Source organism: Musca domestica, unplaced genomic scaffold (genome assembly GCF_030504385.1).
Source record: "Musca domestica strain aabys unplaced genomic scaffold, Musca_domestica.polishedcontigs.V.1.1 5, whole genome shotgun sequence".
Taxonomy (NCBI): Eukaryota; Metazoa; Arthropoda; class Insecta; order Diptera; family Muscidae; genus Musca; species Musca domestica.
In genome coordinates, this window is record NW_026712346.1 from 27,155,692 (window position 1) to 27,420,097 (window position 264,406).

At 38.2% G+C, this 264,406-nt stretch overlaps 43 protein-coding genes and 14 pseudogenes across 43 annotated transcripts; 20 read left to right on the forward strand and 37 right to left on the reverse strand.

The window, feature by feature from the left end:
• Positions 1-7,983: 7,983 nt before the first annotated feature.
• On the reverse strand, positions 7,984-12,860 carry LOC131805103 (histone H3-like). The gene is made up of 2 exons (XM_059128351.1): positions 12,769-12,860; positions 7,984-8,426 (listed from the first exon to the last, which is right to left on the reverse strand). Exons 1-2 carry the CDS (start codon positions 12,858-12,860, stop codon positions 8,042-8,044), a joined length of 477 nt encoding a protein of 158 aa, XP_058984334.1. The 3' UTR covers positions 7,984-8,041.
• A 4,950-nt stretch (positions 12,861-17,810) lies between these two features.
• LOC131804902 (histone H4-like) lies at positions 17,811-18,148 on the forward strand. Its single transcript, XM_059128157.1, has one exon. It carries the CDS (start codon positions 17,830-17,832, stop codon positions 18,139-18,141), a length of 312 nt encoding a protein of 103 aa, XP_058984140.1. The 5' UTR covers positions 17,811-17,829; the 3' UTR covers positions 18,142-18,148.
• Positions 18,149-19,662: 1,514 nt separating this feature from the next.
• On the reverse strand, positions 19,663-24,270 carry LOC131805104 (histone H2A-like). Its single transcript, XM_059128352.1, has 2 exons — positions 24,138-24,270; positions 19,663-20,130 (listed from the first exon to the last, which is right to left on the reverse strand). The coding sequence occupies exons 1-2, from the start codon at positions 24,268-24,270 to the stop codon at positions 19,751-19,753; spliced, it is 513 nt and encodes a 170-aa protein (XP_058984335.1). The 3' UTR covers positions 19,663-19,750.
• A 1,192-nt stretch (positions 24,271-25,462) lies between these two features.
• Positions 25,463-34,470, forward strand: LOC131804899 (histone H2B-like). The gene is made up of 2 exons (XM_059128155.1): positions 25,463-25,496; positions 34,048-34,470. The coding sequence occupies exon 2, from the start codon at positions 34,070-34,072 to the stop codon at positions 34,442-34,444; it is 375 nt and encodes a 124-aa protein (XP_058984138.1). The 5' UTR covers positions 25,463-25,496; positions 34,048-34,069; the 3' UTR covers positions 34,445-34,470.
• LOC131804901 (histone H2B-like) lies at positions 27,403-27,776 on the forward strand (annotated as a pseudogene).
• On the reverse strand, positions 28,651-29,112 carry LOC131805105 (histone H1.1-like). Its single transcript, XM_059128353.1, has 3 exons — positions 29,083-29,112; positions 28,857-29,033; positions 28,651-28,815 (listed from the first exon to the last, which is right to left on the reverse strand). The coding sequence occupies exons 1-3, from the start codon at positions 29,110-29,112 to the stop codon at positions 28,651-28,653; spliced, it is 372 nt and encodes a 123-aa protein (XP_058984336.1).
• Positions 30,990-31,409, reverse strand: LOC131804898 (histone H3-like; annotated as a pseudogene).
• LOC131804900 (histone H2A-like) lies at positions 33,334-33,796 on the reverse strand. The gene has a single exon (XM_059128156.1). The coding sequence runs from the start codon at positions 33,794-33,796 to the stop codon at positions 33,422-33,424; it is 375 nt and encodes a 124-aa protein (XP_058984139.1). The 3' UTR covers positions 33,334-33,421.
• Positions 34,471-35,270: 800 nt separating the features above from the next.
• On the reverse strand, positions 35,271-35,921 carry LOC131805106 (histone H1-like). The gene has a single exon (XM_059128354.1). The coding sequence runs from the start codon at positions 35,919-35,921 to the stop codon at positions 35,271-35,273; it is 651 nt and encodes a 216-aa protein (XP_058984337.1).
• A 4,149-nt stretch (positions 35,922-40,070) lies between these two features.
• LOC131805049 (histone H3-like) lies at positions 40,071-40,544 on the reverse strand (annotated as a pseudogene).
• Positions 40,545-41,198: 654 nt separating this feature from the next.
• On the reverse strand, positions 41,199-41,707 carry LOC131805048 (histone H3-like). The gene has a single exon (XM_059128284.1). The coding sequence runs from the start codon at positions 41,671-41,673 to the stop codon at positions 41,263-41,265; it is 411 nt and encodes a 136-aa protein (XP_058984267.1). The 5' UTR covers positions 41,674-41,707; the 3' UTR covers positions 41,199-41,262.
• A 10,793-nt stretch (positions 41,708-52,500) lies between these two features.
• LOC101888094 (histone H4-like) lies at positions 52,501-52,866 on the forward strand (annotated as a pseudogene).
• A 1,624-nt stretch (positions 52,867-54,490) lies between these two features.
• LOC131804987 (histone H2A-like) lies at positions 54,491-54,926 on the reverse strand. The gene has a single exon (XM_059128223.1). It carries the CDS (start codon positions 54,865-54,867, stop codon positions 54,493-54,495), a length of 375 nt encoding a protein of 124 aa, XP_058984206.1. The 5' UTR covers positions 54,868-54,926; the 3' UTR covers positions 54,491-54,492.
• Positions 54,927-60,085: 5,159 nt separating this feature from the next.
• LOC131804940 (histone H2B) lies at positions 60,086-60,541 on the forward strand. The gene has a single exon (XM_059128171.1). It carries the CDS (start codon positions 60,155-60,157, stop codon positions 60,527-60,529), a length of 375 nt encoding a protein of 124 aa, XP_058984154.1. The 5' UTR covers positions 60,086-60,154; the 3' UTR covers positions 60,530-60,541.
• Positions 60,542-61,347: 806 nt separating this feature from the next.
• On the reverse strand, positions 61,348-62,707 carry LOC131805107 (histone H1.1-like). The gene is made up of 2 exons (XM_059128355.1): positions 62,694-62,707; positions 61,348-61,890 (listed from the first exon to the last, which is right to left on the reverse strand). The coding sequence occupies exons 1-2, from the start codon at positions 62,705-62,707 to the stop codon at positions 61,428-61,430; spliced, it is 477 nt and encodes a 158-aa protein (XP_058984338.1). The 3' UTR covers positions 61,348-61,427.
• A 647-nt stretch (positions 62,708-63,354) lies between these two features.
• LOC131804999 (histone H3-like) lies at positions 63,355-63,811 on the reverse strand. The gene has a single exon (XM_059128233.1). The coding sequence runs from the start codon at positions 63,788-63,790 to the stop codon at positions 63,419-63,421; it is 372 nt and encodes a 123-aa protein (XP_058984216.1). The 5' UTR covers positions 63,791-63,811; the 3' UTR covers positions 63,355-63,418.
• Positions 63,812-69,086: 5,275 nt separating this feature from the next.
• On the forward strand, positions 69,087-69,777 carry LOC131805108 (histone H4-like). Its single transcript, XM_059128356.1, has 2 exons — positions 69,087-69,153; positions 69,477-69,777. Exons 1-2 carry the CDS (start codon positions 69,087-69,089, stop codon positions 69,758-69,760), a joined length of 351 nt encoding a protein of 116 aa, XP_058984339.1. The 3' UTR covers positions 69,761-69,777.
• A 1,268-nt stretch (positions 69,778-71,045) lies between these two features.
• Positions 71,046-71,543, reverse strand: LOC131804998 (histone H2A-like). Its single transcript, XM_059128232.1, has one exon. It carries the CDS (start codon positions 71,506-71,508, stop codon positions 71,134-71,136), a length of 375 nt encoding a protein of 124 aa, XP_058984215.1. The 5' UTR covers positions 71,509-71,543; the 3' UTR covers positions 71,046-71,133.
• Positions 71,544-71,778: 235 nt separating this feature from the next.
• On the forward strand, positions 71,779-72,162 carry LOC131805109 (histone H2B-like; annotated as a pseudogene).
• An 889-nt stretch (positions 72,163-73,051) lies between these two features.
• Positions 73,052-73,540, reverse strand: LOC131805110 (histone H1.1-like). The gene is made up of 2 exons (XM_059128357.1): positions 73,454-73,540; positions 73,052-73,357 (listed from the first exon to the last, which is right to left on the reverse strand). Exons 1-2 carry the CDS (start codon positions 73,538-73,540, stop codon positions 73,052-73,054), a joined length of 393 nt encoding a protein of 130 aa, XP_058984340.1.
• Positions 73,541-75,225: 1,685 nt separating this feature from the next.
• On the reverse strand, positions 75,226-75,743 carry LOC131804997 (histone H3-like; annotated as a pseudogene).
• An 8,130-nt stretch (positions 75,744-83,873) lies between these two features.
• On the forward strand, positions 83,874-84,280 carry LOC131805037 (histone H4-like). Its single transcript, XM_059128266.1, has one exon. The coding sequence runs from the start codon at positions 83,937-83,939 to the stop codon at positions 84,246-84,248; it is 312 nt and encodes a 103-aa protein (XP_058984249.1). The 5' UTR covers positions 83,874-83,936; the 3' UTR covers positions 84,249-84,280.
• Positions 84,281-85,502: 1,222 nt separating this feature from the next.
• On the reverse strand, positions 85,503-86,136 carry LOC131805111 (histone H2A, sperm-like; annotated as a pseudogene).
• A 4,684-nt stretch (positions 86,137-90,820) lies between these two features.
• Positions 90,821-91,375, reverse strand: LOC101896031 (histone H1.1-like). The gene has a single exon (XM_005190179.2). It carries the CDS (start codon positions 91,373-91,375, stop codon positions 90,821-90,823), a length of 555 nt encoding a protein of 184 aa, XP_005190236.2.
• A 1,881-nt stretch (positions 91,376-93,256) lies between these two features.
• On the reverse strand, positions 93,257-93,576 carry LOC131805038 (uncharacterized). The gene has a single exon (XM_059128267.1). The coding sequence runs from the start codon at positions 93,515-93,517 to the stop codon at positions 93,257-93,259; it is 261 nt and encodes an 86-aa protein (XP_058984250.1). The 5' UTR covers positions 93,518-93,576.
• Positions 93,577-100,117: 6,541 nt separating this feature from the next.
• On the reverse strand, positions 100,118-100,792 carry LOC131805112 (histone H1.1-like). The gene is made up of 2 exons (XM_059128359.1): positions 100,504-100,792; positions 100,118-100,446 (listed from the first exon to the last, which is right to left on the reverse strand). The coding sequence occupies exons 1-2, from the start codon at positions 100,790-100,792 to the stop codon at positions 100,118-100,120; spliced, it is 618 nt and encodes a 205-aa protein (XP_058984342.1).
• A 12,422-nt stretch (positions 100,793-113,214) lies between these two features.
• LOC131804944 (histone H3-like) lies at positions 113,215-113,682 on the reverse strand. The gene has a single exon (XM_059128177.1). The coding sequence runs from the start codon at positions 113,630-113,632 to the stop codon at positions 113,222-113,224; it is 411 nt and encodes a 136-aa protein (XP_058984160.1). The 5' UTR covers positions 113,633-113,682; the 3' UTR covers positions 113,215-113,221.
• Positions 113,683-119,161: 5,479 nt separating this feature from the next.
• Positions 119,162-119,553, forward strand: LOC131804949 (histone H4-like). Its single transcript, XM_059128182.1, has one exon. The coding sequence runs from the start codon at positions 119,210-119,212 to the stop codon at positions 119,519-119,521; it is 312 nt and encodes a 103-aa protein (XP_058984165.1). The 5' UTR covers positions 119,162-119,209; the 3' UTR covers positions 119,522-119,553.
• A 1,533-nt stretch (positions 119,554-121,086) lies between these two features.
• LOC131804947 (histone H2A-like) lies at positions 121,087-121,611 on the reverse strand. Its single transcript, XM_059128180.1, has one exon. It carries the CDS (start codon positions 121,547-121,549, stop codon positions 121,175-121,177), a length of 375 nt encoding a protein of 124 aa, XP_058984163.1. The 5' UTR covers positions 121,550-121,611; the 3' UTR covers positions 121,087-121,174.
• A 5,441-nt stretch (positions 121,612-127,052) lies between these two features.
• LOC131804946 (histone H2B.1/H2B.2-like) lies at positions 127,053-127,554 on the forward strand. The gene has a single exon (XM_059128179.1). The coding sequence runs from the start codon at positions 127,125-127,127 to the stop codon at positions 127,497-127,499; it is 375 nt and encodes a 124-aa protein (XP_058984162.1). The 5' UTR covers positions 127,053-127,124; the 3' UTR covers positions 127,500-127,554.
• An 818-nt stretch (positions 127,555-128,372) lies between these two features.
• Positions 128,373-128,874, reverse strand: LOC131805113 (histone H1-like). The gene is made up of 2 exons (XM_059128360.1): positions 128,667-128,874; positions 128,373-128,572 (listed from the first exon to the last, which is right to left on the reverse strand). The coding sequence occupies exons 1-2, from the start codon at positions 128,872-128,874 to the stop codon at positions 128,373-128,375; spliced, it is 408 nt and encodes a 135-aa protein (XP_058984343.1).
• Positions 128,875-135,965: 7,091 nt separating this feature from the next.
• On the reverse strand, positions 135,966-136,473 carry LOC131804945 (histone H3-like). Its single transcript, XM_059128178.1, has one exon. It carries the CDS (start codon positions 136,399-136,401, stop codon positions 135,991-135,993), a length of 411 nt encoding a protein of 136 aa, XP_058984161.1. The 5' UTR covers positions 136,402-136,473; the 3' UTR covers positions 135,966-135,990.
• A 10,050-nt stretch (positions 136,474-146,523) lies between these two features.
• On the forward strand, positions 146,524-146,929 carry LOC131804948 (histone H4-like). Its single transcript, XM_059128181.1, has one exon. The coding sequence runs from the start codon at positions 146,547-146,549 to the stop codon at positions 146,856-146,858; it is 312 nt and encodes a 103-aa protein (XP_058984164.1). The 5' UTR covers positions 146,524-146,546; the 3' UTR covers positions 146,859-146,929.
• Positions 146,930-148,434: 1,505 nt separating this feature from the next.
• Positions 148,435-148,780, reverse strand: LOC131805114 (histone H2A-like; the record flags this gene model as incomplete). The annotated part of the gene is made up of 1 exon (XM_059128361.1): positions 148,435-148,780. A coding segment is annotated over one exon (258 nt), but the record flags the coding sequence as incomplete, so codon positions are not given.
• Positions 148,781-148,821: 41 nt separating this feature from the next.
• Positions 148,822-149,261, forward strand: LOC131805013 (histone H2B-like). Its single transcript, XM_059128244.1, has one exon. The coding sequence runs from the start codon at positions 148,870-148,872 to the stop codon at positions 149,242-149,244; it is 375 nt and encodes a 124-aa protein (XP_058984227.1). The 5' UTR covers positions 148,822-148,869; the 3' UTR covers positions 149,245-149,261.
• Positions 149,262-156,451: 7,190 nt separating this feature from the next.
• Positions 156,452-157,208, reverse strand: LOC131805023 (histone H1-like; annotated as a pseudogene).
• A 7,657-nt stretch (positions 157,209-164,865) lies between these two features.
• LOC131805026 (histone H4-like) lies at positions 164,866-165,226 on the forward strand (annotated as a pseudogene).
• Positions 165,227-166,775: 1,549 nt separating this feature from the next.
• Positions 166,776-167,306, reverse strand: LOC131805115 (histone H2A-like). The gene is made up of 2 exons (XM_059128362.1): positions 167,268-167,306; positions 166,776-167,139 (listed from the first exon to the last, which is right to left on the reverse strand). The coding sequence occupies exons 1-2, from the start codon at positions 167,304-167,306 to the stop codon at positions 166,864-166,866; spliced, it is 315 nt and encodes a 104-aa protein (XP_058984345.1). The 3' UTR covers positions 166,776-166,863.
• Positions 167,307-168,057: 751 nt separating this feature from the next.
• On the reverse strand, positions 168,058-168,843 carry LOC131805024 (histone H1-like; annotated as a pseudogene).
• A 1,736-nt stretch (positions 168,844-170,579) lies between these two features.
• LOC131805025 (histone H3-like) lies at positions 170,580-171,077 on the reverse strand. Its single transcript, XM_059128256.1, has one exon. It carries the CDS (start codon positions 171,014-171,016, stop codon positions 170,606-170,608), a length of 411 nt encoding a protein of 136 aa, XP_058984239.1. The 5' UTR covers positions 171,017-171,077; the 3' UTR covers positions 170,580-170,605.
• A 6,571-nt stretch (positions 171,078-177,648) lies between these two features.
• Positions 177,649-177,999, forward strand: LOC131805027 (histone H4-like; annotated as a pseudogene).
• Positions 178,000-179,498: 1,499 nt separating this feature from the next.
• LOC131805116 (histone H2A-like) lies at positions 179,499-180,125 on the reverse strand. Its single transcript, XM_059128363.1, has 2 exons — positions 180,108-180,125; positions 179,499-179,862 (listed from the first exon to the last, which is right to left on the reverse strand). The coding sequence occupies exons 1-2, from the start codon at positions 180,123-180,125 to the stop codon at positions 179,587-179,589; spliced, it is 294 nt and encodes a 97-aa protein (XP_058984346.1). The 3' UTR covers positions 179,499-179,586.
• Positions 180,126-180,779: 654 nt separating this feature from the next.
• On the reverse strand, positions 180,780-181,564 carry LOC131805077 (histone H1-like; annotated as a pseudogene).
• A 1,736-nt stretch (positions 181,565-183,300) lies between these two features.
• LOC131805078 (histone H3-like) lies at positions 183,301-183,803 on the reverse strand. The gene has a single exon (XM_059128316.1). It carries the CDS (start codon positions 183,735-183,737, stop codon positions 183,327-183,329), a length of 411 nt encoding a protein of 136 aa, XP_058984299.1. The 5' UTR covers positions 183,738-183,803; the 3' UTR covers positions 183,301-183,326.
• Positions 183,804-190,319: 6,516 nt separating this feature from the next.
• On the forward strand, positions 190,320-190,685 carry LOC131805028 (histone H4-like; annotated as a pseudogene).
• A 1,498-nt stretch (positions 190,686-192,183) lies between these two features.
• Positions 192,184-192,685, reverse strand: LOC131804972 (histone H2A-like). Its single transcript, XM_059128210.1, has one exon. The coding sequence runs from the start codon at positions 192,644-192,646 to the stop codon at positions 192,272-192,274; it is 375 nt and encodes a 124-aa protein (XP_058984193.1). The 5' UTR covers positions 192,647-192,685; the 3' UTR covers positions 192,184-192,271.
• Positions 192,686-200,778: 8,093 nt separating this feature from the next.
• Positions 200,779-201,227, forward strand: LOC131805122 (histone H2B-like; annotated as a pseudogene).
• Positions 201,228-209,546: 8,319 nt separating this feature from the next.
• LOC131804870 (histone H3) lies at positions 209,547-210,081 on the reverse strand. Its single transcript, XM_059128120.1, has one exon. It carries the CDS (start codon positions 210,019-210,021, stop codon positions 209,611-209,613), a length of 411 nt encoding a protein of 136 aa, XP_058984103.1. The 5' UTR covers positions 210,022-210,081; the 3' UTR covers positions 209,547-209,610.
• Positions 210,082-210,350: 269 nt separating this feature from the next.
• LOC131804875 (histone H4) lies at positions 210,351-210,772 on the forward strand. Its single transcript, XM_059128125.1, has one exon. The coding sequence runs from the start codon at positions 210,390-210,392 to the stop codon at positions 210,699-210,701; it is 312 nt and encodes a 103-aa protein (XP_058984108.1). The 5' UTR covers positions 210,351-210,389; the 3' UTR covers positions 210,702-210,772.
• A 1,561-nt stretch (positions 210,773-212,333) lies between these two features.
• On the reverse strand, positions 212,334-212,805 carry LOC131804872 (histone H2A). The gene has a single exon (XM_059128122.1). The coding sequence runs from the start codon at positions 212,743-212,745 to the stop codon at positions 212,371-212,373; it is 375 nt and encodes a 124-aa protein (XP_058984105.1). The 5' UTR covers positions 212,746-212,805; the 3' UTR covers positions 212,334-212,370.
• Positions 212,806-218,256: 5,451 nt separating this feature from the next.
• Positions 218,257-218,757, forward strand: LOC131804873 (histone H2B). The gene has a single exon (XM_059128123.1). It carries the CDS (start codon positions 218,328-218,330, stop codon positions 218,700-218,702), a length of 375 nt encoding a protein of 124 aa, XP_058984106.1. The 5' UTR covers positions 218,257-218,327; the 3' UTR covers positions 218,703-218,757.
• Positions 218,758-225,402: 6,645 nt separating this feature from the next.
• On the reverse strand, positions 225,403-225,945 carry LOC131804871 (histone H3-like). The gene has a single exon (XM_059128121.1). It carries the CDS (start codon positions 225,875-225,877, stop codon positions 225,467-225,469), a length of 411 nt encoding a protein of 136 aa, XP_058984104.1. The 5' UTR covers positions 225,878-225,945; the 3' UTR covers positions 225,403-225,466.
• A 230-nt stretch (positions 225,946-226,175) lies between these two features.
• Positions 226,176-226,628, forward strand: LOC131804874 (histone H4). The gene has a single exon (XM_059128124.1). It carries the CDS (start codon positions 226,246-226,248, stop codon positions 226,555-226,557), a length of 312 nt encoding a protein of 103 aa, XP_058984107.1. The 5' UTR covers positions 226,176-226,245; the 3' UTR covers positions 226,558-226,628.
• A 1,554-nt stretch (positions 226,629-228,182) lies between these two features.
• On the reverse strand, positions 228,183-228,631 carry LOC131805074 (histone H2A). The gene has a single exon (XM_059128311.1). The coding sequence runs from the start codon at positions 228,592-228,594 to the stop codon at positions 228,220-228,222; it is 375 nt and encodes a 124-aa protein (XP_058984294.1). The 5' UTR covers positions 228,595-228,631; the 3' UTR covers positions 228,183-228,219.
• An 11,320-nt stretch (positions 228,632-239,951) lies between these two features.
• Positions 239,952-240,452, forward strand: LOC131804943 (histone H2B). Its single transcript, XM_059128174.1, has one exon. It carries the CDS (start codon positions 240,023-240,025, stop codon positions 240,395-240,397), a length of 375 nt encoding a protein of 124 aa, XP_058984157.1. The 5' UTR covers positions 239,952-240,022; the 3' UTR covers positions 240,398-240,452.
• Positions 240,453-240,971: 519 nt separating this feature from the next.
• Positions 240,972-241,769, reverse strand: LOC131804942 (histone H1.2-like). The gene has a single exon (XM_059128172.1). The coding sequence runs from the start codon at positions 241,726-241,728 to the stop codon at positions 241,045-241,047; it is 684 nt and encodes a 227-aa protein (XP_058984155.1). The 5' UTR covers positions 241,729-241,769; the 3' UTR covers positions 240,972-241,044.
• Positions 241,770-253,520: 11,751 nt separating this feature from the next.
• Positions 253,521-254,319, reverse strand: LOC131804885 (histone H1-like). Its single transcript, XM_059128138.1, has one exon. The coding sequence runs from the start codon at positions 254,275-254,277 to the stop codon at positions 253,594-253,596; it is 684 nt and encodes a 227-aa protein (XP_058984121.1). The 5' UTR covers positions 254,278-254,319; the 3' UTR covers positions 253,521-253,593.
• Between the last annotated feature and the right edge of the window lie 10,087 nt (positions 254,320-264,406).

The following is a 264,406-nucleotide window of genomic DNA, read 5'->3' on the forward strand; positions in this document are numbered from 1 at the left end:
ATATATACAAAATTTTGATAATTTAATAATAATATTGTTCAGTTCTACATACAAGGTTTTCAATATTGTATGTTCCATATCTTCTGTTGTAAAAAATTATTTTTTCATTGTTATCAAATAATAAATTGTGTGTTTCTAAGTAGGTTAGACACATAGGTGACAAATAGCCATCATTTTGTAAATATCTTATGAACATTCTTCACTTATTACTCCATTTAGAATGATTGAGTTATTGCAATTATTGCAACTATTTATGAATTTAAGCCCAATTTTGGTCATGAATTTATCAATTCAATCTAGCTTGCTGGTGTTATTTATTAATTATTATTAATTATATTTATTATTTAATGATGGTGATCGGAATCTTCCATCATCAGTTCTTTCTGCCCTCATATTTAGGCAGTATGCTAACATTTTTCGTTCAAAAACCATAATCTTTTCCATCTGACTAGAAGATATGCTGAACCAAATTGGGAATGCATAAGTTATGATTGGTCTTAATAGCTGTTTATAGATACACATTTTTATGTCCCTGCTAAGCCCTCTTTTTGAACTTAGAACATAATGCAATTTTTGAAAAGCTACCTTTACTTTTTGAAGTATGTACTCAACGTGCTTATTAAATGAGTAGTTTTCTTCAAAGAACACTCCCAGATATTTGATTACGGACACGTTTTCAATTATATTGTTATCTATTTTTATTTTAGGCCTTGTTTTCTTTCCTTTAATTATAATAGACTTACACTTATTTATGTTAAGTCTTAATTTCCATTTTTTTAAATAATCGTTTAATATTACCAGATAATCATTAAGTTTTTGCTGTGCAATTTTCGCTCTTGGGTGAGTGGCCGCTATCAGAATATCGTCTGCAAAGGACAGAACTAGCAATTCATTTTCAGGCTGGGGTAAATCTGCCAGGTACAAATTATATAAAACCGGACCAAGTACCGATCCTTGGGGAACGCCGGCTTTTATATTATATGTGGAGGAGTGGGATTTTTCTACATTTACAGCAAATGTTCTGCCATTTAAATAATTACTAGTGAGCCTTACTAAAGCCCTGTGGAAATTATAATTAGCTTCTATTTTACTTATAATGCCTTTTTGCCACACCGTGTCAAAAGCTTGTTCAAAATCGAGGCTTACTGCGATGGTGGCACTTCTCTTATTGAAACCGCTAGATATATGTGAAGTTGACAATCTCTTACGAAATCCAAATTGGAAATCTTTAAGCAAATTATTTTCATCAATGTGTAAATTAATCCTTTCCAAAATGAAAATTTCAAATAGTTTGCCTGAATTTGACAATAGAGATATTGACCTATAACTACAAGGGGAAGTTTGGTCTTCTCCCGGCTTTAAAATAGGTATTACCATTGCGTGTTTCCACTTATTTGGGAAATACCCTAAATTAAGACATTGATTAAATAATATGGCAAGCTTTTTCCATAATCTACTGTCGATTTTTGAATTATGAAATTCGGAATTCCGTCAACCCCGCTGCTTTATGGCGATCCTTATATCTTCAATCTTAAAAAGTTTTAGATTCTCATTCTCAGCGCCGTTTCCATATGCAGTAACCCCATTTCCAAATGTAACCACAGACTCATTCTCCACATGAGTAGGGAATGAGTCATTAAAGTTACTCTGAATCTTGGAGTACTGCTCTGCTATTAGATTAGCTTTTTCTTTATTATCATGAATTATTTCATTTTGTTCGTTTAGTAATTGGGAAATTTTGGTTCTTTGAATCGAGCATAATTTTTAACTTTTTTATACATGTCACCATTTTTTGTTATGCTGTTTAGTCTACTTTCATAATAATTTTCCTCAAATATTTTGATTTTTTCTTGGATTATTTTATCCAGTCTTTGTAAAATAGATGTTAGAGTAATATATTCTATGCCTTCTTCTCCTCAGATTTTTCTTTTGTTTTATCAATAACATAATATCCTGTGGAAGCTGTACCATCATTCCATATTTTGGTCTATATTTTACCATACTTTCGTTCATTGCTGTAACTAGAATATTTGTTAAGGTTTCAACTTCTGCATCAATTTCATCAATTGTTGCATTTCTATTGGCTGGGAGACAGAGTCTGCTCTTTTGATCATCTATAGTGTTGTTAAATAAATTTCTGTTAAATGATTTAAAATCAAAGAACTCTTCATCTGTTCTTTATACAATAGTAATTGTTTTTATATTAATCAAAATTGCTTTATGATCAGAATTATAATCCAAAGTTTCTACACATTTCATTGGATCAGGTGCCGAAATCGCCATATTTGTGGAGGTTATAGATATGTCAATGTAAGAATGGTAGTTAAATTGACTCCTTGTTGGGTTATTTGACGGTCTGATTAATAAGTTAGGGGTTGTGTTTAGCCAATCGGCAAGAACCCTCCCACTAACATTTACATCCCTACCTCCCCATAGAGGGTGTTTGGCATTTAAGTCTGCTTCGATTATAGCTTCTTTATTTCCAATAATATTCCCTATGTTAACGAGGTCACTCTTTCAATATTGCCTAAAGGTTTTCTATATAGAGACATTATTATTAAGTTAGTAGGACGGCCTTTAACTTCAATTATCGTTCCCTCCAATTCTCCTAAATTTGCCTCAATGCGTTGTGCCCTAATCCAGTTTTTAATTAAAATTGCATTTCCTCCTCCTCTTCCGCGACCACTTTCCCTATCTTGACGAAAGACTGTGTAATTTCTTAATAGAAACGTGTGTCTGTTTGTGAGTTTATGCTCAGCTAACAGAAGAATATCTGGGTCATGTTCATTTAAAAAAATATTCAAATAATGCCTTTTGTGACGAGACACAATAGAATTTACGTTTATAAAAATTATTTTTAACTTAGTCATTGAGACGTAAATTTAACAATAATCCAAAAATAGCTTGAGATTTTTTTCGTCAGTTTTCAGGGTGTTTCTAATTTTAGCATATTCATCAATTTTTCTAAAAATTGTAAACATGTCTTTTCCGATGTATTTTATGCAGTCATTGTTAAAGATGTCAAAAGCATGGGCATCGCCATGTGTCATTTTTTGGGGTACTTTTGTAGCCGTTATTTGGCTGCTTTTAGTTACATTCGAGTAGGATAAATTTGGATTATGTGGTGGAGCCTTATTTTCTAAGATTAATTTTGCACCCATTTTACCTTTATCTTTCATTCTTTGGACTATTTTTTCCCTTGTTGGGCATTTTCTATAACTTGCTACATGACCGTATTGTTTGCAATTAATGCAATACACAGGTTGTCCTATTTGTTTCTTAACTTGGCCCGTAATGGGGTCTTTAACAATTGTTTCTTTATTGTCTTCTTCCTTGGGAGGAATCGAACAGTTATTTGGTTCATGGTTTTTATCGCATTTAACGCATCTGTAAATCATGTTACAATTTTTTGAAATATGCCCTATTCTTTGGCACCTCTTACAAATGATGCTATTGTCACTTTTATAATTTTCTATGCTAACTCCGCATTGAAAAATGTATTTCTGCCTTTTAAAAGCTTTTATGTCACTGTCTCTCGAAAGTTGTATTACAAAACTATTTAGGCTTAGTTTTCTAACATTAATAATATTAACTTTCATTTCAGAAGATTATAATATTCCTTGATGTCATTTTCATCATAATTTCCTGATAGTTTTTTAATTACCAATGTTATTGGTTTATCTTCCTTAAGGGAATTTGTGAAAAAAACTGTAACCCTGTTCTATTAGTAGATTTGTAACTTTAGGGTGGTCCTCCCTTTTAGTTAGTTTAATTGTGATCATATTTTTATTCACAATTTTAATAGTAAAAAGATTGTGCCCTAATAATCTATTAATTTTATTAGTAATTTCTTTGACATTGACATTGTATATTTTAAAAACAGGAGGAGGGCTGACCTTACCTTGCTTTTGTTTGAGTTGTTGTTGGTATATCATTGTTGCAGCTACCCTCTTCAATAACCGCTGTGTTGTTGTTGCAATCATCCACCGTCATTGTTTCTGGCATTTCTTCTTCATTGTTCACGATTTTACTCGTATATTCCTTTTGGTTTTAGCCTTTAATTTATTGGCAGACGCCGTACCGAAGCCCCTGCTTGCTTCGGCAGCCCTATCATTATTTTTTATTTCATTATTCTCACTCACTTTATTTTTATTTCATTTTCAAGCTCAATGACACGAGCTTTAAATAGTTCACGGTCTTTAGCAAGTTCATTTATTATGCTTTTAAGTTTTGTAATTTCTATTTCAGTGTCACTGTCACTACTGTGCTTTTCTTTTTTTCTTTTTCGAAGTTTTTTATCTTTTTCACAAGCTTTCTGTTTATCTTCAGTAGTTAGACTACTTTGATCTGAGAAAAACTCACTGCTTTCCATTTTAGTAATGTCTTATTTTGTGGGTCTTCGGCTATTAGCCTTGCCCTAATTAAAATAAAGCTTAACTTTTTACACAATGAGTCTTATTGTTCATTGGCAGGAATTCAATAAAAATTCAATAGTAATCTTTATCAAAATCACTTCACTTTTCCACTTTAATATTTTATTTTATTTTATGTTCACTTCTTGTCACTTGATGATACCACTTTGAATGTTCGACACTGAATCCCCCGTTGCCATCGCCACTAAAACGAGTATTTATGGAAAATTGTGCTGTTAGCATCAACTTTCGGGGTTGATATGTTAGTGAATTCTTACCTATCGGTATAGCAAATGTACACGCACACACAAAAGAGAACATAAAATACTAACGGCAAATCTACACACACACATATAAATGTACATACTTTACTTGTGTGTTCAATAGTTGGAGAGAGCCTCAAATTTTGTATAAATACGAGCGGAATCATCCGGAGACAACAGTGGTAGAATGAGCATAAAGCTCGAAGTGAAAAGATCTTTGAAGTGAAATAAAAAGTGAAAAGTTATAGTGAATTATAAAAAAAAAACAAAAAAAAAAAAAAAAACTGAAAATGTCTTGTCACAGCTTAAATGCTGATGACGTTAAGGCAAATACTGCTGGTAACAATAGCCAGACAATAGACATTTGTGGTTCTAATCAAAGTGTGCCTACAATTTGTAATAATAACAATACTGACGTTTATATTGAAGTAAAACGCAAAAGAAAAAACAAACCTACTACGCCAATAGTGGACCAATTGATTGAACTTAATAAAAAATATGAAAGTATTCTTAACGAAAACGCTAAATTAAAAGAAGAAAATGAGGAATTTAAGAAAACTATCAAAGAACTTGCTAATAAAATTGCCACAAGCAGTGTTAACGTGGATGTCCATATACCCAAAGAATGGACAAATATAAATAACAACGACAACAATTGTACCACTGAGGCAGCCGTAGACCTCATGGTAGCTGATGAGTATGATTGTGAAGATGACATAACTGCAATGCCGGCGGTAAATAGTAGCAGCCAAGGGACCCCCCAGCAACTGGACATGCAAAATAACAGCGGAAAGACGGCAATTACAACAACAACTAAACCAAAAGGCAAGGCCAGCCCCCCTATTATTAAAATCTATAATGTTAATATTAAAGACTTTACAATCAAATTAAAAAACTTGCTAAATCACAATTTGTTTACGATTAACATTATAAATATGAACTTAATACATCCTAAATTGAGTAAAAATGAAGATCATCTGAAAGTCAGAGAATATCTAGAAAATATGAAAATTTCTTTTTTTTACTTACACTATCAAAGAAGAGAAGCCTCACACACTGATTATTAAGGGAGTCTCAGACACATATGATGAGACTGATCTTAAAATTTTTATTGAGGACACAGGAATAAATTTAAAATTTTTTAAAATAATCAAACTACAAAGAAGTAAATGGATTGTGCAATTTTCCAATGATTCTTACATAAAATCCTTTTCCAGACTTAGATTCATTCTAAATAATGGCGTTAGCATTGAGAAATATAAGAGTGTGGATCTTCCACAATGTAAAAATTGCCAAAGACATGGCCATATATTTCTTTGGAGTGAGCTGCAGTAAGTTGCCTAGCTGATTCAGCCTGCATATTTTTTAGAAATGTCAGCTCGGCTGTCAGCACTTTATTTTGACTCTCCAGCGAGATAATCTTATCTTGCAGTTGTCTAATGACTGCGTTCATTTCAGAGTAGTTGGTTGGCGAGTCGCATTTCCGTTTTAGTTGCGGCCTGGCATATTTTACCTCTTGCCATTCACCAATCTCGTCTGTAGTTTGTCTCTGCAACGGTTTAGTTGTATCTGCGTTGCCAGCATTCATGTTGTCAACATTTATGAATGCTGTAGTCTCGGTGGCGGATGATTTATTTTCGCCCAGTAGCAGCTTATCGGCAGCAGACTTATCTGCCGCCTGTAAGACGTTCATATGTAATAACGTCCGCTTGTAGCACAGTTTGTTTGAAAACTAATTTTATCTCCCTGAAGGTAATATTTGCCTTCAGTAATTTGTTTTCACTTTCAGTTGTTTATACTCACTGTTTGGTTTATATTTCACTGTTAACACAAATACACTCACAAATTTATGTGTACTATTATTATACATCGAAAAGATGAGATGTGCATAGTAGTCAATTGGTAATTTTTTCGAAAGATTGTGTGGAAGCGTGTTTAATTTTTTACAAAATTTTCGGAGAAATTAAATTTTCCTGAAGAAGCTTTGATAATTTTCACTAAAAATGTTTTATAGATAGATAGAAGTATAGATTTCAGGCTATGTTTTAAAGAAAGTTTGGTGTAATTATCACTTGCCGTTTGTGAATTATAAAAGTTTAACTTGACAGATTATAAAAATGTTGAAACAAATTTCCAACTAAAATTTAAAAAAATCTAATTTTTTATGAAAAATTAATTGAAAATTCTTTTTGAAAATGTAGCCTGATATGTTTACTTTAGGATGAAAGAAAAATATCGATGAAATTTTATATTTTACTATGTGAAAAAATTGAAATTATTATGTGGTCTATGACAGCAGAAATCCTCTTGTTGGCATAATTTCAATGAAGAAAAGTTTTTCTTGAAATAAATTTGAAAGCTCAAATCTTAATAAGTTTTATAAAAATTTCTTAAAAAACATTTCAGAATTTGTATATTTACATCAAAATTTAACATTAATCACAAAAAGTCATAATTTACGTTGAAAAGTTACAAAATCCCCAGAATACTTCATACTGCCAATGTACAGGCATTCAGTGACAAACGTATTTTTATTTTGCAATATTTTTTATGAAATTTAACATAATTTGTTCGAAAATTTTTTAAAAGCAGTCTTAGAAGGCATTTTCTACGTTATTTTGTCTAATTTTATGAAAAAATATTCCCAAAAAGAAATTCCTCTTTACAGGCATATATCACCTAGAACACTTGGAAATGTCATGAAATTAATTGCGTTTTACAAAATTGTTTTTCGATGAACTTTAAGGGCAGATATTATTGGCATTTCTTTTTATAATACTTTAAATTATATTTTACATCAAAATTCTGAACAAATCAATTATTTTCTTCTTCGATTTTTGAAAATAATAAATTACTACCAGTTTTTCTAAATGCATCGGGCAAAAATAATTTTGTAATTCCATACGGAGAAAATTCATATTCAAATCTCTTAAAATGAGTTTAAAACATTTAAAAATATTTTTTGGTGGTTATTTTTATGAGTCATAGCATTTTTTTTTTTCGAAGAGGGAGTACAAAGATGATGCTACTTTTGCAAATTAAAATTAAATACCAATATGGATAATTGAAAATTTTTAAATTAAATTAAGAAAAAAATTAAAATCAATCAAAGAAATCAAAAAATTATAAAAAAAGTAAAGAGTGGAAAAATCATCATGAAAAAAAAACAAACATCAAAAAAATATCTTTATTTTAAAAATGTTAATAATTGTTTAAAAATTAATCAAAGCCCTAAATTATTTTTATTTATTTCAAAATAATACTAAAAATTGTAGATTGATTAAAAAATATCTCTTTTTTGTAAAATATTTGTGAAAAGGACCGATTGTTTTGTTGTAAAATTGTTGCTTTTAAAACGTCAAGAATTTAAGCACGTTCTCCACGAATACGTCTGGCCAATTGGATATCCTTAGGCATGATGGTGACACGCTTAGCATGGATGGCGCACAAGTTAGTATCTTCGAAAAGACCAACCAAGTAGGCTTCACTGGCTTTTTGCAAGGCCATAACAGCAGAGCTCTGGAAACGCAAGTCAGTTTTGAAATCTTGAGCGATTTCACGAACCAAACGTTGGAAGGGCAATTTGCGGATCAACAATTCAGTACTCTTCTGATAACGACGGATTTCACGCAAAGCAACTGTACCAGGACGGAAACGATGAGGCTTCTTAACACCGCCGGTGGCTGGGGCACTCTTACGGGCAGCTTTGGTAGCTAGTTGTTTACGAGGAGCCTTTCCACCGGTCGATTTACTTATGGCTTAGTACGAGCCATTTTTCACTTGAATTTTTTCACTTCACTATAGATATGCACACAAACACTGTAATAACGTTGCCATCGCATATTGCATATTTATTTTCCCAAATAATTTAGTTACAATATTGAACTTAAAATTCTAAGAATTATATAAATGGTTTTCCTAACAGCATTTAAACTTTTTCTAGGAATATTATATATAAGTATTAATTTGTGGTAGGTCAACCCATTTGTGTTTTAAGTATTGACTTTGTCATAGGATTATTTGCGATTAACAAGAAAGGGAAGAAAACTTGTTAATCATTTATAATGAGTACTTACAACTAAAAATAAAATAAAGCAAAACTTAAACATAAAAAATAAAAATAAAAATAAAATAAATAAATAAACAAAACTTAAAAACTACTATTTACAATATATACAAAATTTTGATAATTTAATAATAATATTGTTCAGTTCTACATACAAGGTTTTCAATATTGTATGTTCCATATCTTCTGTTGTAAAAAATTATTTTTTCATTGTTATCAAATAATAAATTGTGTGTTTCTAAGTAGGTTAGACACATAGGTGACAAATAGCCATCATTTTGTAAATATCTTATGAACATTCTTCACTTATTACTCCATTTAGAATGATTGAGTTATTGCAATTATTGCAACTATTTATGAATTTAAGCCCAATTTTGGTCATGAATTTATCAATTCAATCTAGCTTGCTGGTGTTATTTATTAATTATTATTAATTATATTTATTATTTAATGATGGTGATCGGAATCTTCCATCATCAGTTCTTTCTGCCCTCATATTTAGGCAGTATGCTAACATTTTCGTTCAAAAACCATAATCTTTTCCATCTGACTAGAAGATATGCTGAACCAAATTGGGAATGCATAAGTTATGATTGGTCTTAATAGCTGTTTATAGATACACATTTTTATGTCCCTGCTAAGCCCTCTTTTTGAACTTAGAACATAATGCAATTTTTGAAAAGCTACCTTTACTTTTTGAAGTATGTACTCAACGTGCTTATTAAATGAGTAGTTTTCTTCAAAGAACACTCCCAGATATTTGATTACGGACACGTTTTCAATTATATTGTTATCTATTTTTATTTTAGGCCTTGTTTTCTTTCCTTTAATTATAATAGACTTACACTTATTTATGTTAAGTCTTAATTTCCATTTTTTTAAATAATCGTTTAATATTACCAGATAATCATTAAGTTTTTGCTGTGCAATTTTCGCTCTTGGGTGAGTGGCCGCTATCAGAATATCGTCTGCAAAGGACAGAACTAGCAATTCATTTTCAGGCTGGGGTAAATCTGCCAGGTACAAATTATATAAAACCGGACCAAGTACCGATCCTTGGGGAACGCCGGCTTTTATATTATATGTGGAGGAGTGGGATTTTTCTACATTTACAGCAAATGTTCTGCCATTTAAATAATTACTAGTGAGCCTTACTAAAGCCCTGTGGAAATTATAATTAGCTTCTATTTTACTTATAATGCCTTTTTGCCACACCGTGTCAAAAGCTTGTTCAAAATCGAGGCTTACTGCGATGGTGGCACTTCTCTTATTGAAACCGCTAGATATCTGATTTGAAAATGCTAGAAGAGCATGTGAAGTTGACAATCTCTTACGAAATCCAAATTGGAAATCTTTAAGCAAATTATTTTCATCAATGTGTAAATTAATCCTTTCCAAAATGAAAATTTCAAATAGTTTGCCTGAATTTGACAATAGAGATATTGACCTATAACTACAAGGGGAAGTTTGGTCTTCTCCCGGCTTTAAAATAGGTATTACCATTGCGTGTTTCCACTTATTTGGGAAATACCCTAAATTAAGACATTGATTAAATAATATGGCAAGCTTTTTCCATAATCTACTGTCGATTTTTGAATTATGAAATTCGGAATTCCGTCAACCCCGCTGCTTTATGGCGATCCTTATATCTTCAATCTTAAAAAGTTTTAGATTCTCATTCTCAGCGCCGTTTCCATATGCAGTAACCCCATTTCCAAATGTAACCACAGACTCATTCTCCACATGAGTAGGGAATGAGTCATTAAAGTTACTCTGAATCTTGGAGTACTGCTCTGCTATTAGATTAGCTTTTTCTTTATTATCATGAATTATTTCATTTTGTTCGTTTAGTAATTGGGAAATTTTGGTTCTTTGAATCGAGCATAATTTTTAACTTTTTTATACATGTCACCATTTTTTGTTATGCTGTTTAGTCTACTTTCATAATAATTTTCCTCAAATATTTTGATTTTTTCTTGGATTATTTTATCCAGTCTTTGTAAAATAGATGTTAGAGTAATATATTCTATGCCTTCTTCTCCTCAGATTTTTCTTTTGTTTTATCAATAACATAATATCCTGTGGAAGCTGTACCATCATTCCATATTTTGGTCTATATTTTACCATACTTTCGTTCATTGCTGTAACTAGAATATTTGTTAAGGTTTCAACTTCTGCATCAATTTCATCAATTGTTGCATTTCTATTGGCTGGGAGACAGAGTCTGCTCTTTTGATCATCTATAGTGTTGTTAAATAAATTTCTGTTAAATGATTTAAAATCAAAGAACTCTTCATCTGTTCTTTATACAATAGTAATTGTTTTTATATTAATCAAAATTGCTTTATGATCAGAATTATAATCCAAAGTTTCTACACATTTCATTGGATCAGGTGCCGAAATCGCCATATTTGTGGAGGTTATAGATATGTCAATGTAAGAATGGTAGTTAAATTGACTCCTTGTTGGGTTATTTGACGGTCTGATTAATAAGTTAGGGGTTGTGTTTAGCCAATCGGCAAGAACCCTCCCACTAACATTTACATCCCTACCTCCCCATAGAGGGTGTTTGGCATTTAAGTCTGCTTCGATTATAGCTTCTTTATTTCCAATAATATTCCCTATGTTAACGAGGTCACTCTTTCAATATTGCCTAAAGGTTTTCTATATAGAGACATTATTATTAAGTTAGTAGGACGGCCTTTAACTTCAATTATCGTTCCCTCCAATTCTCCTAAATTTGCCTCAATGCGTTGTGCCCTAATCCAGTTTTTAATTAAAATTGCATTTCCTCCTCCTCTTCCGCGACCACTTTCCCTATCTTGACGAAAGACTGTGTAATTTCTTAATAGAAACGTGTGTCTGTTTGTGAGTTTATGCTCAGCTAACAGAAGAATATCTGGGTCATGTTCATTTAAAAAAATATTCAAATAATGCCTTTTGTGACGAGACACAATAGAATTTACGTTTATAAAAATTATTTTTAACTTAGTCATTGAGACGTAAATTTAACAATAATCCAAAAATAGCTTGAGATTTTTTTCGTCAGTTTTCAGGGTGTTTCTAATTTTAGCATATTCATCAATTTTTCTAAAAATTGTAAACATGTCTTTTCCGATGTATTTTATGCAGTCATTGTTAAAGATGTCAAAAGCATGGGCATCGCCATGTGTCATTTTTTGGGGTACTTTTGTAGCCGTTATTTGGCTGCTTTTAGTTACATTCGAGTAGGATAAATTTGGATTATGTGGTGGAGCCTTATTTTCTAAGATTAATTTTGCACCCATTTTACCTTTATCTTTCATTCTTTGGACTATTTTTTCCCTTGTTGGGCATTTTCTATAACTTGCTACATGACCGTATTGTTTGCAATTAATGCAATACACAGGTTGTCCTATTTGTTTCTTAATTTGGCCCGTAATGGGGTCTTTAACAATTGTTTCTTTATTGTCTTCTTCCTTGGGAGGAATCGAACAGTTATTTGGTTCATGGTTTTTATCGCATTTAACGCATCTGTAAATCATGTTACAATTTTTTGAAATATGCCCTATTCTTTGGCACCTCTTACAAATGATGCTATTGTCACTTTTATAATTTTCTATGCTAACTCCGCATTGAAAAATGTATTTCTGCCTTTTAAAAGCTTTTATGTCACTGTCTCTCGAAAGTTGTATTACAAAACTATTTAGGCTTAGTTTTCTAACATTAATAATATTAACTTTCATTTCAGAAAGATTATAATATTCCTTGATGTCATTTTCATCATAATTTCCTGATAGTTTTTTAATTACCAATGTTATTGGTTTATCTTCCTTAAGGGAATTTGTGAAAAAACTGTAACCCTGTTCTATTAGTAGATTTGTAACTTTAGGGTGGTCCTCCCTTTTAGTTAGTTTAATTGTGATCATATTTTTATTCACAATTTTAATAGTAAAAAGATTGTGCCCTAATAATCTATTAATTTTATTAGTAATTTCTTTGACATTGACATTGTATATTTTAAAAACAGGAGGAGGGCTGACCTTACCTTGCTTTTGTTTGAGTTGTTGTTGGTATATCATTGTTGCAGCTACCCTCTTCAATAACCGCTGTGTTGTTGTTGCAATCATCCACCGTCATTGTTTCTGGCATTTCTTCTTCATTGTTCACGATTTTTACTCGTATATTCCTTTTGGTTTTAGCCTTTAATTTATTGGCAGACGCCGTACCGAAGCCCCTGCTTGCTTCGGCAGCCCAATCATTATTTTTTATTTCATTATTCTCACTCACTTTATTTTTATTTCATTTTCAAGCTCAATGACACGAGCTTTAAATAGTTCACGGTCTTTAGCAAGTTCATTTATTATGCTTTTAAGTTTTGTAATTTCTATTTCAGTGTCACTGTCACTACTGTGCTTTTCTTTTTTTTCTTTTTCGAAGTTTTTTATCTTTTTCACAAGCTTTCTGTTTATCTTCAGTAGTTAGACTACTTTGATCTGAGAAAAACTCACTGCTTTCCATTTTAGTAATGTCTTATTTTGTGGGTCTTCGGCTATTAGCCTTGCCCTAATTAAAATAAAGCTTAACTTTTTACACAATGAGTCTTATTGTTCATTGGCAGGAATTCAATAAAAATTCAATAGTAATCTTTATCAAAATCACTTCACTTTTCCACTTTAATATTTTATTTTATTTTATGTTCACTTCTTGTCACTTGATGATACCACTTTGAATGTTCGACACTGAATCCCCCGTTGCCATCGCCACTAAAACGAGTATTTATGGAAAATTGTGCTGTTAGCATCAACTTTCGGGGTTGATATGTTAGTGAATTCTTACCTATCGGTATAGCAAATGTACACGCACACACAAAAGAGAACATAAAATACTAACGGCAAATCTACACACACACATATAAATGTACATACTTTACTTGTGTGTTCAATAGTTGGAGAGAGCCTCAAATTTTGTATAAATACGAGCGGAATCATCCGGAGACAACAGTGGTAGAATGAGCATAAAGCTCGAAGTGAAAAGATCTTTGAAGTGAAATAAAAAGTGAAAAGTTATAGTGAATTATAAAAAAAAAAAAAACAAAAAAAAAAAAAAAAACTGAAAATGTCTTGTCACAGCTTAAATGCTGATGACGTTAAGGCAAATACTGCTGGTAACAATAGCCAGACAATAGACATTTGTGGTTCTAATCAAAGTGTGCCTACAATTTGTAATAATAACAATACTGACGTTTATATTGAAGTAAAACGCAAAAGAAAAAACAAACCTACTACGCCAATAGTGGACCAATTGATTGAACTTAATAAAAAATATGAAAGTATTCTTAACGAAAACGCTAAATTAAAAGAAGAAAATGAGGAATTTAAGAAAACTATCAAAGAACTTGCTAATAAAATTGCCACAAGCAGTGTTAACGTGGATGTCCATATACCCAAAGAATGGACAAATATAAATAACAACGACAACAATTGTACCACTGAGGCAGCCGTAGACCTCATGGTAGCTGATGAGTATGATTGTGAAGATGACATAACTGCAATGCCGGCGGTAAATAGTAGCAGCCAAGGGACCCCCCAGCAACTGGACATGCAAAATAACAGCGGAAAGACGGCAATTACAACAACAACTAAACCAAAAGGCAAGGCCAGCCCCCCTATTATTAAAATCTATAATGTTAATATTAAAGACTTTACAATCAAATTAAAAAACTTGCTAAATCACAATTTGTTTACGATTAACATTATAAATATGAACTTAATACATCCTAAATTGAGTAAAAATGAAGATCATCTGAAAGTCAGAGAATATCTAGAAAATATGAAAATTTCTTTTTTTTACTTACACTATCAAAGAAGAGAAGCCTCACACACTGATTATTAAGGGAGTCTCAGACACATATGATGAGACTGATCTTAAAATTTTTATTGAGGACACAGGAATAAATTTAAAATTTTTTAAAATAATCAAACTACAAAGAAGTAAATGGATTGTGCAATTTTCCAATGATTCTTACATAAAATCCTTTTCCAGACTTAGATTCATTCTAAATAATGGCGTTAGCATTGAGAAATATAAGAGTGTGGATCTTCCACAATGTAAAAATTGCCAAAGACATGGCCATATCTCTATCAATTGTAGGATGGTTCCAAATTGTGTAAAATGTGCTGGTCAACATGAACGTGGAAAATGTCACATTCCGCCCAAAGACCGAAACACTGAGGAAACAATAACAACTGACCCAAATACAGGTCAAATAATTAAGACGAAGGGAATCCCGGTTAAATGCGTTAATTGCAAAACTATAGGACATGTGGCAAGTTACAAAAAATGCCCAATAAAAAGCGGCTGCAAAAGCCAACACAAATAACTATGTAGCTAATAAGCCAAATATTACTTACCCTAAATTTTCTAGCAATCTATCATATGCAAATGCTATTAAAATTCCCTCAACAAAAAGTGCTATTGACAATAAAAATGGGCAAACTACCCTTCTTATTAAACAGGCCATGGGAGCCTTTGATAATGACTGTCAAAGGCTTTTAGGCAAAAATTTTATAACATGTATGGAAAAAATCAGCGACTTTGCAGTAAGTTATAAGGAACTGAAAACTGGCCAAGAAAAATCGGAGGCCATTTTTTGGCTTATTTTTAACGTTGAAACTTAATGAATAAATTTAAAATAATATTTATTAGTATAAATTCTCTAATTTCAAGACAAAAAAGACATTATTTTAATTTATTCATTAGTGAGAAAAATCCTGATATAGTACTGATCGCAGAACATAAGCTTAGCAAAAATCACAGTTTTAACCTAAAAGGTTACAAAATTTTTACACAACATAGAAAGGACAAGTTAGGAGGAGGAACGGCTATTGCAATAAGAGAGCAATTTAAATGTAATAGAATAGATGCTAATTTAGGTAGTATTGAGGCAACGCTAGTTAAAATTGGAAACCTAGGCGGTCAAACGATATTTTTATCTTCGCTTTACCTCAGACCCCAAGAAACATTGTCAAAACAAGATCTAGATAAATTAACTAGCATAATAGGACCTAACGAAGCAATAGTTGGTGCTGACCTAAATGCAAAACACCCGCTTTGGGGAGGCCACCAGACAAATGCTAATGGTCGAATATTAAATGACTGGGTTCTTTCTACAACTAATATAGATATTTTAAAAACAGAAGTCCCAAGCAGGGTGACACCGACGACGGATTCTTTTATAGATGTTTTCTTGATAACGAATCAGATAAGTCTGGTGAATCCGCGAAGGGCGATTACTGGGCTTGAGACGGGTGATTGTAACTCGGATCATAGAGCTGTTTTTCTTGATATATTATTAAGTAATATAGACAATGAAGAACCGGAGAATGTATTTGACTTCAACAGCATGAATATTCGTCGATTCAATAATGAATTAGGAGCAAATTTAGCACAAATATGCCTTCCTTAGGACAGAAATGCAACAGTCAGTGAAATAGATTCCACTATTGAAAATATGACTGTTGCTTTTAACACGGCTATGAATAATAATATTAAACAACATTATAGAAAAAAAATCTCCTCCCAGACCTTCCACCTGAAATTCTTAATTTATTGGCGCAGAAGAAGAATTTAAGAAGAAGAAGAAATAGAATTGTTAATTCTAATGAATATACATCATTAGAATCACAAATCAAAATTTTGGATAGGCTAATTAAACAACAAATTTCTCGTTTTGAAAAACAGTATTATACCAGATATCTAAACAGCATAGCAGCTAATGAAAACATGTTCAAACAAACAAAAGCTTTTTGTGGATTAGGCCCAAAGACAAAAATTGACTGCCTCATAATGAGCTAGGAGAGGAAATTGTTTCTAGTAAGGGCAAACTGACCTTTTAGCAAAAATGTTTTCTAATGATAACTCATTCTCCTCAAACAATAGAAAAACAACAATTTATTCCTGCAGTTAAAATAGGGAATAGTGTTATTCACAATACTAACGTAATAAAAAATCTTGGTGTAATACTTCAATCAGATATGCAATTCACAAGACATGTTGATTATGTACTCAACAAAGGAAAGGCCGTATATGCCAAACTGCGAAGTATGATAGGTAAAAGAGATAGTCTATCGCAGAATGTAAAGCTTATTTTGTACAAACAACTTGTAAGACCAGCTATGTCATATGCATTCCCCATTCGGTTCACAATATCGGCACATCAAATGGAAAGAATAAGAATACTAGAGAGGAAAATGTTTAAACACTGCCTTGGACTTAGAACAACAATAGATGAATTTGGTAGACTAAGAAGTCCTAAAAACTTATTACCTTATGAAAAAAGTAAAACTGACAGAAATGATAGGATTGATATGGTCTATATAGCGTTAAAATACCTGGAAAAGTGCACAATCCATAATAATGAACAAATATTAAACTGTAGAGTAAGAAGCAATGAGCTGAACACCATCATGGCAAACGGTGGGTACCTACCACCTATGAGCCTTCTAACACTATACAATGATGGCAAAATTTTTTTAAAATGAGGTCAAAATTGAATTTTGCCATAGAAGATATGGATCATACAATTTTCACAACACTATTTATTCTCTTGACCAATGAAAAAAAAAATTGTTCACTAAATCTGCAAAATGTACCCTTTACATGTGAAATACATCAAATAAACTGAAAAGCATTAAAACTAAAAAAAAAAAAACAAAAAAATAATAATAATTTAAACATGAATTATATTGTTTTGCTTTGTTTGTTATTGTTTTGTTTGTTATTTAGTATTAAGCCCATTAGTTGTAAGTAGTATAATCTAATTGATAACCTCGTTTTTATTCCCTTTTTTCGAGGTAACTTAAAATATTAAATACTTAAAGGTTGGCTGGCCTTGCCTAATTTAATTAAAATAAAAAATATAAATCTCTAGAAAAACAAGTAGTATTTGTGTTAGAGTAAGTTTAATTTAAGATAGTACTTGAGTAATATTTAAAACTCTGTAATGAATTTTTGGGAAATAAAGATGAAATGAAAAAAATGAATCCGGAGACAACATTAGTGCTTGTGCTATCATGAAGTTATAAGTGAAATAAACTAAAGTGAAAAAATGACTGGCCGTGGTAAAGGTGGTAAAGGCTTGGGAAAAGGAGGCGCTAAACGTCACAGGAAAGTACTCCGTGATAACATCCAAGGTATTACCAAGCCAGCTATTAGACGTTTGGCTTGTCGTGGCGGTGTAAAACGTATCTCTGGCCTGATTTACGAAGAAACTCGTGGTGTTCTGAAGGTGTTTTTGGAAAACGTTATTTGTGATGCTGTCACCTACACCGAACATGCTAAGCGTAAAACCGTCACCGCTATGGATGTCGTATATGCTTTGAAGAGACAAGGCCGTACCTTGTACGGTTTCGGCGGTTAAAAAATTCTTGACGCAATTTGGAGAAATCTTTTTTACAACAAAACAATCGGTCCTTTTCAGGACCACAAAATATATCAAAAAAGAGATACTTTCTTGTTGAAAACTATTTTTTTAAATTAAAATAAATAAAAAATAAAAACTTACCTTAGGAAATATGGGAATTTTATGTCAAAATTTCTAATAATTTTCTTTTTCAGCTTTCTCGTATTTTTTTCTCACAATTCGTGAAAAATGTCTAAAAATCAAAGAAATAAAAAATATAAATACTTACTCGTTTCAATTTTCTCCAGAATATTTTCACCGAAAACCTTGTTTTACCGATGTCTCGTATTTGATTCCCGATCATAAACATGCCGTCGGCAACTCACATCGCTAAACACATTTAGCTGTTCTTCTTCTTCCTTTTCGTATAATATGAGTATAACATAGCGTCGCTTTATGTATGTATTGGTATTATTTAGTCGATATTACTAAAGAACGACCATGCTGTGGTAGCAAAGGGATTTCATTTTGACTTTTTTAAACATGGTTGAATCTTTTCTCAAAATATAATTTGAAATTGTTGAATATTTTTATTAAATAGATCGTTGATTTACTTTATTTTGAAAAAATTCATTATAAATTTTTAAATTGTTCACTAATAATTTCCTTTAAAATTTTAACGAAAATTAAAATCATTGAATTTTATTTAAAAATTGTTCATTAAATGAATTTTATTTTATTTATGTTAAATTTTCTTATTTCATTTTCAATTAATTTCTATTTAATTTTCCATTAGATTATTTTTTAAAAGTCACTTTATTTAAAATTATTTTATTTATTTCTTTATCATTAATTTAAAAATTTGTGATTTCATTTAAAGTATCTTTTATTTTCATAAAATGTATTAATTATTCAAAATTTCTTTAATTTATTTTTTAATATTTTCATTAAAATTTGCTTAAATTTTCATTAATATTTGCCTTAATTTTTAAAAATTTTCTTATTTTATTTTAATTTAGTAGTTAATTTACGTTATTTTATTTTTCTTTCTAATTATTTTCGTTAATTTTCATTTCATTATGTTACTTTTATTCTATTTTTTGTGTTCAAAATTTTCCATAGCACCACAATGCGGTTTTATTTTCATGTATGCGTCGATTTATTTCCACCAAAACACTACTTTGCCGCCAAAATTCCCTTGCAAATCATCTAATTTGTGCCTTCACCAAGAATGCGCCGGGGTACGATTTTTTCACATAAAATTACTGCGAGCCACCACCAATGCCACATTGCTTCTTCTTCTTCCTCATAGTATACATACTATGAGGAAGAAGAACGCCACGATCTCTCCTCTCTCGCTCGCTCTATTCCTGAAATCATAAGAGACAACAACAACGACGACAACACAAATATGCAACTGACAACGAAAAACAGTTATTCTGCCAACGTCTCATAGAAAATTATTGAGAATTTTATTTTTTTCATACAAATGTAGCTTGACGCAATTTTCTTTCTCTTTTCAAATATTTTTTGTCGTCCTGAAAAGGACGGATTGGTTGATTTTTCTATGGAATTATACGATGGTCTGTATTCTTCTTCTTCATTCCATAATACCTTTCGAAATAATTTAGGCTTTCTTTTCGGTCTTCTTGGGCAAGAGAACAGCTTGGATGTTTGGCAATACACCACCTTGGGAAATGGTAACGCCAGACAGCAATTTGTTTAATTCTTCGTCGTTACGGATGGCCAATTGCAAGTGACGGGGAATGATACGAGTCTTCTTGTTGTCACGGGCAGCATTGCCAGCCAATTCCAAGACTTCAGCAGCCAAATATTCCATGACAGCGGCTAAATAGACGGGAGCACCGGCACCAACACGCTCAGCATAGTTGCCTTTGCGCAACAGACGATGGATACGACCGACGGGGAATTGAAGACCAGCACGATTGGAACGGGACTTTGCCTTTCCCTTAACTTTGCCACCTTTACCACGAGCAGATATTTTCACTTTGTTTTAGTTTTGAACACTTCACTTAAGCACTGAAAAACACAAATGATAAAAATTTTCGCCTCGAAACGTGCTATTTATACTTTTCTCACACACATTTCTTCAATAATGGGGTGGTTTGGCTTGTGTGTGCCTGCTAGCTGTGACTACCTGAAATTCTTGTCGACTACAATCTACAAATTCTGTATTGCTTGGCGTTTGGGTTATATGAGTTTGTGTTTGACCTTCATAGCGACAACACGTGTTTTTAAAACGAGCGGACAAAAAGTGAAAAAGTGCACAATAAATTGCTCGGAAACCCCGCAGCAGGTAGAAATAAGGAGAGGAGAGAAAAAAATTATAAGAAAAATGTGCGACCAGGAGAGGAGCCTCAACAACAGCACATTACTAACGGACGATGGAGCGACCACGGATGGCTATCAAACGGTAGATAGCCGTAAACAAAAGAAGAGAAAAAAGCGCAACTACTGCGACTGCGAGGACATCAGCTACCTTAAGCTGAAATTTGATGCGAAACTTTCGGGGATGAAGGCGCAAATAGAAAAAATGCAGGCCAAATTGGATAAGGCACTAAAGGAGAAAGCGGAGCTGGAGGAGAAATTTAAAAATTTCTCTAACAACATGATGGAAACTGAAACAACAACGGATTTCAATATGGATTTTCCCCCTTTAACAAACAACAAGGGGCCAAACAAAACATCGGCATCAATAAAATTACCTGCAATAAACCAGACGACACACACAACGGCTGTCGTAGACAGCGGATCCCAGGGACCAGGGACATCTACATGCCTACCTGCAGAATTGAAAAACAACTTCATAAATACAATGACAAACAAGGTCATAAATTCTATGACAAACAAAGTCATAAACTGCAATGACGTAAACAAAGTCATAAACAGTAATGACACAAACAAGACCATAAAAAGGAATGACGCAAACAAGGTCATAAATCCGAGAAAGAGGACATTCTCGGAAAACAACGCACGTGCAGAAGCAAACACCGCACGTGCACAACAATCAGCCAAGCAGGCAGGGAAAAACCAACCTGCAATTACAGTGTATGACGCCACAGTTGTTAAGATGACCAACATTCTCGACATCCATGTGGGAAGAAACCACTTTGTAATTAAAGTGGTGAGAAAAGGAGTTCTCTCAGTCCGAATACAAGGACTGGAAAACTTCATTAAGGCCAGAAATCTACTCGAAGAGAGGAACTATAGATTCCATACCCACACACCAAAGCAACATCTGCCGTACTCCGTACTCGCGGACGGACTCTGCGCAGAGTACACCCCGGAGGATGTAAAAAGGTATCTGGAAGGACTAGACTTCCAAATAGAAGTAACAATAGGAGCTAAAAAGTGGATTATTCGGCTTACTCGAACCACGGAGGTCAATAAGCTGTATAAAATTAGGAAAGTGATAGCTTGTGATGTCACTTTCCGAAAAGCTAAAGGAAGAGAGTTCGTGCAGTGCTTCAACTGCCAAAAACCTGGACATGTTTCAGCAAACTGCAACATGATTAAAAAATGTGTTAAATGCGCTCAGGACCACGAGCATGGACAATGCCTGATACGTGGGAAAAATGACAAAGCGGAGGAGGATAACTTTATCATTGGAGCCGCTAAACCACCGCTAAAATGTGCCAACTGCAACAAGGAGGGGCACACAGCCAGCTCGCCGGATTGCCCTAAAAAGAAGGCAATTCTGCAAAAATTACGAGAACGCAGAGAGGAAAAATTGGGCCAAACAAAAGCAAGGTCGCAACAGCTAACCACAACAAAAAACATATTGACCTACGCAGCAGCAGCAGGATCGCAAGCAAAGGTCAACGTGAGACCTATCCCGATAATGAAGACAAAGGAAACCAACGGAACCGCAGACATAGCCAAGGAAATATCACAGGAGTGCAAAACATCATTTGGCAAAGGCATAGGAGACCTTCTGAAAGATTTGGATTCATTCAAGGGCGAATTCCAAAGGATCAAAACGGCAGAAGGAGGGTCAACTGCATTGTTGTCCCTTCTTATGCATATTAAGGGATATTCATGTTAAAATGCATGTTCCTTAATATCAATTCTGTCGTTTCAAGGGAAAAGCGACACTACCTTCAGCTATTTCTCAGTGAACATCAACCAGATGTTCTATTAATAGCTGAACACAAACTAAACGAAAGGCATCGGATCACCTTCAAAGACTACAAATCTTTCAAACAGTGCAGACAAGGTCGCACTGGTAGAGGAACCGGAATTCTCATCAGAAATTCGCTAAAATCGGAGCACATTTTCGTCAACACTGGACAAATAGAATCCTGTGGAGCAAGGATTTGGACAAGGAGCGGTACGAATATAATCTTTATTGCGATGTACCAAAGACCGCATGCAAACTTCAACACGGCAGACCTCAATGAGATAGTCAATCTGTGTGCAACAGCTGAAGTGATTATTGGGTGTGACCTAAACGCCAAACACCACGACTGGGGAGGAGATGTAACCAACACGAGAGGACGTGCCTTACACTCCTTCCTCAACAGCTGTCCTAACCTAGATCTGTGTCCAACACTATAGCCGACCAGACCTAACGAACAAGGAGGATCACACATCGACTATTTCCTGAGGACGCCCGGGCTTGTTCTGGACTTCTATCAACTCACGACTTCGAGTCCGATCATCGAGCAGTAGAAATGTGCCTGCTCATAGAGGACATCGAAAGAGCTGAGAAAGCAGTGTTCTATAACTTCAAAAGAACAAGGATTCGCCGCTACAGACGACATTTTCAAGAAGGACTGCAGGAGCACATCCTTCCTGTGGATAGAAACGTCAGCATAGCCGAGGTAGACGCATGTGTAGATGGCCTAAGCTCCGTTTTCAAATCGGCCATAGAAAGCAACGTGCCAACTCAGGAAGTCAGAAATTCCTTCCTTGGAGATCTCCCACCCAACATCCAAAGATTCATCACCGAGCGAAAAAGGTTACGGGGAATATTAAGACGCACTGCAGATCCTGATCGCCACCCAATCCTCAATGCCGACATAAGGAACCTAAGCATAATAATCAAGCAACTGATTATTATCCACGAGAAAGAACGCTTCGAGGGCTACTTGGAAAGCATCGAGGTGAACTCGAAGACATACGGGAAGGTCAAAAGAGCCGCTGGCCTGGCATTCCGGCAACCAATAAAGGGAATTATAGACAATAACGGTGTAATTACCTCGGATAATACACAAAAGCTGAGATCCTGGCAGACTACATACAGGATAACCATCAATCCGAGGGAACAATAGACTATTCCTTCCGCAACATGGTCAACACAGCAGCGGAAGGAATTAGAAACCACTCGCCCTCTGTTGAATTCAGCAATGAATTCAAAGCAGATGGGTCCATCTATAACACACACCGATGGGAAGAAAATGGATTTGTTGATCCAGACATGGTCGGATCAACTATAGCAAGAAGGGCACCGAAGAAGTCTTGTGGTATCGATAAGGTCCCTGATATTGCTGTAAAAAAGGCTGGTGAAGCCATCATTCTTTTTCTCACCATATTGTTTAACCACTGCCTCAACATTGGCTATTTCCCAATAGCCTGGAAAGAGGCTTTAGTGGTACCAATTCCTAAGCCCGGAACAGATGCAACCCTAAGGGGGAGCTATAGACCGATATCCCTGCTATCGCCCTTTGGGAAGCTTCTTGAATACTTCCTTCTGCGCCGAATCACCAGGATCATCGAGGAGAAGAGGATACTAAAGGACTGCCAATTCGGATATAGAGCAAAGCACTCCACAACCCATGCCCTAGCAGCCTTTACAACATACGTCACGGACGGTTTCAAGACCAAAATGGGAACAATTGCAATTGGTCTGGACTTCACCAAAGCCTTTGATACGGTATGGCAACATGGCATTTTATACAAAATGCAATCGTTTGGATTCGATGGACAAACCTGTCGCATGGTAGCAAGCTTTCTCCAGGATCGAGTCTTTCGGGTCAGAGTTGATGACAAACTGTCTGAACAACGACTGGTAAAAGCAGGGGTTCCACAAGGATCACTGCTGGGACCAGTATTGTACAACTTGTTTGTCAGCGACATCCCTGGACCACCTGAAGGAGGATTACTGCTCATGTACGCCGATGACATTTTATTGGCGCTACGAGGTCGCTTCGGAAGCACTGTGGGAAGAAGATTGAATGCGTACATGAATACGCTCCACAACTACTTCAACAAATGGGGACTCAACCTCAACGTTGGAAAATGCGTATCTGTGGTTTACAAAGGGAAACCACAGTCTACGGCAAAGAGCTTCCGAAGATACATCCCTACGATCAAGGTTGGTGACCAACTAATTGAAACTTCCGATAGGATGAAATACCTGGGAATCATCCTACACGACAGATTTGACTTCTGCCGCCACGTGGACTATGTGCTGTCAAAGGCCAAAAAGATGAATTTCGCCTACCAGAGGCTATTCAGGATGCGAGGAGGACTGTCGCCGGACGTAAAACTGCTTATCTACAAGCAAGTTATCCGGCCCATAATAACCTATTCCTTTGCCGCTTGGGCTGACATATCTTCGGCCCAAATGGAAAGATTAAGGAAATGGGAAAGGAGGATCTTGGCAACGTGCTTAGGAATGAGGCCAACAATTGACGAGAATGGAATATTCAGACGACCACTCAACAGGAATATCTATAACGCCATCGAATTTAGCCGGATAGACATCTTCATGATGAAGAATGCACTAAACTTTCTGGAGAGAAGCCAAAACGTGGAAAATGGGATAGTGGAACAATTCCTGGACTACCAAGAGGAAATCCCCAATATTCAAAGAAGGAAGCATCTGCCACCCGCAGCTCTACTAACATTACGCGACGAAGGATTGCTCTACGATGATGAACGCCTAATGTACTACCATCGTAGGTATAACAGATTTGACGCTGACTCTGAGCCTGTCTACAACACAGCTCAGTAATAATATAATTGTAAATAGATTAGTTTAAGTTTATATAGTTTTAAGGTAGATTTAAGTTTATATTTTATTTTTTTTTTTGTATTAGCCTTTTTTTAAACTTTTAAGGCATATCTATACCAACGAATGTTGTTAAAACACTAAAATAATTTAATGATTGCTTAGCATAAAAATGCGGCACTAACATAATCTTAATATCGTAGTCTCCTACATTGTAAGCCCTATGGCAAAGGAGAATGTTTATTTACTAATCTATCTTATACTGTAGCCATTAAGTATATAATGTATAATCTGACAATTTAAAACAAATAAATGGCAAATTTAAAAGTGGCAAAAGTAAAAAGCGTTTCGGTTATCTTTTGTGAACAGTGTTAAAAGTGTTTGTGTGATTCAAAAAAAAAAAAAAAAAATAATTATAAGTGAAAATGCCACTCGTTGGAACGATGGCGGTTTTCTTCGCGCAGGTTGTGTGGGCAGGGCAATCGCCCGTAGGCCAGCACGTAAATCCTGCGGCTTGGACGGTATACCCGATACCGCCTTAAAAAAGGCGGGCGAGGTTATTTTCGCTTTCCTGGCAGTGTTATTTAATCACTGTCTGAACCTGGGTTACTTTCCTAGGGCATGGAAAGAAGCTATGTTGGTTCCCATATATAAGAGGGACTCTCCCCCTGGACAATGTAGCAGCTATAGGCCGATATCACTTTTATCGGCCTTTGGTAAACTCTTCGAGTCTTTCATTTTGGAAAGATTAAATAAACTCGTAGAGGATAAAAGGGTGTTGAAGGACAACCAGTTCGGGTTTAGGGCAGGCCTATCCACTGTCCATGCCCTAACTGCTCTCTCATCCTATGTGGCTTCAGGTCTAAACAATACTCAAGGCACTATTGCAATTGGACTTGATTTTTCGAAGGCCTTTGATACCGTATGACATCAAGGATTATTGTTTAAAATGCAACGGTTTGGATTTGATCACCAAACCTTGCGATTGGTAGGCAGTTTCTTATCCGATAGGTTAGAGTAGGCGAGCGACTATCCAGTCGCAGACCTGTACTGACAGGTGTGCCCCAGGGTTCCCTCCTAGGGCCGATGTTATATAACATCTATGTCAGTGACATGCCGACACCTCCACGAGGAGGGTTGGTATTATCGTATGCCGACGATGTGTTTGTGGCATATAAAGCCACGAATGCTCGTACAGCGGAAACACGTCTGAACATTTATCTTGCGGTCTTATATAGGTTCTTTACCGTATGGGGCCTCAAGCTAAATGGGGACAAATGCTCGGGAATTGTATTTACCGGGAAATCACGATATATTTCTCCAACTTTCGTAAGGCAACGTCCTGTCGTGAAAGTTGGACGTAATACCGTGGAAATTAAGGAGAGGATAAAATACCTTGGGGTCATTTTTCAAAAGAATTTTGACTTCAAAGGGCACATAGATTTCATCCTGACCAGAGCAAAAAAGGTCTTCTTCAGCTATGAAGGGCTGATGAAGATGCGTGGGGGATTAACTCCCGAAGTTAGGTTGCTGTTATATCGGCAAATAATGCGACCTATTGTTGCCTATGCTTTTCCTGTCTGGTTTGGTATCTCGTCCAGCCAGATGGAGAGGCTTAGGAAGTGGGAACGAAGTGTCCTGGCTTCATGTTTAGGCATGAGGGGACTAATACTTAGAGAAGATGGTACTATCAGACGACCCTCTAATAGGGCCATATATGATAGGGCAGGAGGGGAGAGAATTGACAGGGTCCTGATGTCAGGAGCACTGGAATTCTTAGACCGATCAGACGGACTTAACAACAGATTGTTTGAGGATGCCCTGCAAAGCAGCCTGGACGCAGAGGCACTGCGCAATGTTAGGTACCTACCCCCGGTTGGTTAAGAAGGTTGTTGGATGAAGGGTTGCTGTACATCGATGGTGAGCTACGTTTCTACCATCGGCGCTACAACACCCTCGATGTAGAAAGTACTGTGTACAACAGTACACAGTAACTGTAAATATTGTATATATTGTAAATAGTAGTTAGTAGAAACTAGTTTTAAGCCCTAGATTTAAGTTTTAGTTTTAAGATATATAATTAGTTGAATTCGCCCATTTTTAACTTTTGGATTTTTTGGGGCACTTATGTTAATTTTGCATTAAATTTCTTTTTGTTTGATTGGGTGCTGGTGGTACTCCACATTGTATGTAATTGTAGTAAATAGCGAATAGCTATAGTTTTAAGATTCTAGTACAGTAAGCCATTTCTGTTAGTATGTAAGTTTGTTATTTGCCATAGGCAAATTGAAATTGAAGTGAAAATGCCTCCTAAACCAGTGGTAAAGCAGCAAAGAAGGCCGGCAAAGCCCAAAAGAACATTACCAAGGGCGATAAGTCGAAGAGACGTACCAAGCGTAAGGAGAGTTACGCTATCTACATTTACAAAGTGTTGAAGCAAGTCCATCCCGACACCGGTATCTCCTCCAAGGCCATGAGCATCATGAATAGTTTCGTCAACGATATCTTCGAACGTATTGCCGCCGAAGCCTCTCGTTTGGCCCACTACAACAAGCGCTCGACCATCACCAGTCGGGAAATCCAGACCGCCGTCCGTCTATTATTGCCCGGTGAATTGGCTAAGCACGCCATCAGTGAAGGTACCAAGGCTGTTACTAAATACACCAGCTCCAAGTAAATGTCTTGATATTTTTCATTTTGCGTCGAAATACTACATTAAAAGGCCCTTTTCAGGGCCACAAAAAGCATTTCAAAAGATATCATATTTTTGTTGAAACTAAAATTTATCATTATTTAGTAATAAACGAATAAAATTCCATAGGAAATATATTTTTCTCTATACAATCATTTTTCCATGCATTTAGCTAACTCGCATATGTGCCTTTGCATGTTTGCTTGGATTCTATGCTTGCTTGTGCGATATGCTGTAACAGCCATCGTCGTCGTATAGGTGTGCGTGTGTTAGTGATGTTTTGCCTTGCCGTCGTTGATCAACATCGAATGGGCATCATGTATGTGTGAGCATTTTGTTACAGCACAACGGCAAAGCAACGAAATATAAGGCTGGAAAGGAAAAAATATATTAATGGAAAATGTAAATATTTTGCCAAAATGTCATTTTTGGATGAAATTCGTGAAATTTAACAGAGAATATGAAAATTACAAATTTTTCAAAATTAAGTAGAAATTATAAAAATGGCCAAATTATGGGGATTTACAAGAATTATGACCTGTGGGTAATTAGGAAAGATTTTAAATATTTTATTATCTTTTTTGACCTGGGTTAAAAAATAACCCAGTGGCGTCCACCATTATATTGGCTCAATAAAATTACCTAATAAGAACAGTAATTAGCGAAAGTAATTTTTTTCCCAAAATTAAACACGTGTACAAATTTACTTATTTATTTAGGTAACAAATATATACGATAACTGTTGAAAATAAATATTTTTCTCTTTTTTAATTTAATTTGTAGCCCTGAAAAGGGCTGTTAGATAGTATGTTTTCGAATATCGAAAATATTGTGGAAAAAGTAATCTTTCTGGGAAAAATTACTTCTTGGCGGCGGCTTTCTTAGCAGCTGGCTTCTTTGCTGCTGCGGCCTTTTTGGGCTTAGCAGCTGCAGTTATTGCCTTGGGTGCCTTTGCTGGTTTAGCTTTAACTGTACCGGTTTTCTTGGCAGCCTTTGTTTTATCGGCCGTCTTCTTTTCAGCGGTCTTCTTGTCAGAGGGTTTTTTGGCAGCTTCTCACCAGCGGCCTTTTTAGGGGCGGCAGCCTTCTTCTTTTTGTCACCAGCGGCTGGGGCCTTCTTCTTCTTTTCAGCAGTCTTGGCTTTGGGTTCCTTGGAGGCCGAAGCAGACAATTTGAATGAACCAGAAGCACCCTTGCCATTAGTTTGGATCAATTTTCCACTGGCAACGGCACCTTTCAAGTACTTCTTGATGAAGGGGGCCAATATTTGGCCCAGCGGCAACTGGGGAGGCGGTGGCTTCAACAACGGCGGCGTCAGACATGGTTATTCACTGTTTGTTTTATATTTCACTGTTAACACAAATACACTCACAAATTTATGTGTACTATTATTTTTGTTAGCGGCGAGCTAAAGTGTAGGTACATCGAAAAGATGAGATGTGCATAGTAGTCAATTGGTAAATTTTTCGAAAGATTGTGTGGAAGCGTGTTTAATTTTTTACAAAAGTTTTCGGAGAAATTAAATTTTCCTGAAGAAGCTTTGATAATTTTCACTAAAAATGTTTTATACCTTTAAAGTATAGATTTCAGGCTATGTTTTAAAGAAAGTTTGGTGTAATTATCACTTGCCGTTTGTGAATTATAAACGTTTAACTTGGCAGATTATAAAAATGTAATCACAAATTTCCAACTAAAATTTAAAAAAATCGAATTTTTTATGAAAATTAATTGAAAATTCTTTTTGAAAATGTAGCCTGATATGTTTACTTTAGGATCAAAGAAAAATATCGATGAAATTTCATATTTTACTATGTGAAAAAATTGAAATTATTATGACAGGTCTATGACAGCAGAAATCCTCTTGTTGGCATAATTTCAATGAAGAAAAGTTTTTCTTGAAATAAATTTGAAAGCTCAAATCTTAATAAGTTTTATAAAAATTTCTTAAAAAACATTTCAGAATTTGTATATTTACATCAAAATATAACATTATTCACCAGAAGTCATAATTTACGGGGAAAAGTTACAAAATCCCCAGAATACTTCATACTACCAATGTACAGGCATTCACTGACAAACGGTTATGTATTTTCATTTTGCAATATTTTTTATGAAATTTAACATAATTTGTTCTAAAATTTATTAAAAATAGTATTAGAAGCCATTTTCTAAGTTATTTTGTCAAATTTTTGTTACTTTTATGAAAAAATATTCCCAAAAAGAAATTCATCTTTACAGGCAAATATCACCTAGAACACTTGGAAATGTCATGAAATTAATTGCGTTTTACAAAATTGTTTTTCGATCAACTTCAAAGGTAGATATTATTGGCATTTCTTTTTATAATACTTTTAATTATATTTTACATCAAAATTCTCAACAAATCATTTTCTTCTTAAATTTTTAAAAAATAATAAATTATTACCAATTTCTCTAAATACATCGGGCAAAAATAATTTTGTAATTCCATATGGAGAAAATTCATATTCAAATGTCTTAAAATGCGTATAAAACATTTAAAAATTTTGCTGAAAAGGAATAAACATATTTCATACATCATTCCTGAAAAAAATTAAATAGGAGGGGCAAAATTTTAGCTGGAAATTTTTAAAATTCACATGAAATAATTCGTAGAAATTAAAGGCAGAGAATTTTTTCCCATTAAATTGAATAGTCCACAACAAAAAAAAATGATCGAAGGGGAATAAAATGAGAGAAATAGACAAATTTCGCGCCAAAAATCATGAAGAGAGCAATTTTTTGTTTAACGGGAAAAGGAAAAAAACAAAATGGACAAAAAAAATCCCGTTAGCAAAATGTATGTGGTGGTTGTTATTATGAGTCATAGCATTTTTTTCGAAGAGGGAGTACAAAAATGATAATAATTTTGCAAATTAAAGGAAACTATCAAAATGGATAATTGAAAAAATTCAAATAAAATTAAAAAAATAAAATATTCGATCAAAACAAAATAAAAAAAATAAAGTGACGAAAAATAATCAAGGAAAAAAATCAACATCAAAAAAATACTTCTTTATTTTAAAAATTTTCAAAAATAATCAATGCCCTAAATTTTTTTATTTATTTAAAAAAAATACTAAAATTTGTAGATTGAGTGAAAAAATATCTCTTTTTTGTAAAATATTTGTGGTCCTGAAAAGGACCGATTGTTTTGTTGTAAAATTGTTGCATTTAAAACGTCAAGAATTTAAGCACGTTCTCCACGAATACGTCTGGCCAATTGGATATCCTTAGGCATGATGGTGACACGCTTAGCATGGATGGCGCACAAGTTAGTATCTTCGTAAAGACCAACCAAGTAGGCTTCACTGGCTTCTTGCAAAGCCATAAGAGCAGAGCTCTGGAAACGCAAGTCAGTTTTGGAATCTTGAGCAATTTCACGATCCAAACGTTGGAAGGGCAATTTGCGGATCAACAATTCAATACTCTTCTGGTAACGACGGATTTCACGCAAAGCAACTGTACCAGGACGGAAACGATGAGGCTTCTTAACACCGCCGGTGGCTGGGGCTCTCTTACGGGCAGCTTTGGTGGCTAGTTGTTTACGGGGAGCCTTTCCACCGGTCGATTTACGGGCAGTTTGCTAAGTACGAGCCATTTTTCACTTGAATTTTTTTCACTTCACTAGAGATATGCACATAAACACTGTTAACACTGTAATAACGTTGCCATCGCCACGAAAACGAGTATTTATAGAAAATTGCGCTGTTAGCAACACCTTTGGGGTTGATATGTTAGTGAATTCTTACCTATCGGTATACCAAATGTACACGCACACACAAAAGAGAACATACGATACTAACGGCAAATGTACACACACATATAACTGTACATACTTTACTTGTGCGTTAAATGGTTGGAGAGAGCCTCAAATTTTGTATAAATACGAGCGGAATCGCCCGGAAAAAAACATTAGTGCTCAAACTGTTCGTGAAGTGATGAGTGAAATAAACTAAAGTGAAAAAATGACTAGTCGTGGTAAAGGTGGTAAAGGCTTGGGAAAAGGTGGCGCTAAACGTCACAGGAAAGTGCTCCGTGATAGGTATTACCAAGCCAGCTATTACCAAGCCAGCTTCGGCGGTTAAACAAATTCTTGACGCAATTTGGAGAAATCTTTTTTACAACAAAACAAACGGTCCTTTTCAGGACCACAAAATATATCAAAAAAGAGATAATTTCTTGTTGAAAACTATGTTTTTAATTAAAATAAATAAAAAATAAACACTAAAAGAAAAAATATAAATACTTACTCGTTTCAATTTTTCCTGAATATTTTCACCGAAAACATTGTTTTACCGAGGTCTCATATTTTATTCCCGATCATAAACATGCCGTCGGCAACTCACATCGCTAAACACATTTAGTTCTTCTTCTTCCTTTTCGTATAATATGAGTATAATATAGCGTCGCTTTATGTATGTATTGATGCTGTTTAGTCGATATTATTAAAGAACAACCATGCTGTGTTAGCAAAGGAATTTCATTTTCACTTTTTTAAATATTGTTAAATCTTTTCTCAAAATTTAATTTGAAATTGTTGAATATTTTTATTAAATAGATCGCTGATTCATATTATCTTAAAAAATTTCTTTAAAAATTTGTAAATTATTCACTAATCATTTCCTTTAAAATTGTATCAAAAATTAAAATTATTGAATTTTCTTTAAAAATTCTTCATTAAATGAATTTTATTTTATTTATGTTAAATTTTTTTATTTAATTTTCAACTAATTTCTATTTAATTTTTCATTATATTATTTTTTAAAAATCACTACTTCGTTTTATTTAAAATTATTTTATTTATTTCCTTATTATTAATTTAAAATTATTTTATATATTTCCTTACTATTAATTTAAAAATTTGTGATTTCATTTAAAGTATCTTTTATTTTCATAAAATCTATTTATTATTCGAAATTTCTTTAATTTATTTCCAAATATTTTCATTTAAATTTCTTTAACTTTTCATTAATATTTGCCTTAATTTTTAAAAATGTTCTTATTTTATTTTAATTTAGTTGTTAATTTACGTTATTTTATTTTTCTTTGTTATTATTTTCGTTAATTTTCATTTCATTATGTTACTTTTATTCTATTTTTTGTGTTTAAAATTTTCCATAGCACCACAACGTACTTTTATTTTCATTTTCACCAAAACACTACTTTGCCGCCAAAATTCCCTTGCAAATCGTCTACTTTGTGCCTTCACCAAGAATGCGCCGGGGTACGATTTTTTCACATAAAATTACTGCGGGCCACCATCAATGCAACATGCTTCTTCTTCTTCCTCCTCATAGTATACATACTCATTTGGTGACGCTACGATCTCTCTCTCGTGCTCTATTCCTGAAATCATAAGAGACAACAATAACGCCAACACATATATGCAACTGACAACGAAAAACATTTATTCTGCCAACGTCTCATAGAAAATTATTGAGAATTTTTATTTTTTTAATATTAATGCAAATAATGTAGTTTGACGCAATTTTCTTTCTCTTTTCAAATATTTTTTGCCGTCCTGAAAAGGACGGATTGGTTGATTTTTCTATGGAATTATACGATGGTCTGTATTCTTCTTCTTCATTCCATAATACCTTTCGAAATAATTTAGGCTTTCTTTTCGGTCTTCTTTGGCAAGAGAACAGCTTGGATGTTTGGCAATACACCACCTTGGGCAATGGTAACGCCAGACAGCAATTTGTTCAATTCTTCGTCGTTACGGATGGCCAATTGCAAGTGACGGGGAATGATACGAGTCTTATTGTTGTCACGGGCAGCATTGCCAGCCAATTCCAAGACTTCAGCAGCCAAATATTCCATGACAGCGGCTAAATAGACGGGAACACCGGCACCAACACGCTCAGCATAGTTGCCTTTGCGCAACAGACGATGGATACGACCGACGGGGAATTGAAGACCAGCACGATTGGAACGGGACTTTGCCTTTCTCTTAACTTTGCCACCTTTACTACGACCAGACATTTTCACTTTATTTTAGTTTTGAACACTTCACTTAAGCACTGAAAAACACAAATGAAAAAAATTTTCACCTCGAAACGTGCTATTTATACTTTTCTCACACACACATTTCTTCAATAATGGGGTGGTTTGCTTGTGTGTGCCAGCTAGCTGTGACTACCTGAAATTCTTGTCGTCTACAATCTACAAATTCTGTATAGCTGGCCGTTTTGGTTCATCATTTGTGAACAGTGTTAAAAGTGTTTGTGTGACTCAAAAAAAAAATAATAAGTGAAAATGCCTCCTAAAACCAGTGGTAAAGCAGCAAAGAAGGCCGGCAAAGCCCAAAAGAACATTACCAAGGGCGATAAGTCGAAGAGACGTACCAAGCGTAAGGAGAGTTACGCTATCTACATTTACAAAGTGTTGAAGCAAGTCCATCCCGACACCGGTATCTCCTCCAAGGCCATGAGCATCATGGACAGTTTCGTCAACGATATCTTCGAACGTATTGCCGCCGAAGCCCCTCGTTTGGCCCACTACAACAAGCGCTCGACAATCACCAGTCGGGAAATCCAGACCGCCGTCCGTCTATTGTTGCCCGGTGAATTGGCTAAGCACGCCGTCAGTGAAGGTACCAAGGCTGTTACTAAATACACCAGCTCCAAGTAAATGTCTTGATATTTTTCATTTTGCGTCGAAATAACAAAAAACATTTCAAAAGAGATCATATTTTGTTGAAGCTACAATTTATCATTATTTAGTAATAAACGAATAAAATTCCATAAGAAATATATTTTTCTCTATACAATGATTTTTTCCATGCATTTAGCTAACTCGCATATGTACCTCTGTTTAGCCTTTGCATGTTTGCTTGGGTTCTATGCTTGCTTGTGCGATATGCTATAACAGTGGTGATTTGCCTTGCCGTCGTTGATCAACATCGAATGGGCATCATGTATGTGTGAGCATTTTGTTACAGCACAACGGCAAAGCAACGAAATATAAGGCTGGAAAGGAAAAAATATATTGATGGAAAATGTAAATATTTTGCCAACATGTAATTTTTGGATGAAATTCGTGAAATTTAACAGAGAATATGAAAATTACAAATTTTTCAAAATTAAGTAGAAATTATAAAAATGGCCAAATTATGGGGATTTACAAGAATTATGACCTGTGGTTAATTAGGAAAAATTTTAAATATTTTATTATCTTTTATGACCTGGGTTAAAAAATAATCCAGTGGCGTCCACCATTATATTGGCTCAATAAAATTACCTAGTAAGAACAGTAATTAGCGAAAGTAATTTTTTTCCCAAAATTAAACACGTGTACAAATTTACTTATTTATTTAGGTAACAAATATATACGATAACTGTTGAAAATAAATATTTTTCTCTTTTTTAATTTAATTTGTAGCCCTGAAAAGGGCTGTTAGATAGTATGTTTTCGAATATCGAAAATATTGTGGAAAAAGTTATCTTTCTGGGAAAAATTACTTCTTGGCGGCGGCTTTCTTAGCAGCTGGCTTCTTTGCTGCTGCGGCCTTTTTGGGCTTAGCAGCTGCAGTTATTGCCTTGGGTGCCTTTGCTGGTTTAGCTTTAACTGTACCGGTTTTCTTGGCAGCCTTTGAATTTGTTTTGTCGGCCTTCTTCTTTTCAGCGGTCTTCTTGGCGGCAGAGGGTTTTTTGGCAGCTGCCTTCTTCTCACCAGCGGCCTTTTTAGGGGCGGCAGCCTTCTTCTTTTTGTCACCAGCGGCTGGGGCCTTCTTCTTCTTTTCGGCAGTCTTGGCTTTGGGTTCCTTGGAGGCCGAAGCAGACAATTTGAATGAACCAGAAGCACCCTTACCATTAGTTTGGATCAATTTTCCACTGGCAACGGCACCTTTCAAGTACTTCTTGATGAAGGGGGCCAATTTTTGGGATTCTACTTTGTAGGTGCTGGCCAAGTATTTCTTGATGGCGAGCAATGATGAACCTCCACGTTCCTTCAGGGTCTTGATGGCGGCATCAACCATTTGCTGGGTTGGAGGGTGGGTAGGGGCAGCTGATGGCTTCTTTGCTTTGGCAGCGGCTTTTTTTGGTGCCTTTTTCTCAACAACGTCAACTGGGGAGGCGGTGGCTTCAACAACTGCGGCGTCAGACATGGTTATTCACTGTTTGGTTTATATTTCACTGTTAACACAAATACACTCACAAATTTATGTGTACTATTATTTTTGTTAGCGGCGTTCAAGTTTATTAATTCAATTCATTAATACAATTTATATATGACTTATGTCTAACAAAAGCTCTTAAGGACTACTTAATCAAAAATAAAACACATATGTGTATATGGAAGTGCACACAATCACGGCACCGGCGAAAATTTCGTCGGTCGCCGCGAACTCAATTAGCTTTATTTCTATTTCATACGCCGGCGACCGGCGAACAAAACAGTACAAGGTGGCCATACTTGTACGAATTTTATGTGTTTTAGTAAATAAAGTTACTTTTTACTTTAAAATTTGTTATGGTCACTCTACTATCTGTTACTCGTACAAAAAAAAACATAATTAGTTTGTTTATTTATTTGTGTACTTGCGCCTGAGTGAAGATGGATATCAGTGAATTTGTAATAGAGAAGATGGACATAAGTGAAATTATAATAAAGAACGTAAAGAATTATGTGTTCTTGTATAATTCATTGTAGTCAACAAATGAGCAAAAAGTAAACAACTTCATCAGCTGTTTTATAATTTCGTCGTTATTGTGTTCCATACGACGAATTTTCGCGGCTCATTTTGTCGCCACGTAGGGCGAAATTCGTCGTTCGCTCCAATTGTGTTCCTAGCATAAAACTACTTAGCATACTAATATTTATCTAAGTTTAACTCATTAATACATATATATGTGCATAATATATGCATCATATCGCTAACACCAGAAATTAAATTTCATTAAATGTAATATATGTTGTATTTAGCTTATATTATAATCCCCAAAAAAAAAGAATTATTAAAAAAGGGGCTAATAAACAAAAGAAAAAAAGTGTATTTTAGAACTGTGGCTATGGTGCTTAAAACTACTTATAATTAACTATGTACAGGTGTGCTTCATCGGCTACTGTGATATATTGTAGAAGGTATTATTAATGTCGAACGTCTTATAACGGCGGTGATAGAAAAGTAATTGATTATCAATAGAGAGAAGGCCTGCTCTGTCCAAAGGTAATAAACACTTTGGTGCGTGATAGTTTGTCTCTAATATGTTGTTAATGTCAGTAATACTATAATCATTAAGGCTGTCAATAATTAAGGAATTTTCCAAAAATGATGATTTTTCTAGGAATTTTAGAGCACCTTTGATCAGGAACATATCGATTCTGTCGAAAGGTGTGTTCTCGTATACAGCGGAATTGTGCGGGAGTCGCCATATTCCACTGTCGTCTAGTATGGGTTTTATTTCAAGACACGATCTTAGCACCCTCCTATCCCAGATACGAATTCTCTCCATTTGATGGGAGGAGATTCCGTACCAGACGGGGAAGGCGTATGCCAAGATTGGTCGAATTATTTGTTTATAAATTAACAGTTTGACAGGCAGTGTTAGTCCACCTGATCTGCAAATAACCCGCTGGTAAGCCCAGAATAATTTTTTGGCCTTACCGAGAATGTAGTCCACATGTCTGACGAACTCAAAATTGGAGTGGAAAACCACGCCCAGATATTTGAGCTGGTCAGACACGCGGATAAATTGTCCTCCGATATATGGCGTAGCTTCAAAGCCTCTGGAGCTGGGGAAGAGGTATTTTTTTATACCTTTAAAAACGATGCCTTCACATTTGTTGATGTTAAGGCTCATTTTCCATTTCTCAAAATATATGGAAAGGGTGGTCAGATATTGGTTTAGGCGTCTATTTGTGTTATGAGCATGGGCTCCAGATGCAGCGATAAATATATCGTCTGCATATATTAATAGCAGATCCCCCTCGGGTGGTTGAGGAATATCTGCCAGGAATATATTAAACAATATAGGTCCAATTAAGGACCCTTGTGGGACGCCTGCGTATATATTCCTGTCCGTGGAGAAGGAATCTCCGATTCTAACTTTGAACTTTCTTGATTTTAGAAAGTCCGCTACAATTCTGCAGGTATTGCGATCCGTGTTTAAATTAACCATTTTGTAAACAATGGCATTGTGCCATACGTTGTCGAATGCCCTGGAGAAATCAAGGCTAATCCCTATTGTAACATGCCTATTGTTTAGGGCATTAGAAACATGATTCCCAAGGACTGTGAGGGCATGTGACGTGGACAGTCCTTTCCTGAAGCCAAACTGGCTGTCAGAAAGTAGTCCGCGGTCCTCAATTTCCAAGGAAATCTGTTATGGCGGATGGGAACAGTTATGGCGGTCTTCCAAATATTGGGGAAATAACCCAGGTTTAAGCAATGGTTATAGATTATAGCCAAAGTGGACCATGTTGAATTATCAGTCTTTCTAAGTACAAACTCAGGGATTCCATCGGGTCCACTGGATTAACTGTTGGGTCTCCTCTTGACTGCAGCACCTATATCCTCAGGGGATATAAGACTGAGTTCTGGGATATGTTCAGAGCCATCCGCTAGTAAATTCTCAGAAAAATTTACCAGGGGAGACCTAATATTGAATTCTTGTTCTATAATATTAATACTACCATCTTGGGACCGTGGTGCAGTAATCATGCCTTGAATAGAATCAGCGATGATATTGGCTTTATCCTCGTCAATATATATAGCAGTTCCATTATCATCAGAAAGAGCAGGTATAGTATTTTGTTAGCGGCGAGCTAAAGTGTAGGTACATCGAAAAGATGAGATGTGCATAGTAGTCAATTGGTAAATTTTTCGAAAGATTGTGTAGAAGCGTGTTTAATTTTTTACAAAAGTTTTCGTAGAAATTAAATTTTCCTGAACAAGCTTTGATAATTTTCACTAAAAATGTTTTATAACTTTAAAGTGTAGATTTCATGCTATGTTTTAAAGAAAGTTTGGTGTAATTATCACTTGCCGTTTTCAACTAAAATTTAAAAAAAATCAAAATTTTCATGAAAATTTAAGTGAAAATTCTTTTTGAAAATGTAGCCTGATATGTTTACTTTACGATCAAGAAAAAATATCGATGAAATATGTGAAAAAATTGAAATTATTATGTGGTCTATGACAGCAGAAATCCTCTTGTTGACATAATTTCAATGAAAAAAAGTTTTTCTTGGAATAAATTTGAAACCTCAAATCCTAATAAGTTTTATAATAATTTCTTAAAAAACATTTCAGAATTTGTATATTTACATCAAAATATAACATTATTCACAAAAAGTCATAATTTACGGGGAAAAGTTACAAAATCCCCAGAATACTTCATACTACCAATGTACAGGCATTCAGCGACAAACGGTTATGTATTTTCATTTTGCAATATTTTCTATGAAATTTAACATAATTTGTTCCAAAATTTACTAAAAATAGTATTTGAAGCCATTTTCTAAGTTATTTTGTCAAATTTTTGTTAATTTTATGAAAAAATATTCCCAAAAAGAAATTCCTCTTTACTGGCAAATATCACCTAGAACACTTGGAAATGTCATGAAATTAATTGCGTTTTACCAAATTGTTTTTCGATCAACTTTGAGGGCAGATATTATTGGCATTTCTTTTTATAATACTTTAAATTATATTTTCCATCAAAATTCTCAACAAATCAATTATAATTATTATAATAAAATTTTGCTGAAAAGGAATAAAACATATTTCATACATCATTCCTGAAAAAAAATTAAATAGGAGGGGCAAAAATTTAGCTGGAAATTTTTAAAATCACATGAAATAATTCGTATAAATTAAATTCAGAGAATTTTTTCCCATTAAATTGAATAGTCCACAACAGAAAAAAAATGATCGAAGGGGCATAAAATAAAACAAAATGGACAAAGAAATCCCGTTAGAAAAATGTATGTGGTGGTTGTTTTTATGAGTCATAGAATTTTTTTCGAAGAGGGAGTACAAAAATGACAAAAATTTTGCAAATTAAAGGAAAATATCAAAATGGATAATTCAAAAAATTCAAATAAAATTAAGAAAAATAAAATATTCGATCAAAATAAAGTAAAAAAATAAAGTGGCGAAAAATAATCAAGGAAAAAAAAACCAACATCAAAAAATACTTCTTTATTTTAAAAATTTTCAAAAATAATCAAAGCCCAAATTTCTTTTTATTTATTTCAAAAAAATACTAAAAATTGTAGATTGAGTAAAAAAATATCTCTTTTTTGTAAAATATTTGTGGTCCTGAAAAGGACCGATTGTTTTGTTGTAAAATTGTTGCTTTTAAAACGTCAAGAATTTAAGCACGTTCTCCACGAATACGTCTGGCCAATTGGATATCCTTAGGCATGATGGTGACACGCTTAGCATGGATGGCGCACAAGTTAGTATCTTCGAAAAGACCAACCAAGTAGGCTTCGCTGGCTTCTTGCAAAGCCATAAAAGCAGAGCTCTGGAAACGCAAGTCAGTTTTGAAATCTTGGGCGATTTCACGAACCAAACGTTGGAAGGGCAATTTGCGGATCAACAATTCAGTACTCTTCTGGTAACGACGGATTTCACGCAAAGCAACTGTACCAGGACGGAAACGATGATTCTTCTTAACACCGCCGGTGGCTGGGCACTCTTACGGGCAGCTTTGGTGGCTAGTTGTTTACGGGGAGCCTTTCCACCGGTCGATTTACGGGCAGTTTGCTTAGTACGAGCCATTTTTCACTTCACTAGAGATATGCACACAAACAATCAATTCAATTTTGACAAAGGTCACATTTATTTGGATATACTTCTTACATGCTAACAGTAGTGACTTACTGTGCTAAAACCTTAAAAAATAATTATAGCTATTCGCATTCCTGAAAAAAAATTAAATAGGAGGGGCAAAAATTTAGCTGGAAATTTTTAAAATCACATGAAATAATTCGTATAAATTAAATTCAGAGAATTTTTTCCCATTAAATTGAATAGTCCACAACAGAAAAAAATGATCGAAAGGGCATAAAATAAAACAAAATGGACAAAGAAATCCCGTTAGAAAAATGTATGTGGTGGTTGTTTTTATGAGTCATAGAATTTTTTTCGAAGAGGGAGTACAAAAATGAGAAAAATTTTGCAAATTAAAGGAAAATATCAAAATGGATAATTCAAAAAATTTAAATAAAATTAAGAAAAATAAAATATTCGATCAAAATAAAGTAAAAAAATAAAGTGGCGAAAAATAATCAAGGAAAAAAACCAACATCAAAAAATACTTCTTTATTTTAAAAATTTTCAAAAATAATCAAAGCCCTAAATTCTTTTTATTTATTTCAAAAAAATACTAAAAATTGTAGATTGAGTAAAAAAATATCTCTTTTTTGTAAAATATTTGTGGTCCTGAAAAGGACCGATTGTTTTGTTGTAAAATTGTTGCTTTTAAAACGTCAAGAATTTAAGCACGTTCTCCACGAATACGTCTGGCCAATTGGATATCCTTAGGCATGATGGTGACACGCTTAGCATGGATGGCGCACAAGTTAGTATCTTCGAAAAGACCAACCAAGTAGGCTTCGCTGGCTTCTTGCAAAGCCATAAAAGCAGAGCTCTGGAAACGCAAGTCAGTTTTGAAATCTTTGGCGATTTCACGAACCAAACGTTGGAAGGGCAATTTGCGGATCAACAATTCAGTACTCTTCTGGTAACGACGGATTTCCCGCAAAGCAACTGTACCAGGACGGAAACGATGATTCTTCTTAACACCGCCGGTGGCTGGGGCACTCTTACGGGCAGCTTTGGTGGCTAGTTGTTTACGGGGAGCCTTTCCACCGGTCGATTTAGGGGCAGTTTGCTTAGTACGAGCCATTTTTCACTTGAATTTTTTTCACTTCACTAGAGATATGCACACAACCAATCAATTCAATTTTGACAAAGGTCACATTTATTTGGATATACTTCTTACATGCTAACAGTAGTGACTTACTGTGCTAAAACCTTAAAAAATAATTATAGCTATTCGCTACCTACTACTTAAGTTACAAAAATTGCTGTGGTCTAACCATCAGCACACTATCAAACAAAAGAAAAATTAAACTCAAAATTTACATAAAGGCCCCAAAAAATCCAAAAATAAAAAATGGGCGAAATCGACTAATTATATAACTTAAAACTAAAACTTAAAATTTAAGACTTAAAACTAATTTTTACAATATTTTATTTTACAATATTTACATTTACTGTGTACTGTTGTACACCGTACTTTCCACATCAAGGGTGTTGTAACGTCGATGGTAGAAACGAAGCTCACCATCGACGTACAACAGCCCTTCCTCATCTAGCCTTTTTAAGGCACCCGGTGGCAGGTACCTTACAGTCCTCAGTGCATCCGCGTCCAGGGTGCATTGCAGAGCGTTCTCCACAGTACTGTTATTCAGTCCGTCCGTCTTGTCTAAGAATTCCAGTGCTCCTTAGACCAAGACCCTGTCAATTCTTTCTCCACCTGCCCTGTCGTATATGGCCCTATTAGAGGTCCTCCTGACAGTTCCATCCTGACCAAATGTTAGTTCTCTCATGCCTAAACATGAAGCCAGGACACTACGCTCCCACCTCCTAAGCCTTTCCATCTGGCTGGACGATATGCCAAACCAGGCAGGAAAAGCGTAGGCAAGAATAGGTCGCATTATTTGCCGATATAGCAGCAACTTAACTTCGGGAGTTAAGCCATCCCGCATCTTCATCAGCCCTTGATAGCTGAAGAAGACCATTCTCTCTCTGTCCAGGATAAAATCTATATGTCCATTGAAGTCAAAGTTCTTTTGAAAAATGACCCGAAGGTATTTTATCATGTCCTTTATTTCCACAATATGAGGTCCAACTTTCACAACCGGATGGTACCTTGTAAAATTTGGACGAACATATTGAGTTTTCCCGGTAAATACAATTGCCGAGCATTTGTCCCCATTTAGCTTGAGGCCCCATATGGTAAAGAACCTATATAAGTCCTCAAGATAAATGTTCAAACGTGCTTCCGCTATACGAAGTAATGGGGCCGTATACGCCACAAGCACATCATCAGCATATGATAATGCCAACCCTCCACGTGGAGGTGTAGGCATGTCACTGACATAGATGTTAAACAACATCGGCCCTAGGAGGGAGCCCTGGGGCACGCCAGTCAGTACAGGTCTGCGACTAGATAGTCGCTCACCTACCCTAACTCTGAAATACCTATCAGACAGGAAACTTTCTACTAACCTCACAGTTTGGTGATCAAAACCAAACCGTTGCATTTTAAACAATAGACCTTGATGCCACACGGTATCAAAGGCTTTAGAAAAATCAAGTCCAACTGCAATAGTACCATACCTATTGTTAAGACCTGAAACCACATAGGATGAGAGAGCAGTTAGGGCATGGACAGTGGATAGGCCTGCTCTAAACCCGAACTGGTTGTCCTTCAACACCCTTTTATCCTCTACGAGTTTATTTAATCTTTCCAAAATGAAAGACTCGAAGAGTTTACCGAAGGCTGATAAAAGTGATATCGGCCTATAGCTACTACATTGTCCCAGAGGTGAACCCCTCTTAAATATGGGAACCAACATAGCCTCTTTCCATGCCCTGGGAAAGTAACCCAGGTTCAGACAGTGATTAAATAACACTGCCAGGAACGTGAAAATAACCTCTCCCGCCTTTTTTAAGGCGGTATCGGGTATTTTGTCCAAACCGCAGGATTTTCGTGCTGGCCTACGGGCGATTGCCCTACCCACACAACCGGCGCGAAGAAAACCAACCTCGTTCCAACGAGTGGTGTTTTCAACAATAGCCCCATCTGCAGTAAATGTATCGCCGAAATTTACCATGGGGGACCGATCGCTGATCCCCTCGGTAGCTCGATTAACTGAGCTACGGAGAGCATCATGTTCCCCAGGAAACCGATTAACTGGTCCTCCTGACCTTTTCACTGTCGTCCGTAATAAGTCGACCTGTAATGTCTACTAGCTGACTTACAGGTTCTCTAGTATCGAGTCCAGCTGCCCTTTTGACTTTGCCAAAAGTTTTCCCATCAACTCTTATTCTCCCTAAATAATCTTTGAGTCTATCTTGTTCGAAAATTCGAACAGAGTCCTCAATTATGCGATCCAGATTTCTGATATCGGCTCTAAGAGCAGGAAATCTATCTGGATCACCAGATCTTCGGAGAGTGCGGCATAGCCTGCGACGCTCACGTATAAAGCCCAAAATTCTCGGAGGAAGATCTCCAAGATTTTTAGGCTTGCGGAAAATCTCGCCTAGATTTTCCACACACCTATCTACCTTATCTATTGATGCATTTCTGTTAGATGGTAGTTTGCACTCATCTAGCCCTAACCTAAGCTGCCGCCTAAATCGTCCTATATTCATGCGATTGAAGTTCAGAAATTTCTGTCCTTCATTTCTCGCCAAACCCCCAAATTTAATTGAATTTGAATCGCCCTGTGATCCGATTCAAAACCAAATGCCATAGAAATATTTCCGCCACCAATCAGAGGGAGTCCTGGTGTACGCAGAAATAAATCTATATATGAGGCAGATGTCGCAATCTCCCTAGTCGGAATATCCGACCTTATTACGTCAAAGTCTAGGCAGTCCTGTAAAAGTCTGTCTAAAACTTGTCCACTCCAGTTTCTCACATTACCTCCCCACGAAGTGTACTTCGCGTTTAGGTCGGTTCCGATCAAAACTTCCCCAGAGTTATATAGGTCAAAAACCTGCATAATGTCTACGGACCGTAGTGTCTCATTGGGTGCGAGGTACATTGAGACGAAAGCTACAGTGGAGCCATCGGACTCTATATGTCCGGTTGAGAGTGGTATTCGATCACAGCGAATACCATCTCGAATAGCAACCGCGGTACCACCCCCGCGTTGCGCCCCCTCACGATATTGGAGAAAAACCCTATATCCCTCTAAACTAAAATTATGAGCAGGGCTGAGCTTATGCTCGGCCAAAAAGAGTACATCCGGCCTCCTCTCCTCAACTAACAACTTCAAAAAGTGTCTCTTTGATAATGAAATCAAAGAGTTCACATTGACAAAAACTACTTTAAAACTGGACATTTCCAGCAAAAACTAATTTAAAACTGGACATTGCCTGAAGATGCCATTATTTTTTGGAAGATAGGACCAAATGTCCTAGCCTTCTCACATTTTTGGGAAAAGTCCGTTCCAAAGAACTGGACAATATTCTCAGACTGAGAAATTACCTCTTTGTGGGGAGGTTGATTGCTAGAACGTGGACCGTTACTAGCTGGGACTTGTTGAGGGGCCGATTTTGCACGGCCACCTGCGACACCAGCATATGTCATACTGGAGCCAATGGCAGCAATTCGTAAAGAACGTGCCTCATTTTTGGCCTGTATGTCGGCCTTGGCTTTAGCCTTGCGGGCTAAGATTGCCAGACGGAAAGGGCAATCCTTAGCCGAAGCAGGATGTCCGTATTTGCCACAATTGACACAGTAGCAAGGCTGTGCCACCTTTTTTACTACCTCCCCGGTATTTGGGTCGGTATATTCGACTAGAGTGTCTTGTCCCTTTGGAGGATCAGGACACTCTTTAGGACCATGATTGCCATTGCACTTATTTCAGCGCTTTGGCATAGTACAATTGGTCGCAATATGGTCGTGGCCTTGGCAATTATAACATTGCTGCATTCCACGACCTTTGTCTTTACGGACCTTGACGTTGCAGTCAAAAATCATTTTGAGGTTATACAACCCCAAAATGTCCGAACTTTTGCTGACGCCCAAAACCACAATCGATAGGAGATGTTGGTCAGACCGACTATCTCAATTTTTAAGCCTGATTGGTTATGGAGGAATTCACTAACCGCCTCAGGCGAATATTCGCAGCTAAGGTCCTCAATGGCAAGCATATGAGGGCGTAGTTCTTTTGGTGTGTGGGTATAAAATTTATACCCACGATCTGTCAAGATCTGCTTGACATTATTAAATGCATTAAGGCCTCTGACCTTCAATGCCAAAACGGACGGACGGACCAATGTGATAGAAAACTCACCAGGACGAAGATGCTGTCTGAGGATGCCCGCCACTTCCGGAACGCCAGCGTCAAAAATTTTAAAGGACGGCATGTTTTTGCCGGCCCCATTAGGTTGATATGCTGCTTTTCTTTGCAGCAGCAGGAACAGTCGTCGCAGCAATGGCGGGAGCCACCTTCGCAGCAACGGCGGGAATGGGCTTTGCAGCAACATTGACGCCATTTTTCTGTTGTGGCGAATTCTTCTCCACAGCTTCCTACAGGACATATCGAAGTTTCGGCACTGCACCTTTGGACATGTCCTTCTTCTTCTTTGCCTCTGTCGCCGGCGGTGGTTATGGAGGAATTCACTAACCGCCTCAGGCGAATATTCGCAGCTAAGGTCCTCAATGGCAAGCATATGAGGGCGTAGTTCTTTTGGTGTGTGGGTATAAAATTTATACCCACGATCTGTCAAGATCTGCTTGACATTATTAAATGCATTAAGGCCTCTGACCTTCAATGCCAAAACGGACGGACGGACCAATGTGATAGAAAACTCACCAGGACGAAGATGCTGTCTGAGGATGCCCGCCACTTCCGGAACGCCAGCGTCAAAAATTTTAAAGGACGGCATGTTTTTGCCGGCCCCATTAGGTTGATATGCTGCTTTTCTTTGCAGCAGCAGGAACAGTCGTCGCAGCAATGGCGGGAGCCACCTTCGCAGCAACGGCGGGAATGGGCTTTGCAGCAACATTGACGCCATTTTTCTGTTGTGGCGAATTCTTCTCCACAGCTTCCTACAGGACATATCGAAGTTTCGGCACTGCACCTTTGGACATGTCCTTCTTCTTCTTTGCCTCTGTCGCCGGCGGTGCGACCTCCATCTCGTCATCCGCCATACCGAGTTCTTCGGCTGCCTCGGTAGCCAATACGGTCTCCTTGCTGGAATTACTAAGCGCTTGCTTGGCAGCAGCCAGCTCTGCTGCCATGCCCTTCTTTTCTTCTTCAAGTCGGGTAATGCGGGCTTCCAACTGCCGCACTAGGGCCTCCAACTTGATGTTGTCAAAGGCGGAATTGCCTATGTTGCAGTGGCAGCGCTTTTTTCGTGGCTGCCTTTGGACATCCGAGTTTATGGATTGTCCACCTTCGCTGGTTGCTTCATCAGATGCAACGTATTCGGCTTTGGGTGTAGTTGCCGTTTTTGGTTTGGCAAAGACACCCTCGTTGTTGTTATTGGCGCCACCAAAATTCATTTTGGCCGCCGCAGCATTCAATTTTTCCGCCACTTCAATTTTGGCGCCAAATCCCAAATTGTTGATTTTGACGGCGTCAAAAATTTTCGCCGTCGGCTTTGGGGTGCTGACGGTTTTGTGGTTTTCCGCCAGCACTGATGGTCTGTGGTCTTCTTCAACCACCACTGCTCGTTCTGTTGTGTTTGTGCCTTTATATCAGCAAAATTCCAATTTTGCTGACTACTATAAGAATCTCAACTTTTTGAGAGACCAAAAATTAATTTGTCGATTTTTGCCAATTTCGACAAAAAATCACAAAATTTATCTCTTTTATTGTAGAACACACCAAAATCCACAAAGTCAGTTAATTTTTATTACGAACAGTCACTTTTTCACTTTATTTCAGCACCACTCAGCTCAAAGCACGATATGCACACAAACACTGTTAACACTGTAATAACGTTGCCATCGCCACGAAAACGAGTATTTATAGAAAATTGTGCTGTTAGCATCAACTTTCGGGGTTGATATGTTAGTGAATTCTTACCTATCGGTATACCAAATGTACACGCACACACAAAAGAGAACATACAATACTAACGGCAAATGTAGACACACACATATAACTGTACATACTTTACTTGTGCGTTAAATGGTTGGAGAGAGCCTCAAATTTGGTATAAATACGAGCGGAATCGCCCGGAAAAAAACAATTCTGTGTTGTGCTGTGGTCGTGTGAAGACATAAATCGGAAGATTAAAAAATAAATAGTGCCCTTGTGAAATAAATTAAAAGTGTTTGTTGGCCTTTACTGAGATAAAATTTGTTTCAAACTACTTTGTTTCAAACTTTGGCCACAAAAAAAAAAAACAAAGAAACGTGAATTGTGTTTTGCCGTCGGCATTTGATGTTTTCATTTACCGTCGGAGAAGCAAAATTCTTTCGAGTTGGCAGTTGGATTTGAATTGCTGACTGAATGGCTGGTGTTGGCAGTGCTGTAGGTGGTGACGGCGTTGCCAACTACGAATCTACCAACTAGGGGTTGGTTTGTGTCGTCGCTTATAGAAATGGTGATGCAACGATATGGATGGTGCCTTGGATATTGCGCCAAACACAAAACGCCTGGAGGCAGGCAATGGATTTGGAGACATTTCCTATGGATAAGCAGTATTGTCAATATCGCCTAAGGAGAAAAAAAGGCAAAAAACGCAAACACTGCAAATGCGACCGAGACGACACATACGTATCGATGAAGTTAGAAGCTGCTAATGCAGAATTAAAAAAGCTCTTCAAACTATTGAGCAGAAGTACATAGCCCTCCTGACAGACTTCAATGCTCTCAAGGAGAGGCAAGATGAGAATGCCCGGGAATTCCATGCAATGTTAAAAAGAGAAGCTTCATATAAACGTGAAGTGGAACGATTGGAGAAGAAAAAATCCTTAAAAATCAGTGATGCCAATTTGGTATCACCAACAATTGTTGAAGAGGCCACCATGGAGGTGGATACTGCTACCGCGCCGCTAGCAGAGCAGTCCGTGGTCACACCGCCAGTGCCACAGGTATCGATGGTAGCATGCCGTGCGCCATCACAGGTAGGCAAGAAGCCCATACTACCTGGAGGAGGGAAGGAGGTTGCCGCAGTTTCTACAAAACCAGCAGCAAACTACCAATGGAAAAGGCAGAAAAGCAGCAAGTAATGCTGGTTCCAGCCAACAAAAGGGCGTTACACCTAAAGGGGCAGGCAAGTCGAAACTTCCACCACCTATTTCGGTATACAACGCCAATGTCAAGGCATTGACCTAGTAATTTCCAAACTAGGTCATGACAAGTTTACTATTTCAATAGTAAACAGAAAAATTTCCAACTTCCAAGTCCTGACATTGGAAGAACATCAATCCGTCCGTGAACTATTGGTGGAACAAGGTATAAACTTTTATACCTTTACACCAAAGGGACAATCGATATATTCGGTTGTCATTGAAAAATTGCCTGACTCTTACGACGTAAAAGACGTAGAAGCAGGACTAAAAGCTTTACCTATATACTTAGAGGTAAAGCGTGTAGTAAAGTTGGGTGGTAACAAGTGGTTAGTGCACCTGGAAAAAGGTTCGGACATCAGCGGACTTTATAAGGTAAAGCGTATTTTCACGAACGGCATTGTCGTGCCATAACTGCCAACGGCACTTCCATGTGTCAACTAATTGTGGTATGCCTTACTGCTGCTTTAAGTGCGCTGGGGACCATGGTTCTGGTAAGTGCAAAATACCCAAGGGCGTTAATAAGCCCACAGTGATACCTGTAACTGACCCAGTTACAGGTAAGGTAACAATGCGGCCAGATTACGTATTCAAATGCGTAAACTGCAACCGCACTGGACACGCTGCGAACGCTCGCGACTGTCCAACACGCCTGAAGCTTTTGGCAAAAGCAGATGAAGGCAAGGTTGCTAAGGCAGTGGAAACTTTGCCCAAGGCCAGTTTCCCTAAAGACAGTGGTAAGATACAGCCTAATGTATCATTTGCTTCTGCAACATCGGCTAAAGCTGCTCCGAAAGCTAATCTGACTTTGGGCCAGCAATCAAAAGCCAATGTGGTTACAGCTCAACCCAAAGCTAACACAACTTTGGGTCTACCCAAAGCCAACATAGCTCTGGGCGAGCAATCGCTAGACAAAGTAGTCAGTGGCTTCACGCTTTTTGACGAACTCTGTAACGAAGTCTTTGGTAAAGATTTCTTGACATCTGTCATGCAGGTTCGTCAATTTTAAATCTGGACATGTTTGATGTCCAGATTTAAACGTAATACCCACAGATGGACCAACCAGAGTAGATATTAGATCACAATCTTTTATCGACATCTGTTTGGCATCATCTGGTACCCATGTTGATGACAATGGGGGGCGAGGTATTGCAACTTTAGATTGCAATTCTGACCATAGGGCGTTAAAAATGACGGTTTACGGGGACGAACCTGAACGTAGACCTAGACGAACTTTCTTCGACTACAGAAGAATGGACAGAAGACAATTAAATTTCTATAAATCAGAATGTTACTCATTCGGAAATAGATGTTTGCACCGATGCCACGAGCGAGGTTTTCCGATCTGCCATGGAGTCCGCAAGTCAGCTCAGTGGGTTCAATTCCTCAGTGAAACCCAGGTGAACGATCGTATGTGTGGTAGGGTAAAGGCGGCTGCGGGTATTAACCGCTACGCCAAAATACCAGATCTTATCAGCAATGATGGGACCACGGCAGTCATGTCTAGCCAAAAGGCTAACATGTTAGCGGATGTTGTTCAAGGGCAATCCGATGCCGATGATACCACTCCTTTTAGCAACACTGTTAGAAGTGAAGTATCAATTTTTAATAATAATTCCCCACTGGTGACATTTGCAGATAACTTAACTGCAGATGGATCCACAATAAGTGAGGAAAATGTGTGGCGAAGAAATAAATTCCTAAAAGCTTCCAATATTGGAGCAGGACTGAAACGAAGATCTAATCGCAAATCCGCAGGACCGGATGGAATCCCTGACATTGTGTTAAGGAGGACCGATGGTCCAACCTGGAAACACATTGCGATAATCTTTAATCACTGCATAAATTTGGGCTACTTCCCGGATTCATGGAAAAGGGCAATCACTATTCCCATCCTAAAACCTGGAAAAGACCCGACATCATGCAATAGTTATAGGCCAATAAGCTTACTTCCTGCGTTCGGTAAGCTATTTGAGTATTTCATACTCTCCGAAATAAGAGAGAAGTTAGAAGAAAGAGCAATCCTATCTGACAGTCAATTTGGCTTCAGACAGGGTCATTCAACATCACATGACCTGATGGTCTTAGGGGACTATGTGACTAAAGCTCTAAATAACAGATACATAACTATGGCTGTTAATTTAGATTTTGCCAGGGCGTTTGACAATGTCTGGCAAAATGCCATCATATATAAAATGAGAAGACTAGGCTTCGACTTTAATATATGTAGATTAATCACTAGCTTCCTAGCAAATAGAAGCTTTAAAGTGAAAGTTGAAGATGACCTTTCATCTGAAAGGGCAGTTACTGCCGGAGTCCCACAAGGTTCACTCCTTGGACCCGTCCTCTTTAACATATTTATTAGCGATATACCACGTGCGCCTGATGGGCATTTGCTCCTGATTTATGCAGACGACATATTTGTCGCTGCTACGGAAGCCCACGCTGGGAATACTAATAATAGGCTAAATGCATATTTGAAGCAACTCTCCGAATTCTTCCAAACTTGGAAAATGCACTTGAATGTCGACAAGTGTGAGGCCATAACCTTCAAAGGCAAAAAGAAATACTTGTACCGTAGCGCCAGACAGTACGAGGCTTCGCTTGCAATTGGAGGGGAAACTATTAGAAATTCAGACCAAGTCAAATACTTGGGTGTAATCTTTCAAAGTAAATTTGAATTTAATAGACATATAGACTTTGTACTAAGAAAAGTCAAAGGCATATTTTGGGCCTATCAACGTGCTATCGGCACAAGAGGTGGGCTGACCGTTAAAGTTAGACTATTAATCTATAAACAGATCAGTAGACCATTAATTGCTTACGCCTTTCCTGTCTGGTTTGGGGTCTCTTCCAACCAAATGGAAAGGCTTCGCATATGGGAAAGACGCATTCTTAGGTCCTGCTTGGGCTTAAGATCAACGCAGGGTGAAGAAGGAATATAGCGCTTACCGCCCAATAGGGTAGTATATAGTTCCATAGACTTCAACCGTATAGATAAGTTTCTAATGTCCAGTGCCCTTAAATTCCTAGATCGGGCAGCTACGTTAGATAATAGTCTAGTTAGGGAAAGCCTTTTGCACGAAACTGATGTACAAAGGTTAATTCGGGCCAATTATAGGCCGCCGAGTAGCTTAGTTACACTAGATGAAGAAGGTCTTCTATATAGAGAGGACACACTCCTCTTCTATCATCGTAGGTTCGGCTCGTTAGACATCGACGACACAGTCTACCAAGCAGCCCAGTAACTGGTGTAACGCCCTCCATGTAAATAATGTAAATAGTAGTATGTAAATTAGTATAAGTAGAATATATAGTTATAAGATTAGTTTTTAAATTTAGTATGTAAGAAACAAAAATCATAAAAATGTTAGGGTCCCTTTTTTTATACATCTTTTTTAGAGGAATTCATTAATGTTAATTTATTTACATTAAAGTATTATAGAATTTTTTGAATTAATTTCAGGTAACATTAAATCTGTGACCCCCCTTATCGCATTATTTAGATAAACTTAGAAAAATAAGACTTTATGCCAAGTATTTTTATGCTATAGACTTAAGAAATATTGTTAGACAATAAGTTATTAAATAACTATGTGTAGAGAGCAGATGAAAAAATAAACTTGAAACTTGAATCCGGAAAAAAACATTAGTGCTCAAACTGTTCGTGAAGTGATAAGTGAAATAAACTAAAGTGAAAAAATGACTGGTCGTGGTAAAGGTGGCGCTAAACGTCACAGGAAAGTGCTCCGTGATAACATCCAAGGTATTACCAAGCCGTTTGGCTCGTCGTGGCGGTGTAAAACGTATCTCTGGCCTGATTTACGAAGAAACTCGTGGTGTTCTGAAGGTGTTTTTGGAAAACGTTATTCGTGATGCTGTCACCTACACCGAACATGCTAAGCGTAAAACCGTCACCGCTGTGGATGTCGTATATGCTTTGAAGAGACATGGCCGTACCTTGTACGGTTTCGGCGGTTAAACAAATTCTTGACGCAATTTGGAGAAATCTTTTTTACAACAAAACAATCGGTCCTTTTCAGGACCACAAAATATATCAAAGAAGAGATACTTTCTTGTTGAAAACTATTTTTTTTAATTAAAATAAATAAAAAATAAACACTTACCTTAGGAAATGTAGGAATTTTATGTTAAAATTTCTAATACTTTTCTTTTTCAGCTTTCTCGTATTTTTTTTCTCACAATTCGTGAAAAATGTCTAAAAATCAAATAAAGAAAAAACATAAATACTTACTCGTTTCAATTTTTTCCTGAATATTTTCACCGAAAACTTGTTTTACCGAGGTCTCGTATTTTATTCCCGACCATAAACATGCCGTCGGCAACTCACATCGCTAAACACATTTAGTTCTTCTTCTTCTTCCTTTTCGTATAATATGAGTATAACATAGCGTCGCTTTATGTATGTATTGGTGCTGTTTAGTCGATATTATTAAAGAACAACCATGCTGTGTTAGCAAAGGAATTTCATTTTCACTTTTTTAAATATTGTTGAATCTTTTCTCAAAATTTAATTTGAAATTGTTGAATATTTTTATTAATTAGATCGTTGATTCATATTATCTAAAAAAATTTCTTTAAAAATTTGTAAATTATTCACTAATCATTTCCTTTAAAATTGTATCAAAAATTAAAATTATTGAATTTTATTTAAAAATTCTTCATTAAATGAAATTTATTTTATTTATGTTACATTTTCTTATTTAATTTTCAACTAATTTTTATTTAATTTTTCATTAGATTATTTTTTAAAAATCACTACTTTGTTTTATTTAAAATTATTTTATTTATTTCCTTATTATTAATTTAAAATTATTTTATTTATTTCCTTATTATTAATTTAAAATTATTTTAAATATTTCCTTACTATTAATTTAAAAATTTGTGATTTCATTTAAAGTATCTTTTATTTTCATAAAATCGATTTATTATTCGAAATTTCTTTAATTTATTTCCAAACATTTTCATTTAAATTTCTTTAAATTTTCATTAATATTTGCCTTAATTTTTAAAAATGTTCTTATTTTATTTTAATTTAGTTGTTAATTTACGTTATTTTATTTTTCTTTGTTATTATTTTCGTTAATTTTCATTTCATTATGTTACTTTTATTCTATTTTTTGTTTTTAAAATTTTCCATAGCACCACAACGTACTTTTATTTTCATGTATGCGTCGATTTATTTCCACCAAAACACTACTTTGCCGCCAAAATTCCCTTGCAAATCATCTACTTTGTGCCTTCACCAAGAATGCGCCGGGGTACGATTTTTTCACATAAAATTACCACCACCACCACCACCAATGCAACATGCTTCTTCTTCTTCCTCCTCATAGTATACATACTCATTTGGTGACGCCACGATCTCTCTCTCGTGCTCTATTCCTGAAATCATAAGAGACAACAACAACGACAACACAAATATGCAACTGACAACGAAAAACAGTTATTCTGCAAACGTCTCATAGAAAATTATTGAGAATTTTTATTATTTTTTTTTTTTTAATATTAATGCAAATAATGTAGCTTGACGCAATTTTCTTTCTCTTTTCAAATATTTTTTGTCGTCCTGAAAAGGACGGATTGGTTGATTTTTCTATGGAATTATTCGATGGTATGTATTCTTCTTCTTCATTCCATAATACCTTACGAAATAATTTAGGCTTTCTTTTCGGTCTTCTTGGGCAAGAGAACAGCTTGGATGTTTGGCAATACACCACCTTGGGCAATGGTAACGCCAGACAGCAATTTGTTCAATTCTTCGTCGTTACGGATGGCCAATTGCAAGTGACGGGGAATGATACGATTCTTCTTGTTGTCACGGGCAGCATTGCCAGCCAATTCCAAGCCTTCAGCAGCCAAATATTCCATGACAGCGGCTAAATAGACGGAAGCACCGGCACCAACACGCTCAGCATAGTTGCCTTTGCGCAACAAACGATGGATACGACCGACGGGGAATTGAAGACCAGCACGATTGGAACGGGACTTTGCCTTTCCCTTAACTTTGCCACCTTTACCACGACCAGACATTTTCACTTTATTTTAGTTTTGAACACTTCACTTAAGCACTGAAAAACACAAATGATAAAAATTTTCGCCTCGAAACGTGCTATTTATACTTTTCTCACGCACACATTTCTTCAATAATGGGGTGGTTTGCCTCGTGTGTGCCAGCTAGCTGTGACTACCTGAAATTCTTGTCGACTACAATCTACAAATTCTGTATAGCTGGCCGTTTTGGTTATCAGTCTTCAACACAACGTCATCGAAGCAACAACTAAGTGAACAGTGAATAAAAGTGAAAGTGAAAAGTGACCAATGGAACAGCTACCTGGACAACAGCTGAAGGACCAGGAGAAGAAGGATGGCTCGCTAACGGATACTAGCGAAAGGGACGGCTGCAGCACCGTCGAAGACCAGCGCATAAAGCGCAAGCGTAAGAAGTGTGGGTGCTCTGAGGAGTACGAATATCGCGCTTTCCAGCTGGAAACCGTGGTCCCCAACCTCCATGGTGTAATCCAGAAACTGGAGGCCCAGCTAAGGACTTTAGCTGAAGACAATGCCAGGCTGTCGGCACTTGTAAACAGCCGTGGTATTGAGGACTCCGTCAAGGCAGCCGAAGTCCTTGACGGAATGATGGAGGTGGAGTGTGTTGCACTGCCGGCAGCCACTCAAGCTGGGACGGACGGTCCTACCATCAATGGGACGGACGGTCCCAACAACGGTAGGGCGGACGGCCCTGGCTGTAAGAGGACGGACGGTCCTTCAACGTCCGCTGCCTGCATGGCAGCACTGAAGGCCGCTCCGATGAAGGATGCTGCTCGGCCTGCATCATCCTCGAAAAGGACGGACGGTCCTAAACCGAAGGCCGTGTCGAAGCCTGGCACTAAGGCTTCAGCAGCAGCAGCGACCAAGGCTGCTTCCCCCAAGGCCCCGCTGACGAATGGCTCGCCAGCTGCGAAGCCTACATCGGTTGTCCCCTCGAAGGATGGCCAAACTAAGAAGGCGACTCCCCCAATCACCATCTATGAGTCTGGTGTGAAGGAAGTGAGGACAGTGCTGGCATCGTCGCTCAACCCCCGCGACTTCACCATAAAGATGCTAAGGAAGGGTGTTATAACCCTTAGTTTAAGTAGCCTTAACATATACGATAAGGTCAGGACTCTTCTTGAACAGAGGGCGTATAAGTTCCACACCCATACGCCAAAAGACAGGTTGCCTTACACTGTAGTGGTCGACAGGCTTTCCGGCGAATTCACAGCCGATGAAATTAGGGCTGAGCTAGGTACGCTAGACTTCCCAGTCTTCGTACAGAGTCTGGTTAACATTGCTCCAGACAAGTGGCTAGTTAGAGTAGATCGGAAAACCGATATAAATAAATTGTACAAGGTTAATAGGCTTTTTAGTCTTAGTGTAGTTATCCGAAAGGATAAAGCTGTTAGGGCCACGCGTTGCTACAACTGTCAACGGCATGGACATATAGCTGCCAACTGCGGAATGCCCCCCAACTGTGAAAAGTGCAGCGAAGGACATCCGACCCACCTGTGCCCCACGTTTGGAAAGGACAAGGAGACGGACGCAGTACCCAAATGCGTCAACTGCAAAGTGGAAGGCCACTCTGCAGGTTCCCCTTCCTGCCCGAAACGGAAGGCAATTTTGGCCACTCGGACCCAGAGGAAGCTGGAAGCCGAGTCCAAACAAAATGCCAGGTCTGGCCGCATCGCTGATGAGAAGGCCAAGCTGACTTACGCTGGTGTTGCGGGAGGAAAATCTGGACAGCCCCAGAAACCCACCCGGCCATCTACCACCCCCAAATCTCCTGCTGCCGCCGCCCGCCCATCCGGACCCACCCAAGACATTGGAGGACTGATGAGCAGCATGCCCAAGGAGTTCGGAGACCTATCGACATTAACCAAGGTTAGGTCGTTCGGTCCCAGTTTTAGGCGTATCCGCGAAGAAAGGGGAGACGCGGATGCTTGGTGGGCCCTAATGGTCCATATAGCCTTAGAATAGGTATGTTGAAGTGCGTTTTTCTAAACGTCAGCTCCATAGTTTCTAAAACTAGGAGGCACTTCTTGCGGAATTTTGTCCTAGAGCATCAGCTGGACATTATTCTGCTGGCAGAAACCTGGCTCTCTCCCAGCCAAAAGTTTTACTGCCAAGGTTTTAAAATCTATAGGCAGGATAGGCTGACAGGCCCAAGAGGGGGCACTGCAGTCTTAGTAAAAGATAGGTTCGGCTCAGAAAAAATCCCCATTTCCTCAGGGGATATAGAATCTTGTGTCGCCAGGGTCTGGAGGGAAGATGGGTCCTCCATAGCCTTCGCTTCTGTTTACCAGCGCCCTGTTGGTCCCTTCCAAATTTTGGATCTGGACCCCAAACTCGCTTTACGCGACAGTGGCGACCTTGTAGTTGGTGGAGACCTGAACGCGAAACATCCCTTATGGGGTGGTGCAGAGGTCGATACCAGGGGAAGAGCAATCTGTGCCTTCCTTCTCGATTGTCCGGATGTAGCAGCCATTCCATCTGATAGGCCCACTAGGCCCAATGGAACGGCAGGGTCGTATATCGACTTCTTCCTGCATACGCCAGGCGCAGCACTGGCAGCGGGGAGATCGACCTCAACGACCCACTACTTTGAATCCGACCATAGGGCGATTCTCATAGAAAGAGAGTCAGGCTCCTTACAAAATGGAGAAGTCAGGTCGTTCCACAACTTCGACCGGATGAATATCTGTCGATATAGGCAGCGCTTGCGCAGCGGCTTGGAGGAGGTAACTCTGCCAGCCGACCGCAACGTATCCATTTCGGATATTGATAGCTGCATTGAGGATTAAGGCTCCGCCTTCCGAGATGCCATAGATGCTTCAGTGCCCAAATATAGGGCAAAAAGCACTATCCTGGGCAATCTCCCCCCTAGGATCGCGAGTTTTATTAGGGAGCGTAGACGGCTTTGTCGAGTGTTGCGTAGATCTGGTGATACTGAGCGACAACTAGTCCTCACGGCTGACATCCGCAACCTCGACAAGATCATCGAAGCCAATATTCGCCGATTCGAAAACGATCGGTATAAGGACTATCTCGAGGGAATTATGGTCAATTCCAGGACCTATGGTAAGGTCAAGCGATTGGCCGGCCTCTCCTCTCGAGATTCAGTCAGTCCTCTCGTAGACTCCACTGGTACCAGGGTGAGCTCTGACGAAAATAGGGCTGAGATGTTGGCGGACCAGGTGCAGGGAACGCTTCGACATGGGGGAGTTTCGGTTGCCGATTCCTTCCAGCGCCAAGTCAGCTTGGCGGTGGAGGGGATTGAAGACCATTCTCCTGTTGTGTCGTTTAGCAGTTTATTCACTGCTAATGGCTCCTCTGTGTACAACATCTCCCTTTGGGGAGATAGCGGGTTTGTCTATCCCAGGAAGGTTGGTTTTGCGCTTTCACGCCGACCAGCCCGTAAATCCTGCGGTATGGACCAAATTCCCGATGTAGCTTTGAAAAGGGCAGGAAATGTAATTCTGTCCTTTTTGACAATTCTCTTTAACCATTGTCTGAATTTAGGGTACTTTCCTACGGCTTGGAAGGAGGCCAAGATGGTTCCCATCCTGAAGCGGGGTTCTGATCCCTCTCAGTGTGGTAACTACAGGCCTATTTCCCTCCTATCGCCGTTTGGAAAGTTACTCGAATCCTTTATTCTGGCAAGGATTAGAAGAACCGTAGAAGATAGGAGAATTCTGCGGGATTGTCAGTTTGGTTTTAGGTCTGGTCTCTCCACGACCCATGCCTTAACGGCTTTCAGCAGCTTCGTTGGAAAAGGTTTTGATAGGAAGTACGGAACTATAGCCGTCTCCCTAGATATCGCCAGGGCTTTCGACTCTGTCTGGCACGATGGGATTTTATATAAATTCCAATCGTTTGGCTTTGACAGACAATCCTGTAGAATGGTCGCTAGTTTTCTTAGGGATCGATTCTTCAGGATTAAGGTGGGTGAGCGACTCTCTAGTCGCCGCCCAGTGTTGGCAGGGGTTCCTCAAGGTTCCCTTCTTGGCCCGATGTTATACAACATCTTTTCTTGTGACATCCCGGCTCCTCCTCCTGGTGGTCTTCTCCTGACCTATGCCGATGATGTCCTCTTAGCCTTTTCCGGTCCGCTTGCTAGGTCGTTAACGAGTACCTCGATGCCCTCCATCGGTACTTCGTTACATGGCGCCTAAAGTTGAATGTAGGGAAATGTTGTGCTACGGCCTTTCTTGGTCGGCCAGGCATAGTATACCCTAATTTTAAGAGGTTTCAGCCGGTTCTTAGAATAGGTTCTTAGCAGGTTCCAGTTTCAGACAAGATGAAATATTTAGAGGTTCGACCATATTCGGCACATAGACTACGTCCTGGCTAGGGCTAAGGGTCTATATTTCGGATATAGTCGAATCTTGAGGATGAGGGGTGGTCTTTCACACGATGTTAGGCTTTTGATCTACCGGCAGGTGATCAGACCTATCATCGCCTACGCCTTCCCCGTCTGGTTTGACATTTCGTCACATCAGATGGAAAGGCTAAGGTTGTGGGAAAGAAAAATTCTTTCCTCTTGTCTGGGACTGCGCCCCATCCTTAGGGCAGATGGCTCCTATAGATCCTATTCCTGTAGGGCGATCTACGATAGGGCGAAAATAGACAGGATAGATGTCTTTATGACTAAGACTGGACTGGCATTTTTCGACAAATGCCAGTTCATAGACAATAGCATCGTTGAGGGAACGTTTAGGTGCTTAGAAGATGCGGACCAGCTACGAGCTCGTAAGCATTTGCCGCCAGCCGCCCTTTACAGGCTGAACGAGCTGCGCTTACTCCATGGGGATGAAGGTCTTCTATTCTACCATAGAAGATTTTTATCCTCTGACTGGAGTAGACTGGTGTACAACACCGCCCAGCTCTCTTAAGTTAGGTTAAGTAGTTTTAAGTGTATTGTAAATATTTAGTTTTAATTTAGTTTTAATTTTTTCCACCTAGTTCATAAGATCTTCATAGCCCTTTTTTTATATTATTCTATTTTTCGGGGCATAATTTAAGTTGTAGCCATAAGGCATAATGTAGCTTGTTGTGATCACAAACTTGTTGTGACACTTTTTGTTAACGTAAAGTAGGCGTTGTACAAATGCATGTTTATTTATAGTATAGTTAGGTTTAAGCCATTTAACCTATGTTAGTATTAAGACTTGAATTAATAAAATGGCCATAGGCTAAAAATGAAATGAATGAAATGTTTTGGTTATCAATTGTGAACAGTGTTAAAAGTGTTTGTGTGATTCAAAAAAAATAATAAGTGAAAATGCCTCCTAAAACCAGTGGTAAAGCAGCAAAGAAGGCCGGCAAAGCCCAAAAGAACATTACCAAGGGCGATAAGTCGAAGAGACGTACCAAGCGCAAGGAGAGTTACGCTATCTACATTTACAAAGTGTTGAAGCAAGTCCATCCCGACACCGGTATCTCCTCCAAGGCCATGAGCATCATGAACAGTTTCGTCAACGATATCTTCGAACGTATTGCCGCCGAAGCCTCTCGTTTGGCCCACTACAACAAGCGCTCGACCATCACCAGTCGGGAAATCCAGACCGCCGTCCGTCTATTGTTGCCCGGTGAATTGGCTAAGCACGCCGTCAGTGAAGGTACCAAGGCTGTTACTAAATACACCAGCTCCAAGTAAATGTCTTGATATTTTTCAGTTTGCGTCGAAATACTACCTTAAAAGGCCCTTTTCAGGGCCACAAAAAACATATCAAAAGAGATCATATTTTGTTGAAGCTACAATTTATCATTATTTAGTAATAAACGAATAAAATTCCATAAGAAATATATTTTTCTCTATACAATGATTTTTTCCATGCATTTAGCTAACTCGCATATGTACCTCTGTTTAGCCTTTGCATGTTTGCTTGGGTTCTATGCTTGTTTGTGCGATATGCTATAACAGCCATCGTCGTCGTATATGTGTGCGTGTGTTAGTGGTGATTTGCCTCGCCGTCGTTGATCAACATCGAATGGGCATCCTGTATGTGTGAGCATTTTGTTACAGCACAACGGCAAAGCAACGAAATATAAGGCTGAGGCAGAAATTTTCAAAGGAAAGAATATATTGATGGAAAATGTAAATATTTTGCCAAAATGTCATTTTTAGATGAAATGTGTGAAATGAAACAGAGAATACGAAAATATCAAAATTTTTAAAATTAAGTAGAAATTATAAAAATGACCAAATTATGGGGATTTTCGAGAATTATGACCTGTGGGTAATTAGGAAAAATTTTAAATATTTTATTATCTTTTATGACCTGGGTTAAAAAATAATCCAGTGGCGTCCACCATTATATTGGCTCAATAAAATTACCTAATAAGAACAGCAATTAGCGAAAGTAATTTTTTTCCCAAAATTAAACACGTGTACAAATTTACTTATTTATTTAGGTAACAAATATATACGATAACTGTTGAAAATAAATATTTTTCTCTTTTTTAATTTAATTTGTAGCCCTGAAAAGGGCTGTTAGATAGTATGTTTTCGAATATCGAAAATATTGTGGAAAAAGTAATCTTTCTGGGAAAAATTACTTCTTGGCGGCGGCTTTCTTAGCAGCTGGCTTCTTTGCTGCTGCGGCCTTTTTGGGCTTAGCAGCTGCAGTTTTCGCCTTGGGTGCCTTTGGTTTAGTGGCAGATGCTTTGGCGGCGGTCTTTGCTGGTTTAGCTTTAACTGTGCCGGTTTTCTTGGCAGCCTTTGCCTTTGTTTTGTCGGCCTTCTTCTTTTCAGCGGTCTTCTTGGCGGCAGAGGGTTTTTTGGCAGCTGCCTTCTTCTCACCAGCGGCCTTTTTAGGGGCGGCAGCCTTCTTCTTTTTGTCACCAGCGGCTGGGGCCTTCTTCTTCTTTTCGGCAGTCTTGGCTTTGGGTTGCTTGGAGGCCGAAGCTGACAATTTGAATGAACCAGAAGCACCCTTACCTTTAGTTTGGATCAGTTTTCCACTGGCAACGGCACCTTTCAAGGGAAAGCTGATGGCTTCTTTGCTTTGGCAGCGGCTTTTTTTGGTGCCTTTTTCTCAACAGCGGCAACTGGGGAGGCGGTGGCTTCAACAACGGCGGCGTCAGACATGGTTATTCACTGTTTGGTTTATATTTCACTGTTAACACAAATACACTCACAAATGTATGTGTACTATTATTTTTGTTAGCGGCGAGCTAAAGTGTAGGTACATCGAAAAGATGAGATGTGCATAGTAGTCAATTGGTAAATTTTTCGAAAGATTGTGTGGAAGCGTGTTTAATTTTTTACAAAAGTTTTCGGAGAAATTAAATTTTCCTAAACAAGCTTTGATAATTTTCACTAAAAATGTTTTATAACTTTAAAGTATAGATTTCAGGCTATGTTTTAAAGAAAGTTTGGTGTAATTATCACTTGCCGTTTGTGAATTATAAACGTTTAACTTGGCAGATTATAAAAATGTAATCACAAATTTCCAACTAAAATTTAAAAAAATCGAAATTTTCATGAAAATTTAATTGAAAATTCTTTTTGAAAATGTAGCCTGATATGTTTACTTTACGATCAAAGAAAAATATCGATGAAATTTCATATTTTACAATGTGAAAAAATTGAAATTATTATGTGGTCTATGACAGCAGAAATCCTCTTGTTGGCATAATTTCAATGAAGAAAAGTTTTTCTTGAAATAAATTTGAAAGCTCAAATCTTAATAAGTTTTATAAAAATTTCTTAAAAAACATTTCAGAATTTGTATATTTACATCAAAATATAACATTATTCATAAAAAGTCATAATTTACGGGGAAAAGTTACAAAATCCCCAGAATACTTCATACTACCAATGTACAGGCATTCAGTGACAAACGGTTATGTATTTTCATTTTGCAATATTTTTTATGAAATTTAACATAATTTGTTCTAAAATTTATTAAAAATAGTATTAGAAGCCATTTTCTAAGTTATTTTGTCAAATTTTTGTTAATTTTATGAAAAAAATATTCCCAAAAAGAAATTCCTCTTTACAGGCAAATATCACCTAGAACACTTGGAAATGTCATGAAATTAATTGCGTTTTACAAAATTGTTTTTCGATCAACTTTGAGGGCAGATATTATTGGCATTTCTTTTTATAATACTTTAAATTATATTTTACATCAAAATTCTCAACAAATCAATTATTTTCTTCTTCGATTTTTGAAAATAATAAATTATGACCAATTTCTCTAAATACATCGGACAAAAATAATTTTGTGATTCCATACGGAGAAAATTCATAAACAAATCTCTTAAAATGCTTTTAAAACATTTAAAAATTTTGCTGAAAAGGAATAAAACATATTTCATACATCATTCCTGAAAAAAATTAATTAGGAGGGGCAAAAATTTATAATTTTTTAAAAATTTTCAAAAATAATCAAAGCCCTAAATTCTTTTTATTTATTTCAAAAAAATACTAAAAATTGTAGATTGAGTAAAAAAATATCTCTTTTTTGTAAAGTATTTGTGGTCCTGAAAAGGACCGATTGTTTTGTTGTAAAATTGTTGCTTTTAAAACGTCAAGAATTTAAGCACGTTCTCCACGAATACGTCTGGCCAATTGGATATCCTTAGGCATGATGGTGACACGCTTAGCATGGATGGCGCACAAGTTAGTATCTTCGAAAAGACCAACCAAGTAGGCTTCGCTGGCTTCTTGCAAAGCCATAACAGCAGAGCTCTGGAAACGCAAGTCAGTTTTGAAATCTTGAGCGATTTCACGAACCAAACGTTGGAAGGGCAATTTGCGGATCAACAATTCAATACTCTTCTGGTAACGACGGATTTCACGCAAAGCAACTGTGGCTAGGGCACTCTTACGGGCAGCTTTGGTGGCTAGTTGTTTACGGGGAGCCTTTCCACCGGTCGATTTACGGGCAGTTTGCTTAGTACGAGCCATTTTTCACTTGATTTTTTTTCACTTCACAAACACTGTTAACACTGTAATAACGTTGCCATCTTTTTCGCTTCGTTTTTCGTTTTGCCTAAGGCCATATTTATCGATAAAATACTTAAAATCTATACAGCATGACTTACTGCTAAATTAGGAATAAAATAAACATATTGCTATTCGCTATCTACTACAAGTATATTAAAACGCTGCAGAATTCCGCCAGCGGCAATTATACAAATAATTAAATACAAAAATCAGAAAACCCCAAAAAAATCAATGTAAAAAAGGGCAAGGACATGGTAATATTAAAAAATAAACTACATTAACTTATAGACTACTTACTATCTAATTAAAAACTAGGTCTAAGACAAAAATAATATTTACAAAGATTACTGAGTCGTTTTATATACGGTATCAACGATATTCATGGAATTATACCTCCTGTGGTAAAATAACAGTTCATCTAATTCGTTATATAAAAGACCTTCTTCGAGGAGTTTAGGTAGAGACCCTGGTGGGAAGTGCTTTCTTGAGGGCAGAGCCTCTGCATCATATGGGCAATACAGGGAATCCTCAACCAAATTATTCTCCAGCTGCCGTGCACCCTGTACAAAGTTCAAGGCCCCCCTCATGAGGAACCGATCAATCCGCTCAATGCCAGCCGTGTCATATGTTGCCCTACATGATGGCTTTCTAATTGACCCATCAGATCTGATAGATGGTCTCAGCCCTAGACAATAGTTTAAAATAGCCCTTTCCCATCTCCTAAGTCTCTCCATCTGGCTCGACAAAATGGGGAACCATACCGGAAAAGCATAGGAAACTATGGGTCTAATTACCTGTTTGTACAATAGAAATTTAATGGAATTTGAAAGGCCACCGTTATGTCGAAGCACACCCTGATATGCAAAATACATTTTTTTCGCACGTTCAAGAATAAAATCCACGTGCCTGATAAATTCTAGTTTCTCACAGAGGATAACTCCCAAATATCTGATTTTATCCTTTACAGGAATTATTTCGTCCCCCACTTTAAGTATAGGGTGGAAGGATCTGAAATTAGGGAAAACGACTCGTGGTTTACCTTTGGATACTATTGCCGTACATTTGTCAACGTTTAGTTTGAGGCCCCACATAGAGAAGTATCTATGTAAGGCCTCAAGCCAAGTATTCAAGCGGGAGGAAAGAGATGTCGCCCTAGGTCCGGACATTGCTAAGATAACGTCATCCGCATACAGAAGTAACAAGCCCCCCTGGGGTGGTTCGGGCATGTCACTAATGAAGATGTTATAGAGAATGGGACCCAGCAGAGATCCCTGGGGAACACCTGCTCGGACCGATCTCTCAGTGGAAAGGTGGTCTCCGACTTTCAATTTGAAACTCCTACCCCGAAGGAAGCTTGCCACTAATCTGCAAGTTTGAGCATCACAACCAAATTCTTTTAATTTGAACAAGATACCCCCATGCCACACAGAATCAAATGCCCCAGCAAAATCGAGTCCAACAGCTATGGTTCCATATCTACGATCAAAACCCTTAATTATAAAAGAGGTCAGGACAGTAAGGGCGTGGGACGTAGAATGTCTAGCGCTAAAACCAAATTGAGAATCTTTTAGAATTCTTTTGTCCTCAACAAACTTCCTGAGTCTTATAAGTATAATAGATTCATACAGCTTTCCGAATGCTTACAGCATCGAAATGGGACGATAGCTCCCACAGTCCGACGGCGCAGAGCCCTTTTTTAAAATGGGAATAACCATGGCCTCTTTCCAGGGTTTTGGAAAGTACCCAAAATTAAAAGAATGGTTAAAGAGTATAGACAGGAACCCAAAAAGGACAGAGCCAGCTCTTTTTAGGGCTGTGTCTGGGATTCTGTCTAAGCCACATGATTTTCGCGCCGGTCTTCTCGCAAGCGCTTCGCCAACATCGCTAGGTGAAACAAAACCTGCGTTCATCCATCTATCGAAATTATCAATAGCAGACCCATCGGCTGTGAATGTACCGGAGAAGTTGATCATAGACGACCGGTCTTCCAAATCTCCAATAGCGCTATTTATGGAGCTTCGGTCAGAATCGTCAACTAACACATCAGTGGATCCAAGGGCGTTCTCAAGCCGATCCGCTAAAGCCTCAGCTTTAAGACTGTCTTCCACAATGTATGAGCCATCAGGTTTACTTAAATTTCCTACATTATCTTTATAAGCAACTCCTGCCGCAGCTTTAATCTTCCCAAAGGTTCTATTGTTTATAGTGATGCTTTCAAGGAAATTGTGGAAGCGTTCTTCTTCAAAAATACGAATGGAATCAGCTATTATCCTATCTAAGTTCTTGATATCCGCTTTTAAAATTTTTATCAGGGATGGATCAATAGATCTGCGTAAAGCTCGGCTGATTCTTCTTCGTTCTTTTATAAAATTCAGAATTCGTGGGGGGAGGTCCCCTAATACCTTACACTTCGATTTAACACGGGGAACAGAAGAGTCAATCGCGTTTCTAAAAACACCTTCCAAGTGCTTGACAGTCGAGTCAATGTCTTGGATGGAGACATTTCTGTCGATAGGCAAACAAGTTTCGGAAAGACCTTGTCGGACTTTGTTTTGAAAACGGTTGACATTCATTTTGTCAAAATTATAAAAGCTCCTAGTTTCCCTGTTTCTTAAGTCACCAAAATCAAGAATTATCTCCAGGGCCCTATGGTCCGATTCAAAATCTAGGGCATTGGCCATATTGTTACCTCCTAAAAAGGACAAACCTGGGGATCGTATGAATATATCAATGTATGAACCCAATCCCGAGTTAGGTCTTGTGGGACTGTCAGAGGAGAAGATGTGGAGATTTGGACAATCTATCAGATAATTAGCCAAGGCTCTACCCCTAGCATTAATTTCTGTGCCACCCCATGACGGATGTTTGGCATTTAAATTTAATCCAATAAGGACATCTCCCATTAGGGATAGGTCAAATAAAGGCTGCAGATCAGACACTTGGAAATTATTCACAGGGCGACAATATACAGCAGCGAGGAACAAGATGGAACCATCATCCCTTAAGGTTCTCAACAGACACGATTCAACCTCGCCCGTGGTGCTGGAGACGTGATCGCAGTGGTATTTGTCTTTAATAAACACCGCAGTCCCGCCTCCACCACCACATTCCCTGTATTGAAAGAAACATCTAAAACCTTCTAAACAAAATCTATGTGATGGTGTAAGCTTATGCTCAGCCACAAGAAGAACATCAGGTTGTCTTTCATTAATAAAAGCTTTAAGGTAATGTCTCTTGGCTAAAGAGATGAGTGAGTTCGCACTTAGAAGCACAATTTTAAAATTGGACATCCCCAGCTATACATAGAAGCCATGCAGACATTGCTGCATCTAATCCCGCTTTATTTTTTATTTCTGTGAAAATAGGTCCAAATTGTCTAGCTTTCTCACATTTCTTTCCATAATCGGTACCAAAAAATTGAATTATATTTGTAGCATTTACTCCAGCATTTAATACGTTTGGGGCTGAAGCAACAGATTCTCTATTATTTCTAGGTGCAACAACATTCGGAGACGTATTTTTACCCAAAGAAGCCGCAAATGTTACCCCTTCCCGCAAAAGTGAGAACCTTTGGGAACGGGCTTCAACTTTTACTTGGGCATCAGCTCGATTTTTTGCTTTTCTAGCGATAATAGCCAATCTGCGTGGGCAATCGCGGGATGAAGCTGTATGGCCACCTTTATTGCAGTTCACACAGCTGACTACGTGCATGGGGGTTTTGGTAATTTTACCTGTCCACAAAAACTTCATTTTCCTTGGAAGGTATGGGACATTTTGAGGAAGGATGACTATCCAGACATTTGTTGCAGCGGGGGGGCATTGTACAGTTGATTGCAACATGACCCGGACGCTGCCAATTAAAGCAAAGTATGAACTCACGACCTTTGTCTTTTCTAATTCTAATGTCACAATCTAAAATTCTCCTGAGGTTATACAAGCTCAAAATATCAGTTTGTTTTGAAACTCGGAGAAGCCATTTATTAGGGGAAACATTAGATACACCTAACACTTCAATAGGAAAAGATACCCTATTTTGAAGAAAATCCTTCACCTCGTCATTAGAAAATTCATTGCTAAGATTTTCTATCACCAGCATGTAGGGCAACAACGCTCTCGGTGTATGGGTGTGGAACTTATAGCCACGATCGACTAGCAGCTGTTTAACATCCTCATAAGTTTTAAGGCCCTTAACCTTAAGGGACAACAAGGAAGGGCGAATATAGGAGATAGAGAACTCACCTGAGTTAAACCTTTGGTTGAGGATTCCCGATATTTCTTTTACTCCTACATCATAAATAGTAAACGCTGGCATGGATTTGCCAACAGGATTTCTTATACTAGGTGATGACGTCTTGGTACCAACAGCTGCCTCTGCGTCGCTATTCTTCAGGTTAGCTTGTTTTGTCACTTTCTTATGTGGAATAACTTCCTCCGGAACAGGGTTCTTTTTTGGAATTGCCCCTTGGGATACATCCATATTTACAGGCTGGGGCATCAAGTCAATCACCATACCAAGGTCTTCGGCTACCTCGGCAACCCAATCTTCCTTCTGTTGAAGATTGGCATCATTCACAATTGGCTGGGAGCCAGCAGGATCCATTAAATATGATGGAGGGGAGAGATTCATTGGTGGTTTTGGTTGTAAAACACCCATTTGAATGTCTAGCTTTCTCTGCAAGTCGACTATAGTGCGATGGAAACTTATTTCTCGAGCATGGGATAGGGATAGCTTGGTGGTGGTTTTGGTTGTAAAACACCCATTTGAATGTCTAGCTTTCTCTGCAAGTCGACTATAGTGCGATGGAAACTTATTTCTCGAGCATGGGATAGGGATAGCTTACGAGCTGTATCATCCTGAGACTTGATGACAGCGTCAAGTTTCGCCATCAGTGCACGATTTTCTTCAAGTGCTTTTGATAAGTCCTTTTGAAGCTGCTGAATCAAAGCATTCATTTTTGCTGATTCAAAGGACGGGTCGCTATTGCTATTACACCTTTTTTTCTTTCTTTTTCGGTGTTTATTAGAAATCACAACTTGATATCCACCACTAGTTGTTCCAATGTTCGAACCATCGGACATTTCACTATTATTGTGAATAGCACAATCCATTGTGCTCGCATTAGCTAGGGCCATAGCGGATGTACACAATTTTTTTGTAGTATCGGCCATTTTCGCAGGTTCGCAAAAGGTATTCACAGCGTCGACATTTTGTATGCCATCCCTCTTTTTAGCCGAGACACATACCATCGGCATTGCCATGTCGGTAACGGATATAGAGTTACCAGATGATTTCATTGCTCCATCGGCTGGCATAGTGGATATTGGTAACCACTAGATGGCGCGCCGACGGGCAAACAACCTTAGTATTTGACGACAGGGGTATATATCAGCTATTGTGAGCCAAACACAGAGGAGAACAAAACGCACTGTTGTAGATGTTTTTCAAACGCACAGACACAAAAACGCAATTTAATTTTCTCCGCTAATCAACTTCACTGTTTGAACACACAACACAGACTGAACGTTGCCATCGCCACGAAAACGAGTATTTATAGAAAATTGTGCTGTTAGCATCAACTTTCGGGGTTGATATGTTAGTGAATTCTTACCTATCGGTATACCAAATGTACACGCACACACAAAAGAGAACATAGAAAAGGTGGCGCTAAACGTCACAGGAAAGTGCTCCGTGATAACATCCAAGGTATTACCAAGCCAGCTATTAGACGTTTGGCTCGTCGTGGCGGTGTAAAACGTATCTCTGGCCTGATTTACGAAGAAACTCGTGGTGTTCTGAAGGTGTTTTTGGAAAACGTTAGTCGTGATGCTGTCACCTACACCGAACATGCTAAGCGTAAAACCGTCACCGCTATGGATGTCGTATATGCTTTGAAGAGACAAGGCCGTACCTTGTACGGTTTCGGCGGTTAAAAAATTCTTGACGCAATTTGGAGAAATCTTTTTTACAACAAAACAATCGGTCCTTTTCAGGACCACAAAATATATCAAAAAAGAGATACTTTCTTGTTGAAAACTATTTTTTTAAATTAAAATAAATAAAAAATAAACACTTACCTTAGGAAATGTAGTAATTTTATGTTAAAATTTCTAATAATTTTCTTCTTCAGCTTTCTCGTATTTTTTTTCTCACAATTCGTGAAAAATGTCTAAAAATCAAATAAAGAAAAAATATAAATACTTACTCGTTTCAATTTTTTCCTGAATATTTTCACCGCAAACATTGTTTTACCGAGGTCTCGTATTTTATTCACGATCATAAACATGCCGTCGGCAACTCACATCGCTAAACACATTAAGTTCTTCTTCTTCTTCCTTTTCGTATAATATGAGTATAACATAGCGTCGCTTTATGTATGTATTGGTGCTGTTTAGTCGATATTATTAAAGAACAACCATGATGTGTTAGCAAAGGAATTTCATTTTCACTTTTTTAAATATTGTTGAATCTTTTCTCAAAATTTAATTTGAAGTGGTTGAATATATTAGATTTTTATTAAATAGATCGTTGATTCATATTATCTTAAAAAATTTCTTTAAAAATTTGTAAATTATTCACTAATCATTTCCTTTAAAATTGTATCAAAAATTAAAATTATTGAATTTTATTTAAAAATTCTTCATTAAATGAATTTTATTTTATTTATGTTAAATTTTTTTATTTAATTTTCAACTAATTTCTATTTAATTTTTCATTAGATTATTTTTTAAAAATCATTTCTTCGTTTTATTTAAAATTATTTTATTTATTTCCTTATTATAAATTTAAAATTATTTTATATATTTCCTTACTATTAATTTAAAAATTTGTGATTTCATTTAAAGTATCTGTTATTTTCATAAAATCTATTTATTATTCGAAATTTCTTAAATTTATTTCCAAGAATGCGCCGGGGTACGATTTTTTCACATAAAATTACTGCGAGCCACCACCAATGCAACATGTTTCTTCTTCTTCCTCCTCATAGTATACATACTCATTTGGTGACGCCACGATCTCTCTCTCGTGCTCTATTCCTGAAATCATAAGAGACAACAACAACGACAACACAAATATGCAACTGACAACGAAAAACAGTTATTCTGCCAACGTCTCATAGAAAATTATTGAGAATTTGTATTTTTCTTTTTTAATATTAATGCAAATAATGTAGCTTGACGCAATTTTCTTTCTCTTTTCAAATATTTTTTGTCATCCTGAAAAGGACGGATTGGTTGATTTTTCTATGGAATTATACGATGGTCTGTATTCTTCTTCTTCATTCCATAATACCTTTCGAAATAATTTAGGCTTTCTTTTCGGTCTTCTTGGGCAAGAGAACAGCTTGGATGTTTGGCAATACACCACCTTGGGCAATGGTAACGCCAGACAGCAATTTGTTAAATTCTTCGTCGTTACGGATGGCCAATTGCAAGTGACGGGGAATGATACGAGTCTTCTTGTTGTCACGGGCAGCATTGCCAGCCAATTCCAAGACTTCAGCAGCCAAATATTCCATGACAGCGGCTAAATAGACGGGAGCACCGGCACCAACACGCTCAGCATAGTTGCCTTTGCGCAACAGACGATGGATACGACCGACGGAGAATTGAAGACCAGCACGATTGGAACGGGACTTTGGCTTTCCCTTAACTTTGCCACCTTTACCACGACCAGACATTTTCACTTTATTTTAGTTTTGAACACTTCACTTAAGCACTGAAAAACACAAATGAAAAAAATTTTCGCCTCGAAACGTGCTAGTTATACTTTTTTCACACACACATTTCTTCAATAATGGGGTGGTTTGCCTTTTGTGTGCCAGCTAGCTGTGACTACCTGAAATTCTTGTCGACTACAATCTACAAATTCTGTATAGCTGGCCGTTTTGGTTATCATTTGTGAACAGTGTTAAAAGTGTTTGTGTGATTCAAAAAAATAATAAGTGAAAATGCCTCCTAAAACCAGTGGTTAAGCAGCAAAGAAGGCCGGCAAAGCCCAAAAGAACATTACCAAGGGCGATAAGTCGAAGAGACGTACCAAGCGTAAGGAGAGTTACGCTATCTACATTTACAAAGTGTTGAAGCAAGTCCATCCCGACACCGGTATCTCCTCCAAGTCCATGAGCATCATGAACAGTTTCGTCAACGATATCTTCGAACGTATTGCCGCCGAAGCCTCTCATTTGGCCCACTACAACAAGCGCTCGACCATCACCAGTCGGGAAATCCAGACCGCCGTCCGTCTATTGTTGCCCGGTGAATTGGCTAAGCACGCCGTCAGTGAAGGTACAAAGGCTGTTACTAAATACACCAGCTCCAAGTATATGTCTTGATATTTTTCATTTTGCGTCGAAATACTACCTTAAATGGCCCATTTCAGGGCCACAAAAAACATTTCAAAAGAGATCATATTTTGTTGAAGCTACAATTTATCATTATTTAGTAATAAACGAATAAAATTCCATAAGAATTATATATTTCTCTATACAATGTTTTTTTCCATGCATTTAGCTAACTCGCATAGGTACCTCTGTTTAGCCTTTGCATGTTTGCTTGGGTTCTATGCTTGCTTGTGCGATATGCTATAACAGCCATCGTCGTCGTTTATGTGTGCGTGTGTTAGTGGTGATTTGCCTTGCCGTCGTTGATCAACATCGAATGGGCATCCTGTATGTGTGAGCATTTTGTTACAGCACAACGGCAAAGCAACGAAATATAAGGCTGAGGCAGAAATTTTCAAAGGAAAAAATATATTGATGGAAAATGTAAATATTTTGCCAAAATGTCATTTTTTGATGAAATTTGTGAAATTAAACAGAGAATACGAAAATATCAAAATTTTTAAAATTAAGTAGAAATTATAAAAATGACCAAATTATGGGGATTTTCGAGAATTATGACCTGTGGGTAATTAGGAAAAATTTTAAATATTTTATTATCTTTTATGACCTGGGTTAAAAAATAATCCAGTGGCGTCCACCATTATATTGGCTCAATAAAATTACCTAATAAGAACAGTAATTAGAGAAAGTAATTTTTTTCCCAAAATTAAACACGTGTACAAATTTACTTATTTATTTAGGTAACAAATATATACGACAACTGTTGAAAATTAATATTTTTCTCTTTTTTAATTTAATTTGTAGCCCTGAAAAGGGCTGTTAGATAGTATGTTTTCGAATATCGAAAATATTGTGGAAAAAGTAATCTTTCTGGGAAAAATTACTTCATGGCGGCGGCTTTCTTAGCAGTTGGCTTCTTTGCTGCTGCAGCCTTTTTGGGCTTAGCAGCTGCAGTTTTTGCCTTGGGTGCCTTTGGTTTAGTGGCAGATGCTTTGGCGGCGGTCTTTGCTGGTTTAGCTTTAACTGTACCGGTTTTCTTGGGAGCCTTTGTTTTGTTGGCCTTCTTCTTTTTAGCGGTGTTCTTGGCGGCAGAGGGTTTTTTGGCAGCTGCCTTCTTCTCACCAGCGGCCTTTTTAGGGGCGGCAGCCTTCTTCTTTTTGTCACCAGCGGCTGGGGCCTTCTTCTTCTTTCCTTGGAGGCCGAAGCAGATAATTTGAATGAACCAGAAGCACCCTTACCTTTAGTACTTCGTGATGAAGGGGGACAATTTTTGGGCATCTACTTTGTAGGTGCTGGCCAAGTATTTCTTGATGGCGGGCAATGATGAACCTATACGTTCCTTCAGGGTCTTGATGGCGGCATCAACCATTTGCTGGGTTGGAGGGTGGGTAGGGGCAGCTGATGGCTTCTTTGCTTTGGCAGCGGCTTTTTTGGTGCCTTTTTCTCAACAGCGGCAACTGGGGAGGCGGTGGCTTCAACAACGGCGGCGTCATACATGGTTATTCACTGTTTGGTTTATATTTCACTGTTAACACAAATACACTCACAAATTTATGTGTACTATTATTTTTGTTAGCGGCGAGCTAAAGTGTAGGTACATCGAAAAGATGAGATGTGCATATGAGTCAATTGGTAAATTTTTCGAAAAATTGTGTGGAAGCGTGTTTAATTTTTTACAAAAGTTTTCGGAGAAATTAAATTTTCCTGAACAAGCTTTGATAATTTTCACTAAAAATGTTTTATAACTTTAAAGTATAGATTTCAGATGTTAAAGAAAGTTTGGTGTAATTATCACTTGCCGTGAATTATAAACGTTTAACTTGGCAGATTATAAAAATGTAATCACAAATTTCCAACTAAAATTTAAAAAAATCGAATTTTTCATGAAAATTTAATTGAAAATTCTTTCTGAAAATGTAGCCTGATATGTTTACTTTACGATCAAAGAAAAATATCGATGAAATTTCATATTTTACAATGTGAAAAAATTGAAATTATTATGTGGTCTATGACAGCAGAAATCCTCTTGTTGGCATAAAATCTTGAAATAAATTTGAAAGCTCAAATATTAATAAGTTTTATAAAAATTTCTTAAAAAACATTTCAGAATTTGTATATTTACATCAAAATATAACATTATTAACAAAAAGTCATAATTTACGGGGAAAAGTTAATTTTATGAAAAAATATTCCCAAAAAGAAATTCCTCTTTACAGGCAAATATCACCTAGAACACTTGGAAATGTCATGAAATTAATTGCGTTTTACAAAATTGTTTTTCGATCAACTTTGAGGGCAGATGTTATTGGCATTTCTTTTTATAATACTTTAAATTATATTTTACATCAAAATTCTCAACAAATCAATTATTTTCTTCTTCGACTTTTGAAAATAATAAATTATGACCAATTTCTCTAAATACATCGGACAAAAATAATTTTGTGATTCCATACGTAGAAAATTCATAAACAAATCTCTTAAAATGCTTTTAAAACATTTAAAAATTTTGCTGAAAAGGAATAAAACATATTTCATACATCATTCCTGAAAACAATTAAATAGGAGGGGCAAAAATTTAGCTGGAAATTTTTAAAATTCACATGAAATAATTCGTATAAATTAAAGGCAGAGAATTTTTTCCCACTAAATTGAATAGTCCACAACAGAAAAAAATGATCGAAGGGGCATAAAATAAAACAAAATGGACAAAGAAATCCCGTTAGAAAAATGTATGTGGTGGTTGTTTTTATGAGTCATAGAATTTTTTTCGAAGAGGGAGTACAAAAATGATAATAATTTTGCAAATTAAAGGAAAATATCAAAATGGATAATTCAAAAAATTCAAATAAAATTAAAAAAATAAAATATTTGATCAAAATAAAATAAAAAAATAAAGTGACGAAAAATAATCAAGGAAAAAAACTAACATCAAAAAAATACTTCTTTATTTTAAAAATTTTCAAAAATAATCAAAGCCCTAAATTCTTTTTATTTATTTCAAAAAAATACTAAAAATTGTAGATTGAGTAAAAAATATCTCTTTTTTGTAAAATATTTGTGGTCCTGAAAAGGACCGATTGTTTTGTTGTAAAATTGTTGCTTTTAAAACGTCAAGAATTTAAGCACGTTCTCCACGAATACGTCTGGCCAATTGGATATCCTTAGGCATGATGGTGACACGCTTAGCATGGATGGCGCACAAGTTAGTATCTTCGAAAAGACCAACCAAGTAGGCTTCGCTGGCTTCTTGCAAAGCCATAACAGCAGAGCTCTGGAAACGCAAGTCAGTTTTGAAATCTTAAGCGAACCAAACGTTGGAAGGGCAATTTGCGGATCAACAATCCAGTACTCTTCTGGTAACGACGGATTTGACGCAAAGCAACTGTACCAGGACGGAAACGATGAGGCTTCTTAACACCGCCGGTGGCTGGGGCATTCTTACGGGCAGCTTTGGTAGCTAGTTGTTTACGGTGAGCCTTTCCACCGGTCGATTTACGGGCAGTTTGCTTAGTACGAGCCATTTTTCACTTGAATTTTTTTCACTTCACTAGAGATATGCACACAAACACTGTTAACACTGTAATAACGTTGCCATCGCCACGAAAACGAGTATTTATAGAAAATTGTGCTGTTAGCATCAACTTTCGGGGTTGATATGTTAGTGAATTCTTACCTATCGGTATACCAAATGTACACGCACACACAAAAGAGAACATCCAATACTAACGGCAAATGTACACACACACATATAATTGTACATACTTTACTTGTGCGTTAAATGGTTGGAGAGAGCCTCAAATTTTGTATAAATACGAGCGGAATCGCCCGAAAAAAAAAGGTCATTCTGCTTTGAGCTCTTGGAGTGTGCGGACCACCAGTGCTAGTGATTAAAAAGTGAAAAAGTGAAAATAAAAAAATAAAGTGAACTTGGAGTGTTTCAAACTTTAGAGATAAAGGCTCCAAGTTATAAAGTGAAATCCCGTCGGCATTTTTAAAATTTGTGTTTTGCCGTCGGGAAATTGTCAAGTGTGTTCCGTCGGCAAATTGCAAATAATTTTGCCGTCGGCACTTGGCCCACATAAGGGTGTGTTCGGACACCATGGAGGTGCCCGATGGTAATGCCGTGCCGGGACCCTCGGTCGGTAATGCAGTACAACATGTCGGTAATGTAGTGCCGATGACCGTGGGTGTTGGTAATGCAGTACCGGTCGGTTATGCAGTACCTTATGGTAATGCAGTGCCGGTCGGTAATACAGTTCATCTCGCCGGCCGAACTGTCGATAATGCAGTTTCGGTCGGTAACACCGTCAATCTCACCGACCACAATTTTCCAACGGTCGGTAATGCAGTGCCCCCACAACTCGCCACTGCTGTACCTATGGGCAAAGCCGCGCCCCTTGTCTGTGGCGGCAATAGGAGAGACCACAGACGACTCCACCACTGATGGCGCCGTTGTTGAAAAGCAATGGAAACGCAAAAAGAAACGTGGCTCTACTGAGGGTGATTCTCCTTATGAATCACTAAAACTGGAGGCGAAAGTCAACCAGTTGGAAGCATTGTTGTCCAACATTATGGAGGACAACAAAGCCTTATCGGCCGAGTTGGCAGCCGTTAAGGCCAGGCAAGAGGAGACCGCCAGGCAGCTCAATGCTGAATTCCTGAAGGTCAACAGCTGCAAAAGAATAATTGCAGCTTATGAGAAGAAATTCTCTATAAATGCATGTGAGATTCTGGTGAACTCACATAGCAAATTGGATACTACCGCTATGGAGGTAGAACTGCCCACACTGCCAGTGGTGCAGTCTGTGTGCACACCGCCAGTGGCAAAAAACGAAGAAGAAAATAACTTATCGATGGAAGCAAGCCGTGCTCCATCACAGGCAGTCAACAAGCCCATCCTGCCTGGGAAGAAGGATGTCAAGGTCGTAGGAAAAGCGACCAAAGCAGCCAAACGGAAGGTGAAAGTGGTGCAAATAACCAACAGTACCAAAGAAGAGCCAGCAGCAGCAACCGCAGCAGCAGCAGTAGCAACCACGTCAGCAGCAGCAGCCGCCAAACCTCGAAAGGATGCTACACCAGGCAAGTCAGGTAAGTCGATACCAGCTATATCGACATTTGACGTTAATGTTAAGGGCATTATTGACGCTTTAATTAGCTTGTTGGGGCATGACAAATTTACCATTAAATTGGTAAATAGGAAAATAAGCGCCTTTCACCTAACATCATTGGAAGACCATGAGAAGGTAAAGGCTTACTTTGCTAAAGAGGTTATACACTACTATACCCATGCACCTAAAGGCCAAAAACCGTACTCCGTAATTTTGGAGGGCCTTTCGGACTCGTATGACACCAATCATGTCGAAACAGGTCTCAAAGCTTTGAACCTAAATATCGACATAAAGCGTGTCACAAAACTAGGAAGCGCTAAATTTCTGATCCATTTGGGCAAGGGATCAGATATTGAACGTATTTACAAAATACGTCGCCTTTTTACTAGTGATGTCCACTTTAGAAAGGACAAAAAGAAAGGTCTAACGCAATGTCACAATTGCCAAAGACACTTTCATGTGTCGGTTAATTGTGGCTTGCCATATTGCTGCGTAAAGTGCGCAGGAGACCATGGCCCAGGAAAGTGCAAAATTACCAAGGGCGTAAATAAACCAACTCTCGTTCCTGTGACTGACCCCATCACAGGAAAGGTTACAATGCAGCCGAACTACGTGTTCAAATGCATCAACTGTAACCGTGTTGGTCACGCCGCAAATGCGCGCGATTGTCCAACTCTCCTAAAGCTATTGGCTAAAATAGCTGAAGGTCAGGCTGCTAAAACGGCAAAAACTGCGGCTAAGGGTTTCCCTATTAACAGCGGAAAGATACAACCTTCTGTATCATTCGCCGCTGTTACTTCGGCAAAGATGCCAGCCGCCAATATGACTTTGGGCCAACAACCTAAAGCCAATACACCTTTGGGACAACAACCCAAAGCAAATATTGTTTTGGGCCAACAACCCAAAACCAATGTTGCTTTGGGACAACAACAGTCCTTAGGACAAGTAGTCAGCGGGTTTACTCTGTTTGACGAAATTTGCAACGAAATCTTTGGCAAGGATTTCTTGACGTCAGTCATGCAAGTTCGTCAGTTCTCAGAGGAACTAAAAAGTCAGGATAAGGCGAGCCAGGCTAAAGCCATGGCCTCCTTAGTAGGTATGTTAGGTATAAATGGTTAGGTCAACTACATTTATATTTGCCAACATCAACTCCGTAATATCGAGGCACAAGAGGCACTACCTCCGATTATTCCTCGATGAGCATCGGCCGGAGGTCATGATGTTGGCTGAACATAAACTATCTCAAAACCACAGATTTGAGATAGGCGGGTACGTTAGTTACTTACAATATAGGAAAGAGCATAGGGGTGGGGGCACTGCTATATTAGTAAGGGATAACGTAAAATGTAGTCGAGTACCACTTGATTTGGGTCCCATCGAGTGTACTTGTATTAAGATATCTAGGGCCGGCGGGTCACCACTGTACGCAGTGGCTATGTACTGCAGGCCATCCGATAACTTTGACATTAATAGCTTAGAACCTCTTAGGGACTTAGCTACATCTGGGGAGGTTATTATAGGGGCGGACCTTAATGCTAGACATACTAGCTGGGGGAATGTTTCAACTTGTCACAGAGGGAGGATAGTTTTAAATTTTTTAATTAGCTGTCCAGATCTAAATATTATACCCACAGATGGGTTCACAAACCTTTATTGATATTTGCTTGGCTACATCTGGTATACATATAGATGATAATGATGGGCGAGGAATTACAACCGTAGATTGTAATTCTGACCATAGAGCCCTGAAAATGACGGTTTACGGGGACGAACCGGAACGTAGACCAAGACGGACTTTCTTCGATAGACAGAGCCGAATCAGTCGATAACAGGTTAGTAAGAGAAAGCCTTGAACATGAAACAAACATGGACAGGCTAGCTCGGGCCAATTATAGGCCACCGAGCAGTTTACTAACGATGAATGAAGAGGGTCTTCTCTACAGAGAAGACCAACTCCTCTTCTATCATCGAAGGTTTGGGACGCTCGCGTTAGATAACCCCGTCTACAAGGTATCGCAGTAGCCGGTGTAGCATCCTTGTAAATAATGTAAATTAGATAATAAGTAGTTTTAATAATAGATTTAATTAGCTTTAAGAAATTAAAAATTAAAAAGTTAGGGACTCCAGTTTTTTGTACATCATTTTTTTAGGAGATCATTATAATTATAAGCATAATTATAAGTATATTTGTATTAGAATCGTATAGATAAAGGCTACAGCTTCACCGTAGCCTAAGTTAAGTATTATATAGGTAAACTTAGAAAAATAAGATTTATGTTAAGTATAGATTAAGGAAATATTGTTAGCCGTAAGGTATTCAAAAATTGTTTAATGATATGGATGAAATAAATTAAAACTGAAACTGAAACCGGAAAAAAACATTCTGCTTTGAGCTCTTGGAGTGTGCGGACATACATCGGACAGTGAAAAGTGAAAAAATAAAAGTGAACCAGTGCTAGTGAAGTGAACTTGGAAATTTGTTTCAAACTTCTTTATTAGGAAGAGATATATTCCAAGTGTCGTCGTTTTCCCGTCGGCACGAGGAAATATAAGTGTCTTGCAGTCGGCAATTTTACTACAAATTTGCCGTCTGTATAGCAGGTATGGTAATGCCGTGCCGACAGTCCCGGTCGGTAATGCAGTACCCATTGTCGGTAATGCAGTACCAATGGTCGGGAAGTATCGACCGATAATGCAGTACCATATGATAATGCAGTGTCGGTCGGTAGTGCCATGCCACCCATCCGACGGATGATCAGTAACACCGCTCCGGTCGATAATGCCGTTCCGGTCGATAATACCGTACCAAACATACGACGACCGGTCGGTAATGTAAATGTTAAGGGCGTGACGGACAATTTGATCAAATTGCTTGGTTACGACAGATTTACCATTAAATTGATAAATAGAAAAGTTAGCGCCTTTCACCTTACCTCGTTGGAAGACCACGAGAAGGTAAAGGCATTTTTCGTTAAAGAGGGTATACATTTTTATACCCACGCTCCTAAAGGCCAAACGCCGTACTCCGTAGTTTTGGAGGGCCTAGCGGACTCTTACGACACCACACATGTCGAGGCAGGGCTAAAGGCTCTGAACCTTAACCTTGACATAAAGCGTGTCACAAAATTAGGGGGGGCAAAATTCCTGATTCACCTGGGCAAGGGATCAGATATTCAGCGTATTTATAAAATACGCCGCCTCTTCACGAGCGATGTCCACATCAGAAAGGACAAGAAAAAAGGCCTGACGCAATGTCACAATTGCCAACGACACTTTCATGTGTCGGCTAACTGAGGCATGCCGTATTGCTGCGTCAAATGCGCAGGGGACCATGGCCCAGGGAATTGCATGGTTAGGTCTTCTACATTTATATTTGCCAACGTCAACTCCGTCGTATCGAGGCACAAGAGGCACTATCTCCGGTTATTCCTCGATGAGCATCGGCCGGAGGTCATGATGTTGGCTGAACATAAACTATCTCAAAACCACAGATTTGAGATAGGTGGGTATGTTAGCTACTTACAGTATAGAAGAGGAGTTAGTGGTGGGGGTACCGCTATACTAGTAAGGGATAACATAAAAAGTGAAAGAGTACCACTCGACATGGGACCCATCGAGTGTACTTGTGTTAAAATTTATAGGGCCGGCGGGTCACCACTGTACGCAGTGGCATTGTACTGCAGGCCTCAGGAAAATTTTGATATTAATAGCCTCTAAGAGACTTAGCTAATTCTGGGGAAATTATAATAGGGGCCGACCTGAATGCTAGACACACTAGCTGGGGGGATGACCAAATATGTTCAAGAGGGAGGATAGTTTTGGATTTTTTAATCAGCTGTCCTGATATAAATATAATACCAACAGATGGACCTACCAGAGTTGCTCTTGGATCACAATCCTTTATTAGCATCTGCTTAGCTTCATCTGGCATCCATGTGGATGATAATAGTGGGCTAGGAATTGCAACTTTAGATTGTAATTCTGACCATAGGGCTATAAAAATGACCGTTTACGGAAACGAACCGGAATGTAGACCAAGACGGACTTTCTTCGATTATAGAAGAATGGACGGAAGACTATTTAACAGGATATTGGCAGAAAGGCTTCCCATCTGCCAACTTCCTATAGATCGGAATGTTACTCATTCGGAAATTGATGCCTGCATCGATGCCACGAGCGAGGTTTTCCGATCCGCCATGGAGTCTGCTATTCCTAAAGTTTATTCTGGGAATAGAGGACTCCGTAGACTTTCGCCTGAAATACTAGACCTAATCAGGCAAAAGAAAGTTCTACGGAGAAGATTACATCGTACAGGAAACCCTTCAACTCTAAGGGCGGAAATTCGCAACGCCGATAGAATTATCCAAGGTGCGATTGCGGAATACGAGTCAGTTCAATGGGTGCGATACCTCAGCGAAATCCAGGTGAACGATCGTATGTACGGTAGGGTTAAGGCTGCAGCGGGTATTAGTCGCTATGCCAAAATCCCAGACCTCATCGGCAACGATGGGGTTTCGGCAGTCGTGTCTAGCCAAAAGGCTGACATGTTAGCAGACGTCGTCCAAGGACACTCTGATGCCGACGATACTTCTTCTTTCAGTAATACTGTTAGAAATGAAATATCAATGTATAATGATACGTCCCCTTTGGTGACATTTGCAGATAACCTAATTGCAGATGGATCTATAATAAGTGAGGACAATATATGGCGACAATATAAATTCCTCAAAGCACCAAATATTGGGGCAGAGTTAAAAACAAGATCAAATCGAAAATCCGCAGGGCCGGATGGAATCCCTGACATCGTGTTAAGGGGGACCGATAGCACTGCTTGGAAACATATTTCGATAATCTTTAACCATTGCATAAACTTGGGCTATTTTCCGGTTTCATGGAAAAGGGCGATAACAATACCCATCCTGAAACCTGGTAAGGACCCAACACATTGCAATAACTATAGACCAATTAGCCTACTCCCAGCTCTTGGGAAGCTTTTTGAATATTTTATACTTTCGGAGATTAAAGAAATCCTGGAAGATAAAGAAATTATACCTGACAGCCAATTTGGCTTCAGGCGAGGCCATTCAACATCACAAGCCCTCATGGTCTTAGGGGCCGTTTTGGCTAAGGCACTAAATAACCGGCAGATCACAATCGCGGTTAGTTTAGATTTTGCCAAAGCATTTGATAATATTTGGCAAAACGCCATCATATATAAAAAGAGAAGGCTAGGCTTCGATTTTAATATATGTAGACTAGTGACTAGTTTCCTAGCAAATCGTAGTTTTAGAGTTAAAGTTGATGAGAACCTTTCTTCAGAAAAGGCTGTAAATGCCGGGGTACCACAATGGTCTCTCCTTGGCCCTGTCCTTTTCAAAATTTTTACTAGTGATATCTTCATCGCTGCGGCCGGAGCACATGCGGGGAACACTAACTCACGTTTAAACGCATATTTGGAGCAGCTCTCCGAATATTTCCATACCTGGAAAATGCGCTTAAACGTAGACAAATGTGAAGCGATTACCTTCAAGGGCAAGAAAAAATACTTAGACCGCAGCGCCAGGCAGTATGAGCCAAATCTTGCGATTGGAAGGCAACAAATTCGCAATTCAGACCAGATCAAATATCTGGGCGTTATTTTGCATAGCAACTTCGAGTTTGTTAGGCACATTGACTACACTCTTAGAAAAGTCAAAATTGTATACTGGGCCTACCAGCGCGCCATAAGTACGACTGGAGGGCTGACTGTTAATGTTAGATTACTTATCTACAAACAAATAATAAGGCCTCTCATTGCATATGCCTTTCCTATTTGGTTTGGAATATCTTCCAGCCAAATGGAAAGACTCCGCGTTTGGGAAAGGCGAATTTTAAGGTCCTGTTTAGGCTTAAGGCGAACCCAGGGTGAAGATGGAACCTGGCGTATACCTCCCAACAGGATAATTTACAAATCAATCGACTTTAGCCGTATAGATAAATTTCTTATGGCTAGCGCTCTAAAGTGCCTAGACAGAGCCGCATCAGTCGATAACAGGTTAGTAAGAGAAAGCCTTGAACATGAAACAGACATGGACAGGCTAGCTCGGGCCAATTATAGGTCACCGAGCAGTTTACTAACGATGAATGAAGAGGGTCTTCTCTACAGAGAAGACCATCTCCTCTTCTATCATCGTAGGTTTGGGACGCTCGCGTTAGAAAACCCCGTCTATCAGGTATCGCAATAGCCGGTGTAGCATCCTTGTATATAGTGTAAATAGTAGATTAAGTAGGTTAAGTAGAATTAACATTAGATAATAATTAGTTTTAATTATAGATGTAATTAGATATAAGAAATTAAAATAATAAAAAGTTAGGGACTCCAGTTTTTTAAAAACATCATTTTTTTTAGGAGACCGTATAATTATAAGAGTAATTATAAGTATATTTGTAATCAAAATAGTATAGAGAAAGGCTACAGCTTCGCTGTAGCCTTAGTTAAGTATTATATAGATAAACTTAGAAAAATAAATAATATAAGGAAATATTGTTAGCCGTAAGGTATTTAAAACCGTTTAAGGATACTGATGTAATAAATTGAAACTGAAAATGAAACCGGAAAAAAACATTAGTGCTCAAACTGTTCGTGAAGTGATAAGTGAAATAAACTAAAGTGAAAAAATGACTGGTCGTGGTAAAGGTGGTAAAGGCTTGGGAAAAGGTGGCGCTAAACGTCACAGGAAAGTGCTCCGTGATAACATCCAAGGTATTACCAAGCCAGCTATTAGACGTTTGGCTCGTCGTGGCGGTGTAAAACGTATCTCTGGCCTGATTTACGAAGAAACTCGTGGTGTTCTGAAGGTGTTTTTGGAAAACGTTATTCGTGATGCTGTCACCTACACCGAACATGCTAAGCGTAAAACCGTCACCGTTATGGATGTCGTATATGCTTTGAAGAGACAAGGCCGTACCTTGTACGGTTTCGGCGGTTAAACAAACTCTTGACGCAATTTGGAGAAATCTTTTTTACAACAAAACAATCGGTCCTTTTCAGGACCACAAAATATATCAAAAAAGAGATACTTTCTTGTTGAAAACTATTTTTTTTTAATTAAAATAAATAAAAAATAAACACTTACCTTAGAAATATAGGAATTTTATGTCAAAATTTCTAATATTTTTCTTCTTCAGCTTTCTCGTACTTTTTTCTCACAATTCGTGAAAAATGTCTAAAAATCAAATAAAGAAAAAATATAAATACTTACTCCTTTCAATTTTCTCCAGAATATTTTCACCGAAAACCTTGTTTTACCGATGTCTCGTATTTTATTCCCGATCATAAACATGCCGTCGGCAACTCACATCGCTAAACACATTCAGTTGTTCTTCTTCTTCCTTTTCGTATAATATGAGTATAACATAGCGTCGCTTTATGTATGTATTGGTGCTGTTTAGTCAATATTACTAAAGAACAACCAAGCTATGGTAGCAAAGGAATTTCATTTGGACTTTTTTAAACATTGTTGAATGTTTTCTCAAAATTTAATTTGAAATTGTTGAATATTTTTATTAAATAGATCGTTGATTCATATTATCTTCAAAAATTTCATTTCAAATTTGTGAATGATTCACTAATAATTTCCTTTAAAATTGTATCGAAAATTAATATCACTGAATTTTATTTAAAAATTCTTCATTAAATGGATTTTATTTTATTTATGTTAAATTTTCCAGTTTAATTTTCAATTAATTTCTATTTAATTTTTCATTAGATTTCTTTTTTTTTCATTGTAATTATTTTCATTAATTTTCATTTCATTATGTTACTTTTATTCTATTTTTTGTGTTTAAAATTTTTCATAGCACCACAATGCGGTTTTATTTTCATGTATGCGTCGATTTATTTCCACCAAAACACTACCTTGCCGCCAAAATTCCCTTGCATTCCCCAAGAATGCGCCGGGGTACGATTTTTTCACATAAAATTACTACAAAGCCACCACCAACTGCCACATGCATCTTCTTCATGCTATACATACTCATTTGGTGACGCCACGATCTCTCCTCTCTCGCGCTCTATTCCTGAAATCATAAGAGACAACAACAACGACAACACAAATATGCAACTGACAACGAAAAACAGTTATTCTGCCAACGGCTCATAGAAAATTACTGAGAATTTTATTTTTTCATACAAATGTAGCTTGACGCAATTTTCTTTCTCTTTTCAAATATTTTTTGTCGTCCTGAAAAGGACGGATTGGTTGATTTTTCTATGGAATTATACGATGGTCTGTATTCTTTTTCTTCTTCATTTCATAATACCTTCTTTCGAGATAATTTAGGCTTTCTTTTCGGTCTTCTTGGGCAAGAGAACAGCTTGGATGTTTGGCAATACACCACCTTGGGCAATGGTAACGCCAGACAGCAATTTGTTAAATTCTTCGTCGTTACGGATGGCCAATTGCAAGTGATACGAGTCTTCTTGTTGTCACGGGCAGCATTGCCAGCCAATTCCAAGACTTCAGCAGCCAAATATTCCATGACAGCGGCTAAATAGACGGGAGCACCGGCACCAACACGCTCAGCATAGTTGTCTTTGTGCAACAGACGATGGATACGACCGACGGGGAATTGAAGACCAGCACAACTGCGGAATGCCCCCCAACTGTGAAAAGTGCAGCGAAGGACATCCGACCCACCTGTGTCCCACGTTTGGAGAGGACAAGGAGACGGACGCAGTACCCAAATGCGTCAACTGCAAAGTGGAAGGCCATTCTGCAGGTTCCCCTTCCTGCCCGAAACGGAAGGCAATTTTGGCCACTCGGACCCAGAGGAAGCTGGAAGCCGAGTCCAAACAAAAAGCCAGGTCTGGCCGCATCGCTGATGAGAAGGCCAAGCTGACTTATGCTGGTGTTGCGGGAGGAAAATCTGGACAGCCCCAGAAACCCACCCGGCCATCTACCACCCCCAAATCTCCTGCTGCCGCCGCTCGCCCATCCGGACCCACCCAAGACATTGGAGGACTGATGAGCAGCATGCCCAAGGACTTCGGAGACCTATCGACATTAGCCAAGGTTAGGTCGTTCGGTCCCAGTTTTAGGCGTATCCGCGAAGAAAGGGGAGACGCGGAAGCTTAGTGGGCCCTAATGGTCCATATAGCCTTAGAATAGGTATGTTGAAGTGCGTTTTTCTAAGCGTCAGCTCCATAGTTTCTAAAACTAGGAGGCACTTCTTGCGGAATTTTGTCCTAGAGCATCAGCCGGACATTATTCTGCTGGCAGAAACTTGGCTCTCTCCCAGCCAAAAGTTTTACTGCCAAGGATTTAAAATCTATAGGCAGGATAGACTGACAGGCCCAAGAGGGGGCACTGCAGTCTTAGTAAAAGATAGGTTTCGCTCAGAAAAAATCCCCATTTCCTCAGGAGATATAGAATCTTGTGTCGCTAGGGTTTGGAGGGAAGATGGGTCCTCCATAGCCTTCGCTTCTGTTTACCAGCGCCCTGTTGGTCCCTTCCAAATTTTGGATCTGGACCCCATACTCGCTTTACGCGACAGTGGCGACCTTGTAGTTGGTGGAGACCTGAACGCGAAACATCCCTTATGGGGTGGTGCAGAGGTCGACACCAGGGGAAGAGCAATCTCTGCCTTCCTCCTCGATTGTCCGGATGTAGCAGCCATTCCATCTGATAGGCCCACTAGGCCCAATGGAACGGCAGGGTCGTATATCGACTTCTTCCTGCATACGCCAGGCGTAGCACTGACAGCGGGTAGATCGACCTCAACGACCCACTACTTTGAATCCGACCATAGGGCGATTCTCATAGAAATAGAGTCAGGCTCCTTACAAAATGGAGAAGTCAGGTCGTTTCACAACTTCGACCGGATGAATATCCGTCGATATAGGCAGCGCTTGCGCAGCGGCTTGGAGGAGGTAACTCTGCCAGCCGACCGCAACGTATCCATTTCGGATATTGATAGCTGCATTGAGGATTTAGGCTCCGCCTTCCGAGATGCCATAGACGCTTCAGTGCCCAAATATAGGGCAAGAACTTCTATCCTGGGCAATCTCCCTCCTAGGATCGCAAGCTTTATTAGGGAACGTAGACTGTCGAGTGTTGCGTAGATCTGGTGATCCTGAGCAACGACTAGTCCTCACGGCCGATATCCGCAACCTCGACCAGATTATAGAAGCCAATATTCGCCTATTCGAAAACGAAAGGTATAAAGGCTTTCTCGAGGGAATTAGGGTCAATTCCAAGACCTATGGCAAGGTCAAGCGAATGACTGGCCTTGCCTCTCGAGATCCAGTCAGTCCCCTTGTAGACTCCTCTGGTGTTAGGATCAGATCGGATGAACTTAGGGCAGAGATGTTGGCGGACCAGGTGCAGGGAACGCTTCGACATGAGGGAGCTTCGATCGACGATCCTTTTCAGCGTCAAGTCAACTTGGCGGTGGAAGGGATTAGAGACCATTCTCCTATTGTGTCGTTTAGCAGTTCATTCACTGCTAATGGCTCCTCTGTGGACAACTTCTCTCTTTGGGAAGACGGCGGGTTTGTCTATCCCAGGAAGGTTGGTTTCGCGCTTTCACGCCAACCAGCCCGTAAAGCCTGCGGTATGGACAAATTCCCGATGTAGCTTTGAAAAGGGCAGGAAATGTAATTCTGTCCTTTTTGACAATTCTCTTTAATCATTGTCTGAATTTAGGGTACTTTCCTACGGCTTGGAAGGAGGCCAAGATGGTTCCCATTCTGAAACGGGGTTCTGATCCCTCTCAGTGTTGCAACTACAGGCCTATTTCCCTTCTATCGCCGTTTGGAATCTGGCAAAGATTAGAAGAACCGCAGAAGATAGGAGAATTCTGCGGGATTGTCAGTTCGGTTTTAGGTCTGGTCTCTCTACGACCCATGCCTTAACGGCTTTCAGCAACTTTGTTGGAAAAGGTTTCGACAGGAAGTACGGAACTATAGCCGTCTCCTTAGATATTGCCAGGGCTTTTGACTCTGTCTGGCACGACGGAATTTTGTATAAATTCCAGTCGTTTGGCTTTGACAGCCAGTCCTGTAAAATGGTCGCTAGCTTCCTTAGGGATCGATTCTTCAGGATTAAGGTGGGTGAGCGACTCTCTAGTCGCCGCCCTGTGTTGGCAGGGGTTCCTCAAGGTTCCCTTCTTGGCCCGATGTTGTACAACATCTTTTCCTCTGACATCCCGGCTCCCCCCTCTGGTGGTCTTCTCCTGACCTATGCCGATGATGTCTTATTAGCCTTTTCCGGTCCGCTTGCTACGTCGGTCAATAGGCGCGTTAACGAGTACCTAGATGCCCTCCATCGGTACTTCGTTACATGGCGCCTAAAGTTGAATGTAGGGAAATATTGTGCTACGGCCTTCCTCGGTCGGCCAGGCATAGTTTACCCTAATTTTAGGAGGTTTCAGCCGGTTCTGAAAATAGGTTCGGAGCAGGTTCCTGTTTCAGACAAGATGAAATACTTAGGGGTAGTATTTCATGAGAGGTTCGACTTGGCTAGGGCTAAGGGTCTATATTTCGGATATAGTCGAATCTTAGGTATGAGGGGTGGTCTTTCCCACGATGTTAGGCTTCTGATCTACCGGCAGGTGATCAGACCTATCGTCGCCTACGCCTTCCCCGTCTGGTTTGACATTTCGTCTCACCAGATGGAAAGGCTGGGCCCCATCCTTAGGGCAGATGGCTCCTATAGACCCTATTCCTGTAGGGCGATCTACGATAGGGCGAAAATAGACAGGATAAATGTCTTCATGATGAAGACTGGACTAGCATTTTTAGACAAATGCCAGTTTTTAGATAATAGCATCGTTGAGGGAATGATTAGGTGCTTTGAGGATGCGGACCAGCTTCGAGCTCGGAAGCATTTGCCTCCTGCGGCCCTTGCCAGGCTGAACGAGCTGGGCCTGCTCTTTGGGGATGAGGGTCTTCTATTCTTTCATAGGAGATTTTTAGACCCGGTTTGGAGTAAACTGGTGTATAACACTGCCCAGCTCACTTAAGTTAGATTAAGTTAGTTTAATTAGTTATAAGCGTATTGTAAATATTTAATTTTAATTTTTATTATCTAGTTCGTAAGTTTCCCTCAGCCCTTTTTTTGTATGATTCTACTTTTCGGGGCATAATTTAAGTAGTAGCCTTAAGGCTTAATGTAGCAAGTTGTGTACACAAACATGTTGTGGCACTTTTAGTTAATGTAAAGTAGGCGTTGTACAAATGCATGTTTATTTATCGTATAGCTAAGTTTAAGCCATTTTACCTATGTTAGTAGTAAGTTTTTGAATTAATAAAACGGTCATAGGCTAAAACTGAAACTGAAACCGTTTTGGTTATCATTTGTGAACAGTGTTAAAAGTGTTTGTGTGATTCAAAAAAAAAATAATAAGTGAAAATGCCTCCTAAAACCAGTGGTAAAGGACCGGTATCTCCTCCAAGGCCATGAGCATGATGAACAGTTTCGTCAACGATATCTTCGAACGTATTGCCGCCGAAGCCTCTCGTTTGGCCCACTACAACAAGCGCTCGACCATCACCAGTCGGGAAATCCAGACCGCCGTCCGTCTATTGTTGCCCGGTGAATTGGCTAAGCACGCCGTCAGTGAAGGTACCAAGGCTGTTACTAAATACACCAGCTCCAAGTAAATGTCTTGATATTTTTCATTTTGCGTCGAAATACTACCTTAAAAGGCCCTTTTCAGGGCCACAAAAAACATTTCAAAAGAGATCATATTTTGTTGAAGCTACAATTTATCATTATTTAGTAATAAACGAATAAAATTCCATAACAAATATATTTTTCTCTATACAATGATTTTTTCCATGCATTTAGCTAACTCGCATATGTACCTCTGTTTAGCCTTTGCATGTTTGCTTGGGTTCTATGCTTGCTTGTGCGATATGCTATAACAGCCATCTTCGTCGTATATGTGTGCGTGTGTTAGTGGTGATTTGCCTTGCCGTCGTTGATCAACATCGAATGGGCATCCTGTATGTGTGAGCATTTTGTTACAGCACAACGGCAAAGCAACGAAATATAAGGCTGAGGCAGAAATTTTCAAAGGAAAAAATATATTGATGGTAAATGTAAATATTTTGCCAAAATGTCATTTTTAGATGAAATTTGTGAAATTAAACAGAGAATACGAAAATATCAAAATTTTTAAAATTAAGTAGAAATTATAAAAATGACCAAATTATGGGGATTTTCGAGAATTATGACCTGTGGGTAATTAGGAAAAATTTTAAATATTTTATTATCTTTTATGACCTGGGTTAAAAAATAATCCAGTGGCGTCCACCATTATATTGGCTCAATAAAATTACCTAATAAGAACAGTAATTAGCGAAAGTAATTTTTTTCCCAAAATTAAACACGTGTACAAATTTACTTATTTATTTAGGTAACAAATATATACGACAACTGTTGAAAATAAATATTTTTCTCTTTTTTAATTTAATTTGTAGCCCTGAAAAGGGCTGTTAGATAGCATGTTTTCGAATATCGAAAATATTGTGGAAAAAGTAATCTTTCTGGGAAAAATTACTTCTTGGCGGCGGCTTTCTTAGTAGCTGGCTTCTTTGCTGCTGCGGCCTTTTTGGGCTTAGCAGCTGCAGTTTTTGCCTTGGGTGCCTTTGGTTTAGTGGCAGATGCTTTGGCGGCGGTCTTTGCTGGTTTAACTTTAACTGTACCGGTTTTCTTGGCAGCCTTTGCATTTGTTTTGTCGGCCTTCTTCTTTTCAGCGGTCTTCTTGGCGGCAGAGGGTTTTTTGGCAGCTGCCTTCTTCTCACCAGCGGCATTTTTAGGGGCGGCAGCCTTCTTCTTTTTGTCACCAGCGGCTGGGGCCTTCTTCTTCTTTTCGGCAGTCTTGGCTTTGGGTTTCTTGGAGGCCGAAGCAGACAATTTGAATGAACCAGAAGCACCCTTACCTTTAGTTTGGATCAATTTTCCACTGGCAACGGCACCTTTCAAGTACTTCTTGATGAAGGGGGCCAATTTTTGGGCATCTACTTTGTAGGTGCTGGCCAAGTATTTCTTGATGGCGGGCAATGATGAACCTCCACGTTCCTTCAGGGTCTTGATGGCGGCATCAACCATTTGCCGGGTTGGAGGGTGGGTAGGGGCAGCTGATGGCTTCTTTGCTTTGGCAGCGGCTTTTTTTGGTGCATTTTTTCTCAACAGCGGCAACTGGGGAGGCGGTGGCTTCAACAACGGCGGCGTCAGGCATGGTTATTCACTGTTTGGTTTATATTTCACTGTTAACACAAATACACTCACAAATTTATGTGTACTATTATTTTTGTTAGCAGCGAGCTAAAGTGTAGGTACATCGAAAAGATGAGATGTGCATAGTAGTCAATTGGTAAATTTTTGGAAAGATTGTGTGGAAGCGTGTTTAATTTTTTACAAAAGTTTTCGGAGAAATTAAATTTTCCTGAAGAAGCTTTGATAATTTTCACTAAAAATGTTTTATACCTTTGGCTATGTTTTAAAGAAAGTTTGGTGTAATTATCACTTGCCGTTTGTGAATTATAAACGTTTAACTTGGCAAATTATAAAAATGTAATCACAAATTTCCAACTAAAATTTAAAAAAATCGAATTTTTCATGAAAATTTAATTGAAAATTCTTTTTGAAAATGTAGCCTGATATGTTTACTTTACGATCAAAGAAAAATATCGATGAAATTTCATATTTTACTATGTGAAAAAATTGAAATTATTATGTGGTCTATGACAGCAGAAATCCTCTTGTTGGCATAATTTCAATGAAGAAAAGTTTTTCTTGAAATAAATTTGAAAGCTCAAATCTTAATAAGTTTTATAAAAATTTCTTAAAAAACATTTCAGAATTTGTATATTTACATCAAAATATAACATTATTCACAAAAAGTCATAATTTACGGGGAAAAGTTACAAAATCCCCAGAATACTTCATACTACCAATGTACAGGCATTCAGTGACAAACGGTTATGTATTTTCATTTTGCAATATTTTTAATGAAATTTAACATAATTTGTTCTAAAATTGTTTAAAAATAGTATTAGAAGCCATTTTCTACGTTATTTTGTCAAATTTTTGTTAATTTTATGAAAAAATATTCCCAAAAAGAAATTCCTCTTTACAGGCAAATATCACCTAGTACACTTGGAAATGTCATGAAATTAATTGCGTTTTACAAAATTGTTTTTCGATCAACTTTGAGGGCAGATATTATTGGCATTTCTTTTTATAATACTTTAAATTATATTTTACATCAAAATTCTCAACAAATCAATTATTTTCTTCTTCGATTTTTGAAAATAATAAATTATGACCAATTTCTCTAAATACATCGGACAAAAATAATTGTGTGATTCCATACGGAGAAAATTCATAAACAAATCTCTTAAAATGCTTTTAAAACATTTAAAAATTTTGCTGAAAAGGAATAAAACATATTTCATACATCATTCCTGAAAAAAAATTAAATAGGAGGGGCAAAAATTTAGCTGGAAATTTTTAAAATTCACATGAAATAATTCGTATAAATTAAAGGCAGAGAATTTTTTCCCACTAAATTGAATAGTCCACAACAGAAAAAAAATGATCTAAGGGGCATAAAATAAAACAAAATGGACAAAGAAATCCCGTTAGAAAAATATATGTGGTGGTTGTTTTTATGAGTCATAAAATTTTTTTCGAAGAGGGAGTACAAAAATGATAATAATTTTGCAAATTAAAGGAAAATATCAAAATGGATAATTCAAAAAATTCAAATAAAATTAAAAAAAATAAATAAAATATTCGATCAAAATAAAATAAAAAAATAAAGTGACGAAAAATAATCAAGGAAAAAAAACCAACATCAAAAAAATACTTCTTTATTTTAAAAATTTTCAAAAATAATCAAAGCCCTAAATTCTTTTTATTTATTTCAAAAAAATACTAAAAATTGTAGATTGAGTAAAAAAATATCTCTTTTTTAACGTCAAGAATTTAAGCACGTTCTCCACGAATAGGTCTGGCCAATTGGATATCCTTAGGCATGATGGCGACACGCTTAGCATGGATGGCGCACAAGTTAGTATCTTCGAAAAGACCAACCAAGTAGGCTTCGGTGTAGGCAGGACGGAAACGATGAGGCTTCTTAACACCGCCGGTGGCTGGGGCACTCTTACGGGCAGCTTTGGTGGCTAGTTGTTTAAGGGGAGCCTTTCCACCGGTCGATTTACGGGCAGTTTGCTTAGTACGAGCCATTTTTCACTTCATTAGAGATATGCACACAAACACTGTTAACACTGTAATAACGTTGCCATCGCATTTTTTCGCTTTTAACATAGCCATTTTTTATTGAGAGAAACTTAAAGATAAACAGAATGACTTACTGATAAAGTACTATAACTAAACATGTGGCTTTGCGCTAACTTCTTAAAAATAAGTATTATTAGTTTATGCTGCGGATTACCGCGAGCGAAAAACTTAATAGAACATTTAATTCAATAATTTGAATGATGCATTTTTAAGCCTCCAAAAAAAAAAAAATAAATAAAAAGGGCAAAGTATATATATATATATATATATATATGTATCTTAAAACTAGAGATTACTACTAAGAACTAAAACTAAACTAAAACAAAACTTAACCTACTATTTACAAATATGTACAATACGGTAAACAATCACTGCGTGGTGATGTAGACAGTGTTGTTGATGTCCATGGTGCTGTACCTTCTGTGGTAAAAGACGAGTTTTCCCTCATTATTAAAGAGGAGATCTTCGTCCCCTAGTTTAGAAAGCGCAACAGGTGGCAGATGTTTCCTTGTTCTTAAGGAACTTGAGTCGAATTGGTATTGCAGGGATCCTGTGACCAGTTCATTTGGCACATTCTGTGCTGTCTCCAGGAAATTTAATGCACCTCTTACGAGAAAACGATCAATTCTTTCAATATTTGCTGTATCGTACGTTACCCTACATGAAGGCGATCTGACTGATCCATCGCTCCTGCACGTGGTTCTTAGTCCCAGGCAATAGGTTAAGATGGATCTTTCCCATCTTCTCAATCTGTCCATCTGATTGGAAGATATCAGAAACCACACAGGGAATGCATAAGAAATAATTGGACGAATTATTTGCTTGTAAATCAAGAGTTTTACCTGAGTTGATAGACCACCGCTATGGCGTAATATGCCATGATAGCCAAAATAAATTTTTTTAGCCCTTTCTAAGATAAAATCTACATGCCTAATAAATTCTAATTTTTCATCGAACATTACACCCAGGTACTTTAACCTGTCACACACAGGTATGGTTCCTCCTGCTATTGTTAGGACTGGTTTAAAGGATCTAAAGTTAGGATACACTACTCTAGACTTTCCTTTAAAAACGACGGCTGTACATTTGCCCACATTCAGCTTGAGGCCCCACTTAGAGAAGTATCTATGTAGTTCCTCAAGATGCATGTTAATTCGGGATGTAAGTGTACTAGCCCTCGGCCCAGACATTGCCAAGATGACGTCATCGGCATATAGGAGTTGCAAACCGCCTGTGGGGGGTTCAGGCATATCACTGACAAAAATATTATAAAGGATCGGGCCCAAAAGGGAACCCTGGGGTACTCCTGCCAGGACAGTTCTCTCGTTTGAGAGACTTTCCCCTACCTTGACCCTAAAGATTCTATCCCTTAGAAAGCTGGCTATCAATCTACATGTTTGGTGGTCAAACCCTAATTGTTTCATCTTGTAGAGAATGCCGTTGTGCCAAACGGAGTCAAACGCTTTGGCAAAATCGAGTCCTATGGCAATGGTTCCATGTCTCTGATCAAGCCTTTTAACAACAAAAGAAGCAAATACCGTCAGAGCATGTGAGGTCGAGTGGCCTATACGAAAGCCAAATTGGCTATTTTTAAGGATCCTTTTGTCTTCAACAATGGTTCTAATCCTTTTCAATATGAATGACTCATAGAGCTTTCCAAAGGCAGATAGCAATGAAATGGGTCTATAGCTTCCACATCTATTCAGAGGGGATCCCTTCTTATGAATTGGGACTATCATAGCTCTTTTCCAGGCCTTCGGGAAGTAGCCTAGATTTAAGCAGTGGTTAAAAAGTATAGATAGAAATACAAAAATGACATTACCAGCTTTTTTCAAAGCGATGTCTGGGATTCTGTCTAGTCCACATGACTTTTTTGCCGGTCTACATGCAAGAGCATTTTGTATTCCGCTTGGGCTTATGAAGCCGGCTTCCTCCCAATTGGAGGGCCTGTCAATTGAGGTACCGTCTGCAGTAAACGTAGAGCAAAACGTAACCATAGGGCCCAAATCATCCATGTCCTCCGCAACCCGATTAACAGAGCTTCGGAAGTCATAATCTATTGGTCCATTCACTGGTCTAAGCCCACTTTGCAGATAATCCGCAATTTCTTCGGATTTCAAAGTATCTGTTACGATTAGCTCACCATTTCCATCCAGTAAGTCGCCAATAGGATCCCTGTAAGTAAGTCCAGCGGCGGCCTTAACTTGTCCAAAGGTTCAATTATCTATTTTAATTCCTTCTAAGAGGCCTTGATAACGCTCCTGCTCGAATATTCGGATTGAGTCCTCTATAATACGGTCTAAGTTACGTATGTCAGCCCTAAGTGTCGAAAATCTGGATGGGTCATTGGATCTACGTAGGGTTCTAGAGATTCTACGGCGTTCTTGAATAAAACCAAGTATTCTAGGGGGAAGATTTCCTAGGGCCAAATGCTTACTTCTTTGCTTCGGGACAGAGACCTCTATGGCGTTCTTAAAAATCGTTTCCAGATTGCAAACAGTTCTGTCAATCTGTTCGACGGGGACATTTGTATCAGCAGGGAGAGAAATGTCAGTAAGACCCTGATTTATTTCTCTCCTGAAACGATTAATATTCATCTTGTTAAAGTTTCGATACAAGTTTGGTTCCCCAGTGAGGAAACCACCCAACCAAAGAATGACCTCTATCGCCCTATGGTCCGATTCAAAATCATAGGTTGACACGGTTCTGTTACCGCCCACCATTGGCAGACCTGGGGTGCGCAGAAACACATCAATAAAGGATCCGCCTGAGTCATTTGGCCTTGTGGGACAGTCAGCTGAGAAAATCTCGAAATTAGGACAATCTATCAAATACGAGGCTAATGCCCTACCCTAGCGTCAGTTTCAGAACCGCCCCAAGATGGATGTTTGGCATTTAGGTCACCTGCTATTAGAACTTCACCATTCTGATACAAATCGATTAAAGGCTGAAGATCGGACGGTACAAAGTTTACATTCGGGGGACAATAGGTTGTCGCAAAGATTACTGCGGTACCATTATCTCTCAACATTTTGACGACGCACGATTCTACCACACCTGTTTTAATTGAGATACGTTCACAATTGAATTTTTCTCGGATTAGAACTGCGGTTCCACCACCGCCTCCGCCTTCTCTATGTTGAATAAAACTTTTAAACCTCTCTAAGCTGAATTTATGGGAGGTCCTAAGTTTATGCTCTGCAATAAGTATAACGTCAGGGTTGCGTGTCTTCATATAATTTTTTAAGAAGTGTCTTTTGTTAAAGAGACTATCGAGTTGACGTTTATAAATGCTACTTTAAAATTGGACATCGCTAGCAACAAACAATAGCCATGCTGACATTGCGGCATCTAGTCCTGCTTTGGCTCGGATCTCCTGGAATATGGGGCCAAATGTTTTTGCCTTCTCGCATTTTTGGTTAAAATCGGATCCAAAAAATTGGACGATATTACCAGCATTTGTTCCCAAATTTTGTTTAGAGGAAACATTCTGTGCTGGACGACTTGTGCGTGAAGTACTCTTATTAGCGGTGGCAGTACCCATGACCGCAGCAAAGGAGACACCTTCACGGATATCAGCTAGCCTTTGGATTTGATTTGCGACCTAGCTTGAGCCACAGCCTTAGATTTTTCCTTTCTAGCCAAAATCGCCAGTCGACGAGGACAATCCCGAGCAGATGCCGGGTGACCAACTAGCCCACAATTGGCACACTTACATGGTATTGCAGGTTTCGATACAGTTCCCCCTGTAATGGGGTCTGTAGATTCAATGAATGTTTCCTGTTCTTTTGGGGGAACAGGGCATTTACTTTTATCGTGGTTGTCGCCACATTTAACACAGACAGATGTGATGTTGCAATTCATTGACACATGTCCGGGCTTCTGGCAGTTAAAACAACGAACATATGTAATGCCTTTGTCCTTAGTAATTTTAATATTACAGTCCAGAATACAGCGTAGGTTATACAAACTATTGATGTCTGATTGTTTGGTAACTCGGAGCAACCATTTCTTGTCAGTTATACTAACGAGACCTACTACTTCTACTTTGAGAGGAAGTTTTTGCTCGAGGAAGTCCTTCACCTCTGTGTTTAAATAATCTTTAGGAAGATTATTTATCACCAATTTATAGGGTAATAAGAACCTAGGCGTATGGGTATGATATTTATACCCACGGTCTGAAAGTAATTGTTTCACTTTCTCGTACATTTGGAGGCCCTTCACCTTGAGAGACAACACAGACGGACGCAAATATGTTATAGTGAACTCACCTGTATGGTAATGCTGGTTGAGGATCCCTGCAAGTTCCCTGACATTAACACCGTGTATCGTAAACGCTAGCATCACTTTGGCAGTGGATGGTTTACTGGAGGGGGGCATCTTATTCATCGCTTCTTTCGTCGCTTCCTTCGTCGTTGGTTTCTTCTGGCTCGCCTTATCTGACACGGCAGGATACTCTGCAGCCGCTTTCGTCTTTGGGATAACACCTTTAGTAATTTCCATCGGTGTAGAATTCTTTGGAATTTCATCTGTTTTCGCCATGCCGATCATCCATTGGAGGAGGATTGGCTTTTTCCTGCACTGGCAGTGTGTCAGAAACATCCATTGATTGCATTGATGAAGTGGGAGGGTTATGATGTTTAACTCCCATTTGCTTGTCTAACTTCCTCTGCAGATCAGCAATGGTCCTATGAAAGGCCATTTCACGACCATGTGCTAGAGATAATTTAAGCACAGTCTCTTCCTGGGTCTTAATGACGGCGTCCAATTTTGTCATTAGAGAGCGGTTTTCTACTTGTGCTCTAGCCAGATCTTTTGTTAGTTGCTGAACCAATGCGTTAAGCTTCGCAGATTCGAAGTTAGGATAGCTGTTGCTATTACTATTGCAGCGTTTCTTCTTCCTTTTCCTGTACCTATCAGATATCACAACATGATAGCCACCACTAGTTGTGCCATTGTCGGAGATTTCAGCAAATTCACCTTTGTCATGAATAGCAGATACATCCCCCATTTCCACAGCAGTTGACTTCGTATCGACATTTAAATTAGCCGGTACACAAACGCTTTTCATAGCATCGACCTTTTTCGCTGATTCGTCAAAGTTTTTCACAGCACTGACCTTTTTGATATCATCTACCATCGTAGCGGATACACAAACCTTCTGCACTGTTTATCGGTAATAGATACGGCCTTGCCATTCTTCTTCACTGCTCCATCGGCCGACATGGTGATGTTGGTATACCACTAGATGGCGCGCCGACGGGCACACGGTATTGCGGTTTATCGACAGGGGTATTATCGCCTGTTATTAAAGCTCAAAATGAAAATGCTTTAAAAACTTTTTAGCAGAGCCAAATTTCACATGCACAGTCACAACACACAAGCTCACAATATTAGTTTTTTATCCGCTAAAGAACCGAACTGATCAACACCACAACACCGATCAACGTTGCCATCGCCACGAAAACGAGTATTTATAGAAAATTGTGCTGTTAGCATCAACTTTCGGTGTTGATATGTTAGTGAATTCTTACCTATCGGTATACCAAATGTACACGCACACACAAAAGAGAACATACAATACTAACGGCAAATGTACACACACACATATAACTGTACATACTTTACTTGTGCGTTAAATGGTTGGAGAGAGCCTCAAATTTTGTATAAATACGAGCGGAATCGCCCGGAAAAAAAAATATTAAAAAAAATATTAGTTCTCAAACTGTTAGTGAAGTGATAAGTGAAATAAACTAAAGTGAAAAAATGACTGGTCGTGGTAAAGGTGGTAAAGGCTTGGGAAAAGGTGGCGCTAAACGTCACAGGAAAGTGCTCCGTGATAACATCCAAGGTATTACCAAGCCAGCTATAAGACGCACGCCGTCAGTGAAGGTACCAAGGCTGTTACTAAATTTTCATTTTGCGTCGAAATACTACCTTAAAAGACCCTTTTCAGGGCCACAAAAAACATTTCAAAAGAGATCATATTTTGTTGAAGCTACAATTTATCATTAATAAATATAAGGCTGAGGCAGAAATATAAGGCTGAGGCAGAAATTTTCAAAGGAAAAAATATATTGATGGAAAATGTAAATATTTTGTCAAAATGTCATTTTTAGATGAAATTTGTGAAATTAAACAGAGAATACGAAAATATCAACATTTTTAAAATTAAGTAGAAAGTATAAAAATGACCAAATTATGGGGATTTTCGAGAATTATGACCTGTGGGTAATTAGGAAAAATTTTAAATATTTTATTATCTTTTATGGCCTGGGTTAAAAAATAATCCAGTGGCGTCCACCATTATATTGGCTCAATAAAATTACCTAATAAGAACAGTAATTAGCGAAAGTAATTTTTTTCCCAAAATTAAACACGTGTACAAATTTACTTATTTATTTAGGTAACAAATATATACGATAACTGTTGAAAATAAATATTTTTCTCTTTTCTAATTTAATTTGTAGCTCTGAAAAGGGCTGTTAGATAGTATGTTTTCGAATATCGAAAATATTGTGGAAAAAGTAATCTTTCTGGGAAAAATTACTTCTTGGCGGCGGTTTTCTTAGCAGCTGGCTTCTTTGCTGCTGCGGCCTTTTTGGGCTTAGCAGCTGCAGTTTTTGCCTTGGGTGCCTTTGGTTTAGTGGCAGATGCTTTGGCGGCGGTCTTTGCTGGTTTAGCTTTAACTGTACCGGTTTTCTTGGCAGCCTTTGCCTTTGTTTTGTCGGCCTTCTTCTTTTCAGCGGTCTTCTTGGCGGCAGAGGGTTTTTTGGCAGCTGCCTTCTTCTCACCAGCGGCCTTTTTAGGGGCGGCAGCCTTCTTCTTTTTGTCACCAGCGGCTGGGGCCTTCTTCTTCTTTTCGGCAATCTTGGCTTTGGGTTCCTTGGAGGCCGAAGCAGACTATTTGAATGAACCAGAAGCACCCTTACCTTTAGTTTGGATCAAATTTCCACTGGCAACGGCACCTTTCAAGTACTTCTTGATGAAGGGGGCCAATTTTTGGGCATCTACTTTGTAGGTGCTGGCCAAGTATTTCTTGATGGCGGGCAATGATGAACCTCCACGTTCCTTCAGGTTCTTGTTGGCGGCATCAACCATTTGCTGGGTTGGAGGGTGGGTAGGGGCAGCTGATTGCTTCTTTGCTTTGACAGCGGCTTTTTTTGGTGCTTTTTTCTCAACTGGGGAGGCGGTGGCTTCAGCAACGGCGGCTTCAGACATGGTTATTCACTGTTTGGTTTATATTTCACTGTTAACACAAATACACTCACAAATTTATGTGTACTATTATTTTTGTTAGCGGCGTTCAAGTTCAAGTTCAATTTATTGAGATTATATTCATTACATTTTTTGGCTTTCGCCTAACCTTAAGTAAAATTAAAAATAATATTTGTACTTAGCATACTAGTATTTATCTAAGTCTATCTTATAATTACGTATATACATACATAGGTTGCAGCAGGTATGCAACCTATACTTAAGTCTAAAAATTAATATTATTAATTTATCTTTGAATAATTTCAACAAAAATTTTATTTCTTTTTCTCCCAAAAACATAATCTTAAAAAAGGAGTATCTTATCAATTTTTGTTTTAGATTCTTACATACTACTTAAAAACTAGGCACTTAAAATAATAATTATATACATATATACAGAGGACGTATCATCGGCTATTGTTCCAATTGGTAGACGGTGTTGTATAAGTCGAATGTTTTGTACCGGCGATGGTAGAACACTAATTGGTCTTCATTAAATAAAAGGCCTTCATTATTGAGGATTTCAAGGCTATTTGGAGGATGGTAATTTGCCTCCAATAGTCCATCAACATGTGGGGAGCTGTTTTCAAGACTTCTTGCAACCAAAGCGTTTTCGCAGTAAGTTGCTTTGTGTAGAAAGTTGAGAGCACTCTTCGCCAAAAATAATTTGGGGGCAATCGCCATATCCCATCATGACCCAAATAATGTTTTAGATTAAGGCAAGACCTTAAGATACCCCTTTCGCAGATTCGAATTCTCTCCATCTGATGGGAAGATATTCCGTACCAAACCGGGAACGCATAGGCCACTATTGGTCTTATTATCTGCTTATAAATTAACAATTTCACCGGGAGGGATAGACCGCCAGTTCGGCATATTATTCTTTGAAAAGCCCAGAATAGTTTTCTGGCTTTTTCTAGAATATGGTTAACATGTCTGACGAACTCAAAATTATAGTGGAATACCACTCCAAGGTATTTGAGCTCCTCAGACACATGTACCAACTGTCCGCCAATGCATGGGGTTGCCTCAAACCCTCTAGAGCTGGGGTACAGATATTTTTTTAGGCCTTTGAAAACAATGGCCTCGCATTTGCCAATATTTAGACACATTTTCCATCTGTAGAAATATACAGAGAGGTTCTCTAGATATTCGTTCAGACGTATGTTTGTGTTGTATGCATGTGCCCCCGTGGCGGCTATAAAAATATCATCTGCTTAGATGAGAAGTAAGTCACTCACGGGGGGCAGAGGGATGTCGCACAGAAATATATTGAATAGAACGGGGCCCAACAAGGATCCTTGAGGGACTCCCGTGTATATTTCTCTGGCGGATGAATGCGAATCACCTATCCTTACTTTAAATTTCCTAGACTGAAGGAAGTCGTATACTAGTCTACAGATAAGGTGAGAAAAATTTAAACTCTTCATTTTGTAGACTATGGCATTATGCCAGACATTGTCGAACGCTCTAGAGAAGTCTAAACTAACCCCTATGGTTATATGCCTGCGATTTAGTGCTCTAGAAACATGATCACCTAAAACAGAGAGAGCATGAGACGTAGATAATCCTTTTCTGAAGCCAAATTGGCAATCAGAGAGTAATTCTTTGTCTTCAATTTCATTAGAAATATTTCTTAAAATGAAATATTCCAGTAATTTTCCAAAGACCGAAATCAAACTGATGGGCCTATAGCTATTCCTATTGGTCGGGTCCTTACCAGGCTTTAAAATTGGGACAGTTATGGCTATTTTCCATGCCCTAGGAAAATATCCCAAATTTATACATTGGTTGAAAATTATCGCAAGATTTATCCATGTAGAGTTGTCAGTGTTCCTCAAGACGATTTCAGGAACACTGTCAACACCACTGGATTTGCGATTAGGTCTGGCTTTTACTGCAGAACCTATATCTGCAGGAGATATAAGCCTCAGATTATTTATTGAGCCACCATTTGAACCGTCCGCTAGTAAATTTTGTGAAAAATTGACTATTGGTGTCTTTGTCATAAATTCCCTCTCAATGCTGTTGATTGCAGAGTCTTGTGGACTAAAGATGAAGCCATTTTCGTCCACAAGATTTGGAATTGGGTTACGTTTACAACCTGCTGCAGATTTTACCTTGCTGTAGACCCTATTGTCCATTTTTATATTATTCAGGAAGTTGGTCCAATGCTCACATTCGTGCACTGATATCAATTCCTGAACAATTTTATTGAGTTTATTAATCTCTGCCCTAATGGTATCGTATCGACTAGGATTTCCTGTACGAAAGAGGGTTCTTCTTAGACGTTTCTTTTCCCTTATCAGATTATGAATATTGTCTGGTAGGGGGCGGAGGCCCCTAGCACCAAGTGAAAATTTGGGGATGGTGTCGACCATGGCTGATTGAAAAATAGACGTCATTTTTTCAATACCATTATCTATTTCATATATAGATGCATTTCTATCTGCCGCAATGCGACAAGCAGGTAATTGTTCATCTAAAATTCTGTTGAACCTACGCTTGTTTATTTTTTTATAGTTGAAAATTTTGCGTTTTTCCCTATGTTCAGGGTCTATTCCATGCACTTGCATTACAATAGCTAGGTGGTCTGAATTACAATCAATAGTACTCAGCCCCAGCCCACTATTATCATCGATGGATATGCCCAGCGAAGCTATACATATGACTATATATGTACTACTGTCCCCACTTATCCTAGTCGGCCCTCCCGTGGGAAAGATTATAAGGTCAGGGCAACCTAAAATAAAATAAAATCATACACCATTCTGCCCCTAGAATATATAGTGTTTCCTCCCCAATTAATATGCCTGGCATTTAGATCAGCGCCAATTAAAAGTTCACCCTCAGAGGACAGATGGCGCAGGGGCTCCAGATCGGCTGCTTCGAAGACGTCAGCAGGCCTGCAATACAGGCTCACAAAATGAAGCGATGATCCATCTGTCCTAAATAATTTAACACAGCTATTTTCTATAATGCCAGTATTTATATTTACTAGCTCACTTCTAAAAGTATCTCTGGTGAGAATGGCTGTACCTCTACCAGGTCCTTGTCTACGTTTTTGAATAAAAATATTGTATCCTTCCATCTCCAGGTTTTGATGGGCAGACAATCTATGCTCCGCCAACATCACCACATCCGGTCGGTGTTCATCAAGAAATAATCGAAATTGATGTTTCTTAGATCTCGACACAAGAGAGTTGATATTGGCGAAAATGCATTTACGTTGTCTAATCATCAAAACCAAGAGAAGTTAGGATGCCAACCATAGCTTTTGCTTGACTATCCTCATTTAAACTATTAATGTCCTTGGCATATCTACGTACCTTATTTAGACAGGTAAAGAAGTCTTTACCAAAGTTTTTGGTACATATTTCATTGAATTTTTCAAATGAATCCATAGCTTCACACATCGGTCCCTGATTTGTATTTACCGTTGTGTGCTGAATGTTGCCTATGTTGGCATTTTGTTTTGATGAGCTGGCATATGTTACACCGGGTTTTACTTTTCCACTGTTTAGTGGAAAGGAATTTTTCTTAGGTGTTTCAGCTTTTTCAACTTTAGCGTTATTTAATTTGGCCAGAAGAGCCTTTTTAATGGGGCATTGCTTTGAATTAGCAGGATGACCCTCTTTATTACAAGTTGCACATTTAAATACAAATTCGGGTTCCATTCTAGTTTCCCCGGTATGGGGATCAGTGACCATAACCATTTTTGGTTTGTGTACGCCCTTAGGAATGTGGCAGTTGCCAGTGCCATGTGGTCCGGCACATTTCACACATTTATATGGTCTACCGCAATTGTTGGAAACGTGGCCATGAGCTTGGCAATTTTGGCATTGCGGCAATGTCTTCTTCTTGTCTTTTTTTAAACGAATTCTACAATTTAGAAACCAACGAATTTTGTAGAATTTGTTAATTTCCGAACCTTTGCCCAAAAATATGAGCCATTTTTCAAAGCCTAGCTTAACTACATTTTTAACCTCAAGTTTCATATCAAGGTTAGTCAAAGCGGCTTCTATGTCAACCTTATCATAGGTTGAGGACAGTCTCTCCATAACAATGGAGTGGGGGGTTTCATGTTTTGGAGAGAATGTGAGAAATTCTACCCCCTTTTCGACAAAGAGAGCTCTCACCCTCTGATGGTCCTCAGCTGATTGTAGCTGAAAATTAGCCTTTTTGCCACTAACAATGTTGATGGAAAAATTATTATGCCCTAACAATTCTCTAATGTCATTAGTCACAGATTTTATATTTACATTTAAAGTTATAATCATAGGAACAGACTTACTTTTTCTTCCAGAAATAGCCGATGATACGTCATTGGTGGTCTCAGAAATTTCCTCACTGGTGTCCATGTCGATGTTGGATTCTTAGGAGATAATCTTGACTTTGCGCTTAGGTTTCTTCTTTGTGTTAAGAGTTGATCCTGTTGTAGCAGCAATGTTGTCCTTTGTTGTTGTTGTTGTTGTTTGTTGTGCCTCGGAGTTGGCAAATAGTGTAGTTGCTTTGGCCGCAACTTTGGCTTCCTTCATCTTCGCTGGCACTCGGCTTGCGCTCAGCACGTTAATGCGTGGTTCCGGTGGTGTCTCCACTGTAGATTGCACTGGCACTGTGACAGTGGGGTCCTCCCTTAATATGGCATCTTCAACTTTTTTTGGTATACTGCTCATATGTACGTTTGTTGGAGCATGTTCTTTTTCCATTTGTGCTATAATACGTTTATAGCTCATTTCTCGGGAATGGGCAGATGTTAGTTGCTTGGCAGATTCAATTTGCATGTTTTTTAATAATGCAATTTCGGCTGACAGTGATTCATTTCTGCTTTCGAGATTTGTCCTCTTTGTTAGCGGCATTCACTCATTCATTCATTTCATTTATTTCCATCAATTCATTAAACAATTTAAAAATATCTTATGAGATAACAATAGTTGTTATATCTACTTAGCATAATTTCTTATTTTTCTAAGTTTATCTAATTACTACAATTTTCTGGTCTCAGCCATGCTGATACCTATCTATATACTTATATATCTATAAACTTATAATTATGATTATAATTAATATGTTCTCCTAAAAAAGATGTTTAAAAAATGGAGTCCCTAACATTTTGATTTTTAATTCTTACAACTAATTAAATCTACTCTTAAAAATACTTATTTTCTAAAGTTAAATCTACTTATAACTACTTAATCTAATAACTAATCTACTATTTACAATATGTACAATGGATGCTACACCGGCTATTGCGATACCTTATAGACGGGGTTTTCTAACGCGAGCGTCCCAAACCTTCGATGATAGAAGAGGAGATGGTCTTCTCTGTAGAGAAGAACCTCTTCATTAATCGTTAGTAAACTGCTCGGTGGCCTATAATTGGCCCGAGCTAGCCTGTCCATGTCTGTTTCATGTTCAAGGCTTTCTCTTACTAACCTGTTATCAACTGATGCGGCTCTGTCTAGGCACTTTAGAGCGCTAGCCATAAGAAATTTATCTATACGGCTAAAGTCGATCGATTCGTAAATTATCCTGTTGGGAGGTAAACGCCAGGTTCCATCTTCACCCTGGGTTCGCCTTAAGCCTAAACAGGGCCTTAAAATTCGCCTTTCCCAAACGCGGAGTCTTTCCATTTGGCTGGAAGATATTCCAAACCAAATAGGAAAGGCATATGCAATGAGAGGCCTTATTATTTGTTTGTAGATAAGTAATCTAACATTAACAGTCAGCCCTCCAGTCGTACTTATGGCGCGCTGGTAGGCCCAGTATACAATTTTGACTTTTCTAAGAGTGTAGTCAATGTGCCTAACAAACTCGAAGTTGCTATGCAAAATAACGCCCAGATATTTGATCTGGTCTGAATTGCGAATTTGTTGCCTTCCAATCGCAAGATTTGGCTCATACTGCCTGGCGCTGCGGTCTAAGTATTTTTTCTTGCCCTTGAAGGTAATCGCTTCACATTTGTCTACGTTTAAGCGCATTTTCCAGGTATGGAAATATTCGGAGAGCTGCTCCAAATATGCGTTTAAACGTGAGTTAGTGTTCCCCGCATGTGCTCCGGCCGCAGCGATGAAGATATCATCTGCATATGCCAGGAGCAAATGCCCTTCGGGCGCATGCGGTATATCACTAGTAAAAATGTTGAAAAGGACAGGTCCAAGGAGAGACCCTTGTGGTACCCCGGCATTTACAGCCCTTTCTGAAGAAAGGTCCTCATCAACTTTAACTCTAAAACTACGATTTGCTAGAAAACTAGTCACTAGTCTACATATATTAAAATCGAAGCCTAGCCTTCTCATTTTATATATGATGGCGTTTTGCCAAACATTATCAAATGCCTTGGCAAAATCTAAACTAACCGCGATTGTGATCTGCCGGTTATTTAGTGCCTTAGTCACAAAGGCCCCTAAGACCATGAGGGCTTGTGATGTTGAATGGCCTCGCCTGAAGCCAAATTGGCTGTCAGGTATAATTTCTTTATCTTCCATTATTTCTTTAATCTCCGAAAGTATAAAATATTCAAAAAGCTTCCCAAAAGCTGGGAGTAAGCTAATTGGTCTATAGTTATTGCAATGTGTTGGGTCCTTACCAGGTTTCAGGATGGGTATTGTTATCGCCCTTTTCCATGAAACCGGAAAATAGCCCAAGTTTATGCAATGGTTAAAGATAATCGAAATATGTTTCCAAGCAGCGCTATCGGTCCTCCTTAACACGATGTCAGGGATTCCATCCGGCCCCGCGGATTTGCGATTTGATCTTCTTCTTAACCCTGCCCCAATATTTGGTGCTTTGAGGAATTTATGTTGTCGCCATATATTGTCCTCACTTATTGTGGTTCCATCTGCAGTGAGGTGATCTGCAAATGTTACCAAAGGGGACGTATTATTATATATCGATACCTCATTTCTAACAGTATTACTGAAAGAGGAAGTATCGTTGGCATCGGAGTGTCCTTGGACAACGTCCGCTAACATGTCAGTCTTTTGACTAGACACGACTGCCGTAACCCCATCGTTACCGATGAGATCTGGGATTTTGGCATAGCGACTAATACCCGCTGCAGCCTTAACCCTACCGTACATACGATCGTTCACCTGGATTTCGCTGAGGTATCGTACCCATTGAACTGACTCGTATTCCGCAATCGCGCCTTGGATAATTCTATCGGCGTTGCGAATTTCCGCCCTGAGAGTTGAATACCTTTCAGGGTTTCTTGTACAATGTAATCTTCTCCGTAGAACTTTCTTCTGCCTGATTAGGTCTAGTATATGTGGCGAAAGTCTACGGGGTCCTCTATTCCCAGAATAAATTCTAGGAATACTGGACTCCATGGCGTTTCGGAAAACCTCGCTCGTGGCATCGATGCAAGCATCGATTTCCGAATGAGTAACATTCCGATTTATAGGAAGTTGGCAGTTGGGAAGCTCTTCTGCCAAAATCCTGTTAATTTGTCTTCTGTCCATTCTTCTATAATCAAAGAAAGTCCGTCTTGGTCTACTTTCCGGTTCGTTTCCGTAAACAATCATTTTTATAGCCCTGTGGTCAGAATTACAATCTAAAGTTGTAATTCCTCGCCCACCATTATCGTCTATATGTATACCAGATGAAGCCAAACAGATGTCAATGAAGGTTTGTGAACCTATGGTGACTCTGGTTGGTCCATCTGTGGGTATAACATTTAGATCAGGACAGCTAGTTAAAAAATCTAAAACTGTTTTCCCTCTGGTACAAGTTGAAACATTCCCCCAGCTAGTATGTTTAGCATTAAGGTCCGCCCCTATTATAACCTCCCCAGATCTAGCTAAGTCCCTAAGAGGTTCTAAGCTATTAATGTCAAATCTTTCATGAGGCCTGCAGTACATAGCCACTGCGTACAGTGGTGACCCGCCGGCCCTAAAGATCCTAATACAAGTACACTCGATGGGTCCCAAATCAAGTGGTACTTTTTCACATTTTATGTTTTCCCTTACTAATATAGCGGTACCCCCACCCCTAAGTTCTGGCCTATATTGTAAGTAACTAACGTACCCGCCTATATCAAATCTGTGGTTTTGAGATAGTTTATGTTCAGCCAACATCATGACCTCCGGCCGATGCTCATCGAGGAATAACCGGAGGTAGTGCCTCCTGTGCCTCGATATTACGGAGTTGATGTTGGCAAATATAAATGTAGTTGACCTAACCATTTATACCTAAAATACCTACTAGCGAGACCATGGATTTCGCCTGGCTCGCTTTGTCCTTACTCTTGAGTTCCTCAGAAAATTGACGAATCTGCATGACCGAGGTCAGGAAATCTTTTCCAAAGATTTCATTGCAGAGTTCATCAAAAAGAGTGAACCCACTAACAACTTGCCCTTAGGATTGTTGCTGGCCCAAAGTTATATTAGCTTTGGGTTGTTGTTGGCCCAGAGTTGTAGCTTTGGGCGCAGATGGAGTTTTTGTCGTTGTTGCAGAAGCAAACGACACACCAGGCTGTATCTTACCACTATTTATAGGGAAGTTAGCTTTTGGTGTAAACTCCGCAGTTTTTTGGTCTTACTTTCAGCTGCTTTAGCTAAAAGTTTGAGGCGAGTTGGACAGTCGCGAGCATTCGCGGCGTGTCCAGTACGGTTGCAGTTTACGCATTTGAATACGTAATCTGGCCGCATAGTAACCTTACCTGTAACTGGGTCAGTTACAGGTATCATTGTAGGCTTATTAACGCCCTTGGGAATTTTGCATTTCCTTGGGCCATGGTCACCTGCGCATTTAACGCAACAATATGGCATGCCACAATTTATCGACACATTATAGTGTCTTTGGCAATTGTGGCATTGCGTGAGACCTTTTTTCTTGTCCTTTCGGAAAAGGACATTGCCTGTGAGGACACGGCGTACTTTGTATAGGCCGTTAATGTCCGATCCTTTGCCCAAGTGGATCAGGAATTTGTTTCCCCCCAGTTTAGTGACACGTTTAATGTCGAGGTTTAGGTTCAAAGCTTTGAGCCCATCCTCGACATGTGTAGTGTCGTAGGTGTCCGATAGGCCCTCCATGACTACGGAGTACGGTGTTTGGCCTTTTGGAGCATGGGTATAAAAATGTATACCCTCTTTAACAAAAAATTCTTTCACCTTCTCATGGTCTTCCAATGAGGTAAGGTGAAAAGCACTAACCTTGCGATTGACTAATTTTACTGTAAATTTGTCGTGTCCGAGCAATTTAATCAAATTGTCAGTCACCCCCTTTACATTAACGTCAACTGTCGACAAAGGTGGTATCGACTTACCATTTTTTCCTGGTGTAGCATCCACTTTTCGCTTAACTGCTACTGCTGCCGCTGCTGCTGACGTTGTTGCTGCTGCTGCTGATGTTGTTGCTGCTGATGTTGTTGCTGCTGATGTTGTTGCTGTTTTGGGCTCTTCATTAGGTCCGTTGATAATTTGGACCTTCTTAACTTTCCGTCGTGGTTCTTTGGTCGGTTTTCCAGCGACCTCGACGTTCTTCTTCCCAGGCAGGATGGGCTTCTTGACTGCCTGTAGTGGAGCCCGGCTTGCTTCCACCTGAAACTGCGCCACCGGCGGTGTGCACGCAGACTGCCTCACTGGTGGCGTGAGCAGTTCGACCTCCATTGAGGCACCATCATTAAGTGTGGGTGAGCTCTCCATGATCTCACCGGCATTAACTGAGAATTTCTTCTCATACGCTGCAATAATGCGCTTGCAGCTGGAGACGCGCTGAAACTCAGTATTGAGTTGTCTGGCCGTCTCCTCTTGGCGCGCCTTGACGACAGCCAACTCTGCCGCCAAGGATTTGTTATCCTTCGCAAGAAGAGATAACGAGGTTTCCAGCTGGCGGATTTTAGCCTCCAGCTTCAACGATTCATAGGGCGAGTCGCCCTCTTGCGAACCACGTTTTTTCTTACGCTTCCGCTGCTTTCCAGCAGCGGCGCCGTCTGTGGTCGTGTCGTCTGTTGTGTCCTCTATACCAGCCGAGACACAAACAATGGGCACGGCTTTGCCCGCGGGAACTGCAGTTACCAGTTGTTGGGGTACTGCATTACCGACCGCTGGAAACCTCCGGCCGGTGAAATCGTCGGTAGTGCCGTCACGAACTGCCTTATCGACAGTTCGAGCGGATAAAAACACTGCATTACCGACCGGCACTGCGTTACCATAAGGTACTACACTACCGACCGGTACTGCATTACCTACACCAATGGTCATTGGTACTACATTACCGACATGCGATACTGTACTACCGACCAAAGGTGACGACAATACCATCGTTACCGATACTGCATCACCACAGGGTACTGCACTACCGACTGACACTGCATTACCGACACCGCCGGTCATTAGTACTGTATTACCGACTAGCGGTACTGCATTACCGACCGACGGCCCCGGTACGGCATTATCATCGGCCACCTCCATCGGGGACCGACTGCTCCTACCAACAAGGGTACCAAGGCTCCTACCACCAAGGGAGCTGCTACCAGCGGCAATCCTTTCCAAGATTGCCGCAGGAGAGTCACTGGACACACTTCCCGACGACAGGCACAAATTCAATTTGCCGACGGGATTTTAGTGAAACTTGGAAAAATCTCTTCTAAGTTTGAAACAAAGAAGCTTGAAACAAAACCTTTCCAAGTCCACTTCACTTATCACTTTTCACTTTTTATTTAACACTTAGCACTGGCACTTGTCCGCAGACGGTCTGTTCACTCCAAGAGCTTAAGACAGACTCTTTGTTAGCGGCGAGCTAAAGTGTAGGTACATCGAAAAGATGAGATGTGCATAGTAGTCAATTGGTACATTTTTCGATAGATTGTGTGGAAGCGTGTTTAATTTTTTACAAAAGTTTTCGGAGAAATTAAATTTTCCTGAAGAAGCTTTGATAATTTCCACTAAAACGTTTAACTTGGCAGATTATAAAAATGTAATCACAAATTTCCAACTAAAATTTAAAAAAATCGAATTTTCTATGAAAAATCAATTGAAAATTCTTTTTGAAAATGTAGCCTAATATGTTTACTTTAGGATTAAAGAAAAATATCAATGAAATTTCATATTTTACCATGTGAAAAAATTGAAATTATTATGTGGTCTATGACAGCAGAAATCCTCTTGTTGGCATAATTTCAATGAAGAAAAGTTTTTCTTGAAATAAATTTGAAAGCTCAAATCTTAATAAGTTTTATAAAAATTTATTAAAAAACATTTCAGAATTTGTATATTTACATCAAAATATAACATTATTCACAAAAAGTCATAATTTACGGGGAAAAGTTACAAAATCCCCTGAATACTTCATACTGCCAATGTACAGGCATTCAGTGACAAACGGTTATGTATTTTCATTTTGCAATATTTTTTATGAAATTTAACATAATTTGTTCTAAAATTTATTAAAAATAGTATTAGAAGCCACTTTCTAAGTTATTTTGTCAAATTTTTGTTAATTTTATGAAAAAATATTCCCAAAAAGAAATTCCTCTTTATAGGCAAATATCACCTAGAACACTTGGAAATGTCATGAAATTAATTGCGTTTTACAAAATTGTTTTTCGATCAACTTTGAGGGCAGATATTATTGGCATTTCTTTTTATAATATTTTAAATTATATTTTACATCAAAATTCTCAACAAATCAATTATTTTCTTCTTCGATTTTTGAAAATAATAAATTATGACCAATTTCTCTAAATATATCGGACAAAAATAATTTTGTGATTCCATACGGAGAAAATTCATAAACAAATCTCTTAAAATGCTTTTAAAATATTTAAAAATTTTGCTGAAAAGGAATAAAACATATTTCATACATCATTCCTGAAAACAATTAAATAGGAGGGGCACAAATTTAGCTGGAAATTTTTAAAATTCACATGAAATAATTCGTATAAATTAAAGGCAGAGAATTTTTTCCCACTAAATTGAATAGTCCACAACAGAAAAAAAATGATCGAAGGGGCATAAAATAAAACAAAATGGACAAAGAAATCCCGTTAGAAAAATGTATGTAGTGGTTGTTTTTATGAGTCATAGAATTTTTTTCGAAGAGGGAGTACAAAAATGATAATAATTTTGCAAATTAAAGGAAAATATCAAAATGGATAATTCAACAAATTCAAATAAAATTAAAAAAAAAAATAAAATATTCGATCAAAATAAAATAAAAAAATAAAGTGACGAAAAATAATCAAGGAAAAAAACCAACATCAAAAAAATACTTCGTTATTTTAAAAATTTTCAAAAATAATCAAAGCCCTAAATTCTTTTTATTTATTTCAAAAAAATACTAAAAATTGTAGATTGAGTAAAAAAATATTTCTTTTTTGTAAAATATTTGTGGTCCTGAAAAGGACCGATTGTTTTGTTGTAAAAATGTTGCTTTTAAAACGTCAAGAATTTAAGCACGTTCTCCACGAATACGTCTGGCCAATTGGATATCTTTAGGCATGATAGTGACACGCTTAGCATGGATGGCGCACAAGTTAGTATCTTCGAAAAGACCAACCAAGTAGGCTTCGCTGGCTTCTTGCAAAGCCATAACAGCAGAGCTCTGGAAACGCAAGTCAGTTTTGAAATCTTGAGCGATTTCACGAACCAAACGTTGGAAGGGCAATTTGCGGATCAACAATTCAGTACTCTTCTGGTAACGACGGATTTGACGCAAAGCAACTGTACAGGGACGGAAACGATGAGGCTTCTTAACTCCGCCGGTGGCTGGGGCACTCTTACGGGCAGCTTTGCTGGCTAGTTGTTTACGGGGAGCCTTTCCACCGGTCGATTTACGGGCAGTTTGCTTAGTACGAGCCATTTTTCACTTGAATTTTTTTCACTTCACTAGAGATATGCACACAAACACTGTTAACACTGTAATAACGTTGCCATCGCCACGAAAACGAGTATTTATAGAAAATTGTGCTGTTAGCATCAACTTTCGGGGTTGATATGTTAGTGAATTCTTACTTATCGGTATACCAAATGTACACGCACACACAAAAGAGAACATGCAATACTAACGGCAAATGTACACACACACATATAACTGTACATACTTTACTTGTGCGTTAAATGGTTGGAGAGAGCCTCAAATTTTGTATAAATACGAGCGGAATCGCCCGGAAAAAAACATCAACATTCTGTGTTGTGAAGTGAAAGTGTAAACATCATAGTGATCAGTGAATAAACTAAAACAAAATTATTTGAACTTTTGTGAAAGACTTAAGAACCAAAACTTGAACTCATTAAAAAAAAAATAAAATCGGAATTATTCATTGTGGTTCATGTGTCAGTGCAAATGTTGAAATTTCTGATTACTGGCGTCAGCATGACTACTTTGGAGGATGATGGTGACAACGCGCTTTTTTCTGAGGATTCAGCAGATCTAGCAGCTGAAGCGCAAGTTATTCCCATGAATGATGATAATGTTTCCAGCGAATCTTCTGGCATACTGAAGAAAGAGAAACGCAGTAAGAAAAAGCGGAAACACAAGTCTGAAGACGACTCAATATATGAAAATATGAAATTGAGGGCAACAATAACTCAACTCGAAAATTCCCTTAAATGTATGGAAGACAATAATCGATGTCTCCTAGCGGAGCTCACCGCCTTAAGGAAACAACTAGAAGAGAATACCAAACTGCTGATGGAATTCCATTCTAAGGAAAACAGTTATAAGAGGGTAATAGCAACTCTCCAAAATCAACTGGCCACTGGCCAAAATACTTCAAATAACCAGTCTTTGGAAAATTTAAACATAATGCCAAATGAAACGCAAACATTGAATGCAGAAAAAACACAGGTTCAGGCAGGCAAGAAGCCGATACTGCCTATGAATGCAGAAAAACACAGGTTCAGGCACGCAAGATGCCGACACTGCCTATGAATGCAGAGAAAAAGCAAGTTCTGGCAGGCAAGAAGCCGATACTGCCAATGCAGCAAAATGGACAAAAACATATACAACAAATCGGGAACAATGACGTCACCATATGTGAAGAAGTAATGTATACTGCAGACTGGGCTGAAGAGGCACATCGTAATACTGCAGCTGTCAACACAAATACAAACCAAAATTTACTACAAGAAAACAATAACAAAAACAGTAAAATCCCAGGAAAGGCCAGCCCACCCTCTATTAAAATTCATAACGCCAATATAAGGCAATTAACTATTAATTTAAAGAAAGAACTTAATCATGATTTATTTTCAATTAAAATTTTGAGAGGTAAAATGACAGAATTAAAATTAAAAACGATAAAAGACTATACATTAACAAGGGAATTTTTAGATAGTCAAAATATTGCCTATTATACATATACCCCTAAGGATCTTAAACCTAGAACTCTAATCATCAAGTCCCTTTCCAATACATATACTAAGGAAGACATAGAAGATGTTATTGCAGAAAAAAAGTTAAATATAGACCTAAAGTCTATAATAAAAATCAATGGAAATCAATGGCTGTTTCAAATAGGTAGTGCTTCGGACACAGGCACTTTAAAAAAGCTCAAATATTTTCTTAATTCTGAAATAAAAATTGAACAGTATAAAAAAGAGAGAGCCTTATACAATGCCGAAAATGTCAGTGGCATGGTCACATAGCCACTAACTGTAAAATGCCTTACAGGTGTGTTAAATGCCCTGGTGGTCATGAACCAGGTCAATGCCCCATACCTAATAAAGAACAGAACACTGAGGAGCAAATCTCAGTAGACCCAAATACAGGGGAAATAGTAAAAGCTATTGGTAAACCAGTTTATTGTTACAATTGCAAAATGTACGGTCATGTAGCCAGTGCCAAAGATTGTCCTACAAGGAAGAGACTTATTGAAAAAATGATTGCCCAGAAAAATCTTAAAAAATCAACTGCTATTTCTAAGCAATTTACCCAACAAATTCCTATTTCACAAGAAATAAAAACATCTAATTTCACCAATTCTGCCACATATTCCAATATGGCAAGAATTGGCAATAATGTACACAAGCTACCCCCTATTCAAAAAAGATCAGATGACTTCATGCAAAAATTTGATGCTGATTGTAAAAGGCTTCTGGGTAAAGATTTCTTCACTTGCCTCGAGAAGATTGGATCACACGTGGAGTCATACAAAAAATTATCAACAGATGCTGAAAGGACTCGTTCCTTATATCAGCTTTTTACAAGTCTAAAACTAGATGACTAATCTAAAAATTATTTTTATTAATGTAAATTCGATAGTGTCTAGACATAGAAGACACTATCTAAATCTTTTCACTAAACAATATAATCCGGACATACTTTTGTTAGCCGAACACGGAGTTTCGCCAAAACATTCTCTAAATTTAGAATCTTATAAAATTTATAGGCAGGATAGAATAAGTAGTTCAAATGGGGGAACAGCTATATGCCTAAAAAAATATATCAAAAGTGAGAGACTTCCAACAAACCTTAATAGCATGGAAGGTACTGCAGAAAAAATAAAGTCACTCAATGGTAGAGAAATAATAGTTTTGTCTCTATATAGTAAACCAAATAGTACTCTGAATATAATTGACCTAAATAATATAAGTGCTCTTATAGCCTCGAATGAGGCTATAATTGGTGCCGATTTAAATGCCAGGAACAGTGAATGGGGAGATAATCGCACAAACCAAAAAGGCAGAGTTTTAAAAGGCTGGCTAGATAATGAACCCAATTTATTCTTACGACCAACAGATAGTCCGACTCGATGTACTAGTAGATCTCAAACATACATTGACATTTTTATGTCAACACCAAGTATTTTAAGCCCAGTAAGGCCTAAAACTCTTGATTTTGAATCAGATCATAAGGCAATAATGATGGATATCCCAATTCAATTAGTGAGACAAATTCCTAAGAGAATATATGATTTTAATAGCCTACAGTTAAATGTTTTAAATAACACCTTGGCAACAGATCTACGAGGTCATATGCTGCCTTTAGATAGAAATGTAGAAATTTGGCAAATAGATGAAGCAATTAATCGTTTGACAGAGGCTTTCAATACAGCTATGAATTCTGCCATGAAAACTTTCATTCCCTCAGGCACCAGTCTAGCTAAGCTTCCTCCTGACATTATGCATTTAATTGCACAAAAAAAAAAAAAAAAAAAAAAAACAGCAAGAAGGAGACTCTACAGAATTTTTGACCCCCAAGAAGCAATTACCTTGAGGGCTATAATAAAAAACATGGATCATCTTATTCAACAAAAAATTAAGATGTTTGAAGAAAAAAACTTTATAAGTAAATTAGAAACTATTTGTCCTGGAAAAGACATGTTCCGTAAGGTCAAGGAAATAAGCGGAAAATTAACACAGAGAAAGATAACGCATCTTAATGACTCAGGAGATGAAATCGTAACAGATAAAGAAAAAGCAGATTTATTGGCTAAAAATTTTGTAAATATCCAAAACTCGAATAGTACTAATTTCGGCACTCGTGTTAGTACTGATTTAAATTTAGTACAATTTGGTGAGAACTTTCTAGCCAATGGAAGAAATCTTAATCCTCAACTAAGACTTTCCCTGCAATTAACCACTCCAAATGAGGTTGGGAAAATAATCAAAACTCTAAATAATAAAAAATCTTCTGGCGAGGACAACATTCCTAATTATATTTTAAGAAAAACTGATCATAGAACATGGCTATTTTTAACTGTGATATTCAATCATTGTTTAAACACAGGATATTTTCCAAAAAAATGGAAAACAGCAAAGGTCTTACCAATACTTAAGCCTGGTAAAGACCCCACAGATCCTAACAGCTACAGACCAATTTCTCTACTTTCCTGTCTAGGAAAGCTGTTTGAAGTTATAATTTTAGATAGACTCAATGATCACATTGAAAACAGCAACATACTAAAAAATAACCAGTTCCGTTTAGAAAGCAACATTCTACAACACATGCTTTACTGGCATTAAACAACATAATTAGCAACGGGTTCAATAAAAGAAGTGCTACAATTGCTGTCAGTCTAGACTTCCAAAAGGCATTCGACACAGTTCCTCGAGAAGGAATTGTTTCTAAAATGAAGAATGCCTATGGATTTAATTACTTTATAGTAAAACTTATTAATAATTATTTGGAACATAGACAATTCTATGTGGTAGTTGATGAGATTAATTCCAATATTCTTCAAGTTTGTGCTGGAGTACCCCAGGGGTCGGTTTTGGGGCCAGTCCTTTATAATATTTATCTGGCTGACATCCCACAACCACCAGCTAATATCCAAATGCTTATTTATGCGCACGACATCTTGGCTACCTCCACTCATCCTAGAGCTACGGTCGCTAACAAAAATTTTGCCAATTTCTAATGGTTCTAAAAGAATATTTTGACAAATGGTACCTGAAGTTAAACACACAAAAATGCCAAGCAATAATTTTTAAAGGCAATCGATTAAATCTGTACAAAAATGCCAAAAAATATATACCAAATATAAAAATTGGAAATGAAATAATAAATACTACACAGACAATGAAATACCTTGGTGTTGTTTTTAAAGAGGACATGAGTTACATAAAACGTGCAGATCTCCTAATTAAAAAGGGGAAAATAGCATATCATTCCTACCTAGGGGTACTCAATAAAAGACGAAAACTTAATAAAAATATAAAACTAGCATTATATAAGCAAATTATTAGACCCACAATGAGCTGTGCCTTCCCAGTGTGGTCACAAATATCGTCACATCAAATGGAACGTATTCGTCAATTTGAAAGGAAAATAATATCCCAATGCCTAGGTTTAGGATGGCAACAAACTGAGCAGGGATTTTATAAACGCCCGTCTAACAAGAAAATCTTTCAAGATAGCAAAATAGAAAGATTTGACAAATTTACTGTTAGAACAGCCATTGATTGTCTAACTAAATGTTGTACACATAATAACCAAATAGTAAAAGATTTTATAATTTCTGATGAAGTATATAATAGATTGATAGTCATAAATGGATTTTTACCTGCAACGAGTCTGTTAAATCTAGCAAGCACTGGAGACTTATATGATGAGTTAGGTAACTTACTTTTTTATCACAGAAAATACAAAACCTTAGACTTTAACAACAAAGTATATAGTACTGAACAATGAATTAAAACTAAATCTAAATCTTATTTTTATGTTATGTTTGTTTTATTAGTTTTAAGTAGATATAAGTAGAAATAAGTAATTGTAAAACTTGTATTTTTTATTCCTTTTTCACAAGACAAATATATAAAAATATCTTAATTTGTTATTCAAATGAATGGGTTGGCCTTAACCAATGTTCAATAATTATTTGAAATAATCGATATAATTCTAGATAAGTATATAAATACGTTAGTTCCGGAAAAAAAAAACATTAGTGCTCAAACTGTTCGTGAAGTGATAAGTGAAATAAACTAAAGTGAAAAAATGACTGGTCGTGGTAAAGGTGGTAAAGGCTTGGGAAAAGGTGGCGCTAAATGTCACAGGAAAGTGCTCCGTGATAATTTCCAAGGTATTACCAAGCCAGCTATTAGACTTTTGGCTCGTCGTGGCGGTGTAAAACATATCTCTGGCCTGATTTGCGAAGAAACTCGTGGTGTTCTGAAGGTGTTTTTGGTAAACGTTATTCGTGATGCTGTCACCTACACCGAACATGCTAAGCGTAAAACCGTCACCGCTATGGATGTCGTATATGCTTTGAAGAGACAAGGCCGTACCTTGTACGGTTTCGGCGGTTAAACAAATTCTTGACGCAATTTGGAGAAATCTTATTTACAACAAAACAATCGGTCCTTTTCAGGACCACAAAATATATCAAAAAAGAGATACTTTCTTGTTGAAAACTATTTTTTTTAATTAAAATAAATAAAAAATAAACACTTACCTTAGGAAATGTAGGAATTTTATGTTAAAATTTCTAATAATTTTCTTTTTCAGCTTTCTCGTATTTTTTTTTCTCACAATTCGTGAAAAATGTCTAAAAATCAAATAAAGAAAAAATATAAATACTTACTCGTTTCAATTTTTTCCTGAATATTTTCACCGTAAACATTGTTTTACCGAGGTCTCGTATTTTATTCACGATCATAAACATGCCGTCGGCAACTCACATCGCTAAACACATTTAGTTCTTCTTCTTCTTCCTTTTCGTATAATATGAGTATAACATAACGTCGCTTTATGTATGTATTGGTATTATTTTGTCGATATTATTAAAGAACAACCATGCTGTGTTAGCAAAGGAATTTCATTTTGACTTTTTCAAACATTGTTGAATCTTTTCTCAACATTTAATTTAAAATTGTTGAAAATATTTATTAAATAGATCGTTGATTCATATTATCTTCAAAAATTTAATTAAATATTTGTAAATTATTCACTAATCATTTCCTTTAAAATTGTATCAAAAATTAAAATTATTGAATTTTATTTAAAAATTCTTCATTAAATGAATTTTATTTTATTTATGTTAAATTTTTTTATTTAATTTTCAACTAATTTCTATTTAATTTTTCATTAGATTATTTTTTAAAAATCACTAATTCGTTTTATTTAAAATTATTTTACTTATTTCCTTATTATTAATTTAAAATTATTTTGTATATTTCCTTACTATTAATTTAAAAATTTGTGACTTCATTTAAAGTATCTTTTATTTTCATAAAATCTATTTATTATTCGAAATTTCTTTAATTTATTTCCAAATATTTTCATTTAAATTTCTTTAAATTTTCACTAATATTTGCCTTAATTTTTAAAAATTTTCTTATTTTATTTTAATTTAGTTGTTAATTTACGTTATTTTATTTTTCTTTGTAATTATTTTCGTTAATTTTCATTTCATTATGTTACTTTTATTCTATTTTTTGTGTTTAAAATTTTCCATAGCACCACAACGTACTTTTATTTTCATGTATGCGTCGATTTATTTCCACCAAAACAATACTTTGCCGCCAAAATTCCCTTGCAAATCGTCTACTTTGTGCCTTCACCAAGAATGCGCCGGGGTACGATTTTTTCACATAAAATTACTGCGAGCCACCACCAATGCAACATGCTTCTTCTTCCTCCTCATAGTATACATACTCATTTGGTGACGCCACGATCTCTCTCTCGTGCTCTATTCCTGAAATCATAAGAGACAACAACAACGACAACACAAATATGCAACTGACAACGAAAAACAGTTATTCTGCCAACGTCTCATAGAAAATTATTGAGAATTTGTATATTTTTTTAATATTAATGCAAATAATGTAGCTTGACGCAATTTTCTTTCTCTTTTCAAATATTTTTTGTCGTCCTGAAAAGGACGGATTGGTTGATTTTTCTATGGAATTATACGATGGTCTGTATTCTTCTTCTTCATTCCATAATACCTTTCGAAATAATTTAGCCTTTCTTTTCGGTCTTCTTGGGCAAGAGAACAGCTTGGATGTTTGGCAATACACCACCTTGGGTAATGGTAACGCCAGACAGCAATTTGTTAAATTCTTCGTCGTTACGGATGCCCAATTGCAAGTGACGGGGAATGATACGAGTCTTCTTGTTGTCACGGGCAGCATTGCCAGCCAATTCCAAGACTTCGGCAGCCAAATATTCCATGACAGCGGCTAAATAGACGGGAGCACCGGCACCAACACGCTCAGCATAGTTGCCTTTGCCCAACAGACGATGGATACGACCGACGGGGAATTGAAGACCAGCACGATTGAAACAGGACTTTGCCTTTCCCTTAACTTTGCCACCTTTACCACGACCAGACATTTTCACTTTATTTTAGTTTTGAACACTTCACTTAAGCACTGAAAAACACAAATGATAAAAATTTTCGCCTCGAAACGTGCTATTTATACTTTTCTCACACACACATTTCTTCAATAATGGGGTGGTTTGCCTTGTGTGTGCCAGCTAGCTGTGACTACCTGAAATTCTTGTCGACTACAATCTACAAATTCTGTATAGCTGGCCGTTTAGGTTATTCAAGTGTTAACAGTGTTTGTGTGCGCATCTAGTGAAGTGAAATAAAACAAGCTACAAAGCAAAGTGAAACTTACTGTGTTCGCTCCTTATTTGGAGTAGTGTTAAAAATAAACATTTATAGTGGAAAAAAGACATTCAAATGTAGAACTGAATATGGATGAAAAAACATCCAAAATAAACACTACCATCATAAAAGGTAGAAAAGTGACTGTTGAATCATTTTTTGATGAAAATATTTCTACATTAAATAAAAATAATAATGTAGTCAAACAAACATCTGCTGACATTAATTGTGAAAATAAGGCATTGGCTATGCTCATCGAATACCTAAGTGATGCAAGCATAAATGCGGCAACAAGTGATACTTCCAAAACTATAAAAGACATTTCATTGCGAAAACGCAAAAAGAAAAAGAGAGCTGAAGGTGACAGTAGTGAATCATCTTTAGAAATTTCAAAGCTGGCAATCATCAATGCACAGCTTATGGCCGAATTAAAAAGCCTAAAAGAAAAATGTAATATCCTATGTGAAGAATTACAAAAATATAAATCGCAAGAATTCAATAAGCATACAAATGCTAAAGATGCAAATAATGATTGGTCGGCTGAGGTAGCAGAAAACCTCAGCACTGCGATGGAAGTAGAAGTACAAACTGCACTGCCAGCAGTTTCTGTTCGTATGGACGGTACGAAAAATATTGCAAAAATCAAAAATAGAAAAGTGATAATGAAGGACGACATCCAGAAATCAAACAAGATCGACAAAATTCCGGCAAACGGCAATAATATGCAGAAATCTACAAATATGCAGAAATCTTCAAATGTGCAGAAATCTTCAAATGTGCAGAAATCTTCAGATGTCCCGGCGGCTAGCAGTCCAACTACATCTAATAATAAGAATGACAGTAGAAAAACGAATACTTCTATAACTGTATACGATATCGGTGCGGAAGAGATGTCCAAACTAATCAACGAATGGTTGGGTCACGGTGAGTACTCATTAATTTTATTAAGAAATTCAAGAATAAATGTGAAGGTCAGATCTCTCGAAGACTTTACAAAGGTAACACAGAAATTAGGTGAATCTGGTATAAAATACCACACCCATACACCCAAAATTCTCTTACCATATAAGGTAGTGGTAGAAAATCTCTCCAGAGAATTTTCAGAAAACGAAATTAAAAATTGTTTGGAAAATAATTTTAATTTTAACTTTCCAATTGAGGTAATTGAAACCATTAATATTTCAGAAAATAAATGGTTAATTTGGTTTGCACGCCACTCAGATATTAATAAAATTTACAAAATCAAGAAAATTCTTAATTGGAATGTACGCATTCGTAAGAATAAAGGTAGAAATGACACACAGTGCCGAAATTGTCAAAGACCTGGACATACTTCTGCAGGATGCGGCATGCCATATAGGTGTGTTAAATGTTGCGACCCTCATGGTCCAGGGGAATGTCCACTACCTGGTAAAGAACAGGGAATTGATGAAATTACGATTGTTGATCCAAATACTGGAGAAGAAGTTAGAAATACCATTAAATTTGTCAATTGCGAAAAAGAGGGGCATGTTGCAAGTTCCCCCAAATGCCCAATGAAAATAGCTTATATGGCAAAAATAAATAAAGCCAAGGAAGAAGCACGTGCCAAATCAATGGCATATAAAGCATCTTCGGCATTGACACATCCAGGTGTTCAGTACGCTGATGTAATAAACAACAGCCGTACTACAAAACCAGCCCCTAACATTCAGCCTACCCCACATAGGCAGCAAAATGAGGGTATTTTGGACATATTCTCTACCGTATCGGAGGATTGTCAAAAGACATTTGGTGTCAACTTGAGTTTAGTCATAAGTTAAGTGGTTAAATTCATACCAGAATACCGAAGATTAAAAGAGACAGAGGGGCAAGCCCAAGCCACTCTTGGCATGATATTCGCATTGAGTAGTATCGATGACTAATTCACTTATTTGCTTCTTTCTGAACATAAACTCTTGTATCTCATTGGCCAAGAGACATTATCTCAATATTTTTATAAAAAACAATAAACCGGATGTGTTGTTATTGGCGGAGCATAAATTGTCTGCAAAGCATAATTTTTATATTAATGGTTATAAAATATTTCGTTGCGATAGAGTCGAAGGCATGGGGGGAGGGACTGCAGTTCTTGTAAAAGAAAAGCATAAATGCGAAAGATTTTATTTAAATTGTGGGAATATAGAAGCATGTGCTGCCAGAATATGGAAGAGTGATGGTACACCCATTACTTTCATTTCCCTATACCAACGACCAGGTGAAAGATTTCAGGTAAATGATCTTAATGCTATTGTAGACTTAGGCAACACAAGTGAAATTGTTGTAGGAGCAGATTTGAATGCAAAACTCCCATTATGGGGAGGGAATGAAACAAATGATAGGGGTAGAAAACTTGAAAATTTTATAACTCTTTGCCCAAATTTAATGGCTTGTTCCACTCATAGGCCTACTAGACCTAATGGGACAGGTGAGTCACATATAGACTTTTTTCTACATTCTCCAGGCATTATTCCAGAAGGTGGAAATCAATTAGCTACACTGGATTTTGAGTCTGACCACAGAGCAGTTAGGCTGATTATAAATGTAAATGATGTACAAAGGGGGATAGTTCAGAAGTTTTACGATTATGACCATATGAACATCCATCGTTTCAGGCGTAGATTACATGTAGAACTAGCACATCATATGTTACCTACTAGTAATAATGTTACGATTAACAATATTGATGATTGTGTAGCTGAATTAGAATCAGTCTTTAGAAATGCCATTCAGGAAGCAGTTCCAAAAAGATCTCGTAGAAAGGGAACTTTGGGAGAACTACCTTCTAGAATACTTCACTTTATAAAAGAACGTAAAAGGCTTAATCGAGCTTTAAAAAGGTCGCATGACCCAGATAGAATGTTAATATTAAAGGCTGATATTCGAAACCTCAGCAGAATAATAGAGGGTATGATTTATGAATTCGAAGGAAATCGCCGAAAATCTATGCTGCAGAACATAGAAGTCAACAGTAAAACCTATTCAAAAGTAAAGATGGCAGTTGGTATATCGGGTAAAAACTCTGTAGGTGACCTGGTTAGTAACGATGGTAGCATCGTCTGTGAAGATTTAGCCAAAGCAGAAATAATAGCTAACAATATAGAAAGCAATTACCAAACAAGCGATTTTCCTAATGACAGCTCATTTAATAACCTCATAAATGAGGCTATAGATGGAATTAGTAGCGGTTCACCACTGGTACACTTCAATATGAACAATCTAGCTGATGGCTCGGTTTTCGTGAACAGGACTCAATGGTATGAGATTGGTTTTGTTAAACCAGGGGACATAAAATGGGCTATATCCCGAAGACCATCCAAGAAAGCCTGTGGCATTGATGATATACCAGATATAGCCCTGAAGCGGGCAGGAGACGTGGTATTCAAATTTTTGGCAGTGCTCATTAATCACTGCTTAAACCTTTCCTATTTTCCTAGAGCGTGGAAGGTGGCTTTAATGGTCCCAATCCCAAAACCGGGGGGGAATCCGGAAAATTGTAGCGACTATAGACCGATTTCGCTACTTTCACTTTTTGGGAAAATTCTGGAAATGGTAATACAACAACGAATCAAGCGTGATATTGAGGATAGAAATATCCTGAGAAATTGTCAATTTGGTTTTAAACCTGGGCACTGTACAACACACGCTCTTGCCTGTTTTACGGACTATGTATCGAAGGGGCTAAATAAAAAAAATGGAACTTTGGCTGTCAGCCTAGATTTTTCTAAGGCATTTGATAGGGTATGGCAACAGGGAATCATCTACAAATTACAGTCTTTCGGCTTTAGTGAACACATTTGTAGTATGGTGAAAAGCTTTCTTGATGGGAGACATTTCAAGGTTAAAGTGGGTGAAAAACGATCAAGTCAAAGACAGGTATTAGCAGGCGTACCACAAGGATCTATCTTGGGACCCCTACTATATAACATCTATGTAAGTGATATCCCTGGACCACCCCAAGGTGGACTTCTTCTAATGTATGCGGACGATGTACTTATTGCCTTCAGAGGACCTCTCGCAAAAGCGGTCAATAGAAAAATGAACACTTATCTGCAAGAATTAAGTGTATATTTCGATAGATGGAAACTCCAACTGAATGTTGCGAAATGCCAATCAATTGTACTTACAGGCACAAAAGGGTTAGTTTACAAAAATTTTCGACATTTTGTTCCCAATGTGCGAATTGGCGATGGTGTGATACAAACATACGACACATTGAAATATCTTGGAATATTATTCCACGACAGGTTTGACTTCTGCAGACATGTAGATTTTGTGTTAAAAAAGGCTAAAAAAGTCTATTTTACATACAATAAAGTATTAAGCATGAGTGGCGGCCTTCCTATAAAGGTCAAACTATTAATATACACTCAAGTCATTAGACCCATAATTTCATATGCGTTCCCATCCTGGTTTGGAATATCTTCACACCAGATGGAACGCATAAGAATATGGGAACGTGCTATATTGCGGGCTTGTTTAGGTTTGCGTGGCTTTATATTGTCTGATGGATCATTTAAAATGCCATCAAATAAGGAAGTTTATGAGAGATCTGGCCTTCGACGCATTGACAGATTTTTGGTCAAAAGTGGCCTTAAATTTGTAGAAAAAAGTCAAAATATTAACAACGAGATGATAAGGAGCTCATTAATAAGCAATGACGACCCTACCATTCTGGAAAAAAGACATCTCTCTCCCGCCGACCTTACTAAGCTTCGAGACGAAGGAATACTTTATGATAATAATAGTAATCTCCTATTCTACCATAGAAGGTACAAAACATTTAATATTACAGACACAGTGTACATTACCTCACAATAATGTATGTATTATTATGTAAATATTGTATATAATTGTAGTTTAAGTATAGATTTAAGATTAGTATTAAGCCTAGATTTAAGATTAGATTTAAGACAAATTTTCAAAAAACTATATGAACTAGCTCTTTTTAATAATCCTTTTTTGAGCTACTACTAACGACCATTAACTTAAAAATGTATGATGATGTGTAAACAGTAAAACTGTTACACTATTATAACAAAATCAACTTGTTATATGTAAATTGATATACCTAGGCTTAAGAGATTTCAAAAATCCCAAGCATATATTAAATTGAATTTAAAATAAGCCAATATTTTCTTTGTAACAATATATGGATTAATAAATGGCAAATTTAAAAGCAAAAGCAAAAGCAAACCGTTTTGGTTCATCATTTGTGAACAGTGTTAAAAGTGTTTGTGTGATTCAAAAAAAAAAAAAAAATAATAATAAGTGAAAATGCCTCCTAAAGCCAGTGGTAAAGCAGCAAAAAAGGCCGGCAAAGCCCAAAAGAACATTACCAAGGGCGATAAGTCGAAGAGACGTACCAAGCGTAAGGAGAGTTACGCTATCTACATTTACAAAGTGTTGAAGCAAGTCCATCCCGACACCGGTATCTCCTCCAAGGCTATGAGCATCATGAACAGTTTCGTCAACGATATCTTCGAACGTATTACCGCCGAAGCCTCTCGTTTGGCCCACTACAACAAGCGCTCGACCATCACCAGTCGGGAAATCCAGACCGCCGTCCGTCTATTGTTGCCCGGTGAATTGGCTAAGCACGCCGTCAGTGAAGGTACCAAGGCTGTTACTAAATACACCAGCTCCAAGTAAATGTCTTGATATTTTTCATTTTGCGTCGAAATACTACCTTAAAAGGCCCTTTTCAGGGCCACAAAAAACATTTCAAAAGAGATCATATTTTGTTGAAGCTACAATTTATCATTATTTAGTAATAAACGAATAAAATTCCATAACAAATATATTTTTCTCTATACAATGATTTTTCCATGCATTTAGCTAACTCGCATATGTGCCTATGTTTAGCCATTGCTTGTGCGATATGCTATAACAGCCATCGTCGTCGTATATGTGTGCGTGTGTTAGTGGTGATTTGCCTTGTCGTCGTTGATCAACATCGAATGGGCATCATGTATGTGTGAGCATTTTGATACAGCACAACGGCAAAGCAACGAAATATAAGGCTGAGGCATAAATTTTCAAAGGAAAAAATGTATTGATGGAAAATGTAAATATTTTGCCAAAATGTCATTTTTGGATGAAATTTGTGAAATTTGACAGAGAATATGAAAATGACAAATTTTTCAAAATTAAGTAGAAATTATAAAAATGACCAAAATATGGGGATTTTCGAGAATTATGACCTGTGGGTAATTAGGAAAAATTTAAAATATTTTATTATCTTTTATGACCTGGGTTAAAAAATAATCCAGTGGCGTCCACGATTATATTGGCTCAATAAAATTACCTAATAAGAACAGTAATTAGCGATAGTAATTTTTTCCCAAAATCAAACACGTGTACAAATTTACTTATTTATTTAGGTAACAAAAATATATACGATAACTGTTGAAAATAAATATTTTTCTCTTTTTTAATTTAATTTGTAGCCCTGAAAAGGGCTGTTAGATAGTATGTCTTCGAATATCGAAAATATTGTGGAAAAAGTAATCTTTCTGGGAAAAATTACTTCTTGGCGGCGGCTTTCTTAGCATCTGGCTTCTTTGCTGCTGCAGCCTTTTTGGGCTTAGCAGCTGCAGTTTTTGCCTTGGGTGCCTTTGGTTTAGTGGCAGATGCTTTGGCGGCGGTCTTTGCTGGTTTAGCTTTAACTGTACCGGGTTTCTTGGCTTGGCTTTCTTCTTTTCGGCAGTCTTGGCTTTGGGTTCCTTGGAGGCCGAAGCAGACAATTTGAATGAACCAGAACCACCCTTACTTTTAGTTTTTATCAATTTTCCACTGGCAACGGCACCTTTCAAGTACTTCTTGATGAAGGGGGCCAATTTTTGGGCAATGATGAACCTCCACGTTCCTTCAGGGTCTTGATTGCGGCATCAACCATTTGCTGGGTTGGAGGGTGGGTAGGGGCAGCTGATGGCTTCTTTGCTTTGGCAGCGGCTTTTTTTGGTGCCTTTTTCTCAACAGCGGCAACTGGGGAGGCGGTGGCTTCAACAACGGCGGCGTCAGACATGGTTATTCACTGTTTGGTTTATATTTCACTGTTAACACAAATACACTCACAAATTTATGTGTACTATTATTTTTGTTAGCGGCGTTCAAGTTCAAGTTCAATTTATTGAGATTATATTCATTACATTTTTTTTTTGGCTTTCGCCTAACCTTAAGTAATATTAAAAAATAATATTTGTACTTAGCATACTAGTATTTATCTAAGTCTATCTTATAATTACGTATATACATACATAGGTTGCAGCAGGTATGCAACCTATACTTAATTCTAAAAATTAATATTATTAATTTATCTTTGAATAATTTCAACAAGAATTTTATTTCTTTATCTCCCAAAAAAATAATCTTAAAAAAGGAGTATCTTATCAATTTTTGTTTTAGATTCTTACATACTACTTAAAAACTAGGCACTTAAAATAATAATTATATAAATATATACAGAGGACGTATCATCGGCTATTGTTCCAATTGGTAGACGGTGTTGTATAAGTCGAATGTTTTGTACCGTCGATGGTAAAACACTAGTTGGTCTTCATTAAATAAAAGGCCTTCATTATTGAGGATTTCAAGGCTATTTGGAGGATGGTAATTTGCCTCCAATAGTCCATCAACATGTGGGAAGCTGTTTTCAAGACTTCTTGCAACCAAAGCGTTTTCGCAGTAAGTTGCTTTGTGTAGAAAGTTGAGAGCACTCTTCGCCAAAAAGACATCAATCCTTTTGAATGGGAGATCTTTGTATATTAAATAATTTGGGGGCAATCGCCATATCCCATCCTGACCCAAATGATGTTTTAGATTAAGGCAAGACCGTAAGATACCCCTTTCCCAGATTCGAATTCTCTCCATCTGATGGGAAGATATTCCGTACCAAACCGGGAACGCATAGGCCACTATTGGTCTTATTATCTGCTTATAAATTAACAATTTCACCGGGAGGGATAGACCGCCAGTTCGGCATATTATTCTTTGAAAAGCCCAGAATAGTTTTTTGGCTTTTTCTAGAATATGGTTAACATGTCTGACGAACTCAAAATTAGAGTGGAATACCACTCCAAGGTATTTGAGCTCCTCAGACACATGTACCAACTGTCCGCCAATGCATGGGGTTGCCTCAAACCCTCTAGAGCTGGGGTACAGATATTTTTTTAGGCCTTTGAAAACAATGGCCTCGCATTTGCCAATATTTAGACACATTTTCCATCTGTCGAAATATACAGAGAGGTTCTCTAGATATTCGTTCAGACGTATGTTTGTGTTGTATGCATGTGCCCCCGAGGCGGCTATAAAAATATCATCTGCATAGATGAGAAGTAAGTCACTCACGGTGGGCAGAGGGATGTCGCACAGAAATATATTGAATAGAACGGGGCCCAACAAGGATCCTTGAGGGACTCCCGTGTATATTTCTCTGGCGGATGAATGCGAATCACCTATCCTTACTTTATATTTCCTAGACTGAAGGAAGTCGTATACTAGTCTACAAATAAATGAGAAAAATTTAAACTCTTCATTTTGTAGACTATGGCATTATGCCAGACATTGTCGAACGCTCTAGAGAAGTCTAGACTAACCCCTATGGTTATATGCCTGCGATTTAGTGCTCTAGAAACATGATCACCTAAAACAGAGAGAGCATGAGACGTAGATAATCCTTTTCTGAAGCCAAATTGGCAATCAGAGAGTATTTCTTTGTCTTCAATTTCATTAGAAATATTTCTTAAAATTAAATATTCCAGTAATTTTCCAAAGACCGAAATCAAACTGATGAGCCTATAGCTATTCCTATTGGTCGGGTCCTTACCAGGCTTTAAAATTGGGACAGTTATGGCTATTTTCCATTCCCTAGGAAAATATCCCAAATTTATACATTGGTTGAAAATTATCGCAAGATTTATCCATGTATAGTTGTCAGTGTTCCTCAAGACGATTTCAGGAACACCGTCAACACCACTGGATTTGCGATTAGGTCTGGCTTTTACTGCAGAACCTATATCTGCAGGAGATATAAGCCTCAGATTATTTATTGAACCACCATTCGAACCGTCCGCTAGTAAATTTTGTGAAAAATTGACTATTGGTGTCTTTGTCATAAATTCCCTCTCAATGCTGTTGATTGCAGAGTCTTGTGGACTAGAAGGTAATATGTTGCCTTGTATGCCGTCAGCAATAAAATTAGCTTTTTGTTCTTCAGCCGTAAAGATGAAGCCATTTTCGTCCACAAGATCTGGAATTGGGTTACGTTTACAACCTGCTGCAGATTTTACCTTGCTGTAGACCCTATTGTCCATTTTTATATTATTCAGGAAGTTGGTCCAATGCTCACATTCGTGCACTGATATCTATTCCTGAACCATTTTATTGAGGTTATTAATCTCTGCCCTAATGGTATCGTATCGACTGGGATTTCCTGTACGAAAGAGGGTTCTTCTTAGACGTTTCTTTTCCCTTATCAGATTAAGAATATTGTCTGGTAGGGGGCGGAGGCCCCTAGCACCAGGTGAAAATTTGGGGATGGTGTCGACCATGGCTGATTGAAAAATAGACGTCATCTTTTCAATACCATTATCTATTTCATATATAGATGCATTTCTATCTGCCGCAATGCGACAAGCAGGTAATTGTTCATCTAAAATTCTGTTGAACCTACGCTTGTTTATTTTTTTATAGTTGAAAATTTTGCGTTTTTCCCTATGTTCAGGGTCTATTCCATGCACTTGCATTACAATAGCTAGGTGGTCTGAATTACAATCAATGGTACTCAGCCCCAGCCCACTATTATCATCGATGGATATGCCCAGCGAAGCTATACATATGTCTATATAGGTACTACTGTCCCTACTTATCCTAGTCGGCCCTCCCGTGGGAACGATTATAAGGTCAGGGCAACCTAAATAAAATCATACACCATTCTGCCTCTAGAACATATAGTGTTTCCTCCCCAATTAATATGCCTGGCATTTAGATCAGCGCCAATTAAAAGTTCACCCTCAGAGGCCAGATGGCGCAGGGGCTCCAGATCGGCTGCTTCGAAGACGTCAGCAGGCCTGCAATACAGGCTCACAAAATGAAGCGATGATCCATCTGTCCTAAATAATTTAACACAGCTATTTTCTATAATGCCAGTATTTATATTTACTAGCTCACTTCTAAAAGTATCTCTGGTGAGAATGGCTGTACCTCTACCAGGTCCTTGTCTACGTTTTTGAATAAAAATATTGTATCCTTCCATCTCCAGGTTTTGATGGGCAGACAATCTATGCTCCGCCAACATCACCACATCCGGTCGGTGTTCATCAAGAAATAATCGAAATTGATGTTTCTTAGATCTCGACACAAGAGAGTTGATATTGGCGAAAATACATTTAAGTTGTCTAATCATCAAAACCAAGAGAAGTTAGGATGCCAACCATAGCTTTTGCTTGACTATCCTCATTTAAACTATTAATGTCCTTGGCATATCTACGTACCTTATTTAGACAGGTAAAGAAGTCTTTACCAAAGTTTTTGGTACATATTTCATTGAATTTTTCAAATGAATCCATAGCTTCACACATCGGTCCCTGATTTGTATTTACCGTTGTGTGCTGAATGTTGCCTATGTTGGCATTTTGTTTTGATGAGCTGGCATATGTTACACCGGGTTTTACTTTTCCACTGTTTAGTGGAAAAGAATTTTTCTTAGGTGTTTCAGCTTTTTCAACTTTAGCGTTATTTAATTTGGCCAGAAGAGCCTTTTTAATGGGGCATTGCTTTGAATTAGCAGGATGACCCTCTTTATTACAATTTGCACATTTAAATACAAATTCGGGTTCCATTCTAGTTTCCCCGGTAAGGGGATCAGTGACCATAACCATTTTTGGTTTGTGTACGCCCTTAGGAATATGGCAGTTGCCAGGGCCATGTGGTCCGGCACATTTCACACATTTATATGGTCTACCGCAATTGTTGGAAACGTGGCCATGAGCTTGGCAATTTCGGCATTGCGGCAATGTCTTCTTCTTGTCTTTTTTTAATCGAATTCTACAATTTAGAAACCAACGAATTTTGTAGAATTTGTTAATTTCCGAACCTTTGCCCAAAAATATGAGCCATTTTTCAAAGCCTAGCTTAACTACATTTTTAACCTCAAGTTTCATATCAAGGTTAGCCAAAGCGGCTTCTATGTCAACCTTATCATAGGTTGAAGACAGTCTCTCCATAACAATGGAGTGGGGGGTTTCATGTTTTGGAGAGAATGTGAGAAATTCTACCCCCTTTTCGACAAAGAGAGCTCTCACCCTCTGATGGTCCTCAGCTGATTGTAGCTGAAAATTAGCCTTTTTGCCACTAACAATGTTGATGGAAAAATTATTATGCCCTAACAATTCTCTAATGTCATTAGTCACAGATTTTATATTTACATTTAAAGTTATAATCATAGGAACAAACTTACTTTTTCTTCCAGAAATAGCCGATGATACGTCATTGGTGGTTTCAGGAATTTCCTCACTGGTGTCCATGTCGATGTTGGATTCTTGGGAGATAATATTGACTTTGCGCTTAGGTTTCTTCTTTGTGTTAAGAGTTGAGCCTGTTGTAGCAGCAATGTTGTCCTTTGTTGTTGTTGTTTGTTGTGCCTCGGAGTTGGCAAATAGTGTAGTTGCTTTGGCCGCAACTTTGGCTTCCTTCATCTTCGCTGGCACTCGGCTTGCGCTCAGCACGTTAATGCGTGGTTCCGGTGGTGTCTCCACTGTAGATTGCACTGGCACTGTGACAGTGGGGTCCACCCTTAATATGGCCTCTTCAACTTTTTTTGGTATACTGCTCATATGTACGTTTGTTGAAGCATGTTCTTTTTCCATTTGTGCTATAATACGTTTATAGCTCATTTCTCGGGAATGGGCAGATGTTAGTTGCTTGGCAGATTCAATTTGTATGTTTTTTAATAATGCAATTTCGGCTGACAGTGATTCATTTCTGCTTTCGAGATTTGTCATCTTTCGGTGAAGTTGGGCAATAACGGCTTCCAACTGTGCATTTTCGCTTGGTGTAGTACCTTTACGTTTCAAAGACGGCTTTGTTTTGACTGTTGTCCAATCATCCACTGATGCGGTAGATTTATGTTCCATCAGATCAGTTGTCTTATCAGATGGGTCCTCTATTTCAATATCTGTATTGGCAGTAGATATTGTTGCAGGTGGTGGTTTTTCGGCTTGCGAGTGTTTGCCGACGGCAGAGAAGCCTGCCGTTCACCTTCTGACAAATTTTTCGCAGAGAAGTTTGAAGGCAAAAATTTTATCTCTTTAATGGTGAGATTTGTCCTCACAATTTAACTTCACTTATTCACTGTTTGGTTTATATTTCACTGTTAACACAAATACACTCACAAATTTATGTGTACTATTATTTTTGTTAGCGGCGAGCTAAAGTGTAGGTACATCGAAAAGATGAGATGTGCATAGTAGTCAATTGGTAAATTTTTCGAAAGATTGTGTGGAAGCGTGTTTAATTTTTTACAAAAGTTTTCGGAGAAATTAAATTTTCCTGAAGAAGCTTTGATAATTTTCACTAAAAATGTTTTATAACTTTAAAGTATAGACTATGTTTTAAAGAAAGTTTGGTGTAATTATCACTTGCCGTTTGTGAATTATAAACGTTTAACTTGGCAGATTATAAAAATGTAATCACAAATTTCCAACTAAAATTTAAAAAAATCGAATTTTTCATGAAAATTTAATTGAAAATTCTTTTTGAAAATGTAGCCTGATATGTTTACTTTAGGATCAAAGAAAAATATCGATGAAATTTCATATTTTACAATGTGAAAAAATTGAAATTATTATGTGGTCTATGACAGCAGAAATCCTCTTGTTGGCATAATTTCAATGAAGAAAAGTTTTTCTTGAAATAAATTTGAAAGCTCAAATCTTAATAAGTTTTATAAAAATTTCTTAAAAAACATTTCAGAATTTGTATATTTACATCAAAATATAACATTATTCATAAAAAGTCATAATTTACGGGGAAAAGTTACAAAATCCCCAGAATACTTCATACTACCAATGTACAGGCATTCAGTGACAAACGGTTATGTATTTTCATTTTGCAATATTTTTTATGAAATTTAACATAATTTGTTCTAAAATTTATTAAAAATAGTATTAGAAGCCATTTTCTAAGTTATTTTGTCAAATTTTTGTTAATTTTATGAAAAAAATATTCCCAAAAAGAAATTCCTCTTTACAGGCAAATATCACCTAGAACATTTGGAAATGTCATGAAATTAATTGCGTTTTACAAAATTGTTTTTCGATCAACTTTGAGGGCAGGTATTATTGGCATTTCTTTTTATAATACTTTAAATTATATTTTACATCAAAATTCTCAACAAATCAATTATTTTCTTCTTCGATTTTTGAAAATAATAAATTATGACCAATTTCTCTAAATACATCGGACAAAAATAATTTTGTGATTCCATACGGAGAAAATTCATAAACAAATCTCTTAAAATGCTTTTAAAAAATTTAAAAATTTTGCTGAAAAGGAATAAAACATATTTCATACATCATTCCTGAAAAAAATTAAAAAGGAGGGGCAAAAATTTAGCTGGAAATTTTTAAAATTCACATGAAATAATTCGTATAAATTAAAGGCAGAGAATTTTTTCCCACTAAATTGAATAGTCCACAACAGAAAAAAAAATGATCGAAGGGGCATAAAATAAAAGAAAATGGACAAAGAAATCCCGTTAGAAAAATATATGTGGTGGTGGTTTTTATGAGTCATAGAATTTTTTTCGAAGAGGGAGTACAAAAATGATAATAATTTTGCAAATTAAAGGAAAATATCAAAATGGATAATTCAAAAAATTCAAATAAAATTAAAAAAAAATAAAATATTCGATCAAAATAAAATAAACGAAAAATAATCAAGGAAAAAAACCAACATCAAAAAATACTTATTTTTTTTAAATTTTCAAAAATAATCAAAGCCCTAAATTCTTTTTATTTATTTCAAAAAAATACTAAAAATTGAAGATTGAGTAAAAAAATATATCTTTTGTGTAAAATATTTGTGGTCTTGAAAAGGACCGATTGTTTTGTTGTAAAATTGTTGCATTTAAAACGTCAAGAATTTAAGCACGTTCTCCACGAATACGTCTGGCCAATTGGATATCCTTAGGCATGATGGTGACACGCTTAGCATGGATGGCGCACAAGTTAGTATCTTCGAAAAGACCAACCAAGTAGGCTTCGCTGGCTTCTTGCAAAGCCATAACAGCAGAGCTCTGGAAACGCAAGTCAGTTTTGAAATCTTGAGCGATTTCACGAACCAAACGCTGGAAGGGCAATTTGCGGATCAACAATTCAGTACTCTTCTGGTAACGACGGATTTCACGCAAAGCAACTGTACCAGGATGGAAACGATGAGGCTTCTTAACACCGCCGGTGGCTGGGGCACTCTTACGGGCAGCTTTGGTGGCTAGTTGTTTACGGGGAGCCTTTCCACCGGTCGATTTACGGGCAGTTTGCTTAGTACGAGCCATTTTTCACTTGAATTTTTTCACTTCACTAGAGATATGCACACAAACACTGAAAACACTGTAATAACGTTGCCTGTTTTTTTTTTTTGCTTTTTATTTATTTCCCAAAAAAAATTCATTACATTTATTTCTTATTCTAGTCGTATTTCTATATATCTTATATCTAACGTGTTTTCACACTTATCTAGATTTTTTAATTTTAATTAAAATATGGAATAAACTACGTGGAAGGCCAGCCCGTTCAATATTAGGTTTTTAATTATAGTCTTTTATTTATTTTCCTTGTGAAAATGGGAAAACACAAGTTATACGAATACTTAAAAACTAAGATAACAAATAAACAAAACAAGAATAAAATATGTACAGTTATTAATTTACATATATTTTTATTTTATTGGTCATAACGATATACTATATCATTGATATTGTATGATTTATGTCGTCTATGGTAGAACATTAGCTGTCCTGTTGGATTATATAGTCCACCAGAGTTATGCAAATGTAATAAGCTCAGAGCTGGGAGGTATTTATTTGATGCTTTAAGTCTTATAAAATCTTCGTTACTTATTGTTAAATTTTTTACTAAATGATTGCTGTGGCTTGTGCATATTTGTAGAAATTCTATGGCCATTTTTACAGTGAACCTATCGAATCTATCCATTTTTATATATCCCTGCTTTTGTAATATCCCTGCTCTGTGAGCTGTCTGCCCAGACCAAGACAGTGAACTAATATTTTTCTTTCAAAAATTCTAATCCTCTCCATTTGATGAGAGGATATAAATGCCCACACAGGGAAGGCGTAACTCATTGTTGGTCTAACTAATTGTTTATACATTAGTAGTTTAATTTTGGTACTTAGTCCTCTTTTTTTGCCAAATAGCCATTGATAGCCTTGATAAGCCATCCTTCCCTTTTTAATTACTAAGTCCACATGCCTGATGTAACTCATACCTTGTTCAAATATTACCCCCAGATACTTTAATTTTTCAGTATTGGACAATATCACGCCTCCTATGTTTATTTTTGGTATGTAGCTCCTGGCATTTTTATAGAGATTACAGCCTTTTCCTTTAAATATTATTGCCATACTTTTCTCAGTATTAATTGATAAATTCCATTTATCAAAGTATTGCTTTAGTACTTCAAGATATTGATTTATTTTGTTATTGGCTATTTTAGCTCTAGCATGAGTTGCTGCTATCAATATATCATCTGCGTATATTAATAGCAGCATATCATTTGGGGGTTGTGGAATATCAGCCAAGTATAAATTATAGAGGACTGGTCCCAGTACCGAACCCTGAGGAACTCCACTTCTCACAGATTGAGTTTGAGATTTTGCTCCCTCAAAGCATACATAAAATTGTCTATCTTGTAGGTAGTCTTGGATAATTTTTGTAAGTAATGGGCAGAATTTATACGTATTTTGCATTTTGTTGGTTATGCCCTCTCTGGATACCGTGTCAAATGCCTTATTAAAATCTAAGCTAACTGCAATAGTTGCACTTCTGCTATTTAACCCGTTTATAATTTTGTCGTTAATGGATAAGAGTGCATGTGTGGTTGCAAGTTGCTTTCGAAAGCCAAAATGATTGGCTTTCAGAATATTATCATTCATAATATGTTCATTTAATTTGTCCAAAATTATTATTTCGAACAATTTACCTAACCAGGATAATAGTGAAATTGGTCTATAATTTGAGGCTTTTGTGGGATCTTTTCCTGGTTTTAGGATGGGAATAACTTTTGAAGTTTTCCATTTCTTTGGGTAATAGCCAATGTTTAGGCATTGGTTAAACAATATGGCTATTATCGTACAAGTCCTATGGTCCAGCTTTCTTAAAATGTAATTTGGGATCTTGTCGTCTCCTGTTGACTTTTTATTATTCATGTATTTTAAAATATTCCCTATTTCATTTGAGTTAGTGAGTCTTATAGGTAGACTATTGTTGGAATTCAGATTTCTTCCATCTGCCATATAATTTATTCCAAACTGCGTCATGGGCTCATTTGAAACAATTAAATCTGGAGTAATTATATTACATGAATTAGAGCTTTGGATATTAGCAAATGATTTTGCCATGACATTAGCCTTGTCCGTCTCTGAAGTTATTTGTCTTCCATCTTCATCTAGGTAGTCTACTTTATTTGTATATAGTTTCCCACTTAGCCCTTTTATTTGTTTGAACATATCCTTATTCGGCTTTATTTTTTCTAGTTTTTCAACTAATTTTTGTTGCTCAAATAGCTTTATTTTTTGTCCAATCAATTGGCTCATGTTCTTAATAACTGCTTTCAGCGTTATTGCTTCCTGTGGGTCAACTATTCTGTGAAGTCTCCTTCGAGTTGTCTTTTTTTGGGCAATTAAATGCAAAATATCCTGGGGAAGTTTTGATAAGGTGTCTCCAGTTGGGACAAATTGAGTCATAGCCGTTTCCATTGCTATATTTATTGCATCTGTCAATGTTTCTAATGCTGTGTCTATTTGCTCTCTATTAATGTTCATATCAATAGGGAGTGTTAAGTTTTGTAGCTGCCTAGTTAGTGTGTTGTTAAATAGTCTTTTATTTAGGCTATTGTAATCAAAAATTTTGTTTATCTGTTGATTTTCTATTACTGCCGATAATTGTAACATTATGGCTCTGTGGTCAGACTCGAAGTCTAAAGTTATTGGTCTATCCTGAATCCATAGCCCTGGTGTTGCCATAAATATATCTATGTATGATTGCGTAGTCTCACATATTCTGGTTGGTTCATTTGTTGCTCTAATACTTAAGCTTGGATGATTTTCTAGCCATTCCCTTAATAATCTACCACAAGCATTAGTTTCATTCCCACCCCATTCTATATGTTTTGCGTTTAGGTCTCCCCCAATAACTGCTTCATTTGCGGCTATTACTCCGCTAATGGTTTCTAAGTCTAATAAGTTTAATCCTCGAGGCCGTTGGTAAAGAGACATGAAGATAATATTTCTTCCATTTATGTCCCTTACCTTGACCACAGTGCCCTCCATTTTAGTGAAGTTTATAGAAATTCTTTCACATTTTAGTTTATTTTTGATACAAATAGCTGTCCCACCCTTGGTACTGCCTACTTTATGTTGTCTAAATATATTGTAGCCATTAATGCTTTATTTATGTTTGGCTTGGAGGCCATGTTCAGCCAGCATGAGAATGTCTGGTTTATGTCTTAGTACAAAAATATTTAAATAGTGTCTTTTTATCCTAGACACTATTCCATTTACATTTACAAAAATTATTTTTAGATTAGTCATATAATTTAAGGCTTGTAAACAGTTGGTAAAGAGATCTTGTCCTTTCTTCGTCCGTATTTAATTTTTTATAGTGTTCTACATGCGAACCTATTTTTTGAAGGCAGGTAAAGAAGTCTTTACCAAGTAGCCTTTTGCAGTCTGAATCAAATATTTGCATAAATTCGTCCGATTTTGTATTCTGTGGTGGTGTGTTTTTAGGCACGCTTGTACCCGTCTTTGCAATGCTGGAATACAGTACATCTTTACTTACGTTTGGTGAAGTTATTTTCACACTTGCCTGTTGATTTATTGTTGGTTGACTTTTAAACATTTTTCTCTCTTTTAACTTTTCTAATAGCCTTATTTTTACAGGGCATACTTTTGAGCTTGCAACATGTCCTGTCTGTTTGCAATTGCAGCAGTACACAGGAATGCCATATGTTTTTGAAATTTCCCCTGTTACTGGGTCAACATTTATTTGTTCCTTGTTATTGAGTTCTTTTGGGGGAATTGGACATTCCCCTGGTCCGTGATTACCAGGACATTTGACACACCTGTACGGCATTCTACAATTCGTAGAAATATGTCCATGTCCCTGGCAATTACGGCACTGAATAAGACCCTCTTTTTTATATTTTTCAATTGTAATGTTCTGGTACAGACAATATTGAAGTTTTTTAAACACTGCCAAGTCCGTAGAATTATCTATCTGCACAAGCCATCGATCACCATTTAATTTAATTATTGATTTTATATCAATATTGAGTTTTTTGTCAAATATGAATCCTTCTATATCTTCCTTTTCCCAGTTCTCAGATATACCTTTTAATATTAATGTTCTTGGTTTTAAATCTTTAGGTGTGTACGTGAAGTACGGTATCTTCTCTTTATCAAGAAATTCCTTTGCAGTATAAAAATCCTCTATTTTAGTTACTTTAAGTTCAATCATTTTCTTTTGTAAGGTATTTATAGTGAAATGGTAATTTTTTAGAGTTTTTTTTTTTTTGAGATTTAGTGCTAATTGCCTAATATTAGTTTTTGATATTTTAATAATAGGTGGGCTGGCCTTACCTGTATTAGCTTTGTTGATATTTTTGTTTAGCTGGGTGTTGATGTTTTCCAGATTAGGATTTAGTTGATTTCCAGGGGTTGTTGCTGTTTCCTCACGGCTTACTTCGGCAATCCAGTCATCAGTGTCCATTTCGTTGTTATGTGTTGATACGTTGTTGTTGTTAGGTGTTGTTTTATTTAATTGTTGATTATTTCCTTTGATTTGTTTATTTTCATCGTTATTGTATTTTGTTTCTTGTTTTTGATTGTTCTTATTTTCATTTATTTCTTTTGTTGATTTCACTGTTATCAACTTGCTTTCATCTTTTTGGTTATTTTCTTTTTGTTGTTGGCAATTTTCTTTCATTGCTTTTAGAGTTTTTTCAAGTTCATTAATGCAGGCGTAACACCTTTCGCGATCTTTCATTATTTCGTCAATGAATGCTTTGAGTTTTATAATTTCGTATTGTGCTTCCGTGTCACTATCACTAATACCATTTTTGTCCTTTTTTCTTTTGGTTCTATGTTTCTTTTTACCGGTTTCACTTATCATATCTTCGGTAGTAGTAGTGCTACCATTGTCAGTATTGATTTCAGATTTTTCCATTTTGCAGCCTTTTTTTGCCTTCTTTGTTTTCAGGGACCTTGGCAAAGATGCCTTGCCCAAGTTTAAAACAAAATTTTATCTCTTTAAATTTCTTCTGTTTATATTCAAGGCACACAACACAAGAATTATGGCACAGTTTCTATATTTTTCTAAGTTCAATGAGTATCTTCACTTTTAGGCACTTATTATTTCACTTCACTGTTATATGTTCACTTCACGAAAGCACAATCACTAATAAAACCGATGATAACGTTGCCTGCTGGACTATAGCGGGTATTTATAGAAAATTGTGCTGTTAGCATCAACTTTCGGGGTTGATATGTTAGTGAATTCTTACCTATAGGTATACCAAATGTACACGCACACACAAAAGAGAACATACAATACTAACGGCAAATGTACACACACACATATAACTGTACATACTTTACTTGTGCGTTAAATGGTTGGAGAGAGCCTCAAATTTTGTATAAATACGAGCGGAATCGCCCGGAAAAAAACATTAGTGCACAAACTGTTCGTGAAGTAATAAGACCTATTAGTGAATAGTGATAAAGTAAAAAATAGTGCCTAAAATAATTGGTGGTGAAGCGATTTGTGAACCCAGTAGGATGACCGTAGTGGCTACCGAGGCAGCCGAAGACCTCGGTATGGCGGACGACGAAATGGAGATCGCGCCGCTAGCGAAAGAAGCGAAGAAGAAAAAGGAGAACTCGAAGGGGGCCATACCTAAATTGAAGTATGTGCTGAAAGAGGTCCAAGAGGAGAAGAAGATGCTACCACCTTCAACAACTCCCCAGGTGGTTACCAAGAAACTGGCGAATGAGGTTCCTGAAGCTGCTAACAAGACTGTTCCTGTTGCCGCTCAGAAGAACAATATGGAGAAGCAGGCCGGCAAAACCATGTCGGCATTTAAGATTTTCGGTGCTGGGGTCCAAGAATTATCCGGCGTCCTCAACCAACACTTAAGATCAGGTGAGTTTAGTATTACTCTGGTCCGTCCGTCCGTATTGTCGCTAAAGGTCAAAGGCCTCAGCGTGTTTAATTATGTCAAAAATATTTTGACAGAACGTGGGTATAAGTTTTTTACCCATACTCCGAAGGAATTACGACCCTACATGCTAGTCATAGAGGGCCTATCCAGTGAGTACCCCCTCAGGCGGTCAGTGGGTTCAGGCCTTAAGGTAGAGATTGTTGGTTTAACCAACATATCATATAGATTATGGCTCTTGCGTGTGTCCAAGAGCTCAGATATTTTTGGGTTATATAACCTAAAGAAGATCTTTGATTGTAATATCAAGATCCGCAAAGATAAAGGTCATGGCATGCAGCTATGCCATAATTGCCGAAATCATGACTACATTGCAACTAATTGCACGTTGCCTAAACGTTGCAATAAATGCAAGGGCAATCATGGCCCCAAAGAGTGCCCTGTTCCCCCTAAGGGACAAGAAACTCTTATTGAGTATACCGACCCTACATCTGGGGAGGTAGTAAAAAAGGTAGCACAAGAATGCTATTGTGCCAACTGCGGAAAGTTCGGACACCCAGCTTCGGCTCGTGACTGTCCGCACCGACTCGCAATTTTAGCCCGCAAGGCTAAAGCTAAGGCAGACATACAGGCCAAAAACGAGGCGCGTTCTCTTAGAATCGCAGCTGTCGTGCTAAAACGGCCCCACCTCCACTTCCAGCTAGAAATATTCCCATTTCTAGCAATCGCCCTCCTCAAAAAGAAGGCACTTCTCAATCTGAGAATATAGTCCAGTTCTTTGGAATGGACTTCTCTCAGAAATGTAAGAAAGCTAGGACCTTTGGTCCTATCTTTCAAAAAATTATGGCCTCTTCAGGTATAGACTCAGCCATGTCTGCCTGGTTGTTGTGTACCGCTGGTAATGTCTAATTTTAAAATAATATTTAATAATGTCAACTCTTTGATCTCTTTATCAAGGAGACATTATATGAAGTAGTTAGTTGAGGAGAGGAGGCCTGATGTACTCCTTTTGGCCGAGCATATGCTCATCCCTTCTCATAACTTAAGTTTAGTGGGATATAGGGTTTTTATTCAATATCGTGATACGGGGCGACGCGGGGGTGGTACCGCGGTTGCTATTCGAGATAGTATTCGCTGTGATCGAATACCACTCTCTACTGGACATATAGAGTCCTGCGCGGTGAGGATATGGAAAGACGATGGCTCCTCTGTAGCTTTCGTCTCAATGTACCTCTCACCCCTTGAGACTCTACGGTCCGATGACATTCTGCAGGTTTTTGACCTACATAACTCTGGGGAAGTTTTAATCGGAAACGACCTAAATGCGATGCACACTTCGTGGGGAGGTAATGTGAGAAACACCAGAGGACGAGTTTTGGACAGAATCCTCCAGTACTGCCAGGACTTTGAAGTAATAAGGTCGGATATTCCGACCAGGGAGACAGCGACATCAGCCTCATACATAGATCTTTTTCTGCGTACACCAGGACTCCCTCTGGTTGGTGGCGGAAATATTTCTATGGCATTTGATTTTGAATCGGATCACAGGGCGATTCAAATTCAATTAAATTTGGAGGGTTTAGCGAGACATGAAGGACAGAAATTTCTGAACTTCAATCGCATGAATGTAGGACGATTTAGGCGGCAGCGTAGGTCAGGGCTAGATGAGTGCACACTACCATCTAACCGAAATGCTTCAATAGATGAGGTAGATAGGTGTGTGGAAAATCTAGGTGAGATTTTCCGCAATGCTATAGAGACCTCTGTACCTAAACAGATAGTTAAACCTAAAACTCTTGGAGATCTTCCTCCGAGAATTTTAGGCTTTATTCGCGAGCGTCGCAGGCTATGCCGGATTCTCCGAAGATCTGGTGACCCAGGTAGATATCCTGTTCTCAGAGCAGATATCAGAAATCTGGACCGCATAATTGAGGACTCTGTTGGAATCTTCGAACAGGAGAAACTCAAAAATTATTTAGGGAGAATAAGAGTGGATGGGAAAACTTTTGGCAAAGTCAAAAGGGCAGCTGGACTAGATACTAGAGAACCTGTCAGTCATTTAGTGGACAGTACAGGTCGACTTATTACGGACGACGGTGAAAAGGCCGAAGCCTTAGCAGACCATGTGCAGGGTGTTTCGCCGGCCATGGGTGGGCCGAGTGCTAATTTCCCAGGAGGACCAGTTAATCGGTTTCCTGGGGAACATGATGCCCTCCGTAACTCAGTTAGTCGAGCTATAGAGGGAATCAGCGATCGGTCCCCCATGGTGAATTTTGGTGAAACATTCACTGCAGATGGGGCTTCTGTTGAAAACGCCACTCGTTGGAACGAGGGCGGTTTTCTTCGCGCCGGTTGTGTGGGCAGGGCAATCGCCCGTAGGCCAGCACGTAAATCCTGCGGCTTGGACGGTATACCCGATACCGTCTTAAAAAAGGCGGGCGAGGTTATTTTCGCTTTCCTGGCAGTGTTATTTAATCACTGTCTGAACCTGGGCTACTTTCCCAGGGCATGGAAAGAAGCTATGTTGGTTCCCATATATAAGAGGGGCTCTCCACCGAGACAATGTAGCAGCTATAGGCCGATATCACTTTTATCGGCCTTTGGTAAACTCTTTGAGTCTTTCATTCTGGAAAGACTGAATAAACTCGTAGAGGATAAGAGGGTGTTGAAGGACAATCAGTTCGGGTTTAGGGCAGGTCTATCAACTGTCCATGCCCTAACTGCACTCACATCCTACGTGGCTTCAGGTCTAAACAATAGGCAAGGCACTATTGCAATTGGACTTGATTTTTCTAAGGCCTTTGATACTGTATGGCATCAAGGATTATTATTTAAAATTAAACGGTTTGGATTTGATCACCAAACCTTACGACTAGTAGGCAATTTCTTATCCGATAGGTATTATAGGGTTAGAGTAGGCGAGCGACTATCTCTTCGCAGACCTGTACTGACAGGTGTGCCCCAGGGTTCCCTCCTAGGGCCGATGTTATATAACATCTATGTCAGTGACATGCCGACACCTCCGCGAGGAGGGTTGGTATTATCGTATGCCGAGGATGTGCTTGTGGCATATAAAGCCACTAATGCTCGTACAGCTGAAGCAGGTATGAACATTTATCTTGCGGTCTTATATAGTTTCTTTACCGTATGGGGCCTCAAGCTAAATGGGGATAAATGCTCGGGAATTACATTTACCGGGATATCACGATATATTTCTCCAACTTTCGTAAGGCACCGTCCGGTCGTGAAAGTTGGACCTAATACCGTGGAAATTAAGGACAGGATAAAGTACCTTGGGGTCATTTTTCAAAAGAATTTTGACTTCAAAGGGCACATAGATTTTATCCTGGCCAGAGCAAAAAAGGTCTTCTTCAGCTATGAAGGGCTGATGAAGATGCGTGGTGGGCTAACTCCCGAAGTTAGGTTGCTGCTATACCGGCAAATAATGCGACCTATTGTTGCCTACGCTTTTCCAGTCTGGTTTGGCATCTCGTCCAGCCAGATGGAGAGGCTTAGGAGATGGGAGCGAAGTGTCCTGGCTTCATGTTTAGGCATGAGAGGACTAATATTTAGATAAGATGGTACTATCAGACGACCCTCCAATAGGGCCATATATGATAGGGCATGAGGGGAGAGAATTGACAGGGTCCTGATATTAGGAGCACTGGAATTCTTAGACCGATCAGACGGACTTAACAACAGACTGGTTGAGGACGCCCTGCAAAGCAGCCTGGACGCAGAGGCTCTGGGCAATGTTAGGTACCTACCCCCGAGTTCCTTAAGAATGTTGTTGGACGAAGGGTTGCTGTACGTCGATGGTGAGCTACGTTTCTACCATCGGCGCTACAACACCCTCGCTGTGGAAAGTACTGTGTACAACAGTACACAGTAACTGTAAATATTGTAAATAGTAGTTAGTAGAAACTAGTTTTAAGCCCTAGATTTAAGTCTTAGTTTTAAGATATATAATTAGTTGAATTCGCCCATTTTTAATTTTTGGATTTTTTGGTGCACTTATGTTAATTATGCATTAAATTTCTTTTTGTTTGATTGGGTGCTGGTGGTACTCCACAGCAATTGTATGTAATTGTAGTAAATAGCGAATAGTTATAGTTTTAGGATTCTAGTACAGTAAGCCATTTCTGTTAGTACGTAAGTTTGCTATCCAAATAAATATGGCCATAGGCAAAATTGAAATTGAAATTAATTCGTGAAGTGATAAGTGAAATAAACTGAAGTGAAAAAATGACTGGTCGTGGTAAAGGTGGTAAAGGCTTGGAAAAAGGTGGCGCTAAACGTCACAGGAAAGTGCTCCGTGATAACATCCAAGGTATTACCAAGCCAGCTATTAGACGTTTGGCTCGTCGTAGCGGTGTAAAACGTATCTCTGGCCTGACTTACGAAGAAACTCGTGGTGTTCTGAAGGTGTTTTTGGAAAACGTTATTCGTGATGCTGTCACCTACACCGAACATGCTAAGCGTAAAACCGTCGCCGCTATGGATGTCGTATATGCTTTGAAGAGACAAGGCCGTACCTTGTACGGTTTCGGCGGTTAAACAAATTCTTGACGCAATTTGGAGAAATCTTTTTTACAACAAAACAATCGGTCCTTTTCAGGACCACAAAATATATCAAAAAAGAGATACTTTCTTGTTGAAAACTATTTTTTTTAATTAAAATAAATAAAAAATAAACACTTACCTTAGGAAATGTAGGAATTTTATCTTAAAATTTCTAATAATTTTCTTTTTCAGCTTTCTCGTTTTTTTTTTTCTCACAATTCGTGAAAAATGTCTAAAAATCAAATAAAGAAAAAATATAAATACTTACTCGTTTCAATTTTTTCCTGAATATTTTCACCGAAAACATTGTTTTACCGAGGTCTCGTATTTTATTCCCGATCATAAACATGCCGTCGGCAACTCACATCGCTAAACACATTAAGTTCTTCTTCTTCTTCCTTTTCGTATAATATGAGTATAACATAGCGTCGCTTTATGTATGTATTGGTGCTGTTTAGTCGATATTATTAAAGAACAACCATGCTGCGTTAGCAAAGGAATTTCATTTTCACTTTTTTAAATATTGTTGAATCTTTTCTCAAAATTTAATTTGAAATTGTTGAATATTTTTATTAAATAGATCGTTGATTCATATTATCTTAAAAATTTTCTTTAAAAATTTGTAAATTATTCACTAATCATTTCCTTTAAAATTGTATCAAAATTTAAAATTATTGAATTTTATTTAAAAATTCTTCATTAAATGAATTTTATTTTATTTCTGTTAAATTTTTTTTATTTAATTTTCAACTAATTTCTATTTAATTTTTCATTAGATTATTTTTTAAAAATCATTACTTCGTTTTATTTAAAATTATTTTATTTATTTCCTTATTATTAATTTAAAATTATTTTATATATTTCCTTACTATTAATTTAAAAATTTGTGATTTCATTTAAAGTATCTTTTATTTTCATAAAATCTATTTATTATTCGAAATTTCTTTAATTTTTTTTTCAAATATTTTCGTTAAAATTTGCTTAAATTTTCATTAATATTTGCCTTAATTTTTAAAAATTTTCTTATTTTATTTTAATTTAGTTGTTAATTTACGTTATTTTATTTTTCTTTGTAATTATTTTCGTTAATTTTCATTTCATTATGTTACTTTTATTCTATTTTTTGTGTTTAAAATTTTCCATAGCACCACAACGTACTTTTATTTTCATGTATGCGTCGATTTATTTCCACCAAAACACTACTTTGCCGCCAAAATTCCCTTGCAAATCGTCTACTTTGTGACTTCACCAAGAATGCGCCGGGGAACGATTTTTTCACATAAAATTACTGCGAGCGACCACCAATGCAACAAGCTTCTTCTTCTTCCTCCTCATAGTATACATACTCATTTGGTGACGCCACGATCTCTCTCTCTCTCTCGTGCTCTATTCCTGAAATCATAAGAGACAACAACAACGACAACACAAATATGCAACTGACAACGAAAAACAGTTATTCTGCCAACGTCTCATAGAAAATTATTGAGAATTTGTATTTTTTTTTAATATTAATGCAAATAATGTAGCTTGACGCAATTTTCTTTCTCTTTTCAAATATTTTTTGTCGTCCTGAAAAGGACGGATTGGTTGATTTTTCTATGGAATTATACGATGGTCTGTATTCTTCTTCTTCATTCCATAATACCTTTCGAAATAATTTAGGCTTTCTTTTCGGTCTTCTTGGGCAAGAGAACAGCTTGGATGTTTGGCAATACACCACCTTGGGCAATGGTAACGCCAGACAGCAATTTGTTCAATTCTTCGTCGTTACGGATGGCCAATTGCAAGTGACGGGGAATGATACGAGTCTTCTTGTTGTCACGGGCAGCATTGCCAGCCAATTCCAAGACTTCAGCAGCCAAATATTCCATGACAGCGGCTAAATAGACGGGAGCACCGGCACCAACACCGGCACCTATAGCTGGCCGTTTTGGTTAATCATTTGTGAACAGTGTTAAAAGTGTTTGTGTGATTCAAAAAAAAAAAAAAATAATAATAAGTAAAAATGCCTCCTAAAACCAGTGGTAAAGCAGCAAAGAAGGCCGGCAAAGCCCAAAAGAACATTACCAAGGGCGATAAGTCGAAGAGACGTACCAAGCGTAAGGAGAGTTACGCTATCTACATTTACAAAGTGTTGAAGCAAGTCCATCCCGACACCGGTATCTCCTCCAATGCCATGAGCATCATGAACAGTTTCGTCAACGATATCTTCGAACGTATTGCCGCCGAAGCCTCTCGTTTGGCCCACTACAACAAGCGATCGACCATCACCAGTCGGGAAATCCAGACCGCCGTCCGTCTATTGTTGCCCGGTGAATTGGCTAAGCACGCCGTCAGTGAAGGTACCAAGGCTGTTACTAAATACACCAGCCCAAAGTAAATGTCTTGATATTTTTCATTTTGTGTCTTGTCTTGATATATTTCGAAATACTACCTTAAAAGGCCCTTTTCAGGGCCACAAAAATCATTTCAAAAGAGATCACATTTTGTTGAAGCTACAATTTATCATTATTTAGTAATAAACGAATAAAATTCCATAGGAAATATATTTTTCTCTATACAATGATTTTTCCATGCATTTAGCTAACTCGCATATGTGCCTTTGCTTGCTTGTGCGATATGCTATAACAGCCATCGTCGTCGTATATGTGTGCGTGTGTTAGTGGTGATTTGCCTTGCCGTCGTTGATCAACATCGAATGGGCATCATGTATGTGTGAGAATTTTGATACAGCACAACGGCAAAGCAACGAAATTTTCAAAGGAAAAAATGAATTGATGGAAAATGTAAATATTTTGCCAAAATGTCATTTTTTGATGAAATTTGTGAAATTAAACAGAGAATACGAAAATATCAAAATTTTTAAAATTAAGTAGAAATTATAAAAATGACCAAAATATGGGGATTTTCGAGAATTATGACCTGTGGGTAATTAGGAAAAATTTTAAACATTTTATTATTTTTTTATGACCTGGGTTAAAAAATAATCCAGTGGCGTCCACCATAATATTGGCTCAATAAAATTACCTAATAAGAACAGTAATTAGCGAAAGTAAATTTTTTCCCAAAATTAAACACGTGTACAAATTTACTTATTTATTTAGGTAACAAATATATACGATAACTGTTGAAAATAAATATTTTTCTCTTTTTTAATTTAATTTGTAGCCCTGAAAAGGGCTGTTAGATAGTATGTCTTCGAATATCGAAAATATTGTTTAGCCTTTGCATTTTTGCTTGGGTTCTATGCTTGCTTGTGCGATATGCTATAACAGCCATCGTCGTCGTATATGTGTGCGTGTGTTAGTGGTGATTTGCCTTGCCGTCGTTGATCAACATTCATTTCATTTTATTTACATCAATTCATTAAACAATATGGAAGATATCTTATGATCTAACAATATTTCTTATATCTACTTAGCATAATTTCTTATTTTTCTAAGTTTAACTAATTACTACAGTTTTCTGGTATCAGCGGTGCTGATACCAATCTATATACTTTTATATCTATAAACTTATAATTATGATTATAATTAAATTGTACTCCTAAAAAAGATGTTAAAAAACTGGAGTCCCTAACATTTTAATTTTTTAATATTCTTAAATCTAGTTACATCTATACTTAAATATACTTATTATCTACAGTTAAATCTACTTATAACTACTTAATCTAATAACTAATCTACTATTTACAATATGTACAAGTGGATGCTACACCGGCTACTGCGATACCTTATAGACGGGGTTTTCTAACGCGAGCGTCCCAAACCTACGATGATAGAAGAGGAGATGGTCTTCTCTGTAGAGAAGACCCTCTTCGTTCATCATTAGTAAACTGCTCGGTGGCCTATAATTGGCCCGAGCTAGCCTGTCCATGTCTGTTTCATGTTCAAGGCTTTCTCTTACTAACCTGTTATCGACTGATGCGGCTCTGTCTAGGCACTTTAGAGCGCTAGCCATAAGGAATTTATCTATACGGCTAAAGTCGATTGATTCGTAAATTATCCTGTTGGGAGGTAAACGCCAGGTTCCATCTTCACCCTGGGTTCGCCGTAAGCCTAAACAGGACCTTAAAATTCGCCTTTCCCAAACGCGGAGTCTTTCCATTTGGCTGGAAGATATTCCAAACCAAATAGGAAAGGCATAAGCAATGAGTGGCCTTATTATCTGTTTGTAGATAAGTAATCTAATCTTAACAGTCAGCCCTCCAGTCGCACTTATGGCGCGCTGGTAGGCCCAATATACATTCTTGAATTTCTGAGTGTGTAGTCAATGTGCCTTACAAACTCGAAATTGCTCTGTAAGATAACGCCCAGATATTTGATCTGGTCCGAATTGCGGATTTGTTGCCCTCCAATCACAAGATTTGGCTTATACTGCCTGGCGCTGCGGTATAAGTATTTTTTCTTGCCCTTGAAGGTAATCGCTTCACACTTGTCTACGTTTAAGTGCATTTTCCAAGTATGGAAATATTCGGAAAGTTGGTCCAAATATGCATTTAAACGCGCGTTAGTGTTCCCCGCATGTGCTCCGGCCGCAGCGATGAAGATATCATCTGCATATTCCAGGAGCAAATGCCCTTCGGGCGCATGTGGTACATCACTAGTAAAAATGTTGAAAATGACAGGGCCAAGGAGAGATCCTTGTGGTACCCCAGCATTTACTGCCCTTTCTGAAGAAAGGTCCTCATCAACTTTAACACGGAAACTACGATTAGCTAGGAAGCTAGTCACTAGTCTACATATATTAAAATCGAAGCCTAGCCTTCTCATTTTATATATGATGGCATTTTGCCAAACATTATCAAATGCTTTAGCAAAATCTAAACTAACCGCGATTGTGATCTGCCGGTTATTTAGTGCCTTAGTCACAAAGGCCCCTAAGACCATGAGGGCTTGTGATGTTGAGTGGCCTCTCCTGAAGCCAAATTGGCTGTCAGGTATAATTTCTTTATCTTCCAGGATTTCTTTAATCTCTGAAAGTATAAAATGTTCAAAAAGCTTCCCAAAAGCTGAGAGTAAGCTAATTGGTCTATAGTTATTGCAATGTGTTGGGTCCTTACCAGGTTTCAGGATGGGTATTGTTATCGCCCTTTTCCATGAAACCGGAAAATAGCCCAAATTTATGCAATGGTTAAAGATAATCGAAATATGTTTCCAAGCAGCGCTATCGGTCCTCCTCCGCGGATTTGCGATTAGATCTTCTTCTTAACCCTGCCCCAATATTTGGTGCTTTGAGGAATTTATGTTGTCGCCATATATTGTCCTCACTTATTGTGGATCCATCTGCAGTTAGGTGATCTGCAAATGTCACCAAAGGGGACGTATCATTATACATCGATACTTCATTTCTAACAGTATTACTGAAAGAAGAAGTATCGTCAGCATCGGAGTGTCCTTGGACAACGTCCGCTAACATGTCAGCCTTTTGGCTAGACACGACTGCCGTAACCCCATCGTTACCGATTAGATCTGGGATTTTGGCATAGCGACTAATACTCGCTGCAGCCTTAACCCTACCGTACATACGATCGTTCACCTGGATTTCGCTGAGGTATCGTATCCATTGAGCTGACTCGTATTCCGCAATCGCGCCTTGGATAATTCTATCGGCGTTGCGAATTTCCGCCCTGAGAGTTGAATACCTTTCAGGGTTTCTTGTACGATGTAATCTTCTCCGTAGAACTTTCTTTTGCCTGATTAGGTCTAATATTTCAGGCGAAAGTCTACGGGGTCCTCTATTCCCAGAATAAATTCTAGGAATGCTGGACTCCATGGCGTTTCGGAAAACCTCGCTCGTGGCATCGATGCAGGCATCGATTTCCGAATGAGTAACATTCCGATCTATGGGAAGTTGGCAGTTGGGAAGCTCTTCTGCCAAAATCCTGTTAAATTGTTTTCTGTCCATTCTTCTATAATCAAAGAAAGTCCGTCTTTGTCTACGTTCCGGTTCGTTCCCGTAAACCGTCATTTTCAGGGCCCTATGGTCAGAATTACAATCAACAGTTGTAATTCCTCGCCCACCATTATCGTCTATATGTATACCAGATGAAGCCAAACAGATGTCAATGAAGGTTTGTGAACCTGGAGAGACTCTGGTTGGCCCATCTGTGGGTATAACATTTAGATCAGGACAGCTAGTTAGAAAATCTAAAACTATCTTCCCTCTAGTACAAGTTGAAACATTCCCCCAGCTAGTATGTCTAGCATTAAGGTCTGCCCCTATTATTACTTCCCCCGATCTAGCTATGTCCCTAAGAGGTTCTAAGCTATTAATATCAAATCTTTCAGATGGCTTGCAGTACATAGCCACTGCGTACAGTGGTGACCCGCCGGCCCTAAAGATCCTAATACAAGTACACTCGATGGGTCCCAAATCAAGTGGTACTTTTTCACTTTTTATGTTTTCCCTTACTAATATAGCGGTACCCCCTCCTCTGAGTTCTGACCTATATTGTAGGTAACTAACATACCCGCCTATCTCAAATCTGTGGTTTTGAGATAGTTTATGTTCAGCCAACATCATGACCTCCGGACGATGCTCATCGAGGAATAACCGGATATTACGGAGTTGACGTTGGCAAATATAAATGTAGATGACCTAACCATTTATACCTAACATACCTACTAACGAGACCATGGCTTTCGCCTGACTCGCTTTGTCCTTACTCTTGAGTTCCTCAGAAAATTGACGAACCTGCATGACCGAAGTCAGGAAATCTTTTCCAAAGATTTCATTGCAGAGTTCATCAAAAAGAGTGAACCCACTAACAACTTGCCCTAAGGATTGTTGTTGGCCCAAAATTATGTTAGCTTTGGGTTGTTGCTGGCCCAAAGTCATATTAGCTTTGGGTTGTTGTTGGCCCAGAGATGTAGCTTTGGGCGCAGATGGAGTTTTGGTCGTTGTTGCAGAAGCAAACGACACACCAGGCTGTATCTTTCCACTATTTAGAGGGAAGCTAGCCTTTGGTGTAAACTTCGCAGTTTTTTTGGCCTTACTTTCAGCTGCTTTAGCTAAAAGTTTGAGGCGAGTTGGACAGTCGCGAGCATTCGCGGCGCGTCCAGTACGGTTGCAGTTTACGCATTTGAATACGTAATCTGGCCGCATAGTAACCTTACCTGTAACTGGGTCAGTTACAGGTATCATTGTAGGCTTATTAACGCCCTTGGGAATTTTGCATTTCCCTGGGCCATGGTCACCTGCGCATTTAACGCAACAATATGGCATGCCACAATTTACCGACACATGATAGTGTCTTTGGCAATTGTGGCATTGCGTGAGCCCTTTTTTCTTGTCCTTTCGGAAAAGGACATTGCCTGTGAGGACACGGCGTACTTTGTATAGGCCGTTAATATCCGATCCTTTGCCCAAGTGAATCAGAAATTTGTTTCCCCCCAGCTTTGTGACACGTTTAATGTCGAGGTTTAGGTTCAAAGCTTTGAGCCCAGCCTCGACATGTGTAGTGTCGTAGGTGTACGATAGGCCCTCCATAACTACGGAGTACGGGGTTTGGCCTTTTGGAGCATGGGTATAAAAATGTATACCCTCTTTAACAAAAAATTCTTTCACCTTCTCATGGTCTTCCAATGAGGTAAGGTGAAAAGCACTAACCTTGCGATTGACTAATTTTACTGTAAATTTGTCGTGTCCGAGCAATTTTATTAAATCGTCAGTCACCCCCTTTACGTTAATGTCAACTGTCGACAAGGGTGGTATCGACTTACCATTTTTTCCGGGAGTAGCATCCATTTTCGGCTTAGCTACTACTGCTGCTGCTGCTGCTGATGTTGTTGCTGCTGCTGCTGTTGTTGCTGCTGCTGATGTTGCTGCTGCTGGTCCGTTGTTGGGTCCATTGATAATCTGGACCTTTTTCACCTTACGCCGTGCTGCTTTGGTCGGTTTTCCAGCGACCACGACGTCCTTCTTCCCAGGCAGGATGGGCTTCTTGACTGCCTGTAGTGGAGCCCGGCTTGCTTCCACCTGAAACTGCGCCACCGGCGGTGTGCACGCAGACTGCCTCACTGGCGGCGTGAGCAGGTCGACCTCCATTGAGGCATCATCTTTTTGTGTGGGTGAGCTCTCCAGGATCTCACCGGCCTTAACTGAGAATTTCTTCTCATATGCTGCAATAATGCGCTTGCAGCTGGAGACGCGCTGAAACTCAGTATTGAGTTGACTGGCCGTCTCCTCTTGGCGCGCCTTGACGACAGCCAACTCTGCCGTCAAAGTTTTGTTATCCTTCGCAAGAAGAGATAACGAGGTTTCCAGCTGGCGGATTTTTGCCTCCAGCTTCAACGATTCATAGGGCGAGTCGCCCTCTTGCGAACCACGTTTTTTCTTTCGCTTCCGCTGCTTTTCAACAGCGGCGCTATCCGTGGTCGTGTCGTCTGTTGTGTCCTCTTTACTAGCCGAGACACAAACAAGGGGCACGGCTTTGCCCGCGGGAACTGCAGTTACCAGTTGTTGGGGTACTGCGTTACCGACCGCTGGAAACCTCCGGCCGGTGAGATCGTCGGTAGTACCGTCTCGAACTGTGTTATCGACAGTTCGAGCGGGCAAAAACACTGTATTACCGGCCGACACTGCATTACTATATGATACTGCACTACCGGCCAGTACTGCATTACCGACACCGCCGGTCATTGGTACCGCATTACCGACTTGCGGTACTGCACTACCAACCGACGGTCCCGGTACGGCATTACCATCGGCCACCTCCATCAGGGGCCGACTGCTTCTTCCACAAAGGGAGCTACTACCAGCGGCAATCCTTTCCAAGATTGCCGCAGGAGAGTCACTATACACACTTCCCGACGGCTGGCACAAATTCAATTTGCCGACGGGATTTACTGAAACTTGGAAAAATCTCTTCTAAGTTTGAAACGAAGAAGTTTGAAACAAAGCCCTTCCAAGTTCAGTTCACTATCACTTTTATTTTTCACTTTTTATTTTTCACTTTACACGACACTAGCACTTGTCCGAAGACGGTCTGTTCACTCCAAGAGCTTAAGACAGACTTTTTCGTTGATCAACATCGAATGGGCATCATGTATGTGTGAGCATTTTGTTACAGCACAACGGCAAAGCAACGAAATATAAGGCTGCGGCAGAAATTTTCAAAGGAAAAAATATATTGATGGAAAATGTAAATATTTTGCCAAACTGTCATTTTTAGATGAAATTTGTGAAATGAAACAGAGAATACGAAAATATCAAAATTTTTAAAATTAAGTAGAAATTATAAAAATGACCAAATTATGGGGATTTTCGAGAATTATGACCTGTGGGTAATTAGGAAAAATTTTAAATATTTTATTATCTTTTATGACCTGCGTTAAAAAATAATCCAGTGGCGTCCACCATTATATTGGCTCAATAAAATTACCTAATAAGAACAGTAATTAGCGAAAGTAATTTTTTTCCCAAAATTAAACACGTGTACAAATTTACTTATTTATTTAGGTAACAAGTATATACGATAAATGTTGAAAGGAAATATTTTTCTCTTTTTTAATTTAATTTGTAGCCCTGAAAAGGGCTGTTTGATAGTATGTTTTCGAATATCGAAAATATTGTGGAAAAAGTAATCTTTCTGGGAAAAATTACTTCTTTGCGGCGGCTTTCTTAGCAGCTGGCTTCTTTGCTGCTGCGGCCTTTTTGGGCTTAGCAGCTGCAGTTTTTGCCTTGGGTGCCTTTGGTTTAGTGGCAGATACTTTGGCGGCGGCCTTTGCTGGTTTAGCTTTAACTGTACCGGTTTTCTTGGCAGCCTTTGCCTTTGTTTTGTCGGCCTTCTTCTTTTCAGCGGTCTTCTTGGCGGCAGAGTGTTTTTTGGCAGCTGCTTCTTCTCACCAGCGGCCTTTTTAGGGGCGGCAGCCTTCTTCTTTTTGTCACCAGCGGCTGGGGCCTACTTCTTCTTTTCACCAGTCTTGGCTTTGGGTTCCTTGGAGGCCGAAGCAGACAATTTGAATGAACCAGAAGCACCCTTACCTTTAGTCTGGATCAATTTTCCACTGGCAACGGCACCTTTCAAGTACTTCTTGATGAAGGGGGCCAATTTTTGGGCATCTACTTTGTAGGTGCTGGCCAAGTATTTCTTGATGGCGGGCAATGATGAACCTCCACGTTCCTTCAGGGTCTTGATGGCGGCATCAACCATTTGCTGGGTTGGAGGGTGGGTAGGGGCAGCTGATGGCTTCTTTGCTTTGGCAGCGGCTTTTTTTGGTGCCTTTTTCTCAACAGCGGCAACTGGGGAGGCGGTGGCTTCAACAACGGCGGCGTCAGACATGGTTATTCACTGTTTGGTTTATATTTCACTGTTAACACAAATACACTCACAAATTTATGTATACTATTATTTTTGTTAGCGGCGAGCTAAAGTGTAGGTACATCGAAAAGATGAGATGTGCATAGTAGTCAATTGGTAAATTTTTCGAAAGATTGTGTGGAAGCGTGTTTAATTTTTTACAAAAGTTTTCGGAGAAATTAAATTTTCCTGAACAAGCTTTGATAATTTTCACTAAAAATGTTTTATAACTTTAAAGTATAGATTTCAGGCTATGTTTTAAAGAAAGTTTGGTGTAATTATCACTTGCCGTTTGTGAATTATAAACGTTTAACTTGGCAGATTATAACAATGTAATCACAAATTTCCAACTAAAATTAAAAAAAATCGAATTTTTCATGAAAATTTAATTGAAAATTCTTTTTGAAAATGTAGCCTGATATGTTTACTTTAGGATCAAAGAAAAATATCGATGAAATTTCATATTTTACTATGTGAAAAAATTGAAATTATTATGTGGTCTATGACAGCAGAAATCCTCTTGTTGGCATAATTTCAATGAAGAAAAGTTTTTCTAGAAATAAATTTGAAAGCTCAAATCTTAATAAGTTTTATAAAAATTTCTTAAAAAACATTTCAGAATTTGTATATTTACATCAAAATATAACATTATTCACAAAAAGTCATAATTTACGGGGATTTTGTACCCAGAATACTTCATACTACCAATGTACAGGCATTCAGTGACAAACGGTTATGTATTTTCATTTTGCAATATTTTTTATGAAATTTAACATAATTTGTTTTAAAATTTATTAAAAATAGTATTAGAAGCCATTTTCTAAGTTATTTTGTCAAATTTTTGTTCATTTTATGAAAAAATATTCCCAAAAAGAAATTCCTCTTTACAAGCAAATATCACCTAGAACACTTGGAAATGTCATGAAATTAATTGCGTTTTACAAAATTGTTTTTCGATCAACTTTGAGGGCAGATATTATTGGCATTTCTTTTTATAATACTTTAAATTATATTTTACATCAAAATTCTCAACAAATCAATTATTTTCTTCTTCGATTTTTGAAAATAATAAATTATGACCAATTTCTCTAAATACATCGGACAAAAATAATTTTGTGATTCCATACGGAGAAAATTCATAGACAACCCTCTTAAAATGTTTTTAAAACATTTAAAAATTTTGCTGAAAAGGAATAAAACATATTTCATACATCATTCCTGAAAAAAATTAAATAGGAGGGGCAAAAATTTAGCTGGAAATTTTTAAAATTCACATGAAATAATTCGTATAAATTAAAGGCAGAGAATTTTTTCCCTCTAAATTGAATAGTCCACAACAGAAAAAAAAATGATCGAAGGGGCATAAAATAAAACAAAATGGACAAAGAAATCCCGTTAGAAAAATGTATGTGGTGGTTGTTTTTATGAGTCATAGAATTTTTTTCGAAGAGGGAGTACAAAAATGATAATAATTTTGCAAATTAAAGGAAAATATCAAAATGGATAATTCAAAAAATTCAAATAAAATTAAAAAAAAATAAAATATTCGATCAAAATAAAATAAAAAAATAAAGTGACGAAAAATAATCAAGGCAAAATGTTTTAAAGAACGTTTTAAAGAAAGTTTAGTGTAATTATCACTTGCCGTTTGTGAATTATAAACGTTTAACTTGGCAGATTATAACAATGTAATCACAAATTTCCAACTAAAATTAAAAGAAATCGAATTTTTCATGAAAATTTAATTGAAAATTCTTTTTGAAAATGTAGCCTGATATGTTTACTTTACGATCAAAGAAAAATATCTATGAAATTTCATATTTTACTATGTGAAAAAATTGAAATTATTATGTGGTCTATGACAGCAGAAATCCTCTTGTTGGCATAATTTCAATGAAGAAAAGTTTTTCTTGAAATAAATTTGAAAGCTCAAATCTTAATAAGTTTTATAAAAATTTCTTAAAAAACATTTCAGAATTTGTATATTTACATCAAAATATAACATTATTCACAAAAAGTCATAATTTACGGGGATTTTGTACCCAGAATACTTCATACTACCAATGTACAGGCATTCAGTGACAAACGGTTATGTATTTTCATTTTGCAATATTTTTTATGAAATTTAACATAATTTGTTTTAAAATTTATTAAAAATAGTATTAGAAGCCATTTTCTAAGTTATTTTGTCAAATTTTTGTTCATTTTATGAAAAAATATTCCCAAAAAGAAATTCCTCTTTACAAGCAAATATCACCTAGAACACTTGGAAATGTCATGAAATTAATTGCGTCTTACAAAATTGTTTTTCGATCAACTTTGAGGGCAGATATTATTGGCATTTCTTTTTATAATACTTTAAATTATATTTTACATCAAAATTCTCAACAAATCAATTATTTTCTTCTTCGATTTTTGAAAATAATAAATTATGACCAATTTCTCTAAATACATCGGACAAAAATAATTTTGTGATTCCATACGGAGAAAATTCGTAAACAACCCTCTTAAAATGCTTTTAAAACATTTAAAAATTTTGCTGAAAAGGAATAAAACATATTTCATACATCATTCCTGAAAAAAATTAAATAGGAGGGGCAAAAATTTAGCTGGAAATTTTTAAAATTCACATGAAATAATTCGTATAAATTAAAGGCAGAGAATTTTTTCCCACTAAATTGAATAGTCCACAACAGAAAAAAAAATGATCGAAGGGGCATAAAATAAAACAAAATGGACAAAGAAATCCCGTTAGAAAAATGTATGTGGTGGTTGTTTTTATGAGTCATAGAATTTTTTTCGAAGAGGGAGTACAAAAATGATAATAATTTTGCAAATTAAAGGAAAATATCAAAATGGATAATTCAAAAAATTCAAATAAAATTAAAAAAAATAATAAAATATTCGATCAAAACAAAATAAAAAAATAAAGTGACGAAAAATAATCAAGGAAAAAAACCAACGTCAAAAAAATACTTCTTTATTTTAAAAATTTTCAAAAATAATCAAAGCCCTAAATTCTTTTTATTTATTTCAAAAAAATACTAAAAATTGTAGATTGAGTAAAAAAATATCTCTTTTTTGTAAAATATTTGTGGTCCTGAAAAGGACCGATTGTTTTGTTGTAAAATTGTTGCATTTAAAACGTCAAGAATTTAAGCACGTTCTCCACGAATACGTCTGGCCAATTGGATATCCTTAGGCATGATGGTGACACGCTTAGCATGGATGGCGCACAAGTTAGTATCTTCGAAAAGACCAATCAAGTAGGCAGCATATTTGGATTTTTGCTGCATAGAGCACAATGGTGGAAATAGAAGACACAGCAGTAGCAGTTATCATCAAAACAACGTTGCTGACGGGAAGTTTCAACCCCGTCATCCCACTAGAGCAAGGAGATTTCCCGCCAAATCTAAAAATGGCGGAAAAGCAGTCCCCATTACCGGGGATGAGTAGTGACTTAGCGGGTGTATTTGCCAAGTCTTCAACGGCAAATATACCCAAAAAAGGCGATCCAGCTGCATCTGATGGTGCAACCAGTGAAGGTGGGCATTCGATTTCATCGGATGTACAGAGGCAGCCCAGAAAAAAACGCTGCCATTGTAACGTAGGCACTTCAGCCTACGATAATATGAAGTTGGAGGCCCTAGTACGACAGCTAGAGGCAAGAATTGTTCGACTAGAACAAGAAAAGGGGTGCATGGCAGCAGAACTGGCTGCTGTCAATGAAGCGCTTGCCAAACGCGCAGCTGCAGATACGCAGCCTCCCCCCAGTAGGATGACCGTAGTGGCTACCGAGGCAGCCGAAGACCTCGGTATGGCGGACGACGAAATGGAGATCGCGCCGCTAGCGAAAGAAGCGAAGAAGAAGAAGGAGAACTCGAAGGGGGCCATACCTAAATTGAAGTATGTGCTGAAAGAGGTTCAAGAGGAGAAGAAGTTGCTGCCACCTTCAACAACCCCCCAGGTGGTTACCAAGAAACTGGTGAAAGAGGTTCCTGAAGCTGCTAACAAGACTGTTCCTGTTGCCGCTCAGAAGAACAATATGGAGAAGCAGGCCAGCAAAACCATGCCGGCTTTTAAAATTTTCGGTGCTGGGGTCCAAGAATTATCCGGCGTTCTCAACCAACACTTAAGATCAGGTGAGTTTAGTATTACTCTGGTCCGTCCTTCCGTATTGTCGCTAAAGGTAAAAGGCCTAAGCGCGTTTAATTATGTCAAAAATATTTTGACAGAACGTGGGTATAAATTTTTTACCCATACTCCGAAGGAATTACGACCCTACATGCTAGTCATAGAGGGCCTATCCAGTGAGTACCCCCTGAGGCGGTCAGTGATTTTATAACTAACCGTTCAGACCTTAAGGTAGAGATTGTTGGTTTAACCAACATATCATATAGATTATGGTTCTTGCGTGTGTCCAAGAGCTCAGATATTTTTGGGTTATATAACCTGAAGAAGATCTTTAATTGCAATATCAAGATCCGCAAAGATAAATGTCATGGCATGCAGCAATGCTATAATTGCCAAAATCATGACCACATTGCAACTAATTGCACGTTGCCTAAACGTTGCAATAAATGCAAGGGCAATCATGGCCCCAAAGAGTGCCCTGTTCCCCCTAAGGGACAAGAAACTCTTATTGAGTATACCGACCCAACTTCTGGGGAGGTAGTAAAAAAGGTAGCACAAGAATGCTACTGTGTCAACTGCGGAAAGAACGGACACCCAGCTTCGGCTCGTGACTGTCCGCACCGACTCGCAATTTTAGCCTGCAAGGCTAAAGCTAAGGCAGACATACAGGCCAAAAACGAGGCGCGTTCTCTTAGAATCGCAGCTATCGGCTCCAGCATGACATATGCTGGTGTCGCAGGTGGCCGTGCAAAAACGGCACCTCCACGTCCAGCTAGAAATATTCCCAATTCTAGCTATCGCCCTCCACAAAAAGAAGGTACTTCTCAATCTGAGAGCATAGAAATGTGAGAAAGCTAGGACTTTTGGTCCTATCTTTCAAAAAATTATGGCCTCTTCACGTATAGACGCAGCCATGTCTGCCTGGTTGTTGTTGGTGGCGGAAATATTTCTACGGCATTTGATTTTGAATCGGATCACAGGGCGATTCAAATTCAATTAAATTTGGGAGATTTGGCGAGACATGAAGGACAGAAATTTCTAAACTTCAATCGCATGAATGTAGGACGATTTAGGCGGCAGCTTAGGTTAGGGCTAGATGAGTGCACACTACCATCTAACAGAAATGCTTCAATAGATGAGGTAGATAGGTGTGTGGAAAATCTAGGTGAGATTTTCCGCAATGCTATAGAGACCTCTGTACCTAAACAGAGAGTTAAACCTAAACCTCTTGGAGATCTTCCTCCGAGAATTTTGGGCTTTATTCGTGAGCGTCGCAGGTTATGCCGCACTCTCCGAAGATCTGGGGATCCAAATAGATTTCCTGCTCTTAGAGCGGATATCAGAAATTTGGATCGCATAATTGAGGACTCTGTTCGAATCTTTGAACAGGAGAGACTCAAAACTTATTTAGGGAGAATAAGAGTTGATGGGAAAACTTTTGGCAAAGTCATAAGGGCAGCTGGACTAGATACTAGAGAACCTGTTAGTCAGTTAGTGAATAATACAGGTCTACTTATTACGGACGACGGTGAAAAGGCTGAAGCCTTGGCAGACCATGTGCAGGGTGTTTCGCCGGCCATGGGAGGACCGAGTGCTAATTTCTCAGGAGGACCAGTTAATCGGTTTCCTGGGGAACATGATGCCCTCCGTAGCTCTGTTGAAAACGCCACTCGTTGGAACGAGGGTGGTTTTCTTCGCGCCGGTTGTGTGGGCAGGGCAATCGCCCGTAGGCCAGCACGTAAATCCTGCGGCTTGGACGGTATACCCGATACCGCCTTAAAAAAGGCGGGCGAGGTTATTTTCGCTTTCCTGGCAGTGTTATTTAATCACTGTCTGAACCTGGGTTACTTTCCTAGGGCATGGAAAGAAGCTATGTTGGTTCCCATATATAAGAGGGACTCTCCCCCTGGACAATGTAGCAGTTATAGGGCGATGTCACTTTTATCGGCCTTTGGTGAACTCTTCGAGTCTTTCATTCTGGAAAGACTGAATAAACTCGTAGAGGACAAAAGGGTGTTGAAGGACAACCAGTTCGGGTTTAGGGCAGGCCTGTCAACTGTCCATGCCCTAACTGCACTCACATCCTATGTGGCTTCAGGTCTAAACAATAGGCAAGGCACTATTGCAATTGGACTTGATTTTTCTAAGGCCTTTGATACTGTATGGTATCAAGGATTATTGTTTAAAATGCAACGGTTTGGATTTGATCACCAAACTTTGCGATTGGTAGGCAGTTTCTTATCCGATAGGTATTATAGGGTTAGAGTAGGCGAGCGACTATCCAGTCGCAGACCTGTACTGACAGGTGTGCCCCAGGGTTCCCCCCTAGGGCCGATGTTATATAACATCTATGTCAGTGACATGCCTACACCTCCACGAGGAGGGTTGGTATTATCGTATGCCGACGATGTGTTTGTGGCATATAAAGCCACGAATGCTCGTACAGCGGAAACACGTCTGAACATTTATCTTGCGGTCTAATATAGGTTCTTCACCGTATGGGGCCTCAAGCTAAATGGGGACAAATGCTCGGGAATTGTATTTACCGGGAAATCACGATATATTTCTCCAACTTTCGTAAGGCATCGTCCGGTCGTGAAAGTTGGACCTAATACCGTGGAAATTAAGGACAGGATAAAATACCTTGGGGTCATTTTTCAAAAGAATTTTGACTACAAAGGGCACATAGATTTTATCCTGGCCAGAGCAAAAAAGGTCTTCTTCAGCTATGAAGGGCTGATGAAGATGCGTGGGGGATTAACTCCCGAAGTTAGGTTGCTGCTATATCGGCAAATAATGCGACCTATTTGGTATCTCGTCCAGCCAGATGGAGAGGCTTAGGAAGTGGGAACGAAGTGTCCTGGCTTCATGTTTAGGCTTGTGGGGACTAATACTTAGAGAAGATGGTACTATCAGACGACCCTCAAATAGGGCCATATATGATAGGGCAGGAGGGGAGAGAATTGACAGGGTCCTGATATCAGGAGCACTGGAATTCTTAGACCGATCAGACGGACTTAACAACAGATTGGTTGAGGACGCCCTGCAAAGCAGCCTGGACGCAGAGGCACTGCGCAATGTTAGGTACCTACCCCAGGGTGCCTAAAGAAGGTTGTTGGAAGAAGGGTTGCTGTACGTCGATGGTGAGCTAGGTTTCCACCATCGGCGCTACAACACCCTCGATGTAGAAAGTACTGTGTACAACAGTACATAGTAACTGTAAATATTGTATATATTGTAAATAGTAGTTAGTAGAAACTAGTTTTAAGCCCTAGATTTAAGTTTTAGTTTTAAGATATATAATTAGTTGAAATCGCCCATTTTTTATTTTTGGATTTTTTGGGGCACTTATGTTAATTTTGTATTAAATTTCTTTTTGTTTGATTGGGTGCTGGTGGTACTCCACAGCAATTGTATGTAATTGTAGTAAATAGCGAATAGCTATAGTTTTCAGATTCTAGTACAGTAAGCCATTTCTGTTAGTACGTAAATTTGTTATCCAAATAAATATGGCCATAGGCAAAATGAAATGAAGTAATAAGTGAAATAAACTAAAGTGAAAAAATGACTGATCGTGGTAAAGGTGGTAAAGGCTTGGGAAAAGGTGGCTCCGTGATAACATCCAAGGTATTACCAAGCCAGCTATTAGACGTTTGGCTCGTCGTAGCGGTGTAAAACGTATCTCTGGCCTGACTTACGAAGAAACTCGTGGTGTTCTGAAGGTGTTTTTGGAAAACGTTATTCGTGATGCTGTCACCTACACCGAACATGCTAAGCGTAAAACCGTCACCGCTATGGATGTCGTATATGCTTTGAAGAGACAAGGCCGTACCTTGTACGGTTTCGGCGGTTAAACAAATTCTTGACGCAATTTGGAGAAATCTTTTTTACAACAAAACAATCGGTCCTTTTCAGGACCACAAAATATATCAAAAAAGAGATACTTTCTTGTTGAAAACTATTTTTTAATATTAAACAATCGGTCCTTTTCAGGACCACAAAATATATCAAAAAAGAGATACTTTCTTGTTGAAAACTATTTTTTTAATTAAAATAAATAAAAAATAAACACTTACCTTAGGAAATGTAGGAATTTTATCTTAAAATTTCTAATAATTTTCTTTTTCAGCTTTCTCGTTTTTTTTTCTCACAATTCGTGAAAAATGTCTAAAAATCAAATAAAGAAAAAATATAAATACTTACTCGTTTCAATTTTTTCCTGAATATTTTCACCGAAAACATTGTTTTACCGAGGTCTCGTATTTTATTCCCGATCATAAACATGCCGTCGGCAACTCACATCGCTAAACACATTAAGTTCTTCTTCTTCTTCCTTTTCGTATAATATGAGTATAACATAGCGTCGCTTTATGTATGTATTGGTGCTGTTTAGTCGATATTATTAAAGAACAACCATGCTGCGTTAGCAAAGGAATTTCATTTTCACTTTTTTAAATATTGTTGAATCTTTTCTCAAAATTTAATTTGAAATTGTTGAATATTTTTATTAAATAGATCGTTGATTCATATTATCTTAAAAATTTTCTTTAAAAATTTGTAAATTATTCACTAATCATTTCCTTTAAAATTGTATCAAAAATTAAAATTATTGAATTTTATTTAAAAATTCTTCATTAAATGAATTTTATTTTATTTTTGTTAAATTTTTTTTATTTAATTTTCAACTAATTTCTATTTAATTTTTCATTAGATTATTTTTTAAAAATCATTACTTCGTTTTATTTAAAATTATTTTATTTATTTCCTTATTATTAATTTAAAATTATTTTATATATTTCCTTACTATTAATTTAAAAATTTGTGATTTCATTTAAAGTATCTTTTATTTTCATAAAATCTATTTATTATTCGAAATTTCTTTTATTTTTTTTTCAAATATTTTCGTTAAAATTTGCTTAAATTTTCATTAATATTTGCCTTAATTTTTAAAAATTTTCTTATTTTATTTTAATTTAGTTGTTAATTTACGTTATTTTATTTTTCTTTGTAATTATTTTCGTTAATTTTCATTTCATTATGTTACTTTTATTCTATTTTTTGTGTTTAAAATTTTCCATAGCACCACAACGAACTTTTATTTTCATGTATGCGTCGATTTATTTCCACCAAAACACTACTTTGCCGCCAAAATTCCCTTGCAAATCGTCTACTTTGTGCCTTCACCGGGGTACCATTTTTTCACATAAAATTACTGCGAGCCACCACCAATGCAACATGCTTCTTCTTCTTCCTCCTCATAGTATACATACTCATTTGGTGACGCCACGATCTCTCTCTCGTGCTCTATTCCTGAAATCATAAGAGACAACAACAACGACAACACAAAAATGCAACTGACAACGAAAAACAGTTATTCTGCCAACGTCTCAGAAAATTATTGAGAATTTTATTTTTTTCATACAAATGTAGCTTGACGCAATTTTCTTTCTCTTTTCAAATATTTTTTGTCGTCCTGAAAAGGACGGATTGGTTGATTTTTCTATGGAATTATACGATGGTCTGTATTCTTCTTCTTCATTCCATAATACCTTTCGAAATAATTTAGGCTTTCTTTTCGGTCTTCTTGGGCAAGAGAACAGCTTGGATGTTTGGCAATACACCACCTTGGGCAATGGTAACGCCAGACAGCAATTTGTTCAATTCTTCGTCGTTACGGATGGCCAATTGCAAGTGACGGGGAATGATACGAGTCTTCTTGTTGTCACGAGCAGCATTGCCAGCCACTTCCAAGACTTTAGCAGCCAAATATTCCATGACAGCGGCTAAATAGACGGGAGCACCGGCACCAACACGCTCAGCATCCAGACCGCCGTCCGTCTATTGTTGCCCGGTGAATTGGCTAAGCACGCCGTCAGTGAAGGTACCAAGGCTGTTACTAAATACACCAGCTCCAAGTAAATGTCTTGATATTTTTCATTTTGCGTCGAAATACTACCTTAAAAGGCCCTTTTCAGGGCCACAAAAAACATTTCAAAAGAGATCATATTATGTTGAAGCTACAATTTATCATTATTTAGTAATAAGCGAATAAAATTCCATAAGAATTATATATTTCTCTATACAATGATTTTTTCCATGCATTTAGCTAACTCGCATATGTACCTCTGTTTAGCCTTTGCATGTTTGCTTGGGTTCTATGCTTGCTTGTGCGATATGCGATAACAGCCATCGTCGTCGTATATGTGTGCGTGTATTAGTGGTGATTTGCCTTGCCGTCGTTGATCAACATCGAATGGGCATCCTGTATGTGTGAGCATTTTGTTACAGCACAACGGCAAAGCAACGAAATATAAGGCTGAGGCAGAAATTTTCAAAGGAAAAAATATATTGATGGAAAATGTAAATATTTTGCCAAAATGTCATTTCTAGATGAAATTTGTGAAATTAAACAGAGAATACGAAAATATCAAAATTTTTAAAATTAAGTAGAAATTATAAAAATGACCAAAATATGGGGATTTTCGAGAATTATGACCTGTGGGTAATTAGGAAAAATTGTAAATATTTTATTATTTTTTTATGACCTGGGTTAAAAAATAATCCAGTGGCGTCCACCATTATATTGGCTCAATTAATTTCCTAATAAGAACAGTAATTAGCGAAAGTAAATTTTTTCCCAAAATTAAACACGTGTACAAATTTACTTATTTATTTAGGTAACAAATATATACGATAACTGTTGAAAATAAATATTTTTCTCTTTTTTAATTTAATTTGTAGCCCTGAAAAGGGCTGTTAGATAGTTTGTCTTCGAATATCGAAAATATTGTGGAAAAAGTAATCTTTCTGGGAAAAATTACTTCTTGGCGGCGGCTTTCTTAGCATCTGGCTTCTTTGCTGCTGCGGCCTTTTTGGGCTTAGCAGCTGCAGTTTTTGCCTTGGGTGCCTTTGGTTTAGTGGCAGATGCTTTGGCGGCGGTCTTTGCTGGTTTAGCTTTAACTGTACCGGTTTTCTTGGCAGCCTTTGCCTTTGTTTTGTCGGCCTTCTTCTTTTCAGCGGTCTTCTTGGCGGCAGAGGGTTTTTTTGGCAGCTGCCTTTTTAGGGGCGGCAGCCTTCTTCTTTTTGTCACCAGCGGCTGGGGCCTTCTTCTTCTTTTCGGCAGTCTTGGCTTTGGGTTCCTTGGAGGCCGAAGCAGACAATTTGAATGAACCAGAACCACCCTTACTTTTAGTTTGGATCAATTTTCCACTGGCAACGGCACCTTTCAAGTACTTCTTGATGAAGGGGGCCAATTTTTGGGCATCTACTTTGTAGGTGCTGGCCAAGTATTTCTTGATGGCGGGCAATGATGAACCTCCACGTTCCTTCAGGGTCTTGATGGCGGCATCAACCATTTGCTGGGTTGGAGGGTGGGTAGGGGCAGCTGATGGCTTCTTTGCTTTGGCAGCGGCTTTTTTTGGTGCCTTTTTCTCAACAGCGGCAACTGGGGAGGCGGTGGCTTCAACAACGGCGGCGTCAGACATGGTTATTCACTGTTTGGTTTATATTTCACTGTTAACACAAATACACTCACAAATGTATGTGTACTATTATTTTTGTTAGCGGCGAGCTAAAGTGTAGGTACATCGAAAAGATGAGATGTGCATAGTAGTCAATTGGTAAATTTTTCGAAAGATTGTGTGGAAGCGTGTTTAATTTTTTACAAAAGTTTTCGGAGAAATTAAATTTTCCTGAAGAAGCTTTGATAATTTTCACTAAAAATGTTTTATAACTTTAAAGTATAGATTTCAGGCTATGTTTTAAAGAAAGTTTGGTGTAATTATCACTTGCCGTTTGTGAATTATAAACGTTTAACTTGGCAGATTATAAAAATGTAATCACAAATTTCCAACTAAAATTTAAAAAAATCGAATTTTTCATGAAAATTTTATTGAAAATTCTTTTTGAAAATGTAGCCTGATATGTTTACTTTAGGATCAAAGAAAAATATCGATGAAATTTCATATTTTACTATGTGAAAAAATTGAAATTATTATGTGGTCTATGACAGCAGAAATCCTCTTGTTGGCATAATTTCAATGAAGAAAAGTTTTTCTTGAAATAAATTTGAAAGCTCAAATCTTAACAAGTTTTATAAAAATTTATTAAATAACATTTCAGAATTTGTATATTTACATCAAAATATAACATTATTCACAAAAAGTAATAATTTACGGGGAAAAGTTACAAAATCCCCAGAAGACTTCATACTACCAATGTACAGGCATTCAGTGACAAACGGTTATGTATTTTCATTTTGCAATATTTTTTATGAAATTTAACATAATTTGTTCTAAAATTTATTAAAATAGTATTAGAAGCCATTTTCTAAGTTATTTTGTCAAATTTTTGTTAATTTTATGAAAAAATATTCCCAAAAAGAAATTCCTCTTTACAGGCAAATATCACCTAGAACACTTGGAAATGTCATGAAATTAATTGCGTTTTACAAAATTGTTTTTCGATCAACTTTGAGGGCAGGTATTATTGGCATTTCTTTTTATAATACTTTAAATTATATTTTACATCAAAATTCTCAACAAATTAATTATTTTCTTCTTCCATTTTTGAAAATAATAAATTATGACCAATTTCTCTAAATACGTCGGACAAAAATAATTTTGTGATTCCATACGGAGAAAATTCATTATCAAATCTCTTAAAATGCTTTTAAAAAATTTAAAAATTTTGCTGAAAAGGAATAAAACATATTTCATACATCATTCCTGAAAAAAATTAAATAGGAGGGGCAAAAATTTATCTGGTAATTTTTAAAATTCACATGAAATAATTTGTATAAATTAAAGGCAGAGAATTTTTTCCCACTAAATTGAATAGTCCACAACAGAAAAAAAAATGATCGAAGGGTCATAAAATAAAACAAAATGGACAAAGAAATCCCGTTAGAAAAATGTATGTGGTGGTTGTTTTTATGAGTCATAGAATTTTATTCGAAGAGGGAGTACAAAAATGATAATAATTTTGCAAATTAAAGGAAAATATCAAAATGGATAATTCAAAAAATTCAAATAAAATTAAAAAAAAATAAAATATTCGATCAAAATAAAATAAAAAAATAAAGTGACGAAAAATAATCAAGGAAAAAAACCAACGTCAAAAAAATACTTCTTTATTTTAAAAATTTTCAAAAATAATCAAAGCCCTAAATTCTTTTTATTTATTTCAAAAAAATACTAAAAATTGTAGATTGAGTAAAAAATATCTCTTTTTTGTAAAATATTTGTGGTCCTGAAAAGGACCGATTGTTTTGTTGTAAAATTGTTGCATTTAAAACGCCAAGAATTTAAGCACGTTCTCCACGAATACGTCTGGCCAATTGGATATCCTTAGGCATGATGGTGACACGCTTAGCATGGATGGCGCACAAGTTAGTATCTTCGAAAAGACCAACCAAGTAGGCTTCGCTGGCTTCTTGCAAAGCCATAAGAGCAGAGCTCTGGAAACGCAAGTCAGTTTTGGAATCTTGAGCGATTTCACGAACCAAACGTTGGAAGGGCAATTTGCGGATCAACAATTCAATACTCTTCTGGTAACGACGGATTTCACGCAAAGCAACTGTACCAGGACGGAAACGATGAGGCTTCTTAACACCGCCGGTGGCTGGGGCACTCTTACGGGCAGCTTTGGTGGCTAGTTGTTTACGGGGAGCCTTTCCACCGGTCGATTTACGGGCAGTTTGCTTAGTACGAGCCATTTTTCACTTGAATTTTTTTCACTTCACTAGAGATATGCACACAAACACTGTTAACACTGTAATAACGTTGCCATCGTTTTCGTTTTGCCAAAGGCCATATTTATTGATAAAATAATTAAAATCTATACAGCATGACTTACTGCTAAATTAGGAATAAAATAAAAATAAGGCTATTCGCTATCTACTACAAGTATATTAAAACGCTGCAGAATTCTGCCAGCGGCGATTATACAAATAATTAAATACAATATTCAGAAAACCCCAAAAAATCAATGTAAAAAAGGGCATGGACATGGTAATATTAAAAATAAACTACATTAACTTATAGACTACTTACTATCTAATTAAAAACTAGGTCTAAGAAAAAATAATATTTACAAAGATTACTGAGTGGTTTTATATACGGTATCAACGATATTCATGGAATTATACCTCCTGCGGTAAAATAACAGTTCATCTAATTCGTTATATAAAAGACCTTCTTCGAGGAGTTTAGATAGAGACCCTGGTGGGAAGTGCTTTCTTGAGCGCAGAGCCTCTGCATCATATGGGCAATACAGGGAATCCTCAACCAAATTATTCTCCAGCTGCCGTGCACCCTGTACAAAGTTCAAGGCCCCCCTCATGAGGAACCGATCAATCCGCTCAATGTCAGCCGTGTCATATGTTGCCCTACATGATGGCTTTCTAATTGACCCATCAGATCTGATAGATGGTCTCAGGCCTAGACAATATTTTAAAATAGCCCTTTCCCATCTCCTAAGTCTCTCCATCTAGCTCGACGAAATGGGGAACCATACCGGAAAAGCATAGGAAACTATGGGTCTAATTACCTGTTTGTACAAAAGAAATTTAATGGAATTTGAAAGGCCACCGTTATGTCGAAGCACACCCTGATATGCAAAATACATTTTTTTTTCGCACGTTCAAGAATAAAATCCACGTGCCTGATAAATTCTAGTTTCTCACAGAGGATAACTCCCAAATATCTGATTTTATCCTTTACAGGAATTATTTCGTCCCCCACTTTAAGTATAGGGTGGAAGGATCTGAAATTAGGGAAAACGACTCGTGGTTTACCTTTGAATACTATTGCCGTACATTTGTCAACGTTTAGTTTGAGGCCCCACATAGAGAAGTATCTATGTAAGTCCTCAAGCCAAGTATTCAAGCGGGAAGAAAGAGATGTCGCCCTAGGTCCGGACATTGCTAAGATAACGTCATCCGCATACAGAAGTAGCAAGCCCCCATGGGGTGGTTCGGGCATGTCACTAACGAAGATGTTATAGAGAATGGGACCCAGCAGAGATCCCAGGGGAACACCTGCTCGGACCGATCTCTCAGTGGAAAGGTGGTCTCCGACTTTCAATTTGAAACTCCTACCCCGAAGGAAGCTTGCCACTAATCTGCAAGTTTGAGCATCACAACCAAATTCTTTTAATTTGAACAAGATACCCCCATGCCACACAGAATCAAATGCCCTAGCAAAATCGAGTCCAACAGCTATGGTTCCATATCTACGATCAAAACCCTTAATTATAAAAGAGGTCAGGACAGTAAGGGCGTGGGACGTAGAATGTCTAGCCCTAAAACCAAATTGAGAATCTTTTAGAATTCTTTTGTCCTCAACAAACTTCCTGAGTCTTATAAGTATAATAGATTCATACAGCTTTCCGAATGCTGACAGCATCGAAATGGGACGATAGCTCCCACAGTCCGACGGCGCAGAGCCCTTTTTTAAAATGGGAATAACCATGGCCTCTTTCCAGGGTTTTGGAAAGTACCCCAAATTAAAAGAATGGTTAAAGAGTATAGACAGGAACCCAAAAAGGACAGAGCCAGCTCTTTTTAGGGCTGTGTCTGGGATTCTGTCTAAACCACATGATTTTCGCGCCGGTCTTCTCGCAAGCGCTTCGCCAACATCGCTAGGTGAAACAAAACCTGCGTTCATCCATCTATTAAAGTAATAAATAGCAGACCCATCGGCTGTGAATGTACCGGAGAAGTTGATCATAGGTGACCGGTCTTCCAAATCTCCAATAGCGCTATTTATGGAGCTGCGGTCAGAATCGTCAACTAACACATCAGTGGATCCAAGGGCGTTCTCAAGTCGATCCGCTAAAGCCTCAGCTTTAAGACTGTCTTCCACAATGTATGAGCCATCAGGTTTACTTAAATTTCCTACATTATAAGCAACTCATGCCGCAGCTTTAATCTTCCCAAAGGTTCCATTGTTTATATGTTTCAAGGAAATTGTGGAAGCGTTCTTCTTCAAAAATACGAATGGAATCAGCTATTATCCTATCTAAGTTCTTGATGTCCGCTTTTAAAATTTTTATCAGGGATGGATCAATAGATCTGCGTAAAGCTCGGCTGATTCTTCTTCGTTCTTTTATAAAATTCAGAATTCGTGGGGGGAGGTCCCCTAATACCTTACACTTCGATTTAACACGGGGAACAGAAGAGTCAGTCGCGTTTCTAAAAACACCTTCCAAGTGCTTGACAGTCGAGTCAATGTCTTGGATGGAGACATTTCTGTCGATAGGCAAACAAGTTTCGGAAAGACCTTGTCGGACTTTGTTTTGAAAACGGTTGACATTCATTTTGTCAAAATTATAAAAGCTCCTAGTTTCCCTGTTTCTTAAGTCACCAAAATCAAGAATTATCTCCAGGGCCCTATGGTCCGATTCAAAATCTAGGGCATTGGCCATATTGTTACCTCCTAATAAGGACAAACCTGGGGATCGTATGAATACATCAATGTATGAACCCAATCCCGAGTTAGGTCTTGTGGGTCTGTCAGAGGAGAAGATGTGGAGATTTGGACAATCTATCAGATAATTAGCCAAGGCTCTACCCCTAGCATTAATTTCAGTGCCACCCCATGACGGATGTTCGGTATTTAAATCTCCTCCAATAAGGACCTCTCCCATTAGGGATAGGTCAAATAAAGGCTGCAGATCAGACACTTGGAAATTATTCACAGGGCGACAATATACAGCAGCGAGGAACAAGATGGAACCATCATCCCTTAAGGTTCTCAACAGACACGATTCAACCTCGCCCGTGGTGCTGGAGACGTGATCGCAGTGGTATTTGTCTTTAATAAACACCGCAGTCCCGCCTCCACCACCACATTCCCTGTATTGAAAGAAACATCTAAAACATTCTAAACAAAATCTATGTGATGGTGTAAGCTTATGCTCAGCCACAAGAAGAACATCAGGTTGTCTTTCATTAATAAAAGCTTTAAGGTAATGTCTCTTGGTTAAAGAGACGAGTGAGTTCGAACTTAGAAGCACAATTTTAAAATTGGACATCCCCAGCTATACATAGAAGCCATGCAGACATTGCTGCATCTAATCCCGCTTTATTTTTTATTTCTGTGAAAATAGTTCCAAATTGTCTAGCTTTCTCACATTTCTTTCCATAATCGGTACCAAAAAATTGAATTATATTTGTAGCATTTTAATCTTCCCAAAGGTTCCATTGTTTATATGTTTCAAGGAAATTGTGGAAGCGTTCTTCTTCAAAAATACGAATGGAATCAGCTATTATCCTATCTAAGTTCTTGATGTCCGCTTTTAAAATTTTTATCAGGGATGGATCAATAGATCTGAGTAAAGCTCGGCTGATTCTTCTTCGTTCTTTTATAAAATTCAGAATTCGTGGGGGGAGGTCCCCTAATACCTTACACTTCGATTTAACACGGGGAACAGAAGAGTCAATCGCGTTTCTAAAAACACCTTCCAAGTGCTTGACAGTCGAGTCAATGTCTTGGATGGAGACATTTCTGTCGATAGGCAAACAAGTTTCGGAAAGACCTTGTCGGACTTTGTTTTGAAAACGGTTGACATTCATTTTGTCAAAATTATAAAAGCTCCTAGTTTCCCTGTTTCTTAAGTCACCAAAATCAAGAATTATCTCCAGGGCCCTATGGTCCGATTCAAAATCTAGGGCATTGGCCATATTGTTACCTCCTAATAAGGACAAACCTGGGGATCGTATGAATACATCAATGTATGAACCCAATCCCGAGTTAGGTCTTGTGGGTCTGTCAGAGGAGAAGATGTGGAGATTTGGACAATCTATCAGATAATTAGCCAAGGCTCTACCCCTAGCATTAATTTCAGTGCCACCCCATGACGGATGTTCGGCATTTAAATCTCCTCCAATAAGGACCTCTCCCATTAGGGATAGGTCAAATAAAGGCTGCAGATCAGACACTTGGAAATTATTCACAGGGCGACAATATACAGCAGCGAGGAACAAGATGGAACCATCATCCCTTAAGGTTCTCAACAGACACGATTCAACCTCGCCCGTGGTGCTGGAGACGTGATCGCAGTGGTATTTGTCTTTAATAAACACCGCAGTCCCGCCTCCACCACCACATTCCCTGTATTGAAAGAAACATCTAAAACCTTCTAAACAAAATCTATGTGATGGTGTAAGCTTATGCTCAGCCAGAACAGATTCTCTATTATTTCTAGGTGCCACAACATTCGGAGACGTATTTTTACCCAAAGAAGCCGCAAATGTTACCCCTTCCCGCAAAAGTGAGAACCTTTGGGAACGGGCTTCAACTTTTGCTTGGGCATCAGCTCGATTTTTTGCTTTTCTAGCGATAATAGCCAATCTGCGTGGGCAATCGCGGGATGAAGCTGTATGACCGCCTTTATTGCAGTTCACACAGCTGACTACGTGCAGGGGGGTTTTGGTAATTTTACCTGAAACAGAGTCAACATTGTCCACAAAAACTTCATTTTCCTTGGAAGCTATGGGACATTTTGAGGAAGGATGACTATCCAGACATTTGTTGCAGCGGGGGGGCATTGTGCAGTTGATTGCAACATGACCCGGACGCTGCCAATTAAAGCAAAGTATGAACTCACGACCTTTGTCTTTTTTAATTCTAATGTCACAATCTAAAATTCTCCTGAGGTTATACAAGCTCAAAATATCAGTTTGTTTTGAAACTCGGAGAAGCCATATATTAGGGGAAACATTAGATACACCTAACACTTCTATAGGAAATGATACCCTATTTTGAAGAAAATCCTTCACCTCGTCATTAGAAAATTCATTGCTAAGATTTTCTATCACCAGCATGTAGGGCAACAACGCTCTCGGTGTATGGGTGTGGAACTTATAGCAACGATCCCTTAACCTTAAGGGACAACAAGGATGGGCGAATATAGGAGATAGAGAACTCACCTGAGTTAAACCTTTGGTTGAGGATTCCCGATATTTCTTCTTATACTAGGTGATGACGTCTTGGTACCAAGAGCTGCCTCTGCGTCGCTATTCTTCAGGGTAGCTTGTTTCGTCACTTTCTTATGTGGAATAACTTCCTCCGGAACAGGGTTCTTTTTTGGAATTGCCCCTTGGGATACATCCATATTTACAGGCTGGGGCATCAAGTCAATTGCAATACCAAGGTCTTCGGCTACCTCGGCAGCCCAATCTTCCTTCTGTTGAAGATTGGCATCATTCACAATTGACTGGGAGCCAGCAGGATCCATTAAATATGATGGAGGGGAGAGATTCATTGGTGGTTTTGGTTGTAAAACACCCATTTGAATGTCTAGCTTTCCTGCAAGTCGACTATAGTGCGATGGAAACTCATTTCTCGAGCATGGGATAGGGATAGCTTACGAGCTGTATCATCCTGAGACTTGATGACAGCGTCAAGTTTCGCCATCAGTGCACGATTTTCTTCATGTGCTTTTGATAAGTCCTTTTGAAGCTGCTTAATCAAAGCATTCATTTTTGCTGATTCAAAGGACGGGTCGCTATTGCTATTACACCTTTTTTCTTTCTTTTTCGGTGTTTATTAGAAATCACAACTTGATATCCACCACTAGTTGTTCCAATGTTCGAACCATCGGACATTTCACTATTATTGTGAATAGCACAATCCATTGTGCTCGCATTAGCTAGGGCCATAGCGGATGTACACAATTTTTTTGTAGTATCGGCCATTTTCGCAGGTTCGCAAAAGCGTCGACCTTTTGTATGCCATCCCTCTTTTTAGCCGAGACACATACCATCGGCATTGCTATGTCGGTAACGGATATAGAGTTACCAGATGCTTTCAATGCTCCATCGGCTGGCATAGTGGGTATTGGTAACCACTAGATGGCGCGCCGACGGGCAAACAACCTTAGTATTTGACGGCAGGGGTATATATCAGCTATTGTGAGCCAAACACAGAGGAGAACAAAACGCACTGTTGTAGATGTTTTTCAAACGCACAGACCCAAAAACACAATTTAATTTTCTCCGCTAGTCAACTTCACTGTTTGAACACACAACACAGACTGAACGTTGCCATCGCCACGAAAACGAATATTTATAGAAAATTGTGCTGTTAGCATCAACTTTCGGGGTTGATATGTTAGTGAATTCTTACCTATCGGTATACCAAATGTACACGCACACATAAAAGAGAACATACAATACTAACGGCAAATGTACACACACACATATAACTGTACATACTTTACTTGTGCGTTAAATGGTTGGAGAGAGCCTCAAATTTTGTATAAATACGAGCGGAATCGCCCGGAAAAAACATAAGTGCTCAAACTGTTCGTGAAGTGATAAGTGAAATAAACTAAAGTGAAAAAATGACTGGTCGTGGTAAAGGTGGTAAAGGCTTGGGAAAAGGTGGCTCCGTGATAACATCCAAGGTATTACCAAGCCAGCTATTAGACGTTTGGCTCGCCGTGGCGGTGTAAAACGTATCTCTGGCCTGATTTACGAAGAAACTCGTGGTGTTCTGAAGGTGTTTTTGGAAAACGTTATTCGTGATGCTGTCACCTACACCGAACATGCTAAGCGTAAAACCGTCACCGCTATGGATGCCGTATATGCTTTGAAGAGACAAGGCCGTACCTTGTACGGTTTCGGCGGTTAAACAAATTCTTGACGCAATTTGGAGAAATCTTTTTTTACAACAAAACAATCGGTTCTTTTCAGGACCACAAAATATATCAAAAAAGAGATACTTTCTTGCTGAAAACTATTTTTTTTTAATTAAAATTAATAAAAAATAAACACTTATCTTAGGAAATGTAGGAATTTTATGTTAAAATTTCTAATACTTTTCTTTTTCAGCTTTCTCGTATTTTTTTCTCACAATTCGTGAAAAATTTCTAAAAATCAAATAAAGAAAAAATATAAATACTTTCTCGTTTCAATTTTCTCCAGAATATTTACAGCGAAAACATTGTTTTACTGATGTCTCGTATTTTATTCCCGATCACAAACATGCCGTCGGCAACTCACATCGCTAAACACATTTAGTTCTTCTTCTTCTTCCTTTTCGTATAATATGAGTATAACATAGCGTCGCTTTATGTATGTATTGGTGCTGTTTAGTCGATATTATTAAAGAACAAACATGCTGTGTTAGCAAAGGAATTTCATTTTCACTTTTTTAAATATTGTTGAATCTTTTCTCAAAATTAAATTTGAAATTGTTGAATATTTTTATTAAATAGATCGTTGATTCATATTATCTTAAAAAATTTCTTTAAAAATTTGTAAATTATTCACTAATCATTTCCTTTAAAATTGTATCAAAAATTAAAATTATTGAATTTTATTTAAAAATTCTTCATTAAATGAATTTTATTTTATTTATGTTAAATTTTTTTATTTAATTTTCAACTAATTTCTATTTAATTTTTCATTAGATTATTTTTTAAAAATCACTACTTCGTTTTATTTAAAATTATTTTATTTATTTCCTTATTATTAATTTAACATTATTTTATATATTTCCTTACTATTAATTTAAAAATTTGTGATTTCATTGAAAGTATCTTTTATTTTCATAAAATCTATTTATTATTCGAAATTTCTTTAATTTATTTCCAAATATTTTCATTTAAATTTCATTAAATTTTCATTAATATTTGCCTCAATTTTTAAAAATTTTCTTATTTTATTTTAATTTAGTTGTTAATTTACGTTATTTTATTTTTCTTTGTAATTATTTCGTTAATTTTCATTTCATGATGTTACTTTTATTCTATTTTTTGTGTCTAAAATTTTCCATAGCACCACAACGTACTTTTATTTTCATGTATGCGTCGATTTATTTCCACCAAAACACTACTTTGCCGCCAAACTTCCCTTGCAAATCGTCTACTTTGTGCCTTCACCAAGAATGCGCCGGGGTACGATTTTTTTCACATAAAATTACTGCGAGCCACCACCAATGCAACATGCTTCTTCTTCTTCTTCCTCATAGTATACATACTCATTTGGTGACGCCACGATCTCTCTCTCTCGTGCTCTATTCCTGAAATCATAAGAGACAACAACAACGACAACACAAATATGCAACTGACAACGAAAAACAGTTATTCTGCCAACGTCTCATACAAAATTATTGAGAATTTTTATTTTTTTTCATACAAATGTAGCTTGACGCAATTTTCTTTCTCTTTTAAAATATTTTTTGTCGTCCTGAAAAGGACGGATTGGTTGATTTTTCTATGGAATTATACGATGGTCTGTATTCTTCTTCTTCATTCCATAATACCTTTCGAAATAATTTAGGCTTTCTTTTCGGTCTTCTTGGGCAAGAGAACAGCTTGGATGTTTGGCAATACACCACCTTGGGCAATGGTAACGCCAGACAGCAATTTGTTAAATTCTTCGTCGTTACGGATGGCCAATTGCAAGTGACGGGGAATGATACGAGTCTTCTTGTTGTCACGAGCAGCATTGCCAGCCAATTCCAAGACTTCAGCAGCCAAATATTCCATGACAGCGGCTAAATAGACGGGAGCACCGGCACCAACACGCTCAGCATCCAGACCGCCGTCCGTCTATTGTTGCCCGGTGAATTGGCTAAGCACGCCGTCAGTGAAGGTACCAAGGCTGTTACTAAATACACCAGCTCCAAGTAAATGTCTTGATATTTTTCATTTTGCTTCGAAATACTACCTTAAAAGGCCCTTTTCAGGGCCACAAAAAACATTTCAAAAGAGATCATATTATGTTGAAGCTACAATTTATCATTATTTAGTAATAAGCGAATAAAATTCCATAAGAATTATATATTTCTCTATACAATGATTTTTCCATGCATTTAGCTAACTCGCATATGTACCTCTGTTTAGCCTTTGCATGTTTGCTTGGGTTCTATGCTTGCTTGTGCGATATGCGATAACAGCCATCGTCGTCGTATATGTGTGCGTGTATTAGTGGTGATTTGCCTTGCCGTCGTTGATCAACATCGAATGGGCATCCTGTATGTGTGAGCATTTTGTTACAGCACAACGGCAAAGCAACGAAATATAAGGCTGAGGCAGAAATTTTCAAAGGAAAAAATATATTGATGGAAAATGTAAATATTTTGCCAAAATGTCATTTCTAGATGAAATTTGTGAAATTAAACAGAGAATACGAAAATATCAAAATTTTTAAAATTAAGTAGAAATTATAAAAATGACCAAAATATGGGGATTTTCGAGAATTATGACCTGTGGGTAATTAGGAAAAATTGTAAATATTTTATTATTTTTTTATGACCTGGGTTAAAAAATAATCCAGTGGCGTCCACCATTATATTGGCTCAATTAATTTCCTAATAAGAACAGTAATTAGCGAAAGTAAATTTTTTCCCAAAATTAAACACGTGTACAAATTTACTTATTTATTTAGGTAACAAATATATACGATAACTGTTGAAAATAAATATTTTTCTCTTTTTTAATTTAATTTGTAGCCCTGAAAAGGGCTGTTAGATAGTTTGTCTTCGAATATCGAAAATATTGTGGAAAAAGTAATCTTTCTGGGAAAAATTACTTCTTGGCGGCGGCTTTCTTAGCATCTGGCTTCTTTGCTGCTGCGGCCTTTTTGGGCTTAGCAGCTGCAGTTTTGCCTTGGGTGCCTTTGGTTTAGTGGCAGATGCTTTGGCGGCGGTCTTTGCTGGTTTAGCTTTAACTGTACCGGTTTTCTTGGCAGCCTTTGCCTTTGTTTTGTCGGCCTTCTTCTTTTCAGCGGTCTTCTTGGCGGCAGAGGGTTTTTTTGGCAGCTGCCTTTTTAGGGGCGGCAGCCTTCTTCTTTTTGTCACCAGCGGCTGGGGCCTTCTTCTTCTTTTCGGCAGTCTTGGCTTTGGGTTCCTTGGAGGCCGAAGCAGACAATTTGAATGAACCAGAACCACCCTTACTTTTAGTTTGGATCAATTTTCCACTGGCAACGGCACCTTTCAAGTACTTCTTGATGAAGGGGGCCAATTTTTGGGCATCTACTTTGTAGGTGCTGGCCAAGTATTTCTTGATGGCGGGCAATGATGAACCTCCACGTTCCTTCAGGGTCTTGATGGCGGCATCAACCATTTGCTGGGTTGGAGGGTGGGTAGGGGCAGCTGATGGCTTCTTTGCTTTGGCAGCGGCTTTTTTTGGTGCCTTTTTCTCAACAGCGGCAACTGGGGAGGCGGTGGCTTCAACAACGGCGGCGTCAGACATGGTTATTCACTGTTTGGTTTATATTTCACTGTTAACACAAATACACTCACAAATGTATGTGTACTATTATTTTTGTTAGCGGCGAGCTAAAGTGTAGGTACATCGAAAAGATGAGATGTGCATAGTAGTCAATTGGTAAATTTTTCGAAAGATTGTGTGGAAGCGTGTTTAATTTTTTACAAAAGTTTTCGGAGAAATTAAATTTTCCTAAACAAGCTTTGATAATTTTCACTAAAAATGTTTTATAACTTTAAAGTATAGATTTCAGGCTATGTTTTAAAGAAAGTTTGGTGTAATTATCACTTGCCGTTTGTGAATTATAAACGTTTAACTTGGCAGATTATAAAAATGTAATCACAAATTTCCAACTAAAATTTAAAAAAATCGAATTTTTCATGAAAATTTTATTGAAAATTCTTTTTGAAAATGTAGCCTGATATGTTTACTTTAGGATCAAAGAAAAATATCGATGAAATTTCATATTTTACTATGTGAAAAAATTGAAATTATTATGTGGTCTATGACAGCAGAAATCCTCTTGTTGGCATAATTTCAATGAAGAAAAGTTTTTCTTGAAATAAATTTGAAAGCTCAAATCTTAACAAGTTTTATAAAAATTTATTAAATAACATTTCAGAATTTGTATATTTACATCAAAATATAACATTATTCACAAAAAGTAATAATTTACGGGGAAAAGTTACAAAATCCCCAGAAGACTTCATACTACCAATGTACAGGCATTCAGTGACAAACGGTTATGTATTTTCATTTTGCAATATTTTTTATGAAATTTAACATAATTTGTTCTAAAATTTATTAAAATAGTATTAGAAGCCATTTTCTAAGTTATTTTGTCAAATTTTTGTTAATTTTATGAAAAAATATTCCCAAAAAGAAATTCCTCTTTACAGGCAAATATCACCTAGAACACTTGGAAATGTCATGAAATTAATTGCGTTTTACAAAATTGTTTTTCGATCAACTTTGAGGGCAGGTATTATTGGCATTTCTTTTTATAATACTTTAAATTATATTTTACATCAAAATTCTCAACAAATTAATTATTTTCTTCTTCCATTTTTGAAAATAATAAATTATGACCAATTTCTCTAAATACGTCGGACAAAAATAATTTTGTGATTCCATACGGAGAAAATTCATTATCAAATCTCTTAAAATGCTTTTAAAAAATTTAAAAATTTTGCTGAAAAGGAATAAAACATATTTCATACATCATTCCTGAAAAAAATTAAATAGGAGGGGCAAACATTTATCTGGTAATTTTTAAAATTCACATGAAATAATTTGTATAAATTAAAGGCAGAGAATTTTTTCCCACTAAATTGAATAGTCCACAACAGAAAAAAAAATGATCGAAGGGTCATAAAATAAAACAAAATGGACAAAGAAATCCCGTTAGAAAAATGTATGTGGTGGTTGTTTTTATGAGTCATAGAATTTTATTCGAAGAGGGAGTACAAAAATGATAATAATTTTGCAAATTAAAGGAAAATATCAAAATGGATAATTCAAAAAATTCAAATAAAATTAAAAAAAAATAAAATATTCGATCAAAATAAAATAAAAAAATAAAGTGACGAAAAATAATCAAGGAAAAAAACCAACGTCAAAAAAATACTTCTTTATTTTAAAAATTTTCAAAAATAATCAAAGCCCTAAATTCTTTTTATTTATTTCAAAAAAATACTAAAAATTGTAGATTGAGTAAAAAATATCTCTTTTTTGTAAAATATTTGTGGTCCTGAAAAGGACCGATTGTTTTGTTGTAAAATTGTTGCATTTAAAACGCCAAGAATTTAAGCACGTTCTCCACGAATACGTCTGGCCAATTGGATATCCTTAGGCATGATGGTGACACGCTTAGCATGGATGGCGCACAAGTTAGTATCTTCGAAAAGACCAACCAAGTAGGCTTCGCTGGCTTCTTGCAAAGCCATAAGAGCAGAGCTCTGGAAACGCAAGTCAGTTTTGGAATCTTGAGCGATTTCACGAACCAAACGTTGGAAGGGCAATTTGCGGATCAACAATTCAATACTCTTCTGGTAACGACGGATTTCACGCAAAGCAACTGTACCAGGACGGAAACGATGAGGCTTCTTAACACCGCCGGTGGCTGGGGCACTCTTACGGGCAGCTTTGGTGGCTAGTTGTTTACGGGGAGCCTTTCCACCGGTCGATTTACGGGCAGTTTGCTTAGTACGAGCCATTTTTCACTTGAATTTTTTTCACTTCACTAGAGATATGCACACAAACACTGTTAACACTGTAATAACGTTGCCATCGTTTTCGTTTTGCCAAAGGCCATATTTATTGATAAAATAATTAAAATCTATACAGCATGACTTACTGCTAAATTAGGAATAAAATAAACATAAGGCTATTCGCTATCTACTACAAGTATATTAAAACGCTGCAGAATTCTGCCAGCGGCGATTATACAAATAATTAAATACAATATTCAGAAAACCCCAAAAAATCAATGTAAAAAAGGGCATGGACATGGTAATATTAAAAAATAAACTACATTAACTTATAGACTACTTACTATCTAATTAAAAACTAGGTCTAAGAAAAAATAATATTTACAAAGATTACTGAGTGGTTTTATATACGGTATCAACGATATTCATGGAATTATACCTCCTGCGGTAAAATAACAGTTCATCTAATTCGTTATATAAAAGACCTTCTTCGAGGAGTTTAGATAGAGACCCTGGTGGGAAGTGCTTTCTTGAGCGCAGAGCCTCTGCATCATATGGGCAATACAGGGAATCCTCAACCAAATTATTCTCCAGCTGCCGTGCACCCTGTACAAAGTTCAAGGCCCCCCTCATGAGGAACCGATCAATCCGCTCAATGTCAGCCGTGTCATATGTTGCCCTACATGATGGCTTTCTAATTGACCCATCAGATCTGATAGATGGTCTCAGGCCTAGACAATATTTTAAAATAGCCCTTTCCCATCTCCTAAGTCTCTCCATCTAGCTCGACGAAATGGGGAACCATACCGGAAAAGCATAGGAAACTATGGGTCTAATTACCTGTTTGTACAAAAGAAATTTAATGGAATTTGAAAGGCCACCGTTATGTCGAAGCACACCCTGATATGCAAAATACATTTTTTTCGCACGTTCAAGAATAAAATCCACGTGCCTGATAAATTCTAGTTTCTCACAGAGGATAACTCCCAAATATCTGATTTTATCCTTTACAGGAATTATTTCGTCCCCCACTTTAAGTATAGGGTGGAAGGATCTGAAATTAGGGAAAACGACTCGTGGTTTACCTTTGAATACTATTGCCGTACATTTGTCAACGTTTAGTTTGAGGCCCCACATAGAGAAGTATCTATGTAAGTCCTCAAGCCAAGTATTCAAGCGGGAAGAAAGAGATGTCGCCCTAGGTCCAGACATTGCTAAGATAACGTCATCCGCATACAGAAGTAGCAAGCCCCCCTGGGGTGGTTCGGGCATGTCACTAACGAAGATGTTATAGAGAATGGGACCCAGCAGAGATCCCAGGGGAACACCTGCTCGGACCGATCTCTCAGTGGAAAGGTGGTCTCCGACTTTCAATTTGAAACTCCTACCCCGAAGGAAGCTTGCCACTAATCTGCAAGTTTGAGCATCACAACCAAATTCTTTTAATTTGAACAAGATACCCCATGCCACACAGAATCAAATGCCCTAGCAAAATCGAGTCCAACAGCTATGGTTCCATATCTACGATCAAAACCCTTAATTATAAAAGAGGTCAGGACAGTAAGGGCGTGGGACGTAGAATGTCTAGCCCTAAAACCAAATTGAGAATCTTTTAGAATTCTTTTGTCCTCAACAAACTTCCTGAGTCTTATAAGTATAATAGATTCATACAGCTTTCCGAATGCTGACAGCATCGAAATGGGACGATAGCTCCCACAGTCCGACGGCGCAGAGCCCTTTTTTAAAATGGGAATAACCATAGCCTCTTTCCAGGGTTTTGGAAAGTACCCCAAATTAAAAGAATGGTTAAAGAGTATAGACAGGAACCCAAAAAGGACAGAGCCAGCTCTTTTTAGGGCTGTGTCTGGGATTCTGTCTAAACCACATGATTTTCGCGCCGGTCTTCTCGCAAGCGCTTCGCCAACATCGCTAGGTGAAACAAAACCTGCGTTCATCCATCTATTAAAGTAATAAATAGCAGACCCATCGGCTGTGAATGTACCGGAGAAGTTGATCATAGGTGACCGGTCTTCCAAATCTCCAATAGCGCTATTTATGGAGCTGCGGTCAGAATCGTCAACTAACACATCAGTGGATCCAAGGGCGTTCTCAAGTCGATCCGCTAAAGCCTCAGCTTTAAGACTGTCTTCCACAATGTATGAGCCATCAGGTTTACTTAAATTTCCTACATTATAAGCAACTCATGCCGCAGCTTTAATCTTCCCAAAGGTTCCATTGTTTATATGTTTCAAGGAAATTGTGGAAGCGTTCTTCTTCAAAAATACGAATGGAATCAGCTATTATCCTATCTAAGTTCTTGATGTCCGCTTTTAAAATTTTTATCAGGGATGGATCAATAGATCTGCGTAAAGCTCGGCTGATTCTTCTTCGTTCTTTTATAAAATTCAGAATTCGTGGGGGGAGGTCCCCTAATACCTTACACTTCGATTTAACACGGGGAACAGAAGAGTCAGTCGCGTTTCTAAAAACACCTTCCAAGTGCTTGACAGTCGAGTCAATGTCTTGGATGGAGACATTTTTGTCGATAGGCAAACAAGTTTCGGAAAGACCTTGTCGGACTTTGTTTTGAAAACGGTTGACATTCATTTTGTCAAAATTATAAAAGCTCCTAGTTTCCCTGTTTCTTAAGTCACCAAAATCAAGAATTATCTCCAGGGCCCTATGGTCCGATTCAAAATCTAGGGCATTGGCCATATTGTTACCTCCTAATAAGGACAAACCTGGGGATCGTATGAATACATCAATGTATGAACCCAATCCCGAGTTAGGTCTTGTGGGTCTGTCAGAGGAGAAGATGTGGAGATTTGGACAATCTATCAGATAATTAGCCAAGGCTCTACCCCTAGCATTAATTTCAGTGCCACCCCATGACGGATGTTCGGTATTTAAATCTCCTCCAATAAGGACCTCTCCCATTAGGGATAGGTCAAATAAAGGCTGCAGATCAGACACTTGGAAATTATTCACAGGGCGACAATATACAGCAGCGAGGAACAAGATGGAACCATCATCCCTTAAGGTTCTCAACAGACACGATTCAACCTCGCCCGTGGTGCTGGAGACGTGATCGCAGTGGTATTTGTCTTTAATAAACACCGCAGTCCCGCCTCCACCACCACATTCCCTGTATTGAAAGAAACATCTAAAACATTCTAAACAAAATCTATGTGATGGTGTAAGCTTATGCTCAGCCACAAGAAGAACATCAGGTTGTCTTTCATTAATAAAAGCTTTAAGGTAATGTCTCTTGGTTAAAGAGACGAGTGAGTTCGAACTTAGAAGCACAATTTTAAAATTGGACATCCCCAGCTATACATAGAAGCCATGCAGACATTGCTGCATCTAATCCCGCTTTATTTTTATTTCTGTGAAAATAGTTCCAAATTGTCTAGCTTTCTCACATTTCTTTCCATAATCGGTACCAAAAAATTGAATTATATTTGTAGCATTTTAATCTTCCCAAAGGTTCCATTGTTTATATGTTTCAAGGAAATTGTGGAAGCGTTCTTCTTCAAAAATACGAATGGAATCAGCTATTATCCTATCTAAGTTCTTGATGTCCGCTTTTAAAATTTTTATCAGGGATGGATCAATAGATCTGAGTAAAGCTCGGCTGATTCTTCTTCGTTCTTTTATAAAATTCAGAATTCGTGGGGGGAGGTCCCCTAATACCTTACACTTCGATTTAACAGGGGAACAGAAGAGTCAATCGCGTTTCTAAAAACACCTTCCAAGTGCTTGACAGTCGAGTCAATGTCTTGGATGGAGACATTTCTGTCGATAGGCAAACAAGTTTCGGAAAGACCTTGTCGGACTTTGTTTTGAAAACGGTTGACATTCATTTTGTCAAAATTATAAAAGCTCCTAGTTTCCCTGTTTCTTAAGTCACCAAAATCAAGAATTATCTCCAGGGCCCTATGGTCCGATTCAAAATCTAGGGCATTGGCCATATTGTTACCTCCTAATAAGGACAAACCTGGGGATCGTATGAATACATCAATGTATGAACCCAATCCCGAGTTAGGTCTTGTGGGTCTGTCAGAGGAGAAGATGTGGAGATTTGGACAATCTATCAGATAATTAGCCAAGGCTCTACCCCTAGCATTAATTTCAGTGCCACCCCATGACGGATGTTCGGCATTTAAATCTCCTCCAATAAGGACCTCTCCCATTAGGGATAGGTCAAATAAAGGCTGCAGATCAGACACTTGGAAATTATTCACAGGGCGACAATATACAGCAGCGAGGAACAAGATGGAACCATCATCTCTTAAGGTTCTCAACAGACACGATTCAACCTCGCCCGTGGTGCTGGAGACGTGATCGCAGTGGTATTTGTCTTTAATAAACACCGCAGTCCCGCCTCCACCACCACATTCCCTGTATTGAAAGAAACATCTAAAACCTTCTAAACAAAATCTATGTGATGGTGTAAGCTTATGCTCAGCCAGAACAGATTCTCTATTATTTCTAGGTGCCACAACATTCGGAGACGTATTTTTACCCAAAGTGAGAACCTTTGGGAACGGGCTTCAACTTTTGCTTGGGCATCAGCTCGATTTTTTGCTTTTCTAGCGATAATAGCCAATCTGCGTGGGCAATCGCGGGATGAAGCTGTATGACCGCCTTTATTGCAGTTCACACAGCTGACTACGTGCAGGGGGGTTTTGGTAATTTTACCTGAAACAGAGTCAACATTGTCCACAAAAACTTCATTTTCCTTGGAAGCTATGGGACATTTTGAGGAAGGATGACTATCCAGACATTTGTTGCAGCGGGGGGGCATTGTGCAGTTGATTGCAACATGACCCGGACGCTGCCAATTAAAGCAAAGTATGAACTCACGACCTTTGTCTTTTTTAATTCTAATGTCACAATCTAAAATTCTCCTGAGGTTATACAAGCTCAAAATATCAGTTTGTTTTGAAACTCGGAGAAGCCATATATTAGGGGAAACATTAGATACACCTAACACTTCTATAGGAAATGATACCCTATTTTGAAGAAAATCCTTCACCTCGTCATTAGAAAATTCATTGCTAAGATTTTCTATCACCAGCATGTAGGGCAACAACGCTCTCGGTGTATGGGTGTGGAACTTATAGCCACGATCCCTTAACCTTAAGGGACAACAAAGATGGGCGAATATAGGAGATAGAGAACTCACCTGAGTTAAACCTTTGGTTGAGGATTCCCGATATTTCTTCTTATACTAGGTGATGACGTCTTGGTACCAAGAGCTGCCTCTGCGTCGCTATTCTTCAGGGTAGCTTGTTTCGTCACTTTCTTATGTGGAATAACTTCCTCCGGAACAGGGTTCTTTTTTGGAATTGCCCCTTGGGATACATCCATATTTACAGGCTGGGGCATCAAGTCAATTGCAATACCAAGGTCTTCGGCTACCTCGGCAGCCCAATCTTCCTTCTGTTGAAGATTGGCATCATTCACAATTGGCTGGGAGCCAGCAGGATCCATTAAATATGATGGAGGGGAGAGATTCATTGGTGGTTTTGGTTGTAAAACACCCATTTGAATGTCTAGCTTTCCTGCAAGTCGACTATAGTGCGATGGAAACTCATTTCTCGAGCATGGGATAGGGATAGCTTACGAGCTGTATCATCCTGAGACTTGATGACAGCGTCAAGTTTCGCCATCAGTGCACGATTTTCTTCATGTGCTTTTGATAAGTCCTTTTGAAGCTGCTTAATCAAAGCATTCATTTTTGCTGATTCAAAGGACGGGTCGCTATTGCTATTACACCTTTTTTCTTTCTTTTTCGGTGTTTATTAGAAATCACAACTTGATATCCACCACTAGTTGTTCCAATGTTCGAACCATCGGACATTTCACTATTATTGTGAATAGCACAATCCATTGTGCTCGCATTAGCTAGGGCCATAGCGGATGTACACAATTTTTTTGTAGTATCGGCCATTTTCGCAGGTTCGCAAAAGCGTCGACCTTTTGTATGCCATCCCTCTTTTTAGCCGAGACACATACCATCGGCATTGCTATGTCGGTAACGGATATAGAGTTACCAGATGCTTTCAATGCTCCATCGGCTGGCATAGTGGGTATTGGTAACCACTAGATGGCGCGCCGACGGGCAAACAACCTTAGTATTTGACGGCAGGGGTATATATCAGCTATTGTGAGCCAAACACAGAGGAGAACAAAACGCACTGTTGTAGATGTTTTTCAAACGCACAGACCCAAAAACACAATTTAATTTTCTCCGCTAGTCAACTTCACTGTTTGAACACACAACACAGACTGAACGTTGCCATCGCCACGAAAACGAGTATTTATAGAAAATTGTGCTGTTAGCATCAACTTTCGGGGTTGATATGTTAGTGAATTCTTACCTATCGGTATACCAAATGTACACGCACACATAAAAGAGAACATACAATACTAACGGCAAATGTACACACACACATATAACTGTACATACTTTACTTGTGCGTTAAATGGTTGGAGAGAGCCTCAAATTTTGTATAAATACGAGCGGAATCGCCCGGAAAAAACATAAGTGCTCAAACTGTTCGTGAAGTGATAAGTGAAATAAACTAAAGTGAAAAAATGACTGGTCGTGGTAAAGGTGGTAAAGGCTTGGGAAAAGGTGGCTCCGTGATAACATCCAAGGTATTACCAAGCCAGCTATTAGACGTTTGGCTCGCCGTGGCGGTGTAAAACGTATCTCTGGCCTGATTTACGAAGAAACTCGTGGTGTTCTGAAGGTGTTTTTGGAAAACGTTATTCGTGATGCTGTCACCTACACCGAACATGCTAAGCGTAAAACCGTCACCGCTATGGATGCCGTATATGCTTTGAAGAGACAAGGCCGTACCTTGTACGGTTTCGGCGGTTAAACAAATTCTTGACGCAATTTGGAGAAATCTTTTTTTACAACAAAACAATCGGTTCTTTTCAGGACCACAAAATATATCAAAAAAGAGATACTTTCTTGCTGAAAACTATTTTTTTTTAATTAAAATTAATAAAAAATAAACACTTATCTTAGGAAATGTAGGAATTTTATGTTAAAATTTCTAATACTTTTCTTTTTCAGCTTTCTCGTATTTTTTTCTCACAATTCGTGAAAAATTTCTAAAAATCAAATAAAGAAAAAATATAAATACTTTCTCGTTTCAATTTTCTCCAGAATATTTACAGCGAAAACATTGTTTTACTGATGTCTCGTATTTTATTCCCGATCACAAACATGCCGTCGGCAACTCACATCGCTAAACACATTTAGTTCTTCTTCTTCTTCCTTTTCGTATAATATGAGTATAACATAGCGTCGCTTTATGTATGTATTGGTGCTGTTTAGTCGATATTATTAAAGAACAAACATGCTGTGTTAGCAAAGGAATTTCATTTTCACTTTTTTAAATATTGTTGAATCTTTTCTCAAAATTAAATTTGAAATTGTTGAATATTTTTATTAAATAGATCGTTGATTCATATTATCTTAAAAAATTTCTTTAAAAATTTGTAAATTATTCACTAATCATTTCCTTTAAAATTGTATCAAAAATTAAAATTATTGAATTTTATTTAAAAATTCTTCATTAAATGAATTTTATTTTATTTATGTTAAATTTTTTTATTTAATTTTCAACTAATTTCTATTTAATTTTTCATTAGATTATTTTTTAAAAATCACTACTTCGTTTTATTTAAAATTATTTTATTTATTTCCTTATTATTAATTTAACATTATTTTATATATTTCCTTACTATTAATTTAAAAATTTGTGATTTCATTTAAAGTATCTTTTATTTTCATAAAATCTATTTATTATTCGAAATTTCTTTAATTTATTTCCAAATATTTTCATTTAAATTTCATTAAATTTTCATTAATATTTGCCTCAATTTTTAAAAATTTTCTTATTTTATTTTAATTTAGTTGTTAATTTACGTTATTTTATTTTTCTTTGTAATTATTTCGTTAATTTTCATTTCATTATGTTACTTTTATTCTATTTTTTGTGTCTAAAATTTTCCATAGCACCACAACGTACTTTTATTTTCATGTATGCGTCGATTTATTTCCACCAAAACACTACTTTGCCGCCAAACTTCCCTTGCAAATCGTCTACTTTGTGCCTTCACCAAGAATGCGCCGGGGTACGATTTTTTCACATAAAATTACTGCGAGCCACCACCAATGCAACATGCTTCTTCTTCTTCTTCCTCATAGTATACATACTCATTTGGTGACGCCACGATCTCTCTCTCTCGTGCTCTATTCCTGAAATCATAAGAGACAACAACAACGACAACACAAATATGCAACTGACAACGAAAAACAGTTATTCTGCCAACGTCTCATACAAAATTATTGAGAATTTTTATTTTTTTTCATACAAATGTAGCTTGACGCAATTTTCTTTCTCTTTTAAAATATTTTTTGTCGTCCTGAAAAGGACGGATTGGTTGATTTTTCTATGGAATTATACGATGGTCTGTATTCTTCTTCTTCATTCCATAATACCTTTCGAAATAATTTAGGCTTTCTTTTCGGTCTTCTTGGGCAAGAGAACAGCTTGGATGTTTGGCAATACACTACCTTGGGCAATGGTAACGCCAGACAGCAATTTGTTAAATTCTTCGTCGTTACGGATGGCCAATTGCAAGTGACGGGGAATGATACGAGTCTTCTTGTTGTCACGAGCAGCATTGCCAGCCAATTCCAAGACTTCAGCAGCCAAATATTCCATGACAGCGGCTAAATAGACGGGAGCACCGGCACCAACACGCTCAGCATAGTTGCCTTTGCGCAACAGACGATGGATACGACCGACGGGGAATTGAAGACCAGCACGATTGGAACGGGACTTTGCCTTTCCCTCAACTTTGCCACCTTTACCACGACCAGACATTTTCACTTTATTTTAGTTTTGAACACTTCACTTAAGCACTGCAAAACACAAATGATAAAAATTTTCGCTTTTGCTTTTACTTTGCTTTTAAATTTGCCATTTATTTGTTTTAAATTGTCAGATTATACATTATATACTTAATGGCTACAGTATAAAATAGATTAGTAAATAAACATTCTCCTTTGCTATAGGGCTTACAATGTAGGAGACTACGATTATATTAGTGCCGCATTTTTATGCTAAGCAATCATTAAATTATTTTAGTGTTTTAACAACATTCGTTGGTATAGATATGCCTTAAAAGTTAAAAAAAAAGGCTAATACAAAAAAAATTAAAATAAAATAAAAACTTAAATCTACCTTAAAACTATAAAAAACTTAAAACTAATCTATTTACAATTATATTATTACTGAGCTGTGTTGTAGACAGGCTCAGAGTCAGCGTCAAATCTGTTATACCTACGATGGTAGTACATTAGGCGTTCATCATCGTAGAGCAATCCTTCGTCGCGTAATTTTAGTAGAGCTGCGGGTGGCAGATGCTTCCTTCTTTGAATATTGGGGATTTCCTCTTGGTAGTCCAGGAATTGTTCCACTATCCCATTTTCCACGTTTTGGCTTCTCTCCAGAAAGCTTAGTGCATTCTTCATCATGAAGACGTCTATCCGGCTAAATTCGATGGCGTTATAGATATTCCTGTTGAGTGGTCGTCTGAATATCCCATTCTCGTCAATTGTTGGCCTCATTCCTAAGCACGATGCCAAGATCCTCCTTTCCCATTTCCTTAATCTTTCCATTTGGGCCGAAGATATGTCAGCCCAAGCGGCAAAGGAATAGGTTATTATGGGCCGGATAACTTGCTTGTAGATAAGCAGTTTTACGTCCGGCGACAGTCCTCCTCGCATCCTGAATAGCCTCTGGTAGGCGAAATTCATCTTTTTGGCCTTTGACAGCACATAGTCCACGTGGCGGCAGAAGTCAAATCTGTCGTGAAGGATGATTCCCAGGTATTTCATCCTATCTGAAGTTGCAATTAGTTGGTCACCAACCTTGATCGTAGGGATGTATCTTCGGAAGCTCTTTGCTGTAGACTGAGGTTTGCCTTTGTAAACCACAGATACACACTTTCCAACATTGAGGTTGAGGCCCCATTTGTCGAAGTAGTTGTGGAGCGTATTCATGTACGCATTCAATCTCCTTTCCACTGTGCTTCCGAAGCGACCTCGTAGCGCCAATAAAATGTCATCGGCGTACATGAGCAGTAATCCTCCTTCAGGTGGTTCAGGGATGTCGCTGACAAACAAGTTGTACAATACTGGTCCCAGCAGTGATCCTTGTGGAACCCCTGCTTTTACCAGTCGTTGTTCAGACAGTTTGTCATCGACTCTAACCCTAAAGACTCGATCCTGGAGAAAGCTTCCTACCATGCGACAGGTTTGTCCATCGAATCCAAACGATTGCATTTTGTATAAAATGCCATGTTGCCATACCGTATCAAAGGCTTTGGTGAAGTCCAGACCAATTGCAATTGTTCCCATTTTGGTCTTGAAACCGTCCGTGACGTATGTTGTAAAGGCTGCTAGGGCATGGGTTGTGGAGTGCTTTGCTCTATATCCGAATTGGCAGTCCTTTAATATCCTCTTCTCCTCGGTGATCCTGTTGATTCGGCGCAGAAGGAAGTATTCAAGAAGCTTCCCAAAGGGCGATAGCAGGGATATCGGTCTATAGCTCCCCCTTAGGGTTGCGTCTGTTCCGGGCTTAGGAATTGGTACCACTAAAGCCTCTTTCCAGGCTATTGGGAAATAGCCAATGTTGAGGCAGTGGTTAAACAATATGGTGAGAAAAAGAATGATGGCTTCACCAGCCTTTTTTACAGCAATATCAGGGACCTTATCGATGCCATAAGACTTCTTCGGTGCCCTTCTTGCTATAGTTGATCCGACCATGTCTGGATCAACAAATCCATTTTCTTCCCATCGGTGTGTGTTATAGATGGACCCATCTGCTTTGAATTCATTGCTGAATTCAACAGAGGGCGAGTGGTTTCTAATTCCTTCCGCTGCTGTGTTGACCATGTTGCGGAAGGAATAGTCTATTGTTCCCTCGGATTGATGGTTATCCTGTATGTAGTCTGCCAGGATTTCAGCTTTTTGTGTATTATCCGAGGTAATTACACCGTTATTGTCTATAATTCCCTTTATTGGTTGCCGGAATGCCAGGCCAGCGGCTCTTTTGACCTTCCCGTATGTCTTCGAGTTCACCTCGATGCTTTCCAAGTAGCCCTCGAAGCGTTCTTTCTCGTGGATAATAATCGGTTGCTTGATTATTATGCTTAGGTTCCTTATATCAGCCTTGAGGATTGGGTGCGTCGTAATATTCCCCGTAACCTTTTCCGCTCGGTGATGAATCTTCGGATGTTGGGAGGGAGTTCTCCAAGGAAGGAATTTCTGACTTCCTGGGTTGGCACGTTGCTCTCTATGGCCGATCTGAAAACGGAGCTTAGGCCATCTACACATGCATCTACCTCGGCTGTGCTGACGTTTCTATCCACAGGAAGGATGTGCTCCTGCAGTCCTTCTTGTAAATGTCGTCTGTAGCGGCGAATCCTTGTTCTTTTGAAGTTATAGAACACTGCTTTCTCAGCTCTTTCGAAGTCTTCTATGAGCAGGCACATTTCTACTGCTCGATGATCGGACTCGAAGTCGTGTGTTGATAGTGGTCCATTGTAGTCCAGAACAAGCCCGGGCGTCCTCAGGAAATAGTCGATGTGTGATCCTCCTTGTTCGTTAGGTCTGGTCGGCTCTAGTGTTGGACACAGATCTAGGTTAGGACAGCTGTTGAGGAAGGAGTGTAAGGCACGTCCTCTCGTGTTGGTTACATCTCCTCCCCAGTCGTGGTGTTTGGCGTTTAGGTCACACCCAATAATAAAAATTTTCTCCTCGAAACGTGCTATTTATACTTTTCTCACACACATTTCTTCAATAATGGGGTGGTTTGCCTTGTGTGTGCCAGCTAGCTGTGACTACCTGAAATTCTTGTCGACTACAATCTACAAATTCTGTATAGCTGGCCGTTTTGGTTATCAGTCTTCAACACAACGTCATCGAAGCAACAACTAAGTGAACAGTGAATAAAAGTGAAAAGTGACCAATGGAACAGCTACCTGGACAACAGCTAAAGGACCAGGAGAAGAAGGATGGCTCGCTAACGGATACTAGCGAAAGGGACGGCTGCAGCACCGTCGAAGACCAGCGCATAGCGCAAGCGTAAGAAGTGTGGGTGCTCTGAGGAGTACGAATATCGCGCTTTCCAGCTGGAAACCGTGGTCTCCAACCTCCATGGAGTAATCCAGAAACTGGAGGCCCAGCTAAGGACTTTAGCTGAAGACAATGCCAGGCTGTCGGCACTTGTAAACAGCCGTGGTATTGAGGACTCCGTCAAGGCAGCCGAAGTCCTTGACGGAATGATGGAGGTGGAGTGTGTTGCACTACCGGCAGCCACTCAAGCTAGGACGGACGGTCCTACCATCAATGGGACGGACGGTCCCAACAACGGTAGGGCGGACGGCCCTGGCTGTAAGAGGACGGACGGTCCTTCAACGTCCGCTGCCTGCATGGCAGCACTGAAGGCCGCTCCGATGAAGGATGCTGCTCGGCCTGCGACATCCTCGAAAAGAACGGACGGTCCTAAACCGAAGCCTGGCACTAAGGCTTCAGCAGCAGCAGCGACCAAGGCTGCTTCCCCCAAGGCCCCGCTGGCGAATGGCTCGCCAGCTGCGAAGCCTACATCGGCTGTCCCCTCGAAGGATGGCCAAACTAAGAAGGCGACTCCCCCTATCACCATCTATGAGGCTGGTGTGAAGGAAGTGAGGACTGTGCTGGCATCGTCGCTCAACCCCCGCGACTTCACCATAAAGATGCTGAGGAAGGGTGTCATAACCCTTAGTTTAAGTAGCCTTAACATATACGATAAGGTCAGGACTCTTCTTGAACATAGGGCGTATAAGTTCCACACCTATACGCCAAAAGATAGGTTGCCTTACACTGTAGTGGTCGACAGGCTTCCCGGCGAATTCACAGCCGATGAAATTAGGGCTGAGCTAGGTACGCTAGACTTCCCAGTCTCCGTACAGAGTCTGGTGAACATTGCTCCAGACAAGTGGTTAGTTAGAGTAGATCGGAAAACCGATATAAATAAATTGTACAAAGTTAATAGGCTTTTTAGTCTTAGTGTAGTTATCCGAAAGGATAAAGCTGTAAGGGCCACGCGTTGCTACAACTGTCAACGGCATGGACATATAGCTGCCAACTGCGGAATGCCCCCCAACTGTGAAAAGTGCAGCGAAGGACATCCGACCCACCTGTGCCCCACGTTTGGAGAGGACAAGGAGACGGACGCAGTACCCAAATGCGTCAATTGCAAAGTGGAAGGCCACTCTGCAGGTTCCCCTTCCTGCCCGAAACGGAAGGCAATTTTGGCCACTCGGACCCAGAGGAAGCTGGAAGCCGAGTCCAAACAAAAAGCCAGGTCTGGCCGCATCGCTGATGAGAAGGCCAAGCTGACTTATGCTGGTGTTGCTGGAAAATCTGGACAGCCCCAGAAACCCACCCGGCCATCTACCACCCCCAAATCTCCTGCTGCCGCCGCTCGCCCATCTGGACCCACCCAAGACATTGGAGGACTGATGAGCAGCATGCCCAAGGAGTTCGGAGACCTATCGACATTAGCCAAGGTTAGGTTGTTCGGTCCCAGTTTTAGGCGTATCCGCGAAGAAAGAGGAGACGCGGAAGCTTGGTGGGCCCTAATGGTCCATATAGCCTTAGAATAGGTATGTTGAAGTGCGTTTTTCTAAACGTCAGCTCCATAGTTTCTAAAACTAGGAGGCACTTCTTGCGGAATTTTGTCCTAGAGCATCAGCCGGACATTATTCTGCTGGCAGAAACCTGGCTCTCTCCCAGCCAAAAGTTTTACTGCCAAGGTTTTAAAATCTATAGGCAGGATAGGCTGACAGGCCCAAGAGGGGGCACTGCAGTCTTAGTAAAAGATAGGTTCCGCTCAGAAAAAATCCCCATTTCCTCAGGGGATATAGAATCTTGTGTCGCTAGGGTCTGGAGGGAAGATGGGTCCTCCATAGCCTTCGCTTCTGTTTACCAGCGCCCTGTTGGTCCCTTCCAAATTTTGGATCTGGACCCCATACTTACTCGCTTTACGCGACAGTAGCGACCTTGTAGTTGGTGGAGGCCTGAACGCGAAACATCCCTTATGGGGTGGTGCAGAGGTCGATACCAGGGGAAGAGCAATCTCTGCCTTCCTTCTCGATTGTCCGGATGTAGCAGCCATTCCATCTGATAGGCCCACTAAGCCCAATGGAACGGCAGGGTCGTATATCGACTTCTTCCTGCATACGCCAGGCGTAGCACTGGCAGCGGGGAGATCGACCTCAACGACCCACTACTTTGAATCCGACCATAGGGCGATTCTCATAGAAATAGAGTCAGGCTCCTTACAAAATGGAGAAGTCAGGTCGTTCCACAACTTCGACCGGATGAATATCCGTCGATATAGGCAGCGCTTGCGCAGCGGCTTGGAGGAGGTAACTCTGCCAGCCGACCGCAACGTATCCATTTCGGATATTGATAGCTGCATTGAGGATTTAGGCTCCGCCTTCCGAGATGCCATAGATGCTTCAGTGCCCAAATATAGGGCAAGAACTTCTATCCTGGGCAATCTCCCTCCTAGGATCGCAAGCTTTATTAGGGAACGTAGACGGCTCTGTCGAGTGTTGCGTAGATCTGGTGATCCTGAGCGACGACTTGTCCTCACGGCCGATATCCGCAACCTCGACCAGATTATAGAAGCCAATATTCGCCTATTCGAAAACGAAAGGTATAAAGGCTTTCTCGAGGGAATTAGGGTCAATTCCAAGTCCTATGGCAAGGTCAAGCGAATGGCTGGCCTTGCCCCTCGAGATCCAGTCAGTCCCCTTGTAAACTCCTCTGGCGTTAGGATCAGATCGGATGAACTTAGGGCAGAGATGTTGGCGGACCAGGTGCAGGGAACGCTTCGGCATGAGGGAGCTTCGGTCGACGATCCTTTTCAGCGTCAAGTCAACTTGGCGGTGGAAGGGATTAGAGACCATTCTAATATTGTGTCGTTTAGCAGTTCATTCACTGCTAATGGCTCCTCTGTGGACAACTTCTCTCTTTGGGAAGACGGCGGGTTTGTCTATCCCAGGAAGGTTGGTTTTGCGCTTTCACGCCGACCAGCCCGTAAAGCCTGCGGTATGGACCAAATTCCCGATGTAGCTGTGAAAAGGGCAGGAAATGTAATTCTGTCTTTTTTTGACAATCCTCTTCAACCATTGTCTGAATCTAGGATACTTTCCGACGGCTTGGAAGGAGGCCAAGATGGTTCCCATTCTGAAACGGGGTTCTGATCCCTCTCAGTGTGGCAACTACAGGCCTATTTCCCTTCTATCGCCGTTTGGAAAGTTATTTGAATCCTTTATTCTGGCAAGGATTAGAAGAACCGCCGAAAATAGGAGAATTCTGCGGGATTGTCAGTTCGGTTTTAGGTCTGGTCTCTCTACGACCCATGCCTTAACGGCTTTCAGCAACTTTGTTGGAAAAGGTTTCGACAGGAAGTACGGAACTATAGCCGTCTCCATAGATATTGCCAGGTCTTTTGACTCTGTCTGGCACGACGGAATTTTGTATAAATTCCAGTTGTTTGGCTTTGACAGCCAATCCTGTAGAATGGTCGCTAGCTTCCTTAGGGATCGATTCTTCAGAATTAAGGTGGGTGAGCGACTCTCTAGTCGCCGCCCTGTGTTGGCAGGGGTTCCTCAAGGTTCCCTTCTTGGCCCGATGTTGTACAACATCTTTTCCTCTGACGTCCCGGCACCCGCCTCTGGTGGTCTTCTCCTGACCTATGCCGATGATGTCTTATTAGCCTTTTCCGGTCCGCTTGCTAGGTCGGTCAATAGGCGCGTTAACGAGTACCTAGATGCCCTCCATCGGTACTTTGTTACATGGCGCCTAATGTTGAATGTAGGGAAATGTTGTGCTACGGCCTTCCTTGGTCGGCCAGGCATAGTTTACCCTAATTTTAGGAGGTTTCAGCCGGTTCTGAAAATAGGTTCGGAGCAGGTTCCTGTTGCAGACAAGATGAAATACTTAGGGGTAGTATTTCATGAGAGGTTCGACCATATTCGTCATATAGACTACGTCCTCTCTAGGGCTAAGGGTCTATATTTCGGATATAGTCGAATCTTAGGTATGAGGGGTGGTCTTTCCCACGATGTTAGGCTTTTGATCTACCGGCAGGTGATCAGACCTATCGTCGCCTACGCCTTCCCCGTCTGGTTTGACATTTCGTCACATCAGATGGAAAGGCTAAGGATGTGGGAAAGAAAAATACTCTCCTCTTGTCCGGGACTGCGCCCCATCCTTAGGGCAGATGGCTCCTATAGATCCTATTCCTGTAGGGCGATCTACGATAGGGCGAAAATAGACAGGATAGATGTCTTCATGATGAAGACTGGACTAGCATTTTTAGACAAATGCCAGTTTTTAGATAATAGCATCGTTGAGGGAATGTTTAGGTGCTTTGAGGGTGCGGACCAGCTTCGAGCTCGGAAGCATTTGCCTCCTGCGGCCCTTGCCAGGCTGAACGAGCTGGGCCTGCTCTTTGGGGATGATGGTCTTCTATTCTTTCATAGGAGATTTTTAGACCCGGATTGGAGTAGACTGGTGTATAACACTGCCCAGCTCACTTAAGTTAGATTAAGTTAGTTTAATTAGTTATAAGCGTATTGTAAATATTTAATTTTAATTTTTATTATCTAGTTCGTAAGTTTCCCTCAGCCCTTTTTTGTTATGATTCTACTTTTCGGGGCATAATTTAAGTAGTAGCCTTAAGGCTTAATGTAGCAAGTTGTGTACACAATCATGTTGTGGCACTTTTAGTTAATGTAAAGTAGGCGTTGTACAAATGCATGTTTATTTATCGTTTAGCTAAGTTTAAGCCATTTTACCTATGTTAGTAGTAAGTTTTTGAATTAATAAAACGGCCATAGGCTAAAACTGAAACTGAAACCGTTTTGGTTATCATTTGTGAACAGTGTTAAAAGCGTTTGTGTGATTCAAAAAAAAAAAAAATAAGTGAAAATGCCTCCTAAAACCAGTAGTAGAGCAGCAAAGAAGGCCGGCAAAGCCCAAAAAAACATTACCAAGGGCGATAAGTCGAAGAGACGTACCAAGCGTAAGGAGAGTTACGCTATCTACATTTACAAAGTGTTGAAGCAATTCCATCCCGACACCGGTAACTCCTCCAATCCATGAGCATCATGAACAGTTTCGTCAACGATATCTTCGAACGTATTGCCGCCGAAGCCTCTCGTTTGGCCCACTACAACAAGCGCTCGACCATCACCAGTCGGGAAATCCAGACCGCCGTCCGTCTATTGTTGCCCGGTAAATTGGCTAAGCACGCCGTCAGTGAAGGTACCAAGGCTGTTACTAAATACACCAGCTCCAAGTAAATGTCTTGATATTTTTCATTTTGCGTCGAAATACTACCTTAAAAGACCCTTTTCAGGGCCACAAAAAACATTTCAAAAGAGATCATATTTTGTTGAAGCTACAATTTATCATTATTTAGTAATAAACGAATAAAATTCCATAAGAAATATATTTTTCTCTATACAATGATTTTTTCCATGCATTTAGCTAACTCGCATATGTACCTCTGTTTAGCCTTTGCATGTTTGCTTGGGTTCTATGCTTGCTTGTGCGATATGCTATAACAGCCATCGTCAACGTATATGTGTGCGTGTGTTAGTGATGATTTGCCTTGCCGCCGTTGATCAGCATCGAATGGGCATCATGTATGTGTGAGCATTTTGTTACAGCACAACGGCAAAGCAACGAAATATAAGGCTGAGGCAGAAATTTTCAAAGGAAAAAAAATTTTGATGGAAAATGTAAATATTTTGCCAAAATCTCATTTTTAGATGAAATTTGTGAAATTAAACAGAGAATACGAAAATATCAAAAATTTTAAAATTAAGTAGAAATTATAAAAATGACCAAATTATGGGGATTTTCGAGAATTATGACCTGTGGGTAATTAGGAAAAATTTTAAATATTTTATTATCTTTTATGACCTGGGTTAAAAAATAATCCAGTGGCGTCCACCATTATATTGGCTCAATAAAATTACCTAATAAGAACAGTAATTAGCGAAAGTAATTTTTTCCCAAAATTAAACACGTGTACAAATTTACTTATTTATCTAGGTAACAAATATATACGATAACTGTTGAAAATAAATATTTTTCTCTTTTTTAATTTAATTTGTAGCCCTGAAAAGGCTTTCTTAGCAGCTGGCATCTTTGCTGCTGCGGCCTTTTTGGGCTTAGCAGCTGCAGTTTTTGCCTTGGGTGCCTTTGGTTTAGTGGCAGATGCTTTGGCGGCGGTCTTTGCTGGTTTAGCTTTAACTGTACCGGTTTTCTTGGCAGCCTTTGCCTTTGTTTTGTCGGCCTTCTTCTTTTCAGCGGTCTTCTTGGCGGCAGAGGGTTTTTTGGCAGCTGCCTTCTTCTCACCAGCGGCCTTTTTAAGGGCGGCAGCCTTCTTCTTTTTGTCACCAGCGGCTGGGGCCTTCTTCTTCTTTTCGGCAGTCCTGGCTTTGGGTTCCTTGGAGGCCGAAGCAGACAATTTCAATGAACCAGAAGCACCCTTACCTTTAGTTTGGATCAATTTTCCACTGGTAACGGCACCTTTCAAGTACTTCTTGATGAAGGGGGCCAATTTTTGGCCCAGCGGCAACTGGGGAGGCGGTGGCTTCAACAACGGCGGCGTCAGACATGGTTATTCACTGTTTGGTTTATATTTCACTGTTAACACAAATACACTCACAAATGTATGTGTACTATTATTTTTGTTAGCGGCGTTCAAGTTCAAGTTCAATTTTATTGAGATTATATTCATTACATTTTTTTTTTTGGCTTTCGCCTAACCTTAAGTAATATTAAAAATAATATTTGTACTTAGCATACTAGTATTTATCTAAGTCTATCTTATAATTACGTATATACATACATAGGTTGCAGCAGGTATGCAACCTATACTTAATTCTAAAAATTAATATTATTAATTTATCTTTGAATAATTTCAACAAGAATTTTATTTCTTTTTCTCCCAAAAAAATAATCTTAAAAAGGAGTATCTTATCAATTTTTGTTTTAGATTCTTACATACTACTTAAAAACTAGGGACTTAAAATAATAATTATATACATATATACAGAGGACGTATCATCGGCTATTGTTCCAATTGGTAGACGGTGTTGTATAAGTCGAATGTTTTGTACCGTCGATGGTAAAACACTAGTTGGTCTTCATTAAATAAATGGCCTTCATTATTGAGGATTTCAAGGCTATTTGGAGGATGGTAATTTGCCTCCAATAGTCCATCAACATGAGGGAAGCTGTTTTCAAGACTTCTTGCAACCAAAGCGTTTTCGCAGAAAGTTGCTTTGTGTAGAAAGTTGAGAGCACTCTTCGCCAAAAAGACATCAATCCTTTTGAATGGGAGATCTTTATATATTAGGTAATTTGGGGGCAATCGCCATATCCCATCCTGACCTAAATGATGTTTTAGATTAAGGCAAGACCGTAAGATACCCCTTTCCCAGATTCGAATTCTCTCCATCTGATGGGAAGATATTCCGTACCAAACCGGGAACGCATAGGCCACTATTGGTCTTATTATCTGCTTATAAATTAACAATTTCACCGGGAGGGATAGACCGCCAGTTCGGCATATTATTCTTTGAAAAGCCCAGAATAGTTTTTTGGCTTTTTCTAGAATATGGTTAACATGTCTGACGAACTCAAAATTAGAGTGGAATACCACTCCAAGGTATTTGAGCTCCTCAGACACATGTACCAACTGTCCGCCAATGAATGGGGTTGCCTCAAACCCTCTAGAGCTGGGGTACAGATATTTTTTTAGACCTTTGAAAACAATGGCCTCGCATTTGCCAATATTTAGACACATTTTCCATCTGTAGAAATATACAGAGAGGTTCTCTAGATATTCGTTCAGACGTATGTTTGTGTTGTATGCATGTGCCCCCGAGGCGGCTATAAAAATATCATCTGCATAGATGAGAAGTAAGTCACTCACGGGGGGCAGAGGGATGTCGCACAGAAATATATTGAATAGAACGGGGCCCAACAAGGATCCTTGAGGGACTCCCGTGTATATTTCTCTGGCGGATGAATGCGAATCACCTATCCTTACTTTAAATTTCCTAGACTGAAGGAAGTCGTATACTAGTCTACAAATAAGGTGAGAAAAATTTAAACTCTTCATTTTGTAGACTATGGCATTATGCCAGACATTGTCGAACGCTCTAGAGAAGTCTAGACTAACCCCTATGGTTATATGCCTGCGATTTAGTGCTCTAGAAACATGATCACCTAAAACAGAGAGAGCATGAGACGTAGATAATCCTTTTCTGAAGCCAAATTGGCAATCAGAGAGTATTTCCTTGTCTTCAATTTCATTAGAAATATTTCTTAAAATGAAATATTCCAGTAATTTTCCAAAGACCGAAATCAAACTGATGGGCCTATAGCTATTCCTATTGGTCGGGTCCTTACCAGGCTTTAAAATTGGGACAGTTATGGCTATTTTCCATGCCCTAGGAAAATATCCCAAATTTATACATTGGTTGAAAATTATCGCAAGATTTATCCATGTAGAGTTGTCAGTGTTCCTCAAGACGATTTCAGGAACACCGTCAACACCACTGGATTTGCGATTAGGTCTGGCTTTTACTGCAGAACCTATATCTGCAGGAGATATAAGCCTCAGATTATTTATTGAACCACCATTTGAACCGTCCGCTAGTAAATTTTGTGAAAAATTGACTATTGGTGTCTTTGTCATAAATTCCCTCTCAATGCTGTTGATTGCAGAGTCTTGTGGACTAGAAGGTAACATGTTGCCTTGTATGCCGTCAGCAATAAAATTAGCTTTTTGTTCTTCAGCCGTAAAGATGAAGCCATTTTCTTCCACAAGATCTGGAATTGGGTTACGTTTACAACCTGCTGCAGATTTTACCTTGCTGTAGACCCTATTGTCCATTTTTATATTATTCAGGAAGTTGGTCCAATGCTCACATTCGTGCACTGATATCAATTCCTGAACCATTTTATTGAGGTTATTAATCTCTGCCCTAATGGTATCGTATCGACTAGGATTTCCTGTACGAAAGAGGGTTCTTCTTAGACGTTTCTTTTCCCTTATCAGATTAAGAATATTGTCTGGTAGGGGGCGGAGGCCCCTAGCACCAGGTGAAAATTTGGGGATGGTGTCGACCATGGCTGATTGAAAAATAGACGTCATCTTTTCAATACCATTATCTATTTCATAAATAGATGCATTTCTATCTGCCGCAATGCGACAAGCAGGTAATTGTTCATCTAAAATTCTGTTGAACCTACGCTTGTTTCTTTTTTTATAGTTGAAAATTTTGCGTTTTTCCCTATGTTCAGGGTCTATTCCATGCACTTGCATTACAATAGCTAGGTGGTCTGAATTACAATCAATAGTACTCAGCCCCAGCCCACTATTATCATCGATGGATATGCCCAGCGAAGCTATACATATGTCTATATAGGTACTACTGTCCCTACTTATCCTAGTCGGCCCTCCCGTGGGAACGATTATAAGGTCAGGGCAACCTAAAATAAAATCATACACCATTCTGCCTCTAGAACATATAGTGTTTCCTCCCCAATTAATATGCCTGGCATTTAGATCAGCGCCAATTAAAAGTTCACCCTCAGAGGCCAGATGGCGCAGGGGCTCCAGATCGGCTGCTTCGAAGACGTCAGCAGGCCTGCAATACAGGCTCACAAATGAAGCGATGATCTATCTGTCCAAAATAATTTAACACAGCTATTTTCTATAATGCCAGTATTTATATTTACTAGCTCACTTCTAAAAGTATTTCTGGTGAGAATGGCTATACCTCGTTTGATTGATGTTTCTTAGATCTCGACACAAGAGAGTTGATATTGGCGAAAATACATTTAAGTTGTCTAATCATCAAAACCAAGAGAAGTTAGGATACCAACCATAGCTTTTGCTTGACTATCCTCATTTAAACTATTAATGTCCTTGGCATATCTACGTACCTTATTTAGACAGGTAAAGAAGTCTTTACCAAAGTTTTTGGTACATATTTCATTGAATTTTTCAAATGAATCCATAGCTTCACACATCGGTCCCTGATTTGTATTTACCGTTGTGTGCTGAATGTTGCCTATGTTGGCATTTTGTTTTGATGAGCTGGCATATGTTACACCGGGTTTTACTTTTCCACTGTTTAGTGGAAAGGAATTTTTCTTAGGTGTTTCAGCTTTTTCAATTTTAGCGTTATTTAATTTGGCCAGAAGAGCCTTTTTAATGGGGCATTGCTTTGAATTAGCAGGATGAACCTCTTTATTACAATTTGCACATTTAAATACAAATTCGGGTTCCATTCTAGTTTCCCCGGTAAGGGGATCAGTGACCATAACCATTTTTGGTTTGTGTACGCCCTTAGGAATGTGGCAGTTGCCAGGGCCATGTGGTCCGGCACATTTCACACATTTATATGGCCTACCGCAATTGTTGGAAACGTGGCCATGAGCTTGGCAATTTCGGCATTGCGGCAATGTCTTCTTCTTGTCTTTTTTTAATCGAATTCTACAATTTAGAAACCAACGAATTTTGTAAAATTTGTTAATTTCCGAACCTTTGCCCAAAAATATGAGCCATTTTTCAAAGCCTAGCTTAACTACATTTTTAACCTCAAGTTTCATATCAAGGTTAGCCAAAGCGGCTTCTATGTCAACCTTATCATAGGTTGAAGACAGTCTCTCCATAACAATGGAGTGGGGGGTTTCATGTTTTGGAGAGAATGTGAAAAATTCTACCCCCTTTTCGACAAAGAGAGCTCTCACCCTCTGATGGTCCTCAGCTGATTGTAGCTGAAAATTAGCCTTTTTGCCACTAACAATGTTGATGGAAAAATTATTATGCCCTAACAATTCTCTAATGTCATTAGTCACAGATTTTATATTTACATTTAAAGTTATAATCATAGGAACAAACTTACTTTTTCTTCCAGAAATAGCCGATGATACGTCATTGGTGGTCTCAGGAATTTCCTCACTGGTGTCCATGTCGATGTTGGATTCTTGGGAGATAATCTTGACTTTGCGCTTAGGTTTCTTCTTTGTTTTAAGAGTTGATCCTGTTGTAGCAGCAATGTTGTCCTTTGTTGTTGTTGTTGTTGTTGTTTGTTGTGCCTCGGAGTTGGCAAATAGTGTAGTTGCTTTGGCCGCAACTTTGGCTTCCTTCATCTTCGCTGGCACTCGGCTTGCGCTCAGCACGTTAATGCGTGGTTCCGGTGGTGTCTCCACTGTAGATTGCACTGGGACTGTGACAGTGGGGTCCACCCTTAATATGGCATCTTCAACTTTTTTTGGTATACTGCTCATTTGTACGTTTGTTGGAGCATGTTCTTTTTCCATTTGTGCTATAATACGTTTATAGCTCATTTCTCGGGAATGGGCAGATGTTAGTTGCTTGGCAGATTCAATTTGCATGTTTTTTAATAATGCAATTTCGGCTGACAGTGATTCATTTCTGCTTTCGAGATTTGTCATCTTTCGGTGAAGTTGGGCAATAACGGCTTCCAACTGTGCATTTTCGCACGTTTCAAAACCGTCTTTGTTTTGACTGTTGTCCAATCATCCACTGATGCGGTAGATTTATGTTCCATCAGATCAGTTGTCTTATCAGATGGGTCATCTATTTCAATATCTGTATTGGCAGTAGATATTGTTGCAGGTGGTGGTTTTTCGGCTTGCGAGTGTTTGCCGACGGCAGAGAAGCCTGCCGCCTGCATATTGCCGACGGGAAATAAACGTTCACCTTCTGACAAATTTTTCGCAGAGAAGTTTGAAGGCAAAAATTTTATCTCTTTAATGGTGAGATTTGTCCTCACAATTTAACTTCACTTATTCACTGTTTGGTTTATATTTCACTGTTAACACAAATACACTCACAAATTTATGTGTCTTTTTTGTTAGCGGCGAGCTAAAGTGTAGGTACATCGAAAAGATGAGATGTGCATAGTAGTCAATTGGTAAATTTTTCGAAAGATTGTGTGGAAGCGAGTTTAATTTTTTACAAAAGTTTTCGGAGAAATTAAATTTTCCTGAAGAAGCTTTGATAATTTTCACTAAAAATGTTTTATACCTTTAAAGTATAGATTTCAGGCTATGTTTTAAAGAAAGTTTGGTGTAATTATCACTTGCCGTTTGTGAATTATAAACGTTTAACTTGGCAGATTATAAAATGTAATCACAAATTTCCAACTAAAATTTAAAAAAATCGAATTTTTTATGAAAAATTAATTGAAAATTCTTTTTGAAAATGTAGCCTGATATGTTTACTTTAGGATCAAAGAAAAATATCGATGAAATTTCATATTTTACTATGTGAAAAAATTGAAATTATTATGTGGTCTATGACAGCAGAAATCCTCTTATTGGCATAATTTCAATGAAGAAAAGTTTTTCTTGAAATAAATTTGAAAGCTCAAATCTTAATAAGTTTTATAAAAATTTCTTAAAAAACATTTCAGAATTTGTATATTTACATCAAAATATAACATTATTCACAAAAAGTCATAATTTACGGGGAAAAGTTACAAAATCCCCAGAATACTTCATACTACCAATGTACAGGCATTCACTGACAAACGGTTATGTATTTTCATTTTGCAATATTTTTTATGAAATTTAACATAATTTGTTCTAAAATTTATTAAAAATAGTATTAGAAGCCATTTTCTAAGTTATTTTGTCAAATTTTTGTTACTTTTATGAAAAAATATTCCCAAAAAGAAATTCATCTTTACAGGCAAATATCACCTAGAACACTTGGAAATGTCATGAAATTAATTGCGTTTTACAAAATTGTTTTTCGATCAACTTTGAGGGTAGATATTATTGGCATTTCTTTTTATAATACTTTTAATTATATTTTACATCAAAATTCTCAACAAATCATTTTCTTCTTAAATTTTTAAAAAATAATAAATTATTACCAATTTCTCTAAATACATCGGGCAAAAATAATTTTGTAATTCCATATGGAGAAAATTCATATTCAAATGTCTTAAAATGCGTATAAAACATTTAAAAATTTTGCTGAAAAGGAATAAAACATATTTCATACATCATTCCTGAAAAAAATTAAATAGGAGGGGCAAAATTTTAGCTGGAAATTTTTAAAATTCACATGAAATAATTCGTAGAAATTAAAGGCAGAGAATTTTTTCCCGTTAAATTGAATAGTCCACAACAAAAAAAAAAATGATCGAAGGGGAATAAAATGAGAGAAATAGACAAATTTCGCGCCAAAAATCATGAAGAGAGCAATTTTTTGTTTAACGGGAAAAGGAAAAAAACAAAATGGACAAAAAAAAATCCCGTTAGCAAAATGTATGTGGTGGTTGTTATTATGAGTCATAGCATTTTTTTCGAAGAGGGAGTACAAAAATGATAATAATTTTGCAAATTAAAGGAAACTATCAAAATGGATAATTGAAAAAATTCAAATAAAATTAAAAAAATAAAATATTCGATCAAAATAAAATAAAAAAAATAAAGTGACGAAAAATAATCAAGGAAAAAAATCAACATCAAAAAAATACTTCTTTATTTTAAAAATTTTCAAAAATAATCAAAGCCCTAAATTTTTTTATTTATTTAAAAAAAATACTAAAATTTGTAGATTGAGTGAAAAAATATCTCATTTTTGTAAAATATTTGTGGTCCTGAAAAGGACCGATTGTTTTGTTGTAAAATTGTTGCTTTTAAAACGTCAAGAATTTAAGCACGTTCTCCACGAATACGTCTGGCCAATTGGATATCCTTAGGCATGATGGTGACACGCTTAGCATGGATGGCGCACAAGTTAGTATCTTCGAAAAGACCAACCAAGTAGGCTTCACTGGCTTCTTGCAAGGCCATAACAGCAGAGCTCTGGAAACGCAAGTCAGTTTTGAAATCTTGAGCGATTTCACGAACCAAACGTTGGAAGGGCAATTTGCGGATCAACAATTCAGTACTCTTCTGGTAACGACGGATTTCACGCAAAGCAACTGTACCAGGACGGAAACGATGAGGCTTCTTAACACCGCCAGTGGCTGGGGCACTCTTACGGGCAGCTTTGGTAGCTAGTTGTTTACGGGGAGCCTTTCCACCGGTCGATTTACGGGCAGTTTGCTTAGTACGAGCCATTTTTCACTTGAATTTTTTCACTTCACTAGAGATATGCACACAAACACTGTAGACACTGTAATAACGTTGCCATCGCCAAGAAAACGAGTATTTATAGAAAATTGTGCTCTTAGCATCAACTTTCGGGGTTGATATGTTAGTGAATTCTTACCTATCGGTATACCAAATGTACACGCACACACAAAAGAGAACATACAATACTAACGGCAAATGTACACACACACATATAACTGTACATACTTTACTTGTGCGTTAAATGGTTGGAGAGAGCCTCAAATTTTGTATAAATACAAGCGGACCTGGGTTGAAAAAACTTTCGTATTTTGAACGTTAGTGAAGTGATAAGTGAAATAAACTAAAGTGAAAAAATGACTGGTCGTGGTAAAGGTGGTAAAGGCTTGGGAAAAGGTGGCGCTAAACGTCACAGGAAAGTGCTCCGTGATAACATCCAAGGTATTACCAAGCCAGCTATTAGACGTTTGGCTCGTCGTGGCGGTGTAAAACGTATCTCTGGCCTGATTTACGAAGAAACTCGTGGTGTTCTGAAGGTGTTTTTGGAAAACGTTATTCGTGATGCTGTCACCTACACCGAACATGCTAAGCGTAAAACCGTCACCGCTATGGATGTCGTATATGCTTTGAAGAGACAAGGCCGTACCTTGTACGGTTTCGGCGGTTAAACAAATTCTTGACGCAATTTGGAGAAATCTTTTTTACAACAAAACAATCGGTCCTTTTCAGGACCACAAAATATATCAAAAAAGAGATACATTCTTGTAGAAAACTATATTTTTTTTTAATTAAAATAAATAAAAAATAAACACTTACCTTAGGAAATAAAGAAATTTTATGTCAAAATTTCTAATATTTTTCTTTTTCAGCTTTCTCGTACTTTTTTCTCACAATTCGTGAAAAATGTCTAAAAATCAAATAAATAAAAAATATAAATACTAACTACTAACACTAATTTTCTCCAGAATATTTTCAACGAAAACATTGTTTTACCGAGGTCTCGTATTTTATTCCCGATCATAAACATGGCGTCGGCAACTCACATCGCTAAACACATTTAGTTGTTCTTCTTCTTCCTTTTCGTATTATATGAGTATAACATAGCGTCGCTTTATGTATGTATTGGTATTATTTAGTCGATATTACTAAAGAACGACCATGCTGTGGTAGCAAAGGAATTTCATTTTGACTTTTTCAAACATTGTTGAATCTTTTCTCAAATTTTATTTAAAAATGGTTGAATATTTTTATTAAATAGATCGTTGATTCATATTATCTTCAAAAATTTCATTAAAAATTTTTAAATTATTCACTAATAATTTCCTTTAAAATTGTATCGAAAATTAAATCATTGATTTTTTAAAAATTAAAATAACTGAATTTTATTTAAAAAATTTTCATTGAATTAATTTTATTTTATTTATGTTCAATTTACTTATTTAAATTTCAATTAATTTAATTTTTCATTAGATTATTTTTTAAAAATCACATTTTTCGTTTTATTAAAAATTATTTTATTTATTTCCTTATTATTAATTTAAAATTATTTAATTTATTTCCTTATCATTAATTTAAAATTTTTTGATTTCATTTAAAGTATCTTTTATTTTCATAAAATGTATTTATTATTCCAAATTTCTTTAATTTATTTCCAAATATTTTCATTTAAATTTGCTTAAATTTTCATTAATATTTGCCTTAATTTTTAAAAGTTTTCTTATTTTATTTTAATTTAATTATTAATTTACGTTATTTTATTTTTCTTTGTAATTATTTTCGTTAATTTTCATTTCATTATGTTACTTTTCTTCTATTTTTTGTGTTAAAAATTTTCCATAGCACCACAATGCGCTTTTATTTTCATGTATGCGTCGATTTATTTCCACCAAAACACTACTTTGCCGCCAAAATTCCATTGCAAATCATCTACTTTATGCCTTCCCCAAAGAATGCGCCGGGGTACGATTTTTTCACATAAAATTACTACAAAGCCACCACCAACTGCCACATGCTTCTTCTTCATGCTATACATACTCATTTGGTGACGCCACGATCTCTCCTCTCTCGCGCTCTATTCCTGAAATCATAAGAGACAACAACAACGACGACAACACAAATATGCAACTGACAACGGAAAACAGTTAATCTGCCAACGTCTCATAGAAAATTATTGAGAATTTTTATTTTTTTTTCATGCAAATGTAGCTTGACGCAATTTTCTTTCTCTTTTCAAATATTTTTTGTCGTCCTGAAAAGGACGGATTGGTTGATTTTTCTATGGAATTATACGATGGTCTATATTCTTCTTCTTCATTCCATAATACCTTTCGAAATAATTTAGGCTTTCTTTTCGGTCTTCTTGGGCAAGAGAACAGCTTGGATGTTTGGCAATACACCACCTTGGGCAATGGTAACGCCAGACAGCAATTTGTTCAATTCTTCGTCGTTACGGATGGCCAATTGCAAGTGACGGGGAATGATACGAGTCTTCTTGTTGTCACGGGCAGCATTGCCAGCCAATTCCAAGACTTCAGCAGCCAAATATTCCATGACAGCGGCTAAATAGACGGGAGCACCGGCACCAACACGCTCAGCATAGTTGCCTTTGCGCAACAGACGATGGATACGACCGACGGGGAATTGAAGACCAGCACGATTGGAACGGGACTTTGCCTTTCCCTTAACTTTGCCACCTTTACCACGACCAGACATTTTCACTTTATTTTAGTTTTAAACACTTCACTTAAGCACTGAAAAACACAAATGATAAAAATTTTCGATTTTGCGATTTGCGATTTTGCCCATGGCCATATTTATTGAAATTCATTCTTACATCTATACAGGATGGCTTACTGTAATATTATTACAATGATCTTATAGCTTTTCGCCATATACAACATTTTTTTTGTTTATATTAATTACCGCAGGACAATACTTGACAGCAGAAATCAGACATATAATTATTACAAAAGAAATCAAAAGTTATTTGCTCTAAAAAATTCAATTATTAAAAATGAGCGATCTATAAATTAACATATACTAAAACTTACTAGCTAGGACTAAAACTATAACTTAAAACTACTATTTACATATGTACAAAAATGACGAAGTACAACTCGTATGTATCACTGGGCAGTGTTATACACTACGTCAGCAGTATCATACGAGTTGTATCGCCTATGATAAAATAATAGACGATTATCTACATACAATAAACCCTCATTTTTTAAGAGAGGAATGGCAGCTGGTGGCAAATGTTTTTTTGACATTATCGATTGGGCATCATATGAGTATCTGAGCGCCTCTGCAACAATCTCTTTCTCAAGCAACACGCTTTTTTCGACAAATTTTTCGGCCCCTTTCATCATGAAGAGATCAATTCTGTCAAAGCCAGTCTTATCATATATGGTCCTACAAGATGTTGATCTGTACGACCTATTCACCATAAAGCCTTTTCTTAGACCTAAACATGTTCTAAGAACACGACGCTCCCACATACGTAGCCGTTCCATCTGGTGGGAAGAAATCCCAAACCAGATTGGAAAGGCGTACGTTAATATCGGCCTTATTATTTGGCGTTATAAAATCAATTTAACCTCTTGGGATATACCCCCTCTTATTCTCATTATACCATGGTAGGTAAAATATATCCGTTTTGCCTTTCCCAAAATGTAATCTATATGTCTAATGAAACTATATTTAGAGTCAATTACAACACCTAAATATTTCACGCTATCAGACAGACTAATTACTTCTGAACCAATTTTTAAAACCGGGAAATACGAGCGGAAATTCGGGTATGTTGTACCAGGCTTACCTTTTATAATCACCGCCGAACATTTTCTTGAGTTTATCTTCAGTCCCCATTTTTGAAAGAACATATATAGCTCTTCTAAGAATATGTTAGCTCTCGTAGTCAGCGTGCTAGCCCTAGGGCCAGTGAAGGCAACCAAAACATCATCTGCATATGATAACAGCAGATCCCTCGGCGAGGGATTAGGAATATCACTAACAAAAATGTTATATAGCAGTGGCCCCAAGATTGAACCTTGAGGCACTCCTGCTGTTACCAATCTACGAGTGGAGATTTGTTCCCCTACCCTAACCGTGAAACACCTATCCCGGAGAAAACTCGCTATTATTTTGCACAAATGCCTATCAAAACCGAAGGTTTGCATTTTGTATAACAGGCCGTTATGCCATACTGAATCAAATGCTCTTGCAAGGTCAATGCTTACAGCAATAGTACCACATCTTCTATCCAACCCACGAATGACATGTGTTGAGAAGGCAGTGAGCGCATGTGAGGTCGAATGTCCTGTTTTATACCCGAATTGATTGTCTTTAATTATTCGCTTATCTTCAACTATCAGTTTTAATCTCTTCTTAATGAAGGATTTCAGCAATTTGCCAAAGGCTGACAATAGCGAAATGGGTCGATAATTGCCACACTCTTCAGGGTTGGAGCCTTTCTTAAAAATTGGCACTAGCATTGTCTCCTTCCATGCCTTTGGAAAGTATCCCAAATTAAGGCAGTGATTTAACAGGATTACAAGAAAGGTGAAAGTTACCTCCCCTGCCTTCTTCAATGCCACGTCTGGAATACCATCGATTCCGCTTGACTTTTTCGCAGGCCGATTTGCCAGAGCAATGCCCACTTCACTTGGCCTTACAAAACCGCATTGGTTCCATAAATTGGTGTTACTTATGGAGTTACCATCTGCAGAAAAATTGTCGCTAAAACACACCGCCGTGGACCGATCGTCCAATCCCTCAACTGCCCGATTAACTGAGCAGATAAAGGATTGGTCAACCGGTCCATTTGTGGGATCTAGAGCACCCTGGACATAGTCTGCCAAAGCTTCAGCCTTGAGCCTATCATCAGTAATGATTGAACCAGAAGAATCCCGAAGGTTCCCGATTGTATCTCTACTCTTTAGGCCCGCTGCCATTTTCACTTTATGAAAAGTTTTACTATTTAGACGAATGTTTTCTAAATATGTTTTAAATCTGTCATATCTGAAAATTCGTATACAGTCCTCAATTACGCGATCAAGATTGCGAATATCCGCTCTTAATATAGTATGTCTCTCTGGATTACCTGACCTCCGAAGAGTTCTACATAATCTCCTTCTTTCCCTCATAAAACTTATGATTCTAGGTGGTAAATCATCAAGGGAGCCTGGTCTACATCTCTTTTTTGGAACCGCAATCTCAATCGCACCACGAAAGACCGTACACAAATCTTCAATGCATCTGTCAATTTCTAATTCTGACACATTCCTGTCAACTGGTAGGCAGCAGCTATCCAGCCTCAACCTAATTTCCCTCTTATAGCGTGCAATATTAATCCTTTCAAAATTAAAAAATGTTCGTCTATCGCATATTTCTATTTCCCCAGCCACTAAGACAAGTTCAAGAGCTCTGTGATCAGATATATAATCTATTTCATTTACCATATTACCCCCATCCAATGATGGTAAACCTGGCGTCCTAATAAAAAGGTCAATATATGACCCCGCATTACCAACAGGCCTAGTGGGAATGGAAGATCTTTAAACTTTAAAAAAGAGGTACTCCAAGAGGAACCTAGCTAAATCCCTACCTCTTGCATCTATCTCGGTACCACCCCATAGTTGGTGCTTTGCATTTAAATCAGCACCCACCAAAACTTCTCCTCTATTATAGAGTTCTGTAATAGGGTCTAAATCTTTCACCTGAAATGAAACATTAGGGCGAAGGTATAGAGAAACGAAAACTATAGGTGAGTCATCCTCTCTCCATACCCTCACCGCACAAGCCTCAATATTTCCAGTACCTATTTCTATCTTTTCAGATCGGTAATTATCTCTAACCAGGACTGCCGTTCCTCCCCCATGTCGGCGATGTCCACCATCCCTAAATTGCCAGTAGCATTTATAACCCTCAATATTGATGTAGCGAGAAGATGTGAGCTTGTGCTCAGCCAACATCAATATATCCGGTCTCCTCTCCTCTATAAATTGTTTTAAATAATATCTCCTTGATATAGAAATCAGGGAGTTTATATTCAAGAATATACATTTAATTAAATTGGACATTAGAAACTGAAAAAAGCATCCATGCCGATAGGGCCGCATCTACGCCAGCAGTAGACATTATTCGCTGGAAAGTCGGACCAAAGGATTTAGCCTTATTAATTTTGTCCTCAAACCCATTTTCAAAGAAATCAACAATTTTTTGAAAGTTATCTCCATTGGTTGCTGTTGGCTGTGATAGAGCTCTATTTAATGGTCTGCCAGGTGGATTGGGGGGTATTTGTCCACGAGCTGCAGATGCATATGTAGTATGGAGGCTGGAAATGCGTGCCGATTTGGCCGCAGCTTTTGCTTTTGCCTCGTCCTGAAGTCTTTTCCTCCTATTCAAGATTTCTAAACGTTTTGGGCAGTCTTTTGCTGATGCGGGATGATTCCCTCCACAATTAACACAGACGCAAGGTTGTGCTGGCTTCTTAATTACTTCGCCCGTGGAGGGGTCAGTGTATTCTAACCATACCTCCTGATCTTTGGAGGGTATGGTACATTTTCCCTTTTCGTGCGTCTTGCTGCATTTAACGCAATGTGACACCATATTACAGTTAGAGGACACATGTCCATGTACTTGACAATGGAAGCATTGCGGTAGCATACCATTTTTATCCTTTCGTAGGGTAACCTCACTGGTGAAAATTCGAGTCAATTTGTACAAGTTTTGTATGTCCGTTTTTTTTGACATACGAAGGAGCCATTTTCTAAATGAGATGTTAGCTAGACTAACAACTTCTACCGTAAAATCAAGCGTCGAGAAGAATCCCTTAATTTCTTCCACACTATACTCATCGGGGAGTCCCTCTATTACTAATGAGTATGGTAGTAGAGGTTTGGGGGTATGGGTATGAAATTTGTACCCAGCACTCAAAAATAGGCATTTGGCTGAATTATAATTGTCCAACCCCCTGACCTTGACAGAAATAACACCCTTCCTTATAATTTTAATGATAAACTCAACTGAGGGGAGAGATTGCTGCAGAGTGGCCGAAACTTCTCGTACCCCGACATCGTAGATTGTAAATGCTGGCATTGATGCCTTGCCACCATTACCATTAACCTTCAGATTAATGTTAGCTGCTGTCTGCTGCATGGGTTTGGGTGTTGCTGCATTCGTCTTCTTCGTATTTCCCTTAGATTTTTTCGACATGACTGTCTGCCAAGTGCCGCTGGCATCATCCGCATTATTGGAGTTGACATCGTTATGTCCCCCGTTGGGTGCTGTCGGCAGTGCAACACCTTCACTCACCAATTCCATACCGAGTTCTTCGGCTGCCTCGGTAGCCCAGTCACTTTGTTTAGAGGTGCCGTCCGCACCTTCTTTACCGCATTGACAATTCTTATTTTTTAGCAAAACAATCTCAGTTGCTTGTTGCTGAATAATTTTTTCCAGTTGCTCAATTCGTGTCAGAGCTTTTTGGAGCTCGCTAAAAGTAGCCTCCAATTTTAGGCTTTCATAAGGCGAAACGACGCCAGAATTGCTGCTACGTCGTTTTTTCCTCTGCCTGCGTATTGCTGCTGCAGTCTCGGATGCCTCACTTGACATATCCGAGTCCATTTTCTCAGAATTTTTCATAAGAAAAATTTGATCCACAGAATATTTTTGGCCTACGGCAGGCTTATTTTTGACAAAAAGGCTGCTTCCGTCGGCTTTCTTCTCCATTTCTATGTTACCGCCGTCAGAAAATGACGGCGGCTCTGCAGTGCTGTTGGGGTAGAATTTTCCCTCCAGCGGGTTGGCTGTATCTATATTTAACAACCAGGAGTCACGAAATCAGTTCTTGTGTATAATGGCAGAATTTGTAAATTTTCTGCCTTCTATGCGGTTCTGGTTGTTTTTAGGGATAAACCACAAATCGCCAAATTACTGCTTTATCGCAACACCAACAAAATTTTATCTCTTCCAGATTGGCGAGCAAAACACTTATTTCACTGTTTATTACACTATAGGCAGGCACTTTTCACTATTTAAAGTATACTTCACACTTCACTGACACAAGACAAAATGATCGATAAAAATTTTCGGATCGAAACGTGCTATTTATACTTTTCTCACACACACATTTCTTCAATAATGGGGTGGTTTGCCTTGTGTGTGCCTGCTAGCTGTGACTACCTGAAATTCTTGTCGACTACAATCTACAAATTCTGTATAGCTGGCCGTTTTGGTTATCATTTGTGAACAGTGTTAAAAGTGTTTGTGTGATTCAAAAAAAATAATAAGTGAAAATGCCTCCTAAAACCAGTGGTAAAGCAGCAAAGAAGGCCGGCAAAGCCCAGAAGAACATTACCAAGGGCGATAAGTCGAAGAGACGTACCAAGCGTAAGGAGAGTTACGCTATCTACATTTACAAAGTGTTGAAGCAAGTCCATCCCGACACCGGTATCTCCTCCAAGGCCATGAGCATCATGAACAGTTTCGTCAACGATATCTTCGAACGTATTGCCGCCGAAGCCTCTCGTTTGGCCCACTACAACAAGCGCTCGACCATCACCAGTCGGGAAATCCAGACCGCCGTCCGTCTATTGTTGCCCGGTGAATTGGCTAAGCACGCCGTCAGTGAAGGTACCAAGGCTGTTACTAAATACACCAGCTCCAAGTAAATGTCTTGATATTTTTCATTTTGCGTCGAAATACTACCTTAAAAGGCCCTTTTCAGGGCCACAAAAAACATTTCAAAAGAGATCATATTTTGTTGAAGCTACAATTTATCATTATTTAATAATAAACGAATAAAAATCCATAGAAATTATATTTTTCTCTATACAATGATTTTTCCATGCATTTAGCTAACTCGCATATGTGCCTATGTTTAGCCATTGCTTGTGCGATATGCTATAACAGCCATCGTCGTCGTGTATGTGTGCGTGTGTTAGTGGTGATTTGCCTTGCCGTCGTTGATCAACATCGAATGGGCATCATGTATGTGTGAGCATTTTGTTACAGCACAACGGCAAAGCAACGAAATATAAGGCTGAGGCAGAAATTATCAAAGGAAAAAAATATATTGATGAAAAATGTTAATATTTTGCCAAAATGTCATTTTTGGATGAAATTCTTGAAATTTGACAGAGAATATGAAAATGACAAATTTTTCAAAATTAAGTAGAAATTATAAAAATGACCAAATGATGGGGATTTTCGAGAATTATGACCTGTGGGTAATTAGGAAAAATTTTAAATATTTTATTATCTTTTATGACCTGGGTTAAAAAAACAATCCAGTGGCGTCCACGATTATATTGGCTCAATAAAATTACCTAATAAGAACAGTAATTAGCGAAAGTAATTTTTTCCCAAAATCAAACACGTGTACAAATTTACTTATTCATTTAGGTAACAAATATATACGATAACTGTTGAAAATAAATATTTTTCTCTTTTTTAATTTAATTTGTAGCCCTGAAAAGGGCTGTTAGATAGTATGTTTTCGAATATCGAAAATATTGTGGAAAAAGTAATCTTTCTGGGAAAAATTACTTCTTGGCGGCGGTTTTCTTAGCAGCTGGCTTCTTTGCTGCTGCGGCCTTTTTGGGCTTAGCAGCTGCAGTTTTTGCCTTGGGTGCCTTTGGTTTAGTGGCAGATGCTTTGGCGGCGGTCTTTGCTGGTTTAGCTTTAACTGTACCGGTTTTCTTGGCAGCCTTTGCCTTTGTTTTGTCGGCCTTCTTCTTTTCAGCGGTCTTCTTGGCGGTTTGGTTTTTTGGCAGCTGCCTTCTTCTCACCAGCGGCCTTTTTAGGGGCGGCAGCCTTCTTCTTTTTGTCACCAGCGGCTGGGGCCTTCTTCTTCTTTTCAGCAGTCTTGGCTTTGGGTTCCTTGGAGGCCGAAGCTGACAATTTGAATGAACCAGAAGCACCCTTACCTTTAGTTTAGATCAATTTTCCACTGGCAACGGCACCTTTCAAGTACTTCTTGATGAAGGGGGCCAATTTTTGGCCCAGCGGCAACTGGGGAGGCGGTGGCTTCAACAACGGCGGCGTCAGACATGGTTATTCACTGTTTGGTTTATATTTCACTGTTAACACAAATACACTCACAAATGTATGTGTACTATTATTTTTGTTAGCGGCGTTCAAGTTCAAGTTCAAGTTCAATTTTATTGAGATTATATTCATTACATTTTTTTTTTTTTGGCTTTCGCCTAACCTTAAGTAATATTAAAAATAATATTTGTACTTAGCATACTAGTATTTATCTAAGTCTATCTTATAATTACGTATATACATACATAGGTTGCAGCAGGTATGCAACCTATACTTAATTCTAAAAATTAATATTATTAATTTATCTTTGAATAATTTCAACAAGAATTTTATTTCTTTTTCTCCCAAAAAAATAATCTTAAAAAAGGAGTATCTTATCAATTTTTGTTTTAGATTCTTACATACTACTTAAAAACTAGGGACTTAAAATAATAATTATATACATATATACAGAGGACGTATCATCGGCTATTGTTCCAATTGGTAGACGGTGTTGTATAAGTCGAATGTTTTGTACCGTCGATGGTAAAAACACTAGTTGGTCTTCATTAAATAAAAGGCCTTCATTATTGAGGATTTCAAGGCTATTTGGAGGATGGTAATTCGCCTCCAATAGTCCATCAACATGTGGGAAGCTGTTTTCAAGACTTCTTGCTACCAAAGCGTTTTCGCAGAAAGTTGCTTTGTGTAGAAAGTTGAGAGCACTCTTCGCCAAAAAGACATCAATCCTTTTGAATGGGAGATCTTTATATATTAGGTAATTTGGGGGCAATCGCCATATCCCATCCTGACCTAAATGATGTTTTAGATTAAGGCAAGACCGTAAGATACCCCTTTCCCAGATTCGAATTCTCTCCATCTGATGGGAAGATATTCCGTACCAAACCGGGAACGCATAGGCCACCATTGTTCTTATTATCTGCTTATAAATTAACAATTTCACCGGGAGGGATAGACCGCCAGTTCGGCATATTATTCTTTGAAAAGCCCAGAATAGTTTTTTGGCTTTTTCTAGAATATGGTTAACATGTCTGACGAACTCAAAATTAGAGTGGAATACCACTCCAAGGTATTTGAGCTCCTCAGACACATGTACCAACTGTCCGCCAATGCATGGGGTTGCCTCAAACCCTCTAGAGCTGGGGTACAGATATTTTTTTAGACCTTTGAAAACAATGGCCTCGCATTTGCCAATATTTAGACACATTTTCCATCTGTCGAAATATACAGAGAGGTTCTCTAGATATTCGTTCAGACGTATGTTTGTGTTGTATGCATGTGCCCCCGAGGCGGCTATAAAAATATCATCTGCATAGATGAGAAGTAAGTCACTCACGGGGGGCAGAGGGATGTCGCACAGAAATATATTGAATAGAACGGGGCCCAACAAGGATCCTTGAGGGACTCCCGTGTATATTTCTCTGGCGGATGAATGCGAATCACCTATCCTTACTTTAAATTTCCTAGACTGAAGGAAGTCGTATACTAGTCTACAAATAAGGTGAGAAAAATTTAAACTCTTCATTTTGTAGACTATGGCATTATGCCAGACATTGTCGAACGCTCTAGAGAAGTCTAGACTAACCCCTATGGTTATATGCCTGCGATTTAGTGCTCTAGAAACATGATCACCTAAAACAGAGAGAGCATGAGACGTAGATAATCCTTTTCTGAAGCCAAATTGGCAATCAGAGAGTATTTCCTTGTCTTCAATTTCATTAGAAATATTTCTTAAAATGAAATATTCCAGTAATTTTCCAAAGACCGAAATCGAACTGATGGGCCTATAGCTATTCCTATTGGTCGGGTCCTTACCAGGCTTTAAAATTGGGACAGTTATGGCTATTTTCCATGCCCTAGGAAAATATCCCAAATTTATACATTGGTTGAAAATTATCGCAAGATTTATCCATGTAGAGTTGTCAGTGTTCCTCAAGACGATTTCAGGAACACCGTCAACACCACTGGATTTGCGATTAGGTCTGGCTTTTACTGCAGAACCTATATCTGCAGGAGATATAAGCCTCAGATTATTTATTGAACCACCATTTGAACCGTCCGCTAGTAAGTTTTGTGAAAAATTGACTATTGGTGTCTTTGTCATAAATTCCCTCTCAATGCTGTTGATTGCAGAGTCTTGTGGACTAGAAGGTAACATGTTGCCTTGTATGCCGTCAGCAATAAAATTAGCTTTTTGTTCTTCAGCCGTAAAGATGAAGCCATTTTCGTCCACAAGATCTGGAATTGGGTTACGTTTACAACCTGCTGCAGATTTTACCTTGCTGTAGACCCTATTGTCCATTTTTATATTATTCAGGAAGTTGGTCCAATGCTCACATTCGTGCACTGATATCAATTCCTGAACCATTTTATTGAGGTTATTAATCTCTGCCCTAATGGTATCGTATCGACTAGGATTTCCTGTACGAAAGAGGGTTCTTCTTAGACGTTTCTTTTCCCTTATCAGATTAAGAATATTGTCTGGTAGGGGGCGGAGGCCCCTAGCACCAGGTGAAAATTTGGGGATGGTGTCGACCATGGCTGATTGAAAAATAGACGTCATCTTTTCAATACCATTATCTATTTCATAAATAGATGCATTTCTATCTGCCGCAATGCGACAAGCAGGTAATTGTTCATCTAAAATTCTGTTGAACCTACGCTTGTTTATTTTTTTATAGTTGAAAATTTTGCGTTTTTCCCTATGTTCAGGGTCTATTCCATGCACTTGCATTACAATAGCTAGGTGGTCTGAATTACAATCAATAGTACTCAGCCCCAGCCCACTATTATCATCGATGGATATGCCCAGCGAAGCTATACATATGTATATATAGGTACTACTGTCCCTACTTATCCTAGTCGGCCCTCCCGTGGGAACGATTATAAGGTCAGGGCAACCTAAAATAAAATCATACACCATTCTGCCTCTAGAACATATAGTGTTTCCTCCCCAATTAATATGCCTGGCATTTAGATCAGCGCCAATTAAAAGTTCACCCTCAGAGGCCAGATGGCGCAGGGGCTCCAGATCGGCTGCTTCGAAGACGTCAGCAGGCCTGCAATACAGGCTCACAAAATGAAGCGATGATCCATCTATCCTAAATAATTTAACACAGCTATTTTCTATAATGCCAGTATTTATATTTACTAGCTCACTTCTAAAAGTATCTCTGGTGAGAATGGCTGTACCTCTACCAGGTCCTTGTCTACGTTTTTGAATAAAAATATTGTATCCTTCCATCTCCAGGTTTTGATGGGTAGACAATCTATGCTCCGCCAACATCACCACATCCGGTCGGTGTTCATCAAGAAATAATCGAAATTGATGTTTCTTAGATCTCGACACAATCATCATCTAATCATCAAAACCAAGAGAAGTTAGGATACCAACCATAGCTTTTGCTTGACTATCCTCATTTAAACTATTAATGTCCTTGGCATATCTACGTACCTTATTTAGACAGGTAAAGAAGTCTTTACCAAAGTTTTTGGTACATATTTCATTGAATTTTTCAAATGAATCCATAGCTTCACACATCGGTCCCTGATTTGTATTTACCGTTGTGTGTTGTTAGCGGCGAGCTAAAGTGTAGGTACATCGAAAAGATGAGATGTGCATAGTAGTCAATTGGTAAATTTTTCGAAAGATTGTGTGGAAGCGTGTTTAATTTTTTACAAAAGTTTTCGGAGAAATTAAATTTTCCTGAAGAAGCTTTGATAATTTTCACTAAAAATGTTTTATACCTTTAAAGTATAGATTTCAGGCTATGTTTTAAAGAAAGTTTGGTGTAATTATCACTTGCCGTTTGTGAATTATAAACGTTTAACTTGGCAGATTATAAAAATGTAATCACAAATTTCCAACTAAAATTTAAAAAAATCGAATTTTTTATGAAAAATTAATTGAAAATTCTATTTGAAAATGTAGCCTGATATGTTTACTTTAGGATCAAAGAAAAATATCGATGAAATTTCATATTTTACTATGTGAAAAAATTGAAATTATTATGTGGTCTATGACAGCAGAAATCCTCTTGTTGGCATAATTTCAATGAAGAAAAGTTTTTCTTGAAATAAATTTGAAAGCTCAAATCTTAATAAGTTTTATAAAAATTTCTTAAAAAGCATTTCAGAATTTGTATATTTACATCAAAATATAACATTATTCACAAAAAGTCATAATTTACGGGGAAAAGTTACAAAATCCCCAGAATACTTCATACTACCAATGTACAGGCATTCACTGACAAACGGTTATGTATTTTCATTTTGCAATATTTTTTATGAAATTTAACATAATTTGTTCTAAAATTTATTAAAAATAGTATTAGAAGCCATTTTCTAAGTTATTTTGTCAAATTTTTGTTACTTTTATGAAAAAATATTCCCAAAAAGAAATTCATCTTTACAGGCAAATATCACCTAGAACACTTGGAAATGTCATGAAATTAATTGCGTTTTACAAATTTGTTTTTCGATCAACTTCAAAGGTAGATATTATTGGCATTTCTTTTTATAATACTTTTAATTATATTTTACATCAAAATTCTCAACAAATCATTTTCTTCTTAAATTTTTAAAAAATAATAAATTATTACCAATTTCTCTAAATACATCGGGCAAAAATAATTTTGTAATTCCATATGGAGAAAATTCATATTCAAATGTCTTAAAATGCGTATAAAACATTTAAAAATTTTGCTGAAAAGGAATAAAACATATTTCATACATCATTCCTGAAAAAAATTAAATAGGAGGGGCAAAATTTTAGCTGGAAATTTTTAAAATTCACATGAAATAATTCGTAGAAATTAAAGGCAGAGAATTTTTTCCCGTTAAATTGAATAGTCCACAACAAAAAAAAATGATCGAAGGGGAATAAAATGAGAGAAATAGACAAATTTCGAGCCAAAAATCATGAAGAGAGCAATTTTTTGTTTAACGGGAAAAGGAAAAAAACAAAATGGACAAAAAAAAATCACGTTAGCAAAATGTATGTGGTGGTTGTTATTATGAGTCATAGCATTTTTTTCGAAGAGGTAGTACAAAAATGACAATTATTTTGCAAATTAAAGGAAACTATCAAAATGGATAATTGAAAAAATTCAAATAAAATTAAAAAAATAAAATATTCGATCAAAATAAAATAAAAAAAATAAAGTGACGAAAAATAATCAAGGAAAAAAATCAACATCAAAAAAATACTTCTTTATTTTAAAAATTTTCAAAAATAATCAAAGCCCTAAATTTTTTTATTTATTTAAAAAAAATACTAAAATTTGTAGATTGAGTGAAAAAATATCTCTTTTTTGTAAAATATTTGTGGTCCTGAAAAGGACCGATTGTTTTGTTGTAAAATTGTTGCTTTTAAAACGTCAAGAATTTAAGCACGTTCTCCACGAATACGTCTGGCCAATTGGATATCCTTAGGCATGATGGTGACACGCTTAGCATGGATGGCGCACAAGTTAGTATCTTCGAAAAGACCAACCAAGTAGGCTTCACTGGCTTCTTGCAAGGCCATAACAGCAGAGCTATGGAAACGCAAGTCAGTTTTGAAATCTTGAGCGATTTCACGAACCAAACGTTGGAAGGGCAATTTGCGGATCAACAATTCAGTACTCTTCTGGTAACGACGGATTTCACGCAAAGCAACTGTACCAGGACGGAAACGATGAGGCTTCTTAACACCGCCGGTGGCTGGGGCACTCTTACGGGCAGCTTTGGTAGCTAGTTGTTTACGGGGAGCCTTTCCACCGGTCGATTTACGGGCAGTTTGCTTAGTACGAGCCATTTTTCACTTGAATTTTTTCACTTCACTAGAGATATGCACACAAACACTGTAGACACTGTAATAACGTTGCCATCGCCAAGAAAACGAGTATTTATAGAAAATTGTGCTCTTAGCATCAACTTTCGGGGTTGATATGTTAGTGAATTCTTACCTATCGGTATACCAAATGTACACGCACACACAAAAGAGAACATACAATACTAACGGCAAATGTACACACACACATATAACTGTACATACTTTACTTGTGCGTTAAATGGTTGGAGAGAGCCTCAATTTTTGTATAAATACAAGCGGACCTGGGTTGAAAAAACATTCGTATTTTGAACGTTAGTGAAGTGATAAGTGAAATAAACTAAAGTGAAAAAATGACTGGTCGTGGTAAAGGTGGTAAAGGCTTGGGAAAAGGTGGCGCTAAACGTCACAGGAAAGTGCTCCGTGATAACATCCAAGGTATTACCAAGCCAGCTATTAGACGTTTGGCTCGTCGTGGCGGTGTAAAACGTATCTCTGGCCTGATTTACGAAGAAACTCGTGGTGTTCTGAAGGTGTTTTTGGAAAACGTTATTCGTGATGCTGTCACCTACACCGAACATGCTAAGCGTAAAACCGTCACCGCTATGGATGTCGTATATGCTTTGAAGAGACAAGGCCGTACCTTGTACGGTTTCGGCGGTTAAACAAATTCTTGACGCAATTTGGAGAAATCTTTTTTACAACAAAACAATCGGTCCTTTTCAGGACCACAAAATATATCAAAAAAGAGATACATTCTTGTTGAAAACTATTTTTTTTTTAATTAAAATAAATAAAAAATAAACACTTACCTTAGGAAATAAAGAAATTTTATGTCAAAATTTCTAATATTTTTCTTTTTCAGCTTTCTCGTACTTTTTTCTCACAATTCGTGAAAAATGTCTAAAAGTCAAATAAATAAAAAATATAAATACTAACTACTAACACTAATTTTCTCCAGAATATTTTCAACGAAAACATTGTTTTACCGAGGTCTCGTATTTTATTCCCGATCATAAACATGCCGTCGGCAACTCACATCGCTAAACACATTTAGTTGTTCTTCTTCTTCCTTTTCGTATTATATGAGTATAACATAGCGTCGCTTTATGTATGTATTGGTATTATTTAGTCGATATTACTAAAGAACGACCATGCTGTGGTAGCAAAGGAATTTCATTTTGACTTTTTCAAACATTGTTGAATCTTTTCTCAAATTTTATTTAAAAATGGTTGAATATTTTTATTAAATAGATCGTTGATTCATATTATCTTCAAAAATTTCATTAAAAATTTTTAAATTATTCACTAATAATTTCCTTTAAAATTGTATCGAAAATTAAATCATTGATTTTTTTAAAAATTAAAATAACTGAATTTTATTTAAAAATTTTTCATTGAATTAATTTTATTTTATTTATGTTCAATTTACTTATTTAAATTTCAATTTATTTAATTTTTCATTAGATTATTTTTTAAAAATCACATTTTTCGTTTTATTAAAAATTATTTTATTTATTTCCTTATTATTGATTTAAAATTATTTAATTTATTTCCTTATCATTAAAATTTTTTGATTTCATTTAAAGTATCTTTTATTTTCATAAAATGTATTTATTATTCCAAATTTCTTTAATTTATTTCCAAATATTTTCATTTAAATTTGCTTAAATTTTCATTAATATTTGCCTTAATTTTTAAAAATTTTCTTATTTTATTTTAATTTAATTATTAATTTACGTTATTTTATTTTTCTTTGTAATTATTTTCGTTAATTTTCATTTCATTATGTTACTTTTCTTCTATTTTTTGTGTTAAAAATTTCCATAGCACCACAATGCGCTTTTATTTTCATGTATGCGTCGATTTATTTCCACCAAAACACTTCTTTGCCGCCAAAATTCCATTGCAAATCATCTACTTTATGCCTTCCCCAAAGAATGCGCCGGGGTACGATTTTTTCACATAAAATTACTACAAAGCCACCACCAACTGCCACATGCTTCTTCTTCATGCTATACATACTCATTTGGTGACGCCACGATCTCTCCTCTCTCGCGCTCTATTCCTGAAATCATAAGAGACAACAACAACGACGACAACACAAATATGCAACTGACAACGAAAAACAGTTATTCTGCCAACGTCTCATAGAAAATTATTGAGAATTTTTATTTTTTTTCATGCAAATGTAGCTTGACGCAATTTTCTTTCTCTTTTCAAATATTTTTTGTCGTCCTGAAAAGGACGGATTGGTTGATTTTTCTATGGAATTATACGATGGTCTATATTCTTCTTCTTCATTCCATAATACCTTTCGAAATAATTTAGGCTTTCTTTTCGGTCTTCTTGGGCAAGAGAACAGCTTGGATGTTTGGCAATACACCACCTTGGGCAATGGTAACGCCAGACAGCAATTTGTTCAATTCTTCGTCGTTACGGATGGCCAATTGCAAGTGACGGGGAATGATACGAGTCTTCTTGTTGTCACGGGCAGCATTGCCAGCCAATTCCAAGACTTCAGCAGCCAAATATTCCATGACAGCGGCTAAATAGACGGGAGCACCGGCACCAACACGCTCAGCATAGTTGCCTTTGCGCAACAGACGATGGATACGACCGACGGGGAATTGAAGACCAGCACGATTGGAACGGGACTTTGCCTTTCCCTTAACTTTGCCACCTTTACCACGACCAGACATTTTCACTTTATTTTAGTTTTAAACACTTCACTTAAGCAATTTTGCCTATGGCCATATTTATTTGGATTATAAACTTACATACTAACAGAAATGGCTTACTGTACTAAAATCTTAACTATATATAGCTATTCGCTATCTACTACTATTTTACATAACAATTCGCTGTGCTCTAGGCACTTCGCATCTATCGACATAAATTATAATATAAAACAAACTGAAACTTAACATAAATGCCCCAAAAAAATCCAAGATTAAAAAATGGGCGAACTCTACTTAGTTATATAAAATCTTAAAACTATGACTTAAAATCTAAGACTACGAACTAAGAACTAATTCTACTATATACAATATTTACAAGTTTTTTAATTGGTCTTTGAGCCCAATTATTGAGTACTGTTGTACACGACGTCATCAACATTGAGGGTGTTGTGGCGTCGATGGTAAAAATGGAGTTCCCCATCGACATACAACATCCCTTCCTCCGACAGCCTTTTTAAGGCCCCAGGAGGCAGGTGTCTGAGGCCTCACAGACCTTCTGCGTCCAGATTGCAGTATAGGGCGTTCTCGACGATAGTGTTGTCAAGTCCGTCAGATCTGTCCAAAAATTGCAGTGCACCTGAAACCAGGACCCTGTCAATTCTTTCTCCCCCTGCCCTATCATAGATGGCCCTATTAGAGGGCCGTCTGATAGTGCCATCATGTCTAAAAAGCAGTCCTCTCATGCCTAAACATGAGGTCAGGACACTACGCTCCCACCTCCTAAGCTTTTCCATCTGGTTGGACGATATGCCAAACCAGACAGGAAAAGCGTAGGCAACAATAGGTCGCATTATTTGCCGATATAACAGCAACTTAACTTCGGGAGTTAAACCATCCCGCATCTTCATCAGCCCTTGATAGCTGAAGAAGACCTTTCTCGCTCTGTCCAGGATAAAGTCTATATGTCCATTGAAGTCAAAATTCTTTTGAAAAATGACCCCAAGGTATTTTATCCTGTCCTTTATTTCCACAACATGAGGTCCAACTTTCACGACCGGATAGTACCTTGTAAAATTTGGACGAACATATTGAGTTTTCCCGGTAAATACAATTGCCGAGCATTTGTCCCCATTTAGCTTGAGGCCCCATATGGTAAAGAACCTATATAATACCTCAAGATAAATGTTCAAACGTGCTTCCGCTATACGAAGTAATGGGGCCGTATACGCCACAAGCACATCATCAGCATATGATAATGCTAACCCTCCACGTGGAGGTGTAGGCATGTCACTGACATAGATGTTAAACAACATCGGCCCTAGGAGGGAGCCCTGGGGCACGCCAGTCAGTACAGGTCTGCGACTAGATAGTCGCTCACCTACCCTAACTCTGAAATACCTATCAGACAGGAAACTTCCTACTAATCTCACAGTTTGGTGATCAAACCCAAACCGTTGCATTTTAAACAATAAACCTTGATGCCATACGGTATCAAAGGCTTTAGAGAAATCAAGTCCAACTGCAATAGTACCATACCTATTGTTAAGACCTGAAACCACATAGGATGTGAGAGCAGTTAGGGCATGGACAGTGGATAGGCCTGCCCTAAACCCGAACTGGTTGTCCTTCAACACCCTTTTATCCTCTACGAGTTTATTTAATCTTTCCAACATGAAAGACTCGAAGAGTTTACCGAAGCCTGATAAAAGTGATATCGGCCTATAGCTGCTACATTGTCCCAGAGGTGAACCCCTCTTAAATTTGGGAACCAACATAGCCTCTTTCCATGCCCTGGGAAAGTAACCCAGGTTCAGACAGTGATTAAATAACACTGTCAGGAACGTGAAAATAACCTCTCCCGCCTTTTTTAAGGCGGTATCGGGTATTCTGTCCAAACCGCAGGATTTACGTGCTGGCCTACGGGCGATTGCCCTACCCACACAACCGGCGCGAAGAAAACCACCCTCGTTCCAACGAGTGGAGTTTTCAACAATAGCCCCATCCGCAGTAAACGTATCGCCGAAATTTACCATGGGGGACCGATCGCTGATCCCCTCGGTAGCTCGATTAACTGAGCTACGGAGAGCATCATGTTCCCCAGGAAACCGATTAACTGGTCCTCCTGAGAAATTAGCACTCGGTCCTCCCATCGCAGGCGAAACACCCTGCACATGGTCTGCTAAGGCTTCGGCCTTTTCACTGTCGTCCGTAATAAGTCGACCTGTAATGTCTACTAGATGACTTACAGGTTCTCTGGTATCGAGTCCAGCTGCCCTTTTGACTTTGCCAAAAGTTTTCCCATCAACTCTTATTCTCCCTAAATAATCTTTGAGTCTATCTTGTTCGAAAATTCGAACAGAGTCCTCAATTATGCGATCCAGATTTCTGATATCGGCTCTAAGAGCAGGAAATCTATCTGGATCACCAGATCTACGGAGAGTGCGGCATAGCCTGCGACGCTCACGTATAAAGCCCAAAATTCTCGGGGGAAGATCTCCAAGAGTCTTAGGCTTAACTCTCTGTTTAGGTACAGAGGTTTCTATAGCATTGCGGAAAATTTCGCCTAGATTTTCCACACATCTATCTACCTCATCTATTGATGCATTTCTGTTAGATGGTAGTGTGCACTCATCTAGCCCTAACCTAAGCTGACCCCTAAATCGTCCTATATTCATGCGATTGAAGTTCAGAAATTTTTGTCCTTCATTTCTCGCCAGACCCCCCAAATTTAATTGAATTTGAATCGCCCTGTGATCCGATTCAAAATCAAATGCCATAGAAATATTTCCGCCGCCAACCAGAGGGAGTCCTGGTGTACGCAGAAATAAATCTATATATGAGGCAGATGTCGCAGTCTCCCTAGTCGGAATATCCGACCTTATTACGTCAAAGTCTAGGCAGTCCTGTAAAAGTCTGTCTAAAACTTGTCCACTCCAGTTTCTCACGTTACCTCCCCACGAAGTGTGCTTCGCGTTTAGGTCGGTTCCGATCAAAACTTCCCCAGAGTTATATAAGTCAAAAACCTGCAAAATGTCTACGGGCCGTAGTGTCTCATTGGGTGCGAGGTACATTGAGACGAAAGCTACAGTGGAGCCATCGTCCTTCCATACCCTCACCGCACAGGACTCAATGTGTCCGGTTGAGAGTGGTATTCGATCACAGCGAATACCATCTCGAATAGCAACCGCGGTACCACCCCCGCGTTGCGCCCCATCACGATATTGGGGAAAAACCCTATATCCCTCTAAACTAAAATTATGAGAAGGGCTGAGCTTATGCTCGGCCAAAAGGAGTACATCCGGCCTCCTCTCCTCAACTAACAACTTCAAATAGTGTCTCTTTGATAATGAAATCAAAGAGTTCACATTTATAAAGACTACTTTAAAACTGGACATTTCCAGCAATGCATAGCAACCAGGCAGACATGGCGGCGTCAATACCTGAAGATGCCATTATTTTTTGGAAGATAGGGCCAAAAGCCCTCTCGCATTTTTGAGAGAAGTCCGTTCCGAAGAATTGAACTATATTCTCAGACTGAGAGTTTACCTCTTTTTGGGGAGGTTGATTGCTAGAACGTGAAATGTTGCTAGCACGAGATTGGGCTGGTGCTGGTTTAGGACCACCACCTGCAATAGTGGCGTACGAAAAGTCCGCACGGGCTGCCGCAATGCGCAGAGAGCGCGCCTCATTTTTGGCCTGAATGTCGGCCTTAGCTTTAGCCTTGCGGGCTAAAATTGCCAAACGGTGGGGACAGTCCTTGGCCGAAGCAGGATGTCCATACTTGCCACAGTTAACACAATAGCAAGGTTGAGCCACCTTTTTAATCACCTCGCCGGTATTTGGGTCGGTGTACTCTATGAGAGTGTCCTGTCCCTTTGGAGGAACAGGACATTCTTTTGGACCGTGTTTGTTATTGCACTTATTACAGCGCTTTGGCAAAGTGCAATTGGTCGCAATATGGTCGTGGCCTTGGCAATTGAAACATTGCTGCATTCCACGACCTTTGTCCTTACGGACCTTGACGTTGCAGTCGAAAATCTTCTTGAGGTTATACAGCCCCAAGATGTCAGAGCTTTTGCTGACACGCAAAAGCCACAATCGGTAGGAGATATTGGTCAGACCAAGAACTTCAATTTTTAATCCTGATTGATTAGTGAGGAACTCACTAACATCCTCAGGCGAATACTCGCTGGTTAGGCCCTCAATGGCCAGCATATGAGGGCGTAACTCCCTAGGAGTGTGGGTATAAAATTTATACCCACGTACAGTCAAGGTCTCCTTGACTACATTAAAAGCGTTGAGGCCTTTAACCTTCAACGACAAGACGGACGGACGGACAAGAGTTATACTAAACTCACCTGAATTCAAATGTCGTCGAAGAGCGCCAGCAACCTCTGAAACGCCAGCGTCGAAAATCTTGAAGGCTGGCATGTTTTTCCCAGCCGAGGTTTGTTGAATTTGCTGCTTTGCCTTTGCAGCAGCGGAAGCAGCCTTTAATGCAGCGGCGGGAACAGTCTTCTCGGCAGCAGCAGCAGCGGTAACGATGTTGACAGCAGCAGCAGGAACAGCTTTTGCAGCAACTTTTGTAGCATTTTTTTGGGATGCAGCATTATTCTCCTCTACCTCCTTCAAAACATACCGTAGTTTCGGTACAGCGCCCTTGGAGGTATCCTTCTTCTTCTTTATTGCCTCAGTCGCCGGCGGTGCGACCTCCATCTCGTCGTCCGCCATACCGAGTTCTTCGGCTGCCTCGGTAGCCAAAACGGTCTCCTTGCTGGGGGGATGAATTGCGCATTTTGCTAGCGCGTTGTTGGCAGCAGCCAGCTCTGCTGCCATACGCCCCTTTTCTTCTTCTAGGCGGAGGATTCTTGCTTCTAGTTGCCGCACTAGAGCCTCCAACTTCATTGTATCGTAGGCAGAATTACCTACGTTACAGTGGCAGCGCTTTTTACGGGGCTGCCTTGGGACATCCGAATTGACAGAATGTCCACTTTCACTCATGGCACCATCAGATGCCACAGACTCGTTCGTATTTGCCATTTTTGGTTTGGCAAATACCACCTCTGGAACTATTTTGGCGCCATTATTTTTGTTCGCCAAACCGCTTACATTTGTTGCCATTTCAATTTTGGCAGCAAATCCCAATTTTTCAATTTTGACGGCGTCAAAAATTTCCGCCGTCGGCTTTGGGGTGCTGACGGATTTGGGGTTCCCCGCCAGCACTGTTGTTTTTTGGTTTCCACCAACCACCACTGCTCGTTCTCTAGTGTTTTGTGCTTTTAATCAGCAAAATTCCAATTTTGCTGCCTTCTATGGGCTTCTCAACTTTTTTAGAGACCAAAACCAATATAACAAAATTTATCTCGAGTTTATCACAGTCTGTCAGCAATGTGTTCCGCGAGTGCATAGAAGTATTGCATTCATTCTGCTTTGAGCTCTTGGAGTGTGCAGACCGTCAGCGGATAGTGAAAAAGTGACTTGTGCAGTGAAAATAACTTGGAGTGTTTCAAACTAGAGATAAAGCTCCAAGTTAAATAGTGAATCCCGTCGGCATTTGAATAAGTGTTTTGCCGTCGGGAAAACATAAAGTGGTGTGCCGTCGGCAATTTGTTAAATTTTTGCCGTCGGCTCTTGGCTCCATCCAAGTGGAGTGTCCGGTCACCATGGAGGTGTCCGATGGTAGTGCCGCGCCGGGACCCTCGGTCGGTAATGCAGTACCACATGTCGGTAATGCAGTACCAATGACCGAGGGTGTCGGTAATGCAGTACCGGTCGGTAGTGCAGTACCATGTGGTAACACAGTGCCGGTCGGTAATGCAGTCCAAACAGCCGGCCAAACTGTCGGTAATGCAGTTTCGGTCGGTAATACCGCCCTCTTCGCCGGCCGCAATTTGGCTGCGGTCGGTAATGCAGTACCTCCCCAGCTGGCTACTGCGTTACCATTGGGCAAAGCCGTGCCCCTTGTCTGTGTATCGGCTAATGGGAACACCACAGACGACACCACTGACGGGACCGCTGTTGAAAAGCAGCGGAAACGCAAGAAAAAACGTGGTTCCCAAGAGAGTGATTCACCATATGAATCACTCAAATTGGAGGCTAAGGTCCGGCAGTTGGAGGTTCTACTCTCCAACATTATGGAGGACAACAAGGCCTTGTCAACCGAGTTGGCAGTTGTCAAGGCCAGACAAGAGGAGACCGCTAGGCAACTGAATGCCGAGTTCCAGCGCGTCAATAGCTGCAAAAGAATAATTGCAGCTTATGAAAAAAAATTCTCCATTAAATCTGGTGAGATATTGGAGAACTCACCAATCATCTTGGAAGATGCCTCTATGGAGGTTGAGCTGCTCACACAGCCAGTGAGGCAGCCTGTGACCACACTGCCGGTGGCACAGTTACAGGTGGAAGCAAGCCGGGCTCCACTACAGGCAGTCAAGAAGCCCATCCTGCCTGGGAAGAAGGATGTCGAGGTCGCTGAAAAGCCGACCAAAGCAGCCAGACGAAAAGTAAAGAAGGTGCAGATCGTCAACGGCACCAAAGATGAGCCGATAGCAACAACATCAGCAGCGACTAAAACAGCAGCCAAAACCAACAAGAATGCTACACCAGGAAAAGCAGGTAAGTCGATACCACCTATTTCGACTTTTGACATTAACGTCAAGGGGTTTACGGACAACTTAATTGGACTGCTCGGACACGATAGGTTCACTATTAAGTTAGTTAACAGGAAAATTAGCGCTTTTCACCTTTTAACGTTGGAAGACCACGAAAAGGTGAAGGCTTATTTTCTTAAGGAGGGTATTCATTTCTATACCCACACTCCTAAAGGCCAAACACCGTACTCCGTAGTATTGGAGGGCCTGTCGGACTCTTACGACACCACTCATGTCGAGGCTGGGCTCAATGCTTTGAACCTAAACCTTGACATAAAACGTGTCATAAAGTTAGGATGGGGAAAATTTTTGATCCACTTGGGCAAGGGATCAGATATTGCACGTATTTATAAAATACGCCGCCTCTTCAGTAGCGATGTCCATTTCAGTAAGGACAAAAAGAAAGGCCTAACGCAATGCCACAACTGCCAAAGACACTTTCATGTGTCGGCAAATTGTGGCTTGCCATATTGCTGCGTGAAATGCGCAGGGGACCATGGCCCAGGGAATTGCAAAATTCCCAAAGGCGTTAATAAGCCTACTATGGTTCCAGTGACTGATCCAGCCACTGGTAAGGTTACAATGCAACCGAACTATGTGTTCAAGTGCATTAATTGTAACCGTGTTGGACACGCTGCAAATGCACGCGATTGCCCAACTCGCCTGAAGCTTTTGGCTAAAATAGCCCAAGATCAGGCTGCTAAAGCGGCTAAGTCTGCGCCAAAGGGTTTCCCTGTTAATAGTGGCAAGATACAACCTTCAGTATCGTATGCCTCTATTACATCGGCAAAGACCACAGCCCCCAATATGACTTTAGGCCAACCACCTAAAGCCAAAACTCCTTTGGGTCAACAGCCCATCTCCAATTTACCTTTGGACCAACAACCCAAAGCCAATATTGCCATGGGCCAAAAACCCAAATCCAATATTTCTTTGGGCCAACAGCAGTCCTTAGGCCAAGCAGTCAGCGGGTTCACTCTGTTTGACGAAATTTGCAACGAAATCTTTGGTAAAGATTTCTTGACTTCTGTCATGCAAATTCGTCAATTCTCAGAGGAACTTAAAAGTCAGGACAAGGCAAGCCAGGCTAAAGCCATGGCCTCCTTAGTAGGTATGTTAGGTTTAAATGGCTAGGTCTTCTACATTTATATTTGCCAACGTCAACTCCGTCGTATCGAGGCACAAGAGGCACTACCTCCGGTTATTCCTTACAGTATAGAAGAGGAGTTAGTGGTGGGGATACCGCTATACTAGTAAGGGAAAATATAAAAAGTGAAAGAGTACCACTCGATATGGGACCCATCGAGTGTACTTGTGTTAAAATTTATAGGGCCGGCGGGGCGCAACTGTACGCAGTGGCATTGTACTGCAGGCCTCAGGAAAATTTTGATATTAGTAGCTTAGAACCTCTAAGGGACTTAGCTAGTTCTGGGGAAATTATAATTGGGGCTGACCTGAATGCTAGGCACACTAGCTGGGGGGGTGACCAAACATGTTCAAGAGGGAGGATAGTTTTGGATTTTTTAATCAGCTGTCCTGATATAAATATAATACCAACCGATGGACCTACCAGAGTTGCTTTTGGATCACAATCCTTTATTGATATCTGCTTAGTTTCATCTGGATGATAATAGTGGGCTAGGAATTGCAACTTTAGATTGTAATTCTGACCACAGGGCTATAAAAATGACTGTTTACGGGAACGAACCGGAATGTAGACCAAGACGGACTTTCTTCGATTATAGAAGAATGGACAGAAGACTATTTAACAGGATATTGGCAGAAAGGCTTCCCATCTGCCAACTTCCTATTGATCGGAATGTTACTCATTCGGAAATTGATGCCTGCATCGATGCCACGAGCGAGGTTTTCCGATCCGCCATGGAGTCTGCTATTCCTAAAATTTATTCTGGGAATAGAGGACCCCGTAGACTTTCGCCTGAAATACTAGACCTAATCAGGCAAAAGAAAGTTCTACGAAGAAGATTACATCGTACAGGAAACCCTGAAAGGTATTCAACTCTCAGGGCGGAAATCCGCAACGCAGATAGAATTATCCAAGGCGCGATTGCGGAATACGAGTCAGTTCGGTGGGTACAATACCTCAGTGAAATCCAGGTGAACGAACGTATGTACGGTAGGGTAAAGACAGCAGCGGGCATTAACCGTTTTGTCAAAATCCCAGATCTCATCAGCAATGATGGGGTCACGGCAGTCGTGTCTAGACATAAGGCTGACATGTTAGCAGACGTCGTCCAAGGACACTCTGATGCCGACGAGACTTCCTCTTTCAGTAATACTGTTAGAAATGAAATATCGATGTACAATGATACGTCCCCTTTAGTGACATTTGCAGATCACCTAACTGCAGATGGCTCCGCAATAAGCGAGGACAATGTGTGGCGAAGAAGTAAATTTCTCAAAGCACCAAATATTGGGGCAGGGTTAAAACGAAGAGCAAATCGCAAATCCGCGGGGCCTGATGGAATTCCTGACATAGTGTTAAGGAGGACCGATAGCGCTGCTTGGAACCATATTGCGATTATCTTCAATCATTGTATAAACCTGGGCTATTTTCCGGTTTCGTGGAAAAGGGCAATTACAATACCCATCCTGAAACCTGGTAAGGACCCAACACAATGCAATAGTTATAGGGCGATTAGCTTACTCCCAGCATTCGGGAAGCTTTTTGAATACTTTATACTTTCTGAGATTAAGGAAATCTTAGAAGATAAGGAAGTATTACCTGACAGTCAATTTGGCTTCAGGGCAGGCCACTCAACATCACAAGCCCTCATGGTCTTAGGGGCCTTTGTGACTAAGGCACTCAATAACCGGCAGATCACAATCGCGGTTAGTTTAGATTTTGCCAAAGCTTTTGATAATGTTTGGCAAAATGCTATCATATATAAAATGAGAAGGCTAGGCTTCAATTTTAATATATGTAGGTTAGTCTCAAGCTTCCTAGTACAGCGAAGCTTCAGGGTTAAAGTTGATGAGGACCTTTCTTCGGAAAGAGCAGTAAATGCTGGGGTACCACAAGGGTCTCTCCTTGGACCTGTCTTATTCAACATTTTTATAACTGACGTACCACATGCGCCTGAAGGGCACTTGCTCCTGGCATATGCAGATGACATATTTGTCGCTGCAGCCGGAGCACATGCTGGGAACACTAACGCGCGTTTAAATGCATATTTGGAGCAACTCTCCGAATACTTCCACACTTGGAAAATGCGCTTAAACGTAGACAAATGCGAAGCGATTACCTTCAAGGGCAAGAAAAAGTACTTATACCGCAGCGCCAGGCAGTATGAGGCACATATTGCAATTGGAGGGCAAGAAATTCGCAATTCAGAACAGTATCTGGGGGTCATAATGCATAGCAATTTTGAATTTGTTAGGCATATTGACTTTATACTTAGGAAAGTCAAAAATATTTATTGGGCCTACCAGCGTGCTATAAATGCTACTGGTGGGCTAACTGTTAAGGTACAACTGCTTATTTACAAGCAGATAATAAGACCTCTTATTGCGTACGCCTTTCCCATCTGGTTTGGGATATCTTCCCACCAAATGGAAAGGCTGCGTCTGTGGGAGAGGCGTATCCTTAGGTCCTGTTTGGGATTGAGGAGAACCCAGGCAGATGATGGAACCTGGCGTTTACCCCCAAACAGGATAATATATGAATCGATCGACTTTTGCCGTATAGATAAATTTCTTATGGCTAGCGCTCTAAATTCCCTAGATAGAGCTGCAACCGTCGATAATAGGTTATTAAGAGAAAGTCTGGTACATGATACCGATATACACAGACTAACTCGGGCCAACTATAGGCCACCGAGTAGTCTGTCTACGATGAACGAAGAGGGTCTTCTCTACAGAGAAGACTTACTTCTCTTCTACCATCGAAGATCTGGGACACTAGAGTTAGAAAACCCCGTATATGTGGTATCGCAATAGCCGGTGTAGCGTCCCCTGTAAATATTGTATATAGTAGAATAGTCATTATATTAAGTCGTTATAAGTAGAATTAATATTAGAAATTAAGTAGATTTAAGTAGATTTATCAATAGTTTTAATTAGAATTAAGAAATCTAAAAATAAAAATTGTTAAGGGCTCCAGTTTTTATTCATCTTTTTTAGGAGAACGTTATAATTATAAGAATAATTATAAGTATATAGAAATTTTATCAATGTATAGAGATAGGCTACAGCTTAACTGTAGCCACAGCTATGTATTAATTAGATAAACTTAGACAAATAAGTATTATGCTAAGTAGTCTTAAGAAACTAATGTTAGCCGTAAGGTATTCCAATATTGTTTAATGAACTGATGAAATAAACCAAACTGAAACAAAATTTATCTCTTTTTGTTACAGCCACCACCACAGCAAACGCAGCTCGTTCAACCACCACAGCACAGCAACTCGTTCAACCACCGCAGTAAAATGAACACCACTATAGTCAACCACCACTATACACGAATTAACACTGCCGAAGAGATGTCACTTCACGATATGCACACAAACACTGTAGACACTGTAATAACTTAAGTTCACTTAAGCACTGAAAAACACAAATGATAAAAAATTTCGCCCCGAAACGTGCTATTTATACTTTTCTCACACACACATTTCTTCAATAATGGGGTGGTTTGCCTTGTGTGTGCCTGCTAGCTGTGACTACCTGAAATTCTTGTCGACTACAATCTACAAATTCTGTATAGCTGGCCGTTTTGGTTATCATTTGTGAACAGTGTTAAAAGTGTTTGTGTGATTCAAAAAAAATAATAAGTGAAAATGCCTCCTAAAACCAGTGGTAAAGCAGCAAAGAAGGCCGGCAAAGCCCAGAAGAACATTACCAAGGGCGATAAGTCGAAGAGACGTACCAAGCGTAAGGAGAGTTACGCTATCTACATTTACAAAGTGTTGAAGCAAGTCCATCCCGACACCGGTATCTCCTCCAAGGCCATGAGCATCATGAACAGTTTCGTCAACGATATCTTCGAACGTATTGCCGCCGAAGCCTCTCGTTTGGCCCACTACAACAAGCGCTCGACCATCACCAGTCGGGAAATCCAGACCGCCGTCCGTCTATTGTTGCCCGGTGAATTGGCTAAGCACGCCGTCAGTGAAGGTACCAAGGCTGTTACTAAATACACCAGCTCCAAGTAAATGTCTTGATATTTTTCATTTTGCGTCGAAATACTACCTTAAAAGGCCCTTTTCAGGGCCACAAAAAACATTTCAAAAGAGATCATATTTTGTTGAAGCTACAATTTATCATTATTTAATAATAAACGAATAAAAATCCATAGAAATTATATTTTTCTCTATACAATGATTTTTCCATGCATTTAGCTAACTCGCATATGTGCCTATGTTTAGCCATTGCTTGTGCGATATGCTATAACAGCCATCGTCGTCGTGTATGTGTGCGTGTGTTAGTGGTGATTTGCCTTGCCGATGACCAAAATGATGGGGATTTTCGAGAATTATGACCTGTGGGTAATTAGGAAAAATTTTAAATATTTTATTATCTTTTATGACCTGGGTTAAAAAAACAATCCAGTGGCGTCCACGATTATATTGGCTCAATAAAATTACCTAATAAGAACAGTAATTAGCGAAAGTAATTTTTCCCAAAATCAAACACGTGCACAAATTTACTTATTCATTTAGGTAACAAATATATACGATAACTGTTGAAAATAAATATTTTTCTCTTTTTTAATTTAATTTGTAGCCCTGAAAAGGGCTGTTAGATAGTATGTTTTCGAATATCGAAAATATTGTGGAAAAAGTAATCTTTCTGGGAAAAATTACTTCTTGGCGGCGGTTTTCTTAGCAGCTGGCTTCTTTGCTGCTGCGGCCTTTTTGGGCTTAGCGGCTGCAGTTTTTGCCTTGGGTGCCTTTGGTTTAGTGGCAGATGCTTTGGCGGCGGTCTTTGCTGGTTTAGCTTTAACTGTACCGGTTTTCTTGGCAGCCTTTGCCTTTGTTTTGTCGGCCTTCTTCTTTTCAGCGGTCTTCTTGGCGGCAGAGGGTTTTTTGGCAGCTGCCTTCTTCTCACCAGCGGCCTTTTTAGGGGCGGCAGCCTTCTTCTTTTTGTCACCAGCGGCTGGGGCCTTCTTCTTCTTTTCAGCAGTCTTGGCTTTGGGTTTCTTGGAGGCCGAAGCTGACAATTTGAATGAACCAGAAGCACCCTTACCTTTAGTTTGGATCAATTTTCCACTGGCAACGGCACCTTTCAAGTACTTCTTGATGAAGGGGGCCAATTTTTGGGCATCTACTTTGTAGGTGCTGGCCAAGTATTTCTTGATGGCGGGCAATGATGAACCTCCACGTTCCTTCAGGGTCTTGATGGCGGCATCAACCATTTGCTGGGTTGGAGGGTGGGTAGGGGCAGCTGATGGCTTCTTTGCTTTGGCAGCGGCTTTTTTTGGTGCCTTTTTCTCAACAGCGGCAACTGGGGAGGCGGTGGCTTCAACAACGGCGGCGTCAGACATGGTTATTCACTGTTTGGTTTATTTTTCACTGTTAACACAAATACACTCACAAATTTATGTGTACTATTATTTTTGTTAGCGGCGAGCTAAAGTGTAGGTACATCGAAAAGATGAGATGTGCATAGTAGTCAATTGGTAAATTTTTCGAAAGATTGTGTGGAAGCGTGTTTAATTTTTTACAAAAGTTTTCGGAGAAATTAAATTTTCCTGAAGAAGCTTTGATAATTTTCACTAAAAATGTTTTATACCTTTAAAGTATAGATTTCAGGCTATGTTTTAAAGAAAGTTTGGTGTAATTATCACTTGCCGTTTGTCAATTATAAACGTTTAACTTGGCAGATTATAAAAATGTAATCACAAATTTCCAACTAAAATTTAAAAAAATCGAATTTTTTATGAAAAATTAATTGAAAATTCTTTTTGAAAATGTAGCCTGATATGTTTACTTTAGGGTCAAAGAAAAATATCGATGAAATTTCATATTTTACTATGTGAAAAAATTGAAATTATTATGTGGTCTATGACAGCAGAAATCCTCTTGTTGGCATAATTTCAATGAAGAAAAGTTTTTCTTGAAATAAATTTGAAAGCTCAAATCTTAATAAGTTTTATAAAAATTTCTTAAAAAACATTTCAGAATTTGTATATTTACATCAAAATATAACATTATTCACAAAAAGTCATAATTTACGGGGAAAAGTTACAAAATCCCCAGAATACTTCATACTACCAATGTACAGGCATTCACTGACAAACGGTTATGTATTTTCATTTTGCAATATTTTTTATGAAATTTAACATAATTTGTTCTAAAATTTATTAAAAATAGTATTAGAAGCCATTTTCTAAGTTATTTTGTCAAATTTTTGTTACTTTTATGAAAAAATATTCCCAAAAAGAAATTCATCTTTACAGGCAAATATCACCTAGAACACTTGGAAATGTCATGAAATTAATTGCGTTTTACAAAATTGTTTTTCGATCAACTTCAAAGGTAGATATTATTGGCATTTCTTTTTATAATACTTTTAATTATATTTTACATCAAAATTCTCAACAAATTATTTTCTTCTTAAATTTTTAAAAAATAATAAATTATTACCAATTTCTCTAAATACATCGGGCAAAAATAATTTTGTAATTCCATATGGAGAAAATTCATATTCAAATGTCTTAAAATGCGTATAAAACATTTAAAAATTTTGCTGAAAAGGAATAAAACATATTTCATACATCATTCCTGAAAAAAATTAAATAGGAGGGGCAAAATTTTAGCTGGAAATTTTTAAAATTCACATGAAATAATTCGTAGAAATTAAAGGCAGAGAATTTTTTCCCGTTAAATTGAATAGTCCACAACAAAAAAAAAAAATGATCGAAGGGGAATAAAATGAGAGAAATAGACAAATTTCGCGCCAAAAATCATGAAGAGAGCAATTTTTTGTTTAACGGGAAAAGGAAAAAAACAAAATGGACAAAAAAAAATCCCGTTAGCAAAATGTATGTGGTGGTTGTTATTATGAGTCATAGCATTTTTTCGAAGAGGGAGTACAAAAATGATAATAATTTTGCAAATTAAAGGAAACTATCAAAATGGATAATTGGAAAAATTCAAATAAAATTAAAAAAATAAAATATTCGATCAAAATAAAATAACAAAAATAAAGTGACGAAAAATAATCAAGGAAAAAAATCAACATCAAAAAAATACTTCTTTATTTTAAAAATTTTCAAAAATAATCAAAGCCCTAAATTTTTTTATTTATTTAAAAAAATACTAAAATTTGTAGATTGAGTGAAAAAATATCTCATTTTTGTGAAATATTTGTGGTCCTGAAAAGGACCGATTGTTTTGTTGTAAAATTGTTGCTTTTAAAACGTCAAGAATTTAAGCACGTTCTCCACGAATACGTCTGGCCAATTGGATATCCTTAGGCATGATGGTGACACGCTTAGCATGGATGGCGCACAAGTTAGTATCTTCGAAAAGACCAACCAAGTAGGCTTCACTGGCTTCTTGCAAGGCCATAACAGCAGAGCTCTGGAAACGCAAGTCAGTTTTGAAATCTTGAGCGATTTCACGAACCAAACGTTGGAAGGGCAATTTGCGGATCAACAATTCAGTACTCTTCTGGTAACGACGGATTTCACGCAAAGCAACTGTACCAGGACGGAAACGATGAGGCTTCTTAACACCGCCGGTGGCTGGGGCACTCTTACGGGCAGCTTTGGTAGCTAGTTGTTTACGGGGAGCCTTTCCACCGGTCGATTTACGGGCAGTTTGCTTAGTACGAGCCATTTTTCACTTGAATTTTTTCACTTCACTAGAGATATGCACACAAACAATTTCAATTCAATTTTGCCTATGGCCATATTTATTTGGTAGATAATCTTACGAACTAACAGGAATGGCTTACTGTGCTAAAAAACTTAACTATATATAGCTATTCGCTATCTACTACTATTTACATAAAAATACGCTGTGCTCTTGGCATCTAGCAACTATATACTTTAAATAAAAAAGGAAAAAACTTAAAAACATATATGCCCCAAAAATTCCAAAATTAAAAATGGGCGAAATCAACTAATTTTAAAATTTAAAACTAAAACGTAAATCTAAAACTTAAATCTAATACTTAAAGCTAGTTTCTACAAACTACTATTTACAATATATACAATATTTACATTTACTGTGTACTATTGTACACAGTATCTTCTACATCAAGGGTGTTGTAACGTCGATGGTAGAAACGAAGCTCACCATCGACGTACAACAGCCCTTCCTCATTCATCCTTTTCAAGGCACCCGGGGGCAGGTACCTTACAGTCCTCAGTGCATCCGCGTCCAGGGTGCATCTCAGAGCGTTCTCCACAGTACTGTTATTCAGTCCGTCCGTCTTGTCTAAGAATTCCAGTGCTCCTGAGACCAGGACCCTGTCAATTCTTTCCCCACCTGCCCTGTCATATATGGCCCTATTAGAGGTCCTCCTGACAGTTCCATCCTGACTAAATGTTAGTTCTCTCATGCCTAAACATGAAGTCAGGACACTACGCTCCCACCTCCTAAGCCTCTCCATCTGGTTGGATGAGATGCCAAACCAGACCGGAAAAGCGTAGGCAACAATAGGTCGCATTATTTGCCGATATAACAGCAACTTCACTTCGGGAGTTAAGCCATCCCGCATCTTCATCAGCCCTTGATAGCTGAAGAAGACCTTTCTCGCTCTGTCCAGGATAAAATCTAAATGTGCCTTGAAGTCAAAATTCTTTTGAAAAATGACCCCAAGATATTTTATCCTGTCCTTTATTTCCACAATATGAGGTCCAACTTTCACGACCGGATGGTACCTTGTAAAATTTGGACGAACATATCGAGTATTCCCGGTAAATACAATTGCCGAACATTTGTCCCCATTTAGCTTGAGGCCCCATATGGTAAAGAACCTATATAAGACCTCAAGATAAGTGTTCAGACGTGCTTCCGCTATACGAAGTAATGGGGCCGTATACGCCACAAGCACATCATCGGCGTATGATAATGCTAACCCTCCACGTGGAGGTGTAGGCATGTCACTGACATAGATGTTAAACAACATCGGCCCTAGGAGGGAGCCATGGGGCACGCCAGTCAGTACAGGTCTGCGACTAGATAGTCGTTCACCTACCCTAACTCTGAAATACCTATCAGACAGGAAACTTCCTACTAATCTCACAGTTTGGTGATCAAATCCAAACCGTTGCATTTTAAACAATAAACCTTGATGCCATACGGTATCAAAGGCTTTAGAAAAATCAAGTCCAACTGCAATAGTGCCATCCCTATTGTTGAGACCTGAAACCACATAGGATGAGAGAGCAGTTAGGGCATGGACAGTGGATAGGCCTGCCCTAAACCCGAACTGATTGTCCTTCAACACCCTTTTATCCTCTACGAGTTTATTTAATCTTTCCAAAATGAAAGACTCGAAGAGTTTACCGAAGGCCGATAAAAGTGATATCGGCCTATAGCTACTACATTGTCCCAGAGGTGAACCCCTCTTAAATATGGGAACCAACATAGCCTCTTTCCATGCCCTGGGAAAATAACCCAGGTTCAGACAGTGATTAAACAACACTGCCAGGAATGTAAAAATAACCTCACCCGCCTTTTTTAAGGCGGTATCGGGTATTCTGTCCAAACCGCAGGATTTACGTGCTGGCCTACGGGCGATTGCCCTACCCACACAACCGGCGCGAAGAAAACCACCCTCGTTCCAACGAGTGGCGTTTTCAACAATAGCCCCATTTGCAGTAAATGTATCGCCGAAATTTACCATAGGGGACCGATCGCTGATCCCCTCGGTAGCTCGATTAACTGAGCTACGGAGGGCATCATGTTCCCCAGGAAACCGATTAACTGGTCCTCCTGAGAAATTAGCACTCGGTCCTCCCATGGCCGGCGAAACACCCTGCACATGGTCTGCCAAGGCTTCAGCCTTTTCACCGTCGTCTGTAATAAGTCGGCCTGTATTGTCCACTAACTGACTAACAGGTTCTCTAGTATCTAGTCCTGCTGCCCTTTTGACTTTGTCAAAAGTTTTCCCATCAACTCTTATTCTCCCTAAATAATTTGTGAGTCTCTCCTGTTCGAAAATACGAACAGAGTCCTCAATTATGCGATCCAAATTTCTGATATCCGCTCTAAGAGCAGGAAATCTATCTGGATCCCCAGATCTTCGGAGAGTGCGGCATAGCCTGCGACGCTCTCGAATAAAGCCCAAAATTCTCGGAGGAAGATCTCCAAGAGTCTTAGGCTTAACTCTCTGTTTAGGTACAGAGGTTTCTATAGCATTGCGGAAAATCTCACCTAGATTTTCCACACACCTATCTACCTCATCTATTGAAGCATTTCTGTTAGATGGTAGAGTGCACTCATCTAGCCCTAACCTAATTTGACGCCTAAATCGTCCTACATTCATGCGATTGAAGTTCAGAAATTTCTGACCTTCATTTCTCGCCAGACCCCCCAAATTTAATTGAATTTGAATCGCCCTGTGATCCGATTCAAAATCAAATGCCATAGAAATATTTCCGCCGCCAACCAGAGGGAGTCCTGGTGTACGCAGAAATAAATCTAGATATGAGGCAGATGTCGCATTCTCCCTAGTCGGAATATCCGACCTTATTACGTCAAATTCTAGGCAGTCCTGTAAAAGTCTGTCTAAAACTAGTCCACTGCAGTTTCTCACGTTACCTCCCCACGAAGTGTGCTTCGCGTTTAGGTCGGTTCCGATCAAAACTTCCCCAGAGTTATATAGGTCAAAAACCCGCAAAATATCTTCGGACCGTAGTGTCTCATTGGGTGCGAGGTACATTGAGACGAAAGCTACAGTGGAGCCATCGTCCTTCCATACCCTCGCCGCACAGGATTCTATATGTCCGGTTGAGAGTGGTATTCGATCACAGCGAATACCATCTCGAATAGCAACCGCGGTACCACCCCCGCGTTGCGCCCCATCACGATATTGGAGAAAAACCCTATATCCCTCTAAACTAAAATTACGAGAAGGTTGAGCTTATGCTCAGCCAAAAGGAGTACATCAGGCCTCCTCTCCTCAACTAACAACTTCAAATAGTGTCTCTTTGATAGTGAAATCAAAGAGTTCACATTAACAAAAACTACCTTAAAACTGGACATTTCCAGCAATGCATAACAACCAGGCAGACATGGCGGCGTCAATGCCTGAAGATGCCATTATTTTTGAAAGATAGGACCAAATGTCCTAGCCTTCTCGCATTTTTGAGAAAAGTCCGTTCCAAAGAACTGGACAATATTCTCAGTCTGAGAAATTACCTCTTTTTGGGGAGGTCGATTGCTAGAACGTGGACCGTTACTAGCTGGGGGTTGTTGAGGGGCCGATTTTGCACGGCCACCTGCGACACCAGCATATGTCGTGCTGGAGCCAATGGCAGCAATTCGTAATGAACGTGCCTCATTTTTGGCCTGTATGTCGGCCTTGGCTTTAGCTTTGCGGGCTAAAATTGCCAAACGGTGTGGACAATCCTTAGCCGAAGCAGGATGTCCGTATTTGCCACAGTTAACGCAGTAACAGGGCTGTGCCACCTTTTTAACAACCTCCCCAGATACCGGGTCGGTGTATTCAACAAGAGTGTCTTGTCCCTTGGGAGGGACAGGACACTCTTTAGGACCATGATCTCCATTGCACTTGTTACAGCGCTTTGGCATTGTACAATTGGTCGCGATATGGTCGTGACCTTGGCAGTTAAAGCATTGCTGCATGCCACTACCTTTATCCTTACGGATCTTGACATTGCAGTCAAATATCATTTTGAGGTTATACAACCCCAAAATGTCCGAACTTTTGCTTACACGCAAAAGCCACAAGCGGTAGGAAATGTTGGTCAACCAACAATTTCAACATTTAGGCCTGATTTGATAGTGAGGAACTCACTTACCGCCTCAGGCGAATATTCCTTAGTTAAGCCCTCTATGACAAGCATATGAGGACGTAACTCCTTGGGGGTATGAGTATAAAATTTATACCCACGCTCTGTCAAGATTTGCTTGACAAAATTAAATGCGTTGAGGCCTTTGACCTTCAACGCCAAAACGGACGGACGGACTAAGGTAATGGAGAACTCACCTGAACGCAGATGTTGTCTCAGGACGCCTGCCACCTCAGATACGCCAGCTCCGAAAATCTTAAAAGCTGGCATGTTTTTGCCAGCATTTGTCTTCTCTGTTGTCTGCTTCGTAGGGGCGGGAGCAGCACTCTTCTTAGTTGCGGGAGCAGCGGGAACAGCAGCAGCACCAGCAGGAACAGCAGCAGCAGCAGCAGGAACAGCAGCAGCCTTGTTGCCAACCACCAGGGGGGTAGTTTTGGGTGGTTGAGTCTTCTCGTTAACTTCTTTCAACACGTACCGCACTTTGGGGATAGCGCCTTTAGAAGTCTCCTTCTTCTTCTTTTCGGTCACTGACGGCACGACATCCATCTCGTCATCCGCCATACCGAAGTCTACGGCTGCCTCGGTAGCCATTACGGTCTCCTTGCTGGAGGGGCCAATCTTAGCGCATTTGGCTAGCGCTTGGTTGGCAGCAGCCAGCTCTGCTGCCATACGGCTCCTTTCTTGCTCTAAGTGAGCAATTCGGGCTTCAAGCTGGCGTACAATGGCTTCCAGCTTCACATTCTCATAGGCAGAATTGCCTACGTTGCAATGGCAGCGTTTTTTACGTGGCTGCCTAACCACATCGGAGCTAAAAGATTGGCCCCCGTCGCTAGTTGCACCATCAGATGTGCAACCATCCATTTTCTTTGGTATATTTGCCGTTTTTGGCTTGGCAAATATACCATCACCTTCAATTTTTATGCCGGTAGGGTTGACTTTTACCGGCATAGCCGCCTGCATTTCTGCCATTTTATCCATGGCAAAAATCGAGCCTTTTTCTCTTTTGACGGCGTCAAAAATATTCGCCGTCGGCTTTGGGGTGCTGACGGTTTTGGGGTTTCCCGCCAGCACTGTTGATATTTGGTCTTCACCAACCACCACTGCTCGTTCTGTTGTGTTTGTGCCTTGAAATCAGCAAAACTCCAATTTTGCTGCCTTCTATGGGCTTCTCAATTTTTTGAGACACCAACCAAATTTTGCCCTTTTGCAAAAACCACCACCAAATCACAGCAACAGCCACTGCAATACACCACCACAGCACAGCAAACGCCACACGTTCAACCACCACAGCACAATGAACACGATTTTGTTCAACCACCACTATGCACGAATTAACACTGCCGAAGAGATGTTATTTCACGATCTGCACACAAACACTGTAGACACTGTAATAACGTTGCCATCGCCAAGAAAACGAGTATTTATAGAAAATTGTGCTCTTAGCATCAACTTTCGGGGTTGATATGTTAGTGAATTCTTACCTATCGGTATACCAAATGTACACGCACACACAAAAGAGAACATACAATACTAACGGCAAATGTACACACACACATATAACTGTACATACTTTACTTGGTATGTGAGAGAGCCTCAAATTTTGTATAAATACAAGCGGACCTGGGTTGAAAAAACATTCGTATTTTGAACGTTAGTGAAGTGATAAGTGAAATAAACTAAAGTGAAAAAATGACTGGTCGTGGTAAAGGTGGTAAAGGCTTGGGAAAAGGTGGCGCTAAACGTCACAGGAAAGTGCTCCGTGATAACATCCAAGGTATTACCAAGCCAGCTATTAGACGTTTGGCTCGTCGTGGCGGTGTAAAACGTATCTCTGGCCTGATTTACGAAGAAACTCGTGGTGTTCTGAAGGTGTTTTTGGAAAACGTTATTCGTGATGCTGTCACCTACACCGAACATGCTAAGCGTAAAACCGTCACCGCTATGGATGTCGTATATGCTTTGAAGAGACAAGGCCGTACCTTGTACGGTTTCGGCGGTTAAACAAATTCTTGACGCAATTTGGAGAAATCTTTTTTACAACAAAACAATCGGTCCTTTTCAGGACCACAAAATATATCAAAAAAGAGATACATTCTTGTTGAAAACTATTTTTTTTAATTAAAAATAAATAAAAAATAAACACTTACCTTAGGAAATAAAGAAATTTTATGTCAAAATTTCTAATATTTTTCTTTTTCAGCTTTCTCGTACTTTTTTCTCACAATTCGTGAAAAATGTCTAAAAATCAAATAAATAAAAAATATAAATACTAACTACTAACACTAATTTTCTCCATAATATTTTCAACGAAAACATTGTTTTACCGAGGTCTCGTATTTTATTCCCGATCATAAACATGCCGTCGGCAACTCACATCGCTAAACACATTTAGTTGTTCTTCTTCTTCCTTTTCGTATTATATGAGTATAACATAGCGTCGCTTTATGTATGTATTGGTATTATTTAGTCGATATTACTAAAGAACGACCATGCTGTGGTAGCAAAGGAATTTCATTTTGACTTTTTCAAACATTGTTGAATCTTTTCTCAAATTTTATTTAAAAATGGTTGAATATTTTATTAAATAGATCGTTGATTCATATTATCTTCAAAAATTTCATTAAAAATTTTTAAATTATTCACTAATAATTTCCTTTAAAATTGTATCGAAAATTAAATCATTGATTTTTTTAAAAATTAAAATAACTGAATTTTATTTAAAAATTTTTCATTGAATTAATTTTATTTTATTTATGTTCAATTTACTTATTTAAATTCCAATTAATTTAATTTTTCATTAGATTATTTTTTAAAAATCACATTTTCGTTTTATTAAAAATTATTTTATTTATTTCCTTATTATTAATTTAAAATTATTTAATTTATTTCCTTATCATTAATTTAAAATTTTTTGATTTCATTTAAAGTATCTTTTATTTTCATAAAATGTATTTATTATTCCAAATTTCTTTAATTTATTTCCAAATATTTTCATTTAAATTTGCTTAAATTTTCATTAATATTTGCCTTAATTTTTAAAAATTTTCTTATTTTATTTTAATTTAATTATTAATTTACGTTATTTTATTTTTCTTTGTAATTATTTTCGTTAATTTTCATTTCATTATGTTACTTTTCTTCTATTTTTTGTGTTAAAAATTTGCGCTTTTATTTTCATGTATGCGTCGATTTATTTCCACCAAAACACTACTTTGCCGCCAAAATTCCATTGCAAATCATCTACTTTATGCCTTCCCCAAAGAATGCGCCGGGGTACGATTTTTTCACATAAAATTACTACAAAGCCACCACCAACTGCCACATGCTTCTTCTTCATGCTATACATACTCATTTGGTGACGCCACGATCTCTCCTCTCTCGCGCTCTATTCCTGAAATCATAAGAGACAACAACAACGACGACAACACAAATATGCAACTGACAACGAAAAACAGTTATTCTGCCAACGTCTCATAGAAAATTATTGAGAATTTTTATTTTTTTTTCATGCAAATGTAGCTTGACGCAATTTTCTTTCTCTTTTCAAATATTTTTTGTCGTCCTGAAAAGGACGGATTGGTTGATTTTTCTATGGAATTATACGATGGTCTGTATTCTTCTTCTTCATTCCATAATACCTTTCGAATAATTTAGGCTTTCTTTTCGGTCTTCTTGGGCAAGAGAACAGCTTGGATGTTTGGCAATACACCACCTTGGGCAATGGTAACGCCAGACAGCAATTTGTTCAATTCTTCGTCGTTACGGATGGCCAATTGCAAGTGACGGGGAATGATACGAGTCTTCTTGTTGTCACGGGCAGCATTGCCAGCCAATTCCAAGACTTCAGCAGCCAAATATTCCATGACAGCGGCTAAATAGACGGGAGCACCGGCACCAACACGCTCAGCATAGTTGCCTTTGCGCAACAGACGATGGATACGACCGACGGGGAATTGAAGACCAGCACGATTGGAACGGGACTTTGCCTTTCCCTTAACTTTGCCACCTTTACCACGACCAGACATTTTCACTTTATTTTAGTTTTAAACACTTCACTTAAGCACTGAAAAACACAAGTGATAAAAATTTTCGCCCCGAAACGTGCTATTTATACTTTTCTCACACACACATTTCTTCAATAATGGGGTGGTTTGCCTTGTGTGTGCCTGCTAGCTGTGACTACCTGAAATTCTTGTCGACTACAATCTACAAATTCTGTATAGCTGGCCGTTTTGGTTATCATTTGTGAACAGTGTTAAAAGTGTTTGTGTGATTCAAAAAAAATAATAAGTGAAAATGCCTCCTAAAACCAGTGGTAAAGCAGCAAAGAAGGCCGGCAAAGCCCAGAAGAACATTACCAAGGGCGATAAGTCGAAGAGACGTACCAAGCGTAAGGAGAGTTACGCTATCTACATTTACAAAGTGTTGAAGCAAGTCCATCCCGACACCGGTACCTCCTCCAAGGCCATGAGCATCATGAACAGTTTCGTCAACGATATCTTCGAACGTATTGCCGCCGAAGCCTCTCGTTTGGCCCAGCTCCAAGTAAATGTCTTGATATTTTTCATTTTGCGTCGAAATACTACCTTAAAAGGCCCTTTTCAGGGCCACAAAAACATTTCAAAAGAGATCATATTTTGTTGAAGCTACAATTTATCATTATTTAATAATAAACGAATAAAATCCATAGAAATTATATTTTTCTCTATACAATGATTTTTCCATGCATTTAGCTAACTCGCATATGTGCCTATGTTTAGCCATTGCTTGTGCGATATGCTATAACAGCCATCGTCGTTGTGTATGTGTGCGTGTGTTAGTGGTGATTTGCCTTGCCGTCGTTGATCAACATCGAATGGGCATCATGTATGTGTGAGCATTTTGTTACAGCACAACGGCAAAGCAACGAAATATAAGGCTGAGGCAGAAATTATCAAAGGAAAAAAATATATTGATGAAAATGTTAATATTTTGCCAAAATGTCATTTTTGGATGAAATTCTTGAAATTTGACAGAGAATATGAAAATGACAAATTTTTCAAAATTAAGTAGAAATTATAAAAATGACCAAATGATGGGGATTTTCGAGAATTATGACCTGTGGGTAATTAGGAAAAATTTTAAATATTCTATTATCTTTTATGACCTGGGTTAAAAAACAATCCAGTGGCGTCCACGATTATATTGGCTCAATAAAATTACCTAATAAGAACAGTAATTAGCGAAAGTAATTTTTTTCCCAAAATCAAACACGTGTACAAATTTACTTATTCATTTAGGTAACAAATATATACGATAACTGTTGAAAATAAATATTTTTCTCTTTTTTAATTTAATTTGTAGCCTGAAAAGGGCTGTTAGATAGTATGTTTTCGAATATCGAAAATATTGTGGAAAAAGTAATCTTTCTGGGAAAAATTACTTCTTGGCGGCGGTTTTCTTAGCAGCTGGCTTCTTTGCTGCTGCGGCCTTTTTGGGCTTAGCAGCTGCAGTTTTTGCCTTGGGTGCCTTTGGTTTAGTGGCAGATGCTTTGGCGGCGGTCTTTGCTGGTTTAGCTTTAACTGTACCGGTTTTCTTGGCAGCCTTTGCCTTTGTTTTGTCGGCCTTCTTCTTTTCAGCGGTCTTCTTGGCGGCAGAGGGTTTTTTGGCAGCTGCCTTCTTCTCACCAGCGGCCTTTTTAGGGGCGGCAGCCTTCTTCTTTTTGTCACCAGCGGCTGGGGCCTTCTTCTTCTTTTCAGCAGTCTTGGCTTTGGGTTCCTTGGAGGCCGAAGCTGACAATTTGAATGAACCAGAAGCACCCTTACCTTTAGTTTGGATCAATTTTCCACTGGCAACGGCACCTTTCAAGTACTTCTTGATGAAGGGGGCCAATTTTTGGGCATCTACTTTGTAGGTGCTGGCCAAGTATTTCTTGATGGCGGGCAATGATGAACCTCCACGTTCCTTCAGGGTCTTGATGGCGGCATCAACCATTTGCTGGGTTGGAGGGTGGGTAGGGGCAGCTGATGGCTTCTTTGCTTTGGCAGCGGCTTTTTTTGGTGCCTTTTTCTCAACAGCGGCAACTGGGGAGGCGGTGGCTTCAACAACGGCGGCGTCAGACATGGTTATTCACTGTTTGGTTTATATTTCACTCTTAACACAAATACACTCACAAATTTATGTGTACTATTATTTTTGTTAGCGGCGAGCTAAAGTGTAGGTACATCGAAAAGATGAGATGTGCATAGTAGTCAATTGGTAAATTTTTCGAAAGATTGTGTGGAAGCGTGTTTAATTTTTTACAAAAGTTTTCGGAGAAATTAAATTTTCCTGAAGAAGCTTTGATAATTTCACAAAAAATGTTTTATACCTTTAAAGTATAGATTTCAGGCTATGTTTTAAAGAAAGTTTGGTGTAATTATCACTTGCCGTTTGTGAATTATAAACGTTTAACTTGGCAGATTATAAAAATGTAATCACAAATTTCCAACTAAAATTTAAAAAAATCGAATTTTTTATGAAAATTTAATTGAAAATTCTTTTTGAAAATGTAGCCTGATATGTTTACTTTAGGATCAAAGAAAAATATCGATGAAATTTATATTTTACTATGAGAAAAAATTGAAATTATTATGTGGTCTATGACAGCAGAAATCCTCTTGTTGGCATAATTTCAATGAAGAAAAGTTTTTCTTGAAATAAATTTGAAAGCTCAAATCTTAATAAGTTTTATAAAAATTTCTTAAAAACATTTCAGAATTTGTATATTTACATCAAAATATAACATTATTCACAAAAAGTCATAATTTACGGGGAAAAGTTACAAAATCCCCAGAATACTTCATACTACCAATGTACAGGCATTCACTGACAAACGGTTATGTATTTTCATTTTGCAATATTTTTTATGAAATTTAACATAATTTGTTCTAAAATTTATTAAAATAGTATTAGAAGCCATTTTCTACGTTATTTTGTCAAATTTTTGTTAATTTTATGAAAAAATATTCCCAAAAAGAAATTCCTCTTTACAGGCAAATATCACCTAGAACACTTGGAAATGTCATGAAATTAATTGCGTTTTACAAAATTGTTTTTCGATCAACTTTCAAGGTCAGATATTATTGGCATTTCTTTTTATATACTTTTAATTATATTTTACATCAAAATTCTCAACAAATCATTTTCTTCTTAAATTTTTAAAAATAATAAATTATTACCAATTTCTCTAAATACATCGGGCAAAAATAATTTTGTAATTCCATATGGAGAAAATTCATATTCAAATGTCTTAAAATGCGTATAAAACATTTAAAAATTTTGCTGAAAAGGAATAAAACATATTTCATACATCATTCCTGAAAAAAATTAAATAGGAGGGGCAAAATTTTAAGCTGGAAATTTTTAAAATTCACATGAAATAATTCGTAGAAATTAAAGGCAGAGAATTTTTTCCCGTTAAATTGAATAGTCCACAACAAAAAAAATGATCGAAGGGGAATAAAATGAGAGAAATAGACAAATTTCGCGCCAAAAATCATGAAGAGAGCAATTTTTTGTTTAACGGGAAAAGGAAAAAAAGCAAAATGGACAAAAAAAATCCCGTTAGCAAAATGTATGTGGTGGTTGTTATTATGAGTCATAGCATTTTTTTCGAAGAGGGAGTACAAAAATGATAATAATTTTGCAAATTAAAGGAAACTATCAAAATGGATAATTGAAAAAATTCAAATAAAATTAAAAAAATAAAATATTCGATCAAAATAAAATAACAAAAATAAAGTGACGAAAAATAATCAAGGAAAAAAAATCAACATCAAAAAATACTTCTTTATTTTAAAAATTTTCAAAAATAATCAAAGCCCTAAATTTTTTTATTTATTTAAAAAAAATACTAAAATTTGTAGATTGAGTGAAAAATATCTCTTTTTTGTAAAATATTTGTGGTCCTGAAAAGGACCGATTGTTTTGTTGTAAAATTGTTGCTTTTAAAACGTCAAGAATTTAAGCACGTTCTCCACGAATACGTCTGGCCAATTGGATATCCTTAGGCATGATGGTGACACGCTTAGCATGGATGGCGCACAAGTTAGTATCTTCGAAAAGACCAACCAAGTAGGCTTCACTGGCTTCTTGCAAGGCCATAACAGCAGAGCTCTGGAAACGCAAGTCAGTTTTGAAATCTTGAGCGATTTCACGAACCAAACGTTGGAAGGGCAATTTGCGGATCAACAATTCAGTACTCTTCTGGTAACGACGGATTTCACGCAAAGCAACTGTACCAGGACGGAAACGATGAGGCTTCTTAACACCGCCGGTGGCTGGGGCACTCTTACGGGCAGCTTTGGTAGCTAGTTGTTTACGGGGAGCCTTTCCACCGGTCGATTTACGGGCAGTTTGCTTAGTACGAGCCATTTTTCACTTGAATTTTTTCACTTCACTAGAGATATGCACACAAACAATTTTTTCAATTTCAATTTTGCCTATGGCCATATTTATTTGTTAGATAATCTTACGAACTAACAGGAATGGCTTACTGTGCTAAAAAAACTTAACTATATATAGCTATTCGCTATCTACTACTATTTACATAAAAATACGCTATGCTCTTGGCATCTAGCAACTACATACTTTAAATAAAAAAGGAAAAAAGGAAAAAACTTAAAAACATATATGCCCCAAAAAAATTCCAAAATTAAAAATGGGCGATATCTACTTATTTTATCTTAAAATTAAAACTTAAATCTAAAGCTTAAAACTAACAACTACAAACTACTATATACAATATTTACATTTACTGTGTACTATTGTACACAGTATCTTCTACATCAAGGGTGTTGTAACGTCGATGGTAGAAACGAAGCTCACCATCGACGTACAACAGCCCTTCCTCATCTAGCCTTTTTAAGGCACCCAGTGGCAGGTACCTAGCAGTCCTCAGTTCATCCACGTCCAGGCTGCAACGCAGAGCATTCTCCACAATACTGTTATTCAGTCCGTCAGTCTTGTCCAAGAATTCCAGTGCTCCTGTGACCAGGACCCTGTCAATTCTTTCCCCACCTGCCCTGTCATATATGGCCCTATTAGAGGTCCTTCTGACAGTTCCATCCTGACTAAATGTTAGTCCACTCATGCCTAAACATGAAGTCAGGACACTACGCTCCCATCTCCTAAGCCTCTCCATCTGATTGGACGAGATTCCAAAGCCAGACAGGAAAAGCGTAGGCAACAATAGGACGCATTATTTGCCGATATAACAGCAACTTAACTTCGGGAGTTAAGCCATCCCGCATCTTCATCAGCCCTTGATAGCTGAAGAAGACCTTCCTCGCTCTGTCCAAGATAAAACTTATATGTCCATTGAAGTCAAAATTCTTCTGAAAGATGACCCCAAGGTATTTTATCTTGTCCTTTATTTCCACATTATGAGGTCCAACTTTCACGACCGGATGGTACCTTGTAAAATTTGGACGAACATATCGAGTATTCCCGGTAAATACAATTGCCGAACATTTGTCCCCATTTAGCTTGAGGCCCCATATGGTAAAGAACCTATATAAGACCTCAAGATAAATGTTCAGACGTGCTTCCGCTATACGAAGTAATGGGGCCGTATACGCCACAAGCACATCATCGGCGTATGATAATGCTAACCCTCCACGTGGAGGTGTAGGCATGTCACTGACATAGATGTTAAACAACATCGGCCCTAGGAGGGAGCCCTGGGGCACGCCAGTCAGTACAGGTCTGCGACTAGATAGTCGCTCACCTACCCTAACTCTGAAATACCTATCAGACAGGAAACTTTCTACTAACCTCACAGTTTGGTGATCAAAACCAAACCGTTGCATTTTAAACAATAGACCTTGATGCCATACGGTATCAAAGGCTTTAGAAAAATCAAGTCCAACTGCAATAGTGCCATCCCTATTGTTGAGACCTGAAACCACATAGGATGAGAGAGCAGTTAGGGCATGGACAGTGGATAGGCCTGCCCTAAACCCAAACTGGTTGTCCTTCAACACCCTTTTATCCTCTACGAGTTTATTTAATCTTTCCAAAATGAAAGACTCGAAGAGTTTACCGAAGGCCGATAAAAGTGATATCGGCCTATAGCTACTACATTGTCCCAGAGGTGAACCCCTCTTAAATATGGGAACCAACATAGCCTCTTTCCATGCCCTGGGAAAATAGCCCAGATTCAGACAGTGATTAAATAACACTGCCAGGAACGTAAAAATAACCTCACCCGCCTTTTTTAAGGCGGTATCGGGTATTCTGTCCAAACCGCAGGATTTACGTGCTGGCCTACGGGCGATTGCCCTACCCACACAACCGGCGCGAAGAAAACCACCCTCGTTCCAACGAGTGGCGTTTTCAACAATAGCCCCATCTGCAGTAAATGTATCGCCGAAATTTACCATAGGGGACCGATCGCTGATCCCCTCGGTAGCTCGATTAACTGAGCTACGGAGGGCATCATGTTCCCCAGGAAACCGATTAACTGGTCCTCCTGAGAAATTAGCACTCGGGCCTCCCATGGCCGGCGAAACACCCTGCACATGGTCTGCCAAGGCTTCAGCCTTTTCACCGTCGTCTGTAATAAGTCGACCTGTATTGTCCACTAGCTGACTAACAGGTTCTCTAGTATCTAGTCCAGCTGCCCTTTTGACTTTGTCAAAAGTTTTCCCATCAACTCTTATTCTCCCTAAATAATTTGTGAGTCTCTCCTGTTCGAACATTCGAACAGAGTCCTCAATTATGCGATCCAAATTTCTGATATCCGCTATAAGAGCAGGAAATCTATCTGGATCCCCAGATCTTCGGAGAGTGCGGCATAGCCTGCGACGCTCTCGAATAAAGCCCAAAATTCTCGGAGGAAGATCTCCAAGGGTTTTAGGCCTGACTCTCTGTTTAGGTACAGAGGTCTCTATAGCAATGCGGAAAATCTCACCTAGATTTTCCACACACCTATCTACCTCATCTATTGAAGCATTTCTGTTAGATGGTAGTGTGCACTCATCTAGTCCTAGCCTAAGCTGACGCCTAAATCGTCCTACATTCATGCGATTGAAGTTCAGAAATTTTTGTCCTTCATTTCTCGCCAGACCCCCCAAATTTAATTGAATTTGAATCGCCCTGTGGTCCGATTCGAAATCAAATGCCATAGAAATATTTCTCCGCCAACCAGAGGGAGTCCTGGTGTACGCAGAAATAAATCTAGATATGAGGCAGATGTCGCATTCTCCCTAGTCGGAATATCCGACCTTATTACGTCAAATTCTAGGCAGTCCTGTAAAAGTCTGTCTAAAACTAGTCCACTGCAGTTTCTCACGTTACCTCCCCACGAAGTGTGCTTCGCGTTTAGGTCGGTTCCGATCAAAACTTCCCCAGAGTTATATAGGTCAAAAACCCGCAAAATATCTTCGGACCGTAGTGTCTCATTGGGTGCGAGGTACATTGAGACGAAAGCTACAGTGGAGCCATCGTCCTTCCATACCCTCGCCGCACAGGATTCTATATGTCCGGTTGAGAGTGGTATTCGATCACAGCGAATACCATCTCGAATAGCAACCGCGGTACCACCCCCGCGTTGCGCCCCATCACGATATTGGAGAAAAACCCTATATCCCTCTAAACTAAAATTACGAGAAGGGTTGAGCTTATGCTCAGCCAAAAGGAGTACATCAGGCCTCCTCTCCTCAACTAACAACTTCAAATAGTGTCTCTTTGATAGTGAAATCAAAGAGTTCACATTAACAAAAACTACCTTAAAACTGGACATTTCCAGCAATGCATAACAACCAGGCAGACATGGCGGCGTCAATGCCTGAAGATGCCATTATTTTTTGAAAGATAGGACCAAATGTCCTAGCCTTCTCGCATTTTTGAGAAAAGTCCGTTCCAAAGAACTGGACAATATTCTCAGTCTGAGAAATTACCTCTTTTTGGGGAGGTCGATTGCTAGAACGTGGACCGTTACTAGCTGGGGTTGTTGAGGGGCCGATTTTGCACGGCCACCTGCGACACCAGCATATGTCGTGCTGGAGCCAATGGCAGCAATTCGTAATGAACGTGCCTCATTTTTGGCCTGTATGTCGGCCTTGGCTTTAGCTTTGCGGGCTAAAATTGCCAAACGGTGTGGACAATCCTTAGCCGAAGCAGGATGTCCGTATTTGCCACAGTTAACGCAGTAACAGGGCTGTGCCACCTTTTTAACAACCTCCCCAGATACCGGGTCGGTGTATTCAACAAGAGTGTCTTGTCCCTTGGGAGGGACAGGACACTCTTTAGGACCATGATCTCCATTGCACTTGTTACAGCGCTTTGGCATTGTACAATTGGTCGCGATATGGTCGTGACCTTGGCAGTTAAGCATTGCTGCATGCCACTACCTTTATCCTTACGGATCTTGACATTGCAGTCAAATATCATTTTGAGGTTATACAACCCCAAAATGTCCGAACTTTTGCTTACACGCAAAAGCCACAAGCGGTAGGAAATGTTGGTCAAACCAACAATTTCAACATTTAGGCCTGATTTGATAGTGAGGAACTCACTTACCGCCTCAGGCGAATATTCCTTAGTTAAGCCCTCTATGACAAGCATATGAGGACGTAACTCCTTGGGGGTATGAGTATAAAATTTATACCCACGCTCTGTCAAGATTTGCTTGACAAAATTAAATGCGTTGAGGCCTTTGACCTTCAACGCCAAAACGGACGGACGGACTAAGGTAATGGAGAACTCACCTGAACGCAGATGTTGTCTCAGGACGCCTGCCACCTCAGATACGCCAGCTCCGAAAATCTTAAAAGCTGGCATGTTTTTGCCAGCATTTGTCTTCTCTGTTGTCTGCTTCGTAGGGGCGGGAGCAGCACTCTTCTTAGTTGCGGGAGAGCAGCGGGAACAGCAGCAGCACCGCAGGAACAGCAGCAGCAGCAGCAGGAACAGCAGCAGCCTTGTTGCCAACCACCAGGGGGTGTAGTTTTGGGTGGTTGAGTCTTCTCGTTACTTCTTTCAACACGTACCGCACTTTGGGGATAGCGCCTTTAGAAGTCTCCTTCTTCTTCTTTTCGGTCACTGACGGCACGACATCCATCTCGTTCATCCGCCATACCGAAGTCTACGGCTGCCTCGGTAGCCATTACGGTCTCCTTGCTGGAGGGGCCAATCTTAGCGCATTTGGCTAGCGCTTGGTTGGCAGCAGCCAGCTCTGCTGCCATACGGCTCCTTTCTTGCTCTAAGTGAGCAATTCGGGCTTCAAGCTGGCGTACAATGGCTTCCAGCTTCACATTCTCATAGGCAGAATTGCCTACGTTGCAATGGCAGCGTTTTTTACGTGGCTGCCTAACCACATCGGAGCTAAAGATTGGCCCCCGTCGCTAGTTGCACCATCAGATGTGCAACCATCCATTTTCTTTGGTATATTTGCCGTTTTTGGCTTGGCAAATATACCATCACCTTCAATTTTTATGCCGGTAGGGTTGACTTTTACCGGCATAGCCGCCTGCATTTCTGCCATTTTATCCATGGCAAAAATCGCGCCTTTTTCTCTTTTGACGGCGTCAAAAATATTCGCCGTCGGCTTTGGGGTGCTGACGGTTTTGGGGTTTCCCGCCAGCACTGTTGATATTTGGTCTTCACCAACCACCACTGCTCGTTCTGTTGTGTTTGTGCCTTGAAATCAGCAAAACTCCAATTTTGCTGCCTTCTATGGGCTTCTCAATTTTTTGAGACACCAACCAAATTTTGCCCCTTTTGCAAAAACCACCACCAAATCACAGCAACAGCCACTGCAATACACCACCACAGCACAGCAAACGCCACACGTTTCAACCACCACAGCACAATGAACACGATTTTGTTCAACCACCACTATGCACGAATTAACACTGCCGAAGAGATGTTATTTCACGATCTGCACACAAACACTGTAGACACTGTAATAACGTTGCCATCGCCAAGAAAACGAGTATTATAGAGAAATGTGCTCTTAGCATCAACTTTCGGGGTGATATGTTAGTGAATTCTTACCTATCGGTATACCAAACTGTACACGCACACACAAAAGAGAACATACATACTAACGGCAAATGTACACAACACATATAACTGTACATACTTTACTTGTGCGTTAAATGGTTGGAGAGAGCCTCAAATTTTGTATAAATACAAGCGGACCTGGGTTGAAAAAACATTCGTATTTTGACGTTAGTGAAGTGATAAGTGAAATAAACTAAAGTGAAAAAATGATTGGTCGTGGTAAGGTGGTAAAGGTGGTAAAGGCTTGGGAAAAGGTGGCGCTAAACGTCACAGGAAAGTGCTCCGTGATAACATCCAAGGTATTACCAAGCCCTATTAGACTTTGGCTCGTCGTGGCGGTGTAAAACGTATCTCTGCCTGATTTACGAAGAATCGTGGTGTTCTGAAGGTGTTTTTGGAAAACGTTATTCGTGAGCTGTCACCTACACCGAACATGCTAAGCGTAAAACCGTCACCGCTATGGATGTCGTATGCTTTGAAGAGACAAGGCCGTACCTGTACGGTTTCGGCGGTTAAACAAATTCTTGACGCAATTTGGAGAAATCTTTTTTACAACAAACAATCGGTCCTTTTCAGGACCACAAAATATATCAAAAAGAGATACATTCTTGTTGAAAACTATTTTTTTTATTAAAATAAATAAAAAAAAACACTTACCTTAGGAAATATAGGAATTTTATGTCAAAATTCTAATATTTTCTTTTTCAGCTTTTCTCGTACTTTTTTCTCACAATTCGTGAAAAATGTCTAAAATCAATAATAAAAAATATAAATACTAACTACTAACACAATTTCTCCAGAATATTTTCAACGAAAACATGTTTTACCGAGTCTCGTATTTTATTCCCGATCATAAACATGCCGTCGGCAACTCACATCGCTAAACACATTTAGTTGTTCTTCTTCTTCCTTTTCGTATTTATGAGTATAACATAGCGTCGCTTATGTATGTATTGGATTATTTAGTCGATATTACTAAAGAACGACCATGCTGGGTAGCAAAGGAATTTCATTTTGACTTTTTCAAACATTGTTTAATCTTTTCTCAAATTTTATTTAAAATGGTTGAATATTTTTATTAAATAGATCGTTGATTCATATTATCTTCAAAATTTCATTAAAAATTTTAATTATTCACTAATAATTTCTTTAAAATTGTATCGAAAATTAAATCATTGATTTTTTTAAAATTAAAATAACTGAATTTTATTTAAAATTTTTCATGAATTAATTTTATTTTATTATGTTTCAATTACTTATTTAATTTCAATAATTTAATTTTTCATTAGATTATTTTTTAAAAATCACATTTTCGTTTTATTAAAATTATTTTTTTTATTTCCTTATTATTAATTAAAATTATTTAATTTATTTCCTTATCATTAATTTAAAATTTTTTGATTTCATTTAAAGTATCTTTTATTTTCATAAAATGTATTTATTATTCCAAATTTCTTTATTTATTCCAAATATTTTCATTTAAATTTGCTTAAATTTTCATTAATATTTGCCTTAATTTTTAAATTTTCTTATTTTATTTTAATTTAATATTAATTTACGTTATTTTATTTTTCTTTGTAATTATTTTCGTTAATTTTCATTTCATTATTTACTTTTCTTCTATTTTTGTGTTAAAAATTTTCCATAGCACCACAATGCGCTTTTATTTTCATGTATGCGTCGATTTATTTCCACCAAAACACTACTTTGCCGCCAAATTCCATTGCAAATCATCTACTTTATGCCTTCCCCAAAGAATGCGCCGGGTACGATTTTTTCACATAAAATTACTACAAAGCCACCACCAACGGCCACATGCTTCTTCTTCAAGCATACATACTCATTTGGTGACGCCACGATCTCTCCTCTCTCGCGCTCTATTCCTGAAATCATAAGAGACAACAACACGACGACAACACAAATATGCAACTGACAACGAAAAACAGTTATTCTGCCACAGTCCTCATAGAAAATTATTGAGAATTTTTATTTTTTTCATGCAAATGTAGCTTGACGCAATTTTCTTCTCTTTTCAAATATTTTTTTGTCGTCCTGAAAGGACGGATTGTTTGATTTTTCTATGGAATTTACGATGGTCTATATTCTTCTTCTTCCTTCCATAAACCTTTCGAATATAATTTAGGCTTTCTTTTCGGTCTTCTTAGGGCAAGAGAACAGCTTGGATTTTTGGCAATACACCACCTTG

Coding starts and splice junctions, on each gene's coding strand:
- LOC131804900 (XM_059128156.1), bottom strand. CDS start 33,796: ATGTCTGGTCGTAGTAAAGGTGGCAAAGTTAAGAGAAAGGCAAAGTCC.
- LOC131805110 (XM_059128357.1), bottom strand. CDS start 73,540: ATGGTTGATGCCGCCATCAAGACCCTGAAGGAACGTATAGGTTCATCA. Junction 73,358..73,453: donor ACTTGGCCAGCACCTACAAA/GTAGATGCCCAA, acceptor CTCCAAGGAAAG/AAGAAGAAGGCCCCAGCCGC.
- LOC131805105 (XM_059128353.1), bottom strand. CDS start 29,112: ATGTCTGACGCCGCCGTTGTTGAAGCCACC. Junction 29,034..29,082: donor CCGCCGTTGTTGAAGCCACC/GCCTCCCCAGTT, acceptor TTCATCAAGAAG/TACTTGAAAGGTGCCGTTGC. Junction 28,816..28,856: donor AGGCTGCCGCCCCTAAAAAG/GCCGCTGGTGAG, acceptor TCTGACAAGAAG/ACCGCTGAAAAGAAGACGGC.
- LOC131804899 (XM_059128155.1), top strand. CDS start 34,070: ATGCCTCCTAAAACCAGTGGTAAAGCAGCAAAGAAGGCCGGCAAAGCC.
- LOC131804872 (XM_059128122.1), bottom strand. CDS start 212,745: ATGTCTGGTCGTGGTAAAGGTGGCAAAGTTAAGGGAAAGGCAAAGTCC.
- LOC131804998 (XM_059128232.1), bottom strand. CDS start 71,508: ATGTCTGGTCGTGGTAAAGGTGGCAAAGTTAAGGGAAAGCCAAAGTCC.
- LOC131804870 (XM_059128120.1), bottom strand. CDS start 210,021: ATGGCTCGTACTAAGCAAACTGCCCGTAAATCGACCGGTGGAAAGGCT.
- LOC131805106 (XM_059128354.1), bottom strand. CDS start 35,921: ATGTCTGACGCCGCAGTTGTTGAAGCCACCGCCTCCCCAGTTGACGTT.
- LOC131804987 (XM_059128223.1), bottom strand. CDS start 54,867: ATGTCTGGTCGTGGTAAAGGTGGCAAAGTTAAGGGAAAGGCAAAGTCC.
- LOC131805078 (XM_059128316.1), bottom strand. CDS start 183,737: ATGGCTCGTACTAAGCAAACTGCCCGTAAATCGACCGGTGGAAAGGCT.
- LOC131804942 (XM_059128172.1), bottom strand. CDS start 241,728: ATGTCTGACGCCGCCGTTGTTGAAGCCACCGCCTCCCCAGTTGCCGCT.
- LOC131804873 (XM_059128123.1), top strand. CDS start 218,328: ATGCCTCCTAAAACCAGTGGTAAAGCAGCAAAGAAGGCCGGCAAAGCC.
- LOC131804945 (XM_059128178.1), bottom strand. CDS start 136,401: ATGGCTCGTACTAAGCAAACTGCCCGTAAATCGACCGGTGGAAAGGCT.
- LOC131804940 (XM_059128171.1), top strand. CDS start 60,155: ATGCCTCCTAAAACCAGTGGTAAAGCAGCAAAGAAGGCCGGCAAAGCC.
- LOC131805113 (XM_059128360.1), bottom strand. CDS start 128,874: ATGTCTGACGCCGCCGTTGTTGAAGCCACCGCCTCCCCAGTTGCCGCT. Junction 128,573..128,666: donor TTGGCCCCCTTCATCAAGAA/GTACTTGAAAGG, acceptor TCGGCCTCCAAG/GAACCCAAAGCCAAGACTGC.
- LOC101896031 (XM_005190179.2), bottom strand. CDS start 91,375: ATGGTTGATGCCGCCATCAAGACCCTGAAGGAACGTGGAGGTTCATCA.
- LOC131804999 (XM_059128233.1), bottom strand. CDS start 63,790: ATGGCTCGTACTAAGCAAACTGCCCGTAAATCGACCGGTGGAAAGGCT.
- LOC131804885 (XM_059128138.1), bottom strand. CDS start 254,277: ATGTCTGACGCCGCCGTTGTTGAAGCCACCGCCTCCCCAGTTGCCGCT.
- LOC131805038 (XM_059128267.1), bottom strand. CDS start 93,517: ATGGCTCGTACTAAGCAAACTGCCCGTAAATCGACCGGTGGAAAGGCT.
- LOC131805074 (XM_059128311.1), bottom strand. CDS start 228,594: ATGTCTGGTCGTGGTAAAGGTGGCAAAGTTAAGGGAAAGGCAAAGTCC.
- LOC131804972 (XM_059128210.1), bottom strand. CDS start 192,646: ATGTCTGGTCGTGGTAAAGGTGGCAAAGTTGAGGGAAAGGCAAAGTCC.
- LOC131805112 (XM_059128359.1), bottom strand. CDS start 100,792: ATGTCTGAAGCCGCCGTTGCTGAAGCCACCGCCTCCCCAGTTGAGAAA. Junction 100,447..100,503: donor AAATTTGATCCAAACTAAAG/GTAAGGGTGCTT, acceptor AGGAACCCAAAG/CCAAGATTGCCGAAAAGAAG.
- LOC131805104 (XM_059128352.1), bottom strand. CDS start 24,270: ATGTCATCGGCGTACATGAGCAGTAATCCTCCTTCAGGTGGTCCAGGG. Junction 20,131..24,137: donor TACCAGTCGTTGTTCAGACA/GTTTGTCATCAA, acceptor ACTAAAACAAAG/TGAAAATATCTGCTCGTGGT.
- LOC131805025 (XM_059128256.1), bottom strand. CDS start 171,016: ATGGCTCGTACTAAGCAAACTGCCCGTAAATCGACCGGTGGAAAGGCT.
- LOC131804944 (XM_059128177.1), bottom strand. CDS start 113,632: ATGGCTCGTACTAAGCAAACTGCCCGTAAATCGACCGGTGGAAAGGCT.
- LOC131804949 (XM_059128182.1), top strand. CDS start 119,210: ATGACTGGTCGTGGTAAAGGTGGTAAAGGCTTGGGAAAAGGTGGCGCT.
- LOC131804943 (XM_059128174.1), top strand. CDS start 240,023: ATGCCTCCTAAAACCAGTGGTAAAGCAGCAAAGAAGGCCGGCAAAGCC.
- LOC131804871 (XM_059128121.1), bottom strand. CDS start 225,877: ATGGCTCGTACTAAGCAAACTGCCCGTAAATCGACCGGTGGAAAGGCT.
- LOC131804947 (XM_059128180.1), bottom strand. CDS start 121,549: ATGTCTGGTCGTGGTAAAGGTGGCAAAGTTAAGGGAAAGGCAAAGTCC.
- LOC131804902 (XM_059128157.1), top strand. CDS start 17,830: ATGACTGGCCGTGGTAAAGGTGGTAAAGGCTTGGGAAAAGGAGGCGCT.
- LOC131804874 (XM_059128124.1), top strand. CDS start 226,246: ATGACTGGTCGTGGTAAAGGTGGTAAAGGCTTGGGAAAAGGTGGCGCT.
- LOC131805037 (XM_059128266.1), top strand. CDS start 83,937: ATGACTGGTCGTGGTAAAGGTGGTAAAGGCTTGGGAAAAGGTGGCGCT.
- LOC131805048 (XM_059128284.1), bottom strand. CDS start 41,673: ATGGCTCGTACTAAGCAAACTGCCCCTAAATCGACCGGTGGAAAGGCT.
- LOC131805013 (XM_059128244.1), top strand. CDS start 148,870: ATGCCTCCTAAAACCAGTGGTAAAGCAGCAAAGAAGGCCGGCAAAGCC.
- LOC131804946 (XM_059128179.1), top strand. CDS start 127,125: ATGCCTCCTAAAGCCAGTGGTAAAGCAGCAAAAAAGGCCGGCAAAGCC.
- LOC131805108 (XM_059128356.1), top strand. CDS start 69,087: ATGTCGGTAACGGATATAGAGTTACCAGATGATTTCATTGCTCCATCG. Junction 69,154..69,476: donor GGCTGGCATAGTGGATATTG/GTAACCACTAGA, acceptor CACACAAAAGAG/AACATAGAAAAGGTGGCGCT.
- LOC131805115 (XM_059128362.1), bottom strand. CDS start 167,306: ATGATCTCTTTTGAAATGTTTTTTGTGGCCCTGAAAAGG. Junction 167,140..167,267: donor TTTTTGTGGCCCTGAAAAGG/GCCTTTTAAGGT, acceptor GGGCAACAATAG/ACGGACGGCGGTCTGGATGC.
- LOC131805103 (XM_059128351.1), bottom strand. CDS start 12,860: ATGACGGTGGATGATTGCAACAACAACACAGCGGTTATTGAAGAGGGT. Junction 8,427..12,768: donor ACAACTCAAACAAAAGCAAG/GTAAGGTCAGCC, acceptor CTAAGCCATAAG/TAAATCGACCGGTGGAAAGG.
- LOC131804948 (XM_059128181.1), top strand. CDS start 146,547: ATGACTGGTCGTGGTAAAGGTGGTAAAGGCTTGGAAAAAGGTGGCGCT.
- LOC131804875 (XM_059128125.1), top strand. CDS start 210,390: ATGACTGGTCGTGGTAAAGGTGGTAAAGGCTTGGGAAAAGGTGGCGCT.